Here is a 288,358-nt window from a genome sequence, read left to right on the forward strand (position 1 = left end):
TACATGTGCAGACACAGTGGAAGAAGCACAGGACCAGGAGTCCAAAGGCCTCCATTTAGCTCTGTGGCCTTGGGCGGGTCTCTAGCTCTTCCTGAGCCTCAGTTTCCCCATTTGCCGTGAGTTAATGATCTCTCAGGCCCTTTTTACGGATCCTCAATGGTGCTATTGGGCATCTTGCTTAGGTTGGCCTGCAGCTGTGCATCACATAAAGAAGTGTGTGCACGTGCGTGTGTCTCGCTTGTCCTTTCAGATGTAAGTTCTTGGAGGGAAGGCACGAGGCCGTACAAACAGGCAGCTGTGCTGTGCAAACCAGAGCTTGACAGGAGTGGGGGCATGGAGTGGATCCCAGTCCCAGCTTATGCTGAACTCAGAGTGGCCTCGTAATCCCTGCTTTGCCTTCACGAGGGTTTGGGGGACTGAGATTTGAGACGTGGAGCCCTTTGCGGGGGAGGCAAGGCCACAGGTGGTGTCCTTTCTGATGTCATCTTTATTTTTTAATGTTTATTTTTGAGAGAGACAGAGCACAAGCAGGGGAGGGGCAGAGAGAGAGGGAGACACAGAATCAGAAGCAGGCTCCAGGCTCCGAGCAAGCTGTCAGCACAGAGCCTGACGCGGGGCCTGAACCCACAATCTGTGAGATCATGACCTGAGCTGAAATCGGACGCTTAACCCACTGAGCCACCCAGGCGCCCCGTAACAACATCTTCAGATGCCCGGGACAGTGATGGGCTTTGGAGGCAGAATAGGGCGTGAGGTGTTTAAAGCCAAATGCTGGCCTGGCCCCCAGCTTGCAGAAGCTGTTGGCACGCACAAGGCAGGCACACAGCCCACCGCTGAGCAGAGACAGCCAGTGCCCCACCGGACTCTTGCCCACCGCAGGCCTCTTTGTGTGCACCTTGGGGACTGAAGAGGGACGACTAAGTGGCTCCCGGAACCTAAAGGAGTGTGGTCGGTGGATCTTGGCCAAACACCTGGTCACCAGGGGCCACAGCCCCCACCTGTGCTGCTGGGAGACGAAAGCCTAGCTGAGTGGTTAAACAGGAACCCTCTGGAGAGGGCTGTGGAGCAAGAAGAGGCTGCTGGGGAGAAGTGGGGAGCAGAGGAGAGGGTGCTGGAGTCCCAGGGAGGGTCTGGAAAGCTGGGCTGGGATCGGTCGACCTTGGGGGATTTTGAGGCCACACTGGTTGGGAGATAGGGGCACGGGACATTTCTGGAGAGACCCGGACCCCAAACTCCCCAACGAAGCAGCCGATGATATGTCAGGAGAGGCAGCGAGGTGACATGGAAAGAGCACCAGGAGTCAGGCAGCCTGGATGCAAACGGCCTTGAGCAGCTGTTTCTTTATCTGCGAGCGGGGATCGGAATCCTGTTCCTCGTAGGGTTAGCGTGGTGACCACAGAATGCATTTGGAAGTGCTTTGGGCACAGGAGTGCTGCGTGAATTCAACATTCAGGCTTTGTAGTTTCTTTTCAAGGGCCTCAGCAAACATTTGTGGGACCGGCCCAGCGGGGGGGCAGGCACTACGTGTCCTTGTGGCCGTGGGAGGTGGACCACGGAAGGGTGTGGGGGGATGTCTGCAGTGGTCCGAGGGACCGAGGAGGGGTGGGGGAAATGGAGAGCATCACTCAGAAATGTCAGTTCTCTTTGGGGACACCTTTATAACACAATGCAAATATCCTTTTTGGGCAGAGCCCCGCCCTCCATCCATATGACGCAGAATCTACATTTCTCCCTCTTGCCCTCGCTGCCCCCTGGGCGTGCAGGGTGCCAGGTGTCGGAAGTACTTTTCCCAGCCAGGAGCCCACTCCTCAGGGGGCTCACCAGCTCCTCCCGGGTGGCCCCAGACGGTCTGTCCCCTTTGTCCAGAAGGCTTTATCTGACAGCAAGAACTGTGCACCCCAAACATAGCAGGACTCGGCAGCCTCATGCATCCTTAGCTCTCTTAGCCCCCAAGTTCTCTCCCTCCTCTTACCTCCCCTGCGATGGAGTCTTCAGGCCGGGCTTCCTGCTCCACTTTGCAGATGAGAAAACGGAGGCCGGGAGAGGGGTCAGCGCTTGCCTGACAGTGCCTCTGACGAGGCTCTTCCCTTGCTGCATCGGGGTTGGAAGTATTAGCTTCATTTCACAGGAGAAGAAGTCGCCGCTCAGGGGGAGTACATGGTTGACAGAAAGGCCTTCTCTCACTATCCTGGGGGCTAGAAGTCTCCAATCGCTATGTCAGCAGGGCCAGGCCCTTCGAAATTTCCGTAGGAGAGTGAGTCCTGATCTCTTCCAGCTTCTGTGGGCTCCGGGCGGTGCTCAGCTTGCGGGGGCGTGACTCCAGTCACACTCCCTTCTCCTCCGTGTCTCTCTGGGTCCTCTCCTGTTTGTATGAGGACTCCAGTCCCTGGGTCCAGGACGATCTCGTCTAAAGATCCTTAATTACAACTACAAAGGCCCTTGTTCCCAAATACCTTCACAGACCCAGGGACTGGAGGTTAGGACATGGCATTATCTTTTTAGGGGACACCATTCAGCCCAGTTCGGTGTTTTTCCTCCTAAGGGTAGCACCTCGTGGTCCCCCAGTGTCGTACCTCATCTCAGCTGCCTGGGAGAGGCCTCCCTCAGCCTCCTCCCCCACCTGGTTGTTTAGGGAGGAGACAGGCTAAGGCCACTTGGGGGCCTTGCTGGGCAGTGAGTTGGGGGACTCCCCTTCCTCTGACTTCCTGTCCCAGCACCTCCCAGTCTGACCATGGCTGTTTCAGTAGCACCCTTTGTGTCCTTTTCTCTAACACCTTTCCATCATGGGGTACTTATGGGAAAGACTCCCTTCAAGGGGGATGTTCTCCCCGCCTTCCGTGCCCCAGCCCCTCTACTGATGCCCAGGGCTTGACAGCCCTTTACCGGGGAGCTACAAGAAACGACAAAGTTTTGCATTCCCCACAGAAATCACAGACCCCCAGGGGAACCCCCCCGCCCCAGGGGGGGGGCACAGTCTCTCCCCAGGTGTGGATCCGGTCCTTAGAGCGGAGTTGAGGGAGGTAAAGCATGAGAAGCCCCCGAAGGGTGTGTGTGGAGTGGGAAGATGCTGAGAGGGGAGGAGGGTGACCCCCCGCCCCCCTGTCTGGGCCTCACCTCGGCCAGGGCTGAGCCACAGGGCCAGGCTTAGGGCCCGGACACCCGCCTCCTGAGGGAAATACCACGAGGGCCTGTGCCCGGTGGGTTTTTCTCCACCAAGAACTAGAGAATCTGGAAGGGCCTTCAGGGTCATTTGACCTAAGGGGTAACGGTGCTCAGGGAGGAGCAGAGATGCCATGAAGGGGACCAGCAGGCTGATGGTGTCTCGCGTGCCAGCTTCCTAGGCCAAGGCAGGTCCGTACAGCAGCCCACAGTCCTCTAGGCAAGGGGCTTGGGCAGCCCCTGTTTGCAAGGGGAAAGCTACAGGACTGGTCTTGAGGCCACAGTAGCAGAGAGGTGCACGGGGTCTATTGGGTGGAGGGTTTCTAACGGGTGGCCTGGGGGAGGGCACACATGGACGTTATGAAGGAGATTTAGCTCCTGCCCCACCCCCTGGCAAACTCCATCATAACCCCACCGCAACCTCTGTTTTCTCCTGTCAGTCTCGGAGGGCCTCTGTCCCTGCAGCCAAAAATGCCCTAGCGTGAAAATATAATATCTAATCCAGCGGTTCTCAATCCCGGCTTGGACATCAGCACGAGCCACCGATTCAATCCAAATCTCTGGAGGTGGGGCCTGGGTCTTTTCTAAAGTTCCCCAGGTGATTCTGGCGGGCAGCCGGCGTGGGGATCCCGAGGTAGTCCGACGCCCTGGGCTGTCTGGCTCTTGGTCTGTGTCCTCATCATCCCGCCCCCAGTGCTGTGGGTAGGACCCAGGTCACAGCAAATATACATACAAATACGGGAGCCCGCCCCTACGGCTCCAGCACCCACGATGGTGGCCTACGTACCCCAAGAGCCATTGTAGCAACACTTCCTGCCTGGATTCTGGGCCATCCATTGCACGTGGCTCAGCGCTTCCCTGGGTTTCTCCTGCTCCTGTCCCCCTGAGCCCCACGCACCGGGTGTGGACGGCGCAGACCGGGTGTGGACATGCTGGAGGTGAGTCAAGCTCTCTGGGCGGGGGAGGAGGGGGGTAGGGAGGGGGACGAGGGGTGCCGCCTCTGGTTCTCTTCTCTCAGCCGGAGGCCGCTGCCTCTCCTCCAGGCTTTTAAGGACTGCCCTCCCCCACCGCAGCAAACGTTGACTGCCCCGTGAACCCAGAGACTCCCTCCCAGACCCCCAGCTCTCTCTCTGCCCCCAGGTACCAGCTGTCGGCAAGCTCCCCGCAAAAACCGGACTCCCGCTCTCTCTCCAGAGCCAAAGGCACACGCATCACCTTTAACACAGCAGTCCCACCCCTGAGAGCGTATCCTAAGGGAATAATGCTGAAGAAATGAAAAAGCTCTTTGAACAAAGTTTCGGCATTGTATCCAAAAGCAGGGAGCTGGAAGCAACCTAAGTGTCCAGTTCCAGGGTACCTGGGAAGGAACAGCACACCCACTGTAAAAGCTAATTGTGAGGACGGTTGCAACATCGGAGATGGCTAATGATACAGTGTTGAGTGCAAAATTGCATTGGGCAGGAGCCCAGCTGTGAAAAGTTGCCTATGTGCATGTACAAGGGCTGGAGGGGAACTGGGGGCTGGGCGGGGGGGGGGGGGCGGGGAACCTCCAGTGCCCGCTTTTTAAAAGGCCGGCAATTGTGGGTGATTCTTTTTCTGATTTCTGATATTGTTGTAATATTGTTTGTGCAATAAATGGCTGAATGAATATAAAATAATAGTAATTATTATTAGTCTCTAGGGGAAGGCTCTTGAATACACCTATTCAAGCTCAGGTATAAATGAGCACAGGTCCCCCGTTCGGGCTGCCTGGGTGGAACATTTGCATTTGAAAGAAGCTAAAGTTTCAGACGAACCCTGGCATTCAGGTCCGGTCGCAGAGCTATTTTATAGGCAGGTGAAGGCCTTGAAGTCCCCAGCCATAGATGAGCCCCCTTCTCCACACATTTCTTAGCTCAATGTGCCCACTTTGTGGGGCCACAGGGGAAGGGACAGCGCACAGGTAACTCAGCCTCTGAGCCTCGCCCTACACTGCACATTATTTTATTCAATAATAAGGATATCTGTGGCATCAGACAGCGACACTCTGACTGGGCAGAAAAGGTGCCAGGGGTTCACAGCCAGGAAAAGGCAGGGGCTGAGATCTGAACCCTGGTGGGGGTTCAGCTAAGGGGAAAGGGGCTTCTCCCCTCTGGCCTTGGGTCTTTCCTCGGAGATGAAAAAGTGACAGGTGCTATCCAGAGCCTTTCAGTGACAGCCTGGATGCACAAGGACAGTTCTAGTCATAGGAGTGGGACAGGGTGCTGACGGACCCCAGGGAGAAAGAAGGACAGGCTGGCACTGGGTCTGAGGCTTTCTTAAAAATCTGGGTGTGGACCTTTTGAAGTTGTGTGCTCAGGAAAAGCGCAGGAAGCTTGCTGTGTTCTCTGTCCCCACCCAGCTCCGGAGCTGTCAGAGGTGGGAGGGGGAAGTGATCCCCTGCTGATCTCCTGGGGCCTGGCTGGCTAGGCAGGGCAGCTCCAGAGAGCCAGTGAGCCCTGTGATATATACCCAGTCTGCTCACGGGTGTGCAAGTCCAGATTTACACAAACAAGCAGGAAAGCTTCTTTCTGACCAGAGCATTGAAGGCGACAGTCCCCACCAGTGTTTACCAAGCTCTTACTACTGCTGGTGTAAGCTCTATAGACCCTGTATCTCATTTAATGCTCACTGAGCCCCATACCATTGTCCCCGTTTCAGAGTTGGGAAAGTGGAGGCAGTGACTTGGATGAGGTCACGCAGCAGGGACTCGGGACTGGCGCAAAGTTTGTGCTCTCAACCGCGGTGCCATTCTGCCTTAATAACCAGAGGCTACATTTTGATTTCCGAAACTTAAATATATATACGACTTCTCCTGGAACACGTCTGCTCTGAAGTTCACCACAACGTACATCCTAACAGCTAACGTTCAAAATAGGACTCCTATTCGCATCAGCCAGCTGCTCCCCAGGCTTTCACAGGTCCAAGCCTTTGAGAAACAGTCCGCTTATGGGAAATACGGAGCACCTGCGATCAGTTTCATGCATTAGAATACAGGGACCATAGCCATCTATTAGCCATCCTAGCAACAGTAGGCTTGCAAACGACTTGCCTGAATGGCTCCATGACCTAGACGCCGAATTTGTATCGCACAGCCATCGGGCCTGCTAGGATTTCTTCCTCCTCAAAAATTGTTGTGCAACTCTTTTCCGGGATGGTTTCTGACCCATTTTCTAGAAAGTCCCTTTGGCTCCAGCCCGTGTCATACCTAGCCAACACGGTCTGCTTTGCCTTTTAAAGATCCAAGTGCAATGTCTTTCTTCCGATGCCCAGGTCTGGAAGAGCCAAGGGGATGGTCCTGGCCTCTGACGAAAGCAGCCGGCGCTGAGAATGTGCCGAGGCCCCTGGTGACATCTTTGTCACTCTGAGCCATAGTTGGGTTTGCGAATACTCCCGAAATCCCTGCTACATATTTTAGCATGGGGAGGAAGCTGCTAAAGAGAGGGAGAAGATTATTGAGGGCTGTGTAAATATTTAATTTAGCTCCAAGCTGGTAACCTCAATTACAGCACACTAATGCCTTTAGCGTAATATTCCTGAATCGGAGGACGAAGAGCCCTTTCTCAGGCACACGTCAAACCCCTTCACCAGCAGGGCAACCCCACCCTCATTGACCACACCAGGGCTGGAAACCTCATGCCTTCTCTTCAGTTCTCACGACAACCTGGTGAAGCACAGGAAGTAACCGAGGAGGCACAGAGGGTGTACGTAAGTGGCAAATGGCTGAGTCGGGACTCGAGCCCAGAATGTATGTACTGTTGGTGACCCCGGCCACCAAACCTACCAGCAGGCGTCCCACATTCCCTTCACGGCCCACCTTTGGATTGCTGGCCCACCGGTCCTGATGTTCGCTGAGTGGCGTCCCTGGCTCCGTCCTGGCTGGTGGAGCCTCACTTCTGAGTCTCACCTGCCCAACGCACATGCACTTGTATCCAAGAAGCAATGTGCTCAGGACTATGGACAGGTCTCATCACCTAGGAACCAGGTCAGATGCTCACAGGATGCGGCAGAAGGAGGTTTCCTCTGGACTCCGATTTCTTTCTTCATTCATTCATTCACATTCTTACTACAGATCCTTGCTGAGCACGTGCCGTGGGACGGATGCTGTGGTAGGCTGCATAATGGTCCGTCAGAGATGCTCCCAGATCCTGTGACTATGGTAACTTATGTGGTGAAAAGAATTTTGCAGATGTGATGAAGTTAAGGATCTTGAGATGGGCGGATCGTCCTGGATTTTTAGAGTGGGTCCCTTGTAATCACAAAGGTTCTTATAAGCGGAAGGCAGGAGGGTCAGCGGTCAAAGTGTGACAATGGTAGCGGAGGTCGGAGAGACGCAGAGGTGAGCGGAGGAAGACGGGCAGCCTCTATAAGCAGGAAAAGGCAAAGAAATGGATTCTCCCCTGGAGTGTCCGGAAGGAACATATCCATACCAACACCTTGATTTTACCCCCAGTAAAACTGATTTTGAACGTCTGCTCTCCAGAACCACAGGATAATAAATTTGGGATGTTTTAAGCCACTGCGTTTGCGGTCATTTGTTATAGCTCCAATAGGAAACTAATACAGATACCAAGATAAATGAGGTGTGGTCCCTAACATTGAGGAGCCCTTTATGGGACCATGAAGAATCCCCTGGAGGGCTTGTCAAACACAAATGCTGGGCCCCGCCCACAGAGTTTCTGCTACAGTGGGTCTGGGGGTGGGGGGGCTGAGAATTTGCTTTCTAACAAGCTCCCAGGAGATGCTGAGGCCATAGGCTGAGGACCACACTTTGAGAATCGCCTGCCTCGAGGCGCGGTTCTGGAGTTTTACTGTGCATTCAGCCCGCCCCGGGGGATCTTGCAACATGCAGTTTCTGAAGATAAATGCGTTCATTTATTTGTTGCCATGTGTATTGCCTGCACCCTCCGCTAGAATATCAGGTATGGGAAAACAGCTCCTTTGCGGCTGCTGCCAGAGCAGTGCCTCGCAATGGACATGAAATAAACATCTGGTGACTGGCTGGGTGGATGAGCCAGGCTTTGGAGCTTGCTGGCACCATTTTAGGTCAGACACGGTGATGTGGGTGTCCTGGGTGCCCTTGTTGATGGCACGGAGTGAATGAAACCCCATAGGGACAGAATGAAGATTAGGAGGCAAAAGGGGGTGGAAGGGTCCCCAGGGGCCCTCCATCATAGGAGAGGGGCAGCATGAGTATCCCCGAGGGAGGAGGAGCAGTTGGGGGGGGGGGGGGCGGAGTGGAGAGAGCCAGGACACGGCCAGGAAGGAGGGTATTCCCAAGAGGGAAGGGAAGTCAGCAGCTCCTACAGCAGCCAGCCAAGAGGGGCTTCCGGATAAGGCTCCAGGGAGGGAGAACTCAAGCACAAAACTCCCACTGTTAGGAACTGGGGTGGCATCTTCTGTGTCAAGGGAGAGCTTAGGGGCTCAGATAGGCATCCATGTTTTTCTCTCTTATTAGACAATTTATAAAAGCAAGATGTGTATGCTGGGAAATATTTTGGAGAATTCTGAGAAGTATACAGAAAAAACGAAAATCTCCAGTAACTGCCATACCCAGAAATGAGCCTTATGTTTTTATGTATTTCTGTTTTTATTTAATAAGTGTATGTCACACACACACTATTTTCCTTCAAATCGGGATAGTACTGTTTGTATCTTTAAATCCTGTTTCTTTTACTTAATACAGTGTCCCATAAATATTTTTTTATGTTATTTTGAAGAGCAAAATAGAATTTCTGAAGGAGGATAATACACTTTCTCACAAATGCACCATAATTTAGCTCTACCCTTATTTTTTTAGTCTTTAAGTTGTTTCATTTGGTTTTAATTTCCATCACCCTAAGACTAATGATGTTCGGCATCTTTTATGTGTTTATTTTCCATCCTTATCTCTTCTTCAGTAAAATAGCTACTGAGATGTTTTGCCTATTTTTTAACCGGGTTACTTCTTTTCTTATTGTTGAATCCTTTACATATTCTGAATATAAGTCCTTTTTCAGGGATAGGATTTGTATTTTCTCCCACTCTGTGTTTACATTGTCCATGTCTTGGGCAGAGCAAAAGTTTTTAATTGTGATAAATCTACTTTATTATAAATTTTTTTTCTTTTAGATTATGTTTTTGATACCTGAACACTCTTCACTTAACCCAAAGTCACAAATGCATTCTCTCGTGTCTTCTAGAAGTTCACAGGTTTGCATTTTATATTTAGGACTATGATCCATTTTGGAATGAGGGTTTTTGTTGTTGTGTTGTTGTTTGTTTGTTTTTTAATAAGATGTGGGGTGTGTGAGGTCTTTTTCTTCTTCTTTTTTTTTTTTTTTCCTTTTCGGTCTTGCAAATAGATGCCCAGTTATCCCAGTCATTCATACACTTGTCCAAAGGATGTGAGTATGCACCCTGGCTTTGCACATCCCCACTTACACATAGAAGACACAGGAATTCGCCATCGCTCTACACTCCTTGCCCACAAGGAGAGACAGCACCTGGCACGAAGTGCCGGGGTCCTGCGATCAGACCTCCACTGTCTCCAGCCCGCCCCTTGCTCTGGAACAAGTCACACCATCTCCCTAAGTCTCCGTTTGAAAACCGGCAGCAGCAGTCCTGACCTCAGCGGGTTGTTGTGAGGGCTGTGGTGTTAATCTGGTAGCAAAATTCTGGACACACGGTTACAAACCGCGAAGAGCTTTCCCGAGGCAAGGAGATGGGTGTGAGCGCGAGCTGCGGCTGGAGAGATCGGGTTCGCAGGAATGGGACGGGAACAACCCACGCATTTGCAAGGAGCTGTATCTCTAGAAGCCCTAGGAAGCAGCTACAAAGGCTGGGGTTGCTGGTTCTCTGCAGTGAGAAAGGCTTCCTTTGCAGATGGAGCGATTGAGGTTAGGCATTGGAAAGAACTTTCCCTCTGCCGGAAGAAGAAGTAAAAAGGGATAACTGAGTAATTAGGGGAGGGGCGTCTTTCCTGATTGCGCATGTGCAGACCTTCTTCTTTCCCGCGGGCCCCGCACGGGCCTGAGCAGCCTCTGGCCGGGTGCGGTTCTCCGGGCAATGCGTGCGGACGGGCTTGCTCGGGAAGGGCCCCCGCTGCCCTGCAGGTGGCGCCCTCGTGCCGGCGCAGGGGGCGGCGCGGCCTCGGTCCTGCTCTGCCTCCGCGGTGACCGCGGCCAGGGTCTGGTCCCCACCCTGGGCCCCGCACAGCCTCAGGCTAGGGTTGCAGGACCCCCGAGCCTGAGGCCTGAAGGAGCCAGAGCTAGCTTCGCGCATCAGTGTGGAGACGAGAACACCCACCTGCCCACAACAGTTCAGATCCCTGCCCGATGGGTACTCAGCTGTGTGGTGAGTCAGAAAAACCTGAATCGGGTCCCGGTTGTGGCTCTCACTGCCTGAGGCCATCAGGACAAGTCCTTGGTTTCTCTGTTTTCCCTAATGAGTGAGTACTCCCTCCCACCGCATAGGACCGCCAGAACACGTAATGAACACCTAATACATGTGAGCAATTATTGTTATTCAGCAAACACGATGTGTCAAAGACTCAGGAAAGGCTACATTGCCAGCTGGGTGGACTGGGTTGAATGCCAGAACCACAGCGGTTTTTATTTTTATAAAATATTTAACAAGGTTTAGTTACGATTTCAAAACATTAAGAATTCCAAATCAAGTAATTTTGGTTTCAAGTTTTGATATTCATTACCTAGCATTTGCATTTGGCCTCTAAAGTTTAACAGTTAACTTTTGAATATTTTGGGGGGAAAAAAAAAGATTATTTTTCACATACATTTTTTGAAGTTAATTTTTACAACTGATGCAATTTATATTCCTATGATGAAAGTACATGCAAATTGTATACCCTGGATGTAACTCATTTCGCCTCGAATCCCTTGGATCATCCAGACTGAGTGCAAATAGAAATCACAGGAGAAGGCACAATCATGATAGTAGGGTGCAGGCAAAAAAAGGAAAAAAGAAAATGAAAAACCTTGAAGGAGACCATCTGCTTAAAATTTTTTAAATTCCCAACAGCAAAGTGAGCATATTTCACTTGTACCCCCCAAAAAGCATTTATATGATTAGTAGAGACAGGAAAGAGGCATAGACAGTAATCCATGGTCAGTCTTCAATAAAGACAAGGGAACAGCAATAGGAAACATCCGTAGGATGTTCCTAAAAGAATAAAATTATGTGCCCTATGTTCAGCCAAACGTAATGTTTTATTTGGGGTGGGGTGAAGCAATAATGGCATAAAATATACAGAAAACAAAATAATAAAGCCTAGGTTTATTAGAAAGGACTTCAATTTGTTTTTCCTATTTCACCCCTCCCCCCCCCCCCACTCTTGCAACCATCAGTTTGTTTTCTGTTATTTAAGAGTCTGGTATTGTATTTATCTCTTTTTTTCCTTGTTGAAGTGACTTCAAATTTTAATCCAAATAGCCAACCATGCAGGATGGATTTGTAAAAAGTGAAACAAATAATTACCTAGGAGATAGACAATGACTTTATTAGTTTGGGGGATAAGAAACGGGAGAAGAAATTGAACATAACAAATATTTTTAAGTGACTATTACTCAGATCGATTAGACTGTATCAGGGTCAAAAGCCACAATGAATGATTAATGTTTATTGTCCACATTTTGAACTACAGAAAAAGAAAACAGTCACAGAGCATTTCACTGGTTTTATGCCTTTTACGGAAAGTAAAGGTTTTGATTAATATGATGAACTGAATAAACAGTTTTCAGTTATAGGCAATGAACTGTCAAGGGTAAACCTATGATGATGTCAGCAACACAACTGTAAAAAAAAGGAAAAAAGTGTATAAGCCAGAATTTTGACTAAAAAGGCAGAAGCATCCTCTGCTGTGCACAGATCGTGGCTTCAATTCATAGCAGGAGGCGTGGCTTCACTTATGTCCATGCAATGGCATTCTTTGGACAATTCAACGATCCTATGTGATATTTTCTGAGCCACTAACAATGTTAGCCAAAGGTTATTTTCAAAAACAAACATCTAAATTGGCTGTGTCATTTTTTACTTTTAATATTTGAGAGAGAGAGAGAGAAAAAATCCTAAGCAGTCTCCATGCTAGGCATGGACCCAGACACCGGGCTCTATCCCATGACCCTGGGATCATGACCTGAGTTGAAATCAAGAGTTGGACGTTCAACCAACTGAGCCACCCAGGCGCCTCGGCCATGTCATTTTTTAAGGGACTGAAAATATTTTCAACGTTTAGAGAAAACGTTTTCTTTTTTTAATACACAGAAGGAGCCTTCATAGAAAATATGCAATAAAAGTGATATTCCAGTAAAATATAAGAACATTAAAAAACAGAAGGAAAATGCTCATATGACTATAAATGAGAAGATTCATATTCAAATAGTCCAGTTTATATCTCTATAAACTATATTCAGGTCACTCTACATTAAGGCAGAGTCTCAATTGAAGAGATTTGAACGAATGAGCCAAATACTAGTGTTTTGGGTTTTCTTTATAATATGCCAGTATTGAGAAATGTAACAGAATTTAAGAAATGTTGGGGCACCTGGGCGGCTCAGTCAGTTAAGCGTCCGACTTCAGCTTAGGTCATGATCCCATGGAGCGTGAGTTCGAGGCCCTCACTGGGCTCTCTGCCCTCAGCCCAGAGCTCACTTTGAATCTTCTGTCTCCCCCTCTCTCTGCCCCTCCCCTGCTCAAGTGGGCACCTGTGTGTGCATGCGTGCTCTCTCTCTCTCTCTCTCAAAAATAAATAAACGTTAAAAAAGAACAAAAAGAAGCTTGAAGTGTCTCCATGTAGAATTTAAAGGAAAATTGTCTAAGAATTCAAGAAAGATTTTCTCATGTGGCATTTCAGTCAATAGAACAAAATTTGGTTATTCACTATGTCACAGCACAATTAGTAATTTTGTAGAAATAAAGGGAGATAACTTACAAAATCAATCGGTGCGTAACATATGTGTGTTTTTATTCTACTATCCTTTCAAACATCACTAGCCCACCAACAGAACCCTGATATACCCAGCCATGATTAAATGCAATCCTCCTTGATATTTGACTAATTTTTAGCCATATTAAAAACCAGTTTTCAGTCCCTTGAAAACACACTGTTCAATTCTGTCACTATTAAGGTATATTGTTAAGGTAGGAGGAGAAAATATTTTCCTTTTATGGACTGTGAGCCTGATTAGTAACTTAAATATTGAGACATATAGTAGATGGGCCTCCATTGGTGTTCTTTCAGGCCCCAGAAGTGTCAGGAACCAGCCTGAACCTTCACCAATGATAGTGTTACGCAGATGCCTCACTCCCCTTCTTCTGAGAGGCTCTGAGGCATAATGGGAAACCACTGAGTATGAAACATGAGGACCCACGTCACTTGCCTTATTTCCTTCATCATCCATGGAGCAAAGGTGATACGCCTGTCTCCCAGCACTGTTCAGAAATCATGTGATATGGTATATGTGGGAGTGTTTCACGACACAGGGAGGACTGTCCAGATGGAACTATTCTTGCCATGCCCCAGGACCCCTGGGGTCATGCCTTACCTCCTTCCTAAGGAACACTGGCTTGCCCCAACACTTGACTCAATGGCAGGTCTAGGCCGTCATATTTTATACGATGGGCTTCCTCTTGCCCCGGGGTAGTCAACCTATGATGTGGGGCAGGAGTAGACAAAGAGAAGCTGGCACAGTAGAACATTTTGAACCGCCTATTGATTTCCCTGCCCTCCCCAGGACATCCTTAGGATTGTTGCCAAACTTTTCTCTTCTCCAATCTGCCTCTTGTTCACCATCCTGCCTGTCCAGCTCCTAAATGCAGTCACAATTTATGTGTGTGTGTGTGTGTGTGTGTGTGTGTGTGTGTGTGTATGGGGTTTAAGCTTAGAAGTAGTTACAAATTCTTTTTTTTTTAAATAGGCTTCATGCCCAGCATGGAGCCTAATGCAGGGCTCAAACTCACAACCCTGAGATCAAGACCCGAGCTGAGATCAAGAGTCAGACAATTAACGGACTGATCCACCCAGGCACCCCAGAAGTAGTTATACATTCTGAAGTTTTTTATCCAATGCATAGAAAAACTAAGATAGCTAAATTCAATAATTTGTAATCTACTAGAAGTCATGAAAGAATCCAATGTTCTTGACAAAACTCGGAACAAAATTGGACCCTGGAAAACGGACTTGGTAGAAATAAAGTTCACAAAAGGAGAAACTCACCACCACAGAAGCTGTCATCAGTGAAATGTAATATTGACAAAAATTTGATCTATGGACCAAATTTCTGATATAAAACTTAAGTGCAAAAGAATTGGTCCCAGTGAAAATAGTTTCAATCAACTCAAAATGAGAAAAGTGAAAAAATTGGAAATAGCTTAACGGAGCTTTAAGGAAAATTGATCAAGGAATTAAATTGACTTCTTGGGGTCTATTCCGGAAAACCCTTTCCCAAGGAAAATTCGTCAAAGTCAGCAGCCTTCCTAGTTACATGTTTGAATTCAGAATGTCTCCCATGGATTTTCTGGAATTTTCCTTAAGAAGCAAAGGAGAGCTGGCCTGTGGGGAAAGTTGCGCCTGTGAGGTCACAGCGTGGAGAGACCAGGAAGTGTGATGGGCAGTGCCTCAGTGGGCAGGCCCTCTCTTCGTAAAAATACATTAAAAATTATATAGACTGCATTGGCATAGAGGAAAGGGCATAATCTAGACTAGATTCATTATTTTATATTCATTATTATTATATTCTTTTTTCCTTTTGATTTTAAAAGAAATTAAAATATTTTCACTAAAAAGTCCCCTAGGCACTGTGGCTGATGGATAAGTTGGCCTGGTAGGAGCCCAGGTCAAGCAGGAGAGTGTGGATGAACCTGGGGCGGGGCGGGACGAAGAGAAGAGACCGGGCTTTCTCTCAATCTTCTTAATGGAAGGTGCCAGAGTCTCCCAGAGGCTCCCAGCCTCGCCTTCCCGGCCGGCCCGCTTTTGCCACACCCTGGGTTTCCATTCACGTCTCTTCACAGTGAATGAATGTTCCACCTCAAGGCCTGGCTGCACTTCTGTTCTTCTAACCTAAACAGCCCAACTGAACAAACAATCCTAATGTTCCCCCCCAGTCCCGCCCCCCGAACTCATGAAGCCTGTCTCAGCGAACTCACATCCTGGCGGTCGGGCCTTAGTTGAGTTGTCTGCATGGAGGAGGCTAGCCATGCTCGAGGTGGCCTCCTGACCCGGCTGTGCACTACTGGGGCCCAGGTTGACTCTTTCTCTTTAGGCCCACCCTCCAGGCATGGGGTACCTGCTGCATGCCAGACCCTAGGTCACAGGCCCTGAGGGCAAAGCATTAACCAGAACACAGAGCTGCCCTCAATAAGCTCATTCAGGGTCAGCTCAGGACAGGGTTTCTCAACCTTGGCACTATTGACAGCTGAGCCAGGTAATTTTTGTTTGTGTCCTATGTTCAGCAACATCCCTGTATCCCATCTCCAAATCATGGCCTTCAAAATGTTTCCAGACATTGCCAGATTGTCCCCGGTTGACAACTGAGTCAGAGGGCTCAGGGAGCACAGTGTAGCTCATCATGGGCTCCTCCAGAACACCCACAGGAACTAAAGGGCGGAGGCATGTGGGTCTGGCTGTCAAGGATGCTTCATGGCGAAGGTGCTGTTTAACTTGGGCCTCGAGCGAGCAGCCCCCTGGAAGAACTGGGAGCAACCCAAAAGAAAAGCAGTGAGAGAATTCTTATCAAGGAAGATGGAGGGGAACTGGCATATGCACCAGTAGGAATGATTGGGTTACGGAATAGGTAGATCTCGTTATCGGTTGGAGACAGGGGGCGGATGTAAATACCTCGACAATCCTAAGACCTGGTAATAATTTAATTGTTGAAATGATTTTACTTTTCATTATTTAAATTTTTATTTTAGAGAGAGAGAAAGAGAGCATAAGCTGGGGAGAGGGGCAGAGGAAGAGAGAGAGAATCGTAAGCAGGTTCTATGCTCAGCACAGAGCCTGACTCGGGGCTCCATCACACGACCCTGCCATCATGACCTGAGCCAAAATCAAGAGTCGGACGCTCAACTGACTGAGCCACAGCAGGCAGCCCTGATTTTTGAAATGATTTTAAATGCTTCATTTTAGCCACAGTCCCCACCATTCCTTATCACCCACTGACCCAACTATTCGTTTGCAGTGATTTTACCTGCCAGGTTTCTCAAGGTTTGTGAGTTTATATTTTACAACATAAGCAATAGGGGCGCCTGGGTGGCGCAGTCGGTTGAGCGTCCGACTTCAGCCAGGTCACGATCTCGCGGTCCGTGAGTTCGAGCCCCGCGTTGGGCTCTGGGCTGATGGCTCAGAGCCTGGAGCCTGTTTCCGATTCTGTGTCTCCCTCTCTCTCTGCCCCTCCCCTGTTCATGCCCTGTCTCTCTCTGTCCCAAAAATAAATAAACGTTGAAAAAAAAAATTAAAAAAAAAAAAAACATAAGCAATAAAGTGATTTTTCACCTGGGGTTCATGGACCCTCTCCGGATCTTTGGTTGAAATTCAGGGCATCTGGAGGCTCAACAATTGTAGGCAGGGATGATGAGACCCTGAATGCATCTATACTTTTCTGGGCACTACATTTTCTGGTGAAAGAGTCCTTGGCTTTCATAGGTTTCTCCAAAGGCTCCCCTGTCTCCTCAGAAAGAAGTTTGGCAAGGTGGGGCAGGGGTCTCTGCAGGTCCCTGGAGAAAGGAGAGACAGAGCCAGGGCTGAGTTCTATTCACCTTTCCCTCGCAGGCCATTTTAATTCAGTTAGTAATTTAAAATACTAATGCACTGTGGGGTCTGCTATAGCACAGGCAGATGCTGTGGCTGTCACCGGAGGGCTGGGTGCGCTGATCTGAGGAGGGGGTGCAAAGTGAGCAACTTTGTGAGCCAGAGCGAAAGCCTCCCGTCGGTGATTTCTTCCACCCAGGAAGAGGCTGCTTTGGAGGACACAGAGCCAGAAAGGGAGACCGGAGTTGTGGCAGGTGGCAACCAGGGAGGACCCTGCTCGAGGGTGGTGTGGCCCACAGCAGGCCTCTCTCACCCTCCTCCACCCCTGGTCCCAGGGCCCACTGGCTGTGTTACCTCCCAGCAAACCACTCCAAACAAAGGATCTGCTCACTCCATTCACACCAAGGAGGAGACAATGAAAATAGCTTACTAATATTTTAACTGGCAGCATAGTTCAGCCCAAGGGCTGTGTCTCTGATTTCGGCGATAGCTTGTTGGGACGAGGCAAGGGGACAGGATAACTCTGGGAAGGGGGTCTGTGGGGGTGGGGCCTGGGGGAAGGGGTAGGGGTCCTGTCCTCAGATTCAAATCCCTTTTCTTCAACTGAGAATCGGAATTGTTTGACACCCTAGGACAGCTAGGGCATTTTTTCTTGGTGGTTCCAGCATGGGTGAAGACGCATTTCCATTGAAAAGACAGCAGCTGAGTGTGCTTTTCCTCATTTCTCTCGGTTTTCTGTTAACTGTATTTCCCTCCAGCTTTTGCCCAAAGGATCTGCTGGGCCCACCAGGCCTGAGAGGAGCTCTGGATTTCCCACGGGGGTGGCAGGCTGGCAGTGTGTATGTGTGTGTGTGTGTGTGTGTGTGTGTGCTCACATGCACAAGCACACTCACACACACAGGTCTGGGGCTCACTCTGACCCTGGCCCACCTTCCCTGCTGAGCACCCACCAGAGAACTTCCTGCCGAGAGCTCTGGAGACCTGGTCTGTTTTAGGGGATGGGGAAAATGAGAAGGCTTAGGGAGGTCACTGTCTGACCAGGGTTTAGTCCCTAGTCCGATCCCCAGTCTCCCTGCAGAGAGCAACATGAAGAGGAATAAAACAGGGCCCTGAGCACCTTAGGAACCAGGAGAAGAGTGCTCGAAAATAACAAACGCCCTGCTGATGGCTGGACCTAAATGGGAGGCAATCACGCTTCCCTTTCTTCCTCCCACCGTCTCCAAGCCTTACCATTCCTTGAGCCCTGCGCTTTGCTTGCCAGCAGGCAAGAGCTCGTTCTCTCACCAGCTAGTTCTCCACCTTGGCTGCACAGTCTAACGGGCTGGGTACTCGGCCACAGCCAAGAGCAGAGCAGATCAGAAGCCCCAGGGGAGGGCCCAGGCAGCAGTGTTGTGTATGACTCCCCATCAGTGAACTAGGGGGCGCTTCTTACACTTTAATATGCACACCGATTGCCTGGGGGTATTGGTGAAATGGTAAAACCCTGACCCTGATTCAGTAGGTTTGCATGGAGCCTAAGATTCTTCATTTCCAGCAAGCTCCTAGGTCATCACCCAGGAGCTACGCTGATGCCAGAGGTCATAAGGAACTCTGTCAGAGTGTTGTAAGGAGAAAGCTAATTCCCAACCCCCCTGAATTCTTTGAAGCTTGCGTTTATTCATTCATTCATTCATTCATTCATTCAACCACTCATGCACCATTTATTGAGCTCACAGGGCTGGGCTCTGTGCTAGGTGCTAGGAATAAGGTAGTGACTGACCAGAGTTAAGCTCCTGCCATCAAGGAGGCTGCATCCCAGTGGGGGGCAGGGGGGCAGGGCACAGGTGAACCAACATGCGAGCAAGTCCATTCCTGCTGGTGAGAATGGCTACACACATATAAAGTGGGGGGCTGTGACAGGGGCATCCGGGAGGCTATCTTCGCTGGGTGCTCAGAGAAGGCTTCAGGAAGGATCTGAGATTGGAGCTGGTGACTGAATGAGAAGCCGGCCCCTGAAAAACAGGGAAAAAGTTCCCGCAGGAAGAACGACAGTGCCCATGCCCGAGGCTGGATCAGGCGGTCCAAGAAGCCTCTGCGTGGAGCGCAGTGACAGGGCAGAGGCTAGGACTTGGCGTGAGGTGGGTGCAGGGGCAGGGGCAGCTCCTGGTGAACCTCCCAAGGCTGCAGAGGAATCTGGATTCTGGTTTGGGGCAATGGGAAGCCATTGGAGAATTTCGAGCACCTGATTTTTGTTCTAAGACAATGTCTCTGCTGGCTATGTGGACACAGGATTACAGCGAGGCAGGAGTGAAATCCCACTGGTGAATAAATTGGCCTCGTAGTGACACACACACACACACACACACACACACACACACACAAAATGCTTTTATCTCCTCATACCCTCACACACCCCTGGAAAAGGCACTGTTCTTTGGCCTGGGAGGGGACCTGGTCTGCAGAAGACCCCTGTGAGCACATTTAGACCTCTCATCTCAGCCAATGACCCTTCTGTCACCCACACCTAGGAGCCGCCCCTCACCCCCACCCAATCCTGTCCCATTACCCCCTACCCGCCACACTGCCTGTCAATTCTTAGTTCAACCACATCTCACAATCCAACCACCTCAGTCCTGGCCACCCCCCTATCCCACCCAGGCTCCTGCAATGACCCCCTTACTCCACTGCCCACTTCCCCGCCTGCCCCTGCGACCCTGGGTCCACACAGCCGGTGGAGTCACTGAAGTGTGGGAGAGGCCCAGTGAGCAGTGGGCCAGTGTGAGGACTGCAATTAAATGAAAGGCTGGGGGGCCACTCAGGGGTGAAAGACTCAGCTTGGATTTTCCTTGGGAAGGAAATAAAACTATGGTTTCTAAAATTTATGAAGGAATTGGCACCTTAAGAGAGAGAATTTTTTTCCCCTTTAAAATTTAATTTGCTTTAAATAAAAACCCAGCTTGGGGCACCTGGATGGCTCAGTTGGTTAAGCGTCCGACTTCAGCTTAGGTCATGATCTCACGGTTCGTGGGTTCAATCCCCGCATCGGGCTCTGTGCTGACAGCTCGGGACCTGGAGCCTACTTCGGATTCTGTATCTCCCCCTCTCTCTGCCCCTCTGCTGCTCATGCTCTCTCTCTCTCAAAAATAAATAAGCATTTTAAAAAATTTAAAATGAAAACCCAGCTTTAAACAAGGTGGCCAGGCAATAGGTAGGCAGACCTTTGGGTGGTTCTCTGGGTCACTTTCTTCTGTCTGGTCAGTAAGAGCTTGCATGTGATGAGACAGGGGACTGATAACCAAAGAGAAACAGAAACCAACAGAGAAGGGCCCCCCACCCTCATGCCAAGCCCAGGGCCAAAGGAGACAAGGCAAGGCCCCGCCCTGGCTCATGCCAGGCCGCGCTGACCCCGGGGGGCCCCCTTCTAGACTCCCACCCAGGCTGTGAGCACAGCACACGATGAGGAGACGAAGTGGGGGCTTCCGTCCAGCTCTGGTGTCAGCACACGGACCCCAGGACGCCACCACACACCGAGCCCCTGCTCCCGCGCTGGAAGGAGACCCCACTTGGCTGGTCCCCCAGGACCAGTCTGAGGCTCGACTCACACAATGAAAGGACTCTAAAAGGTGTGAATGTGGGCAGGTCCTTTAGAATCTCATTAATTCAAACCCTGATTTAGAATTTGTCATATTTCAAACATGTTTTGATTCATTTTCACGGCAAAGAGTAAAAAATATGTACCTGCTGAATCTGTTACTTGGCGGACGTGTGAGGGGCAGGGACTTCTTCCTCGTCATCGCATCCCTGCAGCCGGCGGGGTACCTGGGAGCTTCGCTGTGACTCCTTCCAGATGTCTTCCGTGCAGCTGCGCGTGCACACACACACACACACTCTCGATTACATCCTACTCTATAACAGATACAGCTTGTGGAAGTCCATTAGGGAAAACAGTCAACGGCAGGAAGGTGTTGCAGAGAGGCCACAGAGGGGACCATCATGCCGGGTCACCCCAAATCTAATGTAAACAGACAGTCTGGGGATGCCGACGAAAGGGGGGCACATACCAAGGAGACTTGATGGTGAGAGAACCTCCTGTTTCTGGACTCTTCTAACCATGTCGTGGAGCACGTATCAATTTCAGCAGAGCTGACAGAGTCTGCGGATGAAATGGGCTAATTCTCTCACCTGTGGGAGAGTGCTGGGGCTCTCTCGTCCCTGGGAGGCCTGCAGCTCGGGTCGAGCACACTGTGCGGGGTGCAGTCGGGAGCGAGTGGAGATGGTGATGGCCTGAGGACCTCGAGGACGGCGCTTCTGAACATGGAACGTGGCTTCCAGACCTTGGCGTGTCAGAGAACCGAATGACCTCTGGCAAGTGGCTTTGCTTTACGTTTGTTTTCTCCACTGTACAGCTCGCATGATACCACTTCCCAAGATCGTCAAAAGAATTCTAAAGAACGTATACGGGGTCCTTCTGCAAAAGCCTGACTGCTGACACTTGGCCACTTTAGCTGTTAGTGTTGCCACTATCGCTTGGTCTTTGATTCTGGAAAAGGAGGGCTACCCAAGGCCTTCCAGAGCGAAGAGCATTCCAGGGTGTGACTCAGGGCCGGAATGGGACCTTGTTATCCTGTCTTCTGGCAGAGAGCACAGGCTTGGCGGGAAGGTGGTCAACAAGCGTTTCAGGGAAAGGCACTGTGTGACCTTGACCAAGTTATACAGTGTTCCATTTTCTCATCTCCTGCCAGGGATGAGCCAGGCTTTCACTCATGGCTGTGAGAGTTTGGGAAGCACCTGCAACAGTGTTTGTTCCCTATCCCTAAGCAAAGATGGTCAAGAAAGACCAATCAGAACCATAGTTTGTTGTACCCGGACAGTAAGAACTCAGATTTATTCAAGCACACAAGCAGTTGCCCAGGTAGTATCTTTTGGTGGGTGTTTCCAGATGGAGATAGTATCTCTCTCTCTTGCCTGCAGGAGTTGAGAAGATACACTCTCCTCCTGATTAACTTGCCATACCATTGACAGGACCGGAGAATCAGTTTGGGGCCTCCCACCCTATATTCAACTGAATTACAGAGATTTCATTTCACTGGTGTTAAAAAGGAAAGATGAAGTTAACAGGCATTAAATTAAAATCATGCGTGTTTGCCAAGACACGCCCACCCCCACCGCGCCCCAGGGATTTCTTTCCTTCCTCTAGTCCCCAAAGAGAGGAACGCTCTTTACTAGATTTTCTAAACTGGAGTGGGGCGGCCCTTCTCGTCTCAGTGCTTTCACAGGGTGCAGATGAGAACAGAGTAGAACCCCAGGAAGGTACGAGCTCTTCCAGGGGGTGGGCTTGGGGTTGCCCCCTAATATCCTATCTAAACTGTGTGTTTGCCGTCAGGCTGCTCGCTTTCTGATCCTTCACAGGTGTTCTTTCTCCCCCTTTGGCTGTTCTCTTTGCCTCTGCGCCTCTCTGCTTTGCTTTGCGGCCCTGTCATTTCAAGAAATCCTTCTACTCCTGGAAAAAGATTAGCAAAATTACACAGTGTTGCTGCTACTTAACATTCAGGAAATGCAGCACGCGCGCACGCACACACACGCTACCCATCATGCTTACCAGATGGCAAATGTAGCTCTTTTCACCAGAAAGTGAGCAGCGTTCAAATTCATCACCAATACAACATTTAAATTCACATCCATTTTCAATTTGACATCTTTAATGGGTTGGTATAATGAAAAGCAATATTTTATCCCAATATTGCTAACTATTTGTAAGTTACAATAATGCAGACTTGAGAGTAAAAAAAATTGTCATTAAACAAATCTTACGACTTGCAATTTTGATACACTCTGGATCTATTTATCTATTTTTGATCCCTCCGAGTTCTGTATTCAGAGAGGCTAACAGGAATGGCACTGGGTAGGAAGAATAAAAATCTAGTAGCTAATGTTGGGGTCTGTATATATATATATATATATATATATATATATATATATTTTTTTTTTTTTTTTTTTAATTTTTTTAATGTTTATTTATATTTGAGAGAGAGACAGACGCAAATGGGGGAGGCGCAGAGAGAGAGGGAGACACAGAATCCGAAGCAGGCTCCAGGCTCTGAGCTGTCAGCACAGAGCCTGATACGGGGCTCGAACTTATGAACCGTGAGATCATGACCTGAGCTGAAATCAGATGCTTAACCGACTGAGCCACCCAGGCGTCCCTGGTCTGTACATTTTTTTAAATGCCACTGCTTAAGTTTAGTGGTGACAGTTTACTAGTTTATAAAAAACTTTAAGATTGATTAGTCTTATTCGGCTGTATTACCAAATAGTTGAGGTCCGTGGGGTAGAGCAAGTTCCTTATGCTAACAGTGGCCAAGCCCACGAGCCCTGTCTCTGGAGTCTAAAGTGTAGATGTCTGCCCACCTACTGTTCCCCAAAGATCTCAGAGTTTTGGGTTTTAAGCTGGTTATCAACTAACTAAATGGCACCTCTGGCTAGTTCAGTTTCTCTGCACTGAAGAGTAAAAAGTAGTAAGGGGAGCCTGGGTGGCTCAGTCAGTTAAGCGTCCTGACGTCAACTCAGATCATGATCTCACGGTCGTGGGTTTGAGCCCCGCATCCGGCTGTTGACAGCTGGGAGCCTGGATCCCGGTTCAGATTCTGTGTCTGCCTCTCTCTCTCTGCCCCTCCGCTGCTTGCTCTCTCTCTCTCTCTCTCTCTCTCTCTCAAAAATAAACATTAAAATTAAAGAGTGAAGAGTGGTTTTTATGAGCTGATTGTGTCCCCCTCTCCCCACCAAATCCACGCTGAACGCCTAGGACTTCAGATTGTGACTGTGTTTGGAGATAAGACCTTTAAAAAAGGTAATTAAGGTAAAGAGGTCATATGAATGGGGCCCTAATTCACTACGACTGGTGTCCTTATAAGAATAGGACACAGACGACACATAGGGGGGTGACCAGGTAGGGACACAGCAAGGCAGCCACCTACAAGCCAAGGAAAGAGGCCTCAGAAGAAACCAAACCTATCAACACCTCAATTTTGAACTTTTAGCCTCCAGAGTTGTGAGAAAGGAAATTTCTGTTGCCTAAGCCACTAAGTCTGTGGTATTTTGTTATGGCAAACCTAGCAACCACAGTGGTCCGGACTGGGGGGAAATGTATGTAGAATTTACATTATACATTTCTTTGTAATGCAGACACTATGTTATTAACTAGGGCTTGTTATTCTAGGTAACAGAGGTCAAATCTGGCCAACCTAAGCAAGCACACATTAGGAACGCATCCTGAGGAGACAGCGGTATCTCATGGAACTGGAGAAATGCAGCGGGCCCCAGAAACGCACTGCATCCAGGGCCCGAAGCACTGACAAGATTCTGTTCTCATCTCTGCGTTTCACGATGTATCTACTTCGGTTTTCTAATCCATCCCAATTTCGGATTCCCGGGGCAGACATTCATGGGCCCAGCTTGAGGGACTCACCCCTGGTCTCACAGTCCTGGCTCGAGGCAGCAGGGTCACGTGGCACAGTGGCTGGCAGGGTCCCGCGGAGAAGGAGGCATTCTCAGGTCACACGAGCTCCTCAGACTGTGGAGTAAGTCCTCTGGGGCTTGGAGGGTCTGTTCCCGCTCAAGGGCAATGGGGGAGGCGAACAGAAGAGGTTTAGTGTGCTAAAGCAGAATGGCCGATGGGTTAACAGTTTGGCTCTAAATAGCAAATCAAAGCCAAGAGCAGCCTGAGCCCTCATCCAGACCAAGAACTGCTTGCAACCCGTGGCTGTCTCCCAACTGAGGATGAGAGAGAGAAAAAAGAGATGCCAAGGATGTGGAGTAGTAGCCTGTGCACCCATCAGCTAGAGAAGTTGCTTGGGGATCCACCGGTACTCCGTCATACAAACGGTGTGCAATGTGTCTAACCCAAAAGATAATGTGCAGGGAAACACAACATAAACCCGGACTGGTCTCTGGTTTTACATGTATTGGGGAGGGTATATCATTACTGAGAAGAAGGGAGGGGCGGAGATTCAATACTGCTTATTGTTCTGGAGAAGAGGCAAGCACAGAAAATACAGGAAGGACAAACTTTCAAATAAATCTAAGTCAGACGAAATTGGTTACCAGCCTGAATCAGCATGGCAAAAGGCACCCTGATTTTGCTCGTTGCCCTTTCCTCTTCTTCGACTTGGCACCGGGAACCGAAGCCCCCAGGGAGGCACTGTCTCCTCCACAACACCTTTCCTGACCAACCACAGAGTCTGGCAGTTTACTTTTCTGAAAGTGTTCTGTGGACACTGTGTCCCCCTGTACAATAAACCTCCCAGGGCTAAGACCCACGGGACAGGCCCTTCCCCACTTTGTCTTAAAGGGCCCGATACACCTCTGATGAATATTTACTGCCTAGTTGTCACCGGTTGAACAGAAAATCCTCAGAAATCCACTTGCTGGGCTCAAAAAATCTTAGATTAGAGAAGGAAGAAATCTCCAGAGATACTCCTTTTAAGATAAAAACTTTATTTTACAATTTTATAAAGCAGCTTTACATTAAGCACAAACAATCCATTTACTTTGTATAGAAACAAAATACCTTTCCATCTGCAAAAAATCCAGTTTTGCTGTATAGAAAACTAACATGTGCACATTGTGCTTAAATTGCCAAGTCTGTACAGCTTTACAAAGGACCGCCCTTCAGAAGGGCGTCCTGTAAACACTTTATTGCATATTTAACACATGGCATCTAACCCACATGGACAATGGAGGAGAAACAAGAAAAACAATTACAACAAGGATGAAAATAGCAGCTTTCAGTGAAAGTTTGCACACCGACAAAGAAAAGGCCTCTGCCACATCTGGAAAGTTGTGCTTGTGTGTCACTTCTGTATTTGCTCACAGACACTGGGTGGTTTTTGGATGAAGCCTTTATGTACAATAATCCTAAAGGGCCAAACTTGACCTTTATCTGGAAACTTTTGGCTGGTTTTACAACTGAAGTGGCAATAGATTTAATTTAACATCAGAGCTAACTCAAGATGAATGCAAAAAACAAAGACCCATTATCTTGAAACAAAGACAAATCAAAAGAAACAAAACAAAACTAAAATACCTTCCCCATTCTTCTAAGCTGAGAACAAGTAAACATTTCACATGGTTTAAAACCCTAGAAAACTCTGTAGGTGTTTCGGAACAAAAACGCAATCGATGGTCTTGGGCAGTGTTCCTCCACGTCTGCCCCGCAGATCACCTGCATGAGAATTATACGAATGCCTGTCAAAAATGCAGATTCTCATGCTTCACGGGCAGATTTAGTGAGTAACCGGCATCTGAATTTCAGGAAGCTCCCAGGTGATGCTGAGGCACCCTGAAGTTTGAGAACCACCGGTATATGCTGGCGGGGCTGTCGCAGGTTCAACTCATCCTCTTAGAAAATTCTGGGATCACGAGAAAAATCAAGTTGCTGTTGCAACGTGGAAGGCAGTGTGAAACCAACAGCAATGAAACAGCAATGCCATTTCTAGATCAAAATGTCTTTCCTTTTTCAGTGGAAAAGGACAGCCACGTCGTTAAGGCACTGGTATCTGTCACGGAAGCATACCATGCTGTTTTTGCTGATTCCCTTAGTCTGAAGTACCAGTATGCAAACACAAGGCAGAAGTCTGGACCGCTCTAGATAATAACAGAGAAGATGAAGTAAAAAGGGTTTCCAGATTGGAGAAAGTTTATTTTTTGAGCACTGAAATAAAAAAAAAAGAAAAAAAAAGAGGAGTCCAGATATTTTTGTTGAGACATCTGATGTAGAACTACAAAAGTCAAATGCTAGGGGGGAAACTGAATAACCCGCAGCTCTTCTGTTGTGGGCAAAATAGAGTTGTGGCCACATAACTTGGGAGTTGAAGCTTACTTTTCCGTAATATCGTCTTCAGTGTAGATCTATATTGTTTTCTCGGCTCCTGCTCCCTTTGCCACTAATATATATACTTTGCCTTTATATTACACTCATACACATGTATACATTTTCTGACTTCTAAGTTGTGTTGGTTGGCTGAGTTCAATTTAAGATGCAGTATGTGGGCAAGTGCCCTCGTGGCTCTTGATGTGCATTTAATACAGGTCACAGACAAATTGCAATGTGTTTGTCAGACTCAGTCTCCTGAATGTGTGGGGTCTCGTATTTCAATCTGTGTAAGTTACAGTAGTGATTTGGTGTTCGTCACACACTAAAACAAAAACAGCAAAATCAACCTCGCTTGATATTGACAATGCCGGAAGCCCTCTAGCAGACACTGCCCGGGGTGTGAGGGCTGTGAACCTATTTATGTGAGGTATGGTGGGATATAAAACCAAAAGAAAGGTCTGGTTACACACGTACAGCGCATGTGGTAGCATCTACCCAATAGCTGAAATAATTTAAAATTAAAATTGCAAAAGAAAAACACTGATGTGCAGAGTCAATGGTCTGGAAAGTTGACAACCAAGAATGACTTAAAAGAAGGGAAAAAACCTGCTATGGTTCTTGTGTATAATATCTGACAGAGTACGTTTCTTTACAAGAGGGGAAAAAAACCCCTGGAAGGGCAGCGGGAGGGGACTAGCTCCTTAAAGAAAATTTCCCAAATGTCCCCCCAAAACAGATAAAACTCTCAAGTGTAGTCTGAAATGAAATACAGAATTCTAGACAGTGACAAAAAGAAAGCATCACAGGGGGAGTGGGGAGGGATAGACTGATTATCAAATCTTTACTGATTGTAGATCGAGTTTCATAAAACAGAGTAACATTTTTGTGATTTCTTGTGCAGTCAACAAGTTTCATTTTAGTTGTGCTTACATTATATGACTGTGAAGCCTGAACACTGGTTGTGTTTTTAATTTACATGTTTCAAGAAAACCATACATTCAAAATATTCTCCATATATAACAAATTCAACAAACGCAACACGAAATTTGCCCAGAAATTAATCTATAGAAAAGAAACATCATTTTAAAAAGTTGCACACAGTCCACTATTCAGGCTGCGAGTACACACTTACTGTATTACAGCACATAATTTTTTAAAGTTTGCTTCCAACATCAACATAGATAGTCACATTTTAAGAGAGACCCATACTAAGTTTTCAGGTAAGCACTAGACAGCTGGCCACTAACAGCCACTTACCAGCGTCTTTCCCAAACCCAGAGGGATGGGACTATCTGTGGAACCGCAGAAGGTGATGAGCAAGACAAAGTTAAACATCTTTGTTCAGCCATCGACTAACACTTCTCTGCTCCAAGGGCCACCGAGGTTTCAAAACACCCAACCCACAGAATGCAATGACCTCCGACGACTGGTTTCATTTATCACTTTGATGCAATCCACAAAAACCTAGCATACCACCTTTTAAAACGTGCCTATGCTCCGCTGACGTAGAGCCCATAGCTGTGTACGACAGAGGCTGAAAGACGATTTTGGTTCTGAGCTCTAGTTGTGCTTTGCCCTGCTGCCTTTAAGGTAGCTTTTCCACCTCTTGACAAACTCTTTGAAGATTGGGGACTCATCGATGGTGCTGAGTAGCTGCAGCTGATTGATGTGGGTGGTGTGGTAGTCCCAGCGGGCCAGGTTGGGGGCGATGCCAAGCATGAAGTGGCGGAGGTCATAGATGGTTCCTGACCCGGTGTCATACAAGGGGAGCATGGCTTTAAGGGATTCCATACCACGCTCATACAAGGACCTCGCTTCTTTCCCGAGTTTTTCCCCTGCAGTTTCTTTTAAGTCATACAGCCCAATTAAAGAATACATAAAGCCATTTAAAACGAAAGAGCTAGGTATGGTGGGATATTCTTCATACCAGTCGTGTTTATTCATAAACACAGCCCTAACTCCATGCTGTTCTGACAGAAACTTGTAAGGGGCTGTTGCCCTTAAAGCTGAACTGAGGAATAAATGGTCTTTTGTTAATAGATAGGCCCTGACTAAGGTAGAAATGGCTTGCCCTTGGGCCATGGCCGAGTACCACCCTGGCTCTAAAGACTTGAACCCCTCCCCTAACTTACGGGTCACCATAATTGGCCAGCCACCTTTCTCATCCTGGTTCCTTACCAGCCAATCGCTGGCAGCGAAGAATGCAGCCATGTGGGCTGTGGTAGAGATGGTAATGTTGTCAAGGAATCCTTTCCCTTTTGCAATCAACCTAACCACCTTTTTGGGCATGATTTTGGTTGGCTTGACAGCTTTTGTGTTGGAAAGACCCACTCCTTTCCTGAGGTCAGTGACCAGGTCCCTGGTGACCGTGCTCCATGAAGTTCTAGGCCCAATGCCATAGTATATGTCTCTTTCTTTAAAAGCAATTAGCTGGGTATTTGAGACATAATGTACAGTGAAGAGCTGATTCTTTTCTGTGGTCTCTAGAACCACGGACACACTTCCATTTGTCAAGAACTTGAGGTCAAATGAAATAATAAAATCTTTTGTGTTCCCCAGTTGCAAGGATACACCTTCACTGGTTTCTGTAGGGGGAAAATATACCAACAAAGACTGGTTAGAATAAAAGCTCTTTGTATTAAAAATAAATCGCAATTCATCCTTGATAACCACTAACCATACAAAATTAGCATTTCGATATTTTGGTTAACCATATCATCATCATCAGCAGCAGCATCATCATTTTACTGAAGTAACCAAAAACAAATGATACAATTGATGAGCCCATCCATGATGGCTCATGAGTTTCAGGCCTGTCTAGTTTATGTTAGCGGGCTAAGAGCAAATGATTAAGGTGTTGTTGATCAAACTGCCTTTTCTAGATCGAATGCTGGCTGATCGATAATCAATGGCTGCTCTAATATACCCACTCTATAAAGAGAAAAAAACAGCCAAAATAGGCTTAGCACATAATATTGTGAGACGTTAGAAGAATGGCTGCACATGAATTGAAATTTTTTAATCTAATTAACATTTAGTAAGTATTTACTATGTTCTAAGTGCTTTACTAGTCGCTTTTTTTTTTTTTAATGTTTTTATTTTATTTTTGAGAGAGAGAGAGACAGAGTGCAAGCAGGGGAGGGGCAGAGAGAGAGGGAGACACAGAATCGGAAGCAGGCTCCAGGCTCCAAGCTGTCAGCACAGAGCCCCATGTGGGGCTTGAACCCACAGACCGTGAGTTCATGACCTGAGCCCAAGTTGGACACTTAACCGCCTAGGCGCCCCAGTGCTTTACTAGTCTTAACTCACTTAATCCTTGTAACAAGAATAGTGCTATTATTACTCTTACTTTATGGTTGACAAACTGAGACACAGGGAAGTTAAGTAACTTTCCTGATGCACAAAATGTGAAACTCAGGTTGCCTAGTTTGGCTTCACAATACACATTTTTTTTTTAAGTTTATTTATTTATTTTTTTTTAATTTTTTTTTTCAACGTTTATTTATTTTTGGGACAGAGAGAGACAGAGCATGAACGGGGGAGGGGCAGAAAGAGAGGGAGACACAGAATCGGAAACAGGCTCCAGGCTCCTAGCCATCAGCCCAGAGCCCGATGCGGGGCTCGAACTCACGGACCGCGAGATCGTGACCTGGCTGAAGTCAGACGCTTAACCGACTGCGCCACCCAGGCGCCCCTATTTTTAAGTAATCTCTATGCCCAACATGGGGCTCAAAGTCACGACCCAGAGATCAAGAGTTGCACACTCTGCCAACTGAACCAGTCAGGCTTCCCTTTACAATATACACTCTTAACTGCTGCTAACTGATGCTGAAAACGATAGGTTTGCTTCCAGATATCTGCTGGAGTTGTGAATAAAATTTCTGAAAATTCAGCAATGGGTTCATGTAGCCCACAAAAAGGGAGGGAAACTGGGGGAGGTCAAGGGGGAAGCATAGAATTAAAACCCCACAAAACCTTGTTTGAACTGTTACTCTACCACCTACTAGCTTTGAGATGTTCAAGACGATATAACTCTTTGAACCTCAGTTTCTTCGCATGTTAAATAATACTTTGCAAGGTAATTGTGAGGATTTAAAAAAAAAAGATAGTGGCTTGGAACAAAGTAAAAATTGATAGTGATTATCATTATTATTACTCTGAAGCCACTGGCCTTCAGAGGCTGATAAAACAGTAACAGCTGTTTTATCTGGCAAATCATCAAATAAGAGATTCCTCTTGCGTATCTACAGTACAATGACAGCTGACTCCCAAAAAGTTGCCTTTCTGAATATGGCTGGTCTAGATCTACCAAGGAAAGAAACAGAGCATATTAAAGAGCAGCAGCAACACGACCACCACCACTAGCAAAAATACACGTACTGCATATTTTATATATGAATTTACATTCCCATGTGTTATCTCACAGGATCTTTATAATAATCTGAGGCCGGTAGAGCAGGAATTACTACTTGCATTTCAGAAACAAAGATATGGAGGCTTTGCAAGGTTAAAAGGTTTGCTCAGAGCCAAATGCCAATTCGTGGTAGAGTAGGGACCAGAAACCAGGATTCCTGGACCCAAGATCAAAGACTATGAAAAAGAAATGGTATTGGAAATGGCATCCTCATGAGCATAATCGCTGGAAGAGTTATTTCTCTCAAAATAGCTACAGAATCAGATCTGCTTTGAGGAGTCCTTTGAAGAAATCTTCCGTATATCACCAGGGGCAAAGATGAAGTGTGGATTGATGATGGTGTATACAAGTGTAATTAGCCTGGAGAGCCCTAGCATGTGGAGCTGGCTGTTAAACTCTCCCAACACTGGACTCTACCAGTGTGGACATAATTGGTCCAGGGCTCTTAATTATTTCATTTGATGGAACAGACAATCATGGAAATTGTATAAGGAATGAGAACATCTTGATAGACTTACATGTCAAATGATGCTTTGAGTGACTTTTTTTTTTTAACTTTATTTTTTATTTTTTAACATTTACATCCAAATTAGTTAGCATATAGTGCAACAATGATTTCAGGAGTAGATTCCTTAGTGCCCTTACCCATTTAGCCCATCCCCCCTCCCACAACCCCTCCAGCAACCCTCAGTTTGTTCTCCATATTTATGAGTCTCTTCTGTTTTGTCCCCCTCCCTGTTTTTATACTATTTTTGTTTCCCTTCCCTTATGTTCATCTGTTTTGTCTCTTAAGAGTCTTGAGTGACTTTTTAAAAAGGGATTTCAGAAGCATATTTCTAATAAAGATCCATTTTATCTGGAAAAATGTCAACATGCAATCTCTCTCTTTACTAGTTGTTTTCCTACATCTACGGTAAAATGGAATCTGATGCTCAATACAACATTCCCAAAACACTGCAGGATTCTGAATTGACTGACAAATCACTCAGGTTTAAATTATATTCAGCAGAGAAGACTGTCTTGAGTGCTTATTTTTTCATTCTTAGGGTAATGCCTCATTAATAAGACCATATTATTAAGTATGACCAATTCATTCTCATGAAACTGAGTAACAATGATCCATCTTTAGAAGTCCAAATGGGGGGCTCCTGGGTGGCTCAGCTGGTTAAGTGACTGACTTTGGTCTGGGTCATGATCTCACGATTTGTGGGTTCAAGCCCTGCATCGGATTCTGTGCTGACGGCTCAGAGCCTGGAGCCTGTTTCTGATTGTGTCTCCTTCTCTCTCTGCCCCTCCCCCACTTGCACTCTCTTTCTCAAAAATAATAGATAAAAATTTTTAAAATTTAAAAAGTCCAAAATGGGAGGAAGCTGAAGAATTATCTATTTTCCTCCCAGAATTCCCTTCTTTCACTTTATCAATACAAATCTAATAAAATGATATGGCCAAAATTACCTGATGTTTCACTATAACAGATTAGTTGATGTCATGGGATATAACCTTTAAAAAAAAAAAGACTATTTTCCTAAAACGCTATCACCACCAGAGGGAGCTACTGAGCCACACAGAAGAAGAGAAGAAGTCCCAATTCCCAACACAAATCAATCAAAAAATGGCAGTCTTTACAACAATCTTCCAAGTCTTTTAATTCCCAATTTATAGACATACAGAGTGGTTACATAACCTGTCAACACCACTCGGAAGGATCCAAATGGTAGCAAAAGGGATGTGAGTGTGGTTGTGGCAACCACTCTGGAAATACAGCAGGCGAGGTCTGAGCTCTACTGAAGGTATTCTGTATCTAGAGATGCCTACTTTCAATCTATTAGTAGAAAGTTCTGGGTTTCCCATTTTTTGAAATCCATACTCGTCCTCTCTCTGAGCAGTTAAGCCTAGGAGTTACTATAAGTGTTTATTCTTGGTGTATGTGTCCTTTAGGCCAAAAAAGGATGATAAACACTTAAGAACAGTCTTTAAATCAATGTTTTCACATACAACACAAACCATCATCATTCATTCATTTTAATCCACAGACTTACTAAGGTCAGTGAGAAGAGGCCCTCCCTACTCAGAACCTTGAGGAACAGTGAGAGATAAGGGCCAGGCAGAACAGGAGAAGCTCACAAGAAGTCTGAGAAAGAATGGCTGCACAGAGAGAGGGGAGAAAGTGAGGCCATGCAAATGAAGTGAAGAAAGTACATCAGGAAAGGGAAAGCTAATTTAATTTAATGGAGTATGACAGGTATAAAGTTTCAGTTCATTCAATTTTAAAATTAGGAAGAGGAACTCAAACATTATTCAACAAACAAAACAATAAACTATGATGTAGACCCATGTTCTGGTTCTTTCTTCTAGAGGATTTTATTTCCTTTCAAGGAAAAAAATTAAAGGCCCCAAAAGAAAAACTAAAAGGCCAACAGCATTCAGCCCCTGGTCCTCTGAGACTCACCTCATTGAGGCCAATGTTTCTATACACAAGTTCCAAATTCTTCTCAACAGGGATTCTCTGAATTTATCCCCCAGGAGGTCTATACCCTCTGAAAAGCCTCATCTCCCCATCCTGCGCTTCAAATACAACAGTCTCACTGCTTTGATTTCCTTCTCCCGTGCTGAGCAACAACTTCCATGTAACCCAACTCACTTGCCCTCATAACCTAGATCAAATACACCTCCACGCATGCCCAAGATAGCAAAACAAGGGCCCCATTCCCAGTTAGCACACTCCACCAACAAGGAGTTCCAACTGTGAGTAGCTTGTGTGCCACTGACAGAGTGACCGTCCCAGAGTTCTCTCCCCCCATATACTGAAAATCACCTTAGGAAGCAGTTCTATCTCTAGCTACGGGCTGCAGAATGAAGAGCTGACGTGAGGGTCCCTCACACAGTATGAGGAGACTTATCTTTTGTATCACCCAGGGCATCCAAAGTGAGCAATGAAATCTACTGCTGTAAATAGAATAGAGTTCAAAAGACCACTCTAGACAACTTCTCAACATTTGAGATCAAGATGAGAGCTGTTTCTCACCCTAATCCAGACAACATTATTAATTAGTGCAAAAGTAAGTTCCTTGGGTACATACAAAAACAAATGTCCTTTTGCTTAGTCTAATCATTTCCTGCTACAATAACCTCTTTGGTATCACAAGCTAAATACTCTTGAACATCTCCATGTACTTTCTCACCAGTCAAGCCTGTGGTTTTACAATAAGCAGAGATGCTCTGTGTACTGGAATATCACAGAATACCAGAGGAGAAAAGAAGTTCTAGTCACAATAAAAACTAAAGGTCATTCATTATTTGCACTGCATTAAGCACTCATAAATCCATTACTTAAGGTCATCTAGAATGAGTAGATTTGTATTGTGGCTTTCAAGGTCTGTGAATTACACAGTCATCAATAAAGGACAAGGAGAGAATACAGAAGAGGTCTTGTAACCTTTTCTCTCGTTTTATTTACCGACTGCAAGGTTGGTGGGAGGGGGGAATCAGTTCTGTTCTTGACAACATTTCCCCCATAGAGAATTAAGCCTGAGGTGCTAACTGAAATTATTTCATTGTCTTTTTAAGTAATCGATTCATTAATTCTCATGGATATTGATTAGAGGAGAAAAATACATTACATCCTAATTAATGAGACTGTCTTACTAAAAGGGGAAATGTTGCATAAAGTTAATTTGATTTTATAAATGATTTTATTAATGAAATGGTTTTATATGAAGTTTGAGACAATCTAGTACATTAACAAAACTCAATACGAGAAGCAGGCCTGGTTGCTAATGCTATAATATTTTGAAAAAAAAAAAAAAACCATGCTGGTAAAAACCAGACAAAGGAAAGGATGGCTCTCTATAAAGAAAAATTTCTACCTTAATGCAAAACAGTTTAAAAGTTAAAGAATAAATGCTGCACTGAAATACTAAAATAAACCAATGAGGGTCATTCCTATGGGACATAGATCCCTGGAAGGAGACACATACCATGTAGCCATGTAGTAACCTGGATCTTAATATTCAATCTATGGCTTGGTTTTCCATGCAGTTGTTTTTTTTGTTTTTTTTTTTTTTAATAACCTTGAGTTTTTAGCTGTTCTTTTTCTAGGGATTTCACTTGGGTGACACCATGTTTCTTTATATAGATACAATATAAAGGGTCTGCTAATGTGCTTTTTAAAACCATAAAAGCAATTTTAAAGGAGTTATCAGGTACCATAAATCAACATAAAATTAGCAGACATATATAATAATCATCACTTACCTGGAGTAATGAACTGCTTAACATTGGTGAATCTAGACTTATCAGCCACACTAGCCATAAAGCAGCCCTTTGGCACAGTCCAGTCATTCGGCTTGCTGTTTCTGTCTCTGTCTTCTGCTGTTTCATATACCTCTACGTGAGGGGGTTTCTCAGTTAGATTCTTGCTGTAATGACTCAACCCATATTGTGCAATCTGGATTGGGTAGAAATAGCCTTGAGGTCCCCATTGTGTAGATAAAGGTACACCTACAAAATAGAGAAACTAAATAAATAACCACATCTGGACATTTCCAAGCGTATTCTGAACAACGCTCTCCACTGCTTTACCTCTGGGGCACGTTATAGGGTTATCGGCAGCTTTAAAGCTTTGGTATTACGCTACTTTCATAATGATTAAAAACTAGTAATGAGGCAATCAGACATGAAAAACAAAATTGAGGCTTATTCACTCTTGTTCAGTATTTGACAGACAGCAATGCAGTGTGGTAGAAAACCCTTTAAGAACTGATGTTTTACAGAGCTACAGACGTCCCGTTTTCAAAACCCCGTTTCATACATTCGTATTTTGTACAATTTAAATACATGTAGATAATGTTACCACAGGTTTATCCTAAAATATTAACTCTGAAATTTTCTTACATGTTTGTACTTCACATTCAAGTTAGTAACCTACTCCTCTCTCTCTCCAATGTTAAGATGTGGTCTAACTATATCAGCTGATGGTTAAAGTATTTGCTTAAGGAGCCGGGTATGACCAGGTAACTTCAAGTATAAATGCAGTTTGCAATTCTTCTTCATATCCGGCATGTCAAAATGTGACTCTTGAGAATGAGGCGTGTTTTTTAAATGAGTTAAAGTTGTGTATCTAACTAGAGATTTCTGACATAATTCATTAATGGATGATCTCTTGTAAAGTTCTAAGCAAAACTTTGAAATGTTTATTAGTGTTTATTTTAGTAATTCTGCATGGGGAATACAATAATGCCACATTGCACAGAATATTGTATTGCTGCATCATGGTCTATGTGTTTAGAAATAAACTCCTTTCTGTAGTTCTAAAATAATTTGATCAACATCAGATGGACATAGCAGAAACCAAGAACCTACAAAACTGTATGTGTGATGTAGTTTCAAAACAGTTTAAGGAATTAGGAACTATAAGGGCTAAGAAACCTAGGCTACAGATATGCTTTTAATATAAAGACTGCATCATGAATTGGTGGGGACAAGAGATTATTCAATACATGTGAGGGGAAGAGTCTGAAATTATACCCTGACTTTGTGCCATTCACCAAAATATAAATCAATTAAGCTGGCCTAAAAAGCTTAATGTAAAAAACCAAAACCCTAATAAAACTATTAAGAGAAAATACAGATGAACAGCTGACCACAATGTGGCAATGACTTTCTAACCATAAAAGTAAAAAAAAAAAGTCTGTAAGTTTAGTAAATGAAACTAAAAACTTCCAAAACTAACAAATCATAAGTAAAATGAAAGATAACCAAATTGAAGAAAATATCTTTAATAAGTGTAACAAAGTATTATTAACCTTATTATATATATAAAAGTTCACATAAATATTTTAAAAGCCCACTTAATTACACTAGAGAAAGAGGGAAACAACATGAAGATCATTTTATAATGATTGAAAGCATATGAAAAAGATATCTGACCTCACTAATTGTTATAGAAAGCAAATCATGAGATCCTTTGTAAACAACAGATTAAAAAAAGAAAAACCAATGTTCCTTGGGGCCCCTGGGTGGCTCAGTCAGTTAAGCTTCTGACTTTGGCTCGGGTCATGATCTCACGGTTCGTGAGTTCGAGCCCCACACTGGGCTCTGTGCTGACGGCTCAGAGCCTAGAGCCTGCTTCAGATTCTGTCTCTCTCTCTCTCTCTCTCTCTCTCTCTGCCCCTCCCCCGCTCACACTCTGTCTCTCTCTCTCTCTCTCTCTCTCTCTCTCACAAATAAACATTAAGAAATTAAACAAACAAAAAAACAATGTTCCTTACAGAAAAACAATAAAAACAAAAAACGATGTTCCACGATGTCAAGAGCTGGGTGACAAGTGTGCCCTCACACTCTGCTACTGGAAACATGAGTAGTTCAACCTTTTTTGGAAAGCAGTGTGACTAAATAGATCAACTTCTATTATTTGAATGACAGTTTATTTCCTAGGAAACTACTCTTAGAATATCATTAAAACAGCAAATGATTAACTATAAATATCTATACCATTATGTATAAAAGCAAAAAAAAATGGAAATGACCTAAGTGGCCAACTAAGGAGAAAGGCTGAATACATTACACATATCATGGCATATTCTTACTATGAATAGTAGTTGTTAAAATATTCGGTAAATATTTAATAACAAGGGGGAATAATCAATATATTTTAGATGAAAAAAGGAGAATATAAAATTGACTACACAGTATGATCTCAATTTATTTAAAAAAAACAACAAAAAGATCGGGAAAACACATCAAAATATTAACAGCGGTTATGGGTGCTTTTTACGTTTTCTTTAGCATCCAAACATCTATTAATTTTATACATTTTACCTAATTTACATGAAAAGGTTTGACGATGGGTATCTCTGAAATCTCTAAGAAAACATTACCACCCTGGACACTGTATGGTTAAGTATCATTACAACTATGTTAAAACATAGACCTAGGTACAAAGACCTCCAGAGAATATACAAAATGGTAATAATTATCTCGAAGTGGTATGAATATAAGTGAATTTGGCCCTTCCCTCTTCTGAACATTAGGTAAAGATATTATAAAAAACTTAAAATATTGTATTAAAATCACTTTTTAATAGAATGAAGAAAATAAAATAAAACTAAGCAAAGCCATCTGAAAACACACTAAGTTCTTTCCTCGGGTTAAATGATGTATTTTAAAGTCAAATTCAATTTGGCTTTCAGATCCATCTTAGGTTTGAAATACAAATTCCAAAATGTACTAATGACACTCATAACGAGCTCCTACTGCTTCAGGTTTTAAAGACAATATGCAATAGACTATAGGAGTGTAGCATAAAAGTTCCGAGAAAATGGTGTCTTGTTCTGAGGACTTTAAACCTCCATCCAGAGATGATACCTGGCTAATCTGGTAGCAAGACTGCATTGGTACATAGGTCTATTGGTCTCCTCTCGTAGGGCACTAACTGCATATTTTAATGCAAAATTTTTGGAGATGCTGTGCCTTTACTTTAGAGGTGATAATTTTAGATTCTGAGGCGGGTTCGTGGAATAATCCTATTTGATCAGGTATCATCTTGCAGCCCCCATATCACATCATCTAGAATGATGCCTCAGGTTTAGACTTAACCCGGTCCTCCTTGCTAAGTCAGAGTGATGAATGGTCTCCTGACAGTAAGCTATGTATGTACTTGCTATATAATTAACACCTACAATTTCTTATTCCTCAACACAATCAAGATAGAAAAAGGCAGTGGAGCAGACAGATACCAACCTTCAACCCCACTTATGCACTTGACTCTGTCTCGGACTTCCACATTGTAGCCTTCAAAGGACATAAACACGCCATCAGGGTGATAAGGGGCTCTCTGTGCATAGACTTTGGAATAGCTATGAGAGAATTCAAAGCGATCGTAGCCATCATACTGAACCACCTTTCCATATACGTCAAAATATTTCTCTACCCAAGTGAATGGAAGAAAGACTTCATTCCCCTCTCTTCTCCCTTTAATTGTGTGTTCATCATTTATGAGACAGTCAATTTCTTCGTATTTGAGCCCTAACACCTTGCTTCCCCCATTGCTGTTGAAGCTCCCAACAACAGGGGGTGCTTTCTGCTGTTCCTGAGGGAATGCCTCCTCAGACTGCTTGGCCATGTGGTTCACATAGTTGTTACTCTCAGATGCTGCTGCTCTTTTTTCTAATCCATCCACTCTGAAGCCACTACTCAAGTGCCGTGGAAACTGGATCGCTTTATCGCTGGAACATTTATTCCACAAAAGTACCGTGACCAAAGTGAAGAGTGTGCAGATGATAATCAAAGTCTTATAGTTGACCCGAGCTGCCAAGCAACGCATATTTCAGACCATACCTATGGAGGCAAGAAGAAAAATTCATGCAAAGCTGTACTGCAGACATTTCACAGGATAAGGTTTTCCTTATTTTTTTATATTGAACCACATTAGGGCAATTTTATTCACTGCAGTAATCTGATCAGATTTAAAATGACTAACTCAAACTTCTCAGCAGAGACAAAGAAAAGGCAAGAGGAGCTTCCCCCTCTTAAAATACTTAGCATGATCCTCTAAAGTAGAGATTCTCAAACTTTCTGTTTGTGGCTCTCTTGGTATCTTACTAATTGTTTCAAAGTCCCTAGGCCAAAAGAAATACCTGACAGTTCCATTTATTAAGTCCTTGGGCCCAAATAATTTAATACATTATTTTTGTCTCAACAAGTTAGTAGCTGTCAGAAAAAACACAGTGGCTTTTGTAAAGGTAAACACTGATATCCATGCTGCCAAACCCAACAGTGAATTTTCGGTGCCCCTCCTACTTGCTCTCTCGGCAGCATGAATAGTCAATGACTGTTTCCTACTGGAAACACTTTCTTCTCATGGCTTCCAGGGCACCATCCTCTCATGGATTTCCTTGTACACCACTGGCTGCTCCTCCTCAGTCATCTCTGACCATTCTTTCTCATCTCCCTGAACCGTAAGTGTTAGTGTGCCTTAGGGTCTCAGGCCTCATACCTCTTCTTGACCTCTATTCACTCCTAGGCGATCTCACCCAATCCCATGGCTTTAAATACACTTTATATGCTAACTACTTTCACAATTTTCTCTCTAAGCCAGAACTTTCTCCAGAACTGCAGGCACATACGTCTCAGTACCAATCCAAGCAGCTAACATCTTTACTTGGAGACCAAATGAACTTTTGAAACACCCCAAACTTAACTCCTCATCTTTCCCCCCATCTGTTTCTCTTTTCCTATTGCTCAGGCCAGAAACCTCTACTCCTTTCTTGCTCACCCCATATCCAATTAATCAGGAAATGCTGTTGGCTCTACCTTCAAATTATACCCAGAATCTGACCTCTTTTCACCAACTCCACCATTACCACCACATCAGAGCCACTGCCATCTTTCACTTAGAATACTACAATGATGTCCAAACTGGTCTCTTCTTATTTCTATCCTTGCTCTACTATTCTACCCCAAGTCTATTCTCAACATAGCCATTAGAATGATGCTTTTTTTTTTTTCAGTTTATTTATTTTGAGAGATACAGAGATAAAGTGAGTAGGGGAGGGACAGAGACAGAGAGAATCCCAAGCAGGCTCCGCACTGTCAGTGCAGAGCCCGATGTAGGGCTTGAACTCACAAACCACGAGATCATGACCTGAGCCGAAGTCAAAAGTCGGATGCTTAACTGGCTGAGCCGCCCAGGTGCCCCAGAATGATGCTTTTAAATGTAAGCCAGATCATGTCACTCTAGTCACAATGGGAAAAGAATCTGACGCTGTTGCCCCTGCTGGCCATATAATATACTAGCCAGTTGTGACTGCAATTAAGTAGTCCCGAATTACCTGTTGCTGAGGTCACTGGGAACTATGGGAAATTATGGGATTGATTAGTCTCCTTAGTGTTTGCTACAGTAGCTCTAGAATTCATTTTATGGTGTAAATCCACAACTACTTATTTTACTGTTTGAAATTATTCATCCCCTTTTTTCTTTCCACAAACCCTTTTGAGAGCAATGAGATTTTTTATGTTATTATTATTATTTTTTTAATGTTTATTCATTTTTGAAAGACAGAGAGAGACAGGGCACAAGCAGGGGTGGGGCAAAGAGAGAGGGGGACACAGAAGCAGGCTTCAGGCTCTGAGCTGTCAGCACAGAGCCTGATGTGGGGTTTGAACCCATGAACCGTGAGATCATGACCTGAGCTGAAGTCGGATTCTTAACCCGACTGAGCCACCCAGGTGCCCCACAATGAGATTTTTTTTAAAAAAACCCAAAATGAAAATGTTTAATGAGAAATTACACAATAATTTTTTTATTTTTTAAAGAAAGGTGATGGTGAGGGGCACCTGGGTGGCTCAGTGAGTTAAGCATCTGACTTTGATTCAGGTCATGATCTTAATGGTTTGTGGGTCTGAACCCCTGCATCTGGCTCTCTGCTGCCAGCACGGAGCCTGCTTCAGATCCTCTGTCCCCCCGCTCTCTCTGTTCCTCCCCAGTTTATGCTGTCTCTCTCAAAAATAAATAAACTTTTAAAAAAAGAAAGCTGATGGTGAATGTGTAATTCTCTATCTATCTATCTATCTATCTATCTATCTATCTATCTATAGCTTGAATTCATGACCCCAAGATCAAGAGTCACATGCTCTACCAACTGTGCCAGCCAGGCACCCTCACTCATTTAATTCCAAAAGAAGGTGCCTTTGAGTTCTTATGTGTCTAAAATCAACTTCAGTTTGCTCTCTCCTTTGATTTATAGTTTGGCAAGATATAGAATCCCTGGCTACACATTATTTTCTTTTGAAAAGTTGTAGGCAATGTTTCATTGTCTTAAAGCATTAAGAACTACTGATGAGAGGGGCGCCTGAGTGGCCCAGTTGGCTGGGTGTCCAACTCTTGGTTTAGGCTCAGGCTCACGATCTCGCAGTTTGGGAGATTGGGCCCTGTGTCGGACTCTGCGCTGGGAGCGCGGAGCCTGCGTGGGATTCTCTCTCTCCCTCTCTGTCTGCCCCGCCCTTGCTCACTCTCTCTCAAAATAAAGAAATAAACTTAAAAAAATTTTTTTTAAAGAATTACTGATGAGAGGTTTGATTTCAGTTTGATACTTCTCACTTTGAACATGAATTTCCTCTGGATCCTTTATCTTTAGAATTCTGCAGCTTCCCAAGAATGAACTGCATTATGATATTTGACTATTTCAGCACTTGTTGCGCCCTTTCCATCTGAAAACCTGTGTTCTCCTATTTTTGTTTAATGCGTGAAGTTCTCTTCCTACAGCCCTGAGTATATTAGAGTTCCTTTCTGGTTAAGTTCTCTCTGATTAGCTCTATTTTCTCCAGTAGCAATTTTTCTGGTTATTTTAGTCTTTCATGCCATCAGTTTTCCTCACATGCCTGGTGATCTTTGGTTACTCATTCGCATTTACATCTGAATGATTCATTTTAGCCAACACAGATTTCCTCTATCATTGTGAAGATGGTTTGATTTCTGGCCGGACTGCTCTCCTGAGGAGGGCTCTGTGTGGGGTAGGTACAGGCTGACTGGCAGTGTTCCTTTAGGATGCATGGGTGGGGACCAGCAGACCTGCTAAATACCAGAATAAAGATGGCTTTTTTCCCCTTTTGTTCTGGAGATATAACTTGTACTTTAAAAGCCTTAGCTTTTCCCAATTTCTCTAAACAAAATCTGTTTGATGTCTTGCCTGGGGTTTGTGCCTGCTATCAATAGTCTAAGTGCAGGGAGGAGAGCGGTAAGGAGAAATGAGAGCCTTCTAGTACTCGAGCAGAGACCCAGAAATCTGTTCAATTACCACTCTTTGGTAGCCTTCCTATTTATTGTTACTGGCTTCTTCCTTTCTTATTTCTATACATTTTATTTCAGTAGGGCATCAAGAGGGAAAGTAGGCAAAGACAGGGTTTTGGTCCATCTTGGAAATCATACACAGATTTAAGAGCCAGAATCCAATAACACTTTATCATCCACATTATTACTATTAGAAAATGTACTGAATGCTAAAAAACCAAAGCGTGGTACAAGCGAACTTTTAGAAGTCATATATTTACAAAGGATTTCCTTGTATTACAGTACCAGCAAACCAACACACTAAATGGCGTTTATTTTTAAAAAGAAGTCCTTTGTTAAAAACACTTATGTGTCAACATTTCAATCATCTGTTAGCTCTACCTAACATTTAGACCAATTAAAATAGAAATATACAGATTTTATCCCATCTTTGAGAAGTGCCCCTTCCTTCACCACTCAAATGAGAGTAAACCCGCCTATGGAAGTAAGCTACCATTATAATGAGATGCATCATGGGAAAATATGGAAAAAATAAAAATAAAAAACTTTCAATAATCTTTATGCACAGATTTTGTTATCTGATCCCATTCTTTAACAAAAGCAGTGAGGGCTTCTTAGAGAGACGGATGATTCCAGGTGTAGGTCCTTGTCATGCCAGAAAATAAAGAAAACTTAAAAGTATCAATGGGTTCATAATCCAGGGGATCAAAAAAAAAGCAGTAGGAGAAAGATAAAATGAGATTAGAAACACCGATAATGTTGAAACTGAAAGATATGTTGAAGGTTCACTACATTATTCTCTATACTTTCGTTTGTTTGAACATTTCTGTTAAAGAAAAAGAATAGTATCATAGCAAAAAATACAAGACAAGAATCACCCTGAAAGGTCCCTTTCCCCATTAGTCAAAGCTGTGAGAATTATGACTGATCATAACTGAAACACACTGAAACCAGAAAAATCTGAGCCTACAATGATACTCAAAAAGGAGAAAGCCAGAAAAAAACACTAATGTCATCTTCTGACTGGGCTGGTGAAAACTGGTAACTAAATGAAAGAATTTATTTATCTATCTGGCCTTGTAAGAGAAGAAGTCAGTAGCCCCAGATAATAAAGAATTCTGTTACAGAAAAAGGGTGGCTAATGATGTAGAAGAAAATTTTTTAAAACATCAGAAAATTTGCATTGTGATCCCTCACAAAATTTACTAATTTAGACAAGTATTATATTCAGGTATATGTCTGACAGGAACCTAGTGATTCATATTACTCAAGGTAACACCAAATACATTATTTTCTAGTAGCAAGAGGAAAAAGTTGAGACTCTACAATGAGGGGATCAGATTCATTACCCTAATTCAGTACTCAAATGCAGTCTCATTAATGCTGACTCATCCAGATACTGTGGCTTTTGATGAGTTAAAAGAAAAAGTAAATAACCTATTATATATCCCAGCTAAAAATATTTAACATGATCTCTAGGCTTTACAATTTGACTTGTAACTAATAGGATATACAAGAGACAGAGGAACAAATTAAATGCAGATGAAACCAGACAAATCTAGAAATCCTGCAGGAGAGCTGGCCCTGTCCCTTTAATAAGCCAGTGGTATGAAAAGAAAAAGGGGACTAGGTCAAATTTTTGGGGATATGACAACCAGATGTGAGACATAGTCCCTCCCTGGGAAATCAGACTGTGGACTTGATAAGACATGAAGAACATACAGAGATTGTAAATTGGAAAAAGGAGGTTACAAACAGCACACACAGAATGATCTCACTTTAGTAAACAATGCATACATAGGTCTTTATTTTCTCATTTCCCATGAATATATTTACTGGTTTTTTTTAAAGCATTAAAATAGAAAATTAAGGTCAAAGCCACTTTTGTTAAAATATTAAAGTGAATCTAAAATTTGACTTTAAAAATGTCTACAAATATACAGTTTTCGAAATAGGCATGGACGTCTCTTCAGGCGAGAGGAGAAATATGGGAAAAAGAAGGAAGATGGAAAAAAAGAAAACCCTGAGTACCGACATGCACTATTTATTAATACTAAATAGATTTACCTAAAGGTAAACATGATGATTTTATTATAGTGTTGCTCAGATTATAGAAAACTAAGCAGAAACTTCAAAATTTCAGAAAGTATACTGCACTGACATTTTGCTAGTGCAATAACAACGGTACTTGTAACAGCCCAAACCAGGGTTTTCTGCTGACTGTTGATAAGCTTCCTACTTACTTTAAAGCTTTTGCCACATCTATAAACCAGATTAACCTTTCAAGTTAAAAAAAGAAAAAAAAGTTTTAAACAAATCAATAAATTCCAAAACCTTGAAACCTCATCTACTGCAGGTCCTAAAGATTTATTTCATTAGAAACATTATCCAATAAAAATTGGTTTTAGTACCTTTGGAGATCTAAAACAGAAAATAACATTCAGTAAGCATCATAAAGAAACGGGAATAATTTCTCTGCAGAAATGGTTAAAAATTAGGGAACACAAAATATGACTTAGTTTTCCTTTGGGAAAGCAAATTGTTCTCTTCTAAAACGATTTGCAATTCTAAGAACTCTTGTGTGATACTTTACTGAAATTAAATTCATTTTTCTAACTGAATATTTCAAGTAACCAAGTCATTCAGTAAACATTAAATCATGGATATCACCATGAGTTTTTTAAAATATGAAGGTCATATTTCAGATAAGAACATTTAAATAAATTTGTAGAAGATTTCATTGAAAGAAACTTTCTTCCTCTGAATAATGCAGACCAAGGCTTGCCTGATCATTATTTTCTCTTATTTACTCACATATCTAACAATTTGTATTTCTCTGGTACCAAGTAAATAGGAAGAAAAGTAGTTGTGCAACATATAAACTAACTGACTTGTTCAATCAGCATCTGTTCAGCACCTACTATGTAGCAGGTGAGGCACTACTGCTGTCCCTAAAAGCCAGATTACTGGGAGATACGTGCACAAAAACGGTAATGCTGAGATACCAACCGAAAAAAGTTACACAGGATCCTACACAGAGGAGGAGGCCTGTAATTCTCCCTTAATGTTTTAAGGTGTTAAGGAAAGCTTTAAGGTGGAATGAATAGAATACTGACAACTAAGCATACTCCCAGATCAAGTACCTGAACTTGCCGTGCCCTCTGCCTGGCACCGTTTCCCCAGATATCATTTGGCTTGCTCCCTTACTTCTTCAGGTCACTGCTTAAGTGTTAATGTATCAGAGAGGGCTTCCCTGACCACCTTATCTAAAACAGCACTTCTTACCCCAACATTCTCTAGGTCTTTACTCAGCTTTACTCTTCTTAATAGCATTTATCATACTTGATATCATACATATTAAGCTTATTATCCATCTCCGGAATCTAAGTTCCATGAGGGCTGGGTTTTGCTTCTCTTGGTCACTGCTGGATCCCCAGTGCCTAGAAATATGTCTGCTTCACACTAGGCATTCAATAGAGATTTGCTGAATGAACAAATATTGTTAAGTATGCAATTTTAAAAAATGATAGACAACTTTGTTTTCTTTCCCATATTTGGGTATTCTGAAATCATAATCCAAATAAAAATGAATGTAACTGAGACAACAGAATATGGACTGTGATGCTGTATACTGGCCAACTCTTTAAAATAGATTTACAACTTAATTACTCCTGTTAGAAATGTTCCATCTGTTTACTGCTTGATAGACCAAGACTTAAATTACACAGTCAAATGGTTAAGTACTCTGTGACAGCTCTAACACAAAAGAGAAATGCCTAATATTTTTCGTGGTCAGGACTCTTCCAGTAATGTAAAACAGTATTCTCACTATAAAGAACAAAGTGAGAAGGTAACTTTGCCATCTATTTTTTAAAAATATCAAAGTTAAGGGCGCCTGGGTGGCTCAGTCGGTTGAGCATCCGACTTCGGCTCAGGTCACGATCTCGCGGTGAGTTCGAGCCCTGCATCGGGCTCTGTGCTGACAGCTTGGAGCCTGGAGCCTGCTTCCGATTCTGTGTCTCCCTCTCTCTCTGCCCCTCCCCTGCTCATGCTCTGTCTCTCTCTGTCTCAAAAATAAATAAAAACATTAAAAAAATTTTTTTAAAAATATCAAAGTTAAAATAATCTCTGATACAACTGGCTCACGATGCTTCAAGTAAGATTATACCTCTAGGCAAATATCCCCAAGAAATTGAGTACGGGGTATGCAGTACACAGGCATACCTTGGAGATATTGTGGGTTAGGTTCTAGAATACTGCAATAAAGCAAGTATCAAAATACAGGAAGTCAAATAAGTTTTTTATTTCCTAGTGCATATAAGTTTAATAGAGTGCATTGTTTAATAGACTAATATGCTAAATAGACTATAACGCAGTCAATATATTAAGTGTGCAACAGCATTATGTCTAAAAAAACAATGCACATACCTTAATTTAAAAATAATGCTAAAAAGTGCTAACCATCATATAAGCTTTCAGTCATAATCTTTGTACCGGTGGAGGGTCTTGCCTCGATGTTGATGGCTGATCAGGGTGGTGGGTGCTGGAGGGCAGGGTGGCTGTGGCAATTTCTTAAAATAAGACAACAGTGAAGTCTGCCGCATTGACGGACTCTTCCTTTCACGAATGATTTTTCTGTAGCATGTGATGCTGTGTGATAGCATTTTCCCCATAGAACTTCTTTCAAAATCGGGAGTCAATTCCCTTAAACCCTGCCACACTGCTTTGTTAACTTACTTTATGTCATATTCTAAATCCTTTGTTGTTATTTCAACCGTCTTCACCAGAAGTGGATTCCATCTCAAGAAACCGCCTTCTTTGCTCACCCATGAGAAGCAGCTCCTCGTCCATTAAGTTCTATCCTGAGACTGCAGCCATTCAGCCCCGTCTTCAGACTCCACTTCTAATTCCAGTTCTCTTGCTATTTCTACCACACCTGCAGTTAGTTACTTCCTCCACGCAAGCCTCGAACCCTTCAAAGTCCTCCATGAGGGTTAGAATCCACTTCTTCCAAACTCCTGTTAATGTTGGTATTTTGACCTTTTCCCAAGAATCATGAATGCTCTTAATGGCATTCAGAATGCTAAATTCTTTCCAGAAGGCTTTCAATTTACTTTGTCCAGATCCAGCAGAGGAATCACTACAGCAGCTATAGCCTTTTAAAATGTATTTCTTAAAATAATAAGACTTACAAGTTGAAATTACCCCTTGACCCATGGGCGGTAGAATAGTTGTGGTGTTCGCAGGCATGAAACAACATTAATCTCATTGTATACTTCCATCAGAGCTCCCGGGTGACCAGGTGCAACCGTCAATGAAGTTATATTTTGAAAAGCATCTTTTTGTTCCAAACAGCAGGTCTAAACAGTGGGCTTGAATATAAGATTCAGTAAATCGTGTTGTAAATAGATGTGTTGTCATCCAGGCTTTACTCTTCTATATACACCATAGGCAGAGTAGATTTAGCATAACTGTTAAGGGCCCTAGGACCTTCATAATGGTAAATGACCACTGGCTTCAACTTCAGGTCATGAGCTGTGTCAGCCTCTAACCAGTCAGCCAGCCTGTCCTTTGAAGCTTTGAAGCCAGACACTGACTTCTCTCCAGCTATGAAAGTCTCAGATGGCATCTTCTTCCAATATGAGGCTGTTTCATCTACGCTGAAAACCTATTGTTTACGATAGCCAACTTCCTTAATTATCTTAGCTGATATTCTGGATAACTTGCTGCAGCTTCCGTATGAGCACCTGCTGCTTCACCTTGCACTTTTATGTTATGGAGACCTTTCCTTATACCTCATGAACCAACCTCTACTCGCTTGCTCCAACTTTTCTTCTGCAGCCTCCTCACTTCTCAGCCTACGTAGAATTGAAGGGTTAGGGCCTTCCTCTGGATTAGGCTTTGGCTTAAGGAAATGTTGTGCCTGGTGTGATCTTTGTTTCAGACCACTAAAACTTTCTCCGTATCAGCAATAAGGCTATTTCGCTTTCTTATCACTCTTGTGTTCACTGGAGTAGCACTGTTAATTTCCTTTAAGAGCTTTCCTTTGCATTCACAATGTGGCTAACTGTTTGGCGCAAGAGGCCTAGCTTTTAGCCTCTCTTTGCCTTCAATGTGTCTTCCTTACTGGGCTTAATCATTTCTAGCTTTTGATTTAAATGAGAGATGTGTGACTCTTAACTTTCACTTGAACACTTAGAGGCCATTGCAAGTTTTTAATTGACCTAATTTTGATATTGTTGTGTCTTAGGGAATAGGGAGGCAAGGAGAGGAAAAAAGAATGGCCAGTCCATGGAGCAGTCAGAACACATGCAACATTTATTAAGTTTGCTGTCTTATATGGGCAGGGTTCATGGAGCCCCAAAACAATTATAATATTAAGATCAAAGATCACCATAATAAGTAGATAACATTTAAAATATTGCAAGAGTTACCAAAATGTGACACAGAGACAAGAAGTGAGCGAATGCTGCTGAGACCCACAGACTTGCTTGATGCAGGGTTACCACAAACCTACAGTTTGTGAAAAACAAAACAAACAAAAAACCAAAACTGCAATATATGCGAAGCGCAATAAAGCGAAATGCAAAATGAGGTATGCCTGCCTATATTACATGATTCACATTTTACAGATGAAGGGACTAGGATATCATAGCCCACAAGAGATTCACGAAAGAGGACACGAACAAAGCCAAGAGAGAGGAGAACTTAAACATGGTTAAACATTGTGTTCTTTCTTATTTTATGGATGATGAAACAAACAGGCCTTGTAACGTTAAATAATTTACCCTAAGTTACATGATTATTTGATGGTTCACTTGAAATTTGAACTCAAGTTTGTTTGTCTGACTCCCAACCCTGTGCTCTGACAGGTCATAAGGTAACTTTGAGCAGTTATACATTATATTCCAGAAGCTGAATACTATCCTTCCCCAGAAGATATTCTAATTTATAACAGGTTACCCCATTGTGAATTGAACTCGGCCATCAATGGGTCTTATTCTAGACAGAGCTGAATTTTGATCTTCAATCAATAATTTGCATCGGTAAAATACAATTTTAGGAAAAGTTATTCTAAAAGTTTATTAGTATTTTTGAATGAAACTACCAGAATTTTGAATTTTCTTCAAATCTAACAGTATAATTATATGACATATTAATATCAGAATAGAAATGAGTCAGAATTATGAATATTTATGTATATATCATCCAATAAAGCTATCAGCTCTCCACATTAGAATAATTAAACCCATGAAAACAGGATCCCCATTGCCCCCACAAATCTAGCAACAGCTCACAAATGCATTACAATACCTCATCTCTGCTAATAATTATTATGATGTACTGGGATAACTTGTCCAAGCAAAACCTTTCTCTAGAGATAGGAATGGAGCTTAGTAACAGTTTTATCAGTCCAGGTTAGTTTGAGGCTCTGAGAATAATGTCGTAAAAACCCCAAGGTTGCAGTATATAAGAAGTGTAGCTAGCATTCATGTAAGAAGTTAGAGTACAGGGGCACCTGGGTGGCTCAGTTGGTTAAGCATCCGACTTCGGCTCAGCTCATGATCTCGCAGTCCATGGGTTTGAGCCTCGTGTCATGACAGCTCAGAGCCTGGAGCCTGCTTCCGATTCTGTGTCTCCCTCTCTCTCTGTGCCCCTCCCCTGCTCTCGTTCTCTCTCTCTCTGTCCCTCAGGAATAAATAAACGTTAAAAAAAAAAATTAAAAAAAAAAAGAAGTTAGAGTATAACAAAGTAGAAATCTTAAGTCTTATTGGGCATCATGGCTGTGTTGTGGCCCAGAAAGAAGAGAGAAAGGCAAAAGAAGGGCAAAAGAGCGTATCTCTCAGTAGAACGTCTTACCCACTTAATGGGAAGTACTCCACAAATATTAAATCAGAAAGGGCCTAATTCAGTCACACTGATCTAGTCACAGTGTTTATGGTTGCATACATTTTCAATTTAATCTATTGGCTTGTGTAACCTACATGGCAACCTAGTCTTCCCACAGTCTGTCTATAGCTTGTGCTAAAAATTATCACTAACTAGCAATCACTGATGGGTAGGTCAGTCATGCCACCTCATCTATCCTCAAACCTTCATGGGACATACTTAGGCTTAAAACAAACAAACACCAAATTACATTTGAATGATAAAGGAAGTTTGCTGATTTTTGAGGGGGTAGGGGGAAAGGCTACAGGGAAAGGAAACATTTAAAGACCAGGTTTACTATATGCCAGGTGCTATACATATTTCAGTTACTGAAATCAAACCCTAAGCAGGAGGAGTTCTTGTTATCACCATCATATAGCTGAAGAAACTCTACAGAAGACAAATTATTAGCAAGCACACAGTGGGATTTAAACCTAGATTTATCTGGCTTCAGAGTGTTAGGTTCTTCTTACCATACCACAATAGCCTATTATCTGCTTCCAAATCACTATTTACTTTCTCACCAACTAGATGAAGAGTAGAATGATTTGCCCTTAGTTTGTGCAGACATCTTAAACTACTGACACTATGCAGCAACTTTTGAAACTAAAAATTGTTTCTGAAAAGAGGTTCTAAATGTATTCAGCTTAATTCTCCCTAACATTGAAAGCAATAATATAAAGAACTAGGGCAGCAGTGTTTTTTAAGGAGCAAAGAGCAGCAGCTTTTGTATCCAGAAAAGTTGAACAGCTATAGTGTAGCTAAAATGTTCTTTGAAGTGCTGTATAATATTTAACTAAAAAAACTGCTTCTTCTGAGCAATGTGTCAAACTCAGCATATGTTATGTAAATAAATCAGTTCAGAAAGGAGTCCTAGGCTTCTCCAGCTGTGTAACATTTCTCCCCTCATTAGGAAAGCAAGAGAAAGAAAACCTAATGATGTGTTTACTCTGCATGGTTCATGCATACGGGATTTTACAGTACAGATTGGTGGAACTATCCTAAGAAGTTCTACAGAACAGCTGCTAATAACTTTTTATCAAGTTTGATGCACTCCTGCAAAACAGAAATGACAGAAGGGGAAAAGTTCATCAAGTTGCTTGCTTATAGCAATTTTAAAGGTATAAAGGTATAAAGATAGAGTCTTTGGCCATGCAGAAAGTATGTGGAAGAAATCATATGTGGACATTGGCCCCAGATGGTTTATATATATATACATACATACATATATACAAGTATATATATACGTGTGTGTGTGTGTATGTATGTATGTGTGTGTATGTGTGTGTGTGTATATATATATATATATATATATATATATATATATATATATATATATAATTAGAGAGAGACAGAGACAGAGAGGGAATGAACGAACAGGGGAGAGGGGAAGAGGGAGAGAGAGAATCCTAAGCAGGCTCCATGTTCGGATGGAGCCTCAATCCCCAGATCTTGAGATCATGACCTGGGCTGAGATCAAGAGTCAGATGCTCAACTGAGCCAGCTGCCCAGTGCCCTTAGAATGCAGTGTTGAGTTACTTCACAAGTAATGCAGAATGTATCACTTTGGGAAAAAAAATGATTAAGGGAATGTGCTAAAAGGATCATGTGAGAACAATCTGCCAGGCTGTTGGGCTGTACTGTGAATTCTATTTGCTAGCCGAGTTTGTGTTTTTCTAATGTTTACAATAAAAAGAAACATCCAATATACTGGCCTTCTGATATTATATAATCTTTTGCAATTAAAGACATTGTAAGTTTAGCACCCATATTTTAGATTTCTCTGAATAAACAGTTAACAGAAGTGCAGGGCAGGAGACAGGGAAAGTGGGACCTTTATAAGAAGGGAAGGAGAGGGGCGCCTGGATGGCTCAGTTGGTTAGGCATCTGACTTTGGCTCAGATCATGATCCCACGGTTGGTGGGTTTAAGCCCTGCATTAGGCTCTGTGCTGACAGCTTGAACCTGGAGCCTGCTTCAGATTCTGTGTCTCCTTCTCTCTCTCTCTGTCCCTCCCCAACTCATTCTCTGTCTCTGTCTCTCAAAAACAAAACAAAAAAACCCCACACATTTAAAAAAATTTTACAAAAGGGGGAAGGAGAGGAAGAGACTGGCATGTCTGAGTCCTTACTAATATACTCACATTTAATTCTCACAACTACAAAAGTGGGTATTATCTTCATTTTCCAGATAAGGAAACTGATAGGGAGTCAATTGTTGACTCACCCACCTTACTGGCTCTGCTCCCGCTGTCAGTTACCTCATTTCTGTGATTCGCAGTTTCCTCATCAGTGCAATAGGACTGGTACTAATCTACTTCATAGGTACCTCCTAGGGTGTCTAAATGAGCTAACATATACATCTAAACGATGTGGAAACCTTAGTTCCATCTTCCTTCTTGCAGAGTAATTACTAATTTGTTCAGTCACAATCTGTCCAAAGTATAGTAAGACATACACAGCTGGAAACAAACCAGGTTAAAGGACTAGTAATCAATTTGCCATTTTACTACATTTTCATTATATTTCATTTCATATCTTTTATCTTCATACTACTACGGCATACTACATTAAAAAGAGTATGTCCCAAATATCAGAGTACCCTTCAAATTTGGAAAACAGTCAACAACTTTCTTCATCCCCTGATTTCTAACAGAGGGCTCAGAGCCCTCCAATGAGGTATCTCATATTTTATGTTATCCATGACTAAATAACCTATGAAGTAGTATCAAGAGAAAGCCATGTCACTCAAGATGATGTCATGGTAACACATAAATTTTAAAACTAAACAGGTTACTAACATGAATGTTTATAGCATTTATTCATAATATTCTAAAACGGAAAACCCAAATGTCCATCAGCTCAGGTGACTACATAAAGAAGCTGTGGTTCACCCATATAATGGAATACAACTCAGTAATAAACTAATACCTGATATCTGCAATGACATGGATGAATCTTTTTTTTTAAGTTTATTTATTTATTTTGAAAGAGAGAGACAGAGAGAGTGAGAGCAGGGGAGGGGCAGAGTGAGGGGAGGAGGAGGAGGAGGAGGAGGAGGAGGAGAGAGAATCCCAAGCAGGCTCCGTGCTGTCAGCACAGAGCCTGATGCAGGGAACTTACAAACCATGAGATCATGACCTGAACCAAAACGCAGAGTTGGACGCTTAACCAATGGAGCCATCCAGGCGCCCCATGGATGAATCTTTAAAAGCATTTTACTAAGTGAAAGAAGGCAGACACAAAAGGTTACTTAATACATGATCCCATTTACATAACATTCTGGAAAAAAGCAAAATTACAGGGATAAAAATTAGATAAGTAGTGGTGGCAAGGGATTAAGAGGCACTAGGAACTTTGAGGGGTAATGGAAATGTTCTAGATTTTTATTGTTCTGGTACAGGTTACATGACTGTATACATCTGTCAAAACTTAACTGTACACTTTAAAAGGACTGCATTTTGGGGGTGCCTGGGTGGCTCGGTCGGTTAAGTGTCTGGCTTCAGTTCAGGTCACGATCTCACAGTTCGTGGGTTCGAGCTCCACACCAGGCTCTGTGCTGACAGCTTGGAGCCTGGAGCCTGCTTCAGATTCTGTGTCTCCCTCTCTTTCTCTGCCCTACCCCCACTCTCGTTCTGTTCTGTCACAAAAATAAACATTAAAAAAAAAACTTAAAAGGAGTGCATTTTACTGCATGTAAATTATATCTCAATAAATCTGACTTTTAAAACTTGTAATTTATAAAATTAGTCAAGAATAAATGCATTTCAAAGGGTGTCTGGGTGGCAGTTAAGCATCTGACTCTTAATTTTAGCTCAGGTCATATCTCACAGTTCATGAGATTGAGCCCCACGTCAGACCCTGCACTATCTTCTTGGGATTCTCTCTCTCTCTCTCTGCCTCTCCCCTGCTCATGCTGTCTCTCTCTCCCCCAAATAAACATTTAAGAAAAGATTTTTTTAAAAAGAATTAATACATTTCTATCATTTTTTTTGAGTAATAAATGCTATGAATATACAGAAGTAACTTATAAAATAGGCCATAAACAAAAGGAGAGACTGTATTTGGGGGGTGGGGGGGAAACAAGCTTTTGAGCCCAATACTCCTAGATTTCAATAGTGGTAATCTGGACAATCTTGGACCAGGTAATCTCAATTTTCTTATCTGTAAAGCTGAGATAATACCTTCTACTTTATAGAGCAGTTGTAAGACTAAATGAACACTTAATTTGATTCCCACCGTGTATCAGGCAAAGAAAGGAAAATGTCAATGGATGAAGTGATACCTCTTTTTGAAGTCAATAAAGAGTAAGTTTCATCTATCTGTATCAGTTCATTTAATCAGCATCTATTTGTTAAACATCTATTATATGGTAAGTCACCATTTTCCCAAATAAGCATTATGAAAAAAGAGAGAATTATATGTCTCTCCCCCTGAAAAGAACACCGTTCTCTAAATTTCTATAATTTTTATTATCTCATGAAAGTTGGTAAGAACAGCAATCAAGAAACAAACAGAATGATATATTAGTAAGGAAAATACATTTTATCAGCAACAAATGTGAATTAAGTAAGATTTAAGCTAAGGTTTCCCAAATGTACAATTTTCTGAGCAAACAGGAAGGTTACCAAATTGAATTAACTTCAGCACTGTAGGAACTTTCATTTAACTCCTACTGAAGACTCTACTGCATGCTGAGCAAAGGGTATGGATACTTTCTGGTGGTTTTTAAAACTGAGATGAATGTAAATTACCACAAAGAAATCCATTTACCTAAATAAATAAGGTGGCTGGAGTAGAAATGAAACTTATCCAAAATAGTATTTCTTAATGCACAAAAATATATTTCTATACATTTTCTAAGGGTTGAAGCTAACTTTTCACTGACAATTATGTAAAGTCTCAGATCCTGGCACTAGGATCATTTATGATGGTAAACCTGAATTACAAATATTTAACAAAGAAAATTACATCTTCTAGGATTTTTTCCCCAAATCAAAATCCTTTTCTCCATTTACATATATATGTTTATTATGTATATTTCATATACACATACATACATATATTTTTTCTTCTGGCAACAAAGCCTATTGTATACCGAAGCACACGCTGCTTCATGTTTCTAAAAAATTATTCCTTCAGAACAGAATTTAAAGTATTATCCAACGTCTCATGAGCTTTAGGTTTCAAAGTGTGGCAAATACTGATTCAAGAATAAGAAATGAAGATAATACACAAATTTTCCCTTTGCTCTTCAGCCAACCATAAAGCAGAGATGGCCTTCCAACAACCCAATATGAATCTCTTCCTATCATGTCCTATGATGCACATTTGTAATAAGGATAGAGATCATTCTTTGTTAGTGCTAAACTCCATCTCTGGGAAGCAGAGTGAATTTATGTAGGCATGTATATTTTGAGAGAGAAAGAGCAGGGTAGGAACAGAGAGAGCGAGCGAGAGAGAAAGAATGACTCCCAAGCAGGCTCCACGCTGACATCACAGAGCCTGATGCAGGGCTCAAACCTATGAAGTGTGAGATCATGAGCTGAGCTGGAATCAAGTTCGGACGCTTAACAGACTGAGCGCCACCCAGACACCCCAGAAACAGAGTGCATTTTAAAAGCTTAATATTATATACTGAATCTGAAGACATAATACCAATGTTTTCTACCCCCTTACTATTTACTGCCTAGGGTACGAAAGGGAGAAGGTGTTCACATTTATTATTGGCAACTATTTCTTGACTGAAAATTAAATTCTTCTGGCAGTTTCTTGGTATAAATTGATATGGTCTGAATGCAGAAATGAAACAAGGGGGCTTTGTTTGTAAGCTAAAAACAAACAAGGTCATTGAAACTTTTATTTCTCATTCTCCACTTTAGTCAGAAAGTGACCAGTGCTCCACAACGGAGCAAAGGGGGTTATAGGAATTTGGGGGCTTCAAGACTTCTGGGGGTCATATGGAGTCTTTTACATGTTTTCTATATACTTTAGACCTAAACTCTCTGAGGTTATGGAGCACCCTAAAGATAAACATGTCCAACCTGAGCATACTTTTCTATAAGGAACTCCTTAAGAGGATTCATAAAATTCTAAACCAGTATATCTTCCTGCAGTCTTTCCAGGAAAATGAGAAATTACCCTAAAATGCCCCAATATGGATATCCTACAATCTTTAATAATATCAAATAAGTTATTTCTTTACATTATTAGAAAATTATTTCTCATTTGTATATCCTCTGCCTCATTCCTTAATGTCTACTGCAGCATATCCTCCACCAAAACAGAAACACTCTGAATTTATGATTTTGGACTAAAGTTTGTAACTTTCCAAGGATGAATTTCTTATATACCTTTGCTGTTGCATTTAGATCAGAAAATAAAGTTGAAAGAAAGAAAGAAAGAAAGAAAGAAAGAAAGAAAGAAAGAAAGAAAGAAAAGAAAAGAAAAGAAAAGAAAGAAAAAGAAAATTAAGTCCTTGAGGGGAGAAACCATGTGTGAACAGATTTTTCTCCCTGCCAAAGTGCCTAGGAGTTTTCTTTCCACATAATAGCCTAATTATTCCTGAAATAAATTTGGATAAATTCCTATGAATGTAATTCCCACCTCAAATTCTACTTTGCTATCTCATCCTAAATATCCACCTAAGGAGAAGTAGCCAGTTTGGGAAGTGTGAAGGATCCTAAGCTCTGCAATAATGAAATACATATTAAAAAATCAACACGTTAATTAAAAAAAAAAAAAGTATTTTGAAATCTTTAAGACAACTGGCAGAATAAGATAAAAGTACAACTGAGCAATTTCTACTTTCACAACAAATAAACCTAAGAGGAAGGAAGGAAAATGGGCACATGAGTTTACACACACACACACACACACACACACACACACACACACGCTTCATGCACTCACACCAATCCCAATGTACCAAGTGATAAATCAAGATCTTTACCTGGAAAAACATTTTGTAATATAGCACAATATTATGTATCTCATCTAAGACGCTACTGCCTAGAAATATCATTGATTATTTTTAGCATTTTCTTTCTTTTTTTAATGTTTATTTATTTGGGGGAAGGGGAGAGAGAGAGGGAGAGGGAGGGGGAATGAAGGAATGAAGGAACGAACAAGCAGGGGAGGGGCACAGACAGATGGAGACAGAATCTGAAGCAGGCTCCAGGCTCTGAGCTGTCAGCACAGAGCCCGATGCAGGGCTCAAAATCACGGGCAGTGAGATCATGACCTGAGCCGAAGTCGGATGCTTGACTGAGCCATCCAGGTGCTCTGAAACATCACTGATTATTCAGAATATAATATTACACCTGGATCAGCTACTGACTGTTAGAAAAGCATTAATGACTGTTCAACCATACTCTCCTATCAGACTGATACTATTGGCTTGACATACCAACATACTAGATACATATAGGAAGTTGTCCTCTAGCTTAAATAATTAGAATATTATTTTTATGCAGATAAAAGGGAACTATGATCACTCTGTCAACAGTCTGTTTTATTCCATTCAAAGGTTTGTATGAAAGGCAGAAACACCTATATACCCTAAATAAGAAAAACTTGTAAGGCATACATAAAGATATTGAAAAGGTCTTTCAAGAGCTAAAGAACAGAGAACACTAATAACATAAATATGAAATGGGGGCATTTGCTGTGAGTTTCAAGAGTTCAACGAATACTCCACCAATTCACCTGATTTTTTAGGAATGACTGGAAAATACATGGTAGAAGCAAAAACAAAACCCGTCTCCTTGGAAAAATTTGGTAAAATTTAGATATTTTTGTCTTCAAAAATCTAAAGTATAATAAAATCTGTCTCTCTCTGTCCACTTATCCACACCCGAAGAGAGCACTAGGAGAAAACTGATTTTTGTCAGAACTGCAAAGTGGATTTGAATTCTTGATCATTTGTTCGCTTTTTCAAATATTTATTTTCGCTATCTTGTTTGAATTATCTATATATCAAGTATTCCATCTGAAATACAGGCTTTTTTACTTTAGAAGGGAGTCCTGAGCCACAGAACATAAACAGTCTCTAGAAGCTAGAAATGCAAGCAACAGGCAATTCCTAAAGCCTCAAGAGGAATGCAATTCGGCCAATACCTTGATTTTAGTCCAGTGAAATCCACTTTGGACTTCTCACTTCCAGAACTATAAGATAATTAATAAATTTGTGTTATTTAAAGCCACTACATGGTAATTTGTTACAACAGAAATAGAAACCTAATACATCTAGCAATTCGTAAGTCTCAATAATTATTTTTACTGATCCCTGGTTGTGGATACTTACACAGAATCGGCACCTTAATACTACTCTGATAATCAGGTTTGGTAGGCATAATCTTTTGGTTAACAAGACAGAAAGTCTCAAATCAAAGAAAACATTAAAACGAAAAAACAGCAATAAATCATGCCTCTCACGGTAGACTATAGGCCAAACACGTATTACTGAGAGAATGCTGAAGTTTGCAACTATGTGCGTTTGCCTACTTCTCCTTTTAGTTGTACTGCTTTTCCTCCATCTATTTTAAACTCCTGTCATTAGATGCCTACAGATCTAGGACTGTTATAGCCTTTTGACGAACTGACCCCTTTTATGTTATGAAATAATTTTCCTATTTTTTGTTCTGAAATCTACATTATCCAGTATCAATATAGGAACTCCAGCTTTCTTGTGATTACTGTTTACATGGTGTTATCTTTTCTGTTTACTTTTAACCGGTATCTTTATATTCAAAGTGGCTTTCTTGTAGACAGTATGTAATTGACTCTTACTTTTAAAACATCTAATCAGGTAGTGAGCATATAGACCATTTAATGTGATCACCAATATGGATGGATTTAACTCTGTTTTACTATATCTGTCTTATCTCTGTTCTCTTTCTCTTTCTTTCTTTCCATCTTTTGGTGTTTTTTACGATTCCATTTTAGCTCTACCATTTTTAGCTCTACCTCTTTTTTTTTTGTTTTTAACTTCTACTTATAAACACCATAATGTGTTGTTATTCTTGTTCTAAACAATTGTCTTTAAGAATATATGAGGGGAAAAAGAATTTTATATCCACACACATATTTACCATTTCTTATACTCTTCATTTCTTTTTGTGGATACAAATTTCCATCTGAGATTATTTTCTTTCTGCCTGAAGAACTACTCTTTTAACATATCTTATAATATAAGCCTGCTGGTGACAAATTCTCTCAGCTTTGTTTATCTAAAAAACTCTTTATTTTGCCTTCAACTTGGAAACATCCTTTTTGCCAGGTACAGAGTTCCAGGTTGAGTTTTTGTTTTTCTTCTTCTAGTACTTTAAGGATGTCATTTCTGGCATGCATAGCTTCTGACAAGTCTGTAGTGATTTTTATGTTATTGTTCATCTGTTATTTAAGGTGGTATATTTTCCTCTGGCTGCTTTTAAGGTTTCTTTCAAGATTTTTGTCACTGGTTTCAACAATTTAATTTTTGTGCCTGGTTCTTCTGCTTGGAAATTTGTGAACTTCTATCATCTGTGGGTTTACAGTTTTCATCAAACTTGGTAAATATTTGCCTTCTATTTTTTGAAATATTTTTTTGTCTCCCGATCTCCTTCTAACACTTGTTATACTTGTGTTAAATAGCTTAATGTTGTTCCATAGCTCACTGATAGGTTTTTTCCAACTATTTTTTTCTGTTGGCATTTCATTTTAGATAGTTGCTATGTCTTCAGGTTTTAACTAATCTTTTTCTCCTGCAATGTCTGTTAATCTCATCTGCTGTATTTTCCACTTCAGAAATTTTATTTTTCATCTCTGGAAGTTCTATTTGGGTCTCTCTTTTGAAAAACAACTCCCACTTCTCTCATTGACATGTTTGTTTTCCTTTACTCTCTTGAACATACGGAGTATAGTTATAATCACTGCTTTAATGTCCTTGTCTGCTAATCTGATCATATGTGCCATCTTTCTCTCTTCCTATTGGTTGATTCTTCTTCTGGTTTTGGGTCACATTTTCTGCTTCTTTGCATGTCCGGTAATTTTTTATAGGATGCAAGACATTAAGAATTGTTGGGTAATGAAATTTTTTCAGATCTGTTATGGATATTTTTACCTTTCATGCTTCATCTTCACTACTGCATGTTTTTTAAAGCAGAAAATGGTATTTATAGAAAATATGAGTTGACAAATGAATTTGTGCAATTTACTTTTTTGTCTACGACAAAATTTTAAGTGTATAGTACAACATAAGCACAATGTTGTACACAAGGTTTCTAGAACTTTTTCAACTTCCATCACTGAAACATTATACCCATTAAATAGCAGCTACCCATTTTCCCCTAGCTCCAGCCCCTGGCAATCACTACTCTACTTCCTGTTTTTCTGAGTTTGACTACTTTTAGATACCTCATATAAGAGGAATCATGCAGCATTTGTCTTTCTGGGACTGGCTTATATCACTTAGCATAAAATGTCCTCAAGGTTCATTTATGTTGCTGCCTGACAGAATTCCTCCTTAAAGGCCAAATAATATTCTACTGTACATACATATCACCATTCTCATCTATTGAGACACTTGGGTTGCTTCCACCTCTTGGCATCTGTGAATAATACTTCAATGAACACAGAAGTGCAAATCTCTCTTCAAGATCCTGATTTCAATCACTTTAGGTAAATACCCAGAAGTGAGATCACTGGATCATACGGTATTGGATTTTTCTGAATTCCTGTGTTGTTGAGCTTTGTTCTGGGTGTAGTTCAATGGCCTGGAAACAGTTTGATAGTTTCAAGGTTTACTTTTTAAACTTTGTTAGGTGGGACCAGAGTACAACAGTTTCCCCTCATCTGTGGGAGATGTTTTCTAAGACACCCAGGGGATGCTGGAAGTTGAGCTTAGTCCCGAAACCTATGTGTGTTTTTTCCTAAACACATACTTCTGCTAAAGTTTAATCTATAAATTAGGCTCAGTAAGAAATTAACAACTAAAAATAGGACAATTATGACAATATACTGTAATAAGTTATGTGAATGTGGCCTCTCTCAAAATATCGTACTATACTCACACTTCTTGTGATGATGTTAGACGATAAAATGCCTATGTGATGAGATAAAGTGAGGTGACTGACACAGGCACTGTGATGTAGCATTACGCTACTGCCAACCTTCTGAGGATACCTCAGAAGCAGAACCACCTGCTTTTGGACCACAGTTGACCATGGGTAACTGAAACCACAGGAAGTAAAACCGCAGATAAGGAAGGGCTACTACTGTAGCTTTTGGTCTAGAGCAGTGTCCTTGAGACTTTATCCAGTGCCTATTAGGAGGTCGTTCCACTCTGGCTAATGTGGCCAACTTACTCTCTGTGATCTCTGAGGGCTTTTCCTCCTACTCCTTCCAGTGGTTCTTTTCCTAGTGTTGAGTAGTTACTTCACATGTATACACAGATTGATAGCCAAAGACTTGAAGAGACACTCTCCAGGTCCCTGGAGTTCTCCATTTCTATACTTCTTTCCTTTCCAATATTTTGCCTTAAAATTTTAGCTTGTCATCTCTGAACCCCAAACTCAATCCTGTGAGGCTCCTGGGCTGTTTAGGTTCCCTCTGTCAGCACTGCGGCTTAGAAACACGGTGGACTCACCCGCATTCATTTCCCCATCTCTAAGAGATCATTATCCTGGATTGACTTTTAGCCAATATGTGAAAAACCACAACTAAGAAAGAAGTGAAGTTGAGAAGTCAATTCTTACCATTAATACGTTCTATTTGATAATTATGCCATTGCTTTGCTCCAACATAAAAAGCCTCACTTGTATTTATACCTGACTTCATGGAGGCATGTGTTAATTACTAAACTATCTCATAAAATGTTATTATTCTACAAAGTACATTCTTTTTAAAAAAAATTTTTTTTAATGTTTTAATTATTTTTGAGACAGAGACAGAACAAGAGCAGGGGACGGGCAGAGAGAGAGGGAGACACAGAATCCGAAGCAGGCTCCAGGCTCTGAGCTGTCAGCACAGAGCCCGGCGCAGGGCTCGAACTCACAGACCGTGAGATCATGAACCTAAGCTGAAGTCAGATGCTTAACCAACTGAACCACCCAGGCACCCCAGTACATTCTATTTTTGTAAATGTTTATCCATTTTTGAGAGAGACAGAGAGAGAAAGAGGGAGAGAGGAGAAGAAGAGGGGAGGGGCAGAGAGAGAGGGAGGCAAAGAATCCAAAGCAGATTCTAGGCTCCGAGCTGTCAGCACAGAGTCCAACATGGGGCTTGAACCCATGAACCGTGAGATCATGACCTGAGCCGAAGTCCGACACTTAACCCACTGAGCCACCCAGGTGCTCCTACAAAATACATTCAAAATCAAGCATGACTGAGAAAGAATCTTCCATGGAAATGCAAAGTTTTCTTTATCTCATCTTATAAACTGAACATGTACATTTTTGGCTAACTCTCCAAGTATCATTTTCATTTTTTTATTAAAAATTTTAAATAAACTTTTTATCACAGTATAATATAGTAATGAATAGCTTAATTTTCATGAAGTTAATGTGCCTCTGAAACCAATTCCCAGATCAAGAAATATAGTACAAGAACACAAGTCTGGTTTAACATTCAGAATTCAAATTAAAAGAAAAAGAGAGGAAACCCATACCATGTCAATAGCTTTTATCATATAAAAGCATTTGATAAAATTTAGTCAGTATTTTATTAAAAATGCTTAGAGCAAACTATCGGAATAGAACTTTCTTAACCAGGTACACAGAAGATTCCCTGTTATTTCCCTGTCACATCTTTCCCCCAAAGAAATAATTCTCCTGACTTCTAACACAATAAATCAGTTTTGCCTATTTTTGAACTAAGTGGAATCACAATGTGTACTCTTTTGTGACTGGCTTTTTCTCCTGAACATTATGTTCCTGAGGCTTATCCATGTGGCTGCGTACTACAATAGTTCATTTATCCTCACTGCTGTATGGTATTCCATTCTACAAATAATACCACTATTTAGTTATCCAGTTTGCTGGCTTTGAACATTTGGATGGATTCCAGTTTTTGACTGTATGGGTATTGCTCTATGAACACTCTTACACGTGTGTTTCGGAGAACATATGTTAGCATTTCTGTTGGATATATACCTAAGAGTGAAATTGTAAGGTCATGTGGTATAAGCATGATTAAGTTCAGCTTTAGTGAGAAAAAAATAAAAAAAAGTATTAACCAGAGTGGTTAAAGCAATTTATATTCCTACCAGCTGTGGAAAATGAGTTGCAAATACAATACATCCTCATCAGCATTTGATAGCATCAGTCCTTGAATTCTAGCCATTCTGTAGGATAGACAGCGATACCACATCATGGGTTTAATTTATACACTGCAAATGAATAATGAGATTGAGGATCTTTTAATATGTCTGTATGCTTTCTGAAGACCTGCTGCGAATTGACCATTTAACTGTTTTGCCCATTTTTCTATTGGGTTGTCTGTCTTCCTATTGCTGTAGAGGAGTTTTTAATATATTCTGGCTGAGTATTCTGCAAATACCTTTTGTTCCAAATGCAAATATCTTTTTCTCACTCTGTGGTCTGCCTTTTCAATCTTAACTGTAGTTTAGTGAACAGAATTCGAATTCGAATTCGAATTCCCATTCCCATTCCATTCCTCTCCCCTCCCCTCCCCTCCCCTCCCCTCCCCTCCCCTCCCCTCCCCTCTCCTCTCCTATTCCATTCCATTCCATTCCATTCCATTCCATTCCATTCCATTCCATTCCATTCCATTCCTCTCCTCTTTCCTCTCCTCTCCTCTCCTTTCCTTTTCTTAAGTAGGCGTGACACCCAGCATAGAGCCCAATGTGGGACTTGAACTCATGACCCTGAGATCAAGATATGAGCTGAAATCAAAAGTGGGACAGTTAACCAACTAAGCCACCCAGGTGCCCCAGTGAACAGAATTTCTTAATTTTAATGTATATTCCTTACGAAAGGAAAGGAAAGGAAGGAAAGGAAGGAAGGAAGGAAAGGAAAGGAAGGAAAGAAAGGAGAAAGGAAAGGAAGGAAGGAAAGGAAGGAGGAAAGGAAGGAAGGAAGGAAAGGAAAGGAAAGGAAAGGAAGGAAAGGCAGGAAAGGAGGAAGGAAAGGGGAAGGAAAGGAAAGGTAGGAAAGGAAAGGAAGGAGAAAAAGCTGGGAGTAATACTTACATGAGACAAAACAGACTTGCAAACAAACATTGTAACAAGAGCCAAATAAAGACATTACATAACAATAAACATATAATCTTCCCAGACGGAATCGGGAAGAAACAGAAAATCTGAGCAGATTACTGGCTATGAAATTGAAACAAACAAAAGTCTAAGACCAGATGGCTTCACAGGTGAATTCTACCAAACACTTAAGAGTAAATGCCTCTCCTTTTCAAACTATTCTAAAAAAAATGGAAGAGGAAGAAATGCTACCAAATTCATTCTATGAGGCCAGCATTACCCTGGCACCAAAACCAGACACTACCAAAATTAAAAAAAAAAAAAAAAAATTATAGGCCAACATTCCTGATAAACACAGATGTAAAAATCCTCAACAATATATTAGCATACTGAATTCAACAATACACTAAAAAAGATCATTCACCACCATCAAGTGGGATTTATTCCAGAGATGCAAGATGGGTCAGTACCTATAAATCAATCAGTGTGGTACACCATGTTAACAAAACAAAGGATAAAAACCATATCATCATCTCAATAGATGTGAAAAGCCCATTTGACAAAAGTCAACACCCATTCATGATAAAAAATTCTCAATAAAGTAGGTATAAAAGTTCTCAAAAATACCTCAACATAATAAAGGCTATATATGACAAACCTACAGCTAACATCATACACAATGGTAAAAAACTGGAAGTTTTTCCTTTAAGATCAAAACCACGACAAGAATGCCCACTCTTGCTACTTTTATTCAACATAACAATGGAAGTCCTAGTCACAGCAATCAGACAAGAAAAAGAAATAAAAGGCATCCAAACTGGTAAATAAGTAAAACTGTCACTACCTGCAGATGACATGATACTGTATATAGAAAACCCTAAAGACTCCACCAAAAAAAAAACCAAACAAACAAACATGAGAACTAATATGTAAATTCAGAAAAGTTGCAGGATACAAAATTAATATATAGAAATGTGTGTTTCTAGACATTAATAACAAATTGCCAGAATAATCCTATTTCCACTTGCATCAAAAAGAATACAATACCTAGCAATAAATTTAACCAAGGAGGAAGGAGGAAGGAGGAAGGAGGAAGAAGGCCTATACTCTGAAAACTATCAGACACTGATGAAAGAAATTAAAAATGACACAAACAGGGGCATCTGGGTGGCTCAGTAGGTTAAGCATCCAACTTTGGTTCAGGTCATGATCTTGCAGTTTGTGAGTTTGAGCCCTGTGTCAGGCTCTGTGCTGACAGTTTGGAGCCTGGAGCCTGCTTCAGATTCTGTGTCTGTATCTCTTTCTCTCTACCCCTTCCCTGCTCATGCTCTCTCTCTCTCTCTCTCTCTCTCTCTCTCTCTCTCTCTCAAAAATAAATAAACATTTTAAAAAAATTTTTAAATGATGCAAACAAGTGGAAAGATAAACCATGCTCATGGATTGGAAAAATTGGTATCGTTAAAATGTCCATACCACCCAAAGCAATCTACAAATCCAGTGCAATCCCTATCCAAATTCCAATAGAATTTTTCACCGAACTAGAACAAATAATACTAAATATTGTTATGGAATCATAAAAGCAAACAAACAAACCCAAATAACAAAGCAATCTTGAGAAAGAAAAAAGCTGGAGGTATCACACCCACATTTCAAACTACACTGCAAAAACTACAGTAATCAAAACAGTACAATACTGGCACAAAAAGAGAGACATAGATCAATGGGACAGAACAGAGAGCCCGGAAACAAACCCATGCTTATTCAGTCAATTAATCTTCAACAAAGGACTATACAATGGGGAAAACACAGTCTTTTCAATAAATGGTATTGGGAAAACTGGACAGGTACAAGCAAAAGAATGAAACTGGACCACTTTCTTATACCACATACAGAAATAAACTCAAATGGATTAAATACCTGAATGTAAGACCTGAAATCATACAACTCCTAAAAGAAAACACTGACAGTAAACTCTTGAACATCAGTCTTATTCATATTTTTTTGGATCTGTTCTTCAAGCTAGGGCAACAAAAGCAAAAATAAACTGGGGCTAGCACAGACTAAAAAGCTTTTGCACAGTAATGGAAAGCATCAACAAATTGTAAAGGCAACCTACTAAATGGAAGAAGATATTTGCAAAGGATATTCTAATAAGGGGTTAAATCCAAAATATATAAATTATAGAATTCATATGAAAAAAGCAAACAATCGGATTAAAAACCAGGCAGAGGACCTGAATCGAAATATCCAAAGAAGACACACATAGCCAGCAGACATATGAAAAAATGCTCAACATCACTAATCACCAGGGAAATGCAAATCAAAACAGCAATAAAATATTACCTCACAGGTGTCTGAATGGCTAGTTAAAAAAATCAAAACACAAAATAAACACAAACAAAAACAAGAATAACAAGTGTTGGTGAGGATGTAGAGAAAAGAGGCCCTCATGCCCTGTTGATGGAAATGTGAACTGGTACAGTCAGCATGGAAACTAGTATGGAGGTTTCTCAAAAATTTTAACGTCGAAATACTGTATGATCCAGCAATTCCACTTCTGGGTATTTCCCACCCAAAATGAAAAAAAAAATTCAAAAAAAAATACATGCAGTCAGTCCTATGTTCACTGCAGCATTATTTGTAATAGCCAAGATAAGGAAGCAACATAAGTGTCCACTGATAACATGAATAAAAAAGATGTGGTATACGTATAAAATGGAGTATTTTTTTAAATTTTTTTTCAACGTTTTTATTTATTTTTGGGACAGAGAGAGACAGAGCATGAACGGGGGAGGGGCAGAGAGAGAGGGAGACACAGAATCGGAAACAGGCTCCAGGCTCCGAGCCATCAGCCCAGAGCCTGACGCAGGGCTCGAACTCACGGGGACCGCGAGATCGTGACCTGGCTGAAGTCAGACACTTAACCGGCTGCGCCACCCAGGCGCCCCTAAAATGGAGTATTAATCAGCCATAAAGAAAGAATTAAATCTTGTCACTGTGACAACATGGATGGACCTAGAAGGTATCATACTAAGTGAAATGTGTCAAAGTAAGACAAATATGATTTCATTCATATGTATAATCTAAAAAAAAATAAATAAATGAACAAAAATAACAAAATAAAAACAGACTCATAGAGAAAAATGGGTGGTTGCCAGAGGGGAGAAAGGTAGGGGGTGGGCAAAATAGGTGAAGGGGATTAAGAGGTACCAACTTCCAATTATAAAAGAAATCAGTCAAGGGACACCTGGGTGGCTCAGTCAGTTTAGCGTCCGACTTCAGCTCAGGTCATGATCTTGCAGTTTGTGAGTCTCAGCCCCGCGCCGGACTCTGCGCTAAGAGCTCAGAGCCTGGAGCCTGCTTGGGATTCTGTGTCTCCCCCTCTTTCTGCCCCTCCCATGCTCATGCTCATGCTCTGTCTCTCAAATAATAAATGAACGATTAAAAAAATTGTTTTAAATAAATCAGCCACAAGAATGTAAAGTAAGGCATGGGGAATATAGTCAGTAATTTGTAGTAATTTTGTATGGTGACAGATGGTAACTACACTTATCATGGTGAACATTTTTTTTAAATGTTTGTTTATTTTTGAGAGAAAGAAAGGGGGAGACAGAGCGTGAGTGGGGAGGAGCACACAGAGAGGGAGACACAGAATCCGAAGCAGGCTTCAGACTCTGAGCTGTCAGCATAGAGCCTGACGTGGGGCTCGAACCCACGAACCAGGAGATCATGACCTGAGCCAAAGTAGGACATTTTTAACCAATCAGGCACCCCCATGGTGAACACTTCTTAATATATATAGATGTTGAATCACTATGTTATAGACATGAAGCTAATATTTATCAATTACATTTCAATTAAAAATTGTTAAAGATGTTTTCTTCTAGAAGCTTTATTGTTTTACTTTTCATATGTATTAACTCATCTATATTTATTTTTTTGTGTGGTTTGAAGTCAAGGTCAAGATTCATCTTTTTGTTTTCTCCACGTGTATGTCTAATAAACCCACTACAATTTATTAAAAAGAATATCCTTTCCTTCTGCACTGCAATGTTATCTTTAATATGAATCAAATGACTGTACATGCATATATCTGTTGGGCTCTGTTTTGTTTTATTGATTTGTCTTTTCTTGTGGCGGAACCACATTGTCATTATTATAGTCACCTTATAACGTCTTGGTATCTTGTAATATAAATCCTCCAGTTTTGTTATTCTTCAGTATGATTTTGGCTATTCTTGGCTCTTTGCATTTCCATAATTTAAGAATCAGCTTCTCCATTTCAAAAAAAACTAAACTAAGAAACAAATCTGGGATTCTGTTAGAGACTGCATTGAATCTACCTGGGGAGAAGTGTAGAGGTCTTTTGTTAGATGTTTGGATATTTGGTGTTTTTGATATATTGATAGGGTTTCATTTTGGGCTTATTGCTGGTATTCAGGCCTAAAACTGATTTTTATATGTCAATTATGTATCTGGTCAACCCTGCAAAAATTTCACTTTTTAATTCTATTAGTTTGTAGACTCTTGAATTTTCTTTGTAACAATCATGTCATCTGTAAATAACTGTAGTTTTCTCTCTGCTTCCTCCCTTAGTGCAGAGTAGGCCAGCACTGTCCAACAGAACTTTCTGTGGTAATGCAAATGTTCTATATTTGTTGTGTTTGGTGGCCACTGGCCACATGTGCCTAGATGTGGTATGCGGCCAGTTTGATTGATGACCTATAATTTTAATCAATTGAAATTTCAATTGCAAAATCAGGTATTAGACAGCTTAGGTCTAGGATCTCCAATATAATGGTGGACACAAATGGTTATAGCAGTCACCCCTGTTTTATTCCTGATCTTGAGATAAATGTTTTCAATATTTTACCACTATGTGATGCTTGCTATAGATTTTGGGGGTGGCACGGGTAGAACTCCCTATCAGATTAAGGAATTAACATTCTACTGATGGTTTACTATAAGCATTTAATAAAATCATGAACAGATAAATTTTATCAAACGCTCCCACTTGATAAAACCTATTGAGATGATGTAATTCTCTCTCTTTTTTGTTAATTTGGTTATATTCACTGAGTTCCAAATGTTAGATCAAATTTGTGCTCCTGTATTAAATTCAACTTGGTCATGACATCTACTTCTGTACCTACCTATCTACTTAGACTTGATTTACTAATATTTTGGAATTCGTTCACCTATATTTACAAGAAAAATAGACTTGAAATTTTTTATAATGTCCTTATCAGGTATTGATACTAAGGTTATACAATCCTCAGAACAGGCTGGGAAATATTTTCTTTTTATTCTCTGAAGGAGTTTTAGTAATATTGATGTTAGTTCTACTGAAAATTCTTGGAAGAATTCATTTGTGAAGCCATCTGAGCCTAGAAATTTATGTGCAGAAACATTCCAAATTATAGACTCAATTTCATTAATTAATATGAAACTATTCAGATTTCTAATTTTTTGAAAGTTTTAATAAGTGCTGTTTTCCTAGGAATTTGTCCATTTCACCTAAATTTTCAAATCCATTGGCATAAAGTTATTTTAAAAATCTTTTTTTTAACATGTGAAATATCTGCTAAAATGTCCCTTTTTCATTCCTGAAACTAGAAGTTTAGGGGTGCCTGGGTGGCTCAGTCAGTTGAGCATCTGACTCTTGATTTTGGCTCAGGTCATGATCCCAAGGTCATGGGCTCAAGCCCTGCAACGCCCTGCAACAGTCTCCACCCTAAGAATGGAGCCTGCTTAAGATTTTCTCTCTCACCCTCTGATCCCTCCTCTGATGGGTACACACACTCTCCCTCTGTCTCTCTTTAGAAGAAGAAGAAGAAGAAGAAGAAGAAGAAGAAGAAGAAGAAGAAGCAGCAGCAGCAGCAGCAGCAGCAGCATCAGCATCAGCAGCAGCAGTTGTTTATGCTTTTATTTTTTTCCTTCATCAATACTCTGGGGGGGGGGGGAGTTACTGTTTTTATTAAAAGTAGTGATTATGTTGATTTTCCCTTTTGTACTTTTGTTTTCTACTTTATTAATTTTGGCTCTAACTTTTATTGTCTGCATTCAACATTCTTCATAGATTGCTTCTTACAAGACTTTGCTTGGTCCTAAGTCTTTGCTAAAAAAAAAAAAAAAAAAAAAAAGAAAGAAAGAAAGAAAGAAAAAGTTATCCTGTTTTTTTTTTAGTGTCTTAGAAAAAATAAGTTGCTGGCTGCCCTGATTAAGCTATCTAACAGTTCATTCTATTGGCTGTGTTTTTAGAAGTTTCCTCTGCAATACCTACTCTAGTATCAGCTCTATAACGAGCAATTAATATTTAAGACTAGTGAGTTGTGTTGTTATAGGGCTTCACTAATACTGATATTTTCTCTCCAAAGTATGCTTATACATAAATAGGGGGCCCCTAATGATTAATTGGATACCCTTACTGTAGAACATACAAATTAGGCTAGTCAGGATAATCAAGGCCTGGGGGAAGTAACAAATATTCTTGATACTTTTAATGACTTTAGCAAAACAAATTTATTTCTTGCTCACACATGGTCTCCTAACTCAAATTACATTTAAACAATTAATCACCATTGATTTAAGTAAGCAATAATTTTATATGTGAGGTGTGTGTGTGTGTGTGTGTCTTTTTTTTTCTCCTATTGACATGCATTCAAGAATATACTCATTAGTTGGCATGCTTACTCTGGCTGAAGACAGGAAATCTGTATTTAAAGTCCTGATTTACAGATTAGGAATATACATGAACATGAAGTCCTTATAAAGTTTCTATGCAGCCATGTTTGGATTTTCACTAAGGAGTTGGGATTCTTCGTAGTATAAACTTTCCTGCTTGGCAATTTAGCCTTACTCCAAAGACCCCATTATTTCTATACTGCTATGCAATAAACACTATGGACAAGGAAAAAACGCTACATTTAAAGGGACTGATTGGCTATATTATTGCCTTGGATTTTCCTATCTTCTGCATTGTACATCTATCTGTGGGACAGACAGGGCTTATACAGACTAGGAGGCTTATGAGATCTTTAGAAAAACATTCTATTTTCAATGTCTATCTTAGTACAGTATTCAAAATTCTATCTAGCTTGACAGTTCCAACAATAGCAGTGTTTGGAACTTTGCCAAAATCAAGTTTATTACTCATGAAATAGTTCTAAAATGTTAATAGTTTGGAACGAAAGTGTTATTTGTGTCAAAGACCTAATTTTTATCCAACTCACCTAAACATAAGGAGTTTAGCGGTCACAACCACAAGACTGTCTAATCACTATAATAACAAAGAATTGAAATGGGTGTGTGTGAGGTCTGATGAATTTAAAGCCCGAAGTCCAACAAAATTCTGAAACTTCACATATATCACACTGGGAAGCTGTATAGCATAGTAATTAAGGATGTATGCTTCCAATTGCTCCTTATGGGTTTGAATCTTACCCTGTCACTTATTAACTCTGTATTTAAGAAGGTTATTTAACTTGTTTACATATCAGTTTCCTCACATACCATATGAGTTTAAAAAGTAACTACTTCAGGGGCACCTACCTGGGTGGCTCTGTTGGTTAAGCAACCAACTCTCGATTTCGGTTTATGTCATGATCTCACGATTCGTGAAATTGGGAGATCAAGTCCTGCATAGGGCTCTGCACTGACAATATGGAGCCTGCTTGTATTCTCTCTCTCTCCTCTCTCTCTGCCCCTTCCCCCACTCTCGCATGTTCTCTCAAAATAGATAAACATCAAAAAAAAAACAAAACTACTTCATAGATTGGGATTAATGAGTTAATGCATGTAAAGGGTTTTAGATCAATGCCAGGCACAGAAAGTACTCAATAAATGTTTATAAATCCACCACAATCCACCATCTTAAAAAAAAAAAGTGAGAAAAAGAATTTTTGATTAAAAAAGTCAAAGTTCAAAATTTTAAACCTCACAGCAAGTTGTTCATATACTTTCAACCTAATGTCTACCAAAGTTTCAAAACCTTTATCATCCCCCAAAACATTACTATTCCTTATACATGATGATCCAACCAACAGTGTTTATTGAACACCTACTAGGCACTTGGACATAAAGACAAGAGGCATTACAACTGCTATTAAAAACCTTATAATCATATTTAAAAATTTTTTTTAATGTTTATTTATTTTTGAGAGAGACAGAGACAGAATGTGAGTGGGTTAGGGATACAGACAGAGGGAGACACAGAATCTGAAGCAGGCTCCAGGCTCCGAACTGTCAGCACAGAGCCTGATGCAGGGTTCGGACTCCTGAGCTGTGAGATCATGACCTGAGCTGAAGTCGGATGCTCAACCGACTGAGCCATCCAGGTGCCCCAAAACCTTATAATCATTTTAACAAATTAGAGAATTAGACTATATATACTCAGATGCTGAACTCTGTGGTAAAGAACATACATCTTGACTAAGATGACAGGGAATTCCATGAGAGCTGATACAAAGGTGCCTAGTGAACCGCAGGCATTCCCAGTACTAAGGGCTTACTCCACATTATGCTAAGCATAGAGAGGTACAAATAATCTAACCCTTCCCTATCTCCCTCCTGCAAAAAAGAAAAAAAAAAAAAAAAAGGTTAAAAATATTTGGCTAATGTTATAGTCTTTTATTCCTAATGGCAAGAAGCATATTTTTTTTTACATGTACTGTATTACTATAGGTATATAGAGTACTCTAAGCACTTAAATTCACCAGCATAGTTGTGCTGGGCTGCTCATTCTGAAAACAAAAAAACAAAAAAACAAAACAAAAATCCCTCTTTACTGGTTAGAACCAGAAAAGAAAAGTAGACCAACTATACCATTTACATTAGTTTTAGTACAGACATAATTTCTGGCCTAAGAATCACAGACGTGGAATTAATCTTAGAAACCACAGTCTAGGGGCCCCTGGGTGGCTCAGTTGGTTAAGCATCCAACTTCAGCTCAGGTCATGATCTCAAGTTTCCTGAGTTCAAACCACGCGTCAGGCTCTGTGCTGATAGCTCGGAGCCTGAAGCCTGCTTCAGATTCAGAGTCTCCCTCCTTCTCTGCCCCTCCCAGGCTCTCTCGTGCTCTCGCTCTCTCTCTCAAAACTAAATAAACATTAAAAAAATTAAGAGAAAAAATGTTTAAAAAGAACCCACAGTCTAATTACTTTACAGACAAAAGAATTTAAGATCTACAGGAGTTTAATGCTCTGTCCAAAGTCACACGATTAGTATTGGCTGTACCAACATTACAATTCAACTGTGCTGATTCCTAATGGTCTACTTTCCTTTTCAACCTACTGCCTGTATAGATCTTCGTGTGACACCAAAACAAATAAGTAAATAATAAGTAAATAAACAAGTAATGTTTTTACATCATCCTACTTAATATTATACTTTTCCCTAAAATATTAACAAAAGAATAATGAATTCTTACCAGATGTCAACTAACAGCACTTTTAACAAAAGGTCTGTAGTCTGACTGCTTATATATACTGAAACAATTTCCCATACAACTTTATCATATTTGAAGTATTTTCTATATTTATTGATTTGAGAATTTTAATATGCTAGAAATAAATACTAAATAACTAATGACTGGCGTATAGATGGATTTACACTAAATGTACAATAAGATCACTAATACAATGAAAATGTTAAGGAAAAACTCTTACAACTGACACCAATTCTACATATAGTCGTTAATTTTGACAGTATAACATCACTACGGGGTAAAATACCATTCAGATAAAGACAGCTTAATCACTGCACAAATGGAATTTATTGATCTGCCATAAAATGAATTTATTGACCAAACAATCTAAAGCATTATTTGCAAGCTATACAACAGTTTGTTTTGCAAATGTTATACTAAGTATCATTTCTAGTTTAATCAGACTACTAAAAAGTTACTAGTTACTAGAAGTGTGAAGTTTTGAAATGATTTTTTTTTTTACTACTAAGGAATTCATACACGTGTTATTTCTGATTCACACGATTTTTATCAAGAAAGCTAATTATCACTAACATCACTAGAATCCTTTTTGAGACATAAATTGGAGACTCAATCGTCATGAGCATTAACATGTTTTATGTATTAACATGTTTTATGTATTAACATGTATTATGTATTAATTAACATGTATTACGCTGGCAGTTCCCTCATATAACCTGTATAAAATAAGTCTTCCAAAAGCGAGGTCCTTAAGGTTGAAGAAAACACTACCAAGGTTGAGGTAATCTCAGTCTTACCTAATTATTAGTTTCTCTCCCAGAGGTTTAAATGTTTAGAGATTTTCTAGTAATTTCCATTATTTTCTTCATTTTAGGAGAGGCAGTATAATGGGTAAGCATAGGCTTTTAGCTCAAAAAACAAAAGGTTCAAAATCCGACTCTGCCACTATTAGCTGTTACCTTGGATACATTTTATTTGTTAAAATGTGGGTAATTATACATACCATGTAGGCTATTGTGAGGACTGAGTTAAATAACGTGGAAATTACAGCACCTGATTTGGAGTCAAGCAAAGAACAGCTGCTCAGAAGTTAAACTATGGGGGCGCCTGGGTGGCTTAGTTGGTTAAGCTCCCGACTTGATTTCAGCTTCAGGTCGTAGAGTTCAGGTCGTATAGCTTCAGGGCATAGTTCATGAGTTCTGTGCCCACAAGCACAGACCCTGCTTGGGATTCTCTCTCTCTCTGCCCCTCCCCTGTTTGTGCCCACTCTCTCTCTCTCTCTCTCTCAACATAAATAAATAAATAAACATTAAAAAATAAAAATAAAAAGAAGGGGGCCGCCTGGGTGGCTCAGTTGGTTAAGCGTCTGACTTTGGCTCCGGTCATGATCTCATGGTATGTGAGTTCAAGTATGTCGGGCTCTGTCCTGACAGCTTGGAGGCTGGAGCCTGCTTTAGATTCTGTGTCTCTCTCTCTGCTCTTCCCCTGCTTGTGTTCTGCCTCTCTCTCTCAAAAATAAACATTAACAATTTGTTTTTTTTAAAGTGAAACTCCATACTTCCTCAATTCCCCAAATTCAGAAATGGTGATTTCTTTCTTTTCTTTTCTTTTTTTTTTTTTTTGGAAGTTTATTTACGTTGAAAGAGAGAGACAGAGTGGAAGGGGAAGAGAGAGGGGGAGAGAAAGAATCCCAAGCTTGAACCCACGAATCTCAAGATCATGAACTGAGCCAAAGTCAGAGGTTTAACCAACTGAGTCACCCAGGCACTTGAAATCGTGATTTCGATACTGGAAGATAAAGCCGATACTGTCAACTGTCACACATGCACCACTGCTTGTGGCTGCCACTTCTTGGAATCTAAAGCAAAATCAACCGAAGTCACAAAGTTCACCTTCCTAATCTGTAAATAAGGAAGAAGCTACCATCAAAACATTAGAAAACAACCCCCCCTTCCTCTTTTTTCCCTGCTGTTCCCAGGAAAATGGAAAGAAGGAAATAAAATATATTTATAGCATAAATATATATAGCACACCCCCCCCACACACACAAGGCTGCTTCTTCTTATCTAGAACTTATTTACAAAGAAAGTCTGAAAAGTTAGGTCAATATAAGTAATATACAGTGACCAGAGCAGCCACTATAGAAAGGTTAAAATTTCCAATTTAAACTTTGCTAGTTTAGGGGCACCTGGGTGGCTCAGTGGGTTGAGCATCAGGCTCCATGCTAGGCATGGAGCCTGTTTGGGATTCTCTCTCTCCCTCTCTGTTTGCTCTTCCTCTGCTCTCTCAAAATAAATTAATTTAAAAAAACTTGCTGGTTTAAATTCAAACTGCCATGATCATACTAACAACAACCCAGGTTCAGCTACTAGAATCATCAGTAATGTAATCACACTATCAAACAGGATATTTAAAGAGACAGGCTCATTCTGGTGGTGCCTGGGTGGTTCAGTCAGTTGAGCATCCAACTCTTTATTTTGGCCCAGGTCATGATCTCACAGTTGGTGGCATCAAGCCCCACACTGGGCTCCATGCTGTCAGCTTGGGATAATCTTTCTCCCTCTCTCTCTCTCTGTGCCTCTCCCCTCCTCATGCTCTATTTCTCTCTCAAAATAAACTTAAAAAAAAAAAAAAAAGGCTCATTCTAAAGCAGACAAGAAAGGCATCTTTCCATTTGTAATAAGTTCTAATAATAACATTATTTTCATAATCTGAATATGTAAATAAAATACTGCTTAAGTTGGCTTTTTCTGCTGAAACTGGGGATAATTCATTTTGTTAACTAAAAATCCATATCAACAGAATCATCATAATTAACCAAGTGATTGACAGCAATATTATCCTTTAAGGCTTACATAATTATTTTCCCAACTTACGCATACATTTTATGAAGTATACTAAGTTCTTAAAAGGACTTTATACAGCAAACAAACAGAAAAATCTATTTAAATAATCTGGCATCCCTGTATATAGTCTAATAGGTCAAATACAGGCCTTTGCAAAACAGAAACAGTAAATACAAAGCTTCAATAGGGTAAAAATCACTCAACAAAACTTTATATGTTTTTACTTCATTCTGATAGAAGCTAAATTTAAACTAAGAACTTAGTTACTGAATTACAGCTTTTTTCAGCAGTAGTCTTTGAAATGCAAGAACGTAGGTGACGAGTATTCCACACATTTTTATTAATTCAGCTCAAGGAAGCAACATGTTATTTTTAAGCTGTCAATTTAAATGTTTATGTAAATTGGGGCAAATTTAAAAACATTCACTTCTAATCTCTTTCACCTAATATTGACTGATGAGTTTATAAGAATATAACAAAGGCTGCATATCTTGACAGACATCCCAAGAAAGTATCAGGTTTGTTAGTTCATTTGATAGTCAAAGGGGAAAAGATCTCACCAAAGACGCTAAGATTTCTTTTTCTACAGTGACATTTGTCAATCCAAAGCCAACCTTTAGCACTAGCAGAGAATTTATTATGTTTTACCTTACCTTGCATGTCTATGTAGTTACAGATGTAATCTATGAGTAGATTCTTATAAAACAATCTAGCTTTAGACAACAATGAAATTATCAGTCAAATACTCAGCTACATAAACACATTTGTTCCCCTGTAGTAAGTACAGAAAGCCAAAACTCATAATGGAAATGTGCACTTATTATAAAATATAGCCAAATCGTCAAAGATAATAGCAACCAGTTAAATCAAAACTATATTGGAAAAGACTATCCACCGGGTTGATCATAAAAGGAGAAAATCAAGAGAAATAAAAGGGACCAGCTACCCATTTACAAACATGGATGGCATATTAACATTACTGGACATTTGGGAAACGCAAATTAAAACCACCACACAGATATTAGAACAGATACAAGACAAAAATGGACTGACAATACCAATGTGCTGATAAGGATACATACAGAGCAGGAGAAACTCTCATACTCTGGTGGCGGGAATGCAAAATTGTATAGCCACTTGGAAAAAAGTCTGGCAGTTTCTTAGAAAGTTGAATATGTACTTACAATAAAGTCTGTAATCCCACTCCTAGGTATTTACCCAAGTGAAAACAAAAACAAAAACAAAAACAAAAACCACCTTCATGTAAATGTAGCTTTATTTGCAATCCCCCAAAAGTGGAAACAATGCAGATGTCCCTCAACAGGTAAATGGATAAACAACTCTGGTAATACAATGGAATGCTACTAAGCAATAAAAAGGAACAAACTAGTGATTTGTGTAGCAGATAGATGAATATTAAATGCATTTTGTTAAGTGAAAGAAGCCAGTCCTAAGAGGCTACATATTCTTTGATCCCATTTATATGAAATTCTGGAAAAAGCTAACTAACTAAAGGCATGGAAAACACGTAAGTGCTTGCTAGGTTTGGGAATGGGGCTGGGTAAAAGGGTTGACTATGACAGGGCAACAGAAGACATTTTGTGGATGATGGAACTCTTACTGGTAGATACATGACTCTGCATTTCCATAGAACTGTACAACACAAGGAGTGAATTTTATTGAATGTAAATTTAAAAAAAAACAAACCAGAGTGTCGGGGAAACTGACGATGGAAACAAACTGTGAAAAACTGGATCTAACTGTATTACAAATGAATGACATAGCAGACTGAAGGGGATATGGGAGAAAAGACCTGACTTAGCGAGCTTTGGAGCATTTTGGCTAGACTCTGCGAGAATAAAGATAAAAAGAACTGTACACAAACACTGTATTCTATTTAGTAAATGTGTTTCTCTCAGAAGTATATGACTGAGCAATTCTGAAACTACTACATACATGGATAGCAAATACATAATTAAACTGCAGATAATGAGAGGTTTCTCACTGTGGGCAAAATAAGTTACAAATAAGCAAAAGGAAATGCGAGAATAATCCTTATGGTGCTAGGTTGGAGTTGGAAGTATAAGTATCAAATGTTTTATATATATACAGATAGTACATACAGAAATAAACATAGGTGTGTGTGTGTGGGGGGGGGGGGGTTAGTATACATGCACACATTTTCTAGGTCTGAAAGGCCTAGAAGCAGTTAATGCCTCAGTAGCAATGAGCACACCTAGCACCCAGATGTTGGTTTGTAAAGACTATTCTCCAAACAGATGGACCTGGGCTCCTTGGAGATGTGAGTGATTTCAGGCCTGGGGCAGGAAAAATAGAAGATGAGCCTAGAGCATCGTGTAGAGCCATAGAGTAAGAAATTGCTGGGAGGAAAAAAAAGATGCTTTGAAAGGACAAAGATGCAAACTTCAAAGGGCTCCCAGGGGCCAAAACTGAAACAATTTGAGCAACAAAAGAAATCAACACTAGTACTGTTTCTAATCCAGAGAATAAAATAAAAATCCAAGAATGTGTATAGATATAAACAAATGATCAAATAAAATAAGTTAATGTGGGGAAGGACAACTCTTTCTTACAGAAGAAATAAAATTAATAAATATAAGAGAAAGAAGTGGAATAGAAAATCACCATCAAACCATCAAAGGAGGGGCAACTGTGTGCCTCAGCTAAGCATTCACCACTTGATCTCAGCTCAGGTCTTGATCTCACAGTTGTGAGTTCAAGCCCCACAATGGGCTCCACACCTACTTAAAAACAAATCAGGGGCATCTGGTGGCTCAGTGAAGCGTTGGACTCAATTTCAGCTCACGACTGGTGAGACCACATCCCATGCAAAATATACAAAAACTATATACTATCTTTAGACTTATTTCTACACCTAAAATTATTATAAAATAACAAGTTGAAGAAAATCCCATAATGATCAAATAAAGTAACATTTTTTGCATTATCTCCTATAAGGATAAACCTTAAAGGTTTATTTCCAAATTACTGTCTTTACTGCCCTAAAGGCTATACAATGACATTATCAGGGTCTACAAAACTAAAAATTTGAATGTTTCTGTCCCCTGGAAATTCACGTTGAAACCCTAACCCTCAATGTGATGGTACTTGGTGGAGGGACCTTTGGGAGGTGATTAGGTCATGTGGGCAGAGCCCTCATGAGTGAGATTAGTGCCTTTATAAAAGTGGTCCCAGAAAGCTCCCGCACCCCTTCCACTACATGAGAACAGAGGGAAAAGACAGATGTCTACTGATCAGAAAGCAAGTCCTTACTAGAAACTAAATCTGCTGGCACAGATCTTGAATTTCCCGGCCTCCAGAACTGTAAGAAATAAATTTCTATAGTTTATTAGCTACCCAGTTATGTTATTTTGTTACAGCAGCCCAAATGGATTGATATTGACATTCAGAAAAAAATTCCTAACTTGTCCACCCAACCTTTCTTCTCCAGACACATATACTCTAAAAAACAAGCAGCATATTCCATTTAAAGAAGAAATTCTGTGTCTTCAACTCATGCATCTAATTGCAGTGATACTGTCAAATTAACAGTGGCTCAGTATTTGATTTTTAAAATGAAATATTTTATGTTGACCTAGAAAAATCTAACTAATCTAAGTCTGTATGGAAGGACTATGACAAAACATAAATCAGAGAAGTTAAAAAAAAAAAAGACATCTTAAGATACGATTTTGATAGAGGCAAAAAGCTTTAGCAGTACCTTCTTATATCATCCATCATTTAAAAGGGAATTCTTATCCATAAGTCTCAATCTATGAATCAGATAGGTACTTCCCCAAACCAATTCAGTTTAGACCACAGCTAAACACGCATAATACTAAGATGGCCTCATTCACATATTCAAGCTACCAAGAGTCCCATCAATTCTTCTATAGCTTAATGTTATCCATCCTTCATAATTCAAATGTGTAAGTACTCTAAGTTTATACTGATTGAAGTATAAAATGATATAAAATAATGCAAAATACACTCTTTCAGATAAAATTCCAGATTCCTCCTTTAAAAGTTAATTTTAAAAGTTTTAAATTCATTTTATAAGAACATAAGCAAAGATACCTCACACAAGTCTATTAGAAAGTCAAATGTATCTCAGCTTTATGCATGTTATAAAAGAGACTATTTTTCAAATCAAATAGTTCTTATGACATAAAGATTTTAGAAACTTATTTTGTTAACATTACCTAGAAAATAGCAAAAAAGAATTTATTTTTCAGATTTTGGTTTCCAAAAAAGCAAAATCCCTTTGTTTGATATTGCTTGGAAATTCAAATTTATATGTCCACGTATTAAGAAATATGTTTTTCTGTGGTACCTGGGTGTCTCAGTTGGTTAAGTGTCCGACTTAGGCTCAGGTCATGATCTCACGGTTCATGAGTTCGAGCCCCACATCAGGCTCTCTGCTGTCAGCACAGAGCCTGCTTTGGATCCTCTGTCCCCACACCTTTCTCCCCTGCTCACACATTTTCTCTCAAAAATAATAAAATAAACATTAAAAAAAATATATGTCTTTCTTTCGCCAAGAGATTCCTGAGCAGCCTAGAAAATATTTTATTAACTATGTAGGCTCATATTTTAATTTTTCCTTCTATCTTCCATTTTTAAAATACTCATAATTTCAGGAATCACAAACAAGTATAAGTGATTCAATACAAATTTCAGAGAAACTAATTCCAACTTTAACCACTAAAACACAGTTTTATATTAGAATCAGTTTTATTTCATTAAAAAATTTATGTACTCTAAAATACTTCTGTTACTAGGACAGATATTAAAACACATAATGATTACTTCCAAAATGTTCTGTTTAAATTTACTAGGAAAGAAAACAGAATTAAAAACATTTGTGTGCCTTTTATTTTTTTTCTTTAGAGCAGGAAGTAGCTTGACCTTTATCACATAAACTTTAATTTTTTTTAAATCTAAGCAAAATTAAGACTTCTACTGGAAATAAGAACTTGGCATTTAACTGCTCACAGCATTGTCTTATTTTTAAAATCAATTACTTCAGAAAATTAACACCTCTTTCTAAAAAATAATCTCTAATTAGTTTTCATACAGTTGTCTGTCACTTCACATATAATTACACAGCACGGTTAAGATACTCTCGATTCAGTTTTCTAAGCCAAAGGTCAACAAACTTTTCTTAAAGGGCTAGATTTTAGGCTTGCAGGCTCTACAGACACTGTTGGAACTAGAGAACTCTGCCACTGTAGTGCTAAGACAGCCACAGACAATACATAAGGAATGGATGTGACTATGTTCCAATAAAATTTTATTTAAAATAGGTGAGTGGCCTGTGGGCCATAGTTTGCTGATTCCTGCAACCAGGCAAACAGATCTGATTATCAATATATAATAACCTCAGTAAACAAATGATCACATGTTCCCTTGTTTCTCAAAGTTATTATGTCCTCTTAAATCTAGAAGTGAAACATCAGTTATTTATATGATAAAGAAATCATTAAAATACTTTGAGGTCAGAATCTCAGATAAACTGAAAAAATGTGCTAATAGAGAGCACACATTAAAATATAAGTTTCAAAATGTATAGTGGGGATATGATTAATTTTAAGTAAGCAATCTTACATTAATCAAATGAAAGAATTTAAACTCTATTATTACATGTCTGGTTTCAAACTCAAAATATATTTAATCAAAACTTCAGTTTTTTGGTCAAATTCCTAGATAAATAAAATTTAAAGCTTTTAAGTCAGGTTCTAGTTCCAGATAAAATGGGTTAATCATACTCCAACCTGTCTCTCTGAGTAAAGGTAGCTACAAGACCTGGATAGAATACATGAATAGCTACTTTGTTTTATTATAATTATTATTTTTTTTTTATTTTTGAGAGAGAGACAGACAGACAGAGTGTGAGCAGGGGAGGGGTAGGGAGAAAGGGAGACACAGAATCTGGAGCAGGCTCCAGGCTCTGAGCTGTCGGCACAGAGTCCGACGCGGGGCTCAAACCCACAACCGTGAGATCATGACCTGGGCCAAAGTTGGACACTTAACCAACTAAACCACCTAGGCGCCCCTTGGAACAGCTACTTTAGAACTCTGAAAAGTAAACAGGAGCACAAAGATTGGGTCAGAAGACCAGAACTTGAAGTACCACTGAAACATCATTTTCCAGTATGTAAACCTCAAGTTCAGGTATCTAGCCTGAACCTAATACCACCCCAAAACTAGAAGTGGGCATTAGTGCTGGCTCTAGGAGAAGGAAAGGGATCTTCCAACTAAAAGGAAAGTGTGGAAATCCCTCCCCCATTCCCTCAAGCTCAGCCTCCTGCAGCAGCTTTGGCAATGGAGGCCTATTAGGACCCTAAAACTCTGAGGAAGGGAAAACCTCCCTCTGATTAGAGGAGCTGTGGTCCAAAGAGGATCTAGTGAATCCCTGTTGCTTTATCTCTGTTATTCTGCCACTTGGCGCTGGATATGGGCACAGTTGTAGGGACTGCACATTAGAGAAGAAAAAATAAAGCCCTACCTTTCTGGTCAGAGAAAAGGGGAGCCCTGAGGAATCAGAAATTACTGGGAGATCCCAAAGAAGGAGCAGCTTCGGAAAGCAATGCTTCAAAGTTGTTTATGGACTCCCAGGCTCATCTCAAGCAGCACATGTGTGTATCTGACCCAGACAAGCACAGACTTTGAGACTTAACTATGATACAGACCACTACCCAAGTTCCTGAATGGCCCATGTGTGGTGCACATGTGGGACAGATCCACAGAGCATGGCATAGGCTCTGAAAATCCAACTAATGTTGTAGTCACAACTCACAGGAACTTGCATCCTTAACCAAACTGGGCTATGTGCCTACTAAAACAAATACATCAACATTCTGCACAGGAACTGAACAAGACCCAAAGTCTCATAACATACTAGTCAAACTCTCCAGGATATAATCCAAAATTACGTGGCAAATGAACGACCAGGAAAATCTCAACTTGCATGGGAAAAGATGCCTACACCAAGGAAATACAGTTGCTAGAATTGAGGAAGATATTAAAGATATTAGAGCAATCCATCATAGAATGCTTCACCAAGTAAAAGCAAACATTCTTGAAACAAACGGATAGATAGAAAGTCTCAAAAAAGAAACAGAAGATATAAAAAGAGAACCAAACTCAAATCTCAGAAGTGAAAAAGTATCAATAACCAAAATTAAAAGCTCACTAGATGAACTCAACAGTAGAAAAGAGATAACAAAAGATGAAGTCAATGAATACAGAGGAACAGAATTTATCCTCTGCGAACAGAGAAAAAGATTAAGAACAAAACAAAACAGGAAGAGTGCCTCAGATCCCACATTAATGACACCAGAATCCCAACAAAGGGCACCTGAGTGGCTTAGTCGGTTAATGGTCTGACTCTTGATTTCGGCTCAGGTCATGGTACCACAGTTCATGAGATCAAGCCCTGTGTTGGGCTCTGTGCTGACAGTGCGAAGCCTGCTTGGGATTATCTTTCTCCCTCTCTCTGCCCCCCCCCCCACCCTCCACCTACACACACGCTCTCTCTCAAAAATAAATAAACTTTTAAAAAAACCTAATATGAGAGGATTTCAGTATTTGTTGAATTTGTTGAAAGACAAAAACTTAGAGTTTCAAGCAGCCCAGCCAACTCCCCAAAGAGAATAAATATAAAGAAATCCATGAATAGCCACATTTAGAAAACTTTAGACAAAAAGTCTTGAAAGCAGCCAGAAAAATTTAACATTACTTAGAGGGGGAAAGTGTTCAAATGACTGTGAATCTATTTTCAGAAATCATGCAGACCAGAAGGAAGTAGAACATTTTTAAAGTGCTGAAAGAAAAGAACTGTCCACCCAGAATTCCATAACCAGCAAAAATATCCTTCAGAGATGAAAGTCAAATAAAGACATTCTCAGATGAAGGAAAACTTAGAGAATGTTTTGACAGCAGGAGTGCTGTAAAAGAATTGCTAAAGGAAATTCTTCCAACAGATGGTAAATAACGCCATAAGGAAACTGAAACATCAGTAAGGAAGAGCAATGTAACTGTTAAATATCGAATTAAATATAATGGACTATTCTTATCCTCTTGAGTTCTTTAAATATGTTTGATAGTTGAAAGCACGAAGTATAACCTTCTGTGGTGGAGCTTTCAATGCATGTCATACAATACAATATATAACACAACTACAGCATAAAGTGGAGGGCACAGTAAAGGGACTGACTGTATGATGGTATGGTTTCTAGCAAAATCTTGATGCTAAGGAGACTGAAAAGTTCAGCACATTGTCACTTCCAGAGCAATCACTAAAAAACAAACCGTAAAAAGATATAAATAAAAACAATCAATAAATTATCATAGAATACCTAACCAAAACACACACACCAACACACAAACGCACGCACACACCAAACACTCTAAAAGAAGGCAGGAAAGGGAAAATTGAGAAATAAAAACAGGGGTAACAAATGGAAAGAAAGAATAAGAAAATAGTAAATGTATGAGGTGCCTGGGTGGCTCAGTCGGTTAAGCGTCCAACTTCAGCCCAGGTCAAGATCTCACAGTCTGCAAGTTCGAGCCCCCATCAGGCTCTGTGCTGACAGCTCAGAGCCTGGAGCCTGCTTTGGATTCTGTGTCTCCCTCTCTCTCTCTGCCCCTCCCCTGCTCATGCTCTGTCTCTGTCTCAAAAATAAATAAAAACATTAAAAAAAAAATGGTAAATGTAAATTCAAACATATCAATAATTACATTAAATGTAAAAGATCCAAACACATCAATTAAGGGAAAATCAAAAAAGAATAGTAGAAAGAAGCATTCTTTAAATACAATGTCATAAGTAGCGAGCCACTCACGAAAGGGGCCACGAGCCAAGGAAAATGAGCACCCTTAGAAGGTGGAAAGAACAAGGAAACAAATTATCCCACAGAGCTTTCAGAAAGAAACAAAAGTCTTGCTGACACCTGGAATTTAGCCCAGTGAAACTGGCTTCAGAACTGTGAGACAGTAAATTTGTCCTGTTTAAGCCACTGTTTGTGGTAATTTGTTAAAGCAGCAACAGAAAAGTAATGCACTGGATCACAAAACAAACCTCTACAAACTTAAAAAAAATTAAAATCATACAAAGGATGTTATCTGCAATAAAATTAAACTAAATTATCAGTAACAGAAAGATAACAAGATATTCTCCCAAGAGGAGGAAATTGCAAACACACTTGTAAGAAATCCATGGATCAGAGGCAAAATAGAAAATACTTTGAAATCAACAAAAATAAGACACTATATCAAAATTTGTGGAATGCAGCTAAAGCAATCCTTAGAGGATAAGTTTTGGCATTAAAATACATTAGAAAAAAGAAAATCTAAAATTAACAATCTAAGCTTTCAGCTTAAGAGACTGCAAAAAGAAGAGCAAACTAACAAGTAGAAGGAAGGAGATAATAAAGAGCAGGAATCAATGAAATTGAAATTAATATTTAAAAAACCAATAAAACCTAAATTAGCTCTGTGAAAGATCAAGGCAAGCAAGAATGCTAAGACAAAAAGGGAGAAGACATAAATTCTCAGTACCAGTAGAAATGGGGAAATTTCACAATAGACTGTACAAACATTTAAAGAATAACAAGGAAATACTGTGAGCAAGTCTCTATGCACACAACTCCCTGAAACCATAAACTACTAACATTCACATACATTAATATGGATAAGCTGCACAGGCTGTAACTATTAGATAAATTGAATTTGTAGTTAAAAACTTGCAAAAGAAGAAATTCTCCAGGCCCAGATGTCTTCGCTAACGAAATCTACCAAATATTTGAAAAACAGATTAACTCTAGACTGATAAGACTAGCAAGAAATAAAACTGTCCCTATTTGCAAAAAAAAATTATTGTCTACTTAGAAAATTCCAAGGAATACAAACAAACAAACAAAACCCTCCTGGAACTAATAAATGAGGTTATCAAGGTCAAAATATACAAGGTAAACATCAATTATATTCTTACATACTAAACAGTGAACAATTCAGAACCCCCAAAGTTTTAAAATAATGTTATTTAAAATAGTTCCATAGAAACAAAATACTTAGGTATACATGTGATAAAAAATGTACAGGATCTGTATGCTAAAAACTACAACATGCTGATGAAATACATCAAAGATGATGCAAGTAAGTAGAAGGATATACCGAGTTCACAGACTGGAAGACTCAAAACAGTAAAGATGTCAATTCTCTCCCAAACTGGTCTACATATTTAATTCAATTCCAATAAAAATCCCAGGATTTTGTGTTGTTGTAGACAAGCTGATTTTCAAACTAATATGGAAAGGCAAAAAATCTAAAATAGCCAAAACTATCAAAAAACAAATTTAAAAAAAAGAAAAAAAGTTGGAGGAACTATACAATCCAATGGATCAGCACAGTGTCCACAAATAGCTCCGCACAAACACAACCACCTGATTTTTGATAAAGGTGCAAAGATAATACAATAAGAAAAGGATAGTTTTTTGACAAACTGTGCTGGAACAACTGAGTGTCCAAATGCAAAAAAAAAAAAAAGAATGAATTTTTACCTAAACCTCTTATATTATATAAAAATTAACTGAAATGGATCATAAACCTAAATGTAAAATATAATACTATGAAACTTTTTACCTACCCCCCTCCCCAAAATAGGACAGAATTTTTGTGACCTAGGGCTAGGTAAAGAGTTGTTAGACATGACAACAAAATACAACCCATTAAACAAGAAGGGATACATTGGATTTTATCAAAATTAAAAAATTTTGCTCTGGAAATTTTTTTTTACCATAATATAAAGACAAGCTATACACAGGGAGATAATGTTTGTAAATTAAATAATGCAACAAAGAATTTGTACCCAGAATAATAAAGAACTCTCAAAACTCAGCAGTAAGAAAACACTCCAATTTAAAAGAAAGAAAGAAAGAAAGAAAGAAAGAAAGAAAGAAAGAAAGAAAGGAGAGAAAGAAAACGATCCAATTTAAATATGAACAACAAGCATACTGATCAGAATGGTTAAAATAAAAAAACATGGTAACACAAAATGCTGCCAAAAATGGAGAACAACAGGAACTCACATGCGCTGCTGGTGGGAATGAAAAATGGTAAAACCACTTTGAAAAAGTTTGGTGGTTTCTTATAAAGTTAAATTTACACTTACAGAACCCAGCAATCAAACTCCTAGATATTTACTCAGGCCAACTGAAAGCATATTCACACAAAAATCTGTATACAATTGTTTAATGGAAGCTTTACTCAAAATCACCCAAAACTGAAGGAACCAAGATGTCTTTCAGTGGGCTGTTTAAAAAGAAAAGGACTAAAGGAAATAATTTAGGTGATACAAACAAATTTTATTTAACACTTTATGAGGTAGACAGTCACCCTTCCAACAACTGAAAATGGGGCAGAAGGCAGGAAGCTTTTATAGAATAAAGAATAAAGAACAAGGAAGAGAGAAACAGAAAATATCCGACTGGCTAGAGCCACACAGTCAACCTCATTTGGGATGAGAAGGCCGAGGTGGCCTGGTAAACACCAGGGACTGGTTGACTAGAGATACCGTGTTTCTGGTCAAGCGGAGCTTTCACAGGGACACAGGTTGGCGGATGTGGCACCTACAGCAGGAGCCTAGAAAGTTGTTTCAACGAGATGAATGGATAAAACAACTGTGGTAAATGCCTACAACAGAATACGCTGCAGGAATAAAAAGGAGCGAACCATTTGATTCATGTGACATGGAGAAAACTTAAACGCACTTTGCTAAGTGAAAGAAGTCAGATCCAAAAAGTTACATAGTATATGACTGCATGTGTATGACACACTGGAAAGGGCAAAACAATATGAAAATAAAAGAGATTAGTGGTTGTCAGGGAAGGGGGGATGTGGGAATGGCTGACTTACAAAGCACGTATGTGAAGTGAGTCGTGGGTTGGGCAGCCCTATGGGACTGAGCCCTTCACCGGTGGAATCTGCTACTCTCTCCAGGCAGATGGTGTCAGAACTTTAGTGCAATTTTGTGATTTATAACAAATACATACACTTGGTCATTCAGATGACCAAAGTATACTTCTCACATATATTTTGCCTTCATGGTTCCTGGCTCACTGTTCCAAAACTTCCTGAGCAATAAGAGCAACAGGAACATCCTTTGCTATATTTGGTCCCTTGTTATTCAGAACAGGCCCCTTTTTCCATCACAACTGGGTTTATGTTAATGAGGTGACTTCCATAAAATAACTAAGTAAGGATGGAGGCTGATTTCTGGAAGAACCAACCCCGTGATTAGGGGGTTGGAGATTTCAGTTCCACTCCCCACCTCCGGCCTTGACCTCCAGGGAAGGGATAGGGACTGGAGGTGAATCGACTGCTAATGGCCAATGACTAAATCAATCATGCCTATGTAATGAAGTCTCCATAAAAAAAAAAAAGAAGAAGAAGAAGAAGAAAGAAAAACCAGGAAGGGTTTCAGAGAACTTCTAGGTTGGTAAGCACAAGAGCGTTTGGAGAGAGTGGTATGCTCCTAAGGGGCATAGAGACTTCGCACCCTTTTCCCATATCTCGCTCTAGGCATCTCTTCCATCTGGCTGTTCCAGAGCTATATTCTTTTTTAATAAACCAATAATCTAGTAAGCAAAATGTTTCTTTGGGTTCTGTGAGCTGCTCTAGCAAATTAATCAAACCCAAAGGAGGGGGTCATTGGAACCTCTGATCTACAGCTGGAGGCTCAGAATCACTGGTGTCAACCTAGACTTGCAACTGGTGTGTGTGTGAACTGAGGTGTGGGGTGGCAGTCGGTCAGATGGGACTGAGCCCTCAACCTGTGGAATCTGATGCTACCTCTGGGTAGATGGTGTCAGAATTTAGTTGACTTGTAAGTCACCCAGCCTGGTGTCTGAGAACTGCTTGTTGGTGTGGGGAACTCCTCTGCCCTCCACACCCACACATACACAAGTTGCAACTAGGTCCAGAACCTTTTAACAGAAGAATATTCAGAGTGATGAAACCGCATGGTACTGGGACAAGCGGATAATGACCCTGTGCCTTTGCCCAAACCCGCAGAACTGTACATTGCAAAAAGTGAACTTTAATGTATGCGAATTTTTTAAAATCCACTACGATATTAGGGAAATCTTAAGACAGAATGCAGTCTGTGACAAATGAATCTGACGGTACTGCAAATGAATGGCAAAACCCCACCGAAGAGCTCAGGAGGAAAATGAGCTGGTTTAAGTAACTTTGGAAAACCACATCTTAAGTGGAAACTTTAAGGCTAAATACAAAAGGGCCTATACATAAACACTCTAGTCTAGTTGGTAAGTTTATTCCTCATGAGAGTACTGGTTAATTCTGAATTTGCTTTTTACATGTATACTGGGGTGGAACAAGTAAGTAAACAGGCCAGGTTTCTCGTTCTCAGAGAAGTTACAGATAAGCTCAAAGGAGAAAGCTAGAATGAACCCTATGGTACTGAATGAGAGTCACAGACGCTGGTATGAACTTAACATATATGCTGCTTAATATATAATACAGATGGATAAATACAGAAACAATTAAAGATGTGTACAGATGCATCAATTAGCATACAGATGTTTAATTCCTACCTCTGTCCTGTGAAAAGGCCTAGAAAGAGTGACACCCCAATAAAAGCACCCCGACACTGGTCTCTAAACACCATTCTCCAATACCAGCTCTACACCAGAGCTCAGAGAAATGCCTGATTCTAGGAGTAGGGTGGAGACAATACAAGATGAGTCTGGAGCATCTTATAGTGCCAGAAATCAAGGAAGTACTCAAAAAAAGCCAAAGGGACACAGGGGTCAACGATGAAATAATTTTAGCAACAAAATAAATAACATAGCTTGGACTGTAAGCCAATGTATAAAATAAGTGTACATAAGGACGTAAATGACTGAATGAATGACTGAATGAATGAAAGGGACAAACTTCCTTATGGAAGAATTCCTAATAATATATGTAGACAGACCCTCATCGATAAAAAGCATCCCCTTGAGCGCAGGCTAGAATTAGTGACTCACTTCCAAAGAACAGATGATGGAAAGACAAAAAATAACTTTACAGTGTAGAAACCTAGCAAATACTACCTTAACCAAGTGATATTATCATATACTCCCTGATATGATGTGATGAGAAGGGAGGGCACTTTGCTATCATACCTTTGATATTCTTCCCTAAAACCATTAGCCTTGGTTTAATCATAAGGAAACATCAGATGAACCCAAATTGAGGGACATTCTCCAAAATACCTCACTAGTATTAGTACTCAAAACTATGAAGGTCATTAAAAGCAAGGAAAGACTGGGGCGCCTGGGTGGCGCAGTCGGTTAAGCGTCCGACTTCAGCCAGGTCACGATCTCACGGTCCGTGAGTTCGAGCCCCGCGTCAGGCTCTGGGCTGATGGCTCAGAGCCTGTAGCCTGTTTCCGATTCTGTGTCTCCCTCCCCCGTTCATGCTCTGTCTCTCTCTGTCCCAAAAAAAAATAAATAAACCTTAAAAAAAGAATTTTTTTTAAATAAATAAATAAAAGCAAGGAAAGACTGAGAAACTGCCAGAGACCATAGGAGACTAAGGAGGCACAACAAATGCAATGTGGAATCCTTGGAACAGAAAAAGGAGACTACCGGGAAATCTGAGTTTAGAATCTGGAATTTGGGTAACATAAGGTACCAAAATTGGCTTCTTCGTTTTGGTTTTGTAAGATGTTATCATTACAGGAAGGTGGGTGACAGGTATACGGGGATTCTCTGTATTATCTTTGCAACTTTTCTATAAATCTAAAATTATCCCAAAACAAAGTTTCTATTATTTTAAAGAATGGACAAAAGACGTGGACAGACCCAAAGAGAATACGTGTATGGCAAAAAAACATGACAAAATGTTTGACATCATTAACTATTAGGAAAATGCAATTTAAAACCATTATCAGATATTGTTCCAAATCCATTAGAATGGCTGTAATTAAAAAGAATGACCACTTGCAGACACCGCAGTCCCAGAGCTGGTCATCCGCTCAGTCATGGTCAACCCCACCACGTTCTTCGTTCTTCAATTATCATTGTGGATGGTGAGCCCTCCAGCTGTGTTTCCTTTGAGCTGTTTGCAAAGTTCTAAAGACAGGAGAAAACTTCTGTGCTCTGAGCACTGGGGAGAAAGGATGTGGTTATAAAGGTTTCTGCTTTCACAGGATTTACGTGCCAGGGTGATGACTTCACATGCCATAGTGGCACTGGCGACAAGTCCATCTATAGGGAGAAATGTGATGATGAGAATTTCATCTTGAAGCACACAGATCCTGGCATCCTGTCCATGGTGAACGCTGGACCCAACGAACGGTTCCCAGTTTTTCATCTGCACCACCAAGACCGAGTGGTTGGATGGCAAGCACGTGGTGATTGGCAAGGTGAAGGAGGGCATGAATATCGTGGAAGCCACAGAGGGCTTGGAGTCCAGGAATGGCAAGACCAGCAAGAAGATCACCACTGCTGACTGTGGACGAATCTTATAAATCTCACTTGTGTTTTATCTTAACTACCAGACATTCCTTCTGTAGCTCAGGAGAGGACCCCTTCACCCCCACCTGTTTGAAATACCCTGTCATCTTTGTGCTCTTGCTGCCGTTCTATAGGTTCCATATTTTTCCTTACTCCCCTCCAAGTTTAGCTGGACTGCAGTGTCAAGTTTATGATTATGAATTAAAAACTAAACAAACAAAAAAGAATGACCGTACCAAGTGCCAGCAAACAGAACAACTAGAACTATCACACATGGCTGATGGGAATACAAAGTGGTGCAACCAATTTAGAAACTGGCAATTTCTTACGAAGTTAAATTATACAATTACCAACAATCCCACCGCTATGTATTTACCCAAGAGAAATGAACACTCACATTCATAAAAGCCTGTACACAAATGTTTATAACATCTCTATTCAAAATAGCTACAAACTCGAACAATTCAAAGTCCTTCAATGAATTAAGGGATGGTGGTACATCCATACAATTAACTACTACTCAGCAATAAAAGTGAATGAAATAATGTTATACAAAACAACTTAGTTCACATGAAATCTTAAGGCACTATGCTGAGTAAATGCATGTGTAACAGTGTCAAATAGCTAACTACTCTATGATCCCATTTAGTGTCATTTTTGAAAAGACAAAACTAAAATGACAAAGTGGTTGCTAGAGGTTATGGGTGGAGTCGGGAGGGTACAAGCACAAAGGGAGAGCATGAGAGAGTTCATGAACTAACAGAACTGTCTGGATACGGACTGCGATGACAGTTACACTAACTTATACACGATAAAATTCATCATCTGTTCACAAAGTAAATTTTACTGCATGCTCACTTTAAAAATTAACTTCTGATACTTAAACAAATCATCTTTAAGTCATCAAGATTTTTCCAGGATGTTTAGTTTGGATTTTACTATCTGTAAAAATCCTCTTGTTAATTCTGGCTATTTTCACATAGAACAAATGACACATTTCTCAGCTCAGTCCTAACATGTAGAATCACTGGGGGATCAATAGCCTAGAAGACAATTCCTCTCGTCAGTGCATCACCTGCAAAGGAGTCTAATTTACCAACAATCACAATCTCACCTAATTGAAGAGTAAATCCTGACGTGCACTTAATGGCATCATAAAAGAACATTCATTAATTTTTTAAAGAGAATACTGATTTATGGGGCCCCTGGGTGCCTCAGTCAGTTGAGCAACTGACTCTTGATTTCAGTTCAGGTCATGAGATGGAGCCCTTCAACAGGCTCCTCGCTGTATGTGGAGCCTGTTTGAGATATTCTCTCTCTCTCTCTCTGCCTCTCTTTCCCCCTCTGTTTCTTTCCCCTGCTCATGGTCTCTCTCTCTCTCTAAAAAAAAAAAACAAAACTAAAAACAACTAATTAATTAATTAATTTTAAAAAAGAATATTGATTTATAGCCAGAGAATTCCAGGGAGGGGAAAAATGGGATTAATTCTACTTCCAATGTATGGAGAACATTCTAAAAATGAGAGAGTAAAACATAATCATTTGTTCCCGCATTTATTATCAGGAAAAATTAATTGTTTTATTTGAATAAGAAGGTGAAGGATATAAATCAAGTGACATAATATTTCAGAATTCTACTCTTCTGCAAGAGTTTTACCTCAACTAATATAGCACCACTGTAAGCTTCCATTATACCATCCATACACATAGCACAAAACATTCAAATGCATCCACTCCAACAATTGGTTTAAATTTAAAAATCTAAGTCAAAAGGTACACCTTTCTGGAAAACACCTTTATTATTATTTACTCCATTTGATTCCTAGGTTTATCTCAGGTGTTATTTTTAAAAATCATATTTTGGCAACTATTTGATTTAAATAAAACTCACTGACTACTTGTGTTAAAGGATACAATTGCTCTCAGTTGTGCTAGTAAATTTAGCAACAATCTTAAAGTATAAAATTTTAAAAATATAAAATCTTAAAGTGTAAATTTCACTTTATACTTTATTTTCAAAGAACCAGAGATTTTTTTTTTTAAAAAGCCCATCTCCAACTGCACTAATTTCAAGTGGAAAACAAAAAACTTCTGTGAGGAACAGTGTTTGCCTTAAGGCTTTTTGTTTCCCTGATATTACATTCAATTAGAAGTGAAATGGCCTGCTTCAAGAACTTAGGTTTATTTTCCCCAGAAACACATTTGGAAAAATATATGACTTACATCTGGAACCATATCCTTTCAAACTGAAGCCATTTGTGTGCAGTCACTGTAATAGTTCACTGAGGCCAGTTTAGTTTTAACACCCATTGACACAGTGCCTACTGCAAATCAGTCTGCTTAGTCCTCCATGTAATCTTCTCAGTAAATGTTCAATTTACTAAACAAAGGCTGTTTCAGTAATTCAGGTCTGACTTCTAAAGATGCAAATATACCTGTCAAAAGCTTTCAGTAAGTCAGTAAATTTCATCTCTGTGGCATTGCAAGTATTTAAGTCATTCCTATATGTTAATGTCCAAAACCATGGAGGGTTTTCCCCCTCTTAGAAAAATCAACAGAACCTCAGTCATTTTCATTATTGTAGTGTTATACTTCCAGCCCTCTTCAAATTTCCATTTAATACGTTTTTGCATATGAACTAAAGCCAATAGGATACCACAGTTTCCAAGACACTGAAGCATCAAAGAAAAAAAAAAAAAGGCTCACAGAAATCAACATTATCTATTAATACTTTAAAGATTACAGTGCATTGGGGCACCTGGGTGGCTCAGTGCGTTAAGGGGCCGACTTCGGCTCAGGTCATGATCTCAGGGTTTGTGAGTTCAAGCCCCGTGTTAAACTCTACGCGGACAGATCAGAGCCTGGAGCCTGCTTCGGATTCTGTGTCTCCTTCTCTCTCTGCCTCTCCCCTGTTCACGCTTTGTCTCACTATGTTTCTCAAAAATAAAATGTAAAAACATTTTGTTAATAAAAAATAAAAATTAAAAAAATAAAAGGTTACAGTGCATTAAACCACATCTATAAAATAAAAGTAGCTATCACCTACCTAGACCCACATTAATATCGCTCAAACTTAACAGGACAATAGCCATCTCAACTTAAGCAAATGAAATGAATTTTCTAGCCACTGTTCCAAACTTTCTTTTATCAGAAATGAAATTTTGTATAAATATACTTAGGCTACTTGTTTGGAGACATGAAGAGTCATATGGATAAGAAATCATCCATAAGTAATGTTAAATTACCAAAGAATCATGAAGGAATTTTAGTTGGAAAGCTGTGTACTGACATGAAGAAGATGCCCTAAGACCCCATATGACATTTACACTTTGTAGTCCAAACCTGTGTAACAAATATATTTAACCACTTGCCAAAAACAGTTCTGATAACAAGTTCTGTGATGATCAAGTTTAAAATTAATGCTGGTATATGATCTATAAATCTTACATACCTACGCTTACTCCAATCCATCATTACTAGAGTTCCTCATTGCTGCTTTGGGATATTATATAGCACAGAATAACCTTGACCATCACTGAAAAAATTAAGAATTGGCTTTAAAAGTCTTTGAACAATTGGTAAGAATCCCATGGTTTTTCACAAAACTTAGACTGACACTTGGCACATAGTGGGAGCACAACAGGGAGTTGTATATGAAGAAGACAGAGCTCTAGGAGTAGTACACAATCTCATGATTTTAATTTATTTTTACTCATTTATTTATTTTTCTTTCATTATTTTAAAAAGCTATCCATCGGGGCGCCTGGGTGACTCAGTCGGTTGGGCGGCCGACTTCAGCTCAGGTCATGATCTCGCAGTCCGTGAGTTCAAGCCCCGCGTCGGGCTCTGTGCTGACAGTTCAGAGCCTGCAGCCTGTTTCGGATTCTGTGTCTCCCTCTCTCTGACCCTCCCCCATTCATGCTCTGTCTCTCTCTATCTCAAAAATAAATAAACGTTAAAAAAAAAAAATTAAAAAAAAAAGCTATCCATCCCCAGAAAAGCCATATTGAGAAATTTATTTTAATGTGCTTCTGGGTTGGCAATTCACTATCTAGTGATGAATATAGGGCTTAGAACAACAGCTGAGGGGCGCCTGGGTGGCTCAGTCTGTTGAGTGTCCAACTTCAGCTCAGGTCATGGTGTCACAGTTTGTGGTTCGAGCCCCATGTTGGGCTCTGTGCTGACAGCTCAGAGCCTAGAGCCTGCTTCAGATTCTGACTCTCCCTCTCTTTGTCCCTCCCCCACTCATACTCTGTCTCTGTCTCAAAAATAAACATTAAAAAATTTTTTAAAAAAACAACAGTTGATTTTTTTTTTTAATTGGGTAAGTATTTCTGGCTGTTGAAACCTGGAGGAAAAAAAGCAAAAGTGCCAATTTAGATGATGACAGCATTTATAAAGCTATCTTTAGCACTTTGAAGTTTTAACTCAGAAAAGATGGAGTCCATGATAATTCTTAAGGCCTTTTAAAAAATTCTTCAGCAGGTATCTGATTAAATCTTAGATTGTCATCTGAGTCTGGATTGATGAACTCAAAATTCCTCACTGCTTCTGGAGTAGAAAGTATCGGAAAAGAGAGAGAAGTCAGGTTCCTACCAATGCAAAGGAAAACCAAAGTAAGCCGTTGTGAACGGTATCGGTTAAACCCTATTCTAGTGTGGCATGAGGAAAGGACCACAACAAGGGACACTAAGACCTGCTTTCAAAGAACTTACATAAACACGAAATACATGAAGAATCCTTTATAAAGCACTGCTGTATCTGTTTTGCTTGTTTTTTATAAGTAAACTGCTGTACACATATAGGCAGGGCAGGGAATGTGTCTGGTCTTTTCGCCACAATAGCCCCAGTGCCTACTGCAATGCCTGGCACAGTGTAAGAAATCAAAAATTATTTGTTGGACAAATGAAGACTTTCAACAGTTATGTCAATACTGACATTTGGTTTCCTGGACTCTAGTGACCTAGCCCCTTCTGACAGACAGAATGGTCCTTCAAAGATGTCCTTGCTCCTTTCTCTCCTATCCCCAGCCTAGCTTCCCTTACATGGCAAAAAAGGCTTTCAGTTATAATTAAGATTATGGATACTAAGATGGGGAGATTGTCCTAAATTATCCAAGTGGGTCCAATCGAATCAATCACAAGAGTCCTTAAAAGTGGAAGAGAAAGACAAAAGGTGGCATCAGAGAGGTGAGAGACAGAAGAGGAAAGAGGAAATACCGGAAGTGTGAAACAGAGGTGACCATTGTTGCTGGCTTTGAGAAGAGGGGTAAGAATGCCACAAGCCAAGAAATGAGGATGATCTTGGTCCTCATCTGACGGCCAGCAAGACAACTGGGATGTCAGCCCAACAACTGCAAGGAAAAGAATCCTACCTCCAGCTCCAGGCTCTGAGCTGTCATCACAAATCCCGACGTGGAGCTTGAACCCACAAAACATGAGCTCAGGACCTGAGCCAAAGTCGAACATTCAACCAACTGAGCCACCCAGGTGCCCTGAGAGTCTGACTCTTGATTTCAGCTCAAGTCACGATCCCAGGGTCATGGGATCAAGCCCCACTTTGGGCTCTGTGCTGAGCGTGGAGCCTGCTTAAGATTCATATTCATATTCTCTCTCTCTCTCTCTCTCCCCCCTGCCCCTTTCCCCCACCCATGCTCTCTGTCTAAAATAAAAAAATTTTAAGCTATAAAAAAATACACCCCCCCCTTTAACCTCTACTCTAGCACCCTGTCCTCCTGCCATCACCCTGACACTACTCCAATAAAAGATCTAAAGTCTTTAAATGCTTCAATCTGATCAAATCTCCTATTAACTTTTATTCATGCTGCTCATACTTGTCACGATAAAGGAAATATCTTGTTTGAAGGAAGGGATACCTTGAAACAAAATGTGTGGTTCACCAATCACAAATTCTATTTTCTAGTTACAATGTTCAGTCAGCATCCTACCAGAGTACATGACTGCCCCCACTGAATGGTTATAATAAAACTGCAAATTTCACATTCCTTGCAACATGCAGTACCAAGGACATATACCGAACTGTGTTATTAAACAACCAGTATGTCAAATCCTGACTGACTTACCTTCGAAGGAAAAGCCTTTTGTTTTTAAATCTGGAACCATTTCTTTGCCTCTTTATATTTATACACTTGCTCTAAAATATTTAAAAAAACCCAACCTCATAAACAATCTGTTTAACAGTAATTAGAATTTTATCTAGTTAAAACAACAGCAGAGCGTGCCACAACACAGATGGCAAAAGACTTTCTCCTTGCCTGATCAGTGTCAAAGAACCATTCTCCGATTTCACGATCAGGAACAATTTTGTTATAGGCTATCGCATTTATAGCACACACACTAGTGAGTGAAAAGACAGCTTTATTAAGAAAGCCTTCGTTCAGCAGAACTCTTGGCTATTTCTCAATGTAAAGATTTTTCTTACTGCCCAGATAAAACCCAGCCAAATATATGATTAAGGAATCAGAATGGACGGAAGTCTGTACTATTGATTTCATTCTGGTTCCAAGTCCTTAAGCACACTAATTCCTTATGGAACAGGTTCCCAAACTTGGAGCTTTTAAAAATCCCAATGCTCAAGTTATACCCCATACCAATTAACTCAGAACATCTGGGGGCGCCTGGGTGGCGCAGTCGGTTAAGTGCCCGACTTCAGCCAGGTCACGATCTCGCGGTCCGTGAGTTCGAGCCCCGCGTCGGGCTCTGGGCTGATGGCTCGGAGCCTGGAGCCTGTTTCCGATTCTGTGTCTCCCTCTCTCTCTGCCCCTCCCCCGTTCATGCTCTGTCTCTCTCTGTCCCAAAAATAAAATAAACGTTGAAAAAAAAAAATTAAAAAAGAAAAAGAACATCTGGGGATGGGGCAGGCATAAGTATTCTAAAAGATCCCTAAGTGGTTCCAGTATGATGATTAGCAGTGTGGCATGGTATGGTGCACTGAATGGAATCAGAGGCCTGGGATCTGGCAGTGGGCCCAGCTATGAGCAAGCTTGGGCGCATCAATGACTGGGTAGCCATTTCCTCATCTATAAAAAGGTAAGACGGGGTAACTTATTGCTAATATCAAACATGTTATGAGTCTATGATGAGATTCCTTAGGTCTCTCCTAAAGATTAATAAACTGCCTCAATTTTAAACTCTCCCACCCCCCAACAAATCCAATCCATGATCTGATACTTTTCCCAGCCTGTTAAGAGCTTATTTTTGTAAATAAAGATTATTTTAGAGTAGGGACCAAATTTAGCTCTTCAACTGCTCAGATTTTGATACACCATTAGGTCTATCCAGGTCATAACACAGTATATGGACTGGGAACGACTGGGAAGCTTGAATTACCTCAAAACACCACTTGTTGTTAGACTACTTCCTGAATTCCCATTGAGTTATATACACGTATTCTGGTTTTCCTAAATAGCATTCCTGGTTTTGTTTAGGTCACAGAGGCGTAACAGGATTTTAACTTTTCACCTATGTTAGCTCATTTCAAAGAAGGAAAGCATCGAGGACACTGGCCGGAAACATGGGTTGGGAGAACTGATGAGGAGTGGCTGTTGCTGGACAGTCTCAAGCCGAGTTCCCGCCTTCAGCCAGACCTCTTACAAATGTACGGCACCAGTGATGAGGCTGCTTGAGAAAAGACGGATCCACTCAACATGTTAAGCACTTCATAGAACGAGGGTTTGGGGGCTGGGTGGCAGACTTCTAAAACGGACCTCCAACGATCCCTGCACTCGTGGTACTCAATTGTGGTACACACAATTGTATCATTGTATCATTGTATCATTACCTGTTCCTCTGAGTGTGGTCTGGGCCTAGCGACTTCCTCCGAAAGAACAGACTATGGCAAAAATGATGGGCTGTAACTTCTGTGATTAGGTTAAAAATGATGTCCTTCTTGCTAGTATTCTCTTCTGCTGGCACTCTTTCTTGCCCTCTTCCTTTCCTGCTCTGAGGGATACTCAACAGTAAGATCCATGTGACAAGGGACCAAGGGAGGCCTCTGACCAACAGCCTAAGGAGAAAATGAATCCTGCCAATAACCACGTGAGTGAGCTAGGAAGTAAACTTTTAGATGAGACTGCAGGCCCAGTCAAAACACCAATTGTAGCCTTCTAAGAGACCCACCTAAGCCATTCCTATAGTCTTGACCCACAGTGAGATAGTAAATGTGGTTGTGAGCTGCTAAGTTTTGAGGCAATTTATTATGCAGCAATAGACAGAAAATACAGGCACAGAGCAACGAACACAAACACTGTACTGAAGGAACTAAGGGTTGAATAATGAGTAGGACCAAGGTATCAACAACCTAGTAATGGATAAGGGACACGTAAGTAAGCGTGATAAAGTGTTTTAAACACTCTGACAGAAGTAAAAATATGCAGGGTACAGTAAGGACATAAGAAAGGGGTTGTTTTTGGAAGGGCACAGGCAATGAAGTTCTTTAAAACAGGAATGTGAGTTGTAAGCATGGAATATAATGGTCAGTTTGAGAAACTACATGTAATCTGCTAAATCTGGAACATAGAGGGAAGAGATGATTATTAGTCCTCCAACTTCAAAAATGTGCAAGCATTTATAGGTAGCATAAGACTCAAAGAGGTCTCTAGTATTGTATGCTAAATTTATACTAGTAAACTCTCAACCTCCACTAGATTACAGAACACCATTATGTAATATCACTAATTATGAATAAATGATCCATGCTCCAAGACAGGACTTGGCCAGGGCCAATCCTTCCATCCGTATACTAGATCCCCATTCCCTTCCACCTATACAAGGAAACTGCTCCAGCAATGACCTCTTCTCTCTACTGCATTGTCAAATATTCCCTCTCTACTGGATCATTCCCATCCCATATTTAAAAACAAAAATAAACCCACTCCCTTAACTCTACATGCCATGTGTACATAGCTCCCCCTTTATGATAAAATTCAAAAGTGTTGCCAATACTCACCCTCTCATCTCCTTTTGAATCCCTGTCAACCAAGCTTCTTTCTCCACCTATTTGTCGAACTTGCCCTTAATAAAGTCTATAATGACTCCCACACTGCTAATACAATGATTAAGTCTCAGTCTTCCTCTTATGTGTGGCCAACAGCTGATACAAACAATAACTCCTCCCATAAGAAACATGGCTCCCAGGGCACCCCACTGTCCTGGTTTTCATCTTTCACATTATCTTTTGCTAGTTCCTCATTTCTCTATTCTCTATCTTCTGAATACATAATGTTCTAGACTCGTCCTTGGACCTCTTTTATGTAACTTATAATAAGAAATATATGCTCCATTTCTGGCACAAAGCTCCTAAAACGCCTGGAATTTTGGAATTTTCTAAGAGACAATAACAATAAGGACATCTTTTGTTGTGTTAATGAGATGACTTTTACAAAGCACCTAAAGAAGGGAGTTGGTTACCAGGAGAACCAACCTCGAAATCTGAGGGTTGGACCTGCAGTCCCACCCACCTGCCATCTGGGAAAACAAGGGCAAGGGGCTGGAGGCTGAGTCAATCACCAACAGCCAATGATTTAATCAATTGTGCCTATGTAATGAAGCCTCCATAAAACATACAATAGGAAGGGTTTTAAGAGAGCTTCCAGGTTGGTGAACACATGAACATCTGCAAAGAGTGGGGTGCTCCTCGAGGGCACAGAAGCTCTGTACCCTTTCTTCATACCTTGCCTTATGCATTTCCTTCCATCCAGCTGTTCCTGAGTTATACCCTTTTACAATAAACCGGTAATCTGTAAGTAAAGTGTTTAAGTTCTGTTAGTCACTCCAGCATAAATTAACCAAACTCAAGAAGTGGGGAGGGGTCACTGGGAACATCTGATTTGTAGCTGGTGGGTCAGAATCACAGGTTAGCAACCTGGACTTGGAACTGGCATCTGAAAGGAGGACTGAGCCTTTAACCTGTGGAATCTGATGCTATCTCCAGACAGAACTGACTTGTAGGATATCCAGCTGACACCCAAGAATTGCTTGGTGTGGGGAAAAAACCCACACTCTGGAACTGAGTACAGAATAGTATAGTACTTCTATCTACATTCACTCCCTAAGTGGTCTCCTCCAGTCTGAAGACTTTAAATACTATCTATAAACTGATGACTCCCCCAATTATTTACTGATAAAGAATTATTCTTTCTCCATAATTGTCCTCTAATACACCTAAACTTTCTACTCAACATTTTTAATTGGACATTTAATATGCCTTTCTTAGTATGTTCAAAACCAACTCCTGGGGTGCCTGGGTGGCTCAGTAGGTTGTGTCCAATTTTGGCTCGGGTCATGATCTCGCAGTCCGTGAGTTCAAGCCCCGCATCGGGCTCTGTGCTGACAGCTTGGAGCCTGGAGCCTGCTTCAGATTCTGTGTCTCCCTCTTTCTCTGCCCCTCTCCCACTCACACTCTGTCTGTCTGTCTGTCTGTCTGTCTGTCTCTCTCTCTCTCTCTCAAAAATAAATAAACATAAAAAAATAAAAAATAGGGGCGCCTGGGTGGCTCGGTCGGCTGAGCGTCCAACTTCGGCTCAGGTCATGATCTCACGGTTCGTGAGTTCGAGCCCCACGTCAGGCTCTGTGCTGACAGCTCAGAACCTGGAGCCTGCTTCAGATTCTGTGTCCCCCTTTCTCTCTGCCACTCCTCTGCTTGTGCTCTGTCTCTATCTTTAAAAAATGAATAAACATAAAAAATATGTATAAAAATTAAAAAAATAAAAAATAAAAAGTAAAAAGTAAACCAAACTCCTAATTAACCTCACCACCATCCAACCCACAAACTCGCTCCTCTTCCACAGTCTTCCACCTAGTAAATGATAACTATAACCTTTTACTAGCTCAGGCCAAACAGCTACTGTTAGCCCTGCTTTCTCTCTCCCTTTTAGTTCTTATCCATCAGCTGAGTTCTTATCCAAAAACTGTTGGCTTCTCTTTTAAAATAGAATCATAAATTAAATAAACAAACAAACAAACAAACCATTTTTCACCATCTCCACTGCTACCAAGCACACACAAATTATTGCAATAGTCTCCTAAATGACTTATTTCTGCCTCAAGCCATCCACTTGCCTACCAGTGGTGATCCTTTCCAATCCCCATGCCTCCCAACATTCCCCCTCCCCTTTCCACCCTTTATTGTTCTCTATAGTACTTATTGCTATCTGCCATCCTGTGTATTTCATCTGTTGTCTTCTGTCTCCCTTCGCTAGAATGTAAGCTCCACAAGAACAGGAATTTCTGTAATGTTGTACACTGTTTAGAACAGTGCCTGACAATAGTAGGCATTGTATTAATATTTTTGTTTGATGAATGACTGAACCAACCAAGGGGATTCTCTCACAGATCCATTCTAATATAGGGAAATAATCTCAATAATTTCAAAGGTACCAAAATATTACATTCATATTTCAATCATTGTGATGTAAGTTCTGGCAGTTTTAACTCCCTAATTATATTCATATTGGGCTCCCATTAGTTTGCATTCCCCTGGATGCATACTAATTATGTGGGGAAGAGAAGTGCAGAATGATCTTCAACAACAAGGAGAACCCAGATTGATTTTTAAAACTAATTTTCCAGGGGCGCCTGGGTGGCTCAATCAGTTGAGCGACCGACTTCAGCTCAGGTCATGATCTCGCGGTCTGTGAGTTCGAGCCCTCCGTGGGGCTCTGTGCTGACAGCCCAGGGCCTGGAGCCTGCTTCGGATTGTGTGTGTGTCTCTCTCTCTCTGCCCCTCCTCCACTCATGCTCTCTCTCTCTCTCTCTCTCTCTCTCTCAAAAATAAAAAAACATTAAAAAAAATTTTTAATAGAACTAATTTTCCATAGATAATCAAAGTGTAGGATTGCAAAGTGTAGGATTAGAGGAGACGTTACGGAAAAATTTCAAATTTTACTAGTACCAACAAAAACTACTTTAAGGTTTTATAAATTTTTTCATAAGTAATTTATAACCTTTGCCTAATATAATACCACATGTTTTCCATCTGTACTCCAACCTATATTTTCCTTTTTCTAAACTATCTGTGGCAAAATAAATAAATAAATAAATAAACTATTTAGATGAAACTAGACTTACAGATTCTCAAAGATAAGAACAGGACTTGACTGAGCTAAAATAATATATTATTACACTTGTATTTGTATAATGTTTTACACATTTTCCAAAATGCCTTCACACCTCTATGATGATCTTCATACTGATATGTACAATAAGTAAGCAGATATTAGCTCACTCTCCCCTACCTCCCACATACTTAAACATATCATACAGATGGAAAATTTTGAGTTTTAATGAGATTAACTGACTTGCTCAGGGGCACAAAGCTATTTAAGTGGTTCAACCTGGACTGTAACCAAGTTCTTTCAAATCCAAGTCTACTGTTTTCTATCACAACATATTACCTCACCCAGTGATTAAAGAAAGGTACCACTGCCTAAGTCTACAAAACTTGACTGTAAAAGCGTCTTCCTTCAGGATTGGGCATTTTCACATTCCAACCTATTATAAAATGCTTTGCAGATGACACAAATGTGCAAACATTCCTACAGGGAAAAAAAAGGAGAAAAAGCCCAAGAACCAATAAAAATCAAGTAAAGAATACTCAGTCTCCAAAGCAGTAGTAAGATGAGATTAATATTCTCTGCACACAAGATCAAGGTTTTCGAACAGTTCAACTATCAAACAGATACTTAATACCACTCAGCCAGAGGTAGATGTTTAACAGGGGCCATTCCAGGTAAAAATCACTTATTACGGCTAGAACTCATAGTAGGTCCCTATCTGAATAACCCTGGAAATCTGGAATGAAAATAAGAAGAATGAATTCTTTTTGCCCTTCTCCCCTACAGCTTAACTCAGGTTTAGATCAACAAGTGCTTCCATGACTCATTTCATCTGGACTTCTTCCTGGTTTCCTCTAATATTTAAGATGAGGAGAGAGAGGAATTCCTTTATCATTCCAGCTGTACCCTAAAGCAATTCAAAAGTGGGTCAAGAGTAGAACTCAAAAAAGAGTACATTCCGTGTGAGATTAAAAGCTTTGTTCTTCCCATCACCAGAACCTAACTGTGTGTCTCTAACCCATATTAAAAGTTCTTCTAGGGAACACCTGGTAGCTCAGTCAGCTGGGCATCTGACTCTTGATTTCGGCTCAGGTCATGATCTCACTGTATTTGAAATCGAGCCTTGCATCAGGCTCTGCACTGAAAGCACGGACACTGCTTGGGATATTCTCTCTCTCTCTCTCTCTCTTCTTTCTTCCCTCCCTCCCTCCCTCCTTCCCTCTCTCTACCACTCCTCTGTTCATGCTCTCTCTCAAAATAAATAAATAAACATTAAAAAAAAAAAAAGTTCTCCTAGTAGAAATCTAGATTCATTTCTGAAGCCAAGTCAGGCATACTCGGGCCTCTCAAACTACAAATATGCCTGCAAGCTCAGTGGGCAGTAGCACACAGGAATTAACAGAACCTGGCCTAGGTAGGGAGAGCCACTCCTTTCTACGACCAGGACAGACTAACCTAAAAATAGGTAAGAATTAACCACACACGATTTGGTTCTATGAAAGAATATTTGCTACCACAGATACTCTCCTTTCTTCCATTTCAGCCAATACCTAGGGACTGACATGTCACATCAGACTTTATTTCCAGTTCCTTCAAGAAAGTAATGGCTGGTGAGAAGTTAAAATAATTTAACTATGTAGGTTAAAAAAAAAAAAGTTAAAACTACTCTAAAAGAAATATGTAATATAGTTAATAGTGATTTGGGACCTACACCCTAAGTAATGAAAACGATCTTTGGTCTGGATTATCCCTTGCAAAGCCTGAAACAGAGTAAGACAAGCTAGGTACCTAGAGCACAATATTTAAGGAGGCAATGGGAAGTGCAGTACTGGTACCTGAGAGTGAGTGCCTCCTTAAATTTTGTATTAAAGGTGCCCCTTTATACTGTGAGATATATACACATATATCTACTGTGAGATATTCACTCACTCATTCATTCAAGGCACAGTGGAATATTCTGCGGCTTTAACAAACACCCCAGCAGAATTTAAAGTCTGAAATCCTGATCACATTTATCATGACTATCTTCTGAATAGAATAAGAAAAGGAGAGGCTTGGGGCGCCTGGGTGGCGCAGTCGGTTAAGCGTCCGACTTCAGCCAGGTCACGATCTCGCGGTCCGTGAGTTCGAGCCCCGCGTCAGGCTCTGGGCTGATGGCTCAGAGCCTGGAGCCTGTTTCCGATTCTGTGTCTCCCTCTCTCTCTGCCCCTCCCCCGTTCATGCTCTGTCTCTCTCTGTCCCAAAAATAAATAAACGTTGAAAAAAAAAATTAAAAAAAAAAAAAAGGAGAGGCTTGACATTTTGCACATATTCTGAAATGCAATTGCCTTAGAAAAAGGAAAAGTTTATAGTGTAAATGGAAAAGTTCAGTGTTTACAGAGAGATTTCCAATTTGAACATGAAGGACAGGGATTATTCTTCTGCCTAAACAACTAGAACCTAGACAAAATATGGAAAACAACTGTTTTCAAGCACTGAACAAAGGCAACACAAGACTGTGATCCCAGACTACTGCTCTAAAAGGGCAATAAATGAGAGAAACCTCTAGCTTTCTGCCTGGAGGTAATTTCCAGGCAATGGTACAGAGGAGGATAACCCCAAAAGAATCCAGCACTACTGCTGAGTTTAAAAGACACAGATCAAAGTTTGAAGAGGCCAAGGCGGCTAGAATTGTGTGTGGCAGTACCAACTAGCTGAAAGGAGAGATCTACACAAAGAAAGAAATCCAAGAAACTGCATAGGGAACCTAGTGGGTCTTTGGCTGAATACAATTTGTACATGTAGAACGTGAAATCCCAAGAGGTCAGGCAAAAACAGAATCAACCTAGGGAAAGAAAATTACTAGGAAGCTGTTAGATAAAAAATTGCCAGAACTCACAAAGGGCCAGGAATTGTTAAAGTTCCCCCTCTGCAAAGTGGAGAAATCTTGTGGAACACAGAAGTCAACAATGACCCTAGAAGGGCCATGCCTTAGAAGTGAGGTTAAAATAGTCCTACAGTAAAGGCAAGTCTGGGTTTGTCCCGAAACTGTTTATAAACAAGCCATGAAAAGACCAAACTTACCTGCAAGTAACTTAGCAGTTTACCATAAAAATTCCAACAGTCTTTAATGTAATACAACAAAATCCAGGAAACAACACAAAACAATGATGATCACACAATCAAAACCTATTATATAACATACAGCATTAAAATCAGGTTTATAAATAAGCAATAAAATGTGACCCATGAACTAGAAAACCATTGTCAGTATTAACAGAATCAGAAATGAAAGAGACGATCAAATTAGGAGATGAAGATCTTAGAGCAACTATAATATACTTGCTCAACAACATAATAAAAAATCTGAATATAATGAGGAGATAAGGAAATCTATAAAAATTAATCAAATGTAACTATTGGAGATGAAAAATACAATGTCTGAAATAAAAATGTCATTGGGAGGGATTTATAGTAGATTAGCCATTGCAAAAGAAAAGATTAGTATTTAAACCTGAAGACCAGAGAATAAAACTGCTCAAAAAAGTAAAGAGGGAATGAAGATATGCAAACCCCCCCCCCCCCCCCCGCCAGGAACAGATCAGCAGTCTATCATATGTTTAACCTGAAACCTGAAAACAAAAGAGGTGTAGCAATGTTGGAAAAGATAATGGCTGAGAAATTTGCAGTTTGTTGAATACCTCAAATCACAGTTCCAAGAAGTCCAAGGAATCCCATATAGGATAAACACAAACACACATTCACACATACACATAAAGCATATCATAAGCCAATTACTGAAAACAGTGACAAAAAGTCTTAAAAGCAGCTAGAAAATAAAAAGCACACTACATACAATGGAACAAAGAGAAGAATCACCACAATACTCAGAAGGTATGCAAGCCAGAAGACAACAAAATAAAATCTTTAAAGAATAAAAAGATAAAAACAAGGCAACCTAGTACACAGAAGAGTTAACTCAGCAAGCTCAAGGCTGTTATCCTTAGAAAACATTCACTAGCTAATACAGGTGGTTCACTGTGCCTACAGTGTTCGTGCAAACAACATGATCTATGCTAAACGCCTGCTTTCCTTCTGGGAGTCTGGTATTTTGGTGCATGCTAGGCAGAGGATGCTTATGTGACCAAACTCTCAATAAAAACCTTGGACACTGAGTCCCTAATGGGTTTCTCTGTTAGACAACATTTCTCATGTGCTGTCACAATTCACCGTTAAGAGAAAAACATTTCCTGTGTGACTCCACTGGGAGAAGACTCTTGGAAGCTTGTGTTTTGTTTTCTCCAGGCTTTAGTCATGCACCTTTTCCCTTTGCTAATTTGGCTTTGCATCCTTTCACTGTAATAAATCATGAGTAAACTACATGCCCAGTCCTGAAAGCTCTCCTAAAGAAACACCAAACCGGAAGGCAGTCCTGGAGACTCTCAACACACTAAAATTCAGCAGCCAGAAAAAAACCTTTCCGAAATGTTGATAAAGTACTTTTTTTAGACAAATTAAAGCTGAGAGAATTTGTCACCAGCAGACTCGCACAATAAAAAAAAAAAAAAAAAATGCTGAGAAAAAAAATGGGTGCTTGGGTGGCTCAGTCAGTTGGGCATGCAACTTCAGCTCAGATCATGATCTCACCATTTGTGAGTTCGAGCTGCACATCAGGCGCTCTGCTGTCAGCATAGAGCCCGCTTTGGATTCTCTGTCCCCCTCTCTCAAAAATAAACATCAGGGGCGCCTGGGTGGCTCAGTCGGGTAAACTGCCGACTTCAGCTCAGGTCATGATCTTGCGGGTCGGTGAGTTCGAGCCCCGCGTCGGGCTCTGTGCTGACAGCTCAGAGCCTGGAGCCTGCTTCGGATTCTGTGTCTCCCTCTCTCTCTGCCCCTCCCCCTACTCATGCTCTGTCTCTCTTGCTCTCAAAAATAAATAACATTAAAAAAAAAAGTAGCATTTAAAACAAATAAATAGGGGAGCCTGGGTAGCTCAGTCGGCTAAGCGTCCAACTTCGGCTCCAGTCATGATCTCCCAGTTTGTGAGTTCAAGCCCTGCATCGGGCTCTGGGCTGACAGCTCAGAGCCTGGAGCCTGCTTCAAATTCTATGTCTCCCTCTCTCTCTCTGCTCCTCCCCTGCTCACGCTCGGTCTCTCTCTCCTTCAAAAATAAATAAAAACATTAAAAAAAAATAAAATAAAACAAATAAATAAACATTAAAAAATAACGGTGAGAATTTCTGCAGAAGAAAAGATGACCATAAACAAAGCATAAATCATAAATCTCACAGGAATGAAGAGTACTAAAGTGGGTAAATATGTGAATAAATATAAAATATTTTTCTTTCTTAAGAAATATTAAAGATTTAAAGATTCTTTAAAAGAATAATAATCTTATGGAGGTTGTAAAATATATAGAAATAAAACGTATGATAATATTTGGGGAAATGATGAGATAAGGAAAAAAATGACTATGCTTAAAGTCACACATTATACATGAAGTGATAGATTATTATTTGTAGGAAGACTGTGATAAGTTAAATATGTTTATTATAACCATACAGCAACCAATGAAAAAGATAAAAAGAAGAGTTACAGTAGTAGTGTAGGCAGTAGTGGAGAGAAAATGGAACACTAAAATGTACTCAATTCCAAAGAAGAGTTAAAAAAACAAAGAAGAGATGGGACAAATAGGAAACAAACAGCAAGATGGCAAACATAAGTCCAATATTATATGTAAATGGTCTAAACATCTGACTGAAAGGAAGAGACTGTCATGTATAAAATGCCATCTAAAGAGAACCCCACTTTCAATATAAAAACATAAAGGTTAAAATTAAAGGATTATAAAAATATACCAGGCTACCACTAAGAGTTGAAGTATCTATCTTAATATGAGAAAAATTATATTTCACAGCTAAGACTATTACCAAAGATAAAGATCATTTCATAATGATAAAGGAAATCAATTTAATCAAGAAGATAGAAGAATCTAACTAAACAGCTTCAAAATACATAAAGCAAAAACTGACAGAATTGCAACAAAGGACAAATCCATAATTGATATCAATGATTTTAACATTCCTGTCTCAATATCTGATAGAACAAGTAGATAGAAAATGAGTAAGGACAGAGCAGACCTGAACAATACTATCAACCAACTTAATCTAACTGAATTTATAGAACATTCAACCACCACTGACAGAATATACACTCTTTTCAAGTAACACACTGAACCATTACCCAAGACAGACTACATTATGAGCCATAAAACCTTCTCAATAAATTTTAAGGATTTTAAATTACACAAAAAACATTCTATTATCACAGTGGAATTAAATTAGAAATTAAAATCAGAATATCTTTAAAATCCCCAAACATCTGGAAACTAAATGCTATTCTATATCTTAAAAAAGAAAAAAGGTTTGAAATCAATGACCTAAGCTTCCACCTTAAGAAATTAGGAAGAGAAGGGCAAATCAAACATAAACAGTAATTAAAGTGTTCTCTCCTTTTCTGTTAAAAACAAAAAAAAAGTCAGATCGGGGTGGGGGAGTGAAAATAGGGAAAACAAAACAGAAAATGGGGATGGCGGATGGTGCGGGGTGGGGGTGATAAAAGAATCAATAAAGACCAAAAAAGCTAGTTTTTCCAGATTAGTAAAATGCAAAATGGTAAAGACACTCTAGAAGACAGTTTGGCAGTTTCTTATAAAACAAAACATATTCTTACCCAATTCAGCAATCATGTTCCCTGGTATTGACCCAAATGAGTTGAAAACATATCTCTACACAAAAACCCGGACATGAATATTTATATAAACCTTACTTACAATTGTCAAGACTTGAAAGCAACCAAGACTTCCTTTAATAGCTGAATGGATAAACTGTGGAACATCAATGGAGTATTATTCAGGGCTTAAAAAAAAAGAGCAATGAAGCCAGGAAAAGACACGGAGGAAACGTAAAATGCATATTACTAAGTGAAGGAGCCAATGTGAAAAGGCTATATACTGTAGGACATTCTGGAAAAAACAAGACTGTACAGTCAGTAAAGATCAATGATTGCCAGGAGTGGGGGGGGGGGGGATGAACAGGAGGAGCACACAATTTTTAGGGCAGTGAAACTACTCTATATAATGCTATAATGGTGAATACACATCATTAAACATTTATCCAGACCCACAGAACATACAACACCAAGAGTGAATCCTAATGTAAACTATGGACTTTGGTTGATAATGATGTGTCAATGTATAGATTCACTGACTGTAAGAAATAAACCACTCCTGTGAGGAATGTTGGTAGTGGGAGGTTTTGCATGTGTGGGAAGCAAGGGGTATATAGAGAAATCTGTACTTTCCACTCAACTTTGCTGGGAACTTAAAATTGCTCTAAAACACAGCCTATTTAAAAAAAAAAAAAAATCTTAAATCCATTAAAGCAAAAGCTGACTCTCTAAGTAAAATTGATAAATCTCTAGCCAGACTAATCAAGGGAAAAAAAGGAAAAAAGGCAAAACACAGTATCAGAAATGAGAAAGAATTTACAGACATTAAAAGGAGAATAAGGGAATGTTATGAACAATTCTAGGTCAATAAATTTAACAATTCAGATGAAACAGAGAAATTCCTTAAAAGACAAGCTACCAAAGCTCACTTAAGAAAAAATAAGTAAATCCTGAATCAGTTTTAAACAAACTGAAACCGTAGTTTAAAATCTTTCCATAAACAGAACTCGAGGCCCACTGGCTTCATTGGTGAATTCTACCAAGAATATAAGGAACAAATAATACCAAAGCTAAAAAACATCCAAAAAAATTGAAGAGCAGAGAATACTTCTCAGTTCATTCTACAAGGCCAGCAGTATCCTGATACCAAAACCAGACAAAGACATTCTAAGAAAACTATAGACCAAATCTCTCATGAATATGGACATAAGAATTCTTAACATTTCCGTAAATCAAACCCAACTAAACATGAAAAGTATAATGCATCAGGACCAAGTGGTGTTTTTACGAGAAAAGCTAAGTTGGTTTAACCATTAAAAATGAATTGATGTTAAAAAAAAAAAAAACCTTTAATATAAGATTTTGTCCTTTAATGTGGAATACATGTTCTCATTTTCTTATTCTTTATTAACTTTTTGAATGCTTGTTTATTTTTGAGAGAGAGATAGAGAGACAGAGTGTGAGCAGGGGAGGGGCAGAGAGAGAGAGAGAGAGAGGGAAGGAGGGGGAGAGGGAAGGAGGGAGAGAGGGAGGGAGGGAGGGAGACACAGAATCCGAAGCAGGCTCCAGGCTCTTAGCTGTCAGCACAGAACCTGACGCAGGGCTCCAACTCATGAACCATGAGATCATGACTTGAGTTGAAGTTGGCTGCTTAACCAACTGAGCCCCCCAGGTGCCCCCATTTAACATAGCTTATTAATATATTCAGATCCCACATGTGCATTAATGTAAGGCATGATGAATATATTAAGTAGTATTTTAAGTCAAATTCCTCACCATTATCTTAATTTCATTCAACTCCAAATATGAACTTTTGCTTATCAGAGTTCTCACCAATGAAATTAAACATCTCCTTTAGCAATAACAATCAAACTCCACCCACATTTCTGTATGAAATCCTAGGTTTCTTCAAAAGAATAATGTTCCAAGAAAGAAAAAGAAAGTGAATATGAGAAAAGTCAATAACCAAAATAAATAAATAAATAAATGTATCCATCATACCCTGCAAGCCACATAAAGCACTACCGTTTACCTTTACTCTACACCTGCTATCTTTAAAAACAGCCTTACCCAAAAAACCAGGGCAAAATTTGAATGAAAAAAATTGTAAAGAATACCTGAAAAGTTGCTACTAGGATACTTACTCGAATCAAGCATTCAAATAGCTGTTTTCTGATAAAACATCTTTTACTCGTTGAACATCTTAATTTCAAAACAGCTACACATCCTTATCTTCTACTGACAGATCTTGTATACTCCAAATCTAAGATCAATTGTTCACTTTTCAGGACCAGAATCTCCTGTGTTATTTAGGTTTCCTTCCTTTAAATGTACCCACTCTTTAATTAGTGTAAAAATTAAGACAATTTAAAATTGTGTTACTCTATACTTTCCACATTTCTTTCACATCATTCTGACTCCCATAAGAACTTGGTGAAAAGATACTTCAGCTTACAGAGAAGACAGGTGAAGGTCTGAGAGCTGAAGTGATTTGCCCATGATCACATATAACTGGAAAGCAGTGAAGCTAGAATTAATTAGAACCCTAATCATAACCCAACTCACTTTCTACTTTATCACAATGCTCCAGGCAATTTTTGAAGAGAGAAAGAAAGGAGATACAAATCAAATCACTAAAGTCTCTATGTAAATGGCAGCTAAGTCAATTATCTGGAGGTGAAAGAGGTTAAAAGTTATTGGTTACAAGGAGATACAGATTCAAAACTGCCAACTATCTCTAATCTTTTCACTATTTCAACATTCTCTTTTTAAAGAAAGGAATGCTTAATAATTGCTATGTTGCTTTATATGATAGAAAACTCTGAACGTGGGCAATTAAATTAAAAAAAATAACTAAGCATATTTTGGCTCATTATGAAAGTGTAACAGAAAAAGAATGGATAAGAAACCTCAGAGCACTAGGACACAACCAAAGCAGACACTGTGACTATTCTAATCTCCATTCTGCAACTTCTAAGTGGCAGCAACCAGGAAAACTGACTTCAGCTCAAGGGTGGGCTTATCCCTATCCTCACTGCTAGAAATTGAATCAGAAGTGAGGAGGAATCATGCCAATGAAACATAAAAAAAGGTTCTCTGTAGCTTCTGGTTAAGTTTGTCCTTTCTGTTCAGAGGAAGCTGTGGGGTATCCAATCAGATGGAGAGGACACCAAATGTGGGGTGCTCTGATCTGGTGGAGGCCAGCAGCACAGATGAAGAATTCATTCACCCAAGGCAGAATAAAATAGATACAAGATTACACTGCAAGGGCAGGTAGGGCAGAGAGCAAAAGAGACCGAGACAAGGCAGTAGTGACGGGCCACATTTATAGAGCAGAGTAAAGGATACAGGGACAGACAGAATTTTCCATTTTTTGGTAATGTGAGGAACTGTGCCTGGTTATAATTGGTTAGGTCTATGGTTATTTCGAGGTGGGTAACTTCATGAGCTTATTTGCACTGCCTGTTTGTATTCAGCTCAGTGATGAGAGTGGGCCCTTTTCTATTACTCAGGTTTCCATCACTCAAGCTTGTTGCCTAAAAGCAGCCCCTACACAAGCCAGACTTTTCTTCCTTGTAGAAGAACATATGGTTCTTTTCTGGCAACCATCATATAACTACAAAGAAAATCCTGCCTTGGCATAAAGCCAGTACTACAGAGCCTAGAGTAGAACAATGCAAAGAATCTGAATTCTTGGTGTCTTCATGAAGGTACTGACCAACACTGTCCTGAACACTACTGTCCTCTAGTCTTCCAGTTATGTTAAAAGCTAATAAACTACCTTATTGTGTAAGGCTGTTTGCAATGGACCTTCTGATACTCAAAGCTGAAAGAAGCCAGAGCGAAACAGACAGAAACAGATATTGAGATAATACATCTAGCTGATGAATTATAAAATTTGTGTGAGAACCAAACTGAGCTCTTGGATTTTCGAAAAGATTTTAAAAACACTTACTCCATTAGCAGGTAATTTAGACACATTAATATAAAATGGAAAAATATATAGAATAATGGGAAGGAAATGGAAGTCTTTGCTTATTTTTTATAATTAATATTTTTTCCTGACTTGGATATTCCTGAAAGACTTAGAGGGAGGCAGAGTTTGCAAGGTGGGGAGGTGTCATTATTCTGCACAGTTTCCCCACAACTACAACTAAATTGAGGAGGTGACTGGGAGGCTACAACAAAAATCATTTTTGTTAATGGTTCAGGACCAGTCTTGGGAAATATTAACCAGTGTCCTACTAATGTTGGTCTTAGGGCTGACATTCATTTTTACAAAAAAATTCTGGATGCCAAATGCAGAGAATGCTTATTAATTCTAAGTGCTACTAAAAGAAGTAAGTCTAAAAAAGACAGTGTTAAAAAGAAAACGACAGGCCCGAAATGGCATTACTTGGGCCAAGGTAAGTAACCAAACCAGGGTTTTAATACCTAACCTAACCACAGTTTCAAACTCCCACAGAAACAGAAGTCGTAACCTATCAATCAGGAAGTTTTTGATAAGCACCAGTGAGGCCATCTGTCAATGGCCCCACTCACTCCCCCAATGAAAGAGGAGGAAATCCACCTAATAATACCCCTTGTCCTCCCACTTAAGGGAGGGTGACAGATCCTTTCTTTTCTTTTGCTAGTAACTTTCTTGCCCTACCTTCCTTCCTACAAAAAAACTTCCATTTTGTACAGACCCTCAGGGATCCCCTCTACTTGCTAGATAAGACGTTGCCCAATTCATAAATTGCTTAACAAAGCCAATTAGATCTTCAAATTTACTCAGCTGAATTTTTGTTTTCTAACAATGTCAAAAAGGGATACACTTAAATTCCAAAACTGCACTGCAATTTCTGCTTTCTCCAACACTGCATATCTTCTATGCCTCCATGATATTCTATTTGGGATGTTCTTCACTAGCTCAACTGGTTAAGGTGATTCTTGCTCTAACCACCACTTGACTCTCCCTTCACCATTGCTTCCCAGAATCCTTCTCTAAAAGAGTAAGAAGGAAAAGGAAATGAGAGGGAATGAAAACAATACACTAGAAAAAATAAACACAAAAAAAGGCAGTAATGGAGGAACTGAGGAACAAAGGGATATATTTTTATTAAAAAGAAGACCTTTGAATAGTTACTTTCAATGTAAATAATTTAATTCTTCTATTATAAAGCAGAAATTGGTAGATTTTAAAAGATGATTGAATTATATGTTATCTACAAGAGACTCATTTTGTATCCAAAGACACAAACAGGTTGAACGTAAAAAAATGAAAAAAGACATTCTATGCAAACTAACCAACCAAAAGAGAGCTAAAGTGGCTATATTTATATCAGACAAAACAGACTAAGTAAAAAATAGTTATAAGAGATAAAGAAGAACATTATACACCAACAAAAGGTAAATCAGCATGAAAATATATCAAATATAAACATATGGACCTAACAAAAGATCCTCGAAATATATAAAGCAAAAACTAATGGAACTGACAGAAAAAACATTCTATAAGAATAGCTGGATACTTCAATATCTCACTTTCAACAGAAAAACCAGACAGATAATCAGTAAGGAAATTGAAGACTTAAGCAACACTATAAGCCAACTAGACCTAACAGATATGTAAAGAACATTCCACTCAACAGCAAAACAATGCATTCTGGAATATTCTCCTCAAGTCCACACGGAACATGTTCAGGATAACCCATATGTCAGGCTAAATACAAAAATAAGTCTCAATAAACTTAAAAGACTGATATCATACAAAGTATATTCTCAGAACACAGTAGCATAATACTAGAACTCAGTAACAGAAGGAAAACTTGCAGATATGTGGAAATTAAAAGACAAACTCTTAAACAGACTCAACAACTAATTTACATTTATCGTAAATACCTATAGTAAAAAAAAACAAAACCAGTTTTCAAATCAATAATCTAACTTTACACCTTTAGGAACTAGAAAAAGAGCAAACTAGTAAAAGAAAGAAAATAATAGATTAGAGTCCTGGAGGTAAATTGAATAGAGAACAGAAAGACAATGGAGAGAACCAACGAAACCAAAAGTTGGTAGTTGAAAAGATAAACAAAATGACAAACTTCTAGCTAGATTAAGAAAATAAGAGAGAAGACTCAAACACCTAAAATTTTAGTTGTCTCTTATAACTACTGACCTTAAAAAAATTAAAAGGATCATAAAATACTATGAACAATTGAAATGCCAACAAATTAGATAGCCTAGATGAAACGAGCAAATTCCTAGAAAGACATGATCTACCAAATTGACTCAAAAATAAATTAAAATCTTAACAGATCTGTTAATGGGAGACTATATCAGTAATCGAAAACCTCCCAACAAAGAATTAACACCAATCCTTCTCAAACTCCTGCAAAAAATTTGAAGGAACACTTACTAACTCATTTTAAGACACAAACATTGTCTTGATAACAAAGCCAGACAAAGATACCGTAAGAAAACAACAGATGAATATCCCTTTTAAACAGAGATGCAAGAGTCTTCAACAAAGTACTAGTAAACTTAATCAGCAGCATATTAAAAAGACTTTGAGCAGGTAGTATTTATTCCAGGCTTGCAAAGGTAGATAACATATGAAAATAAATCAATATAACATACCTTATTAATATAATGAAAGAAAACATGATCATCTCAATTCATGGAAAAAGGCATGACAAAATTTAACACCTTCTGACAATTAAAAAAAAAACAAAAACTCAGCAAACTAGAAACAAAAAAAGCTTTCTCCCTACCAAACATCATACGAGAAGCTCTAGCCAGAGCAATTAGGCAAGGCAAAATATATAAAGGCATCCAAACTGGAAAGAAAGAAGTAAAACTATCCCTATATGCAGATGACATGATCTTATTTGCAGATGACATGATCTTATACATAGAAAATCTTAAAGACTCTACAAGAAAAATTATTACAGCTAATAAACAAATTCAGTAAGGTACAGAGTATATCAACAAACAAAAATCAGTTGTGTATCTATACATTAGCAATGAACAATCTGAACAGAAGATTAAGAAAATAATTTCACTTACAATAGCGTCAAAAAGAATAAGACACTTAGGAATAGGGGCATCTGGGTGACTCAGTCAGTTAAGCATCCAACTCTTGGTTTTGGCTCAGGTCATGATCTCACAGTTCATGAGTTCGAGCCCCTCATCAGCAGATAGTGCAGAGCCTGCCTGGGATTCTCTTTTTCTGCCCCTCCCACTTGCACTCACACATGCTCTCTTTCTCTCAAAATAAATTAAAAACAAAACAAAACAAACAAACAAACAAAACACTTAGGATTAAATTTGACCAAGGAAGTACAAGGCATGTAATGTACACTGTAAGGTACAAAAGACTACTGCAAGAAAATAAAGAAGACCTAAATAAATGCAAAGACGTCATATGTACATAAGTAGGAAGACTTAAAATTGTTAATTAAGATGGCAACAATCCTCAAAGGATCTACAGACTCAATACAATCACTATCAAAATCTCCATAGTTGTTTTTGCAGAAATGAGAAAGGTGACCCTAAAATTCATACAGAACTGCAAGAACCAAACTAATCTTGAAAAGAACCAAACTAATCTTAAAAAAGGCAAAATTAAGTTGGAGAACTCACACTTCCCTATTTCAAAATGTACTACAAAAAGCTACAGTAATCATGAAGTACTGGCATAAAGACACAGCTACAGATCAATATAACAGAATTGAGAGTCCAGAAATAAACCCATTCACGCTATGATAAACTGATTTTGGTGGCAAGGATGCCAAAACCATCAACAGGAAAAGAAACGTCTTTTCAACAAATGGTGCTGGTATAACAGGATATCCACATAAAAAGAAGAATTTGGACCCTCTATGTACAAATATACTACAATATATAATTATACTATATTATTATATATAAATACTATATACTATTATACTATATACAAAAATTAACTCAAAATGGAGAAAAGACTTAAACATAAGAGCTAAAACCATAAAACTCCAAGAAAATATGCAGTTATATCTTCATAATCTCAGATTTGGAATGGTTTCTTAGATATGACACCAAAAGCATGAGCCACAAAAAAAAAAAAACAACAGATCAACTGAACTCTACCAAAATTAAAAATTTTGTGTATCAAAAAAAAATTTTTTTAAGTTTATTTATTTATTTGTAGAGAGAGAGCATGCACACCAGTGGGGAAGGGGCCGAGAGAGAGAGAGAGAGAGAGAGAGAGAGAGAGACAGAGAGACAGAGAGACAGAGAGAATCTTAAGCAGACTCCGCACTGTCAGCACAGAGCCTGATATGGGGCTCAAACCCACGAACTGCAAGATCATAACCCAAGTCGATGTCAAGAGCCAGGCACGTAACTGACTGAGCCACCCAGGTGCCCCTGTACATCAAGAAATATCATCAAGAGGGGCGCCTGGGTGGCTCAGTTGGTTAAGCGTCCGACTTCGGCTCAGGTCACGATCTCGCGGTCCGTGGGTTCCAGCCCCGCGTCGGGCTCTGGGCTGATGTCTCAGAGCCTGGAGCCTGCTTCCGATTCTGTGTCTCCCTCTCTCTCTGCCCCTCCCCCGTTCATGCTCTCTCTCTGTCTCAAAAATAAATAAAAAACATTAAAAAAATTTTTTTTTTAAAGAAATATCATCAAGAGTCATTTAAACCTCCGACTCTTGATTTCAGCTCAGGTCATAGCCTCATGGTTCATGAGATTGAGCCCCACATAGGGCTTGCGCTGACAGTGCAGAGCCTGCTTAGGATTCTTCCTTTCTTCCTTTCTTCCTTCCTTCCTTCCTTCCTTCCTTCCTTTCTTTCTTTCTTTCTTTCTCTCTCTCTCTCTCTCTCTCTCTCTCTCCCCCCCCCTTCCCCTGCTCTCTCTCTCTAAAGATAAGTTAAAAAAAATTATCAGTAAAGTGAAAAGAAAACCTACACAATGGGAGAAAATATTTGCAAATCATATGTCTGACAAGAATCTAGTATCCAGAGTATACAAAAAAAATGTTATAACTACAAAAAGACAAACCCAATTAAAAACTGGCCAAAAGATGGGGCACCTGGGTGGCTCAGCCAGTTGAGAGTCCAACTTCGGCTCAGGTTATGATCTTGCCGTTTGTGAGTTCGAGCCCCACGTCGGGCTCTGTGCTGACAGCTCGGAACCTGGACCCTGCTTCGAATTCTGTATGTCCCTCTCTCTCTGCTCCTTCCCCGCTCATGCTCTGTCTCTCTCTGTCTCTCAAAAATGAATAAACGTTAAAAAAAAATTTTTTTGGGGGGGGGGGCGCCTGGGTGGCTCAGTCGGTTAGGCATCCGACTTCGGTCCAGGTCATGATCTCGCAGTTTGTGAGTTCGAGCCCTGCATCAGGCTCTGTGCTGACAGCTCGGAGCCTGGAGCCTGCTTCGGATTCTGTGTCTCCCTCTCTCTCTGCCCCTCCCCAGCTCACGCTCACACTCTGTCTCTGTCAAAAATAAATAAACTTAAAAAAAAAAAAAAATTTTTAATAAAAATTTTTTTTAATAAAAAAGATAAAAATAAAAACTGGCCAAAAGACTTGACTAGATATTTCTCCAAAGAAGATACACAAATGATAATTAAGCACATGAAAAGATGCTCTGCATCACTAGTCATTAGAAAAATGCAAAATTAAACCAAAGTGAAATGCCACTTCTTACCCACTAGGATTGACGAATTGCTAGAATTTAAAAAAACAAAAGAAATAACAGCAAAGATGTAGAGAAAGTAGAGTCTTCATACATTGCTGGTAGGAATGTAAAATGTTATATAGTCACTGTGGAAAACAATATAGCAATCCCTCAAGAAGTCAATCACGGGGCACTTGTCTGGTTCAGTCAGTGAAGTGGACAGCTCTTGATCTCGGGATTGTGAGTTTGAGACCCACGTGGGGTAGAGAGATTACTTAAAAATAAAATCTTAAAAAAAAAGTTAATCATATAATTTCCACATTACACAGTAATTTCATTCATACATATATACATCCAAAAATTGAAAACAGGTATTTAAACAAAAAACTTTACACAAAAGTTCGCAATAGCAGTATTCACTATAGCCCAAAGTAGAGACAACTCAAATGCCCATCAATGAATGAATGGATAAAATGTGTTATATCCATACAAGTATTATTCAGCCATAAAAAGAAGTGAAGGGGTGAGACATGCTATGACACGAATAAACCCTGAAAACAATACACTAAGCAAAAGAATCAAGATACAAAAGGGCACATATTGCATGATCCCATTACATGCAATATCCAGAACTGGCAAATTCATGGAGACAAGAAAATAGATTAATGGTTGCTAAGGGAATAGGAAGAAATGGGGAATGATTTAATGGGTACAAAGCTCCCTTTTGAGGTGATAAATGTTCTGGAAACAGTGGTAATTGTTGCACAACATTGTTCATGTATTAAATTTCGCTTATTTGTACATTTAAATATGGTTAAATTTTATGTTATGCAAATTTTATCACAATTACTTCTTAAAAGACTCAGAACACAAATATTACAATTAGCATAGAAGGACATTAAAACAGTCATTATAACCATACTCCACATGTGAAAAAGTTAAGTAAGGACATGGAAGATATTTTTTTTAATGGAAAATTTTTTCAGTATTTATTTTGGGGAGAGCACAAGCTGGGGAGGGTACAGAGAAGGGGACAGAGGATCTGAAGCGGGCTCTGTGCTGACAGTCTGACAGCAGTGAGCCTGATGTGGGGCTGGAACTCACAAACCATGAGACCACGACCTGAAGCAAAGTTGGATGCTCAATCAACTGAGCCACCCAGGTGCCCCTTTTACCAGAAATTTTATAGATGAAAACTACAATGACTAAGATGAAATACATTAGAGGAAATTAGCATTAGCACGGAGTAGACAATGCAGAAGAAAAGATTAGTGAACTTGAAAGCACAGCGAGAAGCTACCTAAAAGGAAAAAAGAATTTAAAAAAAAAAAGTGAACTATAAGTGGCTGAACCTATAGGTAACTGGAGTCTCCCAAAAGGAAGAAAGTATATTTTTACATTTTACAGAAATAGGAGTACCTGGGTGGCTCAATCCATTGAGCATCTGACTTTGGCTCAGGTCATGATCTCACAGTTCATGGACTAAAGCCCCACATCAGGCTCTGGTGCTGACGTTGCAGAGCCTGCTTGGGATTCTCTCTCTCTCTCTCTCTCTCTCTCTCTCTCTCTCTCTCTGTCTCTCTCTCTGTCTCTCTGTCTCTCTCTCTCCCTCTCTCTCTGCCTACTCCCCCACTCACGCACACCCACTCACTCTCTCCCAAAATAAATTAAAAAAAATTTATATAAAGTTTTACAGAAATAATGCCTGAAATCTTCCAAACTTAAAGAAAATTATAAGCCTAGCTAGGCTTTTATAACACATATAAAGGTAAAATTCATGATAATAGTAGTGTAAAGACCAAAAAGAGCTTTATAAACAACCTCAACAAAATCCAACCACAAAAAAAAAAAAAAAAAAAAATTTTAAGAAAATTGCACAAAGGTACATCATCAAACTGCCCAAAACCAATGTTAAAGAGAAAATCTTAAAAGCAGCCAGAGGAAAAACAGACATGTCATGTATATTACAATGAGGTAAGGACAACATCATATTCACAGAAACAATGCCAATGAGAAAACATTGGAACATCTTTAAAGCACTGAAAGAAAAATATGTCAATACAGAATTCTATACCCAGCAAAATTATCTTCAAAAATGAATGCAAAATAAAGACTTTTTCAGACACTCAAAAGTAGAAAGAATTCATCACAAGCAGACCTACATTTTTTAAATGTTAAAGGAAATTCTTTAGCCAAAAGGAAAATCCAGACACAAATATGGATCTACCTAAAGGAATGAAGCAGAAATGATTATTTCAAGGGGAAATATATAAGATATTTTATTATTTAAATCTCTTTAAAATTGTTTAAATAAAAATAATAACACTATATTGAGGGTTTATAACATGTAAATGTAAAATGTATCACAACAGCATAAAGACTAAGAGAAATGAAAATATTCTTTCCTATGGTTCATATTATTATACATAAAATGATATTAACTCTGAAAGTAGAGAAATTAAAGATGTATACTATAAAAATTTATATACTATAAACCCTAAGCAACCACAAACAAGCAGTTACAGCTAAAAAGGCAACTGATGTGATAAAAGAAAATCATAGAAAATACTCAACTAATCCAAAAGAAGACAGAAAAAAGAAAAAAGGAGCAAAGAACAGATAGGGCAAATGAAAAACAAATAGCAAGATGACAGACTTAAACACAATCACATCAATAATCACATTAAGAGTACAGGCATACCCCTTATTGCGCTTAACTTTTTCATATTCCACAGATAATGGTGTTTCTTACAAATTGAAGGTTTGTGGCAATGTGGTGTTGAGACAAATCCATCAGTGCCATTTTTCCAACAGTATTAGCTCATTTTATGCTTCTGTGTCACATTTTGGTCATTCTCACAATATTTCAAACTCTTTTTTTATTATTCTATTTGTTATGGTGATCTGTGATTAGTGATTACAACACTGAAAGCTCAGATGATAGTTTGCAAGTTTAGCAATACAGTATTTTTAAATTAAGGTATGTACACTGTTCTTTTGGACACAATGCTATTGCACACTTAATAGACTACAGTATAGTATAAACATAACTTTTATACACACTGGGAAACAAAAAAACCACCTGACACACTTTATTGCAATACTCTCTTTACTGCAGTGGTCTAGAACGGAACCCACTGATTTCTCTGAGAAGAGCAATAAAATTAATAAACATCTAACCTGACTGATGAGGGGAACAGAGAAAGACACAACCAATATCAGGAATGAAAGAAGTGACAGCTTTATAGATTCTATAGATATTAGAAGGATAACAGGAAAACATGAAAGCTTTATGCCAATAAATTTGACAAGTTAGATTAAACAGACAAATACAGAATTTGCAAACCACTTCTATAACAAAGGACTCTTATCTAGAATAAAGAACCCTCAAAATTCAACAGTGAAACAAAAAATTCAATTAAAAAATAGAAGACATGAGACATTTCACCAAAGAGGATACGGATGGTAAATATATGTTCAACATCATTAGTCATCAAGGAAATGCAAATTAAACCACGAAGAGTTACCGCTATACACCTATTAGAACACCTAAAGTAAAAAGTAGTGACAATACCAAATGCCAAGGAAGGGCGAGAAACTAGGCCTCTCATACAATGCTGATGGGAATCTAAAATGGTATACCACTCTGGAAAATGGGCTGACAGCTTCTTAAAATATACTTTACACTTTCTTAAATATTTACCATAATGCCCAGTAATTCACACTCCTAGACATTCATGCCAGAGAAATGAAATCTCACGTCTTACACAGAAATGTTGATCACAGCTGTAATAGCCAAAGTAGCAACTGCCCAAATGTTCAACAATGGGTGAAGATTAAATAAACTCTGGTACATGCATACCACTGGGTTTTGTTTAGCAATGAAAAGGAATTATTGATATATCCAACAACTGGATGGATTTCAAGGGAATTATGCCGAGTAAAAAAAAAGTCAGTCTCAAAGATTACATACTTTTTGATTCCATTTATATATCATCTGGAAATGGCAGAGGTCAAAAATAGAGTCCAGACTAGTGGTTGCCAGAAGTTAAGGGGACGGATATAACTATAAAGGATCACAAGGATCTTACTGGTGATAAAACAGTTCTGTATCTCAGTTGTAATGTTGATTACACAAATCCACACATGTGATAAAACTTCAAAGAATTATATACACACACAAATGAATACATGTAAAACTGGTGAAATCTGAACAAGATCTGTGCGTTGTACCAATACCAATTTCCTGGTTTTGATATAGTACTATAGTTATGTAAGATGTGACCATTGATGGGAATTGGATGAGGGTACATGGGACCTCTCTGTGCTAATTTCAGAACTTCCTAGGAATCTGTAATTACTTCAAACAAAAAAAAATTTTTACAACACACTCTTGACCGACCTACACACACACACACACACACACACACACACACACACACACACACACACAGTATTGGGGCACCTGGGTGGCGCAGTCGGTTAAGCGTCCGACTTCAGCCAGGTCACGATCTTGCGGTCCGTGAGTTCGAGCCCCGCGTCGGGCTCTGGGCTGATGGCTCAGAGCCTGGAGCCTGTTTCCAATTCTGTGTCTCCCTCTCTCTCTGCCCCTCCCCCGTTCATGCTCTGTCTCTCTCTGTCCCAAAAATAAATAAACGTTGAAAAAAAAATTAAAAGTGTAAAGTGTACGTAAGCAAACCAAAGTCTTACTGAGATCTCAGACTTCCAATCTCTGAGCCCCTCTCCAGAAGAAACTACTCCTTTTCTTATGTATCCTTCCAGAGAAGTCTTTAACATAGAAGCATAAATGTGCTTATTAATGTGTGCATATATATTTGCATATTCACCCACATACACACAACTTACATTTTTTTCACAGCTTACTTTTTTACACTAATGTCAGCATACCACAAATATTGTATTGCAACTTACTTTCTTCACTCAATAATGTGTTAAAGATGAATTCATGCGGAAGTACTCCTTCCTTCTTTCTTTTTATGGCTGTGTGACATCCCATTGTATGCTTGTACAATCATTTATTTAACCCATATAAAGAATCATCTAGGGGGCACCTGGGTGCCTCAGTCGGGTAAACATCTGACCCTTGATTTCAGCTCAGGTCATGATCTCAGGGTCGTGGGATCAAGCCCAGCACGGGGCTCATGGGATTCTCTATCCCTCTCCCTCTGCTCCTCCCCTACTTGCTTTCTTGTTTGCTCTCTCTCTCTCTCTCTCCCTCTCTTTAAAAAAAAAAAAAAAAAAAAATCATTTAGGGCTTAGGCATTTAAAGATAAATTCTTTAAAATTATTGAGTCAAAAAGTATGAAAATTTACCATTTTAATAAGTAAAACCAACTTTTCCTTCCAAGAAACTGCACAAATTTACATTCCTGCCTAGAGTGTAGGAGTGAGCAATTCTAAACATCCTTGCCATGGTGGGGTATTACTGGACTTTTTAATCTTTATCAACCTAGCAAGTGAAAAATGTTCTGCTGTTGTTTAACTTTGTTATTACTAACACTTTATACTATATAAGACCATAAGGTTCTGAGAATAAATGATGCACCCAAGAGAAAATTTTACTCTGGGGAATTATAACCAATGAAGAAATAGAAACAAAGATTGGGGGTATTCGCTGGCTCAGTTGGTAGAGCATGTGACCCTTGATCTCAGGACTGAAGGTTCAAGCCCCACACTGGATGTAAAGATTACTTAAAAGTAAAATAAATTTTAAAAAATCAGAGTTGGAAAAGTCCTTAAAGAATACATTGATTAAACACTACTCAACACACGCTTTAACACCACAGTGAGAAACTGTCCACTCTATTTTCATTTTGATTGTTAAAAATACCTTCATTATGGGGTGCCTGGGTGGCGCAGTCAGTTGGGCGTCCAACCTCGGCTCAGGTCATGATCTCACAGTTCGTGAGTTCGAGCCCCACTTCAGGCTCTGTGCTGACAGCTCAGAGCCTGGAGCCTCTTCAGATTCTGTCTCCCGCTCTCTCTGCCCCTCCCCCACTCATGCTCTGTCTCTCTCAAGAATAAATAAATGTTAAAAAAAAAAACAAACACAAAAAACAAAAAACCTTCATCATGTACCAATATTTCCCTTCCTCTTTCATTGTTCCTAGTTCTATCCTCTGGGGATACAAAAGATATGCTTCACTCCCTCTTCCACATGCCATTCGTTCATGTGTTTACCAGAACCACACATGCGAGTCAGGAAGAATGTTAAAGATCACTCAATTACCAATTTGAAAAGCATTCCCATATACCCCACTAAAGTCTTCTTTTTTCCTGGCTGAAAATCTCAAATGTTTCAATTATTTTGCAAGTATCTGTTTCAGACACTGCTTCATTCTGATTACCCTCCTTCTGAATACACTATCAACATCCTCCTCAAGATGTGGCAAATAGAGCTGAGAACTCAGCTAAAGGCAGAATAGAAAAGGATAATCAACTATGTTTTAGACAAACTACTTCAAAATAATGCTGTTTAAGTGAGTGTGAGCCTTTGGAGCAGTTATAATAAACCACTGACTCATCGACTTCAGACAAATAGAGAGACCCACCTAGGCACACACCTACTTCAAACAAAAAAATCCCACCTGTTAGCCCTCCAAGCCTTCAATACTGTATTTGTGCAGATTAAAAAAAAAAAAAATTCAATTGTAAGAATTTTTTTGTCCCTATGAACCAGACATATCAAATATAGAATTATTACAAGTAGTTTCTTAGATACAGTCTAATTATTAAAAAGTAATAGAGGAAGGATCCTGATTCTGTCAAATAACATACTACCCTCATAATTTTGAGAGCAATGGATAAACATTTTAAATAGGACATAGGGGAAGGCAGCATCTTGAGGAACACACTAAGAATGAATTGCAGTTTAATTTTAACATCAGCCCATTGATCAGTCACAAATCCACCTACCTATGCAAGTATTCAGACTACATTTCTCTAACTTGTCTATAAAGATATCATAAAAGGCTGTCAAATGCTATCTGTATAACCTTGGGGGTACCTTACCTCATTTGTAAAACAGTACTAAATGAGGCAATCTATGTAAAGCATTTAACCCAGTGCCCAGCACAAAATTAAAAATCCAATAAACGTGGCTATAATTCTAGACATACAATGGCAGAGTATCTCCTGATGTACCTACCAGTTTAGTTACCCCTATAAGAAAAGAAGTGAGACCAGTGTGGCATGACTTGTTCTCTGGGAACCCACGCTGGTTCCTAGTGATCAGCGTCTTCTTTTCTAAGTACCAACAACACGTGTGTTCAAAAATCTGAGAATTTGGGGGCACCTGGGTGGTGTCGGTTGACACCACCGAAGTCGGTTGACTTCGGCTCAGGTCATGATCTCATGGTTTGTGAGTTCGAGCCCTGCAACAGCTTGCGGCCGTCAGCACAGAACCCACTTCAAATCCTCTGTCCCCCTCTCTCTCTGCTCCTCCCCAGCTTGCACTCTCTTTCTCGAAAATAAACATACATTAAGAAAAAAAATTTTTTTAATCTGAGAATTTGTTTAGGAATAACGCCTAACTCATCAGTTTATTATTATCTGCATCCTTTACTTGTTTTCCAACATTGTATATACTTCAGCTAAAACACTCTTTTACATATAGTAGCTCGTTAAAAGAAATTTTGTTGAATTTTCTTTTTAAAAATCAGGATGCGTTTCTTACCTTTGATAATCATGATTATATCAAGATGTCAATTAGGGTAAGCTGAGTAAAAGGTGTGTGGGAATTCTCTGTACTAGCTTTGCAATTCTCCTAGGAATACAGAACGACTTCAAAATTAAACCTGTTTTAAAAATTAAGATGATCTTTTCTGACCTCTGATAAACTCCTTCTTTAAATTCCTCAAATATTATCAACCATTATCAGGTGCAAACTCTTTAGCAGCCTTTACAACTTCATAATTAATCTGGAATGGAAGACATGAATTCCAACAAATAGGAATTCTCATAATACCCCTACTTACCCTGGGCCACACAGAGTTAGTATTCAGTTAGTATTCAATAGCCATCCCCAAATTTTATTTTTGGAAACAAGAGCCTTAAAAGAAATCTATCCTAAAAGCAAACATTTCATTAAAGCTCTGTACAATCCAATTAAAACCTCTGATTCTTATTGCTCGAATCACATATTTAGCAGTAACATTCAAGTCAAGCTCAAGATCTTTGATGTATGAGACCAATTACCGCCATATGGTAGCATTAGCATGAAAACTTTTTAAAAACTATACTTTAAAAATATATTTATATCATGGATAATTGGTTTCTGAATTAGGTAAATAAGAGTTTAGGAAAATGATAAATTTTATTTGTAATTATTCAAGCTCAAGCTTCCAATGTTAAGCAACAAAGTCATGAAAATTCTGCTAAAACTTTAACTCTCAAGCAGAAAAATCCTAACACCAAAAAAAAAAAAAAAAGAAAGAAAGAAATAAAGTATCTTTCCCCTAAATACCTCCAAATAGGTTTTGTACTTTAGAGTTTCTTTCAGGTATCAACTAATTTTCAAAAACTTGGCTTTGCTTTTTGGAACAGTGCTACAGAATTGGTACCATAAACAGAAGTGCTATTGTCAAAGAATCGATCCAATAATAAAAAGAGCTAAGGCCACTTGTCTTATAGAAAATTACTGCCAAATGCTGCCAGACCCTGCTTTTCTTCCTTCTGGGCTAGTGGCCAGATACTAATCATTTTTAGACCCTTTCTAATTTTTAGTACACAATTTAGTACACAATCCCACATCTGAACTAGACAGTATTTTAATGAATGTTCTCCATAATTTGTCTAATGTTCCGGCATACAAATACACACACACACGATCTACCATACATCTGGAAGTATATACAAGAAAGTGATTAACAATGGTTGCCTCTCAGGCAACTGTTTGGGTCTTTGAATTTTGTATGCTTTTGTAAAAACTATTCAAAAATTAATTTGCCTATTAATTCCAGTTAAAATATTTTGCCTTACAAAATAACGCATGAGGCTTTCTCTTGAAGATATTTTTAGGGGCGCCTGGGTGGCTCAGTCAGTTAAGCGTCCAACTTCGGCTCAGGTCATGATCTTGCGGTTCGTGAGTTTGAGCCCCGTGGCGGGCTCTGTGCTGACAGCTCAGAGCCTGGAGCCTGTTTCAAATTCTGTGTCTCCCTCTCTCTCTGACCCTCCCCCATTCATGTTCTGTCTCTCTCTGTCTCAAAAATAAATAAACGTTAAAAAAAATTTTTTTAAGATATTTTAAAAATATTTTAATATGTAATTGTGTTAAAAACAACTTACAATGTTCAATGTTCAACTTCAATTATAATAAAAACAACAAATTAAAGTAAGATCATTTCTGCTTACCAAATTAGAAAAGCTGAATACTAGCATACAAATTGTCATAACCTTTCTAGAAAACAATATGACAGTATCTAATTTTTTTAAGGTCTTATCTTTGACTAAAAATTTTTATTCCTATCCTAAGAAAATAAGTATGCAGAACAATTATGTGAAGATTTTCTTCAATGTTAGCAGCAGAGGAAAAATTTTTCAATAATTAGGAATGGTTAAATCACTACACATTCATTCAATAGAACATTGTGCTATTAAAATTTAGGTTTTGAAATAATTTTACCAAGTAGGAAATTCTTCATGATATAATGCTTGGTGGGGAATAAACAGCACACTATGAATAAATAATCATCGGAAGAGGAAAAAGAATGTATAACATAACATTAGTAATGCTTATATTTGGGCTGAGCTTACATTTTGTCTTTTGCATTTCTCCAAGTTTTTAAAATGAGTACCTAGAACTTATAAAATCGGGAGGAAAATATAATATTGACCTACAAAACATAAACACATACCTTTATTCTTAAATTTATAATATTGCAAAACTAATGTAGTATTTATTTTTGTTTTTTTAAGTTTATTTATTTACTTTGAAAGAGAGGGGTAGGGAAAGAGGCAGAGAGAGAGAGAGAAGAGAGAGAGAATCCCAAGCAAGCAACATGTTGTCAGCGCAAGCCCAATGTGGGGCTCAATGTCATGAACTGCGAAACCATGACCTGAGCTGAAATCAAGAGTCAGATGCTTAACCGACCCAGCCACCCAGGAATCCCAAACTGATATAGTATTTAAGCAGTTGAAATTAAAAAAAAAAAAAAAAAGTAGTTGAAACAAATTAAGTCAAAACCTTCTAATTAGTAACATTTAGGGAAACCAATAAAGAGTAACTCAAATTACTGTGTATCTTAAGATCATTCCTACCATACAATAAGCACTACCATTCAATACAATAAGCACTAGCAGCTAGCTCATTTTTAAATCAATACAATTAAAAAATAAAAGAAGGGGCGCCTGGCTCAGTCGGTTAAGAGTCCGACTTCAGCTCAGGTCATGATCTCACAGTCTGTGAGTTCCAGCTCTGTGTCAGGCTCTGTGCTGACAGCTCAGAGCCTGGAGCCTGCTTTGGATTCTGTGTCTCCCTCTCTCTGCCCCTCCCCTGCTCATGCTCTGTCTCTGTCTCAAAAATAAATAAAAACATTAAAAAAATTTTTTTAAATAATAATAAAATAAAAATAAAAGAAAACATCAGACTATAATATGGTACACAATATGGACAAAAATTAAATCCCATCAAACAGGATTAATAATGTAATTATGAGTTAAATTATAATGATAGTTATTAGGATAAATAATATCCCTGAAAGAAAGAACTCCTTAAACAAACATATAACATCTAAACTAATATATATTACCAGGGGCACCTGGGTGGCTCAGTCGGTTGAGCGTCCGGCTTCGGCTCAGGTCGTGATCTCATGGTGTGTGAGTTCAAGCCCCGCATCAGGCTCTGTGCTGACAGCTTGGGGCCTGGAGCCTGTTTTGAATTCTGTGTCTCCCTCTCTCTCTGCTCCTCCCCTGCTCACACTCTGTCTCTCTCTCAAAAATAAATAAAGATTTAAAAATTTTTTAAAATAAAAAAATAGACTAATAAATATAACCAAACTTTTCCTTTAAATAAGCAGAGTCTGCTAGTGGGAAAAGTAGTTATTGATGAATAAATTATCATTTCTCAGACATTAATCTGTATAGTTGCAAATGTAGATGGAGTATATCCCTAAAGATTATATCCACCACTACTGACCACTTAACTCACAAGTTCACTATTACTCTTAGCACTCTTCATTGGGTTACCACTGCGTTAAGCCCAAATTCCTTACATTGGTTGTAAGACTCATGGGATGGTCCTTGCTTTCACTCCCCACTCCTTCCTTCTCACCTTCTTTCTACATCTTAACCCAGCAGTTTACAAGAAAGTATGATCCTTGAACCAGCAACATTTCCATCACCTGTAAGCATGTTAGAAGATTCATATGCACCAGGAGATTCATATGCACATTAGAGCTTGAAAACCACTGCTGCAGCCTTCCTGAATTACCTGCAGATCCTCAAATCCGCCCTGCTCTCTCTCTCTCTGCAAATGCAGTTCCCTAGAGTGTTCTTTCACCCCATTCCCTATGAGGTATCCTATCCACCTTGTTTCCTATTAGTCTTTCAAGTCAGCTTAGAAATCACTTCAAAAGAAAACTGTAAACTTTTCCAGAATTAGAAAAATATTCCTCCAGATCTCTTCTATTATTGTAGCAGCTCTTATTTGCATTATTCACCAACTAAAGCCACTTCTAGAATTATTTAAGGCCATCAAAGAAAGCCTTTGCTTGACATACCCCAAAACATAACTAACACATGACAAAAATAAAAAACAGACTCAAAGCTTTTTTACCCATGTTATGAACGCATTAGCAAAGTTGATTTCAAAGCATATAGAATATTAAAGAAATATACAGAAGAACCAAATGTCAGAAAAAATGACTTATTGTTGAAAAATTACAGAAAAATAGCCAACCAGTTCTGAAATTCACATCTTGAAATTAATTAATTTGAATGGTCTCTTTCCTGCACATATTTCTTCTCCCATTTTCTGGAGGAGGAAGAGCAAGTAATAAGGAATATGGCTTAGAAAAAAAGGCAAACCCAGATGAAAGAGAAATGTGTAAAGCCTGGATAAAGTTATGTTTTATGTCAGATATAAGAAACAAGTGTGGACCAGAAACAGTTCTCCAATATTTTTAATAAGTTCGAGATAATCTCACAGTACATGATTAGTTAATAATTTATCTTCAATCATTTAATGACCATCTAACATGTGCTAAAAACCATGTGGGATTAAGAATTATGTGTATGTCTCTCTATATATGGAGATAAGTAACTCCTAGTTATTTAGCCAAGAACTTAACCATTATGTCCACCAAAAGACAGGTACAAAGTTGTTCACAGCAGCTTTGTTCCTAAGAGCTAAAAACTGGAAATGGCCCAAATGCATCAAAAGAATAGAAAAAAAATATATGTACTCAAACAACAGAATACTACACTGCAATGAAAAAGAATGAGCTACTGTTAAAAAAGCATGGATGAATCTCACAGACATAATGCTGAGCAAAGGAAACCAGGTTGATTCAATTTGTATGAAGTTCAGGAATAAACAAAACTAATCTATTATGAAAGAAGTCTGAATAATGGTTACTGTTGGGAAATACTGACTAAGAACATGAGGAAGGCTTCTAAGGTCCTAGAAGTGTTCTATATCCTGATCTGGCTGGTGACTACATGTTTACACATGTCGAAGTTCATTAAGTTATTTAGAATTTCTGTACTGTGTATGATTTTCTTGAAGTCCCATACATTTTTTTTAGAAAATGGAAGAGAAAAATTCCCCTTCCTCTCTGCCAGCCAGGAAAGAGGAACAAAGGAAGGAGAAGAAGTTAAATCAAATAATTTTCAAATTCCTGCTTTAAAGTTCAATTATCTTATTTATTGAATAAAAATTTGAGCACCTACTTAGTAACAGGTACTGTTCTGGGTGCTAGGGAGATAGCACTGAATAAAATGAGTAAAACTCCCTGCCCTCGTGGATCTTATAGTATACTAGGGGTAGAAAGACAATAAAAATATAGAGTATGCTGGATAACAGAAAGAAGAAAACAAAGAAACAAAGCAGGGAAGAGAAATAGGAAGAGAGTGTAGAAAGGATGCTGTGATTTTAAACAAGGTGGCCAATAAAGGCCTCACAGAAGGGGTGATATTTTAACTAAGACTTGAAGGAAGGGAAAGAGACATGGATGTGTGGAAGAACATGTTTCAGGCCTCCTGAAACAGAGAGAAGTCCACCATGACTGCAGGGAAGTAAGCAAAGGTGAGATTAGAAAACAGAACAAAGCAAAACAATGAGAGTTTAATGAAGAGTTTGACTCCACCTCCTCATTTAAAGATTAACTTAGGGGCATCAGGGTGGCTCAGTCAGTTAAGAGTCTGACTTCGGCCCAGGTCATGATCCTACGCTTCATGGGTTTGAGCCCCACGTCGGGCCCTATGCTGACAGCACGGAGCCTGGAGCCTGCTTCGGATTCTGTGTCTCCCTCTCTCTCTGCCACTCCCCTGCTTGCACTCTGTCTCTCGGTCTCCCCAAAATAAGCAAATATTAAAAATAATAATAAAAAAAACAGGGAGTTTGTTTTAAAAAAATAAAGATTAACTTAAATCGGGGCACCTGGCTGGCTCAGTGGGTAGAACATGCGACTCTTGATTTCAGCTCAGGTCATGATCTCACAGTTTGTTAAGAGCTTGGAGTCAGGCTCTGCTCTGACAACGCAGGGCCTGCCTGGATGCTCTCTCCCTCACTCTCTGCCCCTCTCCCACACACAGGCACTCTCTCTCTCTCAAAATAAATAAACACTAAATAAATAAATATTTTTAAAAGATTGACTTAAGTCAAATCTTTTTTACACAGAAATTTCTGTAACTACTAGCCCAATCCACCCTGATATCTTCTGAGCTCCTATAGCTGTATCGCTCATGACATCTTTACATACTACCTTGCAGTCAAATACATACTGTCTCCCGCTCCCAAATAAACCAAGCCTCTTTAGGGCAGTGACTAGATTTTTTGCTTTTTTTCTATCTCTACAGTTGCCCTACGGATGGCACTTAAATGGTTACTGGTAAGGCTGACACCAATAACAACTTCATCAGGCATAAAGTTAGTAAACTGAGGATAGATTTTCAAAAAGATAAAAGAGGGAGGACAGAAGCAAAGACTAAGGAACTACGTGAGTAAAGGCACCAAGGCGTCTCCATGCGTCATGATCCAAAGTCCGGATTTTCTCTGAGCCATGTCCTTAAGACTCTGAGATCCTCGACATCACTTTTTCTAAAAGCCACTCCAGGCTTTTATTCTTGGGGGGAGGAGGGAAGAGGCACCTGGTATTCCTTTCAAGTAATGGTTTTTTTTAACACCTATGTGTACAACTAGCTTAACAAAGAAAATCTTAACCAATTAGCTGCATGATCTTGAGCAAGTCATTCAACTACTCTTGCCTGTGTCAATTCCCTCATATGCTACACGAAGGGTTGGATTAAATGATCTCTTAAGTCCAAACAATCTCAAATTCTCTACTTTAGCTTTTGTGAAAAAACTGAATGAATAAACATTACAACCTAATTCTTCAATTTATAAAATGAATAAAATATCTATGAATAATTTTAATACACTAAATAAGCAGTCACATTTCAAAAAGCAGTATAGGATTTGGAAAAGCATAGAACTTGGAGTACAACGGACCTGCATCTAGTTACAGCATGCTATTTAGTAGATAATGACCCTGAGCAAGTATTAAATCTTCTGCGAATAAACAGACAATATAAAGACACACATGCATTGACAACAATCATGTCCCATACAGAAAGCAGCCAGGTAGGTAAAAAATACCTACCACATCACTGATACCAAGATCTGAAATACCCAAACTAGTTTATAACTTTCTTACCAATTTTAGTTATAGGGATTAGTGGTTGCCTCAAAGTCTGCAAGTTTAACAGAGTAACCCTTAACTCCTATAGTGCTGGGAATCTCACTTCTTAAATATGAGGATAAGAACTACAGATCTAATATCAGTTTGTGGTCATAGGGTAAGAGAATAAGATAATTTAAAAAGCCCCAAATTTTAGAAAAATAGGACAACACTTAGATTTGGGCTTAACTCGGACATTATGAAAATGGTCAATCTTGGCACAGATAGTTCAAACCTGTAATGAGAGCCAACTGTGTAAAATAAGCAATAGAGGTTCAAAAAGTAGTAAGACAAATATAAACTTGGCTTCGAGTCCGGAGGACCCAGCAACAGACATAAATAATTACAGCATACCAGTGAACATAAGAGAATGAATGAACAAGACATAGAGAGTGCATAACTCAGTGAGGTAAGAAAGAGGGACAACCAGAGGACACAGAAGACTTAAAAAGCAGATAGTGCTTAAGTTGTACCTTGAAAAAGCAGCAGACTTTGTCAGCAAGACAGGAGAAAGAAAGGCATTCTAAACAGCGGGGAGAATATATGAGAGGGCTCTGAGTCAGGAAACAGTATGACTCTTTCAGCGAACTGACTGGATTAGTACAGTTGGAGCTTCAGATTTTCGGCAGGGGAAATGCAGGAAATGAGCCAGATGGTGAAGGGCCTAGTAATGATAAAGAGTTAGAACTAAATGTGTATTGTAGGTAAAGGAGAGTATGGATTTTAAGAAAGAAGCATTGAACAGATTTGCATTTTATTTTTTTTTAATTTTTTTTTTAAGTTTATTCATTTTTGAGACAGAGAGAGACAGAGCATGAATGGGGGAAGGTCTGAGAGAGAGGGAGACAGAATCCGAAACAGGCTCCAGGCTCTGAGCTGTCAGCACAGAGCCCGACGCGGAGCTCGAACTCACGAGCCATGAGATCATGACCTGAGCCAAAGTCAGGCGCTCAACTGACTGAGCCACCCAGGCACCCCAAACAGATTTGCATTTTAGAAGTCACCTTGGCAGGAGCGTAAAGAATGGATTAAAGGGGGTCAACCACTAGAGACATCATTCTACACCCTGAGTTAAATAAGTACATTACCTTATCACATAGATACTCTATTAGAGAACCAGAAATCAGAAATAAAAATAATAATGCTTTAACAGATAAATCTAAAGTATAAAAAAAAATCATTTACCTTCATGAATGTATATTCTGAAATTAAATATGTCCTATATATCTTAAAAAGAAAGAAGTTTCTAAAATTAGGTATCATATGTAAAAATACATGGATCTAGATGTATCCTGAGAACCAGCTACTCTTTAAGGCACCCATTCCTTTTTGTACACAGAATACTGCTGACGGGTAACATCAAAACTAATGCACAAGAATCATTAGAATTGGAGTTTGCACTGATTATTGACAGGGACTTCTCTGTAATTTTATATATATGGAAACTAAGGCCGTAAGAGACTAAGAAATTACCCAAGGCCATATGGTTAATAGCACAGTGAAGATTGGAATTCATATCTTACGATTTCCTTTCTAAAAATTGCTTTAGTGTATCACATTTATCATTCCAGAATCTTGAACGATAACCCATTATAGTAATAATGAAATATAAATAGTAATAAATTATAGTAATAATGAACCATAAAACTATTTTTGTTTCATATGCCTCAGAAGAGAAACAAATCTATTAGATGTGTCCATAGGTTGGACAAAAGAAATCTCTTCCTGAAGTCTGTGCCACAATAAGAACACCTCCATCCACAGAAACACAAAGTATTCTCGTCTAAAGAGTTTATAAAAACTTCCCTTCTCAAACTTGGAAATAGTTAAATTTTAAAATAGAAAGGCCTTAATTTGTTTTATTTTAAGTGTACTTATTTGAGAGAGAAAGCGAGAGAGGCAGGAAGGAGCAAAGCGAGGGAGGGAGAGAGAATCCCAAGCAGGCTTGGAGCTGTCAGCACAGAGCCTGATGTGGGGCTGGAATTCACGAACCATGAGACCATGACCAGAGCTGAAATTCAGAGTTGGCTGTTTAACTGACTGGTGCCCCTAATTTATTTTTATATAATTAAACATCTAACATCTTTAACATGTGTTAACGTTTTATTTGGAGCTTAGTACTCTTCTTATTCTGTTGTGCTCCCCATCCCCTATAATTTTAGATCCTTGAAATAGATTTTTTCCTTCACTAGTACACACAATGGGAGTGGCAACACTGACAAAATGCCTTATAAATACTGTACCTTTCACAAATTTGCATTTTAAATTTTAATTTTTAGACTTTAGTTTCCACTTGTTATGTCCACTCATTGAAACAGATTCAAAGAATACAAAAGTATAAAATTAACAGCTCTCTTCCAGGACTCTGCAATGCTCTCTTATTAAAGAATGCCCCAAAGGGGCACCTGGGTGGCTCAGTAAGGTTAAAGGTCTTGACTGAAGGTCTTGACTCTTGATTTTGGCTAAGGTCATGATCTCACAGTTCATGATTTCAGGCCCTACAACAGGCTCTTTGCAGTCAGCACATACTGGGATTCTCTCTCTCTCTCTCTCTCTCTCTCAAAAATAAATAAATAAACATTTAAAAAAAGAATCCCTCCCCCAATACTTAGAAGTTTGATATGTATCCTTACAGACTTTTTTATGCTTATATAACAAAAGGTACTAATCCTCAGAGTCAATATATATTTAACACCCAAACTCTACTGATCATTATTCCATCTTTAATAATTCAGAAGATAGATCATTACCTTACTTGGTTCCTGGTTATGACAACAGACATCAATCATATTACTCAGGGGTTATTTTAAAAAGTGAGCTGAACCCCAATGTTTCTTCATTATCAGCATCTTAATTATTTTATGTATTCATTTTATTTGCGGTCTTTCTCTCGCTCAACGTAGGTTATATGTGAGCTGGAAATCACTGTACCTCCAATGTTGTGACACCTAGCGGATAATCAAAGATTTTGTTGACTAATATGTTTACTTAGAAATCATGAACGCTGCTTTTTTTTCAAAGTTACTGAAATTTGCTTAATTTATCATTTGTCTTTCAAAACTAATGAGGGGAAAAAATGGTCTGCTTATGGTTTTTTTAGCTATAGTTCCACCCAAATATCTGCTCCATTGATCAGTTTCGATAGCCATAAAAGTCAATCAGGCATTTTGGTTTGAATTATAACCAAAGCAAAAAACAAAACAAAACTCTTACACTCTTCAAAGAGTTAAATATTTGTGGGGCGCCTAGGTGGCGCAGTCGGTTAAGCGTCTGACTTCAGCCAGGTCACGATCTCGTGGTCCGTGAGTTCGAGCCCCGCGTCGGGCTCTGGGCTGATGGCTCGCAGCCTGGAGCCTGTTTCCGATTCTGTGTCTCCCTCTCTCTCTGCCCCTCCCCCGTTCATGCTCTGTCTCTCTCTGTCCCAAAAATAAATAAAAAACGTTGAAAAAAAAATTAAAAAAAAAAAGAGTTAAATATTTGCTACGTAGGAGTCCCTCCTTTTTAAAAAATGATTGCAAAACTCAAGGATTAAGTACACTGTCCCTAATCTTTCTGGTTCTAAGATCAAAAAGAAATGTCAATCTAAAAAAACTGACACTAAGAAAAAGGCTAAGGCAGGCAAAATGCTTTGGCAAAGTCAAATTTGTCTGTTTACCCAAAATTACAAAATTACTGTGAATATGGACTCCACTGCCTGCCACATCAGGCTTCATTTACAGGCCTCTGTGATAAAGTAGCTATCTAACCTGAAGAAATGTCAAGCAAATGCAGACTTTCCAAGCTATCCATTTTTCTAAAAAACCACATACACATACATACAGGCCATTTTATCTGAATTTCACCTAAGACTGGGCTGGTTACCAAGCACTCTCCATTAGAGTCAAGACTAACTCAAGCTTCACAATAAAACTGTTAAGGCAGGATTCTCTAAAAGAGCTGTTAGCTTACAGGTCTCAAATGACGCAGAGCTCTAGCTCTGGGACCTCAAATTCAATACATTATTTGGAGACCAAACTTAAAAGCTATCCCTCTCCACGAACGTTTTTCAAAGGACAGAGAGAAGCCGGAACACACTTCCCAGCACTACTTGATTCTGCCTAGCACTCAGGCAAGTCTTCAGGACAGACCTAATATTGCAGGATCAGCAAAGCAGACTATCTAGGAAAGTGAAGCCAAAACCACACAGCCTTCTGTATCTTCAGCGTCTGGCACGCTCCACCTGAGGACACTCGCCTCCTAAAGAACCTAGAGTCTATACCCACGTAAGGCGCTGCCACTCTCACGCTCCCGGAGCAGCAAGACCGAGCACGCCCCCACAGGGATCCCGGGGCAGAGAAAAGCAAACTGCAGAACAAACCCACGATTTCTCCAACTAAGAAACGACACGCATCAATCTTCCCACTGGGCGCTGAGTAAATCTCATGTAGGAAAGAGACCTGGTCCAGGATGCTGGCCAGCCACAGACTGTCTAGCGGGGCTGGCTCGGGACGCCACTAGAGCCCCCGAGCCCACCCAAGCGCCTGCTGAGCCGCGCCCTCCATGCGAGATCACCCGGAGACCCGATAACTCGCCCGGTCGCCCCCGAAAAGACTGGAGACCATGCCAAGTTACCGCCCCCCTCTGGGCAAAACAGAAACCCCAGAAAAGACGCCGGGCTCCGCCGAACACCCTTCCGCCCCCAGCAGCCCACCAAGGCTGCCCGACCCCTGCAGGACGCAGATACATCGCCCTCTCGCCGGGAGGCCCGGATAAACAGAACCCCCTCCCCGGAACCCTAATACGCTGCTTCTCCACCCAGGGATGCGAAACAGTCCCGCTCAAAGGACCCCCGAAGACCCCAATGATCTGCCCCTTCAGAGACCTAGGACCTGCTAAACTGAATCCTCTGCCCCCCAAAGAGCCTGAGACCGCGGTAAGAGGACTCCCCCCACCCCCCATGTTCCGGAACCCCGCTACACCACCTCGAGGAACCCCCAGGACCCTGATAAATCTCCCTGGACCCTGAGGCGGGACCCTGTGCGCCGCCACCCACCCCCACCCCAAAGTGGAAAGAGCCCCAAGATCCCCAATAAACCGCCTCGCCCCAGGAGCCCCGGCAGCCGCCACACCGCCCTGGGGCGCCCGCACCCGGGTCCCACCCCGCCGCCTCCTGCCCCCCGCGCTCCCGAGCTCCACCAAGCCTCGCGCCCACCAGGCAGCGCCGCGCAGCCCGCGGAGCCGCCCCCGTCTGGAGCCAGCCCGCTCCGGCTGCTCCGAGTCCCCGCTCCCCGACCGCTCCGCAGCCGAGACGCGCTCCGGGCTTCCTTACCTGGGAGCGCCGGAGGGCGAGCGGACCGAGAAGCCCTGAGGAAGAGAAGGCGGCGGCAGGGAAGGGGCGGCCCAGGCCTGCGGCTGCCGCAGCTCTAACCTCTCCGCGAGAAAGCGCTTGTGTGAGGAGAGCCCTCCCGCTTCGCGCGCAGCCGGGAGACCAAGCCACAGCCGTGCCCGCCGCTCTTCCCGCGAGATCCCAGCCACGGCTAGGGGCGGCCGCGGCGGCTCGAGTGACAGCCCGGAGAGCCTGTCGGCGGCGGCGTAGCAGGCGGGACTCGGAGCCCGTTGCGACCAATTGTAAAATAGAAAAGGTGATTCGTCCCGCCCACCGCTTCTCCCCTCCCCCGCCCCTCGCAATTAACTAGGGGCAAAAGTAACAGTGACCTCAAATAGTCACCAGGCGGTGGCAGATCGCCGGAGGGCACTTTGGGTGGCGAAGCTGGGCCTGTGTCTGGTCCTGCTCAGCCTCCGTAGACGCACCTGGTTTGGGGAAGAAGCAGGTCTGCACACCCGTGTAGGCTTAGAAGCCGTTACCCTTGGTTACAGCGCGGCCCCAAGTGCGCAGAAGGTTCACACCTTCCTGGTTGAAGGCGCACCCTCCTGGGGTTACTGTAATCCCCCTTCCCCCCATCTCGCCTCTCTTCCCTCTCAACCTCAAACAGGGCGCCATTGTTGAGATGCCCGTGTTTTCTAAACCCCAAGTTGGGACATCTGGTCTGACAAAGGACTCTTCTGATTCGATCATTTATTTCTACTTTGAGCCTTCTAGAAGAGTAAAAAGTGTATCTCACTTGAGTCCCAGTATAACAAAATCCAAAATTACATGAAAAGTTGTATCACTGTAGACCCCAGTGTCTGTACAGACAGGGCACTGAATAAATGAAAGGAATGAATGGAGAATGTGATATTTGAATATTTGAAGTCTGGCCCAGCCCCAGAAAATTCAAGCTATCTTAGCCTTTTCTTTACAATGACAGCCAATCTCTTCACCCTTAAGTCTGGCCAATCACTCCATTATTATGCGTGTCCTGTCGCCTTCATTCATCTTCTTGCCCTCCTTCCCTTACCCACAGCAAGAAGTGCCCTTTCTCTTCATCAAGGTTAACCCCTGCAACCTGTGCACTGGATCTCAGCCATTCCCAGATTTTGTTGAATCATCTAACCTTTCGTTCCCCATTATTAATTTTCCCCTCTAATCCAGCTCTTTTCTCCTACAAACACACTCGGTATCCTCCAACATTTGAACAGAACAAAACCACCCTACTTCCTCCACCCTCTGAAGGTACCCTATCTCTTCTAAGAATCACATTTCTTGAGAGACATCAAAGTATGTTTGCTGTCTCCACTTTCTCATCTCTTATTTTTCCCACTACAATGTTGTTTTCACACCACACCATCTGCTGTTCTCTCAACGGTCACAAAAGACCTCTTTCCTAATGGGCAAATGTTCTATTTGGGGCACCTTTCTCAATGGCCTCTTTGAAGCTTTTGACAATGGTGGCCATCTCCTCCTTTGGTGCCTAACTACATTCTTCTGATTCCCTAGTTACTCCTCTGACTTTTTTTTTTTTCCTTTGGGGGTGAGGGGCGGGTCCCCTCTCTTGGTCTGAAAAATGTCTATGTATTGGTGTTTCCTTGTCCATATCTTGTCCATAATAAGAAAAAATGGCCATTCGTAGTTGTACACTTTGAATGCCAGTAAGTGGCTCAAATAAACGCAGTTAGAAAAGGCCAGTGGGAAAAGACATGACTATGTGACTATGAGGCTGGGTCTTAAAACAGTAGCTTGGCAGGGCACCTGGCTGGCTCAGTTGGTGGACCATCCAGCTCAGGTCATGGTCTCACAGTTCCTGGGATCGAACCCCGCCTCTGGCTCTGAGATGACAGTGCAGAGCCTACTTGATTCTCTCTTTCCCTCTCTCTCTCTGCCCCTCCCCCCATCTCAAAATAAATAAACATTACCAAGAAAGAAAGAAAGAAAGAAAGAAAGAAAGAAAGAAAGAAAGAAAAGAAAAAGGCCTTCTAAACCAGGCCAAGCTGATTTAACTTGATTTTGTATTAAATGGGAGCCAGAACCAATCTTAAAATTTGTAGGGTCCACAAAAAGTCTACATTTAGAGGCCCACATATTAAATGAATCAATACGTAAAAGTTATAAAACAAACTAATAAACTGTGAAATTAAAAAAATATATATATATGTCTGGGCACCTGGGTGGCTCAGTCGGTTGAGCATCCAACTTTGGCTCAGGTCATGATCTCGCAGTTGACGAGTTTGAGCCCCGCTATTGGGTTCTGTGCTGACAGCTCAGAGCCTGGAGCCTGCTTCCGATTCTGTGTCTCCCTCTCTCTCTCTCTGCCTCTCCCCCGCTCATGCTCTGTGTCTGTCTCAAAAAAATATATATATATATATTTAACTTTAACATATATATAAACATATATATAATATATAAATATATATGTTATATAAATATATAAATATAAAAAATATATATTTAATATATATTAAATATATAAATATAAAATACATATTTATATATTATATATTTATATTTTAATGTATTTATGTATTTAATATATTAATATATATTAAATAGATAGATAGATAGATAGATATCCTTTCACCTTGAAAATATACTTCCAATACAACTTGGAAGACCAGGTTTGAACTTAGAATTCTGGGACTTCTCAGAGCTCCCTACTAGAACAGAGACAGCTGGTGTCCACACAGTAGCCTTCCCTACTTCACTTCCCACGGCCAGTTAGGCCCCACACTCCATGGGCACTCCAGCCCACATGTCCACTTTTTCCTCTACAAAACTGTCATTTCTTGGCCACTCCACAGGTCCCGGAGTATATATCAGAAGATCTAGGGGAGAAGCCCAAGATCTAGGGGAGAAGGCAGGGACTTTTGGCTTCTGGTTTTACCTGGAGAAACGGAGAAATATCTGAAGAGGTGAAACCAGCTCCAAATGGACACATTCCTTTGGCTCAGAGGACTCCTGCTCAGTATGCAGGGATGCAGCTCGAGAAGGACCAGAGCAGAGTCCCTTCTGGCAGACCCTTCCCACCTGTGCCTAAAGAAGGTACCAGGAGAGCCACTGAATTTCTTTAGGAGGCTAATGACATATATATTAGGTCCGTATCTTGAAGTATAAATCTGTGTGTTTTCTATGTTTCCTAGTGCCTCTTCTCTTGCTTATTTTAATGGCAGGAATATTCTGGAAAGAAAACTCTTCTCGGCTCTCTTGCCATGTGGCATCTTCTCCCCAGTGCCCAGTTTCATAAATTATACTATCGTATGACTCCCTTATCAATTAGTGTATCAGAAACTTGGGTGTCTTCCCTAAACGTGAGAAAAGATAAAAGCAGTGAAACACCCTTAGCCTGGACTACAGCTTGGAATACTTACATTTGACTTCTAAATTCAAATGCTTTGGGGCTCTTGAAGAGGCCCTATGCGAAGGATGCACGGTCAGGATGAGGACTGAAAAGGCACTAAGCCACGGCAGACAGGGGCACCCCTCTTACCATCTGTCTCCATGGCACGATGCTTCACTCTGTGGCCTGACAGTCACGCTCTGCCTCTCAACCTCTCCGTCTGGTCCCAAGTGCTCCCTTCCTCATATTGTACACTTAAGAGCTGCCAAGGAGCCAGAGCCACCATGGTCTCTGTTTTTAAGATCCAAGCCTAGAATTCTGCCCGTGACTCCTCACATCTCTTGGTGGTACTGCGGGTGATTCCAGCCGAGCTCTGGCGCTTGCTTGATCCCAGGACTGGAGTCTGTTCACAGCAACCCTCTTACCATCTGTGGCTGGTCTTTGCCAACCAGCAGTAGAACAGAACCAGCTAGCTTCTCACTCAGCTCTTACCATCTACTGCCTGTATCTGACCCGTGATTAGTCCAGATGAGTGCAACCAAACACTCCCGTCCCTGTTCAGAATCCGCCCTTCCTGGTGTCCCACTCTCTGAGTGCCCTGGGAAAAGCTACCTCTTGGCCACTGCATATTCATGGGGCGTAGAAGACAGCATTGTTTGCGAAGCTGGAAGAAGAAATCTGGCTTTCTCAGACCCAACCCCCACTCCATGAAGCTTTTGGGGGAGCACCTATATGGTTAGGTTGGAGGCTGAAATTTATAGAAATTACCCCAAGAATAAAGGAGCCATATTTATCTGTTTCTTGGCTGACCATGTACTACACCTCTGAGTTTGGTTTGTTTTTTGCAGACGCTCAGTCACAAAGGGGGAAAATCAAGAAAGTTGTAGTGATTTAAAAATATGTCTACAGGGGTGCCTGGGTGGCTCAGTCAGTGAAATGTCCAACTCGATCTCGACTCAGGTCATGATCTCACAGTTCGTGAAATCGAGTCCCGTGCTGGGCTCTGCTCTTCCCCCACTCACACTTGTGAGCAGGTGCACTCTCTCTCAAAATAAACTTAAAATGTACATATACACACACACATATATATATATATATATAAATATATAATACATATATATACATATATATATAATACACATATAATACACAATATATATATAATACACATATATATATAATAAATTAAATTAAATATGTCTACAAATTCTTTGATACACATCCCTTCAAGAGATGGAGCTCAATTCCCCTCCCCCTGTGTATGAGCTAGACCTAATGATTAACTCCTAACAAAGATAATATGGCAGAAGAGCCTGGGTGGCTCAGTTGTTAAGTGTTGGACTTCAGCTCAGGTCATGATCTCACGGTTCATGGGTTCAAGCCCCATGTCAGGCTCTGTGCTGACAACTCAGCCTAGAGCCTGCTTCGGATTCTGTGTCTCCCTCTTTCTCTGCCCACCACCACCCCCCCGCCCCCCAAGCTAGCACTCTGGCTCTCTCTCGCAAAAATAAATAAACATTGAAAATATGGCAGACATGATGGTATATGACTTCTGAGACTAGGTTGTAAGAGGCATTGCAGCTTCTTCTGTGGTCTCTCTCTTTAATTGCTCACTCTGGAGGAAGCCAGCTGCCGTTCCATAAGGACATTCAAGCAGAGGCTAACATGGCAAGAAACTGAGGCCACCAACCAACAGCTATGCGAGTAAGCCATTTTGGAAACTCCAGTCCTAGTTAAGCCTTCAGATGCCTGCCACCCCAGCCAACACCTTGATATAACCTCATGAGAGACTTTCAGCCAGAACCACCTAGATTCCATACAGAAACATGTGAGATAATACATGTCTGTTGCTTTAAGCTAGTTCATTTTTTGACACCATTTGTTACGCAGCAATAGATAGCTAATACAAGAGTGTTAGAGTTGTTTGGTCTTCTCCTATTCCCAGACAAACATCTAAAAACTCACCTCCTGCCATTCATCAGGCTCTAACATTACCTAAGAAGCAAAGAACAGTGAATTTGTAGCTATACTTGCTACATCTACAACCCAAGTGGTGCTGATCCAAACGAAAGTGGAAGAAACCATTTCTTGGTGGGAACAAAGATTCCAGCGCCTTCAGACTATTTAGAGCATCACGGCAATTAGTGATAGCAACTGTGGTGCCGTTTGGAGGCAGTTAATAGTAGGCCTTGAACAGTAGAGAAACTTTTCACTCTCAAAAGCTTGGAGTGTTTTACAAACATACTACTGTTATCCAGTCTTATGGGAAAGTATACGTTTCCATGAAAACGGCGGGGGGGAGGGACCTCAAACATCCTCTTGCCCATCCATATTAACTGAGTATGAAGAGCTGAAAATTCCATCTATCAGGGCCCTGTCAAAATTAAATTGACATCCTGACACCATTAAGAGCCCGTGTGAAAGTAGAGTGTGTTTGACAGCAAGAAGATTGAAATTCTCTCTGAATGAAAAAACTGTGTTTCTGAAGTCTTAACATTGTGAATTAAGATTCAGTGGGAGAGCAATTTCCCTATTAAAAAAAATGAGGAAAAGCCATAGAAAGAGGAGACCAGTTAGCCAAATTACATACACTGCCTGTCTAAATTCGTTTTACATGTGTAAGAACTCTATAGATGGGCCATACATACAAAGAGTCGAGTAATTTACAAGTTGAGGGAGAACTTACAGCCAAGAAGATATATCTGAGATGCATCCGCATCTCCATGATCCAAATGACTGTGACACAGATGTGGTGCTTTTCCATTTTCTTTAGCAGTGAGGGCAAAAATTAAGTCTTCAAACAAGATCCCAGAAAGACTGACTTCTTGGCCCTTCTCTCAACCCCTCACCATCAAATTTTTAAAACCAGCCAATACTCAAAGAGGTTAGAGTGAGAGAGAGCCAAAGCATAAGAGACTCTTAAAAACTGAGAACAAACTGAGGGTTGATAGGGGGTGGGGGGGGTGGGTGGGTGGGTGATGGGTATTGAGGAGGGCACCTTTTGGGATGAGCACTGGGTGTTGTATGGAAACCAATTTGACAATAAACTTCATATATTGAAAAAAGAAAAAAAAAAGAAAAGAAAGGAAAAAGGAAAAGAAAGAAAAAAAAAAAACCAGCCAATACTTCATTGAATAGCTACTAAGTGCAAGGCATTGTAAAGATGCAAAGTATAAGCCATAGTTCCTGCCATTAAACAGAAAATGTCATATGGACTAGATGCGAATCAGAAATATATAGCGCCTTGCATGTGGTAAGTTCTCAACCGCTAGCCGATAAGTTGATTAAAAAAAAGGATCCAGGCAGCCACTCTTGGTGACCTAGCCGATGGCAAGGACCTCACCCCTTCCTTCCTTCCTTCTAACCAAACCTCGCTTTTGTTCAGCAATGTGCTCAGCCCCAGGAATGAAACATGTTTGGGCTAATCCAACCTCAGCTATTCCACTCCCCTTTGCCAGATATTCATTTTCCCTGCCTCCTTGCCAAGTGATCCAAATTTCTTGGATGGCCTCTAAGGAAGCTTTCCTGTCTCTGGAGAAGTCCTTTGTCCAACTGCTCCCTTCTTCCTTCTGCTCGGAATACTAGCATTGAGTTGTGGTGGTTGGGACTCTGTCAACCATCTGATGACCATGGGGAAATAAATAAATGAATAGGGTAGACAAAAAGAGCAACAGAAATTTGGAACCAGGAGAGTCCACTCACATTTGGAGAGTTGGAATGGATCTGGGCTGTTTTTGCCTGCCTGGCACCCATCCTTCCTTCTTCTGGTAACCGTATCTCATTTTTCCTTTGGGGAGCCACCCAACTGTCATTCTTCATGCCCGCAGGGCTGACCCCACCCATGGGTCCCAGGAGTAGACATATGACCCAGACCTGGTTAATCAGAGCATCATAGCCGTAGGCTTTCAGGATGGGCATGAGACCCATCCTTCTCTGGGACTTCTGTTAGAACTGTTAAGAAAGATAAGTTTGTTTTCCCTGAGGTTGTTAAGATGATAGGATGTGAGCCTTGAGTTTCTGGGGCTACCACGTGAACCTTAGGTTCACCCACTCGACCCAACTCTGAATGAAATCAACAGGTTAGAAGAATCAACACAATCAGAAGAGATAAAGGTCACTAATGATATTTTATGTAAAGTCATACTTATAGTCTATCATGGACTTATTGATCAGGTAAACTAATATATATATGTACATACGTATATATACGTATGTACACATATATATGTATACAAATATATATACATGTATATATATACATGTATGTACATATATATGTATATATACGTACATATATATACACGTGTATATATATATGTACGTATATATATGTGTATATATATACACATGTGTATATATATACGTATATATAGTACATGTGCAGAATATGCATAAAATAATATATATAAATAAATATATGAATTATAAATAAACATATAAATAAATATATAAATATATTTTTATACTTATGAATCTATAAATTTATATATATATATTTACTTAAACCAGTTTGGGGTTTGCCTCACTATTTGCAACTGTAAGTGTCCTAATACAGGTGGCTCGGGACTATTATACAGGGAAAGTGGGATATGAGCTGTACTATCAGGATGGATAGAAGTTTGATAACAGGAGAAGGGGAGCTTCTGGATGGAGCAAATAATGTAAACCAAAGCTTAGAGTCAGTGAAGAAAATTGTCTGCTGGAACAAACAATTCGCTTTAGAAAGCAAGCTGACACAGAAATATAGGTCAGAATCAGATTGCAGACAGGCCTGAAGGCCAGGCCAAGCTGAGCTTTATTGTGTAGCCAGTTCTACTTCAGAGGCTTTTAAGTAGAAGAGTGATCTGGTCAAACCAGTCTTTGGGGAAGACTAATCCAGGAGGATCTCACAGGCTGGACTGAAGTGGGGAGAGCCCAGGTATGAGACAACCTGGGCAGAATCCAAGGACAGAGTCTGCCCAAGATGAGATGACCTCAATAGTAAGTGACCACCCAGCAGAACAGAACGAATCGGTTTTTTATTGCCAAATAGTAAAGGAACTCTTCTTGATGGAGATTTGACTTAGAGACAGAGTCCTTACGATTGGTCATGCATACATTCCACAGACATTTACTATGAGCCCAGCGCTCTGCCAGGTGCTTGGAACATAATAATAGATAGCTGTGAACACTAGTCAATGAGGTATACTTCCATGAAACAACCAAACACAATCACGATAGGTGCTCTGAAAATTATTGGGTGCTGTGAGATCATGTATCAGGGCACCTAATCCCAGTCGTATTAGGTTCTTAGGAGTCAGGGAAGGCTTCCTAGAGGAAGCAACACTTACAAGGAGACCTACAGCAGGAGTAGGAGTTAGCATGGTGGAAGGGATTGACAAGTAGAACACTTCAAGCAAAAGCATGCTAAGCATGCTAAGGGATTTCTACCAAAAATCTGATGAAGTTCCAATGTAGTTTTCCTCCAAGGTGTAGAAAGAGCCTAAAGAGTTGAGCAGAAGGCTTTACCATGCAGGGTCTTACGTGCTGTGAAAAGGATTTGGAGCTTTATCCTGAGAGCCGTGTTAGCATGTTTTTCTGAGATCAGTCAATTCCGTTCTCTGACTTGATCATAAAAAGGGGCCAAGGAAAGGACCAACCCCATGCATTTTCCAAGTGGGTGGTCACTAGACGGGGGGGGGGGGGGGGGGGGGGGAGGGGATGGGGGGGAACGACTCTAAGGTTTTGCAGAAGGTCTTCTACTTTGCAAGTATCTCCCCTGCTTGCAAACTGATGTTGAAAGTTTCATGAATAGGCAACCATTTGATACAACAAGGAATGATCAAATGTCAAATGCTAATTCCTCCAGGAAGAGAAGCACATTTGCACGAAGGTGCAAACGACTGATAGCTGAACTTCCCTGGGGATGGTTTTTGAGGTCAAAGAGAGGGAGAGGACAGGAGGAAGGAAAGCAGGAACCAGAAAAGTCACAGAGACGGGAGACAGATACAAAAAAGAAACACTGGAGGCATCAGAGAGAATGCCTAGTACACACTCAACAAATGTTTGTAGGAAGAAATGGAAGAAAGGAAGAAATAAACTTCATAATTCTACCAAGGCTTGGCATCTATTTCAGGCAAGCACGTTGGCTCTTTTCTCCCTGAGTCCACACATGTGATGCATTCGAAAGACCAGGGGAAAGGAAAGGAGACAAGAGAGACAAATCTATTCTCTGGAAGTCCAGAAGCATGCGCGGAGCATGGCTTGTGATCCAGCTCATTCCTGGGACCAGAAGCTTAGAGTATGGCTTTGCCTTCCAATGAGGAGGACACCCAACTTCTCCCCAGGAAGGCCGGGTGCCTGGGGAATGGGCTGGGACCGAGCCCTGTGAGCCAAGCAAGCAGATAACCGTGACAGACATTGCATTTCCATGTCTGCGAGCTGGAGACCCAGCACCTGCACTGTGGCGACTCTACATCTAAGGTCTCACTTGCAGAAGCCATTGCCTTTCTTCTGACGTTTCTTTAGTAGCACCTGTTCATTAGCAACCCCTAGAGGATTTCTTTAAGTATTTGATATTGAATCATTGTTACTGACCAAGAATCATCCACACCTAGACACTCTTCCCACATATGTTGGGGCAGAAGAGTCTGAGACAAACTGTTTTTCGGTAATTAAGGATGGTTTCTTTCTTCCTTTTCATGCGATACAAAAGAGGAACCTCCCACCTTCCTTGTTCACATTTCCACTAAAGATATATTTTCGCCATATTCTTATAAGCCTCTGCTGTCAGAATGAAAATCCTTCTGGAAGAGCTTAGTAAATGCACCGTGTTAATGGTAACTTGACCTTTCACTGATTTCAAATTAACCAACAGGGAAACCGTAAGTTGCCTTAATTAAAGCATTATCTTCATTAAAGATTATTAGATGGGCGAGAAAAGGCTCCCTGAAAACCAGACATGTGCTCTGTGGTTGTTAACAACCCGGCACCTTGAAGGTAGCCTGATTGAAAAGTTGTGCTGCGAAGCCAGAGCCAGGATACTGAGTTAAGACTATGCGGCTATGACCTGCTGAGGGGAAGGGCAGCCGTGGGGGCCCAGGTCAAGAGCGAGTGGGAAATGAGAGAGCAGGGTAGCAAGCACCTGTTACTTATCAGGCAGCTGGGGTGAAGGCCACTAAGTTTTCACAGGCTCAACTCCCCGGGAGCAGAGCAGAGCAGAGTGAAGCAGGAGGGCAGGAATCTGCCAAGGAAACTTGGGGGAGGAATCCTAAGCTCTGGTTCCTAACTAAATATCAAGACTCTGGGTATGAGCAGGGTTGTCATACTGTGAAATGCCTCAGCAGCAACTCAAAATAGTTGTTTTTCCATCACAAAGGTCCAGAATTGAATTTGGTGATTGGATATCTCTGCAAAATACGAACCATGTTAACAATGATTCCTTCTCCCCAGTGTGTTCTAAAGATTGTTTCCATGGCAATCTACATTGTTTTGTCTAAATTATGCTTCATGCCATTTTTTTTTCCCCTCCATCTAGATATTTGCGAAGCACCTATCGCTTGAGTATCTCTTCTGTGAACAAGTCCCCAGGAGGGGACAGAGAATTTTTCTTGGAAGAAATGAAAGGCTGGCACTTGTCAAAAAGAGCCCAATTGGCAAGATTATGTGGGGCCTGAGGTTCTCTGCAGGGAGGCCTCCCCTGCTGGGATCTGCCTTGTGCTCTTGTAGTGGCAAGGCGAAAGCCCTTCTCCACGTTTTCCGTCATCTCCGAGATGTCTTCCGAGGAGTCCAGTCCTCCTTAGGCTTTGGACGGAATGATAAACTGGACGGGGAGGGGATGGCCCTTAGAAAAACAGCTGTCCCCACTGCGTAGCTGAGACAATGCTACTTGATCCCATTCTCTCCTGGCGCACGGGAGGATTTCACTTTCTAGGTGCAACCAGGAGCAAGTTGTAGCCAATGTCAAGGGCAGAAGCAATGGACACCACTTCTTGGTCAGGCCCTAAAATCTCCTGAGATATCCCTTGCTATCTCTCCTCCTTCCCTTCCCTGGCTGGCTGGACACAGAGGAGCCAGTTAAAAATTCCAAGGGCCTGGAAGATGGAGGGGCACCGGATGGAAGGAGCAGTCCTGAACTGCCATTCGGTAGACTGTCAACACTTGAGCTGCTGTGAGTGAGGAATAAACCTGTTCAGTCCTAAGCTACTGAGATTTGGGGTTGTTTGTCACAGCAGTTGGCCCACCCTGGCACTGACTGATGATCTATGGCAGGTTTCTGGACAGACCCAGTGACAGATGGCAGCAGGAAGTGTATGCGGGGAACGAAGTGCAGTGGCCAGAAAAATAAGGTGGACAGGAAAAAGGTCAGATGCCAGATCAGGGCCTTCAAAGTGATATTAGCAGCCATAGCCCAACATTTGCTGCGTATAATAAGAGAGACTCTTTGGGATCCAAAGACTTGGGCTCCCACTGGACTCCAGCCTCTGGGACCTGGTTAGCACAGGGAGGGCAAGACGGGGCCTTCATTCCGAAGGAATGAAGTGGAACATTTCGAAAGGAGTCGGGCAGGGCAGGAGTTCGAGCAAGGATAAGACATAGGCCTGGTGACGAGGACCGCAGCACAAGGCAGAGAGGCTTGGACGTGGGAGAACAAGGCAAGAAGTTGTGTCCTGGCCCAGGGACATGAGAGAAATAGAAGCGATGGCCACAGCAAGGGCGACTCAATGGCAGTCTTCTGGGGGTGATATTATCTGAGGAGGGACTGGGTACTGCTGTACTTAGTGGGGGACACAAAGGGGCCTTGGCAAGCAGTCAGAGGACAGCAGAGCCTGGAGAAAAGGCACTGAGCTCTGTGGGAGATCAGGTAGCCAGAGCTCAGGAAGTGAGAAAAGAGTGAGGAAGCCATCTATGGGATCAGGCAGTGAGAGACAGTGGGAACAGGAAGTTAGAAGAAGAATCTGAGAAAAAGCAGCAAGAACAGAGCTTAAGGATCAGTCAACTGCCTGCTAATACCAGGTCAGGTAGACTTCAAGGACGGCAACAAGTGGGAGATGAGAAGGGGCGCTGATGAGCCAGCCGGTCAGGCAGTACCTGACAGCAATCAACAAGGGAAGGAAACCAGTCACCCAAGGAAACACGCTCATTCGTCCCTGGCGGCACCGTGAATCAATGGTGTCAGCACGGTGGTGCTCAGGCTTTCCCTGAGCATCGCTCTAACCTACCTGCTCTCGTGTAAATAACCAGCCCTCACCTCATTCAGCTAGTAAGAAGAGGTCGGATCACCACTCCAGCTGTAGGCACTGGACAATCGTCGGTTACTTAGACACCGTAAAAGAGTTTTTATAGGCAATGAGCGATGAGACTGTTAACATTTACATTTTGCCACATGTCTAGGAGTTTGACTTGCCATATGTGAAGGGTAAGAGTTCCACAGGCTGATCATTATGGGGCACGCTGTATTTTATTGGGAGAAATGGTTGGCAGCTCTTGGGATAATGGAACTCTCATCCAGAATACCAAGGGAGCTCAAATACCCAGATACCAGGGATGGTGCAGGCACACTGAGCTGGGCAAATGGTTAGTTCAGTCCAGGATTCTGACTCTGGTGAAGAGTGGCAGATGTGTTTCTCCATAAGACTCTTAGGCTGGGATTTCACTGGACTGGGAATTATCTCCACGGCGTTCTTTCAAACAAGAAAGATACAACCTTTTGTTTTACATGCTGAAATACAATTTCTTTCTTTCTTTTTTTTTAACGTTTACTTATTTTTGAGGGAAAGGGTGCAAGCAGGGGAGGAGCAGAGAGCGAGAGAGGGACAGAGGATCTGAAGCAGGCTCCACACTGACAGCAGCGAGCCCAACGCGTGGGACTCGAACTCACGAACTGTTGAGATCATGACCTGAGCCGCAGTCAGGTGCTCAACCAACTGAGCCACCCAGGCACTCCTGAAATAAAATTTTTAACAAGAAAAAAAAAAAAAAAACAACCTCTCTAAGAAACAACACATTGACTTATAGGCAATAGATAATCTCATTTATACTATAGTGTATATGACTGATAGCAGGCACTACCCAGGGCAGATTTTAATTATGGAGAGACAGAGAGCAGGGTCTCAGAACTGGGGTAGAACTACGAGGAAAAGGAAGCTCACAGGAAGGAGGATGGCAAGGAATGCTAATGGTACTCCTTTACAAGGTGACCTCTGCTTACTTCTCTCCCCGCTTGTCTGGCCATCTTTCACACCTGTCCTCCTCCAACACTGACCAGATACCTCCTTTTTTCAAGACACATCATGGCCTGTTATGTCTCTGTGCTCCTATGTGTATTCCCCATGTTCGGAACTTTTCGCACCCCACAATCTCTGTCTGGACAGCTCTTAAGTCTCCCTCCTAGGCCAGGTTAAATGTTTTCTCCCCTGTGAAGCCTTCCAATCTACCAGGCAGTGCCTGTTGCTGCTTCCTCCATGTTCCGTCAGCATTTTTGTTCAGGCTCTGTGTCAGTGCTGGTTGTTTTAGGGATCTCTCCCTTTGGGCTGAGGGGCTTTCGACGGCAGGGACCATCACTTGTCTCTGTGTGGAGCGTAGGACCAGGCATTGTCACGTCCCAAAAGATGGCTGCTGGATGGATGAAAAATTTTTCTGTTTTGCGACTGCCCCCAACATCTAATTCTTTCCTCAGATTCCACCCTGTCTCCTTGGCTCTTAGTCTCTCAGCCCTCATTTTTCTCACTGGTAAGTTGGAAGTAAATACACTTAGGTATTGTGAGAATGGATGAAGAGAAAAGTAAGCTCCAAGTAGGAACGATCAAAGCATCAAAGCCACCTAAGAGAATTGTTTATATGGCCTTGACTTTGGGAAGGATTTAAGATCAAATGTTGAGGGGCACCTGGGTGGCTCGGTTGGTTAAGCGTCCGACTTCGGCTCAGGTCATGATCTCACAGTCCGTGAGTTCGAGCCCCGCGTCGGGCTCTGTGCTGACGGCTCAGAGCCTGGAGCCTGTTTCAGATTCTGTGTCTCCCTCTCTCTCTGCCCCTCCCCTGTTCATGCTCTGTCTCTCTCTGTCTCAAAAATAAATAAACGTTAAAAAAAATTTTTTTTTAATCAAATGTTGATTCATTAAAACACAACAACCCAATCTTTTGCAAAGTACTGGTTATGCTTCAGATGCTGGGCTGAAGGCTACCCTTTTACCTTTAATGGGATTTATGTACGTTTTCCATTCCAATTTTCCGAGAACAGATGAGACCAAATGTTTCACCCACTAGAAGATATTGTTCTTCTGGGCTGGTCACCCATTACCACGACGAGGCTTCATATTTGAATCAAGTCTATTCACAAAAGTAGTGACCAATTAATTCAGAAAGATAAAACCCCGAGCCGAAAGCAGCATGGTAAATAGGACTGCAAATCTGAAGGAATTGGCTTAATAAACTCTGCCCTGAGGAGATGCGTACCAATTCTTGGTCTCTTCATCTTTCAAACGAAGAAGGCTCGGCAGACTGTATTTTCCAACGATGGCCACGATATTATCTCCCTTTCGATCCCTTCTTGTCCTCTTTTTTAACCGTGGTTGAAACCCTGGGACTGCCTCAACCAGTAGAGCACAGAAGCAGCATTTCATGACTTCTGAGTCTAGATTATTCTAAAAACCTTGCTCTCGGGACACCAGCTCTTTGACCTCAGCTGCCATTGTGTGAGGAAGCTTAAGCACGCCCGTGCGACACAAACCACAGAGAAAGGCCATGTGTAGGTAGGTGCTCAGTCCATAGACAGATGTGAGTGAAGATACATCCAGAGGAGTCTAGCCGTTAGCCATTGAGGCACCACCCCCTCCCTCCCGCCCCGTCAGCCTTCAAGCCTTTCCAGCTGGGGTCCCAGACACCGCGGAGCAGAGAAAAACACTTCTCATCGCGCCTGTCTGAAATCCTGACCCAAAGAATTTGTGAACATAATAAGATGGTTCTCTCATGTTATCAAGTTTTGGGGTGGTTTGTGCAGCAATAATAACTTGGAATGGGAGGTAATATCTGTCCTGGCTGCCTCATGAAGTTGTAACCGCATTAGATCAGTATGTAAGATCGTTCTCTGCACATTTTCAAGTAGCCTACAGATCAAATTCAATAAGCTTACGTGGAGGCAACTGGGTGGCTTAGTCAGTTAAGTGTCTGACTTCGACTCAGGTCATGATCTCACGGTGGGTGAGTTCGAGCCCCACGTCAGGCTCTGTGCTGACAGCGGGGAGCCTGGAACCTGCTTCGGATTCTGTGTCTCCCTCCCTCTCTGTCCCTCCCCCGCTCACGCTCCGTCTCTCAAAATAAATAAATAAATAAATGAACATTAAAAAAAATTAAAAAAAAAAAAAAAAGCTTACGTGAAGTGGCCGTGCCTGGCACTCGCTTACCTCCCCCGCTCCCTGCCCTTGCAGCTTCTACGGCGCCACCGTGGACCAGTAAGACGTTGAGGAACCCGGTTTGCAAACCCCTGTTCTCATCCAACCTATTGTTCTCTGGATGAAAAATCACCGGCCCAGAGCGGCTTGTCCCCAGTCCCTAATCACCCAGCCAGCTATGTGCTCGCTCCAATTTGTCACGCTGCCTCCCCAAAGAGAACTATTTAAGGCAGGACCATCCTTGCCTGAGAGCCAGAAAGTCGCAAGCAGGGACGAGCAAGATCATCATGCGATATTTCTTTTGAAGTCTGGGGCAGACACTCTGAGCTGTTGCCCAAGCATGCCAAAGACAAGCCTATTTCATTTCCCCCGTTCCCTCCCCTGCTCCTCTCCCACTCGGTCCTAGCAGCATAGATCATTTCGTCGGGTAAAACAGAAAGACTGAGAGGCATGTTCTGCATCGAGCTGTGCAGGCTGTCAGCTCAGTGATGAATGGAGAGCTGAGCTAACGCAGAGGTCCACCGGGGTGCGGGTGAAGCTCTGTTTGATCACCCATCTTTGGCGCTCCCGGAGAGCTCCTAATTGTCACTTGGGGATGGGGTGCTGCGCTGTGGTTGAGCGCGTGGGGTCCTCTCTGGGCTATTAACCTCTGTGTTGTCCCTAGAAGCAGTGAGGGCAAAGGCAGGCTGGCAGTCTGATCAAGTCACATTTAATGCACTGCTTCTCTTACTCAGCTAATACCTCAACTATTTCAATGGAAGGGAAAAAAATTAATAAACCCCCAAACCAAACCAAGCAGGAAGGATAAAGGTGAAAACTATTGACCTGAATACAGTAATGTCTTTCCATCTGGCGTGATATGTTCCTCTACCTGGAAAGGCCCTGTGGGTATTGATGAAGGACCCCTGACATTCTGAAAGCCACAGATTCATAAATCACTGGGTTTGAAAGAGGCTTTGGTGCTTGTCCCCTGAAATAAGGGTGTCGTTCATTTAGGATTTATGGCTCTGGGGAAGACAATTTATCTAAATGGCTACAGAGAACATTAATGGGAGACTTTAGTGTTTCTGAGCCACGGAGCTGGGAGCTTTCCATGGGGACCCAGGAGTATCAGGTTTAAATAAACCTTCAAAAAAAAAAAAAATCTACGGATGCGGTAATCACTGAACGATCATTCGGTTGGAATATTAGTGTCTGCATACGCGAGGAAGAGACAATGAATTATCTTTAAAGGCAAAGCAAGATGTTTATTCCAGTGCTTCATGGCAGAGAACAGGGATTTTGAAATTTAAAAAGATTAAAAAATGAGCATTTTTATTACCGTAAAAGCACATGTTCTCTGAAGAAAACTTGGTAAAAATAGAAAAGTGTAAAGAAAAAATTAAATCGCCCATATCCCCATACCGCAATGATAATCCCGGGAGATATGCTGGGTGTCTTTCCTTCCAGTGTTTTTTCTTGTGTGAGTATGTGTCCTCACACACACACACGTATGCATATACACACTTGATTTTGTCATATATATATACATATGTACATATATACATATATGCATATATACACACATATACACATATATGTATACATATACATATGTATACATATACACATATATGTATATGTATGTATATGTGTGTATATATGCATATATGTAAATTTGTACAAGTAAATTCCCATGTAATTCAAAAAAATAAAAATAAAGATATATAATTAAAAATGAAGAACTTCCATACTATTGATTCGCATTCTGCTTCTTTACTTGAGATTATGTGATATTATTACACATTCTGTGTTTTGTGGAAGCCATGTGACATTTAGTCCCCTTGTATGTGGCAAAGCGCATTCAATGACTCCCCCATCACTCGACATCTAGTGCTTGCCAGCTTTCACGCTGTCTCTGAAATTTTCTTTAGGTGAAATCCTAGAAGGGAGATTTCTGGAAGGATATATACTTTTTTACAAGGCACTGGACACAAATTGCCTTTACAATTTTCGATCACTTTATGTTCTCGTTTCTGTTGCAGTGTGAGCCACGGGGCTTCGGCCTGGCTTTTCAACCGCTCCTCCAAGGATGATCACAGGGAGCCTCATCCGCCCCCCCAACCACTACCCGCCCCGCCGACCCTCCCTCCCCAACCCAGCCCCCTAATTCCAAGTTTGGTTGCGTGTGTTTACTTACTCCCACACCTTTCCTGCAAATTTGTTTACTCGATGTTCCCTGGACGTTTGCTGCCTTTGCCACTGGCGCTCACCTTCCCCTTTTCTCCGCTTCCACAGACCCCACCCACCCTCGGGGTCTCCCTTAACTCCCTCCTCCCCCACAGAACCCTCCCAGACCACTCTATCCACAGGCTTGTCTCCTGAACGGCCCCATAATTTACTGTCTTCACACTACTCCTCCGACAATTAATCACCACTTACCAGCTGTATGACCTTCAGTAATCCCAGAAGCTTGTCGTGAGAATTTAATGAGATCAAGCCTATAAAATAAATACCTATCACAGAGTGGGGAGCGCACTGCAGCTGAGCAATAAATGGAAGCTCTTATTATTATTACGGCCAGTTCGCCCTGTGACATTTCTTCTGTTTAATGTTACACATGCCCGTCTCCGCTGCTATTTAACCGCGTGCGACCTGGATTCCAGATGCCCTGAGGGCGGCCGCCGCGTGGTACCTAGAGCTGCGTCCTTCCGGAGAAGCTCACCGGGAACTTTGCTGCTTGTGACCAGGTAGTTGGGTCACCCAAGTCTCTCTCCCTTGCTTTCCCCCAACTAGCTTAGCTTCTTAGATGACCCTGGCACCCCAAACTCTGAACGTTTCTGCCTCTCGAATGACTGCGGAAGCTGCTGACGCATGTGGTAACATCAGCGGGGGGCGAGGGGGCCGTGGGTCCAGTTGGGGCCAGTTTGTACTTAATTTGATGGAGGGGTGGAGATGTGACTCTGTATGTGCATCAGCGTTTCTGAGTTGGAAGAGGGCATGGAGGTCCTTTGTCCCTTGTACCCATTTTCTGGATACGAGATACCTTTTCTCTCTCTCCCTCTGACCGTCTCCGCAACTCTCCCTCTCTCTCTCTAAAATAAAAAATTAAATTAAATGAGAGGGTTGGCCTAGATAATATCTGAAGTGCCTTGCAACTAAGTTTTACGATTCTATGAAACTGAGGCCCAGAGAGGTTAGGAAACTTTCCCTAAAGTACGAAGAGCAAAACTAGAAATATGACTTACATCCCAGAACTTTGTCAATCCTCCAGTCCATCTCGCCAACCAGAGGCGCTCATCTCGTGCCTCCCACACGCTAGACGCCTGGAAGGATCACGCACGGGTGTACGTCAGGGCCCCAGTTCTCCCAGAGCTTAGAGTCCAGCTGGGAACACGGACGCAAAGAGAAAATTACAAACGTGCTAGTTTGTTCCCCAATATCTACTCCCCCTTTTCACTCACGCAATTAATAGAACTCCCGAGTTTAACTGGCTAGGTAGCGACACAGAATAAAGTTAAACGTCTCAAGCTTTGTTGCAGCTAAGTGCGGGCATGTGATTGAGCTCTAGACAGTGGGACGTGATCAGAATGTTCTGGGCAACCTCCAGGTCACTGCTCTCCCTTCGCTCATTTTCCTGTCTCCCACTGGCTGGACTAGAAGCAGAGTGATGAGCCGTCTTGGGCCACGTGAATGAAGGCTCTATGCTAAGAATGAGGGAAAAGATAGCAGTCTTGTGTGTCCCTGATGCCCTGGGGCCACCACAGTACTGATCATTCTTGCACTGCTAAGGAAGACAGACATATATTTCTACGTGTTAAATGAGGCAGAAATGTGACTCCGGGTCGCTGTTACCGTTGCAAAACTTACATCTTTACTAATATATGTAACAGCTGAGGGTCAAAGGTATTCCTGGAATACAGGTGAGCGGGCCATTCCTGGAAACTGTGGTGGTCAAGGTCTTCAGAGAGGTGACAGAGTGTGAGCTGAGTTAAAGGCATGATGGGGAGAAATAGAGAAGAGCCAATCTAAGTGAGGTCTGTGATGTCGAGCCAAGTCACAGAAATGGGATTATAGGTGGCAATTTCGAGAGGGACTAAAGGGAAGGTTTGTGTAAGACAATGGTTTCGAAACCAACCAGTCACTATAATCACATGGGAGGCTTAGAAACAGATTCCTGGGGCACCTGGGTGACTCAGTTGGTGAAGCGTCTGACTCTTAATTTCGGCTCAGGTCATGATCTCATGGTTCGTGAGATCGAGCCCTGTGTCGGGCCCCCGCTGATAGCTTGGAGCCTGTGGGATTTTCTTTCTCCCTCTCTGCCACTCCCCCTGATCTCCCGCTCCCAAAATAAATAAATAAAACTTAAAACAAAAACAGATTCCAGGATCCCAGCGCCAAATATTATGATTACAGTAAACTAGGGATGGGATCCAAGAATCTGAATTTTAAAGTTTCCGGGTGATTCTAATGATGGAAGGCACTTTGTCTGCCATAAGGAGCAGCTGGGGTGGGACCAGATCGCGGAGGGTCTTAAATACCATGTGAAGCATCCATCGTTCCCCCAGACTGTGCTTGGTACACATAAACTTCTTAAATTGGGTCTTTAAAGCTAATTGTCAGGAAGGAGGAATTCTAAGAGAGCCCACATGGTATCCTAGCAATAAGTCAGACCCGACTCCCATTCCGGCTCTTCCCTTTGCCAACTGTGTAACCCCAAAGCATGAGTCTCAATTTTTTATCAGGGAGAATAGAGACGATAAGCGTTGCTGTGGAGATGAAACGGGAAAGTGTATGCACAAATATCTAGCTCGGCGTAAACATCCAGTCATGCCACTGAAATGTTAGTTGCCCCTCCAGGCACGAATCTCTTGCTCTGCCTGCTGTGCACGAGGCAGGTTGGCAGGAGGAAGTGGGGAGGGTGGTCTAGAGACCAGGGCTTCAGTCCTGCCTCTGGCATCCAATCACCTTGGACCGGGGGAACCTTGGGACGCTGGCACTCTGCCAGAAGTGGACTATGCCATCATGAGTCATTGGCCCCTGGATAAATAATTCAACCTTGTTATTATTTAGCACCCTGTGGTCACTGCTGGAGACCCGCCAATGTCAGGCCAGGCCTCGGTGACACTAAAGGGCTCTCGTGGGCATCCCTGCAAGCTCAGCCTTCAGCCTTGATTTCCATTAGTTCAGGATGGAGGAGAAAGGGCACATTCTGGAAGCTCCCAGGGTTCTGCATTGTGACTTGGTGAAAATAAAAGGGCTTAATTACTTTGGGCTAAAGCACACAGGCATTTGACATTTTGAAAAATGGTTTCATGACATTTCTTTAGATAGGTCTGGACCAACGGCAGCTGCTTACTTTTTAGGGAGGTGACAGAAAAGGAGAAGGGAAGAAAGCAAGGGAGGGACCTCAGTATTTTAAGAATACTCCCTGGGGCGCCTGGGTGGCTCAGTCGGTTAAGCGTCCGACTTCAGCTCAGGTCACGATCTCGCGGTCCGCGAGTTCGAGCCCCGCGTCGGGCTCTGGGCTGATGGCTCAGAGCCTGGAGCCTGCTTCCGATTCTGTGTCTCCCTCTCTCTCTTTGCCCCTCCCCAGCTCATGCTCTGTCTCTCAAAAATAAATAAATGTTGGGGCGCCTGGGTGGCTCAGTCGGTTGAGCATCCTCGGTTGAGCATCCGACTTCGGCTCAGGTCATGATCTTACAGTTTGTGGGTTCGAGCCCTGCATCAGGCTCTGTGCTGACAACTTGCTCAGAGCCTGCAGCCTGCTTCAGATTCTGTGTCTCCCTCTCTCTCTTTGCCCCTCCCCAGCTCATGCTCTGTCTCTCAAAAATAAATAAATGTTGGGGCGCCTGGGTGGCTCAGTCGGTTGAGCGTCCAACTTCAGCTCAGGTCACGATCTCGCGGTCCGCGAGTTCGAGCCCTGCGTCGGGCTCGGGGCTGATGGCTCAGAGCCTGGAGCCTGCTTCCGATTCTGTGTCTCCCTCTCTCTCTGCCCCTCCCCCGTTCATGCTCTGTCTCTCTCTGTCCCAAAAAAAAAATAAACGTTGAAAAAAAAAATTAAAACATAAATAAATAAATAAATAAATAAATAAATGTTAAAGAAAAAAAATTTTTTTAAAGTATACTCCCTTATATTTACAAAGTGCTTTATACTTTTTAAGGCAGCTTTTCATTCATTACCAAATCATTTGATTTGCACAACTATTCAACAAGGGAGAACAGGGGAGGGAGGAAATACTGCCATTTACTAACTGGATGAGCCTTGGTAAATAAACTTCTCTGGCCTCAGTTTTCTCTTCTATGACATGGGGATATTGCCTGCTGTGCAGGCTAGTGGTGACAATTAAACTACATGCAAACTGTAAAAGTCCCTAGCATAGCAGCTAGCAGAGTTTCTGTATTCTCCCATTATACAGATGAGAAAACTAGGAAAGAAAAATAAAGTGATAGGAACCAGTGTCTGGGTCATGCCTGGTCTGGGGATTTTTCTTACTATATGTAACACATGGACTCTCAGAAACAGCAATTTCACAAAATAAAACAAAACTCTGCTTTCCATATTTCCCCCCTCAGTTCCATACTGGGAGGAGAGCCTGAAATGGAGTCGTGGGGGTCCTAATATACAGCAGGAGAGGCAAAAGGCTGGAGAAGAAACTTACCAGGAGGGCAAGAGCCCAGCAGGTGGGTGAGGGGAGAAGGAAGCTCCTGGAGAGTCTGGCTTCGGGCAGGGCGTCTTCTCCGCCAAGCCGCTGGTGGAACCAGCTGGAAGAGGACACAAATGAAAAGCATCCAGAGCTAGAGGAACTTCCCACACGAGGCTGGGAGGACCGGCCGTAGCAATGCGTCACCAAATCACGGCTGGAAATTACCTAGGCAGATTGAACGAAAGCAATGAGACGAAACCCAGAAGAACCAAAGCCAGGCTCCTGTGCTGGGTTTAAAAACCCAGTAGCACAAAACACTGAATGAGGAAAAACTGACTTGAAAGCGGGAGATCCTGAAATGACAGCCAGCCAGGAGGCAGTCTGATACGGCAGGGAAAGAGCAGGAGATCAGGAATTAGGGGTCCCCGCTCTGCCCTGGTTCTACAGAGGCTGTGAGTCACTTGACCTCTCTGGGCCTCAGTGACCTGTAAAATTAGTGGCTTGGACTGCTAGATAATTCTTACGGTTTAACCTTAGCCTACAACTCTATCTATTTCCCAGGTTGAGAAGACTGGGTACTTTGAGCTGGCTGTCCATTCAATAAGAGCTAATAGTATGCGAAGAAGTGGTTAATGTGAATTTAGGGTGCACGAGTAGGAGGGTAGTGGTCGCCTGAGACACGGCTGTAGCCCAGCTGACCTCAGCTGCTGGGCAGACCTCTTTGTAGTGGTCAGTTTGGGAAGAAAGCACATTTTGGGAAGTCTATAGGAAAACTAGAGTCTGTCCAGAGAAAGCTCACCAGGATTGCTAGAGGTCGTATTTGAATTTGGAAAAGTTGAGGAATTGGAAGTACTTACTCTCAAAAAGAAAATCCTGAAAAGGAACATCATAGCTATAATCCCAACATCGGAAAGGCTGCGGCTCAAAAGATGACTTGGGATTATCCTGAGCTCTGTAACTTCTGCAGTCCGGACAAAGTGGGTCAACTTGAGCTCAGTTTCTGAGTGGCACTGGGACAGGGGAACCATTGCGCGGGGCGCACAGGCTGCTGCCGGGAGGTGTGGGCCATCGCCCAGGGACCAGCTTCAAGGAGGCAGGCCAGTGCTTCTCCCTCTGAGCTCCACGACGAGGGGAGCAAGGTGAGGGGAGGTAATGAGGAGAGAGGGCCCGGCTGTCTCTGGATCTGCTGCATTAATTATGCGGCCAGAGCAGGCAGTTAGCAAGTGGGCAAGAGGCAAAGCAACATGGCGGGTCGGCTGCCCCCTGCACCCTAAATGGTAGGCCACTGATGAGGGTCCATGGAGCCAGAGGTTTCTGGTTCCTCTCGGCTTTGTCTTGTAGATTGTTGGACTCCAGAGAGCAGGATCTTGTTTCGATCTTTCTGCTTACCCCTGGGTTAGCTCCTGGCACCATTTCAGACTCACCGCCAGGGCTCAATATGTGTCTTGTCAAGTGCCTGAATGAATGGATGGAGGAACGGCGGGAGCTCAATAAATAGTTATTGACTTAATTAATTAATTAATTAATGGAGAATTGACCCAGCCTTTCATTCTGATCTCAGGAGGATGAAGGCCTGAGAGGTAAGCTCACAGTGGAGACAAAGACGAACGTGATAAAAACTAATAAAAACTAAGGAGGCAAGGCCCGTGTTGGAGGAAGGTAAAGCGAGAGGAAGTAGGGAGAAAAACAAAAGGCGAATAAAGATTGGGGAGAGGGGACCATCAATCCTGGCACCCAGGAATGGTACTCCATCCATCCATCCATCCATCCATCCATGCCATTACTCCTTTATTCATTCCTTTGACCAGCCTTTCTTGAGGGCCTGCTGTCACGCCAGCTTGTTCTAGAGACTACCTAAGACAGCATGAGGCATAAAATCCAGTGACTGCCTCCGGTGTCTATACCAGATGCTCATGAAAAGAATACTTCTCAAAAAAAAAAAAAAAATGGTGTAAGATGCATGATACCTCGAGATCACACACCAGCTCTGTAGGCTTCCTAGGTCACCAGGGGCTGGGCTGGAGGGGATCTCTAAGAACACGATTTTTAAAATGTCTATCTGGTGCCTCCTACCCATTCTGTGGCACCTCAAACTTCCTTCCGCGTACTTCTGGGGGTTCCCAGCGGGTGACCCGTTGTGTTCATGGGGGCCGCAGGGCACCTGACAGCAGCCTGCCTCTCTGTTCTGCCTTGCTGAACTGAGGTCTTTGGTTACCACCAGTGGTGCGTACGGCAGCCACAGAAGGTGCCTGGCAAAGCCTGGTGCGCTGGGGGCGCCACCCAGGTCCCCGCTGCTGTACTCTCTCATATTTGTGCCAAAGCCGCTCGTGCCCAACACCTATCCACGCCTAACACCCAGCATAGGTGTCCAACCTGGAGACAGTGTCTCTTCCCACTGGGGCAGCAGTTGCTGACCCCAAAGTGGCAGCTCTCTTAGACCATTAGGACCCATGACCACCGTTGTGAAGCTGCTGGGGTTTTTGTAGCCTTCCTACACAAAAGGGCTCAGCCATCAGTCCAGTGGGGCTGGGCAGAGGTCATTCTGAGCGACAGGATCTACATCCCCCTCCCCCCCCCCCCACTGGGCCATTATCCTTAAATCGAACCTCCGTGACTCCCTTCTCTCTTCTCTTAGGATAAATTCTTTCCCAGGAGGCTCCTTTGCTCCTTATGGAAATAGATCTCCAGTGGGTCTCCCGATAGTCCCCCAAATTGGGACTCCCCTACTATTAAGGGAGGAACCAAATGAGTTGCACAGAACGTGGTTCAGAAACTGGATGTGCAGCTTGGAATCCTGGGTTGAAGATTTAGGGCTTTATGTAAGCTTAGCAGGACTGAGCCCAGTGCAGTCGTTAATTACTGGTGCCTGCCATATGGGCTGGAAGGGTGTGGGCACGATGTGTGCTCCGTCTATGCCCTCCCTGGTCTAGGTTACTGTTTGTCTTAGGAGGGCAGAGAGCAGTAGGAAGGGGTGGGACTTAAGATTTGCTTATACAAATATTTGATAGTGGATCTCTTTTTTCTTTTTTAATGTTTATTGTTGAGAGAGAGAGAGGGAGACAGAGCACAAGGGGGGGAGGGGCAGAGAGAGAGAGAGGGAGACACAGAACCCGAAGCAGGCTCCAGGCTCTGAGCTGTCAGCGCAGATCCCCCAACATGGGGCTTGAACCCCTTGAACCACGAGATCGTGACTTGAGCCGAAGGTGGATGCCCAAGTGACTGAGCCACCCAGGTGCCCCCAGTAGTGGATATCTCACTATATCTCACAACTCTGAGAGATATTGTTAACAACCCTTTTTCTAGATGAAAATCTACAACTCGGGGAAGGTGAGTAATTTGCTAACAGCCAGAGAGCTACTAAGTGGCAGAGTCAGGATCCACACGCTGGTTGGCCTGATTCCCGGAGCTGTGCTTTGTCCGCCACCCAACGTGGTGTCCTAGAGGTCGGCCGAAATGGGAGGGACCGCAAGACCACTGGCAATGAGGACTCAGGTCCTATCCCGGACAGGGCTTTAACCAAACATCGTACATAAGCAGGCATTTCAGTAACTTTCCCTGGCAATGACGATGGCTGATCATGATAAAGACTGTGGGGCTGTTGCCCAGGTCCCCACCCCCCTCATGAAAGGTTAGACTTCACAGCAGTAGAGAAAGGGTGAGTTGCCCCCAAATCATCTTTGTAGGTGATAGATGATCAGACAGACTCGTGATCATTTCAAAAGTCACATATTCATCTGCATTATCCACAGAAGCACTCAGCCCACAGACGTACCCGAAGGCTTTCCCTAAATGCAGACTCTGACTTTGTCCTCCTTGCTGATACCAACCATGGCAGGGCAATCACCTTTGACCGCTGGCTGCCCTTGACCGTTGAGGCGTCTGCGTGCAGTAACTGTATTTTATGCATACAGCTTCCCCGTGACATTTTACGGTTTACCAAATACAACACAGGCACGCTTCGATTCTACATCAGGCACCTCCAAATCTGGCCACTCCCGTTAAGGGGTGTGAAGTTTTCACGGGAGGCAAGTAGAGTACGCTCCTGTGTCCGCCCTCCTCCAAGCCACGCACCCGGCAATTTTCACCTCCCTCGTTCCGTGCTCCCCTGAGGGTCAGAAAGTGGAGTCCTAGCCCAGAGGTTCTTCCAGTGACAGCTGTACGGAGCACTCAGCCCAGTGCTGATCACTGTGGAGGAGATAAGAAAAGACAGAATTCACAGAATTCACCCTGCCTCCAAGAGATGGGGAGACCACCCAGGCACAGCTGTACCGCGTAGCAGAGAATTAAGTGCTGGATTTGGAGGAGGAGGAGGAGGAAGAAGAAGAAGGAAGGGGAGGAGGAGGAGGAGGCAGGGGAGGAGGAGGAAGGGGAGGAGATCTTAGGGAAGGCCTCATGAAAGGTGGCTTGCAGGGATTAAATCTAGTTCTTACTGGAGGCTAGGATTAGACTTTGAAGAAAACTCTAGGCTTGAATCTGGGCTCAGTCCTTCACTGTCTGGGTAACCTTGGCCGTGTGCCTTTTCTGAGTCTGTTTCTGAATCTCATCAAATAGGATAATCATATTCCCTTCTAGGGCTATGGTCCTGCCCCCCCCCCCCCCCCCCCCGCTACCAACCGCCCAACGAAGTGTTAGAATTACAGCACAATGTGTTGATTCTGGTATCCCTGACGCGCTGAGAACAAAAAGTGATTTTTGTAACTCATTTGGCAGCCACATCTGACCTGACCTGACGTATTGGGTGAAAGAAACGTGGCTTGAATTAATAATCTTATGTATCCCATGTATGTATTTCACTACAGAAAAAATTAACGTGTTTGATTTTGGCACGCTGCCTCAAACCCCACGGTGGGTGACACATAATACACTATTTATTACGTATCTGTGTGCTAAAATCTGAACGGTTCCGAGCTCTGGAACACCTCCGGCCACAAGAGACCTGGATTATTATCACACCGCCTCAGCTAGAAGGAGAGCAGCAGGCATTTCCAACCCACTCAGCCCTATGACTGTTATGATTGCTATGGAGAGCGAGGCTTGCAGACTTTTTTCTGTGAAGGTCCTAGCGGTAAAAATGTTAGGCTTTGTGGGCCACCTATGAGCTCTGTTGTAACTATTCATCTCTGCAGCATGAAAGCGGCTACCACAAATGGGCGTGGCTGCGTTCCAATAAAACTTTATTTACAAAAACAGACAGCTCGCTGGGCTTGCCCCACGGGCTGTGATGGACGAACTCGGAGGTAGAGGAAGGGGACAGAGAACTGGAACGAGCCCCAGCGGTCACCTGCTCCATCCTACTCCCGTTTCACATTCTGGTCCCTGAGAGGGGCAGGAAAACCCTGAACCGGGTCCAGAGTCCAGGCTGTGGCTCTCTCCATGCCCACATCATTCTGGTAAGTCCTCAAAGTAAACTCTGCCCTGCCGTGCAGGCCTGTGACACCTGGGAGCAGGGCAGAGGGCCAGCGAGCCTCTTTGATCCTGACCCAGTGCCAGAGAGCACCGGACGCCGACAAGAATCTGAATTTCCTCATTCCACTAAATGAACAGGGCAGTTCCAAAATCAAAAGCGATGAGACGTATAAAACCGAGTCTCAGTGCCCTTCGTCTCTAAAGGGCATTTGACTGACTGCCCGGGCTGCAGGGTGCATGCTGCCGGCCAGGGGAGACCAGAGCCAGAGTGAGAGTGGCAGATGACAGCCACCCAGGGCCCGGGAGCGGAGCAGCTCTGCTCACCATCTGCTGTCCTCCCTCCCCTTCCTCCGTCAGAGAGGGAAGAGCCCTGCCTTTTGGCCAGGTACCGTGAGGGGCCACCTCCTTCCCCAGCTCCACGCCAAGAAGCAGGAAGGCAACGGCAGATGCTCACCGAAGGCCCTGAGATGGGAGAGGAGCCGCCAGCCTGTGGCTGCAGGGAAGAGGGACAGCGTGGGGCAGAAGCTGCACAGCCAGCCTGAGCCCAGGAAGCCAATGGAGAGATGGGGTCCCGGCAGCAGTGATGGAACCACAGAGCCTTAGCACAAAGGAGCCTTAGCAGTGCTGTGCTTCTGCCCCTGCTTTCACCATACGGATGAGAAGGCCAAGACCCAACATCACACATTCATCAGTGGCAGAGGGGGATCTGCAAGTCCTGTGTCCTGATTCTTGGCCCGGGCCTCTTTCTACCAGAGGCACGCGTTACCAAAAAGGCTTTCGTCCATGGGAAATGTGCCAGCGTGTAAAAACTGGATTTGACAGCAATACCTATGTCATGGGGTTATTTCAAAGGTTAAACGAGTAGGGGCGCCTCGGTGGCTCAGTCGGTTAAGCGTCTGACGTCCTCTGAGGTCCTGATCACGCAGTTCGAGGGGTTCAAGCCCCACGTCCGGCTCTCTGCTGTCAGCGCAGAGGCCGCTTTGGATCCTCTGTCTCCCTCTCTGTCTGCCCCTCCCCCCAACCCAAAATAAATAAGCGTTAAGAAAATAAAAATTAAAAAATAAAGGTGAAACGAGTAACTACACGGCATAAGCTTTTGCAGAAGTAGGTTTCGTCACTTAGACTGTCCTGTTCCTCTTCTCTGTTGGTTCAGACCAATTGATTTTTCTGTGGACAAAAAGCATGCTCTGACTGGTCATGATCAGCTCAGCATAATGACTTCTGCCTTTGTTATTAGCCGAGAGAGAAGGGATGATATCCCGCTGATATGTACATATGTATACGTACATGTTTATATATCCATTCTCCATCTGTATCTGTCTCCTAGATCTTTCATCTTTATATTCATGTGTAAATACACACACACACACACACACACACACACACACAATTAACCTTGTCCTAGAGACCTGCTCAGAAACAAACCAAATGGTCACCTTCCAGTGGCTCCCCCTCCTCCTCGACAACAGACAGGGTAGGGTCAGATAGCCCGGAAAGACTACGCCGGCATCCCGGCCTCTGCAAGTAGGCCTTCCTCTCAGGAGCCCCAGGAGGCATCACCACTTGGCTGGAAGCTTCCTCTTCTCCACACACTGGCTCCCTTTCTCTATTATACTGATGGAGACAGCTTCACACAGGCGCTAAGGATTCAGAGTCTGGGAGCCAGGATGCTGGGTTCACGTGTCAGCCCTACCATCTGCTTGCTGGGTGACCTTGAGCTAGTTAAGCTCTCCGTATGCCAGTTTCCCTGTCTGTAAAACGGTAGCTACCTTAGAGGATTGCGAGGATCCACAGTTAACACACTATACGTGCATATTGAACACCAAACAAATGTGAGCTAACAGCGTCGCACGCCTACAGATAGCGCTCTTACTTCTCCCAGGCCCAAAATGCGGGGCGGGCTCGGCCCTGGTCAGCCTGGGCCCCCGACTCTGTGCCCCAAACGTGCTTTCTGCTCCCCCCCCTCCCCTCACCGTGACCTCTGCCGACAGTGGCTTTTCTGTCCCCTGAAACCTCAGAGCGCACAACTCTGCCCTTCTCAGGCACTACTTGCCCTGCTGGTTTCTTTCTGTTTCTCCTAAAGAGGAAGAGTTAGTTGGCTTTCCAAAGTTTTTACTTCAGAACGCTCGAATGTAACTACCTACCCTGAGCCAGCTCTCCTAACAAGCTCAATCCGTGGGGACAGTCACACCCTGCCCCTCCTTCCGTCCTTTAATATTTCAAACCAGTGGTCAGCTTTCAAGAGTGGCTACTTTGTGGGGCGCCCGGGTGGCTCAGTCGGTTAAGCGTCCGACTTGGGCTCAGGTCATGACCTCACGGGTTTGTGGGTTTCATCTGGGCGTCGGGCGCTGGGCTGACAGCTCGGAGCCCGGAGCCGGCTTCGGATTCTGTTGTCTCCTTCTCTCTCTGCCCCTCCCCCACTGGCGCTCTGCCCCACTCTCTCTCAAAAATAAACATTAAAAAAAAAAAAAAAGAGTGGCTACTTCGTAAAGTACCTGACAATGTTTTCTCTCTAGTACAGGCCTCAAGGCAGTGGTCAAGCACCACACTGTGGTTGTGTTCCCCAGGACACCTTAAGAAACGCTCAGTGAAGACAGACCTACCGGTCAATTGATTGGCTGGCTGATTGAACCGGGCGGGGTTCCAATGAACCGGGCGGGGGACAAGGCCCCAGGGCCAGCTCCCTGGCCAGCAGTAGGGAGAGGAAGTGAATCTCAACTCCGCCCTCCGCCCTCCTTTCTTTGATCTGACTTCAGTTTCCCCTCTCCTAGGGGCACACTTAGGCCCAAACCGGCTCCTGCAAAGATCCTGCTGGGATCCTGCTCTATCAAGGCCAGAAAACCAGCTCCCGTGAGTACTGGAGCAGCCTTGATGAATTCTGCCTGGCAGGGGGACCGTAGCCCAGTTTCCCAATCGATGGCGCTCAGCAGAAGCCTTTTCAGAACAGAGCCAAAGAAAAATAGAAAGGATGGTTTGCTTAGTACATGGGACCTTGCTGGATGGGGACGGTATTTTCTCTCTTCTTTTCCTCTTAGTTACTTGTCAGTTATTCTAGCTTCTCCTTCTTCCTCTTTTCCCTCCTCCGCCCTCTTCTCTCACTCAACACGGTAAAAGGTATTGTCTGTCTTCCAGTAACAAAGGAGTGGCTCTCAGCTTTGTTACATCTGCTTCAAATAATGTTTGGAAAAAGATGAGGTGTAAAATAAATGAATGGGTCCGTGATGGTTGAGTGGGTCACAGCAAACTAAGCATTCAGCGTTTGAGTTTGTTGTTAAAAGGGATTCTTTTTTCACTCGGGTTCCTAAAACCATCAGGACAGGGACCAATTAAAGGCTGGCCAACACTTCCTGATAATTCTGTTTTCTTTAAAGTGGGGGTTCCTCGCTTGTATTTGTGGGTTGGGTTTATCAGGATATTGCATATTTCCAGAGTAATTGATCTGTAATCTAAGAACACCTGGCTGTCACCAGGTGGCAGGTGAGTGGTGCCCCCTTTGCGACCTGCTGTCCAAATGGCGAGTTTCCACAGCCAATGCTAAGAAACGCAACGTGAACTCCCTCGTTTAACATCGGGGAAACTAAGGATTAGTGGGACTAGGTGAGGGGTCCAAGGTCGTGCAGTGAGTTAGTGATAGAGCCAAGGCTATGGGAGACAAATGGCATGACTTTCCTGGACCCCTAGAGCAAGGTTCTTTGGGATTAGAGTCAACTGAGGGCTTCCTGCAGTTGGAAGGGTAGAGGAAATTCCAATGATCGGAATTGCCAAGAGGCATCCCTCAAAGTTAAGCCACCTTCCTCCTGGATCTCTAATTTCTAGTTGCTAATATTTGTGAAAAAGGACAGAGTGGCGATTTTTTCCCCTTCAGATACATTTTTTAAAGACGAAGAGGAAAAGAAACAAAACAAAAAGGTGCTGCGAACATCGTCAGACTTACGCCTGAAGAGGAAAGGAGTTGGTTTGTAGAACCTGGGAGAAAATGTAGCGGACATCTGTGGGCAGCCCAGGCAACCACTGGGGCCAGAGGGGTAGGCATCTGGGTTGCTGAAGAGATGAAAACTAGATACCAGCTGGTCCCTGGCCACAATGCCTGCCTGAACCACCTCCAGTGCCCTGGGCCTGAGCTGTGGGCCTCCCTGAGTCCCCAGAAACCACCCCTCCCCAGCAGAAGACACCTGCCTGTGGCCCCCTCCGTTTGCTGGGCCCCTGAAGTGATTTCTGAGAGCAGGACAGGCTACCTGACAAGTCTCAGGAAACATATCCCTAAAACTGCCCTGAGTTCTGGCCTCAGATCATTCCCTCGCCTAAAGCAAACCTCAGCCTGCAACAGCGTCAGGCTGTTAAACACAGATTACTGTGCCTCACCCGGGTCTGGCGGGTCTGGCGTGGGGCCTGATAATTTGCATTTCTAACAAGTTCCTGGATACTGCTGATGGCGCAAGTCCTGCCATCGAGAATCTTGGCTTCAAGCATCACCCTCGTCACTGGCTCCATCTTTTAGGAGGTGAAATGGCCTGGCGAGATGGGACGAAGCCTCGATTTGGAATCAGGCTCACCAGCCTTGTGAGGTGTCGGGGGGGGGGGGGGGCGGTGGGGGCAAGTCAGTTCGTCACGTCACCTCCCTACGTCTCAGTTTCCTCACCTGGAACATGAGACGTCTACTGAATAGAATATTCTTTCCCTGAAGTTTTTGTCTTAGACACACGGTGACGTTGATGTGGTTTTCTTTCCAGGGCTCCTGTCCCCACCCCCCACCCTCCCACACACGTTGGAACCACCCCGGGGGCTTGTTAGAATCGCGCAACCTTTATTCGGCCATCATTTGGAGTAGAGACTGGAAAGTGTGTTCTCCTTTGTGCCCCTCCCCCTTTCTGCCAGGAGAGAGAGTCTTGAACCAACTTCAATCAAAAAATATATATATATGTATCGAGCGTCTACCATGTGCCCGGCACTCTTGGGGGCACTTGGAATACAGCGGTGAATAAGAAGGACAAAGATCCCCGCCCCAGTGCAGCTTACAGTCTAAGAGGTGGAGTCACACATCACCTTCTGGGGGCCACCATTCAACCAGCTACGGGCACCAAGAAGCACGTGATGTATCGCCTCAAAGCGTGTGCTCAGCCACAGGGCTCCGCGAGTCAGATGGACTCTTTCAGTCCGCAGGGTGGATGTCTACGAAGTGGGCCAACACACTTGGGCTGCTGAATGTGCTGTGAGGTGCACTCCAGCCCCGTGCATGTGCCAGTATAGACTAAAGGTTACAAACAGCCCCTCCTGTACCACTTTACTCTTACAGAACAGGTTCACCTCTTTTTACCTGATCTGATCTGAAATCAACCCACAAAGGAAACAGTCATAAAGTCACATGGAGGAGATCTAAGAATATTTATAAAGCAGTATGTGGCGGGGGGTGGGGGGGTGGGGAGGCGGCCGGGAGGTTCAGTCAGTTAAGCGTCTGACCTCAGCTCAGGTCATGATTTCATGGCTCGTGAGTTCAAACCCCATGTCCGGCTCTGTGCTGACAGCTCAGAGCCTGGAACCGGCTTCAGTTTCTGTGTCTCCCTCTGTCTCTGCCCCTCCCCTGCTCATGCTCTGTCTCTCTCTCTCTCTCTCTCTCTCTCTCTCAAAAAGAAATTTACATTAAAAAAAATTTTTTTTTAATTCAAAAGGTGATACATAAACAAGACACCGACCTCAATGTCTCAGCTCTGGATGGAGGAAACAAGGGGTGATATGAGCACGTGAACAAGGGTAAATCTTGGCTGGGCTTTGACTGAGGAAAACAAACTTGGGAGGCTCAACGCTGTGTAGTCCGAGGATTATAAAAACCACCATTTCTCTGGTGTCCCAGGAGTTAACGTGTTGGGCACCGCGCATACACTATCTTCTATCATCACAGCCAAGGGTGATGCTAACATATTTAACAACCAGGAAGACCTGATACCAATCTGCCAGAAACATCTCTCTGGAACCATATCTGCAGGCTCCTGCTGGGTGGGACATGACCCTCGGGCTGGATGTCTTGGGGTCCCGGAAGGGGGTGGCTAGAATATTAGAAGCGGAAGGAAACCCAGGGGCTCAGGGCAGTGGCTCTTCAGCAACCGCTATGGATGCATTCGAACATTCTCACAACTGGAACGCCTCCACTTATGGGTGCAGGCTGGGTAACAAGCCTTGCAAGGTAGGCACTGATGTGATGTCCCCACTTTATAGATGAGGGTGCCAAGGCTCAAATGGGGGGGAGATTTCCTTGAGGGCCCAAGGCTAACAAGGGAGATACTTGGCTGGGAAGAAAGGATGCCAGAGTCGCCGGGAGGGTGTGGGAGCGTCTGGGCCACAGCTTTGGAGAGTGAAAGATTTCAGCTAAGAAATCTCCCCTGACGGTTGTCATCCGAGGAGCTTAGAGCAAAACAGCCACTCATCGGTTAGCTCACAACGGGTGGGGGGATCTCAAAGCAGCTTCTTCCTCCCCAGGGAGCCCGGAGCCTCATGTTAAATAGGATGAAAACTTATCAGGCGTGCCCAGACGCTGAGGCCGCCCTCCCCACGAGGGACAGCGCGGCGCTCCAGCTGCCCAGCTGGGCAGTCCGGTGTGCAAGACACAGAATGGAATGGAATGTCCAGACACTGCCGGGCAGAGGGCCATGGAACAGAACATTTCAACGTGGCGGCAGGAAAGGGATGGCAGAAATCAAAGACACTGGCCGATCAGGGGTATTTAGGAAACACTTGGCATGTGGAGCATAAGCCGTGTAAGAGGTCAGCCAGGAGTCCTCTGCCAGGGTTTCAAATCACGCAACCGGCAAGCAGGGGGAGGCTGTGTGCCGCACCCCTGCTTCAGCCACAGCGTTTCTCTTTCACTTGGTTTATGCGTTAGGGTGCCGATTCCAATTGCACGAAAGGCTTCCGTGGCTCAAAGCCATTTCCCTGGGTTGGCAAACCACCGACCTCATTCACTGGGCCCATTTTACTGATGAGGAAACTGAGGCACAGAGTTGGAGTGAGCGGCTGTCACCCAGTGGGTGTGGTCTCCTGACGGCTAGTCCAGTATTCTGTTCACTTGCCCCCCGCCCCCACCTCCTTATCTCTGCTAGGCACAGGGTTGGGGGAAGGAAAGTAAAATAATGCTTGTCCTTATGGGCGAATTTTGTTACGGAGAGAAGATTGAAATCCCCAAAGCTCTCATCCCCGGGTGGATTATGTCTGGCAGCGATGGGGAGGTCAGTTGTTCTGGAAGGTTGGTGACAAGGGGGTGATCAGCCAGGCCCCACAGGATGAGACGGACAGGAAGGGGCAGAAAGGAGCAAGGGGGACGCTGGGGAGGAAGGGCGTGAGGAAAGCGGTGGCAGCCGGTGGTGGAAAGATCCCGAGGAGGCCTGGGACATTGGCCGTGCCCCTCCGCCAAGCAGCCAGTGTCTCAACCACAACTGGTCTCCAACCGTGTAACAGATCAGAGCAGCGTTTCCCAAACTCCACTGGCCGACAGAACGACCTGGGGGCTTTTCCATAACACAGGGTCCTGGGTGCTGGCCCTTCTGAGGGAGGTCGTTCAACTAGTGCACTGTGAGAATCTCAAGACCCCCTGAGTTCCCCTCCCGGCTCTGAAATTCTCTGACTTTTACGATGCTTCCACGGGCATTTGGATCTCTCCCCATAGAGCTCAAACAGCATCCTTTTCTCCACCAGAGAGGAGTCCTTGACATGTGCACCTGTCCAGAGCCTCCAGGAACAAGAAGAGCTGCGTCTCTCAAGGAGGGAATTGGGTTTATGACTTCGGCTCAGGTCATGATCACGTGGCTTGTGGCTTCGAGCCCCGTGTCGGGCTCTGTGCTGACAATTCAGAGCCTGGAGCCTGCTTCCGATCCTGGGTCTCCTTCTCTGTCTCTGCCCCTCACCCGCTCACGCTCTGTCTCTCTCTCTCTCTCTCTCTCTCTCTCTTTCTCTCTCAAAAATAAATAAACATTAAAAACCTGTTTAAAAAAAGAAAGAAGGAAAATCACCCCAAATGTCATTTTTAATCATACCTAGTATTGAGATTCTGAGATATGTTCTTCTAAACTTGTTTCTATCCAAATGAAATCCTGCTCAATTTCTTTGGTAAATTCACTTCCCCGACACTTCTCGTCTTGCGTTTCTTTGAAAGAACAGAAGCCCTTAATAGCTTCTCGTCACCAGGCTTTGAATGCCCCTCCGTCTTTACATGTCCTGGTCGTTCCACCTATTGTGACCGAAGTGGGTTTTGTGCATGTCAAAAACCAACCCCCCCCCTTCCCACCGGGGCACTGGATGCCGGCCTCTCTCTCCTCCCAGTGACCCCACTTGTCATTGCCCCAGCTGTCTTACATCCTCAGGGTCTCATGCCCTGGATCATCCCCAGTAGCATACAAACCTGCTCTAATATCTCCTCTGTTTAAAAGTCCCCTCCTTGGGGGGGCGCCTGGGTGGCTCAGTCGGTTAAGCGGCCGACTTCGGCTCAGGTCATGATCTCGCGGTTGACGAGTTCGAGCCCCGCATCGGGCTCTGTGCTGACAGCTCGGAGCCTGCTTAGAATTCCGTGTCTCACTCTCTCTCTCTCTCTGCCCCTCCCCTGCTCACGCTCTTTCTCTGTCTGCAAAATAAACATTAAAAAAAATTTAAAAAAAAATCCCCTCCTTGGGGCATCTGACTGGCTCAGTCAGTAGAGCGAGCGACTCCTGATCTCGGGGCTGTAGGTTCGAGCCCTGTGTTCGGTGTAGAGATTTCTTAACCATAAAATCTTTTTTAAAATTTTAAAATAAAAATCCCTTTTAAAATTTTTTGAAATAAAAATCCCTCCTTGGCCACTGTATTACTTTCCCAGGGCTCTTGTGACAAAGTACCACACACCAAGTGGCTTAAGACATCAGAAGTATATTGTCTCACAGGTCTGGAGCCTAGAAAGCCCAGATCAAGGTGTTGTCTGTGTTCCCTCTGAAGCCTGCAGGTGAGAATCCTTCCTTGCCTCCCCCCAGTTTCTGGGGGTGGCTGGCAACCTTTCATGTTCCTCGGTTTGCAGCCACATCTCTTCAATGCCTACCGCTGTCCTCACGTGGCCTCGGTCCTCTCTCCTTTCGTCTGAGTCTCTCCTCCTCTCTCACAAAGACTGCCCCGTTGTCCTTTGGGTTTAAAATCCCACCGGACTCCAGTAGGACTTCATCTTAATTTACATCTTCATGACATCGGCAAAGACCCTATTTCCAAATAAGGTCACAGTCACAGGTACCAGGGGTTAGGACTCAACAGGACTCTGGGGGTGGGGGGGGTGGGAGGGGGACGCAGTTCAACCCCCAACCACTGCCGCTTCCCTCCTGCACCTGCTCTGTCTCTGGTTCCCTCCCCCTACACATCTGGAAGCTGGTTCCATCACCCCACCCCCACCCCTCCCAATCCCACCCCCTCCCCCCAGGCGTCCTTGTCCTTAATTCCCTCGTCCCTGCGCACCACGGGGGTACTTGTGCCATCATCCAAGCCATTGCTACACTGCCCTTCCAAACTCGTACCTGGCCTCTCTGCTCCCACTCTCGCCCCTGGATTCATTCGTTCACTGAACCAGAGTGCTCTCGTAGAAATATAAACCAGCTCTGCTTAAAACCCTCCAGTAGCTTTGTATCACACTTGGAATAACATCTAAGTCCTTCACGTGGCCTGTGAGGGCCTTCGTCCTCTGCCCTGCCTGCTTCTCTCACACCAACTCCCTCATGTGTCCCTTCAGGCGCTGACCGCGGTTTAGGGTCTCCCCCCTCCCCCTCCCCTAGAAGGTGAGCCCCCGGAAAGCAGACACCTTGTCTTTTTATGTCTGTACATTGGGGGTGACAGCCTCCAGGATGATCCCCAATGACCCCTGCCTCCTAGGATTCCTGCTGCTTCCTGCAGTCCCACACTGAAGAGGGCAGATTTGCATAATCAAAGGAATGTAGCAGGGGTGCCAAGGTGTCCCTTCTGAGGCAGGTCCTGACAGACCCTGCGATCTTTGTCCCCTTCTCCGGGATCACTTCCTCTGGTGAGCCAGCCGCCATGTTGTGAGGGCACTCAAGCTGTCCTACGGAGGCCTCCTCACAGCCACATGAATGAGTCCTCTCGGAAGCAAGCCTCTAGCCCTGTCAAGACTACAGGTGACATGGCTGCCCCTGGCCTTTTGACCATAACCTCATGAGCGGCCATGAGCCAGAAGCCACTTCTGAATTCCCAGCGCGCAGAAACCGTGAGGTAAAAAACATTCGCTGTTTTAAGGCACAAAGTTTTGGGGAGTCATTTGTTACACAGCAATAGATAACTAACACACTTATAAATGTATTTTTTATTTTACTAAGAGTATTTATTTTGAGAGAGAGAGTGCGCGAGCATGGGGAGAGCAGAGAGAGAGGGAGAGAGGGAGAAACCCAAGCAGGCTCTGTGCGGTCAGTGCAGAGCCCAAAGCGGGGCTCGAAGTCTCAAACCGCCCATGAAAGCGTGACCTGACATGAAGTCAGGAGTCTGACGCTGAGTCCCCCAGGCCCCCCAAATATATTCCTTCGGTAAAAGGTGGCATCCTAAGATACATACTGTTCAGAAAGCAACTCTTTCGTTTAAATGGTGTCTCATGATTTCCCTAGGATAAATTCTTAGCAGCGGCATCTCTGGGTTAAAGAATGTATTTTGGGCTCCATGTTTTCAAATTGTGCTTCCAGAAAGCTTATCTGGAAGGATCTGAGAACACCTGTTCAGTAGGCAAAGCCTGCAAAAACTTTTGCCATTTGCCCATCTGATAAGTTTTTAAAATAGCCTCTGATTATGGGAAGGCACATTCCTTTGATCCTTAATTACAGCAGCTTTGAAACTGCCCGAGAGCAGCCCTGGGCGGGTAGGATGCACAGGTGAGGGCCCCGATGGCACCTCTCCCCACCCCACCTCCCAACAGCCCTTGCAAGAGCCTGCACTTCCTGGGTCTCTAAGCTCCCCCCTCTTTTCCTCTCCCCAGGGAGAGAAAGGAATAAGGGCTTTCCTTCTGGAGGCCAAGCTGGGGTCTCAGTTTGTCCCTGCAGGTGAAGGCGCTGCCTTTGCTGAACCCCCCCCCCCCCCAGGCTGCAGACCCGACCTGCTGGCAGGGTGAGGTCCAGCGGTGGGACCTCCCCCACTGAGCCGCCTGTTCCCCATCCTGAGGAGAAAGCCCAGCCTCCATTTCCCCACGCCCAGTCCATTTGTCCAAGGTGCTTAAGAAATGGCATTTAAATTAGTAATGGCACTGACCAAACCTGGGTTGGCTTCCAAGTCAGACTGAGCCATTTAGAGCTCCACTCATCAGAAAGAAGGGGGGTTCCCTGCTCTCTGGGAGGCCTTCTGATCTGCTTGGGGTGCCCACAGACCTCTGCTGGGCTTGCTTCCCTCTTTCTGGGGGAGGGGGATGGGGACCTCGGGGAGGGAGGGAGGTGAGGGAGCAGGGGCCAGCAGGGAGGGAGGGAGAGAGGGAGGGGAGAAAGGGGAAGTGGGGAAGAGAGAAGAAAGGAAAAGGGAGATAGAGGGGACCAAGGAGGGAAGGAGAACAGAGTAAAGAACAAGAAGGCAGCGAGGCGGATGGGTGCCTCACTCACACACACACACACACACACACACACACACACCCCGGATTTGTTTGGCACTTAGTGGTGTCACCAAAGCATACAACTCAACTCCAGAGCGGGGGTGAGGAATGCTGATTTTATGGGCTTCTCTTGCAGGGAAGCAGCAGGTCACATCACACCCCAGCATAGTAGACCCTCATCAAATGCTCCCCTTTTTCCTCTCCCCTAACTCTCCCAAAGCCTAGTTTTGAAAGGTCTCTTCAATTTGTGGGGGCTTCAGAACCCCACGGAGCAGGACCGCTCCCTGGTCTGCAGGCTGGCCACGCCTCTGGCCCCCGGAAGCCCTCCCTCTCCTCTCCCCATCTCCCAGCTCCCCTGGGTTATTCTAGAAGGCAGATCAGCCCTCTGGCCAGAGTTGTGTGGTTCTCCGAAGGCTTCTGGCTCCCTGCAGCCCCCGCAACCCATCAAAGGCCCAGGTAACTCATCCGGCTTCTCCCTAACTTATTTTTGCCCAAGAACGGGACAGATAGCGGCTGCCTGGTGGATGTAAGGGCGTCCAGAAAAAATTCACTGGTCCTCTGGATCCGTCTGTTCTTGGAGCATGCGTGTCTCCACCTTCAGTCCGTGTAATGAGCATTCTGACCTCGTACTACCTGGTGCCTGTTTCCACGTTTCTACACAGCTCACAGCTCCTTAGAGATGGAGTGAGAGGCAGGGAAGAAGAGAAGCCCTGGACTGTCCCCTGTACTTGCAGGACTCTGAACCACAAAATGGATCATTTGCTCAAGGTCACAGGGTTAAAAGGTCTGAGGAAGGACCACGGCTTTGTCTCTCCAGTCCCCGTTCAAGTCTCTTCCGTACCCCCTGCTCAGGACTGAGATACGATTTCCCTGAGCCCTAGGCACTTTTGCCTTCATGGACCCCTTCCACCATAAAAAGTATATTTTAGGATTGTGTTGGTATGAAGACAGACAAACTCCCAGCCGGATTCGTTATTCCGTGTTCATTAGTATGATACGCGTTTTTTTCCTTCGGATTTTACAACAAGCTGAAAACCTTTTCATGGCCCCCGAGAGTCCCGTGGGCCCCAGACACGGCGCCTGCTGTCGTCAGGGACCAGCGGGCCAGCCCTGCAGCCCGGCATTAAACGCTCTGCCCACTTTCTGAAGTGTTTCCATGACGTGGAGAGAGAGGAGATTATTAGGAAGAAGAAAGATCTAGCTGATTAATAATGTAAATACCCATGTGCCTCACAGGCCTCCAGCTGGGAAACACACAACAGCCAGAATTGATCCCCCAAGCAGCCAGGAGGCTGGAGTTCAGCTTCCCCTCCGGTGCTTGGGTTCCACTGGGTCCCCCTTAACCTCTTAGTACTCCCTCCATCCTTCCTACTCCGTCACACCGAAACTAGCTTCCGGATCTGTGCACCAAACACCTGTCACTAGGGCCACTACAGAGACAGATTCTTCGCTCTCTCTCCCTGCGAGTCCACATCAAGGACGCTTATCATGAAGATCAACGGGAAACGCGTGGTGACTGGGGACATCACCGATGGTCCAAAGTGATGTCCGGAGAGTGTTCAATTAGGAGGCCAAGTCGTTCCTTCCATGTGAGCCTTTGAAGTTCTCAGGCAATGACAAGGGTCACGGCTTGTCTTTGGCCTTCAGCGGGGAGTCAACTAGAGCACAGACGGCACCTGTGGTTTGGGGATGCTACGAGGCCCCCTGCCCAGGGCGGAGCAGACATTTCCACCCCGTCACGCACTCCGTCGAGGCTGGGGTTGCCCTTGGAATTCTTCACAGCCCCGGCAGGGTGGCGTCCCGCTGGCACCTGCCAGACCACACCCAAGCGAGCGTCCTGCTGGAGACCTGTTAGCTCTCCCTGATCTCAGCCCTCCACGTCAGTCCCTGTCCTCCATTCTTTTTGTAACCTTGAAGAAATGTGTTCTTTAGGAATCCAAACAGCACTGCCTATTTCGAACCCTTGAAACCATAAGTATGTGTGTATATATATTGTAAAAAATATATTATCACTGTACACATAAATAACCACGGTCCCCGTTTCACAAAGGCTGAAAGTGAGGCTTGAAGAGGTGGAATATTGAACCCAGAACATAACAACTAACAAATGGTAGGGCCGGGGTATGCAGGCAGACGGAGTAGCCCAAGCCCAGAACACAGCTCAATGGAGATGTGAATTCTACTAGGGATAAACCCTTACATTGATGATGAAATGTTCACTCTGGGATTCCTGGCGGTGGGGAGGTAGGAAGATCGGGGTGTCATTACCCCAGAATCACATCATGTGAGCCTGCCTCGTGAGACTGAGATCTTCATGTGCTCTCCCCTCAAAGGCTTTAAAGGAAAGGGTAAGCGGGCTGCTGTGGGGCCATCGATCTGCTTCTCCAGGGCTCACTTGCCTCTCTTGGGAGGCTCTCAACCTCCTTGGGAGACCCTGGCAGTGTCTGGGCAAGAGGCAGATCTCCGCGGCGGCCTCCGCAACAACGGTTGGCTCTCCTCTTAACTCTAGGGACCCAGAGTTACAGGAAAGCTCACCGCTTCTCTATTTTCACCAGTCATCTCCCCAGAGGAACCCTTGAGGCCTGTAAGTCATGCGCCCAAAAGAGATTAGAATAAAGCAGGGGGAAGGAAGCATAGAATCGGCCCCACGCTGCATGCTTGCATCAGGGAAGGACGGTGTTGAGGCTGCAGTTTGAGGGTTTCTCCTTATTCTCTTGTCTGCTCCTCTCTTCTCTCTTGGCCTCCTATCCGCTTCCACTGACTTCCTTTCCTGGTCCAGGCCTTTGGGATAGCCCTTTGAATTGGTTGCACAATCTGAATTTTACAACACAAAATTGAAGACATTAGGTAATTTGCCCAGGGTCACGCTGCTGGAAGGCAGAGCTGGGAGTCTGTCCCATGTTTGTTTGGCTGTAGGAGCCAGGTAGGACCTTCCCTCCCTGCCTCCTGTCCCCGTCCCAACCTCCTCCCCGCCCATCAAGCTGAGCAATACATCAGAACTATCATACGGATGGGTTTTATCCTTCTGGGTATCATCATCCCTTCCGTGGGGTCACCAGTGCCTCGGAATCACCAACAGGGCGGGTGAAACACAGATACCCTTCCCCCCCAGATCCTAATGCAGGAGGTCTGGGGAGGGGCCTTTGAACTTGCGTTTCGAATGAGCTCCCAGGTGCTGCTGCGGGGGGACCCCACTTTTAAGACCTCCCAAATCATAAGCTTGGCTCTCTAATGGTGGAGTTCAGGCTTATAACAGAAAACTAGTTGAGGCTTGAGGGATTTTTCCAGCGACCCTGGAATCACACCAAGCAGGCAGCTGCCTCCTCTCCCCCAGGCAGGCTGCTTTTGCGCAAGTCTTTGATGTTCTTCAAGGTGGAGCCAGAGAATGTGCTGTGTAACTTGAATCTTTGGGGAAGGAACCTCAGCCGGCCCTGGCCCTGGCCGCGCCCAAGCGCAACAAGAAAACAAGAGGAAAAACCGGGACAGCAGGTGTGGGGCCACTCCAGAGGCTGCAGTGAGCTTTTCATTAGCAGGAGCCCTATTTGTCCTCAGGGTGAATCTGACAGGGGGTTGACAGGCCACAGCAGCTGTGGCCCAGTCACAGCAGCTGCCCCCACCTGGCCAGCAATTAACACAAAGCGTCACGGGGGCGGGGGGGTGGGGGGGGTGGTGGTGAGTCAGGGGGCTTAGAAGGCAGAGCAACTGCTCCACCGTGGGTCGGGGTAGCTGCCCCACCGCCTGACACGTGGAGGGCACAGGGAAGGGCTTCCTGGTCACCCAGCTGCCCCCTCCTCAAGAGGGTGGGAAACCCAGGTTCAAGAGAAGGTAGGTAATGAGGACGGCGTCTGAATGACCATACAGGCTCAAATACCGGCCCCCGGCCATTCTAATAAGAGCCTAACATTTATTGGGCATTTACTAGTTCCAGGCACTGGGCAAAGCACATTAAATGGATCCTATCATTTACTCCCTGCAATAACACTATCAGGACTTTACAGTCCTCATTTTGCATGTAGGGAAAGTGGGGTGCAGGGAGATTGAGTAACTGGCCTGAAGCAGCACAGCTAGTAAGCAGCAGAGCTGGGATCTGAGCAGAAACCTTCCCTCTCCAGATCCCGTGCTCTCTGTTACACTGCATCCCGTGCGAGCCTGGATTCCCACCGGTCACTGCTCGTTCATACATTGCTTTCGTGGATTCCCACCGGTCACTGCTGCTTTCAGTCATACATGCATTCGTGGATTCCCTCGCTTAAACATATTAGGCCCTAGGGGCCCCTGGGGGGCTCCGTCGGTTAAGCGTCCGACTCTAGCTCAGGTCATGATCTCATGGGTTGTGAGTTCGAGCCCCGCGTCGGGCTCTGTGCTGACAGCTCGGAGCCTGGAGCCTGCTTCGGATTCTACATCTTCCTCTCTCTCTGCCCCTCCCCTGCTCATGCTCTCTCTCTCTCTCTCTCTCTCTCTCTCATAAATAAACATTGAAAAACCAACCAAACAAAACATATTAGGCACTGGGTAGTAAGAAAGGAAGACAAGTTCACAGGATGTGGAGAAGAAAAACAAGAGATTCGTAGCATGACAAAGGCCCTGAAGGGTTAAGTACAAGGACTGGGGCTGTGCTATGAAGGACCCTCACCCTTAAGGGCAGGGAAGGCGCCCTGGAGACACCATTAGAAGTTGTAACACTTGAATAAGTAAATGAATCAACCAGTCTCCTGACCCGTTAGGGGCTCACTTGGTCTGGACGTGACATAGGTTAGGCAGATGGTCCCATTTGGGAAGCTTGAGAACCTCCTTTTCTGGTGGTTTTCACTTGGGAATCATCTGGAGACCTTCCAGAAATCCCTACGCCCTGCCTCATGCCCGTCAATCAGAATTCAGGGCGGGGACTTCCCAGATGATTCCAAGTGTAACAGAGTTTGGCATCCCTGTTCTAGACAGTTCCTGTGCACTCCAATAGAGAGCTTAGCAAGTTCTTACAGGCTTCTTGCTCCTGTTTTGCAGCGAATGAGCCAGGGTTCGAGGAGAGCTAGAGTGGATCCCTGGTGATCCTGGAGTTTCCAGCAGAGGCACTGCAAAGAAGGGCCTGGGGGCACCAGCTATGCTTTTCTGACTGCTTCCGGCTGAAGTTTCAAACTTGAGCACAAACAGTATTTGTGAGGAGGGGTCGGCTGGATAGACGTGTAAAGCGAGATCGGAACTCCAGATCTGTATTTATCTTTCCCTCTCTCTCTGTGCATACACAATCACAGAGTCGAATCTCTGGATCCGGGATTCCAGACCTCGGCTGATGCCGAAGAAACGGTTGCCTCCTAGCAGAGGGATTTAGTGCATCTCAGCAAGACTTGGAAGAAACTTTTTGGTAAAAATAACGTGAGCAACAGCAATGGCCATTTCTGAGTTCTCACTAAAGGCTGCTCCAGGCCAAACACTGTTCCTTTAACCCTCACACCAAATTCAGCAGGGAAGTATTAGGATTATTTCCATTTTAGGAACGAGGAAATGGAGTCCTAGGGAGGCCGCCCGGCCCCTAAGGGGAAGAAGCAGGGTTTGAGTCCAAGTTCCAAAGCTCTTCCCACTAGACCATGCCGTCTATGGAGTATAAAGGAGTCACCGACGTGAGAAAGGGAGGCTTGACCCAAAATTTAAGGGGGATGAAGGAGTCCAGATAAAACTGACTCCACGGAAGGCTCCTTCTTCCACCAATCCTTCTATTCGATCATTTCCATCAGTAAAACCTCCATCTTTTAAAAGGCCCTCCCTTGACCCCACCAGCCCTCTGGTTACTGCTCCAATCTTGCAAAGTGCCAAGTTATCTGTGTTTGCACGAGAAGGTATGTATGAGAGATGAGCTGGAGGGAGAGGCAGGGGTATCCCCTGGATTGGGAGGACTCTGTGTCCTTGGAGCTGTTGGGGGCGAGCCCATTCTTATCTTCCTTCCCCCGTGTCTCTCTCTGCCTCCCCAGGAAGGACTCTGTCGAGGCTGGGGCAGACAAAGAGCTGTGGATGGCCAGACAAGGGTGAGGGCATAGGGAGCCCGGGCCACGAGCTGAGATAGGTGCCTGGGTCCTGCTCACGGGAGATCCGGCCAGCACGACCTGAGATGTGGTCATTATCCAGACTTTATTCTCCCTCGAACGGTTAGGCCCTGGGTTATGTAATTGGAGTCTGAAGGAAGTCCTAATTTGTAGGAAACCCACAGTATGTGAGATGCGGTGTCAGGATGTTTAACATACTTTTATTTCATTCACGGCCCAAGCAGTGAAGTAGGGAATGTTGCCTTCGTTTTCTGGAGGAGGACACAGGCACAGGAAGGCAAAGACCAGCACATGTCGAGCCAAAAACTTCAGTCCAAGAAACAGCTTGAGGGGGCAGGGAGTGGGGGGTGGGGGAGAACCTGCCTTGCTGGCTTTCTCTCGAAGAGTATTCCGAAGAGTATGTGGGTGGGAGGAAATGGTAGCTTCGGTGGCCACGGGAAACCCACCCACGCTGTCATTTCGTGCTTCATGCCCTTGGAGGCGGACAACCTGACTCCAGCCCCGATACTGGGTCCGCTCACGGGGAACGTGGCACGGAGATCACCAGACCCACGCGTTTCGCAACCCCACACGTCAGGACGAGCACCTGATGCCGTCGTTTTAAACGGGATGTCAAGAAACAAGCGAGGGACTAACCGGGGCAGCCTCTTGATCCGCCCTGCTTGCCGGGGAAGCTTCTCGGAGGAGACGGGGTTTCAGAACTGCTGGGTCGGGGTGGTGGCTGGAAGGGGGTGTGGGACTCAGCGTGCTTTCTCACCTGGCTCTGCTTACCAGCTGTGATTACTAACTTCTCCCAGCCTCAGACTTCCCATCTGTAGAATGGGAACAACCTTTCTTCACAGGGCTGCTGTGGGAGTTAAAGGAGACCCAACATGTAGGGCCCTTGGCACAAAAATGGCAGCTCAGTGAATGGTCGCCCGCTGACAGAGAAATGGCTTGGCTTTCAGAAGTGAAGGGAGGGGAGCTATAGCTTAGAGAGGAGGGAAGCTGTTTCTTTGTACCCTTGGACCCGAGAAGGGACAAGGGCAGCCCCTTACCAGCCCTTCAGGATTCTTGGAGAAGAATCCCAGGAGTGCATGGAACTTCTCCACAGATTCCTGGAGAATTCTGATCCCGAGCTGCTAAAAAAGGAGAGGATGTCGGGGCGCCTGGGTGGCGCAGTCGGTTAAGCGTCCGACTTCAGCCAGGTCACGATCTCGCGGTCCGTGAGTTCGAGCCCCGCGTCGGGCTCTGGGCTGATGGCTCGCAGCCTGGAGCCTGTTTCCGATTCTGTGTCTCCCTCTCTCTCTGCCCCTCCCCCGTTCATGCTCTGTCTCTCTCTGTCCCAAAAATAAATAAAAAACGTTGAAAAAAAGGAGAGGATGTCTGGACGCGGCTCTTTTCCCTGTGGTTCCTTGTGAAGAGAGGACGAGAGGCTTCGGAACAGCTTCACCCCTTAGACAAGACAGTCTGCAAGATGTGGAGACCACAAGCCATGTCCCTGCTTTCAAAGAATGTACTGTGCAGCCAAGAGCACAGAGGAAAATCACAAAGCATGTTATTAAGGATCACAAGGAATGTTCCAGACAATAGGCGTGTGAACCGTTTGACAGAGACAGATCTCTGGAGTCTGGGGTGCAGCAGGGAAGGCTGAACAGCAAGGGTGGGGTTTGGGCTGGCCTCGGGAAGAAGGATTTTACTAGGAGACAAATGGAAAGGATTTTTCATTTGTTTGTGTTCTTTCCCCAGATGGGGCGGCTGGCATGAGCAAAGGTGTGAGGGCGGGAAACTGCAGGGCATGTTCGGAGGCAAGCAGGTGGCCAATTTTTAAAGGGCAGCCTGGGTCCGGGCAGGGAGAAGAGGCAGGGGGAGTAGGTGATGTTGTGCCTACCAGGCCAGGGCAGGCGGTGAAAGACGGCCAGGACAGGTGTCCGGGAGACTTGGACTTGACTGTACGGGCGGAGGGGAGCCGTGGCAGGGTCTTGAGCCTGGGAGTGGCCCGTTACAGCTTGGCAGAAGTGTACAAGGCGGATTGTGGGGTCGAGGAGAGGATGTAGCAATGCAGGGGCACAAGTGAGTGGAGACGAGGGCCCAGACTGCTCGTGGCAGCCACGGGCACAGACAGCAAGAGAGAGTGGCAGGTGCCATTGGGAAAAGACCGGACGGGGTGAGGCGACTCCCTGCCCGTGTAGTTGAGGGGAGGTAGGAGTCTGGTGAGACTCCAGCTCTCCAGCTGGAGAGACTAGATAAAAGGTGTCCTAGAACCACCACGGAAGGAAATGAGGTGTGGGAGAAGGAGCCAAGTGTTCAGGGGAATCTGGCAGGAAACTCGGATGTGGAACAGGGAATAAGGAATCTGGAGTGTGAGACGGGTCCTGAGAAGGTGTCTCCGAGAATCCAGAGACAGTGCCAACAATATCAGATGCTCACTGGGGAAGCCTCAGAGCAGATGCACTCCCATCTTTACCTCCTGGACCCCTCTTCTCCCCAACCCCTCGGTCATGAGTAGAGGCTCCAGAAAACAGCCCCAGCACTGCCCTGATGCCCTCATCCCAAGTCATCATTTAATTATTTCACGCTCCAATAATAGGGGCCATGTAATAATGATGTTATTGCACCCAACAGCAAGTGAACAGTAAAAAGGTTAATTACATTTGTTTTTTTTAAATCTGTGCAAAAGGAAGATGTTCAAACAGTTGGGCAGACTAATTAAAAGCTAATGTTGTCACTAAATTGAATTTCGAATGAATTTTATATCCATAGTTCACTTTGTTAATTTCATTCTCTGCATCCCGTAATTTGTTGACAGTGATTGATTATTTAAGTGAATAATATCTGTGTACCAGGATCATTTAGTGATAGAAAATGCCACCCACAATCGTTAACATCAATGAATACCGTTTACTTAAATTTTCACCACCTACTTAGATTGTAAAAGGTACTGGGTTAAAGGAACTAGCCCTGAGATTCAGGAGATCACAGATTAGAGCGACTATGGAGGGTGGGGTACATGGGCATTGGGGGTGACCTTCACAGTCGAGACTGGATGGATCCCTGTACCTGTAAGACACCAGGCTACACCTTGACGTATTCATGGGTCGTCTGTCACTATTTTTTTTTTCCCCCAGCAAAAACAAATCAGAACCACAGACAGATATCTGGGTTTGGAATCCAAGAATCTCTTTTGGATAGATCACTACCTATGCTGGTGATGAAGAAAGCATGACTTGTGTGTGGGGCATGAGGAGGAAAGGTGAAGAGAGGTTTGTGATGGAGTCAGGGTAGTGCTATCTGGATAGAGTTACATGCAATCTCCACTCCTGGGGAAATCTACGAAGAGGACTTGGAATCCGCACACTGAAAATAAGCACCCAAAGTTATGCTAATGTGGGTAGCCGTTGATGACAATTTAAAAAACACTGTTCATCCCTAAATATTCCCGGGGACCTGCCTCCCACTCTTTGCCCAATGGTTTCTGATCCACTCTAGTCCTTGCTGCCTTTTTTATAATAAAGTCTTTTATAATAACGTGTTTTTTTTAATTTGAATCTCCCCCCACACCCACGATGTATGCTTTTTTCTTTTCTGCCCAGTTTCCTTATCATTTGCTGTAGCTTGCTTATTTTGGATTCATGCAGCCTATGTTGCAAATCTGTCTTATCTAGTAAACTGAAAATTATTGCTTTAAAAAAACATCCGCAAAACACCCTCTCCCACCCTCCAAACGACTTTATGAAATAGCTGCTATTGTAATCTCCATGTTATAACTGAGGAATGGGAGGCCCAGAGAGGTTAAGTACTTGTACTGATTATAAGTCCAACTTTTAGAAAAAAATCTTTTTTTTTTTTTAAGATCTTAAATTCAAGTTAGTTAACATATAGTGTAGGATTGGTTTCAGGAGTAGAATTTAGTGATTCATCACTTACATATCACACCCAGTGCTCATCCCAACAAGTGCCCTCCTTAATGCCCATCACTCATTTAGCCCATCCCCTCCCCCGCCCCACCTCCCTCCAGGAACCCTCTAGAAAAGAATCTTGCTTTTGGTTCTCACTGTGTAAACCTGGGTGACTGAATTACCCAGCCACTCTGAGCCTCAGTGTTTTCAACCGTAAATAGGGATTCTAATCCCTCCCTGACAGAGCACTGAGTGGGATTAAGTACTTTGCATCATGTCAAATGACTCTTAGCCGGCTCTGAAGACCAGCCCCACCCAGAATGAGACCAGAGAAGCAGAGCACACGAGGGCATGGCAAGCCCAGCTGGGGCATGGGGAGGACTCCAACCTTATAAACATAGGATTGGGCCCAGCGTTCCTGTATTAAAAATGTCACGATCAAAGTTCACTTATTTCCAAAATGTACTATGCTGCAGTGATATATTCACAAGCGTGGAAATCATCTATATACAACATTCTGGCGTTATCTGGAATATCAAGAAATGGGAAACAAACTGTCTACTAACTGAGGGCTGGTTAAACCTTTTAAAGTTTTCTACATACCATTAAATGCTATGCCACTATAAAAAGGAAAAAGTTCTTATGCGCTGGCGTGGAATACCTTTGAGTTTCAAATACCTTTGAGTGAATTAAAAATTAGAAATAGATGGGATGCCTGAATGACTCAGTTGGTTAAGCACAGAACTCTTGATTTCGGCTCCGGTCATGATCCCAGGGTCATGGGATCGAGACCTCGCACTGGGCTCCGTGTTGAATGTGGAGCCTACTTAAAATTCTTTCTCTCTAAAAAACAAACAAACAAACGAACAAACAAACAAACAAACCAGAGATAGGTGATAGGTCGATAGAGATAAAAAGACAGAGAAAGAGGTATAAAGTCTAGTAGGACAGAAAAGAAATATCAATTGTACTGGGGTAAATATCAATTGTACTGGATGGACATGGGCTGGAGGAAGGCTTTTTGCTGTAAATCTTCTTGTGCCTTTTGAATTTTGAAAGAGGTGAACGTATGACATATTCGGAAAATAACTGATAATTAGAATCGGAAAAAGTGTACTAACAGCTATTTATTTATTCCTTCACAAAACGAGTGTTGGTGGGACCCCTGCTACATGCCAGGCCGTCTTCAAGGTGCTGAGCGCTCAACAGTGAACAAAACAGGCAAGAATCCCTGCCCTTTGGCTTCCATTCCAGTGGGAGAGAAACCACAATAAGTGATAAAAAACATGATAAACAAAGAATCTAGCACACTTAGAGATGACAGAGGCTACGGGGGCAAGAAAGCAGGGTAAGCAGAGTGAGGAATGCTGGGCGTCCACATTTAACAAGGTGGTCAGGGCGGGGTCTGAGATGGTGAGTTCGGAATAGACTAGAAGGAGGCCAAGGAGAGAGCAGAGGATACGGGTGGGGGGCGGTGGGGACAGCCTTCCAGCGGGAGGGAATGGTCCGACAGGGCTCGAAGGGGGCAAATGCGTAGCTTGGAATAGAGAGGAGGTGGTGGCTGGACTGGGGTGGGCAAGACGGAGAGGAGAAGGCGAGGGGGTCCAGCAGGGGGTGGGCGGGGAGGGGCCAGAACAGATAGGGCCTTTGGGGCCACTGTAAAGAATTTAGCTTCTATTTTGAGTGAAATTGGAATCACTGGAGATTTTGAGTAGATTGGAGAGATCTGGCTTAGGATTTAACAGGATTGCCCTGGTATGTTGAGGAAGGACTATAGGAGGGAAGGATGGAAACAGGAGACCAGTCAGAGTCTTACAACAATCCAAGTGTGAGACGATAGTGAGGTACTCGCTTCCTAGGGCCTGCCTTAACAAACTAACACACGCTAGGTGGCTTGAGACAGACGAAAACTAATGCTCCAACACTTCTGGAGTCCAGGAGTCCCAAAGCTAAGGGGTCAGTAGGGCGATGCTCCCTCTGAAGGCTCCAGAAGAGAATTCCTCCTTGCTTTTGCCAGCTTCTGGTGGCTCCAGGCATTTCCTGGCACGGGACTGCAAAACTCCGACCTCCACCTTCGTCTTCTCGTGGCCTTCTCCTGCTGTCCCTGTGTCTCTGACCTCTCTCTGCCTCTCTCTTACAAGGACACCGGTCAACAGATCTAGGGCTCACCCTGAATGCAGGACGATCTCAACTCAAGATTTTTTTTTTTTTTTTTTTTTTTGAGAGACAGAGAGCGTGTGAAGTTGGGGAAGGGCAGAGAGAGAGGGAGAGAGAGAATCTTAAGGGAGCTCCACACCCGGCATGAAGCCCAGCGTGGGGCTTCATCTCACAACTGTGAGATCATGACCTGAGCCGAAATCAAGAGTCAGAGGCTCAACCGACTGAGCCACCCAGGTGCCCCTCAACTGAAGATTCCTAATTACATCTACAAAGACCCCTTTTCCAAATGAGGCCACAGTCACAGCTTCCACATACCTTTGGCGGATAATTCAACCCGCTACAGTGCGCTAGGGCCGGGATGGTAGCAGTGAAAGTCTTAGAAGATTCTTAATATATTTGGAAGAGAGAGCCCAGAGGGCTTGAAGTATCAAGAGTGACTGCACAGGTGTTGGCTGAGCTCCTGGAAGGTCAGAGTTGCCACCAATGAGATTAGAGATGTGGCAGGTGGCTCAGACTAGGGGGAGGGTTCAATCCAAAGTTAGGTCTTTTTTTTTCTTTTTTTTAAGTTTATTTATTTATTTTTGAGAGATAAAGAGAGAGTACAAGCAGGGGAGGGGCAGAGACAAAGGGAGAATCTCAAGCAGGCTCCACACTGTTGGCACACAGCCCGACGAGGGGCTCGAACTCACGAACCGCGAGATCGTGACCTGAGCTGAGTTGGGCGCTTAACTGTCTGAGCCACCCAGGCGCCCTGATCTGAAGTTCAGTCTTGAACGTTCTAAGCTGGAGATGAGAGTTTGGCACCCGGATGGAGATTCAGGTAGGCAGACGGATATAAATGCCAGGGTAAAGGAGAGAGTTCCAGGCTCAGGATATAAACGTGGGAATTGTCAACATCCAGATGGCATTTAAAATCATGACGCTGGATGAGATGGTCTCAGCAGTGAGACAGCACAAGCAGAGTAGAGGGATCTGTGCCCAGGACCTGTGCTTGGCTGCGGCCAGAGAAGAATGTGATGTTCCCGCTCCCCAGACACCCACGGGCCCGGGTGGGAGACGGACAGATTCACAGATCACCGCTCACAACTGCCAGCCAGCCTTCCTTCCCAACCACCATGGGGCATGAGCACGCCTCCTGCATATATCCTCTAAGTGGCTGATAGGTCATGGCTTCTGTTTCCATAGACTTCTTTTAACGGTCAGCTCTTCTGGACACACCCATACGTATAAAAGCGTAAGAGCTAGAAGAAGGAAGAAAAAGCCCCTGATGGTTTGGGGAAACCCCCTTGCACTCACCAGGAAGGACCTGGGCCACGGCGCCCCCAAATTCATCTCCACCACAGAAGACAGTTCCCATTTCTGATCTTTTCCTTTCCAAATAAAAGGCCAGCCAGGCACATCGGCTGAGATCAAAACAACGCTGCCAACCTCTGTCCATTTCTGCAGCTTTCAACCGCCGTTGCCATTTGCTGAAAGACGAGAAAACAAAGATATTGGCAGGTTGTCATGAAATATTTCCTCCCAAAGTCCAGTATACTGTATGTGATTCAAATCTGTTTATGCTCTTAAAAGATTAAAATCAATGCTTCTGTTTGTAGCATGGCTGTTTGTTCTAATCAAGTTTACCTTCACCATGAAGGGACTACACAGTTGGCTGAGAGCTTTCTCCGCTCACGAACCTTGGGTGTTTCTGCAGGTGGTTGATGATACCAAGGTTTTGGAATAGACAGGGGTGATCGGTGTGAACAAAACCGAGGTCAAGAGGGTCATCTTTTTTTTTTTTTTTTTACATTTTATTTATTTTTGATAGACAGTGAGAGACAGAGCACAGGTGGGTGAGGGGCAGAGAGAGAGGGAGACACAGAATAGGAAGCAGGCTCCAGGCTCCGAGCTGTCAGCACAGAGCCCGACGCGGGGCTCGAACTCACGGACCGCGAGATCATGACCTGAGCCGAAGTCAGACGCTTAACAGACTGAGCCACCCAGGCGCCCCTAGCCTCCGACTCTTGATTTCGGCTCGGTCACGATCTCATGGTTCTTGAGTTAGAACCCCACATTGGGCTCTGTGCTGACAGCACGGAGCCTACTTGGGATTCTCTCTTGTCCTGTCTCTCACCCCGTCCCCCTCTCAAAATAAACAAATAAACTTAAAAAAAATATATAAAAATAATGTGTGGGGGAGGGGTAATGTAGGAAAACGTCAGCAAGGACACAAACCAGTCAGCAGTGGCTCTCTCTGGAGAGTAGGCTAGGAGCGCAGAGAACTCCAACTTTCTATTTTATAAATCCCTATATTGTTTGTTTGAATTTTTTTTTTTACAACAACCAAGCAATACATTTGTAATTTAATTTTTGCAAATCTGGCAGGATAAAGATTTGCAAATCTGGCAAGAGGCTGCTCTTGCCCCCCTGGGAAGATCTGATGACCTTCATGCTCTTGCCCCCTGGGAAGATCCGATGACCTTCAGTGTCTTCATCAATGTCGCCATATCCAGGGCCTTCCGTGTGCCAAGTGTTTTACTCTAAGTCTCACCTGATCCCCCACCATCGTGCCATAAGCTCCGTATCAGCACCCTCATTTTACAGATGGGGAACTTGCGCTCCGAGAGGGCAGATGGTTGGGCCCAAAGTTACCCAACAAGCAATGGGCAGAGGCTGGAGTCAGGCCTGGGTCTTCCAGAGGCCAAATCTTCCCCTTTACTGGAAAGATGACGGAGCCCCTGCTGCCGAGCTCATTGATGGTAGGGGAGTAATGGCACTTCCTTGGGGAAGGAGCGTCCCCTCTTTGGCTACCGGGAACCAGCCAAGGAGGTGCCCACAATGAGTTCTCCAATTGTTACTCCTTCGAGCTAACGTCACGTGAGTGCCCACTGCCTGCCTAGCTCTGCCGTGAACGCTTAACATCTGTTAACAGATCCGTCGCGACAACCCCATTTTGTAGAGGAGAACAGCGAGGCACAAAAAAGCTCCCCCAAAGAGAGAGAATCTGATAAGCCGCTCACTGCTGGCTTTGTACAAGCTGCTGAGCAGCTCAGCGCCTTGCTCGCAATTACTCCCAACGCAGCAGGAACAACACGATACAAATTCCTTGGTGATCAAACAGGATCGATTGGAAAACGTGGGCCAGATGGCAGTGGAAGTAAGTAGATTCGCCACCGTTAAGCGAGATAGTGGGTGCTGTGGTGCCAAGGAGAGTGCCTGGCACAGTGTGTGTCCTCCTGGACAAGCAATTGTTCAGTCTCAGACCACAAGCAAGGGGCCAGGTGCCTAGGATGGGCAGTAGGCGGGGACCACACTGATCCTTGAGTTGCAGGATGTAGGCATACATCCGGAGGTGAACCAGGGATCTAGAGCCAAATGCACCGTCCGATCTGGAATCGATTTAAGAATTCCAATCCAGAGCTGAGAATTCAGATGTAGTGATGGGGGTGAAGCCTGGGGTGTCTCCTCTGTCACTGCGCAGAGCTGCAGGAGGGGTCTCTGCAGTGGGTGGGACTTGGGGATGAGCGAGTTAACAGGCTTGAGCTCACAGTACGTGCCCAATGCAGGCTAGTCGCCTTCCATCCTGAAGCCAAGGAGTGTTATTAGCGCACTGGTGAGATTTGGGGGTGCCTTAGAATTCCGTATTTCCAGCCAACGTTAAAGCCCTCTGAACTGGTCAGAGTTCATCGGGGTATCGGGCCCAACGGGTGATTTCACGGAAGCGGCATTATTCAAAGCTGTGCACAAAAGTGGGTTAGGAAGAAACAGACAAAACTCTCCAAGACAGCATGGGGACCAACAGGGATGGGTGCAAAGGCACGCAGAGAGGTTCAAAATATCATGGCACAAGATGGCTGGAGAGGCCGGGCTGGACAACACTTTACATGAAGGCTTGAAGTTACTTGGCCACAAATTCCATAGGAACTTAAAGCAGAAAAGGACACAGCTGCGAGGAAAGCTATTGCAAACGTAGCCGGCATTCCTAGAAGTGTAGTGTGGAGGGGAAGAGAAGGGAGGGGAGGGGAGGGGAGGGGAGGGGTGGAGAAGGGAGGGGAGGGGAGGGGAAGGGAGGGGAGGGGAGGGGAGGGGAGGGGTGGGGAAGTCACCCCCGCCCCAGTTCCTCAGGACTGGCCAGACCTCACTGGGGTTTGGGGTCCGGCAGGTGAACGACGACGGCAGCAGTTGTAAACCCGCAGCCCAGGGGCTGGATCCAGCCCGTAGGCACATTTTGTTTGGCTTACATGATGCCGTAAAAAACGAAACTCACAAAAAGGGATCTGATAAAAATCAAAAAATTTCAAATAGAAACCCAGATTTCCAGCAGCGTTGGAAAGCTTCGGAGATCTGGCAGCCTTGCTCAGAGACGACTCCAGGCTGGATCCGAACAGCAACGGCTTCCTTCAGACCAAGCATTTGCTTGCCCGTTTGCACAGTGCCTGCCACTCACGGTTGTCTCTGACGGTGAGCCTGAGGGATGGTTGCCTTTTATCACTGAATTTGCAGAGAAAAACTTCTTTGTATCCCTGTCTCTATGAAAAGCGGGTCAATGGCGGAGTGAGGCGGCCGCGAGATTTTACTGGAGTTGGCCTGCTCTTTTGGCGTCCGTGACTAGCCCGGCGTCTGCAGAAGCCTGAAGTCACGGTCTGACAACAGTCCACACAGAGGAGGAGGTACAGCATCTTGGAAGGGTCACGCTGTAGATAATCAGCCTGGCGAAGAGTAAGGCTCAGAGAACGCACAATTGTGGAGAGCGGATATTGGAAGGACCGTCAGAGGCAGAGGGATTGGCCTGTGTGCTGCTTCGGTGGGCAGACCAGATGATACAGACGTTAAGACCACGTTTCCTCGGGGCGCCTGGATGGCTCAGTCGGTTAAGCGTCTGAGTCCCGATTTTGGCTCAGGTCATAACCTCACCGTCGTGAGATCGAGCCCTGCCTTGGGCTCTGTACTGACAGCGTGGAGCTTGCTTGGGATTCTCTCTCTCCCTCTGCCCCTCCACCACTTGTGCTCTCTTTCTCTCTCTCCCAGAATAAATAAATATTAAAAAAATAAAATAAAATCTTGCTGACTTTTAGAGATACGGTAAAAGTAAAATTAAAGAGAATAAACGATTTTCTAGAACATTAGGCATGTAGCAAACACTCAATAAATGTTAGCTATTATTATTTGCAACTGGGTGAAAGGTTGGATAATTTATTTCTACGAGCGTGGCCAAATCCTAGCTCTGTGATTTTATGTCTCATTCATCTCCATTTCCTCCCTCCAAGAAGTTGCTAAAAAGAAAGAAAATGAGTTAATTTCAATCTCATTTTCTTTTATCGCTCCTCTCCCACCTCCCATCAAGACACTTCTAACTTCTGAAACGGCCACAGGCTAACTCTGTGAACTACAGGCTTTATCTTTAGCTCCTTCTATGGCCTCTTCCTTTGTGCCAAACACCCTGGAAGTCAGCGAAGGTTTGCAGAAGGTACGCTCATTTGAAAATGTTTGCTCATCTCTTTTGCTTCAGATTTCAAGTTGATTGCCCGGAGACCTTTTATCAGTAGTGATGATACCAATGGGCTGTATCAAGTTCGAGATCAATCGGCTTCTTATGAAATGAATATGGAAGCAGCAGACAGACGAACATGAAATGTCGAGCCTTTAAACTGAGACAAGAGACTTCTTCCTCTGAGCGCGGGGTAAGTATGTGCTGGCTGTAGGCAATGCCGGGCCTGCGGTTTTTATGGCTAAATTTGGCAGGGAAGGAAAAAATTGTGAGAAGAAACACAAGTTTCTTTTTCTAGCAGAAGCTGGCTGTGGCAGACACGGCAAAATATATACCCATTCCTCCTTCCTCCTTACTAGTTAAAACCCCAGTTTGGGTCAGGATGTGAATGTGCTCAGTGAGTCACACTTCCCTACTCCCCGGGGCAGATTGTCCTTATCGGAGACACAAAGGTTGACTTTTGTTACAGGAGTTGATAAACCTCCTACTCGAGTCACTGTTTATCAGATGTTCTGTTACCTCCAGCCAATCGGGGTCTCTGCAACACTCAGATCCTCAACTGGGTGTCCAACAATTCAGTTCTGACACGGTCTACCCAGAGTTAGCATCAGACCCCACGGGTTAAAGACTCAGCCTCACAAACCTGCCCCCCACTTCCGATGCGAGTCATGAGTCCTGGGCCGTCCATACTGCTAATCAACCAGCTATATAAATTGGGGGCGGCACTGTCCCCTCGTCAGTTTTGCTAATTTGCTAGAGCCGCTCACAGAATTTTACTTGTGTTTACTGGTTTATTATAAAAGCTCTAGAACTCAGGAACAGCCGAATGGAAGAGGTGCCCAGGGCAAGGTCTGGGGGGTGCCTGTGGAGCTACCAAACCCTCTCTTTCAGCATTTCCAGGAGTTTACCAACCCGGAAGCACCTGAAACGGTTCAGGGGCTTTTTGATCGAAATCACAGGCCATTCATGATGGAACTCAATCTCCAGCCCCTCTCCCCTACCTGGAGGTGAGATGGGGCTCAAAGTTCCACTCCTCTAATCAAGCCTTGGTCTTCCTGGTTCCAGCCTGAAGCTAGCTGGGGTGGGGAGCAGTCACCGGTCACTGCATTAGCAAATAAAAGACGGTATCATTCAAGAGATTCCAAGGGTTTTAGGAGCTCCTGGGCTAGGAACCAGAGACAAAGACCAAGTGAATTCTATCGGGTTCATAGGCCAGCTACTTACTAGGTGTTTCCCTTCACTGTCTAACACAGTACTCCAAAACTTAGTGGCTTAAAACAACCACCTTTTTTTTTTTAATGTTTATTTTTGAGAGAGAAACAGAAGGAGACACAGAATCCAAAGCAGGCTCCAGGCTCTGAGCTGTCAGCACAGAGCCTGACGTGGGGCTTGAACCCACGAACTGTGAGATCATGACCTGAGCTGAAGTCAGACGCTTAACCGACTGAGCCACCCAGGCGTTCCCTAACAATTACCATTTTATTTTTTCCTGTGAAATAATGAGGCTCTGCTGGATGATTCTTCTGCTGGTTTCTCTTGGGGTCTCATGTGGTTGTGCTTGACTGGCATCTTGGCAGTCACAGGTGAAAACCGGGGGCTCCTTTCTCTATGGTCTTTCCACATGTCTTTTTACAAGGCAGCTGGATCCCAAGGATAACATTCCCATCTACAAGGACTTGTCAAGCCTTTGCTTGCGTTATGCTTGTTAATGACCTACTAGCCAAACCCAGAGTCGCTGTGCGACCAGGTTAATAGTCTACCACACCAGGAACATTGTGGAAAGAATATATTCTTTACATAGAGGATAGGACTACATTAACCCCCGGGTCCCTTCTAGATAGTAGATTCCTTCTTTTCACAGTGTCTTCCACGATTCCATCCTTCTTTCCTTTCTTCCTCTTTTCTTTCTTCCTCTTTTCTTCTTACAACTAACCCTCACCCCCCAAAAAGGCAAAAAATGTGCCACGTTTCCACAAAAGCAGCTCAGTGACTTAGAATCTAGGGATTAGGACCTGAACTCGTTAGGCTTATAAATTGATAGGCTACAGACATGTTTTTTTTTCCTTAATTGTTTAACTGAGTTTTTTTTTATTAAGTATTTTTTAATGTTTATTCATTCCTGAGAGAGAGAGAGAGCGCACAAGGGGGATGGGCAGAGACAGAGAGAAGGAGACACAGAATCCGAAGCAGGCTCCAGGTTCTGAGTTGTCAGCATAGAGCCCCACGCGAGGCTCAAACCCACGAACCATGAGATCGTGACCTGAGCCGAAGTCAGAAACCTAACCGGCTGAGCCACCCAGGTGCCCCACCTACAGACACGTTTTGATTGGAGCTCATTTCTTTTAAAGTAGGGAAATTTCAAACAAACAAACACAAACAGACTCAAATACTGTGAACACACCAGTGGTTGGCGGGTGGGGGGCAACACAGGCGAGGGGGATTAAGATGTACAGCCTTCCGGTTAGAAAAGAAACTTGTCCCGGGGACGAAAAGGACAGCATAGGGAACACAGACAATAATGTGATAACATCATATGGTGACAGATGGTAAGTACACTTACCGTGGTGAGCCTTCTGTAATGTATCTAAGTGTTGAATCGCTAGGTCATAAACTTGAAACTAATATACTATTGTTTGTCGACTCTGCTTCGATTTCTTAAAAAACTGGGAACTTTCGCGTGAGAATTCAGATTCGCAGCTTCCCTTGGAAATGGGAAAGAGCAAGGAATTTCTGGCTTCCCCTTCCTGCATGGCAACAACAGGCTGTTGGGGCTTCCCTTTTCAGGAGGGCCACGGCTCCCCAGCTCACCAGGCTCCCCACAACGGATTCCAATTCGACTTACCTGCCTCACTCCTTCCTTTTATGGGGCAGGCCTCTGAAAGTTTTTGAGTTGCAACCCCTGCTTGAAACTAATTCTGAATTTTCTCTCTTTCACCATACCTCCTCCCCCCGCCCCCACAATTTATCTCCTCTCTGTAAAATGTGCTCATTGTTATTTTCCACTCACTCACCGTAATTGTAATTCCGTTGTTGTGCTGGGCCCGAAGTCTTGCCCCGCCTGGGGACAGCTCAACAAAAACAATGCCTTGCCTTTTTGTTTAAGCAGTGCCAAAAATCCCACCTCCTCTTAAAAGCCCTTGCTTGACTTAATAATGGTAGTGGATTCATCTGGATTCAACCACGTTTGCATTTCAGGACCCAGGATCCAACGCCTTCATGATGTCTCCGGTCAAAGCCCGATTACAAAACCCTCCAGAAGTTGCTTGCTTAACTGAGCCACCCAGGTGCCCCTCTGCTGCCTTTTTTATATTTTCCAGAGTCCCTCGTGGCAGCAGGTTAGTGAGTCCCAAAGTGGCTCAGCATCAGTACCACCTGAGGACTGGTTCCCAGCTCGCCCCCATCCCCACGTGAATCAGCAGGTCTGGGCTGGAGCCTGGAAGTGTGCACCTCTAACAAGCTCCCCAGGGGATGCTAGTGATCGCTGACGTGATCACTTGTAGAAAGTACCTGCTAATGGGCTCATCTCTTTCTACCCACCACTAAGCATGGGGTTGGGAGGGCAATCTGGCACTCCAGTTCTTAGAAAACCACTTTCAAAGCCCACTGGTTTTGGAGGGGTACTGAGCGCTGTGGGGCTTCTGCGAGTCATACACCGAACCACTTCTGCGGGCAAACTGCAGCTCTCTGGCCCAAATGCCCTCGCTGCCAAAGTGTTTGGTAGGCCTGCCCTTTGGGGTTTTTTGTAATGGCATTTGACCCATAATATGCTTTCTGCCTGGCCACAGGGGATTGTTTGCAGACCTTCTGGAGGGTTAATAAATAAATGATGGGCTTCTTTCTGGCCACGGGAAACCGTCTCAAGGTCAATGCTATTGCAGAGCAGGGCTTTACAGAGCTTGCTGAGATTAAAAAATCATCGGCTCCCACTAACCACATCCCCTCTTTTCTGAAACTTTGAAGCTTTGCTGCTGCAAAAAGAAGCACAATTAAGCCTCGATAAAATTTTAATAGCGGGAATTATGCACTCTGCAACCAGCCTACAATTAGCCGTTGCTATGCTACGGGCAGAACCTAATCACGATAATGAGGCAAACAAAGGGAGGGAATTAATCAGGGCTATAAGGTTAGAGCACAGCCGGTTCCATCTCGGGAGCACTGATTTCTGAAACACAGCAGTGGGGCCCCTGGGAAATCTCAGTCCTACGCAAGGTTAGATTAGCTGGTGTGGGGTGTGTGTGTGTGTAATATTCTGAGTAAGGAAGGCACTGAGAGTGCAATATCATTCCTACACCACCACGAGGATGCATTCATTTTAAAACATGATGATGCCCCTACTCTGTGCAGGAAACCATGCTAGGTTCCGCGGAAGAGATATTGCTATGCAACACACGAGCCCGGCCCTCTAGGACTTTGCTACTCCAAGTGTGCCCCTTGGACCAGCAGCATGGGCACCCCCGGGGGCTTATTGGAAATGCAGAATCTCGGGTCTCACCCAGACCTCCTGAATCACAGTTGGATTTTAGCAAGATCCCCGGGTGACCTGGGTGCACACCAGAGAGGAGACACTCTGCTCTAGAATCCGTCCTAGTAATTAGAAGAGTTGTTATTATAAGCGCATGGTTTCTGCCAGGTTCTGTGTGAGGCATTCGACATGTATGGCTATCTCAGTTATGCTTGTGAAGCTTCCCCCCATTATGCGTGTGAAGAAGCTGAGGCTCGGGGAAGTTAAGAAACTTGCCCAAGGTCACCGAACTAGCAGCAGGAGATAGTCACATTGTAATTCCGGGGTTTCCTGATGGCAAAGCCCGGGGCCTCACCCTCTGGTCTGAAGTGCCTCCTATCATGGATGGACGCAGGGTGAATAAAAACAATCACAATTCAGATCTGGGTTTGACAGAGGGTCACGAGTGAGTCCCAAAGGGAAGATGGTTTTAAGAGATCATAAAGGGGGTAGTAGTCCCTTTTGGTTGGGGTGAGCAAGGATGGAGGAAGTAGCCTGTGAGCTGGGATTTGAATGATACGTGGGAATGACACAGACATAAGGGTGGGCAGGGTGTCGCAAGCAGCAGGGTCAGCATAAGCAAAGCACAGTGACTAGAAGGCATGGAGAGTGTCCATGGGGCTAATGAGCAGAACACTAGAGTGTGATCCAGGTGTGAGGTAGGGCGGGCTTATGGTAGCCCTTGAATGTCAAGATAACTCCATTAGGAGGTGATGAGGATCCATGGATGGTGTCTGAGCTGGGGCCGGGGGGGGGGGGGGGGGTCACGGTCAGGCCAAGCCCCGGAAAGAGCTGTCCTGGATGTTATAAACGGCATAGAGAAGAAGACCAGAGGGCAGACTGAGAGCACGAGCCACCGTGGGGTCTTTGGGGTCTGAACTGGGGGTGTCAGTGAGATAGGAAAAGAAGGGGTGCCAAGAGATCCTACGTGGAGTGGGGGGACAGGGCACTGGGACGAGTCAGAGCCTCTGACTCCAGACTCCACCCCTGGTGACTGGGAGAGCACCGAGTCAGAGGGAAAGATGATTTGGGGAGAAAAACGGCGTTGTGATCCGAGATGTATTACGGCGGATGCGATTGGCAACCTCCCATCCGTGACATCAATGCTCATCCAACGGATGTTTACTGGGAGGGACAGCAAAGTGAACGAGGCGTAGAAGCGAACCAGTTCACAGTAACTGAGCACCACGTGGCCCGAGCTCAGTGCTTTATGGGCATTGCCCTACTGGCCCCTCCACAGCCTCCCAAAGTCCCTCAGAACCCAGGATGTATATTCTAATCACCTAGGGAGCTTTAATAAAAATACCAGGACCCAGTGCCCACGCCCTAAAAGATGTATGCACAGTCACTGAGTTGAGGGAGGGTCCTGGGCCAAGGTGGTGAGAGTATCAGCTGAGTCTCAGTGAAACCTCCAATTCTGTCCATGTTCTTCAGCCAAAGAGCACCAGGAGCACATCCGTAGTTAAGCAAGTGAATGCACTTGGCTTTGATGGGTGACTTGGATGGGGCTGGGGGGAGGGGTGGATCTCAGGAAGTGGGGGTTGCTCTAGATTGGATGGGGGGCAATGACAGCAAGTGGGGCAACGCTATGAATATCTCAATAGAGCTCCTCTAAGGGGAGGGGAGACTGGAATGAAGACAAAGTTGAAATCGTCAAGAGGTAGTCACTCGTCACGGCCAAGAGGGTGACTGACTGCTGGGTGGCAGAGTGATCTCGTTTTGTCTGTGCTTAAACAAAATGATGGCGTGGCCTTGCTTTGTCTCATTTCATCTTGGTCTCAGTGCAAACTTGTCCGAGGTTGGCGTTCTGTGAAACCGTGTTGATCTAATGGGAGCTTAGCCCGTCTTGGCTCCGCGTGTCAGGCCGGCTTCCGGATGTCAGGTCGCCACTGTTTTCTCTCCCCGGACCAAACCCTCCCATCCATCCTCCTTCCCAGCCAGCGGTAAAGGAAAGTAGAGGGGAAGTTAAGAGTGAGGAAGGTGTGCGGCTCAGGAAGTGAAAAGAAGAGGCAGAGAAGGAAACGGTGCTGGTGGGTGCGGGGACAGTAACCCGATGAACGAGTTCTGCTGCCCAGCTCCAAACCGAACCGCACCTCAGCTGAGCACGGGTGGCTGGGCCAGAAAGGGCCCCGACTGAACATCAGCACGAGGTGAAGCCTTCATTAATGTTTCACTGCCCTGCAGCCCAGCCCTCGCGTGTCAGCGGTGACCTTGCAGCCCACCAGCACCGCCCCCCCCCCCCCCCCCCCCGCAAAGCAAGCACTCTTTCCCGCCATCTGTTTGGCATCGAGCGGCTGGTGATGCTCAGCGTGGTGTGAAGGGGGACCTGCTCACGGAAGGGGAGGCGAGCAGGCGGCTCCGAGAGGATCCAGGGAGCCAGGCCCGCAGCCCTGTGCGGGAGGGGGGTGGGGAGAGGGGCGTGTGCGCATGCGTGTGTTCACTCCGGCTTAGGGAAGTCTTGGCCAGACTAGGCCCGTTGACACACAAGGTGTGTGGGCTGAGGGCTCTCCCCGAATCTGGAGTCCGGCCCCCCTGAGCAGGTGTCTGCAGCCTCCCTGTCCCTACTCCAATGTACCTAGAGAGGGAGGAGAAGGCACCGGAGCCCTCTGATGCTCCTACTGGCTCAGGGGCTGCCATCTGGGAGGCCTGTGTCATTCCTCCACTTTGGGGCTGGCTCTGGGGAACTCTGATGATTCAAGGGCTGTGGAGGCCACAGGGTCCAGGTGGCCCCAAACCTGCCACGTCTGTTATGTCTTTTGTGCCTTGGCTCAGGCTTTCCCTTTTCCTGGAAAGCTGGTGCCAACCGGGCCCCAGCTACCCTTAGGACTGAGTGTAAATTCCTGCTTCCTCCTACAGAGTCAATTATCCCCTCCTCCGTGCTCCCAGAGGGAGGCCATTGCCCCTGCTTCTACGGAGAAACTCCTTGCGTTGTGTTTGTTGTCATGTGTTCCTCACTTGAGTGTCTCTCCTACCTACAGGGAACGGGCTTATTTATCACTTGGTCCCCAGCCCCTGGAACTTGGCCAGACTCACAGCAGACATTTGGTAACTGTTTGGGGGAGGCGAGGAGAGAGAACTCGACCGCCATTCTCAACTCCCAGCAGAGTCCTTGGGGGGGGGGGGGGCGGTGAGGGAACTGTAGAAGTCAGCCCTGGTTGCTGTTGAAGGCAGGCAGCGGGCTTCCCATCTGGGCCAAGCCACAGCCGGTCACCCCTGCTCCCTTCTCTTCCCATCTCACTGGGGCTTTTACGGAGTCGAGAGTAGATAAGGCAGACGTGGGAGAGTTCCAAACTCAGGAAGAATCTAGGCCACAGGAAGCAGCAGGTGTTCTGATGTTAGTTCAGGAGAGCCTCAAAGGAAGGGGTGACTGGCAGGTGGCTCCCCTGTTAATACAATTTTAATCCACAACTTGGCTCTCCAGAGCCAACTCCTCAGCAAAGCCCCAGAGACAAACAGAACCAAACCATAAACCTAAAGCAAGATTCTCAGGGCAATAAGATGGGGGGACGTGGGGGCTAGGAAACATTACTCACCCCCTGGGCTCCCTCGGGGGGAAGCAGAGTTAGATTCAGTACTCGCCTGGGGTGGCTGCGTCCTTGGGCAGGTGCAGTATGTGGCCGTGTCTCCAGGCCCCTGTCAGGGCCTCTGCAGGGGGACCTGCGCTTTGTGATGTTTAGGTGGTGCCGGTCTCCTCTTTGCAAACAAATGGTGCGTCTCTCCAATTATGCACTTCAGCACCCGAGCCTTTGAGCATTTGGTGGGGACGCTAAGTGAAAGTGACAATCAGCACACGCATAATGATTCACAGCATTTGTAATGGGTGAGACACATCAAGAGAGTAGGGAGAGGCAGGGAAGGTAGGGATTTCTGTTCTCAACCGGAGATAAGCGTGGTGGTCGGCACCTCAGTACTCAGCAGCCCGTCAAGTCCTACCTCAGGCCGTGTCAGGAACCACAGAGGCTCCTTTCAGAAGTTTTGGGATCCAGCCAGGGGCAGGGAGGAGGTGGGAGAGAGTTGGGAATAGCATTTGAAATATCTGCCGGAGCCCGTCCCCATGGTGCACAGGGGCAAGATCTTGGCAGCTGTGATCTCAAAGAGGCGAGGGAAGAGCTGGATGTCAGACAGGCCAGGGTTCAAATCGCGGCTCTACCCCAGCTAGGTCTGTGATCTTAGACAAAGCATTTGAATTCCCCAAGCTTCTGTTCCATCATCTGTAACAGAGCTCATGTCCCTCCTCTGAAGCTGTTGGGATTTGGATTAAAAGAAAGGAGGAGCGCCTGGGTGGCTCAGTCGGTTAAGCCTGCGACTTCGGCTCAGGTCACGATTTCATGGTTCATGCGTTTGAGCCCCGTGTCAGGCTCTGTGCTGACAGTTCGGAGCCTGGAGCCTGCTTCAGATTCTGTGTCTCCCTCTCTCCCCCCCCCCCCCCCACACTCTATGTCTCTCAAAAATGAATAAATGTTTTTAAAAAAAAGTTAAAAATAATTTAAAAAGAAAGAAAGGAGATGGCCTGGGCCACCTGGGTGGCCCAGTGGGTTAAGCGTCCAACTCTTGATTTTGGCTCAGGTCGTGATCGCGCCGTTCGTGAGATCAATCCCCGAGTCTGGGGCCTGCTTGGGATTCTCTCTCTCTCTCTCTCTCTCCCTTTCTCGCTGCCCCTTCCCCGCTCTCAAAACAATTAAATAAATATTTTAAAAAAGAAAAAGAAGGAAAGAACATGGCCCATAGGGAAGGAGGAAGCACAGCTTGGCCCACTGGAGCTGCCCGAGAAAGTTCCCTTCCCTCCACCCCCCCCTTCACAGGCTAGGAGCATGCCCCACCTCCCACCCCCCATGCGCTCCCTCCCCATACACTAGACAGCCTAGTTTCTCACAGCATGAATTACCTAGGAATTCTCTTGCATCTAGAATTACCTAGGAATTCTCTTGCATCTAGACACTCTGTGAGTGTGTGCTTGGCAGAGAGGAAGCAGCTGGCTTGAGGCGCTGGTCGGTGGGTTCCAAATATTGGCTGTCCTCTGTGTAAAGCAGAAATTCTAATTTGCCCTAAAGAATGGCCATCCAACTGCCCGGAGGGCCTCAAGCTGGAGCAGGCTGGGAGTAGATAAGAGTCTCTCCTTTCCCATCACGATTTTATCGACTGTAATCGCCTCTCTGTCCAGACTTCCAGCCTCCAAGTTTTCAGCTTCAAGTGATTCATCTCAAAGGCCACTCCCATGGGCCCCTCATCTGCTGTTTAATTGGAGAAGGGGGTGCTGGAGGCCCCAGAGCCTTAATTGCATTTGTTAATGGGTAGGTGCAATTATCCCTGCCACACTCCTGCACACTGCCAGGCAGACAGAAGATGATTAAGGGGATCTTTAAAACTCCAGCTCCCTACAGCCCTCTCCGCTAATTGAGCAGTGGAGGAAGCGATCTTGAGCTCCCCCACTCCTTTCTTTAAATTAACTCCTGGCTCCCAAGTCCTCCTCAGAGCAGTGCATTGGCCACATGGCTCAGAGCATTCTGTTCCAACCCCATCTGTCACCCGTCACTTAGGCACAGGGCCCAGCCAGATCATCAGTGGGTCCATCCATCACCCATGGACTGGGAGTAGCAGACTGGGGCTGGGGGGTACCTTTACGGCCCCCAGAGGGTGATATCATCCAAGCTGATTTAACTGAGAGGTGACCTGAGAGTGGCCCACTGTCCCCTGCCTTGGACCACCTGTGCTCAGTCTGGACTGCCACAAGTGCCTAGTGACCGGTCCACCGTGCCCTGATTTAGTGTATTCTCCACCTGGCAGCCAGAACAGAGTGATCAGCTTGCATCATAAACAGGGTCAAGCACTCATGCGAAAAATGCCTTAACAGCTTCCCACCTTTCCCACAATGCAATCCAAGCACCATGGCTGACGAGGCCCCCGGGGGCCTGGCGCCTGGCACGCTCTCCGTTCTCAACCTGTATCCTCTGGCCCTTGGCTACTAAACTCTAGCCACACTGGTCTCGTCATTCCATTTCCCAAACACACTGAGTTCTTTCCAGCCTCAGGGCCTTTGCACATGCTCTTTACACTTCTGGGAAGAATTGCCTTCACACCTCTCGTGGTCAGCCCCTTCCTATCCTTTAGCTCTCCCTTTAAATAGATGTTGCTGAAGACAGGACTTCTGTCCTATGACTGCCATATCTTGATTTCCCACTTCCTTATTCCTTTTTTTAAAAATACTTGTTTCCTTCAAAGCATATATTACAATTTTCAGTATTTTCATTCTGTTCTTTTGCTATTTATTTTTGCTGTGGTTTGGGTCTCACTAGACTATAGCTCCATGAGGTCAGGACCTTCCTTTAGTTCACTGTTGTATCCCAAACGCCTATCGGAGTGCTGGGTACTTCCTCACTCATTGAACAAACATTTATTGAGCACCTACTATGTGCCAGGCACTCCCTCAGGCATGAGGGATACAGCAGTGAACAAACAGGAGAGAATCCCTGCCCTCCTGGAGCTTATATTCTAGAAAGGACAGGAGAGGCAGGCCATAAACAATGACTATAGTAAGTAAACTATATAGAATATTAGAAGGTGACTGGACTTTCTCTGTCAACCAAGGCTGATGCTAGACAGTTGTCCACGATCCTGGGAATTAAATACTGGGTAAGAAGCTAATGAGAAAAGGAATGTGTGTGTGTTGGGGTGCTGAAGGATGATCAGTTAACAGGGTGGACATAAGTGCACTTTGTTCCCATGAAAGCGGACAGGTCAGCTTACACCTTCTTTCTTCTGGGTGCCCGTCTCCTCACTGCTGCTGGCCCTAGCTTTTCTCAGAAGTGCCCCCTCTATGCATCTTCTATCCCCTTCTTCATTCCCCATAGGAAGTCTCCCACCCTGTGTGCCCATCACCACGGGATGGTCAGGGGAACTTGGGCTTTGGCCGGCCTGGCATTCGTTCCCCTTTCTTCTGGAAGCCGCATCCCGAGTTTAATTTGGAGACCACTCCCGACCCCATGAGATACGGGCTTGGTAGGACTGTCGATCACAGCGTCTGCCCTCTCCCGGCCAACAGGTGGCACTGGCCCCAGGCCTGAACCCGAGTCCTACGCGGAGAGACAGGAAGATTTCAAAACAGTTTATTCATTCCGACGAAATGACTGTCCATTCGTTCCTGCCCCACCCCGGGTCCTCAAAGCCGCCCTGTTCCTGTCCTTATCAGTCATGTGTCTCACTTGTTTCTTTCTGGAGCTGCACCACCGTCCTTCCATCCACGCTTCCTTGTTCACCGTAGTGGGGGCTGGTCAGTTTCAGTTGCTGGCGGCCAGAGCCCCTGACCGGTGTTGACCGCCGCTGGCCGCATCAGTGCAAACGGACGTGGCTGCAGATCAGTGCTCTTGTTGGCTGGTGGGCGAACTGGGGCTAGAAGCCGATGCCTTTGGGCCTCGGTTTCCTTGCCAGTAAAATGGTAGTAACAGCGCGTTCCTTGCCGGACTGGAGGTGTTTGCCTGTGAAAGTGCACGACGGCCCTCTCCCCTCCAGTCTTCGCCCCGACCTCTCACACAAGTCCAGGAGGAGGAGGAGTGAAGTGGTGGAGGCGGCAGGTCCCCACAGAGGTTGCTATGGGAACCCCAGCCACATGTGCAGCATCCTGGAGGGGGGGGGTGCGCAGCTGCTGGGGGGCTGGCGGCAATGACTGCGCTTTGGGGCAAAAAGGCCCAGCTGTTCCCGTCCCCCCAGGTCCCAACTTGGCTCGTTCACGGGACTCGGAACAGAGCAGCTGTTGAGCTTGGGGAGAAGGGAGGGGGACCGGACTCTCCATGGCTCTCGCCTTCCAGTCTCGGGGGAGGCTGGGAGGGAGAAGGCGCGGTGCTCAGCTCAGAATCCTCGGACGGCAAACAAGCCTTCAGAGAGCCGTGTAGTCGATCAATCCCACAGCGAACCATCAGTGAGTCAGTCCTGGAAGCCCGGCACTAAACTGAGTAGGCAGTGAGGGGGACGAGAATCAGAAAACAGTGGTGGGAAGACCTCAGTGGAAATAAAAATAGACGCTGGCAACAGCAAGCTTGGCTATTATTGATGGAGTTCCCACCATGCGTTAGCCACTCAGCCCAGCTCTTTACATGCATCCCGGTGACAGCCCCCACCAGTAACTGCAGCAAGATGCCCCTTCACCCGCGCGGAGGCAGAGCTCAGAGAAGTCACGTGCGTGCCCGAGGATCACCTAGCCAGGCGAGATCACCTCGTGTGAGGTGAGCATCATACAGGCCAATTCATTCCCTGGCCCGCACCCACAGTACGTTTTGGGCTTCGTATCAGCCATGCTGGGAGCTCCGCGGGAGAGGCTGGTGTGCACACCGGTGACAGCGACACCGGTGAGGGCCAACCAAACGCCTGTGAAAGCGGTGGGGCAGGACGGCGGCCGTGCCTTGAATATTGGGGTGAAGTGGAGAGATGCGGCTGAACTGGGCCTCGAGGGATGGCCGAGTGGTAACTTAGCAAAGGAACCACGACGGAAGCCGGGAGGAGGGAGCTTCCCGCGGCGCGCGCGGTATGAGCGCAAGTGTGGTGCAGGGCGGCTTCCTGCAGGAGTCCCTCGGCTGGAGCGCCAGGTGCGTGGGGCTCCGTGCCAGCTCATGCCACGAGCTGAACCCAGATCGCAAAGGGCCTTTTCTGAGAGGCCAGAGGATTTGAACTGCATCTGGGGGGAATGGGGAGGCGGCAGACGGGTTTTAAGCAGGGGAGTGATGGGATCAGATCTGCCCCATACCCACACAGCCCCTGCTCTTGTGTCTAGGGCCGGAAGAGAGGTGGGGACCCTGTGGCTGTCGTCCAGGGGTCCAAGTGGGGGGTAAAGGGAGCCAGGGCCGTGGGAGGTGGGGAAGAGGGACAGTTAGGTGAGACATTCGGGGAGGGAATCAGTAGACCCTCCGGGGCAAGACGCTGAGGACAAGATCAGGTTCTTTGCCAGGAACCTCTGGGTGTGTGTCTGCGCGTCTGCGTGTGACGGTGTGCGTCTGTTTACGTGCGTGTCACGTGTATGCGTGCATGTGCCTACGTGCACGTGACGCTGCTCTCTGGACGCACGCTGGGGCTCGCACGCACCTGTGTCCGTGAGCTTCCGGATGTTCTCAGGCACATCTGCATGCACGACCGTATCTGTGTGTCTGTCTCATGGTCTGTGTGTTCACCTGCTGCTCCCAGTCCAAGGGCGAAGCCCCTGCCCCTCACGCTCTGGGCTCAGTGGAGCACTCACTCGGTGGAGCACCCTGTGTGCCACGCACCTCCAGCGACTTAAGCTGTAGACGCTCCCACTGCTAAGGCGAGATGCACCTTCTGTCCCTGTTTCATGCTGCAACGTGAACCCCGAGGCAGTTCTTCAAAGGGAGCACTGGGGGTGGAAAGAAAGGTGGCACACGTCAGGATTAAAACTGCGAACTGACCGTGTCCCTGCTCAGCCCTGGCCCAGGGACCTTCCTCCACAGACAGGCAGTGATTTGCAACTGCATTTCCCCCAGGCCAGGATGAGGGGCTTCTGGGAACGAGTGATGGGCAGGGCTTGGGGAGGGGAGAGAGCTGCCCCCCCACCCCCACAACCCAGCAAGTCCCTTCACCAGCCGCCAGCAGCGAGCCGGCAGGTGGAATGGGCTGCCCATAGGGGCTGAACAGAGGAGCCCTCCTTCCTTCCTCCCTCCCTTCCTTCCTTCTTTCCTTCCTTCCTCCCTCCCTCCCTCCCTTCCTTCCTGTCCTCCTCTTTAGCTCGCTCCCTTCCTCTTTTCTCTCTTTCCTTCTCCCTGCCCTCCTCTTCCTTTCCCTGCCCTCCTTCCCTATCCACCATTTCTGGAGGACTTGGAGGCTTTGCACCGACTCCCATGTGTGTATTAACTCTGATGCTTAGTGATGGTGTGATGGCATGATGGTGGGCAGGTGCTCCCCTCTCACCTCGCAGGGTCGTTAGAATTATGTGAATTCAGGCTCCAGTGCACAGCACAGTGCCAGGCTCCCCGGAGGAACTCAAATGGCAGCCATCCATTTGTGCAGTGGATCCATAAGGCATCTCCCCATCAAATTGGCTTTACCAGTCAGAGACATGGTCAGATAAACAAATAGTGCAATAAGAGTTTTACAAAAGGTGGGGGGCTAGGGTGCTCGGAGGAGGCTCGGAAGAGAAAGGGCCACCCTTCCTAGGAAAGGTATAGGATCAGGGAGAGCTTCCTGGAAGAGGTGCCTCCTGAGTCTTAAAGGCCGGCCGGATTTCACCGAGTGAGTCCGAGGTGAGGGCATCCAGGTGAGGGGAGGATTCTGTGGAGGTGTGGGAAGGAAACTACAAAAGCACTATGGTGCATCCGGGCCTCTGGTTGCATGTGGGGAGATGGCCGCGGGCTGCGATGCGAGGCAGGTCTGTGAGTGAGGCGTGCCCCGGGTAGAGTTTAACCAGATGACCAGTACTGGGCTGAGGGGTCTCAGAAAAACCTTTCCAGGCCGAAAGATCTTTTCCACTCAGGTGGCAGGCTGCCTTTGGTGGCCGCCCACATGCCTCTTCGGGGGGGCTTGCTGGAAGGGCTGTGGCAGGTGGCCTTCAGCGGTCAGCTCCTGCAGGATGGCCCTAGCTGCAGAGGGGGCTGTATGCCAGCGCCCCCTGCTTCCCCCCGCCGCAGCCCACATTCAGGGAGCGACCGGTGCCAGAAGGTAAGGACCTGGCCGTTGTGGCCCAAGTCAAGACAACTCTGAGGGGCTGATCTAGCCCCAGGACTTCCCTGAGAGGTCAGCTGAGGCTGTCAGTGGGCCCGTATTGCACTGTGACTGCTGCCTCCCCTGCCTTCCCTCCCTCCCACCTTGCGGATCCCAGGGGCTCCCTAACCAGTGGTCCGCTGTTATCACCATTCGCGTCCATCTGAGTCTGCGGCTGAGCCTTCAGCCTGAACGGTGCCCTTGCAACCTTCTTTCCCACCCCGCCTCTTTGTCTAGTAACCTTCCTTTTTGTTGAAGTGCCACATGCATACAGAAAGGTGCAAAGCTCTTTGAATTATGGACAACTCAAATCCTTGCAAAGCGAACCCGGCCCGTCACCGTTGCCCAGATCAGGAAGCAGAATTTTAGCACCCTCACCCGAATCTCTTCGTGCCTGTCTCCGTCCTGAAGGTAACCACCGTCCTGACTTCCAACACCATCGGTAGATTTAAGGTTTGCTGGTCTTTGGCCCTTAAACTAATGTGGTCACCTGGTGTGCACACTCAGGTGTCTTCTTTTACTCAGTGTTACGTTTGTGCGATTCATGGTGTTGCAGGTGGCTGAAGTTCATTCATTCTCACTGCCACACACATTTCCTGTGTCTAAATTACCATATTGTATTCATTTATTCACCGCCCAGAGTAGTTTGGGTCCTTTCCAGTTCGTGACTATTACAAATAGCTCTACTGCGAACACGATTGTACAGGACTTTCAGTGTTTTAGAAACTAGTTTCTGTTACGTGTATACCCAGGCTCAGGGTTTTGGGGGTCGGTCTGAGTATGTCCATGTTTAGTGATATTTCTGAACTGTTTTCCAAAGGGGCTATGCCACCTTACTCTTTCACCTGTAGCTCATGAGGGCTCCAGTTACCCCGCACCCTCACCAAAACTTGACATGACCTTTTTAATTTCCATGGTGGTATAATTCTGATTTCAGTTTCCGTGATGGCCAACGAAGCCGAGCATCTTTTCATGGGTATTGGCTATCTGGACACCCTCCTGTGTGAAGCTGCTGCTCTAAGTCTTTTGCTTATATATTCACTGGTTTTTTTTTTCCTTATTGATTTGTAGGAGTTCTTTATATATTCTGTATACAAGTCCTCTGTCAGATCCCCATGCTCCTTTTTTGAAATTCAAATATCCCCAAGAGAGGGCTGGGGGGATGGGGCGGTGGGAAGGAGGAGGATGAGGCAGCGATGAGGCCCAGCATCACCAATACCTGAATGGTACCAAACTTCTTTCTTCCCTCTCTGAGCCTGGGAAGCCCTTCTAGAAAGGAGGCGTCCTCGGTGAGACTGCATTTTCCTTCCTCCTACTGGTCTTCTTCCAGCTGGGAGAAGCTGAGATGTAAAAGAGGAGTCACAGAAGAGCCAGCAGCAAAGATCTGGAATTTTCACAGTCAGGGAGAGGAGCCGAGGGAAGAGTCTGACCTCCCCCCCTCCTTCTGGGCCTGCACTAGTGGTGAGCATCTACTGTCAAGAGGACAGGGGAAGGACAGCAGGAGCACCCGGGCTCAGGATGCCTCGCAGTGGCTTCTTCCAGAGAGACAGTGACTGAGTCCAGGGGACACTGGAGCCCAAGGGGATTGGAGAAGGAGAAGGAAAGACCGGGGGACCAGAATGTCTTGAGGGGAGATGTGACCCCCCCCCCCTCAATGTACAGGATTCTATCCTCTTCATCCCCAGATCCCTGGCCCCTTAGCACAGGGGTTGCTCTGTGTTTGCCCAGCAGAAAGTAAGGGGCCTGTGGGGCTTTCTGAGAGGAAGCCCAGTGAGGTGAGGGCCTGGGGGGTGCTCATTAGTGTGGGTTGAATGAATGAAGCTCAAAATGGCACGTAAATGACAATGGCACCGTTTCTTGAGCACCTGCCCTTCGCCAGGCACATTTACTTACCAGCAGCTCCTGTCCTACAAAGAAGCACCTCCAGTTCGCAGATGAGAATAAATAATTTGCCCATGGTCACAAGGCTGTAATTCGTCCTCAGCTCTGCCGGACTCTGAAGTCTGTGTGCTTCCCGCGAAGCTGCACAGCTTCTGATTAGGGGCCCCCCCATCTAGTCGTCCCCACCCCCCCCACAGACACTGCAGAGAGCAGTTTACCAAGGTGTTCCCAGCAGGCAGCACGCTTCTCCCTGCCAGGTGTGGGAATACGAAGCCGGTAGGCGGGGCTCCAGGAAAAGAGGAGGGGACAAAGGGGAAATCAAGGGCTCTCAGGCTGTATGTTACCTGCTCTCCTGCCTCCCTCCCTCCCTCCTTTCTCTCTCTCTTCCCTCTCTCTCTCCCTTCCAGAACACTAACTGAGCCCTACTGTGTGCTAGGCCTGTGCTAGGGCCAAAGTGAAGAAAAGAGGCACAAAACCTTGCCCTCGTGCAGCCTATTTATGGTCAACTGGCGAACACCGGAGACGGTCATTCATCAAATGACTATGCAATCGCAACCGGAGGTGGGAGGGGAGGGGCTCACGTGTGCTTCCTTGGCAACTTCTGCAGCAGATGTGCCCCCAGCATGGGAGGGGGCCCAGTGTCTGTGAGTTCTGTTCCCAGAGGCCTCTGTGCTGCAGGGGGAGCCAGCCGTAGGCTGCTGTTGCCAAGCACCCTGAAGACATCCCTCCCCTTCCTGGCTTTTGTTTTGTGAAAACACGTTTTCAGGGGAATTATGCTGCATTGTCTGAGGGATGCGGGGCTTGGAGGGAGTGGGGGTGGGGGAAACAGCTGGAGGAGAGAATTGGGAGTGTCTCCCAACCAGAAAAGGGTCAGGCTTGGGAGGTGGGGAGGGTGCGCTGGGGGACCTTAGAGGGGGAGTGGTCAGCCCCATCACACAGGCTTCCAACACTGTCAAAGATGCAAACAATCCTTCATGCACACAGATGCTTGGCAGGGACACCATGGAGCTTCTAGTCTTCGGGGTCTAGGAAATTTGGGCATAGCTATTACCTGTGGCATCCACAGCGGAACGGAGACTGGAGTACCTAGCCTCAACAGTGCATATTCCGTAAGGCCCCAGAGACCCTTGCTTGAGTTGAGGGGGATTCTCAATGTCAGCTAAGGTGGAGTTTCCCACCCTCGTGGCCACCTCCTCTGTTCCTCACCTAGAGGTCCCCAATTCATGTTCAAACTCCTGGCCTCTGAACTATCATATTTTTGTCTAACTACGGTGGTTGACTTCCAGCCGGGATCCATATCTGCTTTCCAGCATCTTCCCCCACCTGCTGGGGCACTGAATGGGGTGACACCAGGGGGAGGAGGAGGGATGGCACTATTCATGGGGGATTTGTAAGGATTAAATGAGACAATTCACGTGCAGCGCTTAGTACAGTGCCTGGCGCACGAAAGTGCCCGATAAACATTAGCTATTGTTATTAATTACCTCTCCAGGCAGAGTGGGAAGTGGAACAGAGGCGCGGAGGGGCACGGCACGCTCAGATAGTTGGATCACCAACAGCTGGTGCAGCACGGGGCTCAGGGGATGGTATCGGACGCAGGAGAGTGACCCAGGATCTAGAGCACGTATGGGATCACATGCACCATGCTGGCGGGTTTGCGATTTCTCCCTGCAGGCCATGGGAAGTGAAAGGGCGGGCCTACGCCAGCCGACTCCATCTTGTTCTGTGTCCTTCACCTTGACCACACCTCCTCCCCTTGAGTAACCCCCCCCCTCACCTGCCTAACAGGACTCGACCCTTCCCCAGGACCCTTCCCCAGCCAATCGGCTGAGGCCATAGCCATTACCTCACCAACTGCCCCCAGGCCCCAATAAAACCTTTGTCCTTTTGAAACTCGCTCTCTTTCCCTGGTATCTCACCGCTGCGTCGGTGCAGGTAGGGGATTGAGCTCGAGCTAGCTCGAATAAAGGCTCTTTGCTTTTGCATCGGACTCGGCTCCCTAGTGGTCTTTGGGGATCACGAATTCTGGGCATAACAGAAGTACCAGCGTTTTATCAGCAGGAACGAGCGTTTCAGAGAGCCCACTCCGCTGCAGTGTGGAAGATGGATCTGAGTGGAGAGAGACTCAGGGCGTGTTGTTACCTGCCGCTGACCCTGGTTTATGAGGACGGCGCTTCGGCACCTGAACAGGCAACATAAGCAGAAAGGGAGTCTAACCTATTTTCCAGCAACATCTCATTTGTAAGTGAGTAAGCAACTTTAGAATGTTAACTGTACAGTCAGGGAAGTGATACAACAGGAGAAACAACAACAACAACAACAACAACAAAAACCCGTAAAGAGATTGCAAGTGTGGCTCTGCAGGTGACAATGATTCAGGGACACAGAAGTGTCAAACTTTCCGAAATCCTGATACTTTTCCTCCCATCGTATGTTCTACCCACCGGCCCGAGGAGACCTCCCCTTCAGCTTGTGCATTAATTAGGACTCTGGGTTGCAAGCAGCAAAGCAAACAAAACCTTTGCTCAAATGGGGTTGGGCAGTAAAGGGAAGTTACTGACTTGCATAACTGAAAAGCCTAGAGGTAGCTGGCTTCCGGTGAAGCTTGATCCAGTGGCTCAAACAGTGTCATCGGAGAATTGGCTGCTCTCTGTCCTGCTATCTGCAATTTAGACTTCCTCCTCAGGCCTTAGACAATCTCCAGCCACCCCAGGCTTCCTCCTCACAATTATGAATGGCTGCACTGGTGCCTGATTCACATCCTTACTTTACTCTTTCCAAGGCCGGATGGGTGCTGTATGTGTGTGGGGTCTCTCTTCTGGGAGAAGTATTCCTCTAAGAACAGCCGCCCTTTCCTCCCCTCACTCAGTCCATGTCTCCTAGCTTTCCATTGGCCTTGAGAGCTTATACGGCCCTCCCTAAACCGAGCCGTGCGGTAGGGGCTGGGAGACACAATTGCCCAAGGACGGACCCTCCTCACTCAAAACACATGAAAGAATGACAGGAGAGGAAGGGTGATTTCCTGAAGGAAACTGCCCTCAGAAGTAGAATATGGACACAGGCCACCATGACATTGGTTCTCCCTATGTCCTTAGCTTCTGTGACCACTCCTCTTAGAAACTGGGGATCCTTCTCATTTCCCATCCTTGAGGTATGAGGGTCCTCACAGTGCTGTCTTAGGCCTTCTCTCTCCCTCTTCCACGTCCCCTACCCACCCAGTTGTTGGCTCCTGAATCCACACCGCCCGTCCAGGTCTCACCCTGTGCCATGAGACCACAAGTCCAACTGCCTGCTGGACCTGCTGGGGCCTGAAACCCAACATCCCTAAAACCTGACTCATTCTCACCCCCACCCCCCAAACCACCCGCTCCAAAACTGCTCTGAAACCCCGTCAGCCTTGACCCTTCCTCCCTCTCCCCCCCCAGATATAACCAAGCCCCAACTATAAATCTCTGGGGAATCCATCTACCTCTTTCCAGCCCCACTGCCCAGCTCATGTTAGGTGCTCGGGAAGCACGGGGTGACCGATGGCTTCTGATTCAGCCAAGGCCACACCCCCTATTCTGCACAACCAGCTCAGCGCTCCTGCAGCCGCCAGAATGGCCTTGCCACGAGGGCAGGGTCTGTATTGTTGTAACTGCTGCCTGAGCAGAGCCCGGGACAGTGCCTGGTGCTTAAAGATCTCCCCAGGACTGCGTGGATTCAACACACGGACGAATGGACGAGAGAGAAAAGAAAAAGGGACTGCCTCCTGGGGAAAAGAGTCAGCATCTGTGAGGCCCTGTGAGGCGGCCAGTAGGGCAGAGGACTCTGAAGGTCCTCTGGGTCTCCAGATCCTGGGATCCCCTCAGGCTCGGTGTGGTCAGGCCCGATGACCATGGGAGCAGTTAAGAGCTGAATCGCCCCGTTTCTTGTTTGAATTCATCAGAAAACGAGCCTCTCGAGGCCAGGGGCTCTGGGAACAAAGCGTGCTTGTTCTTCCCCCGCCCGGGTCACGGTCACGGGTGCCGGGTATGTGGGTTAATGACACCTAGGATTTCAGCTCCTGCGGTGACATGAAAACGTGTATCAAGGAGAAGGCAAAATGGGCCTGCTGGGCTGTAAAAAGCTCACCAACTTTATTAACCTCCTGTGACTTGGCAGAGACGGTAAGCTGGTGGCAAACACATGGATGTGGAAACAGACGTGTGGCTCCGCGACTTTGGTTTTCTCTATGAGGTCTCTGTACTTTTCTAGACAAAGACTCGCGCTTACCTCTCTCCTGCTGAACAGGGGCCTCCTTCTGCCCTCGGCAGGCTCGGAACAAAAGGGAAAGGAAGGAGAAGACTCTGTTTTGTCGTGTTGCTGCCTGGGCCAGTTTCCACGGACACCTTCCGAGCATGATCTTATTTAAACCTCACGGTAACCTTGAAAACAAACATCTTCACCTTCCTCCTTTTTATAGAGGAAGAGACAAAGGCCCAGAGAAGGCCCCCGATTGTCAGAGGCTGAGGGATTGGCGAGTGTCAATACTGCGCCCTGCGTGCAAATCTGTTTTTCCTATAGACCTCGTCACCAGGCTGATTACACGGCCATGGTTAGATTTTAGGGTCTCTGTAACCTGCATCACACATGTCAGAAGCACAGGGGACGGGTTGGGGGTGGGGGGTTCAAACTGCCTTTGGCTCTGGCTCCCGAGGAGAAGCCTGAGTAGTAAACTTTACAGAACAGTCCAGGTTTCACGTTTGCAAGAAAATAATACATGCGTACCATGATAGATTCTCTGCCTGATTTCTCCATATGAGGCTTGCCTTATATTATGCTGCTTAAAACTTTTCCTTTTGCTTTTTTTAAATATTTATTTATTACTTTTGAGAGTCAGAAAGTGAGCAAGAGAGAGCAGCAGGAGAGGGTCAGAGAGAGGGAGACAGAGAATCCCAAGCAGGCTCCACACCATCAGAGCAGAGCCCAACATGGGGCTCAATCTCACAAACCACGAGATCACAACCTGAACTGAAACCAAGAGTTGGATACTTAACCAACTGAGCCACGCAGGCGCCCCTCTTTTTCTTTTTAATATGGAGAGATTCCAAGAAGAAAACCCAAAGTGAGCCAATAAGCTCCCTGGTCAGGTTAGACTTTGTGGACACTAAACTTATTGTGGTATCAATTCACAAAATACACATGTATCAGATCATCATGTTGTACGCCTAAAACTTATATAATGTTACCTGTCAATTATATCTCCATAAAACTGGGGGCGGAAAACCTAAGTATAAATTTAGGAAATTCAAACAGCAGGAACATTTTTAAAGTTAAGTACGATTACCTTCTCTCTCTCTCCCCCAAAGGCAATCTTTGCTAACATTTTCTTGTGATTCCTTCAGCAAAAAGGAACACATACGCGTAGGACTGTATTTTGTTTGTGACAGGAGTAGGGTCACATGATACCCCTGAGATGTTCTTTCTTTACCTTGTTCTTTTTCACTCTGTACCACATCTGAGAGGATCTTCCCACTTTAGCACCAGACCATCCACCTTCCTTTTCCTGAGCACATGGTGTTCATTTTCTTTGCTCGTTTGAAAATCCTGGTTTGGGGTCTTTTTCCCCATCAAACTCTTAGAACTTACAGAAGTCAGTTTTCGGTCAACTTTATGTGTTACAAATACATTGTCCTCATTTTTTCACTGTATAATCTCAAACACATGTTCGCATTTCATGTTCCTAGAGGTAGCTCAAATGATTGCTTCATAAGGACCAGGAGGAGGGCAGGAAGGGGCTGTATTTGTTTTCTACTGCTGCCGTAAGAAATTACCACAAATCTGGTGGGTTAAAACCAGTCGAATTTACCGTCTGAGGTTGGCAGTCTGAAGTGGGTCGCGGGGCTACGTTCCTCCGGGAGGCTCTGGGGGAGAACCTATCTCTTTGCCTCTTCCAGCTTCTAGGCCCCTCCCCCCAAGCCAGCATCATAGAGTCCTCTCCTCCCTGGCTGTTTCTATCCTTACATCCTTCCTCTCTATTTGAGCCTCCTGATTCCTCTTAGAAGGATCCCTGTGATTACACTGGGCCCATTCAGATAATCCAGGATAATCTCCCCATCTCAAAATCTTTAATCACATTGGCAAAGACCCCTTTGCCATGTAAATTGTGACTATGTCCAGGGATAAGGACACGGACATCTTTTGGCGGGCGGAGGAGGGGTGGGAAGAAGGGTTGGTAGTATTGCTCCAAAGCATAGTCACCCCTCCTCCATCTCTGGCACTCTAGAACTTTCTACATGCAGTGTGACCTAAGCCTCAGTGCAGACGTCTTCTTCCAACCCCATCTAAAAGGGGAAGCCTCTGGGGGCGCCTGGGTGGCGCAGTCGGTTAAGCGTCCGACTTCAGCCAGGTCACGATCTCGCGGTCCATGAGTTGGAGCCCCACATCGGGCTCTGGGCTAATGGCTCAGAGCCTGGAGCCTGTTTCCGATTCTGTGTCTCCCTCTCTCTCTGCCCCTCCCCCGTTCATGCTCTGTCTCTCTCTGTCCCAAAAATAAATAAACGTTGAAAAAAAAATTAAAAAAAAATAAAAGGGGAAGCGTAGGGCACCTGGGTGGCTCAGTAGGTTAAGGGTCTGACTTCGGCTCAGGTCATGATCTCACGGTTTGTGAGTTCGAACCCCGCATCGGGCTCTGTGCTGACAGCTCAGAGCCTGGAGCCTGCTTCAGATTCTGTGTCTCCTTCTCTCTCTCTGCCCTCCCCCACTTGTGCTCTGTCTCTGTCTCTCAAAAATAAATAAGTGTAAAAAAAAAAGGGGGGGGGTGCCCTTATTCTTCAAGGGCTGGCACATCACCGTGTTTGTTTCTTTCTCGCCCCAACAAACCCCCCTCCCATCTGGCACAGGGACAACTTCTGGAAATCAAGCTCTTGGGCTAAGAAATTAACTCTCCCAGCTGGACCTTACTCCCTGACCAGGCTCTAAGCTCCTGGAAGTTTCAGCTTTTGTTGTTTTGTACCCAATATGCCTGTTGTGGTACCACCTGCTGTCAGAGAGAAAAGAAAGGAAGGGGGCTGGAAGAAAGGGAGTTGCTTCTCTGCAGCCCAGCGGGCCTCCGTCTCTCTTCCCTCCCGCTCACCTGGGGCTCAGCTTGACTTCTCTCTCTCCCCTTGGGTGCCTGGGTTTTCTAAGGGCCACCTCGGAGCAGAGACCTTGCAGGAGGATCTTGCCCTATTTTCCATCTAGCTATCGGTGCCCTGGTTTCTGTTCTGCACAATGCTGGGGCCACCACAGGAGCAACAGGGACACTTGGTATGAAGCTGAGCGTCTTTCGGGGTTCTGCTGGGGATGGAAGGGTGAGGAGGGCAAGGGGTGGTTTCCGGCGTAGGGAAGGAGTTCAGATATTGCGTCTTGTTCAGGTACTTCGTCTCAGAGGCGGGGGGGAGGGTGGACTGGATGGCCCCTCGGGGTTGCTACCAGTCCCATGTATCCGCAACTGCCACACCCCCACCCCGGCAAATCTGCCTCTTTCTCTGAAACCTCCAGATTTGAGACCTCCCTGGGCAAGTGGCCATGGAATTTTTGTGCCTCCTGATTATAAAAATAGCACATGCCTCTTATTATTAAAAAGTTGACAGTCTCAGAAAAACATAAAGAAGCAGGAAACTATGATACCCCTAACCCAGGTATCCAGGAGGAACCATGGTTGACCTTTTAGCCTATGTCCTTCTAGTCTTTCTAAGCATATATATTTGTAACTCCTGTGAGAGGCTTCTTTCTGGGGTCTTCTGGGGAGGGGGCGTCTGGAGATTCACTTAGGACCTACAGGTATCCCCAGTAGGGAGTTGCTGGCCATGCACCGTGTTGCTTTGGCCCATGCCACCAGGGAGAAGGTTGAGCAACCTTTCTCGGCAGTGGTCCTGGGACCTTAAGGAACATTTCAGTTCCGTACTGGATGACAGCAGAAGACCGTCACCAAGTCTTACAGAATGGGAGTCCTATTTGGAGGGGGTGGGAAGGTGGTGTAGGTATCTCATGATATTCCGCGCCTCCCCCCCCCCCCCCCCCCCGCCAGCCCAGGAGCCCTCCTGCTTGGACATCTTTCTCCTCTCCTCTCTTTCCTGTTGCCCCTCTGACACCGCACCTCTTCCTGCTCAGAAATCCAGCTCATCCCCTTCTGGAACAACCTCTCTCCCTGAAACAAACCAGAGACTCTTAAATCCACTCCTGTACCTCCCATGCTCCCAGCTCCGAATGACCACGGCTGGTCTCCACTGCTGCCACAGCTGCTCCTGTCTGGAAGACAAGGGGGCCTCTGCAGGGGGGTGCAGGGGATGAGGGAGGAGCCCTGTTCTCTGAAGTGCAGGGACAGAGGGGGGTGGGTGGAGGGTCCTTCCTCCAAATCATAGCCGCTCCACCCAACAATGTACCTATAATACAACATGTCTCACGAGCTCAAGACTAATTCTTCCAGGAACAAAAATACCCACAACCATACAAATAATATTTGACACACATAAGAAATTAATATTCTTCCTATTACTATACTCGTAACGCTATTTCCTGTGAGCAAACTGCCTGACCTTATTAGCTCGAGAGAACATTTACCTCCTCTCTGTCAAGGTTAGATGACAAGATATCCTTCATTAATTTGACAAAAAAGCATATTGCTTTAATTGCTCAGAAAGGAAATTGGGGTGGGTGTGGGGTGGGGGGGATGGGTGGGGCGAAAAGTCGCCCTTTCAGTCTATCACACACATATTTTTAACCTACTTGAAAATACACAATTTTGTATTTTGCTTTTTTTCACCATGTGATAAGCACTGTCCCCCCATTTAAAAAAAAAATTCCCCAAACACCCTGTCTTACATAAGCACCATTTAAAACCATTGTGTAACATTCCATCGTAGAACAGAGCCTGGGCTTTTTAGGGGCAGAAAGTCAACATCCCAGGATCATTCTTGCTAAAGTAAATCCTTAAGAGCCCTAATAACTAGCTTGGGAATTGCTGGAGACTTTCCAGAGAAATCACTAATAGGGAACAGCTTACGTTAAGTTGGAAAGGCTGTTCCAGGATATCAGAGCTGTGTGCAAGACAGCTTGAGGCCAGCCCTGCTGTAACCCGAGTGAGCTGGGTCAAGAATCATATCCTAGGAGGGGCCAAGGTAAAAGCATTAAAAAAACAACAACAAAACCAAACAGACACAAAAGGTACTCAACCTGGGTGATTGTGGCAGCAGCCATCAACCGTTCCCCAGGAGTAGAATCAGTGACATTTCATCTTGGACACAGGCAGACAGCTGTATTCCTGGATGGGAATGAATAGGCGTAGGAGCAGCAGATTCTTAATTTCAAGCTCTGACCATCTCTGAGACTAGGTAGCCCTCAGTTCTCAACGCTGACTGAACATTGGTGGGGGGGGGGGGGGGGGAGAAAAAAAACAAAACACAAACCCAAAGAAAATGCCCAGGACTTAATCACAGTCTGATTAAAAATAAAAATCAGATCTGCCCCCACAGAACCCTAGGGAAAGCCAAAGCTCTCTGTTCAGTTTGTGCGGCTTGGATACCCTAGAATGCCTTTCTGAAGGCAGGGGGGTGGACTGTATGACCTCCAGTATGTGTCACATCCACCCCCACCAAGACTTGGCAGTAAATCCTGGGCTGTCAGGAGTAATTTTTGCCCCCCCCCTTTTTTTTTTTTTTAATTTTGCAAACCTATTTTCAGGTCTCGTCATCCAGGAGACTTGGTTAATAGGACAGAAATTTGGGGGTATGACAAGGAACTGTGACTGCCTTAGGTCTTCCCAGATGGGTCTAGCAGTCCCAAGTTTCATCCAGATATCTGCAGGGGACCTTCCAGGGAAGTGATGGGCTGCTCACTGCCCCATTAGGATTCCTCTGTGGTCTTCCCAGAGGGCCCAGCCTGACCAGATGTGGCCTGGAACTGGGCGGGAAGCCGCGGAAGAGGAAGCTAGCTCCCTGCTACATCACAAGCGGCTTCTGGTAGCCAGCCCTGAAATGGTCCCCCACACCCACTCAAACATGCAGTCAGCCAGTGAAAGTCATCCACACTGCCTCCAAAGTCTGTCTTGGATCCACTTCTCTTCCTCTCCAACACCAGCTCCCCAATGTCGAGATGATCTCCTCACTGGCCCACCCACCTCCAATCTTTCTGTCGTGGGTCTATTCCCCACGCGCCACAGCCAACGTGATCGTTGAACTTCTGTTTCCAAGATGGTGTAAAGGTAACAATGCCCCCTTCTGTTACTGGAAATAATCCAAAACCAAAAAGGAACTGAAAGCAAAGCACTAACTCCGTTTTTAGTAAAAGTAGAACCTAAGACACAAAACAGGCGGAAGAGTGACCCCCAAACGATGGATCTTCAGCAGAGGCGCTCGTAGGAGGAAGCGGAGAGAGCACACCAAACTGCCAGCTTGCAAAGAAGGTAAGGGGCGCACCTGGACGAGCAACGCAGAGAGCCCTCTTTGGAACAGCTGGAAGCAGGTGCACGTGCTGGTGACATGGGTTCTGCTGGACCGGGACTAACCATACTTGTAGGAAGTGGTTTGTCTCTGTGGCAACAGGGGAGGAGCGACTTTGCACGCTGGGAAGAGCCTCGCCATTGGTGAAAAGAATTCAAGGCTAAGTGCCCTTATATTGCCCCCGGGTCATAAGGAAAATTTAGCCCACCTGGAAGACAACCTTGTCCACTGTCCTAGAGGAGGCGCAGTGGGAAAGGAGGAAAAAAAAATCACCTGCTTCAGTGACAAGTAATCTATACAAAACAATGACAAGAAAAAAAGGAGGGGTGGGGGGAGAAACAAACAGCAGGCAAAGAAGATACACCAAAAAATGTTGCCACAGAGCAGATGAAAACTCTAACCGCAAAATGAAGAGAACGTAGGGAAGCAATCGCCTCCGTGAAATACAGACCTTAGAGATCCCGGAAGAGGTCATGAAACAGTAGGAGGAAATGGATCCCGAGCCGGAGTGCTCAGAAAAAAAGACAACCATCCAAACTTCATTCTTAAAATAAAGTCTAACATCTGAAGGAGTAAAAGGGACCATAAATTCTGTTAAAAATGCAGTGAAAAATAGCCAGAGGAGTACAAATTACAGAAATGGATCGGCTGGGAGACAGTAGGTATGAAGGACAAAAAAAAAGAGCTGTTTGTATGTGCGTGAACTACTTCTGAAAGATCACACAAGAAATTGACCGGATGGTTTGCCTCTAGGGAGGGGGTGGGGGGGTGGGAAGAGGGCAGGGATGGAAGGGAGAATTTCCACTTTTCTGCCTTTTAAGAATGTTGACTTGCAGGAACATAGTAGCTCTTCAAGAAATATTCTCATCCGGCAAATCCCAAAAGCCCCCAGCACACATGACGCATGCACATTTACCAATCTGATCGTGTTATTTACTCCGCTCCCTGAAAACCTCTGAATGGCTCTCCTTGCCGTTAGGATAAAGAGTGTACATCCATCTCCAGATGGCTTAGCCGTAGGGCGACCATAGAATTTATTGCGCAACAGGGCAGCGTTGAGGTGGGACGGGGGTCGGTGCTACATGTGTAACCTGAGACTAAAGTCGCCCACCTACGCGGGTGGTCACGACCTGACCCTTGCGGCCCTCTCCAGCCTCCCCGCTCAGCCCCCAGCTCTCTGTGCCCAGCCACACTCCAGAACCCTCCATGGGGCTAGCCCTTTGGATCTGAATGTACCTCTCACCACTTCGCGTATTTTACTAATTCTAAAATGCACGTTTCCGTCTCTACATTTGTACGTCTGAAATTAGAACGGGTCTTCCAATCCACAGCGTGTCCTAGTTTTATCCGAAGCAAGCTTGTTGGTGGGCCCTAAATGAATGGCACATCCTACAACAGAAGGCACATGTTATCACTCTGAACTGTAACTGTCTCGTCCCACGGCTAACAGTAGTTACATGGTAAATAAATTCCACAAGGAAGCAGAAATTTTCAGGAAAAAAAAATCGGGTGGGGTTAGGGGATTTTCTCTTGAAAACTTCTGAAAGTATTTTTTTTTTTCCTGAATATGACTGGTTTTCTCTAGGTCTTTCAGGTCTCCAAATAACCCAAACTTGATTATAGAATGAAATCAAGTTCCATATCAAATACATCTTTATGTTTCTAACAGCAGGACTTTTGATCTATAAAGGAAAGTGAAATAAAGGTGAAAAATATATATATATTTCTATTGCAGCATCTCCACCTCATCCTTGACTTGGGTCACAAGGTAGAAGTGACAAAGTGCAAAAGAACATGTTCACTCATTCAAGAAACGTCCACGGAGCATCCATGGAGCCCCCATGATGATCTGTCTGCCCTTGGTTCCATACTGAAAACACCCCAACAAATAAGACCAAGTCTCCTCCCTGCAGAGCTTACAATCTAGTGATGGGTATGAAACAGGAACATACGCACAAGTAAAAATATGACATGTCAGAAGTGGTGGTTATAATGATGATAATACACTGACTGGAGATCTCCAGGGGAGAGACTTGGCGAAATTATTTGAAAGAATGTTTCAGTTGATTCTTGTGATCACTGGCTGCCTGGGCTGTATTAGAGGTTTTGAACTTAGGCTGCAAGTTCATGATAGAATCACATGAAACGCTTTCATGTGTACCACACCTGGGTCCCTCCCCTAAAGATTGTGATTTAATCCATCTGGGGGAGCCCTGAGCTTTTGTATTTATTTAAAAGCTCACCATGGGGGCGCCTGGGTGGCTCAGTCTGTTAAGCGGCTGACTTCGGCTCAGGTCATGATCTCGCGGTCGTGAGTTCGAGCCCCGCGTCAGGCTCTGTGCTGACAGCTCAGAGCCTGGAGCCTGTTTCAGATTCTGTGTCTCCCTCTCTCTGACCCTCCCCCGTTCATGTTCTGTCTCTCTCTGTCTCAAAAATAAATAACCGTTAAAAAAATTAAAAATAAAATAAAAACTCACCAGGCAATGCTAGTGAACTGCCGGGGTTGAGAATGGAGGGCTGTTGCAGTCTCAGGGATGTTTGGAGAGCGGAATTAGGAGCTCGCTCCTCTCAGGCTATCCACTCCTGCCCAGGAGTCACGATTAAGGCTCTTACACCCACCTGCCCACCCGTGTCCAAGGCTAAATGTCTTCAGATCTACACCCAGGGACAGACAGATGGCCAGCGGGAGTACTGTGCCTTCGCATCTGCTTTTATACTTTTGCTTCGGCTCCTCCTTGGCTATGCTTCCTGTACAAAGCCAAGTCTGGGAGGTGACCCCTACCATAACATTTCAGTCAGGCCCTAATGCCTTCTGTGCACAGCTGTGACTGCCTGGAGGACAGTCCAGTCCCCGAGCACAGGTTGCTTTCCGTTAGCAGTGTCTTTGGAAAGTCCCCGGTGTAGAATTTCCATTAGTGACTCCATTTTGAAATCCCATCAAGTCTACCAGGTTCTATGCCAAGAACCCAATATATAAACACCCTAACAACTCCCTCTTAAAAAAAAAAAAGAAAGAAAACAAAATGTTTTCCTTTTCAGATCAAAATTTCCAAAATTCTTCTATCCCTACACCTGGCCTCTGAGGGGGATTGAAGAGGGAAAAGATTGGGGTCCCAGGACATCCAGGTGAGAGGAGCCTAGCTATTCTCTTTTCTTATGACTCGCCTCTGGAATCATTCCCACCCTGACATGAACTTGCAGGAAAGCTCCCCAACTGGCCTTGGCTGGAGCTGGGTGACATCTGTGAGCCTCAGTTACTCCATGTGTCGGTATTATTGAGAGAATCAGGGGTGCGGGGGCGTCTGCGTGGCTCAGTCGGTTGAGCGTCTGACTTCTGCTCGGGTCATGATCTTACGGTTCGTGAGTTTGAGCCCCATATCAGGCTCGCTGCTGTCAGCCCGGAGTCTGCTTCAGATCCTCTGTCCCCCTCTTTCTCTGCACCTCCTTTGCTTGTGCTCCCTCTCTCACTCTCTCGTTCTCTCAAAAATAAATAAAATGTTAAAAAAAAACACAAAAACCAAACAGAATGAGCAGTTCCGGGACTGAAGCAGCAAGTACCAAACCTTGCACATAGTAGGCAGTTCTGGTTGTTATTACCTCCCTCTGCCTTCCAGTGTTTTTCTTCTAGAGAACTGATTGTGTCCGGACTGTTTTATGTCATTGCTCAATGAGCTGGAAACGGCAGCCGTGCTGATTAGAATGCTGGTTTGCAGGGAACAAACAGTAGTGTTGACATTTGCAGAAAGCTTTCTTGCTAAACTTTAAACACTTTGCAGATCTAATCCTGCTGGCATTGCCTGTTAGTGATATTTCTATGGCTATGATGGACGCGCCGAGTTCAATCAGACACCCGGGAAAAGGGCAGGATAATTGGTTTCCTTTAGGGTTCCAGCAAAGGTAGGTGGATACCAAGTTCATTTTAGCATGAAGGAGGCTAACTTGTATTGAGCGTTACCTGTCTGGCACATAGGAGGAGCTCAATAAATGTTGACAAGCTGAATAATGTGAAGGAATGATTAATTAATTGCATAGGCCAGAACGAACTCTGCATTTTTATTGGGTACTATCTGTTCTATATGCACAAAAGGCTAATTTCAAATATTGATGTATTTATTTGAGCACAAAATGGCCACCTTCTCGCCATGTTCTCATATGGCCTTTCCTTGGTACACGTAAAAGAAAAAAGCCGTCTGGTGTCTCTTCTTTATTTTTCATGTTTTGCTTATAGATTTATTTTGAGAGAGAGTGAGTGAGCAGGGGAGGGACAGAGATAGGGAGAGAGAAAATCCCAAGCAGGCTCCACACTCAGCACACAGCCCGATGCGGGGCTCGATCCCACCACCATGCGATCCTGACCTGAGCTGAAATCAAGAGTTGGATGCTTAACTGACTGAGCCATCCAGGTGCCCCTGGTGTCTGTTCTTATAAGGACACTAGTCCTATTGGATCGGAGGCCACCCTATGGCCTCACTTAATGTTAATTAACTTCTTAATTCCGATTATAGCCACATGGTTAGGGCTCCAAAACATGAATTGGTGGGGGGTCAGGGGGAGGGGACACAAACGTGAAGACCCCAACATTACCCTACAGTGCAGTAAGTCCTGTGATGGAGAAAGCTCTGATTGTGAGCTCCTTAAGGCTAACTGGAGCTTTTGAAGGGTTTACGCAGGGGAGGGAGTAGTAAATTATAGCCCAGCGTACTCTTCGTTTCATCTCAGGTGCCCAGGGAAGTTGGTTCAGTAAGGCTGCTGAGATGGGGGCCCAGCCTGCAGGGAGGAAGGCGGAGGAGGAACCCCGTACTTGGCGTGTCTGACATCCGCAGATGCCTCAGGTCTGCAGTCCCCTGTCCGACGCCAGGTCCAGAGCCCCCTCCATGTCCCCTTCTCTTGCAGAGGCCTAAGCAGGGAGGGGACAAGCACGGCGGCCAAGAGGCCAGATCCCAGAGCTGGAGGCCAGCTCCCTCCCCTGCACCTTGTAGGGTTGTAAACCGGCTCAAGCCTCTCTGTGCCCCCTCCTCCAGTCTCTGGTTTGTGCCCAAGGAAGGGCCCAACTGAGTCTTCCCTAGGCCTTTATGCAGAATCTTCGTGGACTTCCTGAGCCTGGGGACCCGGGGGCAGCCGCTGTCCCCGCAGGGCAAGCAGTGCAGCACGCCCAGGGGACTGAGAACGCCCCACACCCCACTCTGCTCCAGGCTCACCACAGCACCCCTTTCCACCTTCTCCCCTAATGTCACTCAGCCACTCTGCATGGCCTGCACCCTGCCCTTTGGGTGTAGATACCCTACCCCACCCCTGCACCCCCTCTGTACCTCAAACCCCACAAGGGGAGCACGGGGTCCAGGGACAAGGAGGGATCAAATCAGGTAATTACCATCCTCCTTCTCCTCAACAGACCACCCTGAGCACCACTGCGGGACGGCGCCCAGCAAGGGCAAGGCCACAGAGAGGCTTCCTTCCTGTGTTCAGGTCAGGTGCCTGTAGTGAAGACTCGGTCAGTTGTGAAATGCCTCTCCCTCTCCTCTGCTTCCTTCCATGTCCTGTCTGCCTCTTTCTCTTTTCATGATTTTCCTTGTTCCATCACACACGGGATACACAACCGCATTTTCAGGTTAAGACGTTGAGACCATACATGATTGAGATTACAAAGCAAAGCGTCAGCACCCTACCGTGCCTCCACCTCCCCCACAATCCCCCTTTCCTCCTCCCAGGTGGAATCACTGCCAGAGTTTGGTATGCACATCTCATCCCCGTAGCTGGGGGAAGTTCCTGCATTTACACATATGTGAATACACACGTCTGCCCAGTATATACAAATACGGCCTTCTTACCTATATGCCTACGTGTACATGTACGTACGTGTAACTTTTGCGATGTTTTGATGTAATCGAGGCCATACCATAAGTGTTCTGCAACTTGCTATTTGCGTGTGATGTGTTTGGGGGAACCGTCAATCACAGAACACACAGGTCTACACGGAGCCCTGTCTCGTCCTAACAGCTGCACGTTCCAATCTGCAGATTTCTGCAGGTTTTTTGACCTCTCCTTATGGACAGTTCTGGGGTTTCAAAGGTTTGTTTTGGTATCACAAACAAGGAAGTGACGACTATTATGATCAGTTATCTGTCGCTGCCTAGCACATCACCCCAAAACTCGGTGGCTTAAAACCATAATACGTATTTATTATCACTCACGGTTTTTGCCAGGCATTGATCTGGCAGCCGCACGGTCAGGTGGCGTCTGCCTCCGCATTTTTCACGAGGCTGCAGTCACTGGGTTGTGGGGGGCGGGGGCTGGAGGGTCCCCTTGCTCACAGGGCTGGCAAGTGGGTCTCAGTTGATGGTGGCGAGCCTTCGTTTCTCCCCATGTGGGCCTCTCCACTGGGCACTCTCACAACATGGTGGCTGGTTTCCCCCAGAAGGAGTTATTCAAGAGCGAGCAAAGCAGACGCAGCAATGCCTGTTAAACCTCAGTTCAAAGGTCACACGTGGTCAGTAGGAGGTATTTTTCCATTCCAGTGGGGGCTGGGGGAGGGGGGACCGGGGGGGGGGGGGCTGGCTGGGGACGGGCAGTCCGGAGGAAGCTAGACTGCCTTCCATTGGAGGGGACTGGACCACATCAGCCAGGGACCCGGCGGACTCTCAGCGACCTCTCGACCGCGCCTGCGCCGTCTGGACCCGTCCAGGGTCACAGGTGCCCCTGATTGAGGCCGCCCCGCCCCCGCCGACAGATCTCATCATCAACGGGTTAAGCGGGGCAGACGGGGGGATAATTTCAAACGCAGGTGCCAGAATCTCTTCGGTCATGACGGAGGAAGCCACAGTGAACACGTGGACGTGAACTCCCAACAGTTACTTGTCTGCTAAAGAGAGAAACATCAGGATAGGTGACTCAGCTCCTCAGCAACAAAGCAGCCCCTCGGGAGAAACATGATTCGCAACAAGAGATTCCTACTCTGGGCACGTTCCGTGGAGTGGAAGAAAAAAACTTTCTTGTTCTCCAAAGACACAGTTCATCGGATACTGATAACAGGTTTGGGAGACCTCGAATTGGACTCCAAAGGAAGAGAGGTATGGCGTAAGCTCTGTGCACAAGACGGACAGAGGGTCCAACAGAACTGTAGGAAGTCGCTCTCTGACACAGAGGTTGCGGGAAACTGTGGGCCTGTATTTTCCCATGAGGACTTACACCAAGCGGCCAAAATCCCTCTTCTAAAAAAGGAAAAATACACCTTTCTGAATTAGTGCTTGAGAAATGCCCTTTTCCTGCTAGCTCAGATTTAGCCCCCAAACGGCACTTATTACACAGCATATAGCCCCTGCATATAGCCCCTGTGAGCCTACACTCAACGTTTTTTGATACATTTGATAGATCCTCGGTTTCTACGAAAGATGGAGGAGATCAGCTTTGGAAAAGAAAGCAGCAGGGCGCCTGGGTGGCTCAGTTGGTTAAGCCTCCGACTTCGGCTCAGGTCATGATCTCATGGTTCATGAGTTCGAGCCCCGCGTCGGGCTCTGTGCTGACAGCTCAGAGCCTGGAGCCTGCTTTGGATTCTGTGTCTCCCTCTCTCTCTGCCCCCCTCCCTCCCCCACTCACACTCTGTCTCTCTCTGTCTCAATAAATAAACATAAAAAGAAAGCAGCAAAGTATTGAAGAGGGGGTTGACCCCCCCTCCCAACGCACACATATGTACATTTGAAGCGGACCACACAGGTCGATCCGTTTTAAAGTGGGACCGACGTTAACCTGGAATGACTGAAGTAAGTAGGGACAATCCTGCAATTCCATAAGCTGATGTGACTCAGCAGGGGATACTACCACCCTGTGTCTGAAGTCAAGTAGGCAGAAGCAACAGCAGGTGTCTGGAGACAGCCTATGCTCTCAGGTTAGCAGACAGGGAGCTTGGAAAGTGCATACACAGATTGATTACATCCCCCGCTTCGTGCCTGATTTGCTTCAGATTACAGGGAATCCCTGTTGCTGGGGAGTGATGGACCGTTACAAAGCATAAGCCTCCTTGAAGGGAAACCTGAAGGCACATTCTCGCTCAGGGACTCTGAGCAAAAGGTCTACCTCTTCTCTATGAGCTCCCGGCACTACAACAGATCCCTGTGTGCCCCGACTGAACAGTGGAACCACAACGTTAGTTCTGACGCCCACGACCATGTGTGTTTCACTCCTCCGCTGTCACAGGACTTTCGGAACATTATAAAGGTCCCAGTGCTGGCATGGTTTTTTTTTTTTTGAACCATCGCTTACTATCTCACCAAGCAGGACTTTCCCTTTTAGCCTGCAGTATATCTGCCATGCTGTAATCTGCAGACGCACTAATATGATGGAATTGATGGGCTCCCTTTACCATCAGCGTTGCAGGACTTTTTTTGAAAGAGTATCGTTATAGGCAAAAAGGTAGAGTTCGCTGGTTAGAATGAGAACCAGTGAAGGCAAAGGAAACTCTCCTGCCCTCAAAGGGCGTTAACTAAATCTGCTTTTATGTGCATCAGACAATACACCTATAGCAAGTACTGTATGCATCAGTGTTAGGTTTTTTCAGTACAGGATGTAGGCTTAGTATCCATCAGAGGCAATCTGCTGTTACTTACTCAGATAAACGTGGTGCCTATGGAGACAACAGAGGACAGGGCTACAGGTGTTCAGGAAGGCTACAAACACATTTTGTCCATTGAGCTAACAGTTTGGTTTTTGCAAACTGTAGTAATTGAGTGAGGCAACTCCGGGGCATTTGCCGTGAAGAATTCTATTTATTACTAAAGAACAAATTATTAATATTGGATGAGTGTTTCAACAGTGTGACTAATGTTTAAAATCGTTATTTTTTTTTTCAGACTTTTTCTGTGAGCTTCCAAAAGTAATGATGTTTGTAGTGACTATAAATCAAGCTTTGGAAGTCCAAAAAATAAAGACGGCCTTCCTTTGAGGAAAAAAAAATGCAGTTTTCTGGCCACAAGGGCATATAGTGCATTTCACTTACGTATTGGTATAGTTTATAGTCAGTCCCCTGTCTCTTCTGCAAAAGGTACTGTTACATAAACCAGGTTTTCTAAGTAGTTGTTCTAAATTTTCAGGCTTCTAAACTTGGCAATAGAATTTTATTTAAAGGCCCTAGGTATTAACTTTTTTAAAAAATGAGTGCTTTAACTTAAAACACACTGGGGAAAGCTGCAATGTAGTCCTGTGTGTGATTTTTTAAATTTCTTAATATTTTTATTTTATTTTTGAGAGAGAGAGCTGGAGGGTGAGCTCGGGGTAGGGGGGCAGAGAGACAGGGAGACACAGAATCCAAAGCAGGGTCCAGGGTCCGAGCTGTCAGCACAGAGCCTGATGCGGGGCTCGAACCCATGAACAGTGAGATCATGACCTGAGCCAAAGTCAGATGCTTAACGGACTGAGCCACCCAGGAGCCCCTGATTTTTTAGGTTAATACATGTAGTCTAACCGTTGATTAAAGTTCCATCTTTTCCTGGGCCCATGATGAGTTTGTGAACCATGAAGAAAATGAGACTAGAAGATGCCCGACCAGGTCAGATCAACAATAACTACAGTGGTTGCTGATGTTGCGATTATTGTTAAACTGTAATGAACAATTTGGATTTATCTCTTTGTTGTAAACTCTTATAGCTGAATTGCTTAAGTACAATTTATAGAATTTCAGTGCAGTTAATTTCTAATGGAAAATCTGAAACTTATATTGTAGATTTAAAAGGTACTGTACAAGGGCACCTGGGTGGCTCAGTCAGTTGAGTGTCTGACTTTGGTTCAGGTCATGATCTCACAGCTCGTGGGTTCAAGCCCCACATCGGGCTCTGTGCTGACAGCTCGGAGCCTGGAGCCTGTTTCAGATTCTGTGTCTCCCTTTCTCTCTGCCCCTCCCCTGCTCAAGCCTGTCTCTTTCTCTTTCTCAAAAATAAACATTAAAAAAAATTTTTTTTAAAGGTACTGTGCAACCATTATATTTGTAAATTATTTAGCACGTTTTTGTCACCTAGAATAGCGTGCATACTACTCGAGGGGGCTATCTTGCAAGTAATACCAAGTTCCAGTGTTTGCTTCTTAGTATTGAACTACATTTACAGTTCTGTCCTAGACACGTCGCACCAGTCGAATCCATTCGTGTGTCTTTTTGTTCACGTGCTCTGTACCACTGGTGAGTGCGCCTTGGTTTCCTTACCTGCTGCCACAGAAAGTTCTTTTACATCCTGATGGCTATTGCCAAGGCTACACGAAAGAAAAGCTTTATTTGTATGCAACCCTAACCCTTTGATGGCTAACCTAGGTTCCTGCTTGCTGTGCCTTGTTCCATCTGTGTTCTTATGCTAATAAAGTATGTTTGGTGTTCTCCTTGTAAAACAACAACAAATGAGTCACATGTTGTCACTTCTGCCACATTCTGTTCATCGGAAACCAGTCACTAAGTCCAGCACTTTTGAAGGAAGGAGTGCAAAGGATTTGTGAACATATTTTAAAACCATCAGTTCTGCCCTGACGCACGATCTGTATGGACTTATGCGAAGGTATCCTTAGAATAGATTTCTAGAACTCAACGACTGGATCAAGTGATATATGCACTTTGAATCTTGATAATTCCTGTTTGTGGCAGAAACTGTTCATCGTCCTCCAATAGCCATCGTCTCTCTTTCTCCATTTAGCACTGGACCTCCTGACTTTTAGCTGGCACAGCTCGAGAATGTACCTCCCAACCCCCATTGCTGCTACGTGGAGATGTGCGACGAAGTCCTGTCCAGTGAGAGGTATTGTGTGAAACTTCGGGTCGTGCCCTTAAATTAAAGGAAGCTATTGGCATACTTCCTTCCCTGTGCAGATCGTGGGGTGACACGTAGAAAGAACCCATCCCTGGATCCCCTCATGGAGCCGCCCTTCTTCGCAGGACTTCCTACAGCCTAGATTTTTGTATGAGAGAGAAATGGAGTTACACTGCCCGCCTGCATGTCTCTGCCACTTGTCTGTGGTGACATGTGCCTGAGTGCCCGCTAAGCACCAGGCGCAGTTTCCCTCGAGAAACTGCTGTATCCGGAGCTCACCTGTGGAGGGCCAAGAGGGACAATAAGCCAGGCTGGGCTGCAGTCCCCTCACCTGGAGAGTGGGGACAACTCCCAGGGCCATTGCAAAGACCGAATGAAGTTACATGAGCATCGGATTGTGACCACAGCACCTGGAGGCAGCAAAGCCTCGGTACAGGCAGCTGTTATAATGAAGAAAAGCTATATAGGTGCCTGGGTGGCTCAGTCGGTTAAGCCTCCGACTCTTGATCTTGGCTCAGGTCATGATCTCACAGTTCATGAGTTCAAGCCCCACGTCGGGGTTCAAGCCCCACGTTGTGCTGATGGCCATGGCTCAGAGCCTGGTTGGGATTCTGTCTCTCTTTTTCTCTGCCTCTCCCCCGCTTATGTGTTTTCTTTCTCTCAAAATAAATAAACAAGCTTTAAAAAATAATTAAGAAAAGCTATAAAAGAAAGCCTCCAGCACCCCCCCCTCCCATTTCCTCTCTGTGCCCTTTTGTCCCCTCACTGGTAACTTACATGGACTTTAATACCCATCTCCCTGGGGTGCGGGGCGGGGGGGGGAGGGGGAACCTGCTTTCATAAAAGATCTCATAAATTCTTTCTCACCGAGATAAGAATGACTGGTATTGTTTAATGCACTTCGCCTGCTACACGTACACTCTAGTGGGGGACATACTGTGCTTGACTAGACCACAGACGTGAAAAGCCTAACTATGAAATTTCGGGCACCAGTGAAGCTAGGTGGGGGCGCTTGGCCCGCTAGGAGGGGCTTCGCTGATGCTGTCGAAATTGTGATTTTTAGGGAGCCGGCCCTGAACTCCTCTCCCCTCTCTTCTTTAATATCTTCTTCCCTCTCTTTACCTTTCTTTTTTTAAGGTTTATTAATTTTTTCCAGAAACAGAGTGCGAGCAGGGGAGGGGCAGAGAGAGAGGGAGGGAGACACAGAATCGGAAGCAGGCTCCAGGCTCCGAGCTGGCAGCACAGAGCCCGACACGGGGCTCGAACCCACGAACCGTGAGATCATGATCTGAGCCGAAGTCGGACGCTCAACCGACTGAGCCACCCAGGCACCCCGCTCTTCCCTCTCTTCTCTCTTCAGCTCCCTCTGGGTCTTTTCCTTGCCTAAATGGCCATCTGAGTCTCTGATGATTCAATGTGATTACGTTTCCACAGGCAGGTGTGTGTCTTGTTTAGTCACATTAAAAATAAATCACTTAGCCCCACACAGTCAATGCATCAATCTGTTGCTCTCCTCTGCTTTCCAGGAATGGGTTGCTCAAAAAGCAAATGACTCGTGGGTCATGTGAGTGGGGAAGGCCGAGGTGGAGTGACAGCACCCTTCTAGTTCGCCCACCAGCCTCCCGCCGGAGCAGACAGGGAATCCGTCGTGCCCGTGACTATGCCCATCTCAGAGTGCACGCTGTGTTCTTGCGGCCCATGACGGTGAGCTATGGAAGAAATACGGCTTGGGGAGGTGGGGTGGGGCTCGGATTTACTGATGCTTCCTATGTGCCAGGCCCAGTACTTTCTTTTTCGTCTCTTCCCTTCTTCCATGGGGGAATCAGGATTCTGGTCGTGGGAATCTGGGCACGTTGGTCTTTCAGGGCCTCGTTTCTTGAAACCAGAAACATTACATCTTTCTCTAATCATTCCTTCTGCTATGACGGAAGAGTCTGGGGGTTAGGCAGACCTAGCTCACCACTGTGGGCACGTGGCTTAGCCTGTTTCTTCAGCTCTAAAATAGGGCCAGAAATCAGGATCGAACCAGATAATATATTTAAGACACCTTATAAATAGGCAGCTAAAAAAGGATGGTGTGTAATTCCTCCTTCATAACACAGGTGACATACTTCACCGTCTTAGAGGTTTGGTCATTTTTACAGGTTGGGGTGGCAGTGTTCCAGGAGGGGAGGGGAGTGGGTGTGGGTGTGGGTGTGGGTGGGTGTTTCTTGATGAAAACAGTGTGGGGGAGAGAGACCAGAGTCTTTGTAGAAATCTCAGCACTTTAGAAAACCAGACCCCAGCCTCTATCAAATGCTGCCGGGGGGGGGGGGGCGTATCAAAGACCGTCCTCCCCAAAGTCTTGCTCGGTGTGGCCTCCTTCCACGTCCCATGTGGGCTGGTCTGTGATTTGCTTTAACCAATAAAATGTGGCAGAAGTGACACGGAGGCAGTTCTGGGCCTAAGCCTTAAGAAGCCATGGAGGGTCACAATTTTGTGCTTTGGGGAGATCTGGAGCCAATATGTAAGAAATTTAGTCTCTCTGGGCTGGAGAGACCATATAGAAAGAACACGTGGAGAAGGAGAAACCCTAAGAATATATGGAGAGAGGGAGAGACAGACGGACAGTGGGAGAAAGGCCCAGCCACTCCTGTGTGCCACGGAGCCCAGCCCTCCAGCCACGGCTCTGAGGCACCAGCCATGTGAGTGACCCAACCCAGATACTCTAGCCCAGTCCAGCCCCCACATGACTGCGGTCCCAGCCGACATCGTGGGCAACGGAACTGCCAAGCAGATCCCAATCACCCCACAGTCTCACGAGAGACAATAAAACAGTTGTCTTAAGCCATTAAATTCTGTGTATTATATACAGCAATAGATAAAGAAGCAGTTAGTGGGATCTTGGAGTTATCGCTATGTGACAAACCATGGACGCTCATTATGAGAGGTACACAGGCACAGCCCTTGGGAGCTTGGTTTGGGCAAGGAGGTTGCACACGGGCAAGGATGAAGATTTGAGACTGTTATTAATCCACACTCAAGGGTGTGCTTAGAAGCGGGATGCATGGATTGTTGATGATGGCGTTGGGAGGGTGAGGCAGGAATACCTCCTAGAGAAAAGGAGTTTTGAGCTGGGTTTGAAGGAAAGAGCAGATGACCTGAGAAGATGTCTCAGAGAATGAAGGGTAAGGCATTGATAGCAGCATGGTGGGGAAATTAGGACCCTGGGGAGGAGGAGTTGAGAAACTTAAAGTCTGGTGTTAGCTGGGTATAAAAAGAAGGGGGCTGGGGAGCCTGGGTGGCTCAGTTGGTTAAGCGTCCCACTTCGGCTCTGGTCATGATCTCGCAGTCTGTGAGTTTGAGCCCCGAGTTGGGCTCTGTGCTGACAGCTCAGAGCCTGGAGCCGGCTTCGGATTCTGTGTGTCCCTTTCTCTCTCTGCCCCTCCCCTGTTCATGCTCTGTCTCTCTATCTCTCTCTCAAAAATAAATAAAAATTAAAAAAAAAATAAGGGGGGCGGAAAGGGGATCTTGCCAAGCTAGGCCTGTGGGAGCCTCAGAAAAAGCTGGTTATTTCATGAGCTTTACTTTCTCCATCCCATTTGGTAAAAATATAACTTGTGAATGGCAGCATCCTTTGCTGCAGAATTGCACATGCTCGCGCTTGCCGCTGCAGTCTCTTGGGGACTCTTCAGCACCCCCTGGAGGAGGCTCAGGGGGTGCACAGGTCTCCTCCCAGGATGGCATGTGGGGGGCGGGAAGTGAAGCTGAGGGAGGGGGCTCCGTGTGGCTGAAGAGGAGGGGAAGACTTCAATCTGTGGAAGCAGCAGCCACCAGAGCGAACTGGTTGGTAATTAACAGGTTAATTAACAGGTAATTAACAGTTAATGGCTCACTTCAGGGCTAACGTGAGGCTGGAGCCAGGGCAGGAAATGACTTTAAAATCCCTTCCTTCCCCTCCGTGTTTGGTGGGGTTTTGACCTCTCCTACCTGGGAAGATCTGGGTCATGTTTGTCTCCCCGGCTCCAGGAGTCAGGGCCAGAAGGTGATGGCTAGCCCCAAGAAACATCAACTCCTAAGAAAATGAGCGATTCTGCCCTTCCCTTGAGGAAACAGGGGCCCAAGTGCAAGTTGTAGGGAGAGGGGCACATGGTCCCTGCTCTAGGCACGGAAAGGCTGACAGGGTCAGGGGCCAGGCAGCTTACCCCGCCACGTCTTCTCAAATTGTAGGGTGGCACCTGAACTTGTGGGTCCACCCAGCTTACTCCATTGATAACTTCAGTATTCACTGTTATTAATTTTTATAGGCATGGAGTGAATCGGTTAGGAGCCTGCTTAGCTGTGAGGAATACAGCGCCCAACGAACTGTGCCCTGAGCGATAAAGACATTCCCCCAATCCACAAAGAACTACTGAGAGGTGACCCCATGCCAGGCACTGTTGTAGGAGCTGGGGAGAGAGCAGAGAAAAGCAAACTTCCTGTTCCGGAGCAAGAAGGTAGCTCCTGTGAGGGCAGGGGCTTGACTTTGCCTTGAATACCCCGGGCACCTTTCTCCTCCAGTTCCCCCTTGTATTGGCTTCTGCCTCGTGGTCAACAGGTGGCTTGGGATGTCCAGGAATCTCAGTGGAGACAGGAAGCAGGAGACAGAGGTGACCAGCCATCCCTGTTCCCTCTACCAGAAGGACACAAGCTTTCCCGGAACCCCCAGCAGATTCTTGCTTACCATCATCACTGGGGAGACCCTGGGGCAGCGTGCGGCTACATCAGATTTTTCATGACTAGTTAATCTGGTTGTCATTTATCACCTGGGGTTGCCCAGAACAAAGTCGGGGTTTAGTCTGCAAAAGAAAAGGGGGAAAGAACATTGGGGTCAGGCTGTCTTGTTCCCCCCGTGGCTCTGGGGGTCGGCAGCCACCGACAAGGTAAACCCTCTGTGGTCAAATCTTAAGTAAATAGAGAAACAAGTTAAAAGTGGCATTAGATACAATCCCAGATGAAGCAAAAAGGCTTTACTCATTTACTGCCGTTTACTGAGCTCTTTGGCAAGCGCTCTTCAGGACGTGTGAAGGGGGATGAAAGGCTCCAGCCTCAGGGAATGTTCAGACCAGCTGGAGATGACAACAGGCACATGAAACAGCCTACGCCCCTGAGAGAATGAAAAGGCTTTGGTGGGATCTCAATGCACAGATATCGAACAGAGGTCCAGGTAAAGGCCATCATCGCATGAGGCACCCTCATGGCCCTCCCTGCCTACACCCCTCCTGGAGAACACGTTCTGCTCACAGCTCTTAACAGGGAGTCCTGTGACACGCAGGCCCTTCCCCACCCCCAGCAGGCCCCTCCCCACCCCACGCAGGCCCCTCCCCATCCCACACAGGCCCCTCCCACCGCTGCCCACGGCTGTGGGGACCACACATGGGCCTTGAGTCAAAGGCAGCGGATCCCCTGGCTGGCGGCAAGGAGACGAGCGCAGCCACTCAGATACTTTCTCTCTCTCTCTCTCTCTCTCTCTCTCTCTCTCTCTCTCTCTCATCTAAAGTAAGGGACACAGAGACAACAGCCCCTGTGCAAGAGGTCCTGATACCAGATGGGGCCTGAAGGGAGCAGAGAGCTGAGGCCTCTCACTCCTGACTTGGGTCCATCCTCTCTGGTTCCATCCTGACCATCAACTTCCCTTTTACTAGGGCTGGTTTGAGTGGGTTTTGTGTCTCGCCTTGAATGCCATTGGTGTGGGAAAGCTTTGCCTCCACCCTTTACCCTTCACCCCTCACCCCTTCACCCACCTCTTACCTGCTTCCCAATCTATCCCCCGCCTCCACCTTGCTCCAGGTTCTTTTCCCCCAACTGGTCTCCCTGCATTGGCTCTCCTGCCTCCATTTCATTTCCACATGTGGACAGTGATCTTTCTAACATGACCCTGGCATGCCCTTGCTCTAAATCTTTGAGTGGCTCCTCACGGCTTGGCCTTGCGGACCCAGCTCCACCGCTGCGCTCCTGCTCTGCCAGCTACCCCCCCCAACCCCTCCCCCCCGCCGCCCTCCACCACCCCGACACAGTCCCATGGGGAAGCCTGTGCATGTACTTGGACCTGTATGCATGAATATCCACTTCCCTCCACCCCCGTTTCCCACTCCTCCTTCAAGACCAAGGCCTGGGTTCATCTCACCCCACCCTGACCTTGGTTCCCTCCTCTGGCCATCACAGCACTTTATGAGGACCTCCCCTGGTATCTGCTTCATTGTATTGGGACCACACTTGCTGTCCTTGTCACCTGGCACAAGGCAGGCATTCAACAAATGCTTCTAGAATGAATGAATGAATGAATGAATGAATGAGTGAGTGATTTTCAAATGGTGAGCCAGCAGGCCTCAGATGATTCGATAGGGTTTTGTTGGGGGAAGAGGGCACGAGGAGGGGGTTTTCCTCCCTGGGAGATTAGCCTCAGTCTAGCCTGGGTGGACAGCCAGGTTCTTTTTTTGTTTGTTTGTTTGTTTATTTATTTTTGAGAGGGAGAGAGAGAGAGAGAGCACAAGTGAGGGAGGGGCAGAGAGAGGGAGAGAGGATCCCAAGCAGGCTTTGCATTGTCAGCACAGAGCCCAACGCAAGGCTCGAACTCACGAACTGTGAGATTAGGGCCCGAGCTGAAATCAAGAGTCGGACACTTAACTGACTGAGGCACCCAGGCGCCCCTTGCCAGGTTCTTTTTGAGGCCCTCTTGCCTCCTAAAGCCCACCCCATCTCCCTGCTCATCTGGGGACATGGGGACAGGCTATTTGAAACCGGCCTTCTTGTCCTCAACACTGAATTGAAACCCCCAGGAGAATTTTGCTGTGTTCGTCTTCTGGAGAAGAGGAGCACAGAGCCGAAGGGCAGAGGCTGCAAAGTGTGGCTCAGATTTGATAAACAGGCAGGAGGTTTCAGAAGCAATCAGGGGAGAAAAGAACATACATTATTCCTGGAATTCACAATGAACCGCTAATGAGCTAGAGGAGCTATGATCTGATCTTGTCCTGCCTCCTACAGCCCAGGACTGCTGGGTGTGGGACGGGACGCAGGGAGGGGCACTGTCTGCCGCACCAGCATCCACACGGCCTGGCCAGGGCACCCCCCAGGACATGGGGGGTGGGGCGGTGGCGTTTGCTGACCCCTGGGAGCCTGGTGGCCCTCCCTGGGATGGGAGGGTGTTTATTAGCCCTCCAAAGGTGGCCAGTCATAAAGGACTTAAAGACAAGGACTACAGGTGCTTCCTGACAGCAGTGCCAGAAGAGTGTCCTCCCTAGAACCCAACAGTGCTGGCACCCTGTCCTTGGACCCCTAGCCTCCAGAACTGCAAGAAATAAATCATGTGGTTTATAAGCCCCCAGTCCGTGCTGTTTTGTTACAGCAGCTCAAACAACCAACAGTTATTGAAATGTACTACATGCAGAGGACTGTTTTAAGCAGCTCTCACACATTACCTCATTTAATCCTTACCATTGTTCTATCTAATAGGTACCATTATTATTATTGTGCCCATTTTACAGATGAGGAAATCGAGAGCAGAGACCTTGACCCTTCTGTCCACTGTTGAACTCCAGCACCCAGAATGGTAGGAATTCAACACACTCGTCTGTTTAACGGCACCATGATGTGCTCTAATGGGGAGCTCGGGGGCCAACAACCTCCCGGATGATGGCCCAGTGGAACCTGGGAAACGGACTGAGGCTCTGATGCCATTCAAGAGGTCTGCCCCTGCCTCCTGCCCTCTTTTCATCCACGCTTATTTTTCAAGGCCACTTATATGCAGCACTTTCACAAAGAGAGAAATCAGATTTAGGTTTGGCTCCCGAGTAGATTATAATTACAGTTTAAATCAGGGATAACCTATGCAGAAAAACCATGGCAAAGTAACAAAAATCACAAAGAGAAGCAAACAATGTGCTGTAATAATTTTCTCATTCGTTCGTTCATTCATTCATTCATTCATTCGTTCACTCACTCAAGGAGCATTCAGTGGGTTCAGCCCTGGGATGCAGAGATGAGAGTGACTTAGGTCCTGCTTCCAGTGGGAGGAGGCAGTGAAGGGTAGCAAAGGCCTGGGGCCAGCAGCTGAGGAGAGCGGGCTCCAGGCCAGAGGCCTGCCCCCCACATCTCTCTTCCCTCTGCTCTGAGGGGACCTTTCCCCAGAGCTGGCCCAGCCTAGAGTGCAGCCTAAAGGGTTCTGGTCTGCCGAGAAAAGCAAGTCAGTGGACCTTGTCCCAGGCGTTGGGGCTAGCTGACCCCTTTCTGTGTCCCTCTGTCCTCCCCCCTCCCTCTGTGATAGCTGGCAGAGGGCTCCAGGCTCCTGGCCTGGCTGCACACTCATGCACCTGCTCACTCACGCGGAGCCATCTACAGACAGCCCGGCCTCTTCCCCCATCTGCCCACGCAGCTCTGCGGGGTGATTGATGGGGCTGCTCTCGCTCTGGGTCCCAGAGAGCTCCTTTTGAATAATAACTTGGCAAAATTACTCTCTTTTTTTTGCTCTCCCTATTTCTGATTCATTTGTTCTTTCTAAGTCATTCATCTTTTTTGAGTCAGAAGAAGAATGAGGAAGAGGAGGAGGAGGAGTCACAGGTGCCAGGGGCCAGGAGCCCCGCCTCCTCCTGTCACCGACTGCACCCGAGACAACGAGAAAACGGCACCTCTCCCGCTAGGATGTCTCTATTACACCTGACCTCTGCCCGTGGGAGAAAAGCCAGTGTGGGAGGTAAGGGAGGTGGGGGAGGGAGGGGCCTTTCTGGACTGCTGAAGCCCCACCTTGAAGGCAGCCGCCTGCTCTATTCACATGCAAGGTCTCCTGACACACTTGCGGGAATGTTAGGGTTTTCTCACCCTCAAAGGGGAGCAGCAAAGAAGGTAGGAAGGAGAGATGGGGGTTCAAGTGGGTCCTGTCAGCTTACCAACACCTTCACTGGCCACCTGCCATGTGCCAAGCTCCAGAAAGACAGACAAACTGATTCTATTCCTGCCCCCAAGGGGTTCGCGGGCTAGTACACAGGTAAGCACGACACCTGCGGTACATGGTCTAGTGGAAGTAAGTCCCGTGCAAGCATATGGAGGAGACTATTTATTCTGTGACAAGAGGGACCAGCAAGGCAGTCTTCACAGATGGGCGGGTGATGAGCTCTTCTGAAGCCTCAGTCTAAAGGTGGGGGAGGATGCTCCAATGGGGGGAGGAAATAGCTTCTTTCTTTTACCAAAAAATGTGCCCTTTGCTCCTCTGCCACACAGAAACTCACTGCTTCTTTCTCTTTATTTTGTTTTCTCCAGCAGGCTGCACGCACACAGCTGGGATGGTTCGAGTATGGCCCCAAATGTCCGCGGACACGATCAGGGAGCCTGTTTGGGGCCATTTGCCGCATGGCTACGGTTGGGAGGCTGGAAGTTTCCTTGAGAGTCAAGTCTCCTTCCAGCCATCTCTGCCATTCAGCTTGAGTATTTTTCCCCCTGGGAAGGATTTCCCCATACAATAAATGTCTCGTCTGAATTAATCTTATTTTTCAAAGGAGGGAGTCGTCATATTGTAAAGACAGATCATAAAAAGATGCATCAATCTGTCAGGAAGGCTGGTTACTACGAGTATTTGTTTAGCAGAAACAGTGTGCCCCATCCCCACCCCAGACATCTGGCCCGAGAGGCTGGGCTATTGCTGGGCCCAGCCCCATGCGGGCAACTTCTCCTGAGTGCCCCAGGCCTCTGCAGTCTTTGCGGACCAGCCCCAGTCCCAGAAGAGGCCTGGCTAGGGTGCCCAGGTTGGCACATTGTGGCAGCCTAACTTTTCAGAAGAGGCCTGGAGCGCCCCCCACTGGAGGGGCCAGTCCCACTGCCCAGACATGTCCCAGACACTTTCATTCGGGAGCTAATGGTCTTTGGGATCTTTTTTTTTTTTTTTTTTAATTTTTTTTCAACGTTTATTTATTTTTGGGACAGAGAGAGACAGAGCATGAACGGGGGAGGGGCAGAGAGAGAGGGAGACACAGAATCGGAAACAGGCCATCAGCCCAGAGCCCGACGCGGGGCTCGAACTCACTGACCGCGAGATCGTGACCTGGCTGAAGTCGGACGCTTAACCGACTGCGTCACCCAGGCGCCCCTGGTCTTTGGGATCTTAACGATACTCCAGACAATCTCTCCATTTTGTTTACACTTGGAAAAAAAAAAAGATTATATAGGCCTTAACCTCAGGTCATAGATTAAAAAGTAAACCGGTTAGGGGCACTTGGGTGGCTCTGTTGGTTAAGTGTCCGACTTCAGTTCAGGTCATGATCTCACAGTGAGTTCAAGCCCCGCATGGGGCTCTCTGCTGTCAGCACAGAGCCCTCTTCAGATCCTATGTCCCCCTCTCTCTGCCCCTCCTTCACTCGCGTTCTGTCTCTGTCTCTCAAAAATAAACATAGAAGGGGCGCCTGGGTGGCTCAGTCGGTTGAGCGGCCGGCTTCTGCTCAGGTCATGATCTCACAGTCCGTGAGTTCGAGCTCCGCATCGGGCTCTGTGCTGACCGCTCAGAGCCTGGAGCCTGTTTCAGATTCTGTGTCTCCCTCTCTCTGCCCCTCCCCCGTTCATGATCTGTCTCTGTCTCAAAAATAAATAAACGTTAAAAAAAAAAATTAAAAAATAAACATAGAAAAAACGTTTTTTAAAAAAGTAGCACAACCACACAAGCAATTCCTGAAGAGCATGATGTAAAATTTATATACTATAATATAAAACGTACACGGATAATACATGAAATACGAAAGAGAAAAAGGCAAAAGTCCTCCTTCGCCTCCTCTACAGCTGACCACTGTGAATGTTTGCTTATCTCCTAACTCTTTTGACGCATTTCTACTGATGTATCCCCTGCTCCCCACACATACACGGGGTATTTTGGGTTACATGAAGTTGTTCTTTTTTCTTTTACTTAATATTCTTTTATAAAAAATAAAAGAATAGGGGCGCCTGGGTGGCTCAGTCGGTTAAGCGGCCGACTTCGGCTCAGGTCATGATCTCGCAGTCCGTGAGTTCGAGCCCTGCATCGGGCTCTGTGCTGACAGCTCAGAGCCTGGAGCCTGTTTCAGATTCTGTGTCTCCCTCTCTCTGACCCTCCCCTGTTCATGCTCTGTGTCTCCCTGTCTCAAAAATAAATAAAATGTTAAAAAAAAAATTAAAAAAAAAAGAATAAAACCTACAGACATTTATCATAGAAACTTCAAACTTTATGGAGGGTAAAAGTTTTTTAAAAAAGATAAAATGTAAAAAAAAAGATAAAAAGTAAAAAAAAAAAAAGTTAAAAAGTAAAAAAAATCATAAAAAAAAGAAAATCCTTCCTGTTCCTCATTCCTACTCCCCAAAGCAGATACAAATATATATATGTATGTGTATATATATATATATATATATATATATATTTGTGCATCTTTTAAAGAAATATATTTTATGTATACACCAGTATTTAAAAATATTCACATTCATTCTGGGGTGCCTAGCTGGCTCAGGCAGCTGAGTGTCTGACTCCTGATTTCGGCTCAGGTCAAAATCATGACCCCAGGGTCATGGGCTTAGCCCCATGTCGGGCTCACTGCTGAGTCTGAAGCCTGCTTGAGATTCTCTCTCTCCCTCTGCCCTTCTCCCCTGCTCCAGCTCTCTCTCTCTCAAAATAATTTTTAAAAATATATTCATCCTTACTGTGTCCATTTTATAGACGAGGAAGTGACAGCTCAGAGAGGTCACAGGGCTTATCCAAGGTCACACAGCCAACTGGGACAGAGGCAAATGTGGAAACCAATGTCCTGACTGGCGGGAGGAGGCCCTTTCACTGCACGTCTCCAAGGTGTTTGCCCAGAGCCAGTCTCTCCTGGTATCTCTAATCCCTCCCTAATCTTGACTTTGTGTGCAAGGCTGGTGACACCTCTCAATATTGCCCGTGTCACCGTCCCCTCCCGTGAGCGCCTGTTGGCTCTCCGTGTATTAATAGACTGCACTTGTGCCTCTCGTCCGCGTGGGCCTGTCTAATCGCTTCACGAACGCCTGCTGTCTCTGTCAGAGCTGTCCTCAGTGCAGAGTGGCCTCATGGAGCCTGACAAAGTGATTCATTCAGTGGGCCTTTGTTTCCCAGACTACAAATGACAGGTTATATGCAGAGGACCCTTCTTCCCAAGGATAATTCCAGTTCAGTAAGCCCTTGGCCTTGTGGGAGCTGACATGCGGGGTAGGCCTTTTGCCCCTCCCTCTGTGCTAGATTCTGGGGCCACAGGCCTGACCTTGGGGAGCTCACAGGTTGCTGGAGGAGGACAGCACACACCTATATATAATCCGCCCTTTACCGCAGTTCCCGTGTTCCCTCTGTTCTCTTTGTGTGTGTCTGCCTTAGCCCTCTGAGACCCAGATGTGTCTATGGAGGACAGTCAGCCAGCCATATGGACACATTCGTTTCTTGTTGATAGCAGGATGGCCCCCATCTGCACGTCCGGCAACATCCAGATGGACACGCTACCCATCGATCCTGCCACCTACAGTGATAGAAGGTGGCAGAGCCTCAGGGCCTACAGGCTCTCTCCACTTACAGATGGAAAAGTGGGAAGCCCAGAACCTGGACAGCAAGGACCAGGAAGGGAGCGCTACGTGGGGGGTGTGGCAGGGGAAGGAGGGTCTGTGTATGCATTCGAGTGTTGGGGTTAGGGGCTGGCAGCTAGAGGAACTCTGATCCTGAAACTGAATTCTCCTGACTTCACAGAACTGCCCAAGTCTGGGTCTGAAGACTGGAGCCCGAGCTTCGGGGTGGGGCGCGGTCTCCCCCGGCCTTTGATTCACTGCCACTCCGGAACCGGTCTCCTTCCCGGCAAACAAAACCTCCGCGATCTCTGATTCTGCAGCGCCCTCCAGTGGGTAACGGGAGTATGTCTGCAGAGAAAGTCTTGGGACTCCACGTGGTAGGTCATTACTGGATTTTAGAATCTATATGCAAGTTCCTTACTGGATTTTAGAATCTATATGCAAGTTCCTCCACCTGCTCCCCACCCTCTGCGTGAGAGAAAATTCTAAACGGACAGTTGGCTGTTTGTATGGAGGAGTGGAGAAGGGAAAGTCCCATGCTAAACAGACTCTGCTTGGGGCGCCTGGGTGGCGCAGTCGGTTAAGCGTCCGACTTCAGCCAGGTCACGATCTCGCGGTCCGTGAAAAAAATTAAAAATAAACAGACTCTGCTCTGCCAATTTTCCAAATGACTTTGGTCCATTCTTATTTCATCCCCCCGGCCCTAAGTCAGGACACCCTCTTAGTTAACTTCTAACTCCAGATAGTGCCTGTTTCCCCCCCAAGCAAACTTGGGGGGGAAACCCTAAACCAGCAGGGGGAAATGGGTTCCAAGACTCTGCGACCTCAGTGAGATAACACAACTCCTCCAGATCCGAGTTTCTCCGTGTGAGCTGCGTGTGTACCCCAAGCGTGTTGGAAATTAAACCTGGCCACATGTGGAGGGGCCCCCAACACCAGGTCTCCCAGCTGTGCGGGCTCGCTCCCAGCCAGAGAGGGGCTCAGTGAGGCTCCCCTCTTCCCCACTTTCCCTCCCAATGCAGTTGCCTTCTTTCCCTGTAGGTGCTTGGTCCCTCCTCCTCGCCTCCTCTTCCTCTTCCACCTCCTGCCTCCTGCCTCCGGGGTCATGCCCCTCACCTCCTGTCTGCCTCGGTCCTCACAGAGCATACTGCCCTCTCCCCCAGTGGGCCCTTCAACTCCTTCAGCCACCATCCCCTTCTCTCGTGGCTGCTTTGTGAAGAGAACTTTTCCCACCTTCTTTGTTTCCTTGTCACCCATGTGATGCCTCCATCGTCCTCTCCGCTCAGCTGCTGCACACCCCCCCCCCTCACCTGTGTCCCAGCTCCCTCCCTGGATGCCCAGACCTTTTATAAGGGGTGTCATCGTCACGGGTGTCACCCAGCTCCTTTACCTGTTCTCCCTCGGGGTCTTCCTAACCCACACGAAAGAAAGGCACTTTCGATGGGAACGTGCCGGACCCCTGGAAGGCAGCTTTGGGGAGGAGGGTTTTAGGCTCTCACGGAAGAGAGAGCACTAGAAGGGCAGGCTGCAACACGGAGGACTCCCAGGAACTGTGGGGTTCACGGGGGCTTGCTGTGCGGGGCAGGTGGAAAACAACTCAGATCCGAGGGGGTGAGGCCAGCCCACCCTCCCTTGCCCTCAGCCCAGGGCCTCCCTTCCACAAAGTGTCTTCTAGGAGAACTTTGGCATTTGCTGTTTCTGCCAGGTACTCTGGCCACACAGTGACAGAAGGGGCCACGAGAAGATGCCGAGATAAAGAGACGGGCAGGGAGGGAAGACACGTGTCCTGAGTACGGACGGTACGGATGGTGATGTCTCCTCTTATCTCACAACAACTGTGACCGGGGGCGCCATTTTTCAGATGAAGAATCCGACTCAGAGGGGTTCCCAGGGCTACACCACTGGGCCATGTCTGAACTGAGCTTCTGGGAGCCACCTACCCAGTGTCCAGGCACACAGCCTTGCCATGTCCCCCGCCCCCCCCCCCCCCAGACTGTCACCTTCCTATTTCTCTAATGACTCCATGCATGGAGAGAAGGGAGAAACTGACATGTGGAACAAGGGAGGGGCACGGAGGGACACACGCAGGGGAGAGGTAGAGAGAGGCAGGGAGAGAAAGGCGGGGGACGGCAAAGGCACACAGATGGGGAGACAGTGACCTAGAGATAAGTGGAAATAAGCTGCTTATCTCTTCCTAAGGGAATGAATGGATTTGTAATAAAATATGCCTTCCAGGTCTCATCCCCAGAACTTCGCAATCAGAATTTCTGGGAGTGGGGCTCAGGAGTCTGCGTGGAAAGAAAGCTCCTCTGAGCAGCAAAGCGTGCTTTGAAGTGCATCCGAAAGACAAGATGCATTGATGGGTGGAGACAGAACGGGGCAGACGGATAATATGCAGTAAAGCAAATACAGCGGCATGTTAACGGAGGAATCGAGCAAGTGGGTAACCCCATTCACTGTACGATCCGTTTAGCTGTCTGATGTTTGAAAATTTTCATAAGAAAATGTTGGGATAAGATCCTGAATGACTGTGCTGATTAGGCAGGTCTGGGACCACTGTTGTAGGGGAAGGCTTCCTCCAAGGACTTTGGGAGGAGCAGTCGCCTGGCAAGCGCCCTCTGCAACCCCCTCCGTGGCGCCTTGGGTCTGATCAGTTTCTCAGCAATCCTAGAATACACAGAGGCCCCCGCGCAGGCCACTGCCCTGTCCCCTGGGTCCTGAAGGAAGTCCATCTGCCCCTGGGCCCTCCTGTGCCGGGTGTGGAGCAGGACTAGGCAGGCCCTCTGAGGCTGGCCCCTGCGGGGCACAGAAGCAATGTGATCAAATCGGCTGGCAGGGTGGGTTTGGCAGAGGTGAGGCTAGAAGTTCTCTTGGAAGAATCTGAAGCTGAAGTGCTCACAATGGCCCTTGAGCACCTTGGCCAGAGCTGGGGAGCCACAGAAGAAGACCTGCACCTTGCCCTTCTTCTCAGCAGCGACTTTCTGGAACACCTGGAGCCCACACGGGGTTAGGAGAGAGGGAGGGGGAGTAGGCCTGTGGACCTGCTCAGGTACCCACCCACCTGGAGCTGACAACATAATGGGGGGGGGGGGCGGGATGGCCTTCTGTCCCCACGAGGAAATCCAAGGCACAGCCACGTGGCTTCAGAGCAGAGTCCAACGTGCAGCCATTAATTTGGGGCCATTTGCTCACCCCCCAGCCTGACCCAGACCCCAGCAAGGGGCTGGGCTGGAACGACCCAGTTCTTCCACTCCCAGAGCGTGCCTGTGGGGAGACTGCAGGGCTAGAGGGCAATCCCAGAGCATGCTGAACCCCGACTGCTCAGACCTCACGCTAGTCCTCCCCCGGTCACATGCCTCCATTGAAATGTCTCTTTCCTAAAGTCCAGCTTTTCCCGCAGTGAGGACGCTTCCCCACCCCACGCTCTGCTTAAGGAGGCCACTGCTGAAAGTCCTTTTTGGTGGCCAACCACCGGCAGCGTCCTGCTCCCTCACTGGGGACAATTGTCTCCAGCACTTTGAAAAGCAGTCCCTTCTGGCACCTCATGCAAACTCTGCACCTGATTGGGAAGTACTCAGCAGGAAAAATGATCTGAAAACCAATCTGAGAAATCAAATAGAAAGACCATAAATTTCTGTGCCTTTGGGTCTCAGTCTTTTCCATTTGTACCAGAAACAATAAGACATGGTGCTACTTCCCCAAGACCCTTGTCTTCTCAGGCCTTCTGAGCCTCCCTTCATAGGGAGTTAGGGCTGGGGGAGGCCTAGGAGGTCATATAGGCTAACGTCTCTGAACGGATGGGGTAAGTGAGGCCAATAATACGACAAGGTAAGCTAGTGATGGCACCAGAACGTAGGTCCCCTGCCTCCCTTTCTGGCTCTGGGATCCCGGTTGGATTCTGAATGCTGGCCTCATGCTTGGTCCCTAGCTTCCTGGCCCTAATCTCCCAGCCACTGTCTTAGGCTCTCAGCCCCACTGGGCCCTGCAGGCTGTGGGGCCCTCACTGGCCTTTACCTTCCTCCAGTCAGGCCGCCCAGGCTGGGTGCGTGTCTGGAGGCCCGTGATGGAGTCCTTCTTCTCCTTCTTGGCCAGGAGGTCGAGGGCCATCTGCAGGCCAATGGCCTTCATGTCATTCTTGCCCAGTGCAGAGGTCATGTACATATGCAGCTCCAGGAAGGGGCCTGTGTGGCGAGGGGAGAAGGTGGCACTGAGGAGCTCGCGCCCGTGATGAGGACAGGGTAGGATGCCAGCCCCTAGTCCTGGGGCTTGGATAGAGACCAAGAGTGCTCTGAACTCACACCTTCAGCCCACTGCGCTCGCCCATGACCTCCAAGGGACCAGCGCTTTAGAAAGGAAAGGTGGTCCACTGCTGGAGTGGAGCCTACTCTGTGCATGGCATACACGAGTGACTGTCCAACCACTCTCTGATGTGCGCCCCACAGCCACCCCAGGAGTAGACGGGGAAATGAATCCCAGGACAGCACAGCACAGCAGTCCTTGGGCTCTGAGCTCATGCCCTTTCCTGCCTCATGGTGTCTGCTCAGTCTGCTTGGGGACACAGGCCAGGCACACCTGGAAATGTAACTGAGAACAAAAGGTCAAGGGTTATATGAGTGGCAAATGCTACTGGTCTACAGGAAATGGATGGGGCAGACTGAGCCACTTCCTGAGAGGGTTGGGCAGGGCGGTTGGGGGCTGGGATAGGTCTTGAGAGAGGACCAAGATTCTAAGGTGGGGGGAGGGGATGAATAGAGGGCATCCTAAGAAGGGGGACCAGGTGAGCCGAGGATGAGAGGCCCGAACAGATGTGGTGTTTGTGGGGCATGATGTGACTGCCTGCCTGGAACACAGGATCCTTGAATGGGAGCAAACGCGAGATGGGACTGGGCACCCACTGAGACCAGAACGTGAAGGGGCTTAGATTCCCAGCCAGCAAAAGGGGGAAGGGAGTGGGTGTTGGAGCAGGGTATGATGGGATGAGAACAGCACCCCAGAAAGGGGAGCCAGAGGACAGGAGGGACAGGGCAGAGTTTGGCCTGGACCTGCCTGGACACTGGTGAGTGCCCACAGCTCAGTGCCTGAAACAGGACAGGTTTGCTGAGACACCGATCCCTTGAGCTCTCAGGGCAACTGGAGCTCCCTGGTGGGCACCTCTGGGCTCAAGCACCTTCCTCCGTTTCCCCCGACATGGCATACAACTGTTCTCATTTCCCAAGAGTGCCACGATGGGGAAAAGGCTGGCGAATGATGCCTTCCACCTGTGCGTTAGTCCAAGCTAATGACAGGCCCCGATTTAGGACGCTGGGTCCATAAGCTGATGATCACTTCATCCTTCTCTCCCAAGACTAAAGGATTCACGCCATGCCGGCTGGCTCTCTACTATCTTGCGAGATATACCATTAGCCTGCTTTTCCTTTGGCTCAAGGTCTCAGTCACTGTTAAAATGCAAATGGCCCTAGGAGAGATTCCACATTTTATTTCACATATCACTCCAGTTGAGTAGGGCTGGGTGGTGTGGGAGGGAAGAAGATGTACCATAGGGGACGCTCATCTGAGAGAGCCCCGACCCTTCTTCCCCCCTCCCTGAGACTCCCCATCCCCCTGCGAGGGGTAAGGGGGAGCGACACCACGGTGGGAGGGAGAAGAAGGGGCTCTGGAGAATGACCTGACATGGTTTTCATCCTCTCCAAACAGTCATGTGGGAGAGAGTCAGTCCGTTTCTGGGACACTCTCTTAAGGAAAGGCTTGAACTATGTGCACATACATATTAATTGCAGCTATATATATATATATATATATATATATACACACACACACACAAACACACACACACATATATACATATATATACATATACATACATATACATACATATACATATATATGTGTGTGTGTGTGTATATATATATATATATATATATATATATAGTGGAGCATCAGGAATAAATATAGTGTCTAGTAGCTGAAGCATGGCAAACCGTTAACTGGATCATTCATTATACAGCCATTAAATGCTGCTGTTAGTGGTGATGCTGAGGCTTTTCTTTCCAGGAGGTAACTTTACTCGTGCCGGCACAGCTCACTTGGGTTTGCACCTGAGCCCCGAACGCCATGGGGCGTGGTTTTTCATGTACTTGCTACTTCTTTGTCTCCCGTATCTGGTAACGTACAAACGCGCAGTCTGATTAAGTGGTCTCAGGTTACAAGGTCATGAGGGATGTCACGTATGCACATAGCCAGCTTGGCCCGAGTTTTCCTTTTTTATCCTCCCAGCAGCCCTATGGGGTAGGCGCTAGTTGTATCCATGTTTTTTTTTGTTTTTTGTTTTTCACATGAGAAAAGTAGGCAAGGCAATACCATGCCCAGGTTTCTACAGCGATTACAGGGTAGAATAAAAATTAAACCCAAACAGAATGTTCGAAGCCGAAGCTACAGAAACTGAACACGATGAACCACAAATTCTAGGACTCAAACCTTGGTAAAGAATTAAAGACGAAATCAGAAGTCGCGGGCTTCAGCTGCCGTTAATGAGAAGCCTCAGAAGAAATGTGAGGTAATAAAGTTGTTGACTCAAGGGGCTTCGAGAACGCAAAGCACCAGGTGGGCTGTTACCCTTTGTTTATACAGATTACGAAGAAGCAAACGGCAAATATTTATATACCAGTAACCAGGAAACTTAAATGAAATCTAAACTTTCCCCCTAGCTCGTCATCATAAAAGTGAGTTTCTAATGAATTAATATACATAAAAGCATTTAGAGCAAAGTCGAGGCTCTATAAATATTTGCTATAATTGTTATTTACAAGAAAGAGCGAAGAGCTTTACTGTAACATTCTAAAGTTTGCCGATTCCATGGCAAACACTGTTGACTTGTGCTTTATGGCTTTGAATATTTGTTGTAGTAAGCTTCGTCTGTTTAAACATTTCTTACAGAAAACTGCATCTGAGTACTTGAACTTATAAACTGTTTTTCATAGGAATTTGAATTCGCTCATGGCAGCTCTAGGATAATTAAACAGCCAAATAAAATCTGGTTCCACTGACCTCAACCAGTGTAAGAAAACCCCGCCAGTTTTCTAAAGTTAGAAACATATCTAAAGGTATTCCTCCTCATGTTAGTTATTCCATAAGGAAAACGAAACCGTCAGGCTTTGCACTGACAGTGCGGAGCCTGCTTGGGATTCTCTTTCTCTCCCTCTCTCTCTGCCCCTACCCCGTTCATGCTCTCTCTTTCTCAAAATAAACAAACAAACATACAAATATATATCTTTTAAAAATATAAGAAAATATATCAGGAGGTCCTTTTTAAATTTTTCTAAATATATTTTTTTAATGTTTATTTTTGAGAGAGAGAGACAGACCGAACGCGAGTGGGGGAGGGGCAGGGGGAGGGAGACACAGAATCTGAAGCAGGCTCCAGGCTCTGAGCTTGAACCCCCGAACCATGAGATCATGACCTGAGCCAAAGTCGGACGCTTAAGGACTGAGCCACCCAGGCGCCCCAGGAGGTCCTTTTTTTAAAGACCGTTTGCATAGCCTGATGGGATTATGAATGCATTTTTCTCCTCTTTTTTTTGGTTTCACAAATGTTACATTTTAGTCGGGGGGGGGGGGAGTCATCCTCCCCCATTCTCCCCCATTTTGCACAGAAATGGAATAATCTAGACACGCTCTTAAAAAGACCCTGAGCCTGAACCGCCACCCTGCTGCCACGCTCCTCAGCCCCGTCCTTCTCCTACCCTCTGGTGTCTCCTCGGCCTGGTCCAGCTCCAGTTTGGTCAGCAGGCTCACAAACCACTCGAAAGACCGCTGGTCTCGATTGATCCAGATGAAGTCCACCTAGGGGGAGGGGCCCTTCTGCTCAGAGCTGGTGCTGCCTTGCTCACAGCACGCTCACACCTGTGGTCCCCACCGCGGGATGACCACCTGGGGGTCAGCAGGGCACACATTATCACCCCCATTTAATGGAGGGGGAAACTGAGGCTTGCAGAGGTAGGAACCTTGCCCAGGTCACAGGGCAGCGTGGGATCAGGACCCAGGTTCCTGACTGCCGGCTTGGGGTTTTCTGTAATGATCTATTTGTTTATAGCAAGCAGGGTTCTGAAATAGGAGGCTTAGGAAGAAGCCAACAGAACATTAGTTAATTATTTTTTAGAAACTCTTTTCAGTGGTCTATAGAAAATAATGAATTTTCAAAAGGCAAACGTTTTCATTTTTAAAACCACCACCAGGCAATGGTAAACACATCATGGCTGTAACTGGATCCCAGGTGCCTGACTTTCGGGCTCCCAGGTCTTTAGTGGGATTCCATCTTCAGGGCCGCAGTGCCTCTCAGAAGTGACGGGGAAGGCCTGGACGCTCGGGAGGCACCACAGGGACCACTGGATCCAAGCAGGGGAGAGAGCCATCTGTCCCTTCCCCTCATCTGCAGCAGAAAGCCCACTGTGGTTCAGGGAGGTTTCCAGGAGACAGGGCCCAGAGGCCTGCCCGGAGGAGGTGGCGCTCACCTTGTGGAGCTTCATGTCCTCATCCTGGACGTTGTCCATCCAGGAGTGCTGGCAGCTGGGGCAGATGTGCTTCCTCTTCTGGTGCCTGGGGGGAGGTGATGAGGGATTTTGAATTTGGGGTGAGTATAAGGCTTCTCAGGACCCCAAAGAACAGTGCAGGGGGCAGGGGAAAAGGGTGGGGTGGCAGGGCCCAGCCTGTGAGGAAGCGGAGGGATGAGAGCCAAAAGAGAGAGGGAGGGGGAGCAGGGGAGGAAAGGGAAAAAAGGGTGAAAGGAGAGGAGGGAAGCGCAAGGGGGAGGGAAGAGAGGAGAGAGGAGAGTGTCTCTGGACTCTGTCCCGGGATGCAGCCCACCCGCCCACCTGTACATGATGCTCTGCAGGATGGAAGCGAAGGGGGTGATGCCGATGCCTGCTCCGATGAGCACCGCATGCTCAGAGGCAAAGATCCTGCGGGTGGGGGTTCCGTAAGGGCCGTCGATATAGCACTGTGAACAAACAGGAGGGCATTCGAGGGGAGGGCTGGAGGCATGGGGGAGAGCTGAACCCCAAGGCTTCAGCATCTCCCTTTTACATGCAGGCAGTCACCTCCTGGGCTGGAGCCCAGATCTAAGTGGCTCCCACTGCACTGCCTGGAGCCCAAATCTGGGAGAGCCCTGGAATATTAGAAGGCAGAACTGGTGAGAGTGGGACCCAGCCAGCATCCCTGTGTGCACCTGCAAGGGGACGGGTTCGATCCCCTTCTCTGGATACCGGAAGTCAGGCCCTGGGGACTTGAGGGACTGGGGTACCCGGGACCACGGCAAGCCCTCCCTGCAGGCAGAGGCTTCATATTCTCTGGTTGCGGCAGGGATTCTCGGTCATGTCCACCTGCTGGAGCCTCCTACCTTGATGTTGCAAAACAGATGGTTCTCAGAGGACATCTCGGAGACCTGCGATGAGCAGAGAGTTGTGGGTCTCTGGGAGTGGAGGGGTCAGGCAATTCTCAGAGGCATCCTGGCCTCTGCCAGTCTGGGCACCTTCACAAAAGGGGAATTGCTTTTTCTGCCCCAAGCATGGCAGGGAGCATGGAGTGTGCCGGTAACCCGGCTCTTCAGGAAAAGAAAACAACAACACGCTCCTGACTGGTAGCGTCTGGAGATTTCTGGTAGAAACACTGCCATCACGGCGGCCACCATAATGACTGTGTCTAAGAACCGGCTCTCAAAGCTCCTGAAAATCTAACAGTTGGCTCTTGTGATCCAATACAAATCAGCTCCAGTGGGTGACTGGAGAACACTCCCTCCCCCTATCTCCAGCCACTACTATACCTTTCACATCTCCAAACACACCCCCTGGCCTTGACCATTCTTTTCCCTCAGCTGAGAACAACACCCTTTCCTCTTCCCCAGCTGGCAAATACCTATGCATCTTCCAGAGTCCAGCTCATCTAAAGTAGCTGCTCCTTCTTGAAGTTCTGCCCGGCTTCGCCAGGCAGAAAAGCCAGTGGCTGGCCTGGCTCATGGCTCCACTCTGCCCTTGGGACCCTGTCCTGGGCTTGCTGATGGGAGCCACTGGGAGCAGGGAGGAGGCCTCTTCTGTCTGCTCTGCCTGATTCCTCCAGGCCTGAGCACATGACAGACCGGATTTGGGAGGTCAGCACACTTCCTCCCACAAGGTGAAGGAAGTAGAACCCCCCCACCCCCCCCACCCCAAAACAGGCTATAAGGGCCTGTGATAGTTCCCTGTCTGCTGCTGGAGGGCAGAGTTAGGAGTGACCTTCACAATTACCCAGAGCAGTCCCTCACTTGACAGAAAAGGAGCCCAGTCTAAGAGTGGGAACAAGCTCAGGGTAGAGCCTGGGTCTCCTGCTGACCGTCCAGTGCCCGTCACACTACAGCATGCTGCTTCTTTGTCCGGGGGCCACTGAATGCTGTGTCCCCCACGGTGTCAGACTTCAACTATTTGTGTAGGAGGTACCCTGGACAAGAGCTACTCTCCTTTCCATGGTCTTTAAACCTTCCAATTGCAAGGAGAAAGCCCACATCGCGCTTAGCAATCTTTAACGTGCTACGCTTACCAAGCTCACCTCTTTCTTTTTCTTGTACTAAAGCAAGAAAGAGAAAGAGCATGAGAGAGAGAGAGAGAGAGAGAGAGAGAGAGAGAAGGAGAAGGAGCAGCAGAGTGTGGCTTCAGGCTCAGAGCGTCAGCAGGCAGGAACATCTGGCCAGAATTGATTAAAATTGGCTTTTATTGATTTTACTTTTTTTTTCCTAAATTTTTTTTTCCTTAATGTTTTTGTTTTTTTGAGAGAGACACAGAGTGTGAGTGGGGAAGGGGCAGAGAGAGGGAGACACAGAATCCGAAGCAGGCTCCAGGCTCTGAGCTGTCAGCACAGAGGCCGTCGCGGGGCTCAAACCCACGAACTGTGAGATCATACCTGAGATGAAGTCGGACGCTCAACAGACTGAGCCACCCAGGCGCTCCTTGATTTTACTTTGAGAGTTACCTTCTGATTATGGCACACGATACTACTTTACCATTCAAGATAGCAATCTACAGCATCCTTTTAAATGCAAGTAAGTTTATAGGGACACCTGGGTGGCTCAGTCTGTTAAGCGTCCTACTTCAGCTCAGGTCATGATCTCGCCACTTGTGGGTGCGAGCCCCGCATCAGGCTCTGTGCTGACAGCTCAGAGCCTGGAGCCTGCTTCAGATTCTGTGTCTCCCTCTCTCTGCCCCTCCCCTGATCACACTCAGTCTCTCTCTCCCTCAAAACTAAATAAACATTAAAAAAAAAATTTTTTTTTAAATACAAGTAAGTTTAAAGTCATGTTGGGGTGTGAGGAGAGAGACCAGGTAGGAAATATTCCCAGTGAGGAGCGAACACGGCAGAAGTTAGGAAGGCAGTGTGCACATGCCTGGCTGCAGGAGCACCACATAATATGCACGGCTTCGTGCGTGTGGCTGCCCTTAAGGACCTCTCTCCTGAGTCCCATGGATCCACCACCCCTGGGGACACAAAGGCCGGCTCTCCCGCCTCCAGCCCCAGCTTCCTGAGCCTTACCAGACCCCACTCAGACGTGGTTCTCCGCTGTGCCTGAGCCGATTCCTCTGTCCCTGTGGGCACCGGGCCTGGGTCCCCATGCTGTGGAGTCCCCCTGGGCCTGTAGGATGTCAGTTCCACGATGACATCCTTGCTGGAGGCCACAGCTCCTTGCACCGCGGCTCCGGACTGGATGGGCTGGCACTGAAAACTCTGTTTGGTTTCGAAGTGGAAATGGCTTTATTATTTAAATCATGAAACTAGGGTGCCTGGGTGGCTCAGGTGGTTGAGCATCCAACTCTTGATTTCGGCTCAGATCATGATCTCGTGGGTTCGTGAGTTCGAGCCCCACGTCAGGCTCTGTGCTGACAGTGTGGAGCCTGCTTGGGATTCTCTTGCCCTCTCTCTCTGCCCCTCCCCTGCTCAAGCTCTTTCTCTCTCTCTCTCAAAATAAATAAACATTTAAAAAAATTTAAATCATGAAGTCAATACATGTTAGTTTTTAAAGATTCACATGTCACAGAACTATAAAGAATAAGGTGAAAAAGTACCCTGAATAAAGTGGAATCACTTCTCTAAACACTTTTTTCTATGTCCTTCCAGACTTTTACTCTCTCTCTCTCTTTTACATAAATGAAACATATTGCTTTGTAACCTGCCTTTTCCACTCACTACATCTTGACTAGCTTTCCATGCTAATGCATATACATTTACATAATCTTTTTTAAGGAACTTCCTATTCCGTGATAAGGGTGATCAGTAATTTATTTAGCTACATCCCTAGTGTTGGACAATTTTGATTATCCCCATTTTCTCATTAGTGTTAATTAACAACCACCATATAGAAGATAACATCTTTCCCATCTCTATCCCTTTACCCTGATTTATTTTTCTTCATGGCACATATTATCACCTGACACATTATGTCTGCATTTTGTTTGTTTATCGTCTACCTCTCCCTCTGGAAGGGAAGCAGGCACTGCATCACTGTTGCTTACGGATTTATCTCCAGCATCTAGAATAGTACTTGGAAAACAGGAGGTGCTGTGCTCAATAAATATTTGCTAAATGAATGAAGAAACAAGGTGATTAATGTACTTCCTGTGCAGCTACCCAATTAGCTTTTTAGGACAAATCCCTAAAAATGGAATGGCTGGGCCTGTGGGTACACATATTTAAAATGTTGACACATGTGGCCAGACTGCCTGCCAGAAAGATTATGCCAGTCTATTCTATGGCGGTGGTACCTTAAGGTCCTAAAGAAACACAGTCTTTAACGTATCTACCCACAGATTCCTGGTGTGCATGACTCTCCCGGTTTTCAAAGCCAGCTTCCTCCTTCAGAAAGGTTCCCCTGATTAAGAACAGAGAACGTTCTGCTTGTTTCTACTGACCCCTTCATCTCCCAAAGCTTTGCTCTGGGCATCTCTCTAGAGGGCTTCGTGATCTGGCCTGGCAGGATTCCGCCTGGTTTTTCTCCCCTCGGAGTTTAAATTCCACAGGGGCACGACAGGGCTGAGCCAGGCCCGGGGCTGCTTTTCCTTTGACCTTCAGCAGGGGCTTCCCCACATTAACATGTCTCCCAACTGAGCCGTACAGCCTACTAGGTGTGGGTTCGGGCGCCTTAGCCTCCTTTGTCCGTTCTCACTGTCATCTCGCTGCCCTCCTCCAAAACCTCCCCGAGTCAGTATTCGTTCCAGACACTGGCAACTTGTCAGCTTCGTGGGTTCATCAGGGCTCAAAAGATAACAGTGCTGCCACTGATGCTGCTGACGCTGATGGCGAATGGTCCACGTGGACCGTGCTGTCCCGTTAGCTCAGGGCTTTCCCTGCATTCATTCCATCATTGGCCCTTAAAAAGCATCACGTGAGAAAGGGAGGCCAAGGACGGGAACCACCTGCAGTTAGTCCATTGATGACTAAGCTAAAGCTCGAGTAAGCGAAGGGACATACAAGGCCGTACAGTCACAAGGTGCTGGAGCAGGGACGTGGAGGTGGGGTTTTCCGATCTCAATCTCCCCTCTCTTTCCATTGTCCACCTGGCTTCTAACGGAGGACTTGGGACTCGGGAGGTCCTGGGGCGGGTGGGCTGTTGGATCACACTGTCCACAGTTGCCTCGCCCCCTGTGCTGCCGTCCAGCCAGTGTATACAGCCGTTGCTCAATGATTGATGTTCACCATTGAGAACATCAGCAACTCGGTCCCCACTGGGTTTGACTCCACAGTGGACCCTTCCTCCCCTGAAGCAACCTACCTGGGGCTTCCTCTGGCTCCTTCTCATCCTCAAACTCCTTGACAGCCGTTTGGAGTCCACAGGGTCTGATGTCTTGAAGGACTCATACAGCCTGTTTGTCCACTGCCCTTGGGACCGGACGTGTAGCCAGATGGTGTCTGAGCAAGAGACAGGGCAGGGGGAGAGGGGGTCAGCGCCGGCCTCCAGCAGGGAGCAGGCCCGTCTCACCTGAGGGACTGGGGCTGGGAATCTACTGCTCAAGCTCCAAACTGAATGTCCTTCTGCGGGCCCAAACTAGCAGTCCCAGCCCTAGGACTTGGAAATCTCATCTCTCTGGTGCAGATATTGTAGCCTTCGTCCATGAAGTCAACTTAAGCCGTCTGCTCTGCCAAGACCAGGGTCAGAGCGGCCCTGAGCACACTAGAAGCTCTGTGGGGGAGGGGGCCCTGCCTCCTCCATCAGGCCAGGGTCTCACCAAGGTGGCGACCACTCCCTCCCACATTCAACCAGGTGCTTGTCAACGGCTCTGCACACAGTAGGTGTTCAGCCTGTGGCACGAACAATGGCTTTCATTGTGCCCAGTACCTGGGATGTAGCTTCTCTGCTGAGGGGTGACCGGCAGAAAGGTGGTGTGGGTGGCCACCCCTCTGCTGAAGGGTACCAGAGAGAATCCACAACATTTGAACAAGGAGGACCCCCCCCGCCAAGAGATCTCGTGCTCAGGCATTCTTACCCTTTAAACAATTTCTTTAAACCATGGGGGCGCCTGGATGGCTCAGTGGGTTAAGCGTCCGATTTGATTTCAGCTCAGGTCATGATCTCACTGTTCATGAGTTTGAGCCCCACATCGGGCTCTGTGCTGACCCTGCAGAGACTGCTTGGGATTCTCTCTCTCTCTCCCTCTCTCTCTTGCTTGCACTTTCTCTGTCTCTCTCAAAATAAAGAAATAAACTTAAAAAACATTTTAAACCATGGACTCTCTTGGCAGTCTGTGGATACAACGGAGAGACTCCTTCTCAGAGCAAGGTTTTTTAAATACACAAAGTCACACACATGGAGATCACAAATGAAACAGCATGTATTTGTTTGCAAAAAAGCCAAAAAGCCAAAAAACAAGCACCCCCCCCCCAATGTGTGATTGAAGAATACGTCTGCTTCTTTGCCAACACAAGACTATGAGGTCCCACCAGAATTGCGTGGCCACGGAAACCTGAAGTCGTTGATGAGCATAAAGGATATCCCGAGGTGCCGGCAACCATGACAATGCGATCTCAAAGAACCTTGTGATTTTTATTTTGAAAGAGTCACAGGTATTGTTAATGCTTCTGTGGCTGGCTGTGGGCATTCACAATCGAAGAAGATGCTAAGGTTCAGTTAATTCCCCAAGGCTTCCTCTCCCTTGACCCTACAAGTGCCAGGGGGGCTGGGCTGTGACTTGTTTACACAACACACTCTGAGGCGCCCCACACAGTAAGTGCATGTGGGGGGGCCTCCCTAAACGCTGGGAGAATGCAATCAGTTACTACTGGCGACCTGAGTCCACTCCTGATTTCTGTGAGCCAGCTCCATAAACCAACTCGGAGTATGTACCAGCCCTCATACGGACTCACTCAGCCCACCACAGGAGGCTCTGGGCCCGAGAGACAGGCAGGTTCCAAGCAAACGCCCTGAAGAAACCCCATTCGAGAATCGGCCAAGTCAATGGCACATCCATCTAGTGCATGTGGTCATTTTAATCATACTGGTATCACTATACTGGAATACTATGCAGCCATGCAAAGGGAAGTTCTTATTTTTTTTTTTTTTGTATTTTTAAAAATGGTTATTTATTTATTAGAAAATTTTTTAACATTTATTCATTTTTGAGAGACAGAGAAACAGAGCATGAGCCAGGGAGGGGTAGAGAGAGAGGGAGACACAGAATCCAAAGCAGGCTCCAGGCTCTGAGCTGTCAGCCCAGAGCCCCAGGCGGGTCTTGAACTCACGAACTGTGAGATCATGACCTGAGCTGAAACCGGACACTCAACCGACTGGCCCACCCAGGCGCCCCTTAGAAAGTTTTTTTTTTTTTTTTTAAAGAACTGACATGCAAAGACTTTTATGACATACTGCTCACAGAGAAAAGGCGGGCTGCAAAACAGTGTGAAGAGTCTGACCCCGTGTAGGCAAAACCATCTCCACATCTATAGAACTACGTGGGTATATAAAGACAGATCTGGAAGACTGTTCACCAGAAGACTGACAAGGGCTTTCTCTGGATGGCATTGTTTGAGGGATTTTAATTTTCTTCTGTGCATATTCCTATACGGTTTGAATTTTCTGAGAGCAGATCTCTTCTGGAGAAACAGAACGGGAAAGAAAAATAGGAAGAAAAGAACCTTCCCCCTCCTGCCTCCGCCCCCACCTTTGCCCCGTTGTACGTCCAAGCCACCACTCAGGTGACTCCAGGGCAGGTGGTACGTAGCCTCACATGAGGAACCCTTGCCTTGGGTCTGAACTGTGGGGGCTGGGCCACGGGTCCTGCTGGGCCGGCGCTGGGAGGCATCCTAAATGGAACTAAAATTTTTAATAGGGATGGGTCAGAGGAAACAGGCAACCAGGACCCTTCATCCCTCATGAAGCCGAGCAAGGGTCAGGCAAGGCATTTGCTGCCAGAATTACCACTTAAGGTGGAAAGGCCGATCTCTGGCCTAGGAAGAGGGCACAGGTCTGGGTGCCGGCTCAACAACCTTCTGGTCCAGGACCAGAAGGATGGCATGTACATGGGTGGAGGCCAGAGGTCCACTGGGTGAAGGGAGGGTCAGCTGAGCAGTTCCACGGGTGTGCTGGTGACTCAGAGAGAGATGGGAGTGGTCCAGGGATGGGGAAGAAGGATTGGAGGGATTCTGCTGCCTTGGGGCTCCACAGAGATGGGGGAAGCCTGGCTTCCCGCCACACCGCCCTTGAGAACTCCCTGGCTCCTCTGAGTTCACTCCTCCTCTGCCTCAGACCCCTGCGGGCTCCCAAGTGCTGGCACCAACCGTCCCCATTCAGAGTCCCCCTCGGGCCCACCCGGGCTCTAGCCAGCTTTGCCAGCCACCTTGTCTGCCTTTCACCTCTTCTCTGACCCTCTCTCCTGCCTCCCCGCCCTGTCCTTCCCTTCTTCCCTCCCCGCCCCACCCCCGATGTAGCGCCGACTACATTAAATTGCCCTGTGTTCCCAGCTTTCCATGCTGTTCCTTACGTCTTTTGCTCTGTCTCCTCCCTCATCTCCTTCTCTGTCTAGTAAGCTTCCTGGAGCTTTTGGAGGTCGACTTTGTGGCCCTGGCCTTGCTCACGTCCGGGTTCCCAGTTCCCAGCCCGCGCTTGGCACCAGGCAGAACCCGGTAAATGCCTGCCGAGCGAGCAGTGGGGCTGGCGTACCTTTTTGCTCCGGCGCGCTGCTGATGGTGAACGGGTGCCACTCGTAACGTGCAATGGTGGGGACGTTCAGATACAGGTAGTCGCCCGGCCTATAGTGGAACAGAGGGGGCCGCTTGATGAGCAGATGGGTGACCTGGGAAGAGAGGAAGATCGGGGTCATCCGTGCAGGCCCAGGGGCCCCCGGGCAAGAGGGCAGAGGCTGGGTCATCCTCCTCTGTCACACACCAGGCCAGCCCTGGACGTGAGACCCTCCGGCCTGTGAGTGGGGCTTGGCCTGCGGCACCTCTGCCAGCCAGGCGGTAGGTGATGATCAGAGAAAGGGACAGTAGAGTTTGATCCTGGTCTGATCCCACTTCTTATGGGGTGAACACTGCTGGCAGTGGCCTTTCTCGGTGAAGCCCCCTGACTGCTGTAGCCCGTTTCTTGCAACTGCTGTAGTATTTGGCTGGCATCCAACCACTAATGGGCATCTCCCCCAGGAGAACAATATCCCCCTGGACCACAGCTTCTGTTTATTGGGCACCCACAGCGTGCCAGACCCGCGCGAGGCACTTAAAAGTGTCATCTCTGGTCCTCATGGCAGTTCTCTGAGACGGATGCCATTCTTTCTCCGCTTTACAGATGAGACGCTAAGGCTCAGAATGGTTAAGGAGTTTGCTCAAGGCCACCAGCTAGGAAACCACGGGATCCGCAGCTAATCACGGCGGAGGCTGTCCAGAGCTGAGCCACCCAGAACTGCCTTCCCTTTCTCCATAAATGGCCCGGTCACTCAGCCACCCAGGAGATGTCCTAGGCTCCTTCCTCTCCCCGCCCCCAAATGCAGCCGGTTACCTCTTGGGTCTTTCTGTGATATGCCACCCCTTTCCCATCCCATAGCCACTGCCCCTGTTTAGGGTCAAGGCCCTCATGAGCTCTCGTCTGCATATTGTGCAACAGCCCCCAAATGGTCCTCACTGGACCGTCTTCCACAGAGCCACTGCAGAAATCTAGCTGGAAAAGAAACTGGCTTACTACCCCCATCCCCCTCCCCCTGATCAGGCGTTCCACCAGGCCCCGCCCACCCCTCTCCCTGGCACCTTGGCTGTAGCTGTGCTAAATTACCCATAGTCCCCAAGGACAGCACCCCTACCACAACTCGGTGCCTTTGCTCAGCCTGTTCCTTCTCCCAGGAGTACCCTTCCTTATCTTGTCTACGCAACAAACTCCTGCTCATGTCTCAAAACCCTGATGGGGCATCTCCTTCCGCATCCTGAAGCTTTCTCTGACCTCTCAAAGATAGTTTCCTACCTCCTGACACTCTGCTCTCACCCATACAGCCCTGCACTGTAACTAAAGGGCAAAGCAGGACAGTGCCCAAGCCGTCTTTGTGACCTGGCATAGGGCCTGGCAGTTTGCAGGCTCTTAAGACTGATCTTTCATGGTATCCCGCCTACCTGTCATGCCGCTTCCTAAAATGTCCCTCCTGAAGGCTAGACCAGATCCCACACTTTGCTTGTCTCCTCTGCTGTGCAGGGGCCATAGCTACGCTATTCCCTGCTTCCTTGCGGGTCTAGCAGGGTACCCAGCTGCTGCGCCCTACCATCCGCAACGCCCCTAGGCACCTCAGGCCCCCTTCACACCTTGGAGGGAAGGAGATTGACTTCCACGATGCACAGGGCTGCCATGCGGGACACTGCTAGCCCGATGGCCTTCTCCAGGAAGAACAAGATGCCAGGGACCAGAAGCCACTTCCAGAAGCTGGGCCCGTGCACAATGAGCAGGATCCACATGGGGAGGTAGGACAGATGAGTCCAATAGAACACCTGCGAGGGTGAGGAGGGAGGGGGCAGTAAGCTTCCAGAGCTCAAGTCCTGGGGGTAGAACAGGGAAGCCCCCAGAGCCTTGGTCATGCACTGCTCTCCTGGGGACAGGGGCTGGGGCTGCAAAGCTTTGGGGCTTATTTATTCTGGGCCGTTGGCCCAGGGATCATATAAGGGTTCCTGGAGCTCACACCAAACATCCGAAACCTCTGCCTGGGGATGTTCTGGGCAGAGTGGAGTGCCCCCAAAGGGCTCATGAGCATCACGGTCCCCATCACATTGACGCTTTCTCAGGGGGACATGAAGACAGCCATTTCCTGAGCATGGAGAAGAAAAGAGCAGAGCACCGAGCTGGAATGCCTGCTCTACTACTGGCTGTGGGAGCGTGGGCTAGGAAATTACTTGTCTGAGCATCAGATTCCTTGTGGGTCAAGCGAAGATGCAGATTCCGACTTCAAAGGATTGCTGCTGGTGCTCTCTGTCTACCTGATGTGGTTTGGTTTTGGGCTCCAAACCAAATCTGTGACCTCCTGCGCAGAACTAACGCTCCTCCGTTGGAGCATCGACGTGCCAGGTGTATACTTAGCGGCTTCACATATAGTATCCCATTTAATTCCTAACATAAATTCATAGGTAGAGAATTATAGGGCCATTTTATAGATGGGGAAGCTGAGTGAGCCTGTGTCCCTTCCCCTTCCTAGCTTAATCCCATTAGGGCAGGGGGCATGCCAGCAAACAGGCAGAATCTTCCAGAGCAAAACATTTTTCGCTTTGCAGACATGAACTGCAGCCCAGGGGAAGAACCCAAGTCGCGGGCACATAACATGCAGAGCAGCCTGGGCACTTCCTGGGCTCTGGAGTAAGTGAGAGGGGACACGGCATGAAACGAAGTTGGGAGGCCAGCCTGGGAGAGCAAAGGGGCAAGGGCCTGGCACCTCAAAGTGGCCGCTCCTTCGGATGCAGGAGCTGGAGCAGACAAACATAAGGAGCAGCAACAGCAGCAACGCCACTCCGGTAGGGGAGGCGGAGCCACGGACCCAGCCAATGCCGGGCCTCGTGGTGAGCAGCAGTTCCCAAAACCGGAAGGGGCTGGCCCCGGACTGAGCCTGGAAAGCTGGAGACAAGCACAAGACAAGCTGTTCCCTCTCCACCTTTCCCTTGGGGTCCCCACCCTTCCCCATCAGGCACCCACCCAGGCAGAGACCCCTTCTCCACCCACCGGGCATGCAGGGCACACAGGGCTGATAATGAGTGGTTTGTGGGTGGCCCACCGGACTCCTGGCCCCCAGGCGACTCACCGAAGTTCGCAACGTGGGCCACGGTGTGCACAAGGGAGAGCCCAACCACCACCCAGCCCATGAGCTGGTGGAACTGGATGTTCTGGTCCAGCGGCAGGACCTGAGCCAGCCACGTGGCCCGCAGCCAAGTGAGGCAGCGTCTGAGCATCAGCACCTGGCCGGGCAAAGTGGCGGAGAGCCTCAGCTGGTGCGCTCGCGCGCGCTCGCTCTCTCTCTCTCTCTCTTTCTCTTTCTCTCTCTCGGCCCCGTTCTCTTTTCCCCGGCAGCCAACTCCCAGCCTCTTTCTGAGCTGTGTTTCCTGCACCGGCCGCTTCCCCATCTCCCCTGTCCCCAGGCCTTCACTGCCCCCCTAGGTCCACAGCTGGGGTGTCCAAAGCAGCGTCTCCAGAGTTGGGGCAGGAACAGAAAATGTTGCAGAATGACTGCTGGTATTACTTTGATCTAAATACAGGAGGAGTACATAAGCTTTTTGGTAACATTTAATATCTGTGTTGACATGGTGCCCTCATTTAGTCTTTACGTCAGACGTCACATGTTATGTCTAGTTCTCAAGGTGTCCTGGAGGAGAAAGACTGGCTTTTCCAAGGGGCTTTTGACAAGGGCTCCCTCCTTGCTCATTTGCTTTCAATGTACGTGTGCCCAGATATGTGGACTTGTAGATTACATTGTCTGATTCTAACAAAGCTAAAGTACCTCTCACAGAAAGGACAAGTAGCTTAAAAAGATTCCCTGCAGAGAAAGTGCTGATTGAAAGCAATGTTAATAATGCAAGAGCAAGTGACCAAGAAAATAAGTCATGGGTCTCCAACTCCCACACATAGCCAGTTCTGAGGATAAAAATAAAACCCACGGGGCACCTGGGTGGCTCAGTCGGTTGAGCATCCGACTCTTGATTTCATCTCAGGTCATGAGCTCAACTGTTCAGTTGGGTTCGAGTGCCGAGTCGGGCTCTGCACTGGCAGCATAGAGCCTGCTTGGGATTCTCTCTCTTCCTCTCTCTCTGCCCCTCCCCTGCTCACGCTCTCTCTCTCTCTCAAAATAAACATTAAAAAAAAAAAACCCACATAAGAAGCTGATATTATCAAGAAGAGTATTTGAACTAAAGCTGTACATCCCTGATCATTAAGGATAACTCTTGCCATATAGTTAGTGTGCCGTAAGTCTAATAGCTAATGATAATAGGGCATGCACATAATTACAAGTAAATGAGCATGAATTGGGTTATTGGAAGGGATTTTTGTTTTAATTGTAGGAGCAGAATCGAAACCACTTGGAGACCTCACTCCCTGGCCCAGAGTATCATATTCTGACTCATTAGCCTGGCATTCAAGGGCTCTTACAGCGTGCTCTCTGCTTGGAGCCCTGCACAAGAGCCAGCCCCACCTCCTCCAGGGTCCACCATAAGGCTATTGTGAACATCAAACGGAAAGTGCTTAGCCCGGTGACTGTACAAAGTAAGTGCACAAAAATGCCAGCTGTGTTGGGCACCTGGGTGGCTCAGCCGGTTTGTGAGTTTGCCCCCCCCCCCCCCCTCCCCTTAGCGTGTCAGTCTCTGTGCTGACAGCTCAGAGCCTAGAGCCTGCTTCGGATTCTGCGTCTCCATCTCTCTCTGTCCCCTACCCCGCTCACACTCTCTCCCTTTCGAGAACAAACTTAAAAAAAATTTTTTTTTAAAATAAACTAAAAACGCCAGCTGTGTTTTACGTGCTGCGTGACTATGGACACGTCACTGCCCCTCTCTGGGCCTCATGTCCACCGTGTATTGCCCCAACTGACGTCTGAGGTGCCATCCTGCCCTGAGGCACCCCAGGTGTCCACGTGTCGGTCTATGAGGAACCTACATCATCATCCTCCCGCCCGCTTCCCTGCCCTGGGACGGCGGAGTGTTACCACGATGAAGCTGCAGTCAAGGTTGAGGCACTGGCCGCAGCCCTTGGCCACCATGACGCTGGCGCCCAGGGCCCGGTGCGCGCAGGCCGCCAGAGTGAAGAGCAGCACGTGGAGGCCCGCGTAGGCGGCCAGGCAGAGCAGGTGGCTGCGGTGGTTGTGCCAGTAGGCGGAGGTCAGAGGGCGAGGACGGCGACTGCGCGGCCGGGCGGCAGGGGGCGTCAGCCAGTGGGCGGCGCTGTGGGAAAGGGGCTCGGCTCAGGGGGACTCGGCCAGGAGGGCTGCGGCGGGCACCACCGAAGTCGGAACCTAGAGACCCCACCCCCACCCCCCGACCCTTGTAACCGACCAAGTCTCTGGAGCCTCGTGGCAAGTGGGCCGGCTTCCCTTGACACCAGGAAACAGAGAGGTCAAGCGACTTGCTCACAGTTACACAGTTAGGTGAAGCCGAGATGGAACTCCCATCTGTCCGATGCCGCACCCACCATGGCTATTTTCAATACTTCCCTTACTTGCCAATTGGGGGGGGGGGGAAGGGAATCGAAAAGGATGGAAGAATCTGAGACGTGTTGTGGTGAATAACCCACAAGTAAGTTAATACACGAAAAGAATGAATTACAAAACCTGCACTTTTCAGAGCTCGGAGTCAAACTTGGTGTGTTGTTACACCACGTCTATTTTATTTCCTCCGCAGCCCTTACCAATTTAGTACTTCCCTTGTTTATGCATTTGTTTATTGGTATCAATTACATATAAATTAACGGTGCCTGCTCCATCAAGCTGAATAAATGACTGCCTTTGCTAATTATTTGTGTGACCCCAGGTAAGTTACTTCAGGTGAGGTAACTAACTTCCTTTGGGGCGTTGCTATAAAAGGCACTGGTATATTTGTATAAATGCCCAGCCCACAGTAGGTGCTTAATACTGTGAGGTTGATTCTGAAAAGACACTGCAGAAAACGGAGGCAAGACCATAGCTGCTCCGCAGTACAAGACCTTTGTCCCCTATGAAAAAGAGGGCAAAGGCCGGACTTGGAGGGGCTAGGCAGAATGCAGCTGGGCGGGGTTGGGCGAGGGTGGGGCGGGCTGGGACTAGGCATGGTGTGGAGTGGTGGGGCTGGGCAGGGTGCGGCGAGGTGGGACTGGAGCATGGTGGGGCTGGGACTGGGCTGGGAAGGACCGGCCTGGGGCGGGGCGGGGCGGGGGCGGGCAGGACTGGAGCGGGCCACGGGTGGGGCGGGCCTAGGCAGGTTGGGCTGGATTGCGGTGGAGCGGGGCTGGGCGGGGCTGGAGCTGGTCACCGGTGGGACAAGCCTGGGCGGGGTAGGGCGTGGTGGGGCTGGGCCTGGGCGGGGCTGGAGCGCGTCACCGGTAGGACGGGTCTGGGCGGGGCCGGGCGTGGCGTGGCGGGGCCGGAGCGGGGCTAGGGAGCGGCTGGAGTGGGGTTGGGCGGGGCTGGGCGGGGCCAGAGCGGGCTATCGGTGGGGCGGGTCTAGGCAGGGTAGGGCGTGGCGTGGCGGGGCTGAAGGGGGGGGGGGGGGTCACCGTTGGGACGGGCCTGGGCGGGGCTGGGCGGGGCCAGAGCGGGCCACCGGTGGGGCGGGCCTAGGCAGGGTAGGGCGTGGCGGGGCGGGGCTGGAGCGGGCCACCGATGGGGCGGGCCTAGGTAGGGTAGGGCGTGTAGGGCGTGGTGGAGCGGGGCTGGGGTGGGCCTAGGGCGGGGCTGGGGTGGGCCTAGGGCGGGGTTGGAGCAGGATTGAGCCGGGCTGGCCGAGCTGGGGGCGGAGCTGAGGGATCCCCGGGGCCTCGGGCCCCTCTGCGCACCTGAAGGGTAACCCCTACGCGGGCAGTGCCCACGCTGGAGACAGGGCCGCACCTGATGGTCAGGTTTTCCATGACCCCGGGGAAGCGCTGCAGCTCGTTCCGGAGCTCGTCGAAGGTGATGGCGCCGTTGTTGTCCTTGTCGGCCGACTCGAAGAGCGCCAGCGTCAGCTGGTCCAGCTTCTCGTCTGGCAGCGAGATGGCGCTCTCGCGCATGCACGATTGCAGCACGGTGCGCAGCTCATCCGCGTCGATGGAGCCGCTGCCTGTCCCAAGTGGGGATGAAGACGAGTGGGGGCCTGCCCGGGACCCCACTCTGTACCCGCAGACTCCCCTTCCCATACACACACATTGCATCGAGTGGCGAACGTTCCCTAATCGTCCACCTCCAGTTTTCTTGCTTGCTTAATTTGTAAGGATTACTCTGCTTAGAGTATTAATTATCCGGAAGCAAATTGTACGTGGGGAGGTGGTGAGGGAAAGTTCCCTGTTGCTCTCTCACTTGAAGCAGACCTTCCTCTTCCATGTTGTGCTGAGAGGCCACAGCTGGGCACTCAAGTCCAGCCACATGACTTTACATGAGTATGGGTGACTGAGAGTGTGATGGGAAAAAGAAGCCAAATCTCTCCCCCGCGATGAGAATTAGAGGCATATTTTTTTCTGTGTGTATTTCCATTCTTCATGAGCAGCGGGCCTGTGATTAATGAGTTCTTGGCCTGTTGGGATGTAGACACACTTGAGGTAGCTTTGGATTTCTGCCCCTTACTAACTGCTGGTGGGCTGTAAGTCCTTCTGAGTAGTGAAACTTACTTTGCTCATCTATAAAATGGGGATCATAATTCCTCCCTTTCAGAACTGGTTCAAGGATGATAGATCATTATATAGCACTTACTGCAGTATCTGGAAAAAAGTAGTTGCATATAAATGGAAAGTCTTTACTGGTATTATGATCGTCAGGAAGACCCAAAGCCAAAGTCTCAAATCACATGCCAGGGCAGAGTCTAAAGTACCCCTCTCCAGTCACACTCCTGTCCTCGGCTTTCCTAGTCAAGAGCCACCATGCAACAGGTTTCTAACCACATCTGGAGCTCCAGTCCCTCCCCTGTCCCCTTCACACCCTGTCATCCATCCAACTTTATTCTCTCCTTGGCTAATTTCAAATCTAGGGTCCTCCTTCATAATTATTCTCAGACACACGTTCTTCTTCCTTGTCCTGCTGTCCTTCTATTCCAATGACCTAAAAATATCCCATCTCTGAGGGAATCTAGCCACCTGCTCTCCCTTCGTGCACCAGGGCAGCTAATAGGACACTCCCGAAGAAAAGCACCCAAGAGGGCAGGAAGCTTTATCCCCAGCCAGAGCGAGGCCTTCAACTTGCCCTGCAACCCTCTCCTGCTTCTCTAGTGTGGTCACTTTTCTGCTGTCTGCAAGGACCACTTCTCACCTCCATGGCCATCCAGCCCCTCGCTGGATCTCAGAGAAAGCAGAAGCCACCGGCAGGGAATGCCCTCTAGTTCCCGCCATAAAACTGCAAATCTCCTTTCACCTGCCTGCCCTGCCTTCCTCCCCGCCACTGCCTGCTAGGAGAACGTGAGTGTGCCACTCCTCCCATCACAAACCGACCTCTCCATCTGAGGTCATCGGTAAACCTCAGGAGCGAGCAAAGCTTGATGCTCAGAAAGCAGTCAGTGAGGACTGTCCCATGGAGACTGGGTGGGGTCTGAGGAAGATGTTCAGGAAGTGGGTATGGTCAACTGCCCACGTACTAGAGGAAGGGTCAGGATACCCTTGGAACATCATAGAATATGCCCTGGACCCAGAGAGTCAAGACCATTCCATCCTGACTCATGGGATACAGACAAAGCCATTCTCTCAGAGGGAAGATGATAGCAACAGGATGTTATATATCCTATTGGGGAATGGGTTCCAGGAATGAGGTCTGGCTAGATTGAGTCAGGTGCAGCGAGGAGCTAGAGAAACCCCATAGGCCAGAGGGCCCTGCCCAGCAGCAGTCCCGCACCTAGGTTGAGCTTTTCAGGATGCAAATCCAGCCCAGTGACTTCCCTGCTCAACACTCTTCAATGACTCCCTGTTGCTAATTGTACTGAGACTCCAAACCTTGGCCACCGAGGCCCGCACAGTCTGGCCTCCCCAACCATCCTAGTCTCACTGGGTGCCTCTTTCTCACTGCAGTATCCCTTCCTCTGATGATTCCAGGCTTTCAGAGATGCTTGCTGCCACGGAGTTGCCAAAGGTTGAAGTATATATTTTTTTTCAAGTTTATTTATTTATTTTCGAGAGAGACAGAGAAGACAAGCAGGGGAAGGGCAGAGAGAGAGAGAGAGAGAGAGAGAGAGAGAGAGAATCCCAAGCGGGCGCCTCAGAGTTGCCAAAGATTTAAAAGCAGGATGTTCATGGGGGCGTCTCAGTCGGTTGAGCATCTGATGCTTGATTTTGGCTCAGGTCATGATCTCACAGTTTAAGGTTGAGTCCCACATCTGTCTCTGTGCTGACAGCATGGAGCCTGCTTGGGATTCTCTCTCTTCCCCTCTCTCTCTGCCCCTTCCCTGCTGGTGTTCTCTCTCTCTCTCTCTCTCTCTCTCTCTCTCTCAAAAATAAATAAATAAATATTTTTAAAAAAAGTGGCGGGAAGGGGGAGACAAATTGTCCATTTTGGTAATGGAGTTTGAGTGAACAGTAACACACAGTGGCTGACACCTATAAAGGGTGTATCCTGTGCTGGGCACTGTTCTGAGTTTACACAAGTTAACTAATTTAATTCTATCAACCTCATGAGTATATACTGTTATTATAACCATTATTCTCATTTGATAGGTAAAAAAAACCTGAAGCACAAAGAAGTTAAGTATCTTGCCCAAGGCTCACCATAATAATTATTATTTTTTTAATGTTTATTTATGTTTGAGAGAGAGAGATCAGTGTGAGCAGGGGAGGGGCAGAGAGAGGGGGACAGAGGACTTGAAGCAGGCTCCGTGCCGACAGTAGAGAACCTGTTGTGGTGTCTGAACCTACGAACCGTGAGATCATGACCAGAGCCGAGGTCGAATGCTTAACCAGCTGAGCCACCCAGGCGCCCCCACCATGATTATTAATAAGTGATGGAGCTGATTTTGAACTTAGGCAGCCTGACCTCCGAGTCAGAGATCTTAACTCCTAGACTCTGCTGCATGGGACCCAGGATCAATATATACATACAGTGGAATATGATGTGGCCACAGGAAGTAATGCTGTAACCACACTAAGTTACCACTTAGTAGCCAGGGTGGCTACAATTAGAAAAACAACAACAACAACAACAACAACAGAAAGTAACGAGTGTGGGCAAGATGTGAACAAACTGGAGCCCTCGTGCATGGCTGGTGGGAATGTCATGCGTTACAACCTCTGTGGAAGACTACGGTGTTCCTCAAAAGACTAAAAATAGAACTACCATCTCATCCAGCAATTCTACTTCTGGGTCTACGCCCAAAAGGATGGAAAGCAGGGTCTTGAAGACCTATACCCGTATTCATAAGAGCATCACTCACAATAGTCGAGAGGTGGAAGAAACCCAAGGGTCCGCTGATGGATGTATAAACAAAACATGGTCTATCCATACAATGAAATATTGTCCAGCCTTAAAAAAGAATTAAGTCCTGTCACATAGTACAACATAGGGTGAACCTTGAAGACGTTATGCCTAGTGACATAAGCCAGTCACAGAAGGACAAGTATTCTATGATTCCACTCATATGAAATACCCTAGAATAGTCAAGTTCTTACAGACAGAAAGTAAAAGTGGTTTGCCAGGAGCTGGGGAGGGAGGAATAGAAGCTAGTGAGTGTTTAATGGGTATAGAGTTTGGGATGATGAAAAAGTTGTGAAGATGGGTGGTGGTAATGATCGTTCAACAAGGTGAATGCACTTAATGCTGTGGAACTGACATTTAAAAAATGGTGAAAGTGGGGCGCCTGGGTGGCTCAGTCAGTTAAGCGTCAGACTTGGGCTCAGGTCATGATCTCACAGATTGTGGGTTCGAGCCCCGCGTTTGGGCTCTGTGCTGACAGCTGGGAGCCTGGAGCCGGCTGCGGATTCTGTGTCTCTCTCTCTGCCCCTCCCCCCTTGCACTCTGTCTCTCTCTCTCTCTCTCAAAAATAAATAAAAACATTTTTAAAATGGTGAAAGTGGTAAACTTAATGTTATATATATTCTGCTACAGTAAAAATGATGTTACAAAGCAATACAGTCTTGCATAAACAAGTGTTTATATTGTTTAGTAAGAAAAGGCAGTATGCATAGTATAATCCCATTTTTTAATTTAAAAAATGTGTGTGTGTGTGTGAGTGTGTGACAGAGATCAATTAGAAAGCAGTAGAGAAAAATGTTATGGGTGATTTTTGCTTTCTTCTTAAAACCATTCTGTATCATCTAAAATGTTCACAGTGGACTTAACGTTCTTATTATAATATGGAAAAAGCAATAAAGCAATTTCTTTTTTCAAACATAGAAAAGAACAAAAGAAAGTTCTGGATTCTGGTGAGTTGAATCAAAGGCATTGGTCTCCTGGGCTAGAATGGCCCCTTCTCGCCACCTTCCACAAAAGGGAGGCAGAGATCAGACAGAGAGACGGGTCGGGGTCACGCCGAGGGAGACAGCCATCAGCCTGGCCTGGAGAAAACAATCCTGTTCTGCCCCAGAGACGCTGAGATGGGTCACTTCCTTTTGTCCCCTCCCACTGAAGCCACCCCCGCCCCCCAAGAGCCCTTACCGTCAACGTCGTACACCTGAAAGAGGAATTTGAGTTTGTCCATGGGGTTGCCGTGGATGAGCAGGGTCAGCGCCTCCAGCAGCTCCTGGAGCGTGATGGTGCCACTTCCATCGGAGTCAAACAGGGCGAAGAATCTCTCGGCAAAGAAGGACTGTGGCCAGAGAAGGACGGGAAAAGGCACAGCGTGGACTCGGGGCCTGCGCTTTGAAGTCGCGTGGTGTGCGCGCACGCATGCGCCGTGGGGTGGTGGGATTCTGGCAGGACTCCGTCCGGTGCGTGGGGTGTGATCGCAGGGTGTGATCTGTCCGCTTGGCCACACTAGGGGGCGGTGTCCATGGCCCATCCTGCCTGCCTAGGGCAAGTTCGGACTCCAGGTGGAAGAACTATTCAGATCCCTGCAGGGAGGATGGACTTGTGTCTGGGCCTCAGGCCCTCTGCCGGCACTGCAGCCTGGTCATTTGTATGGACTGTCTGTCTCCTACCTGCCATCGCCCCCATCAGCCTTGCAGTTCAGACCCCTCAACCTGCAAAAAGGGTCAGACAGAAGGTCCCCTGCAGGCTCCTCCCAGGTCCTGTCTCATCCCCTTGGGGTGAACACGCGGGATGAGTGAACCAGGACTGTCTTGGAGGATGGTGCTTGAACACCTGTATCTCGCCTGTACTAACTGTTTAAGCTGCCGGTAGCCTACACTTCAGGCTTGTTCTTAAGCGCCAATTCACTCACTCTATTCATTCATTCATTCATTCATTCATTCATTCGGCAGCCATGTCCCGCACGGCTCCTGCCTGCCGGGCCTGGTGATAGACACTCAACACAGAAATTAAGACAGGCTGGGTCAGAGCCCCAGATATACCAAGCGCAGACGCTCCCCTCGGGGCAGGGGGAGGGGTTCGTAGGGTTCAGGTCTCACCTAAAGGGACCGTGAGGAGTTTACAAGCGCCAAGTGGGGGCCAAAGTCGGCTGTAGACAGTCAGCCCTGCCTTGGCTCTCCTCTTTCTTCCCTAGATCACTGAGTAAGACCTTAATCAGTCTCCACCATCTTGAATGGTCTTTATCTTAAGGTATTTTGCAGCCTCCTGTTGAGAGTGTAATGTTCTGCCAGGCAGGTCTTTTTTTTCCTTCCCCATGTTCACTATATAGAAGGAGGCATGGCATTTAGAGCTCTTAGCAGCATCCCTGCTACCAGCAAGTGAGGGGCCCTCTGGTCCAAACGGGGACATGTAGATGGTCCCTATCAAGGACACAGGCCACCACCAGATGCCAGCCCACAAAACAGGTGGGGAGAGGTTGACATTTGCCGGCTCACTCCCCCTGTCTCTGTGGATGTCTCCCCAGTCTGCCCGGCATGCAGGCTGTTCCAGGGATGGGCAGAGACCCTATCAACTGGGAGAGGACTGGGGACAGTGTGGGTGTCTCACGGATACAAACCATTGGAAAACATTATTTCGTGGAAGGAGGCTTATGTACACGATAGCATCAACTCTGCCCGTGAGGCCGGTGGAAAATATGAGGCCAAAAATACTTCTTAAGATTTGGCAAGCTGCTGATACCCAACTTCACATGTTGTTTTGAAGACCCCAGGAGGCCATGGCTACCAAAGGGACGGACGGGCATCGGTAGCAGAGACAGAAACGTCCTCCGATCCTGCTTAGAGGTGGGGCCTTGAGCCCCGAGGACGCCCGGGGGCGATCTTTCCCTCCTTGTGACGTACTGTGTCCCTGAGAGCCGGATGGCTCTTCCCTTATGAACGCGGGGCCCTACTTCGGGAGCGGACACTTGCCTCTTTCACATTCAAGGCTGTTTTGAATTCTTGCAGGTTGATCTCCCGGTCTTCTCCCGCAATGGTCTCAAACTGGTGTGTCACCCACTGAAGCCACTTGGCGTCCTCCTCGGCACTCATGGTGCTTGAGACAAAGGAGACAGGTTTATGGCCTTGGGGCGGCCAAGGGCTCCGGGTGGTTCCAGGCCCTGTGCCTTCTTCTAACGAGGGCCTCGGGCCTTCCATGGGCTGGATCAGCCTCCCCTGGACTGCTGAGTCCCTGTCTCTCTCTCCCTTCCATCTGGCATCAGACAGCTTGGGCTCGTGTCTCCTTAGGTTTCGGAATGATAGGGTCCCAGTGAGATGGAGTCCAGATTGTGGGCACAAGGTCAGAGAGTAGCACACTCTGGGAATGCCATTAACATGGTGACAATCCTCCCCCACCTCACATTTACACAGCTCTTTAGTGTTTTCCAAATACCTCCCACCCACCACTTCATTTGGTCTCTATCACCATCTGGTCGGTCACGACATTTTATAAGGAGGAAATAGATTCCGAGCAGTTGAGTACTTTAGCAAAATTTATTCAGCCAGTGAGAGAGAGAGAGAGAGAGAGAGAGAGAGAGAGAGAGAGAGAAAGTGAGCGCTCAAATCCAAGGCTGGCGTGTTTTCCATCATGCCCCAGTGCCTCCACCCTTTGCTTGAATATTTCTAGTACACGCCATGCCAGGACTCAGGCCTCGGGTCTTGACTCTCTGGGTCCAGGGCATATTCTATGATGTTCCAAGGATATCAGTGGGCAGACACCCTCCCAGATGAGCTAGCTATACAATGACCTGAACAGAGGTTAGTGATAAATGAGGACACCACTTTCTGTGGCATCAGAATCTGACAAACCAGAATTGAGACTGTGACTGAGGATATATAACATCCTGTTGCTATCAACTTCCCTCTGAGAGAATGGCTTTGTCTGTATCCCATGAGTTCAATATAACCTTAAATGATTTAGCTACAATTGATCCTCATTATTTGCAGATTCCGTATTTGTGAATTCGCCTATCTGTTACACTTTACCTGTGACCCCTAAATCAATGCTTGTGGCATTTTTGCAGACATTGTGGACTTGAGCAGAACAGTGATAAACTTGAGCTGCCCAATGTACACGTTCCCAGCTGGGGTTGAACAAAGTAATGCTCTGCCTTCTTGTTTCTTGTTTCAGCTCTCATATTATGAACAAGTGTCCTTCTCATGATCTACTGAGTACTGCAAGGGTTGAATTTTTGTGCTTTTTGTTGGTGATCTTGCTTTGTGTTTTTTTTTTTTTTTTTTTTGAGAGAGAGAGGTCTCAAGTGAGCAAGGGCGGAGACAGAGAGACAGAGACAGACAGAGAGAGAGAAGTGGGGCTCACCCAACGTGGGGATTGTGTTCACCAGAAGCAGGGTTCGTGCTCACCTGAAGCGTGGGCTCAAGTTCACCTGATGTCAGACTTGAACTCACAAACCGTGAGATCATGACCTGAGCCGAAGTCAGATGCTTAACTCGCTAAGCCACCCAGGTGCCCCATTTTTTTCATTCTTAAAAAAAATTGGGGGGACGCGTGGGTGGCTCAGTCGGTTGAGCATCTGACTTTAGCTCAGGTCATGATCTCCCAGTTTGTGAGTTCAAGCTCCGTGTCGGGCTCTGTGCTGACCACTCAGAGCCTGGAGCCTGCTTTGGATTCTGTGTCTCATTCTCTCTCTGCCCCTCACCCACTTGTGCTCTATCTCTCAAAAATAAATAAATGTACAAAAAAATTAAAAAAACATTTTTTTTTGGATGCCTGGGTGGCTCAGCCAATTAAGTGTCTGACTTTGGTTCAAGTAATGATCTCAAGGTTCATGGGTTCGAGCCCTGCATCGGGCTCTGGGCTGACAGCTCAGAGCCTGGAACCTGCTTCGGATTCTGTGTCTCCCTCTGTCTCTCTGCCCCTCCCCTATTCGTGCTCTCCCTCTCTCTCAAAAATAAATAAAAATTAAAAATAATAATAATAAAAAAAATTTTTAGGGGCGCCTGGATGGCTCAGTCAGTTAAGTGTCTGACTTTGGCTCAGGCTATGATCTCACGGTTTGTGGGTTCGAGCCCAGAGTGGGGCTCTGTGCTGACAGCTTGGAGCCTGAAGCCTGCTTCAGATTGTGTGTCTCCCTTTCTCTGTCTCTGCCCCTACTCTGCTTGTGCATGCGCACTCTCTCTCTCAAAAATAAAGGAACATAAAAAAATTCTTAATTTTTTTTTTTTCTTACAGGGGACACACAATGTTACATCAGTTTTCAGGTGTATAATGTATCTCTACATGCTATGCTGTGCTCACAGCGAGTGTTAACTACCATCTGTCACCATGTAACATGATTACAATGTCATTGAATACATTCCCTGTGTTGTACCAGGGATTTTGCTCTTTAAAATGGCCCCAAGAGTGATGCTGAAATGCTGGCTAGCACTCCTCAGCACAAAAAGGCTGTGATATGCCTTATGGAAAAAATATGTGTATTAGGTAAGCTTTGTTCAGACATGAGTTTTAGCACTGTAGACTGTGAGTTCTACGTTAACAAATCAACAACTTATATTCTTTTTTTTTTTTTCCACATTTTATTTATTTTTGAGAGAGAGTGAGCACAAATGGGGGAGGGGCAGAGCGAAAGGAAGACACAGAATCTGAAGCAGGCTTCAGGCTCTGAGCTGTCAGCACTGAGCTGGACGTGGGGATCAAACTCACAAACCGTGAGATCATGACCTGAGCCGAAGTTGGATGCTTAACCGACTGAGCCACTCAGGCGCCCCTCAACAACTTACATTCTTAAAGGAGGCTTTAACTACAAGCACACATAAAACAGGGTTATACACTGAGGGGTGCCTGGCTGGCTCAGTTGGTAGCGTGTATGACTTTTTTTTTCTAAGTTTTATTTATTTATTTTTTGAGAGAGAGAGAGAGAGAGCAGAGGAGGGGCAGAGAGAGAGGGGGGCAGAGGATCTGAAGCAGACTCCAGGCTCTGAGCTGTCAGCACAGAGCCTGACACGGGGCTTGAACCCACGAATCACGTCCCATGTGGGGCTCGAACTCACGAACCATGAGATCATGATCTGAGCCAAAGTCAGACACTTAACCGACTGAGCTACCCAGGCACCCTGGAGTGTGTGACTCTTGATCTGGGGGTCATGAGTTTGAGCTCCACATAGGGTGTAGAGATTATAAATAAGTAAACTTAAAAAAAAAAAAACAAACAAACCCAAGGCTATACATTGATTTTTTGACAAAAAAGTTGCACCCAGATGTTAGCAAGGACTTAACCCTGTATTTTCCCTAGGAGCAATGGCTCAGAATTCCCTAATTCATTGTTTTCAATGACTTTATAGGACACAACTGCCATGAATAATGAGAATCAACTGTACTTATATATTAAATTTAAAAATAAACAAGCTTTCACTTAAGGAACTGGGAAAAAAATAAAATACACACACAATAAATAGAAGGATTGACTATTAAGTAGAAAGTCTGAAATTCAGGAACTAGAAAACTGAATAAAGTCAAAATAATAAATTTATTTTGATTAGGGCAATGATTTCACAGATGTATCCCTATGCTAAAAGCTCATCAAACTGTTCGCTTTAACTATGCGGTTTGTGTTTTGTCAATTACGCTTCAACTCAGTGAAAAAAGAAGTTGGGTCTTGGAAAAGCCTGAATAGAAAAACACGATTAAAGAAAAAAAAGTGAAAGAAATACATTAATATTGAGAAGGGCAATAAAAATGGAGGTGCTACAGAAATGGAAGAGTATTGTGTGTAGATTGTTGGTGAATTCAGGGAAATGAATCGATTTCAAGAAGTAACAACCTGAACAGACCAAAAATCATTCAAGAAAGGAGAAAGGCAGTGAAATGTTAACCCTTTACAATAATATCAGGCCCAGCTTGTTGTTACAGCTGAGTCCTATCCAATCTTCAAAGAATAAGTCCAATGCCAAATCATCTCAGACGGTAAAAAACAATGGCAAGACTCCCAATTTACTTTACAAAGCCACCATTACCCAATCCCGATGAAGATAGCATACAAAAAAGCAAGCAAGCAAGCAAGATAGATGGATAGATAGAAAATTCTAGACAAGTGTAACTTGTAGAGATGCAAAACTCCAACTAAAATACAACCAAGCTAAACCCTGGGGTTTACTTAAAAAATAATAGGGGCGCCTGGGTGGCTCAGTCCGTTGAGCGTCCAACTTCAGCTCAGGTCATGCATGACCTCACAGTTCGTAGGGTCGAGCCCCATTTCGGGCTCTGTGCGGACAGCTCAGAGCCTGGAGCCTGATTCAGTTTCTATATCTTCCTCTCTCTCTCTCTCTCTGCCCCTCCCCTTCTCACACTCTGTCAATCTCTCTCTCAAAAAAATAAACATTAAAAAAAACTTTTTTAAAAATAATCCACCTGTATCACGAAGGACTGTTCCCAGAAATACAAGGATAGTTCATTGTTACGTAATCTATGAAGCGCCCTCTGCTGGCTAGTGGTGCGGTGTGGGAGGGGTAGTGATTCCCAAACTGTGATACATGCCTGTCAGAAACAGGGAGGGCTTTGCTAAGATGCCCATTCTGACTCACCAACTTGGGCGCGGAGGGGCTGGGAATCTGCACGTGTAGCCAAGCACCCTGGAGGTTTGCGACCCACAGTGAGTGGTCTAGGCTCACACCTGGAGAACTGCTGTCCTGAAGGTTAAAGCCCCACTTCCCTCACCTCTCGGGACCTAGAGGAAGGCACTCCACAAAGCAGAGAGGATTCTGGAAAACAGGCTGCATTGCATGCAGGTGCTAACCCAGGGATGGTGGGGATGGGTTTCTGATGTTCACCACCCCCTTCTCAGAAATATGAGTGTTTCGGGCCTGCAGAACGAGAAGAAATTCCGGGAGGCTGGTGGAGAAGAGGCTGGAACAGCTGGCAGGAAGGAAGGAGGGAGGGCATGGGGGAGAAAAGAAGGAGACAAAAGTCCTCGACAACGAGCGAGGAATCCAGATTTCACAGCTCCAGGGGAATAGTATGCTCACCAGAGGCCAGAATTTTCCTCAGGAGACCAGGATTTTGGGTCTGGGCTTGCCTGGCCCTAACTGAATAATACCTGGCCCCATGCACTCTAGTTTCCTCATCTGTAAAACGTGACAAGCATTCTTCCAACAGGAGCGGCCGCAGGGATCACACGAGGTGCCATTTGGGAAAGTGCAACTGGCAAACACTGTACAAATGCCAGATGTCGTCGTTAGTCTGACGATGCCGATGCCTGATTTTACAGATGTGAAAACAGGCCCAGAGAGGACTGGTGACTTGCCCAAGATTGCACAGCTTGCTAATGACCAGGCAAGACCAGGCTCGGGTCTCCTCACTTCTGTCCCGGGGCAGACAGTCATCCTTTGTAGCTCACCCCATCTCCAAAGGCAAAGAACCCTTGCCTTTCCCTTGTCGCTGGCATGGAAAGCTAGACAAATGAGCCACTTACCCTCTGCAACTTTCAAGGTCTGGTTGGGCTGGGTCTCCCGGTGTGCTCATCCTTTCTCCTGTTTTCTAGACCACAGGTCCCAGAGAGGCTGTGGTCTGTATGGCAGCCTGCATCGAGGAACCCACAGTTCACTTCTCTCCAGCTCCTCCTCTTCCTGAGTCTTCTAAAGCCCTGCTCACACCCACAGCCCCTCGGTCACCCACGTGCTGGCCACTGGCCAACTTGCTCCTGAGAAATTCCAACAAGGAGCCTATTGCGAGGGTGGGGCAAGGATTTATCTGGAAAGATGTTGGCTGTCTTCCATCTGGCCCGATATCTTGCATTTCCCCTCCCTCAAGGAGATCAATAGGTAGGAGACCTAGAAATGCACCATGCAATAATAATAATAATAAATCACCAATAAGTCACAGTAGGCTCTACTCAACACCTAATGAGCCAACTGAGACTTCATTGATCCCAATAGCATTGATTACCAACAGAAATGTTGAAGTACTCACTCTGAGCCATGCAGTGTGCTAAGGACTATATACACAGCATTCAGGTAAATATATAACACAGTCCTGTCTGGTGGGCATTATCATCATTAAGCCACTGAAGAGGAAAGTGGGGCTCTGAGATGTGAAATAACATGTCCAGATGGCGTGGCAGGCAGGCATTCAACCATGGTAGGCTAACTCCGGAGACTGTGTTTTTATTTTAATGTTTATTTATTTTTGAGGGAGGGGAGGGGGAGAGGGGCAGAGAGACAGAGACACAGAATCTGAACCAGGCTCCAGGCTCTGAGCAGTCAGCACAGAGCCCAACACAGGGCTCCAACTCTCGAGCTGTGAGATTGTGGACCTGAGCCGAGGTTGGAAGCTGAACCTTCTGAGCCCCCCAGGCGCCCGTGGAGACTGTATTTAACTACCCAGGGAGCAAAGCTCAGTCCCAAAGTACTGAGTAAAAACATATTGGAACAGTCCTGTGAAGAGGTTGCCAGTTCAAGGGACCTGGGGAGGGAGGGAGGTCTGTGAGCTCTATTTGCTAAAAACCTAAGAGAGATTATACAAACACAAAGCCATGCCACAACTAAAATTTGAAGTGCTTTTTACTTTTTGTCCTGCCTGGCAAGAGATCAGCTGAGGCTGAACATCTGTGGCAGATTAGGACCCCTGACTGGTGATTTTAGAGGTCTCTGGTTAATTTCCAAAATGAGGGCAATAATAATTGTTTGGTTTATTTATTGTGAGAGACAGAGAGCAGGAGAGGGGCAGAGAGAGAAAGGGGAGGGAGAATCCCCATCAGGCTCCGCGTTGGCAGTGGACGCTCGGCTAGAACTCACGAACTAGGAGATCATGAGGGGGAAATCAAGAGGCGGACACTTAACCAACTGAGCCACCTAGGTGCCCCAAGGAACGTGTAGTTTACGTTAAATCTCCTTACAGCTTGCAGCCCATTGATAGACACCTGAAACATACAGAACGTGACCTTCCTCCAGGAACTCATGGCTGCCTTAGTGCCTTAATATTTATGTCTGATATTATTAAAGACTAAAAGTAACTTTAGTTACTTAACAGCAGCTAGCTTCTCAAGATCCTGAAAGCCCTGCTTCCAAATTCCTTAGAGACTTATGCTCTCTCTAACCCCCCCAATTAAAAAGTATATAATCAGTCACTCCTCACAATCCCAGCACGGCTCCTTCTGCCCATGGGTCCTGTCCCTGTGCCATAATAAAATCACCTTTTTGCACCAAAAACATCTCAAGAATTCTTTCTTAGCCATTCTTTCATGAACCCCAAACTTCCAAATTTCATAATTTCATCACCATGATCTTGGTTTAGGCTTCATGTGCTTTCCTTTGACTCAGGATTAGAAAGACCTTCAAGGTCGTAGAGCTTAACCAACCTTTTTTTAGCTTAAGTCTCTCTTCCGTCATTCCCCAACCACACTTGGTGGTCGTCAGCCCTGACTTTGCACACCCCCAGTCCCGGGGGGTCACTTGCTTGGGAAGCAGCAAATGGGGGGGCTATTTTGGGTATTCAAATAGTGTTCCTCTGTTCTAGAGTGAAGAGAGAAATAGAAACTTCCATTAAGTGACTTTAGAAACTATGTGTGGGAAATGGAAAATTCTTTTGAAGCAATAGGCAAAGCAGTTAGTATGAATTATGCTTTCAGGTGGTAACCAGTTAGGGAAGAAAAGGAGGACTAAGAAGAGGTGAGACAGAGCTGCCCCTGTCCTGGCGTCACTGTGATTACCCGTGGATGATTCTCTGTCTACTCTCACTGCACTGTGAGCTCCTAAAGGCAAGGACTCTGGCTCATTAATTTTGAATTTTTTTAATGTTTATTTATTTGTGAGACAGAGACAGAGCATGAACGGGGGAGGGACCGAGAGAGAAGGAGACACAGAATCCAAAGCAGGCTCCGGGCTCTGAGCTGTCAGCACGGAGCCTGACACAGGGCTCGAACCCACAAACCGTGAGATCATGACCTGAGCTGAAGTCAGATGCTTAACTGACTGGGTCACCCAGGCGCCCCTTTGGCTCATTAATTTTGAATCCCAGGAAACTAGCACAGTGCTACCCAACACATGGTGGGTACTCCAGGTGTATTTGTGGAATGAATAAACCTGCCTCAATTTGACAAGTATTTATGAAATACCATGTGCCATGCACCGTCTGGGTCTACAGAGATGAGTAAAAGAATCCAGCACGGTAAAGGCAGATACAGAAGGGCCAAGAAGAGAGTATCAGGAGGACTCCCCAGTGGAAGTGACTGACCTGAGATGGGTTTTAGAGTATGAATAGGAGTTTGCCAGCTGGAGAACAAAAAGGACATTCCGAGCAGCTGGAAGATCGAACACAGAGGCACGAAGACGGAAATGCATACTGTGTTCAGGAAGCCAGAAGCAGTGCGGGTGTAACTAAACAGCGACATGGGGAAGGACGAGCCTGAAAACGGACCCAGAGCCAGGAGCAGGAGTCAGATCATGAAGGGTCTTGTACGAGGCAAGCTAAAGAGCTAGGACCCTACCCTGGGATGTGGGGTGCCAGTAAAAAATATAACG

General features: G+C 45.2%; 2 protein-coding genes, 2 long non-coding RNA genes and 2 pseudogenes across 9 annotated transcripts; 4 read left to right on the forward strand and 2 right to left on the reverse strand.

The window, feature by feature from the left end:
- Nucleotides 1–25,376: 25,376 nt before the first annotated feature.
- GLCE (glucuronic acid epimerase) lies at nt 25,377–141,788 on the reverse strand. 3 transcript variants are annotated; one of them, XM_027067637.2, is made up of 5 exons: nt 141,576–141,788; nt 59,019–59,066; nt 38,926–39,522; nt 35,440–35,685; nt 25,377–29,356 (listed from the first exon to the last, which is right to left on the reverse strand). In XM_027067637.2, the coding sequence occupies exons 3-5, from the start codon at nt 39,506–39,508 to the stop codon at nt 28,332–28,334; spliced, it is 1,854 nt and encodes a 617-aa protein (XP_026923438.1). In that variant the 5' UTR covers nt 39,509–39,522; nt 59,019–59,066; nt 141,576–141,788; the 3' UTR covers nt 25,377–28,331. The 3 variants fall into 3 exon arrangements, with proteins under 3 accessions (XP_026923438.1, XP_026923439.1, XP_026923437.1); XM_027067638.2 differs by lacking the exon at nt 59,019–59,066 and adding an exon at nt 102,618–102,684; XM_027067636.2 differs by lacking the exon at nt 59,019–59,066.
- LOC128316157 (peptidyl-prolyl cis-trans isomerase A-like) lies at nt 92,302–92,941 on the forward strand (annotated as a pseudogene).
- Nucleotides 141,789–217,592: 75,804 nt separating the features above from the next.
- LOC128315909 (uncharacterized) lies at nt 217,593–232,044 on the forward strand. Its single transcript, XR_008299083.1, has 4 exons — nt 217,593–217,794; nt 229,031–229,117; nt 230,711–230,823; nt 231,384–232,044. It is a non-coding gene; the product is annotated as an uncharacterized LOC128315909 (long non-coding RNA).
- A 717-nt stretch (nt 232,045–232,761) lies between these two features.
- Nucleotides 232,762–234,200, forward strand: LOC106980746 (suppressor of cytokine signaling 5-like; annotated as a pseudogene).
- A 430-nt stretch (nt 234,201–234,630) lies between these two features.
- Nucleotides 234,631–246,333, forward strand: LOC113601862 (uncharacterized). 2 transcript variants are annotated; one of them, XR_008299084.1, is made up of 6 exons: nt 234,631–236,520; nt 236,656–236,757; nt 238,296–238,473; nt 241,056–241,954; nt 244,272–245,476; nt 246,040–246,333. It is a non-coding gene; the product is annotated as an uncharacterized LOC113601862 (long non-coding RNA). The 2 variants fall into 2 exon arrangements; XR_003423160.2 differs by having other exon boundaries at nt 234,631–236,757.
- NOX5 (NADPH oxidase 5) lies at nt 240,325–285,644 on the reverse strand. 3 transcript variants are annotated; one of them, XM_053223819.1, is made up of 17 exons: nt 285,313–285,644; nt 279,818–279,941; nt 278,037–278,187; nt 273,324–273,534; nt 271,452–271,686; nt 269,562–269,715; nt 269,199–269,377; nt 268,084–268,266; nt 266,465–266,597; nt 263,084–263,220; nt 260,851–261,042; nt 258,692–258,736; nt 258,168–258,292; nt 257,808–257,892; nt 257,040–257,139; nt 253,315–253,481; nt 240,325–241,586 (listed from the first exon to the last, which is right to left on the reverse strand). In XM_053223819.1, the coding sequence occupies exons 1-17, from the start codon at nt 285,360–285,362 to the stop codon at nt 241,527–241,529; spliced, it is 2,331 nt and encodes a 776-aa protein (XP_053079794.1). In that variant the 5' UTR covers nt 285,363–285,644; the 3' UTR covers nt 240,325–241,526. The 3 variants fall into 3 exon arrangements, with proteins under 3 accessions (XP_053079794.1, XP_026923434.1, XP_053079793.1); XM_027067633.2 differs by lacking the exon at nt 240,325–241,586 and adding an exon at nt 250,079–252,290 and having other exon boundaries at nt 285,313–285,643; XM_053223818.1 differs by lacking the exons at nt 240,325–241,586; nt 258,692–258,736 and adding an exon at nt 250,079–252,290.
- Between the last annotated feature and the right edge of the window lie 2,714 nt (nt 285,645–288,358).

Source organism: Acinonyx jubatus, chromosome B3, assembly GCF_027475565.1.
Source record: "Acinonyx jubatus isolate Ajub_Pintada_27869175 chromosome B3, VMU_Ajub_asm_v1.0, whole genome shotgun sequence".
NCBI lineage: Eukaryota > Metazoa > Chordata > Mammalia > Carnivora > Felidae > Acinonyx > Acinonyx jubatus.

Bases quoted from the DNA above. Each gene is read 5' to 3' on its own strand.
- GLCE (XM_027067636.2), bottom strand. From the start codon at position 39,508: ATGCGTTGCTTGGCAGCTCGGGTCAACTATAAGACTTTGATTATCATC. The intron at 35,686-38,925 runs GTTGGTATCTGT...TCTATTTTGTAG, and splicing joins GTGCATAAGTGGGGTTGAAG to GTGTACCTTTATCTACACAA. The intron at 29,357-35,439 runs GTAAGTGATGAT...TTCCCCCTACAG, and splicing joins TAAGCAGTTCATTACTCCAG to AAACCAGTGAAGGTGTATCC.
- NOX5 (XM_027067633.2), bottom strand. From the start codon at position 285,362: ATGAGCACACCGGGAGACCCAGCCCAACCAGACCTTGAAAGTTGCAGA. The intron at 273,535-278,036 runs GTAAGGGCTCTT...CACTTGGGACAG, and splicing joins TCAGGTGTACGACGTTGACG to GCAGCGGCTCCATCGACGCG. The intron at 269,716-271,451 runs GTAACACTCCGC...TTGCCCGGCCAG, and splicing joins TTGACTGCAGCTTCATCGTG to GTGCTGATGCTCAGACGCTG.